Source organism: Pelobates fuscus, chromosome 5 (assembly GCF_036172605.1).
Source record: "Pelobates fuscus isolate aPelFus1 chromosome 5, aPelFus1.pri, whole genome shotgun sequence".
In the NCBI taxonomy this organism is placed as follows: Eukaryota; Metazoa; Chordata; class Amphibia; order Anura; family Pelobatidae; genus Pelobates; species Pelobates fuscus.
The window spans coordinates 89,366,243-89,654,600 of record NC_086321.1 but is presented as its reverse complement, the minus strand read 5'-3'; the positions used below and the strand labels follow the sequence as shown (position 1 = coordinate 89,654,600).

Here is a 288,358-nt window from a genome sequence, read left to right as displayed (position 1 = left end):
GAGGGATAACTGGGAATGTTTTTGAAATGCTAATATGTTATGTGTTATAATTTTCTTGCCTCTGTTGCATCCACTACACTCCTTTGATGTTATTACGCTCCCTTTCCCTCACCCCCCCGCTACTAGCTAACACTGGATCCCCCTTGTCACCCACTAGCTGCACCGCCCTACCGTAGTGGCGCAGTATGACTTACACAGGATTCGTACTTCCCCTTCCCACCGCACTACACCTCCTTGGGTGCTTGCCTCGGGGGTTAAGGGACATTTCTTGTCTGTGATCAGGGAGGGCTCCCCTCGCCCGTGGAGCACGGGGCAGCAGCAGGGACGGGCACAATAGCTGTTATTCCGTGTTCTACTCTGATAACCGAAAGGCCCGCGTGTATGTGACACTTAGGATTCCCCAATCTCAGGGAATGTTCTGCTCAACTTGACATTAGCCACAGAGGGTTGGGTGGGGCGGACAGATCCACCACCTCATTGACGGTTATTCCTGGGTTGCGTCGGACGCGCGCTTCCCAAACCAAATACTTGTGCTAGGAGTTGAGCAGCCAGGCGGTGGTGCCCCCGTCTCTTGGGCTGGTACCAGGATGAGGCACCACTAGAGCTGGTTGCAGCACGAGACTCACTTCCTTATCACCCCACTAGGGACTACACTTACACACTCTCGACACCGGAGTTGCAGACGGTAATGCAGGCTTATTCCTTACTGAGGCGTCCCTCGTCGGGCACCACCCCCCCCGGGAACCCGAACCCAAAGCTTTTCACGTATAACCGCCTACGCCACTTCTACACCGTCCACCCTCCTCCTCTCTTCCCCTTCTCTACCCCCCCCTGCCCTTTCCCACCTCACTCACGTTGATCCGCGTCAAGTACGCTTGCTCTAACGGCTGCCTTAACAGATGGCCTACCGTAGTGCGCCCTTGAGCGTCCTCACGCAAAATTGCAGGGGCCTCAATATCCCTGAACGCAGGTCCCACTTACTGAGAGAATTGAAGAGTAAACACATAATGGTAGCCATGATTCAAGAAACCCATTTCAAGGAAGGCGCGGCGCCTACACTACAAAATAGGCACTACCCAAACAACTTTTTCTCTAACCATCGTCTGCTCATAAAGCGGGAACAGCTATCATACTAGCAGCGGAACTTGAATTCAGAGAACTAGAACGTGCCCAGGACTCCCAAGGCCGGTTCCTCTTCCTGAAAGGGGTCATAGCGGATAGGATATACACCCTAGCCAATATATATGTCCCCAACCGCAGACAGGCTCCCTTCCTCCGGAACACACTACACCTACTCGAGGACTTCACGGACGGAATCCTGATCGTAGGGGGAGACTTCAATGTACCTTTGGACCCTGTGCTAGACTCCTCATCGGGACACAGTTGTATCCCGCAGGGTAGCATACGGTCTATTCGGAAATCATTGGAAGAGCTGAGGCTGGTTGACTGTTGGAGGACGCTCAATCCATCGGTGAAGGATTATACCTACTACTCCGCCCTCCACAACCGCTATTCATGCATTGACTACCTCTTCATCATACAAGAAGGGCTTTCTCACTTACTCCGCTCGGAGATCGACCCTGCTACCTGGTCGGATCATGGTACGGTTCGAATGGAGTTGGAGTCCCCCTTATTCCGCCCATCATCCTGGACCTGGAGACTCAATGAGGCACTTCTATTGGACTCTGACACAAAATACCAAATAACCCGCGAACTGGAACAATACTTCCGGGAAAACGATCTACCGGAGACTTCCCCGATCACCGTGTGGGAAGCCCATAAAAGTGTCATCCGCGGTACTATTATCCGCATCGCATCACAGAAACGAAAAGCGAACATGATCGAGATGACCGAATTGTACCAGAAGATAACAACATTGGAATGCCAACACAAACGATCCCAGCTGAACAGTGTCTACGGGGAACTGATGGAACATAGAAGGAAACTCAAAGACCTTATTACGAAAAAACACCTCCGGACCTTACAACGCACAAAAGGATTTTACTATGCACATGCAAATAAGGGGGGGAGATACTTAGCCAGACTCCTCAAGGGCCCTATGCCTCATCGACAAATTAGAAATCTGCGCCTCGCCTTGGGGGAAGTGACCCCTATTCCACAGAAGATTGCTGAAGAGTTCAGAACCTTTTATCAGGCCCTCTATAACTTACATCCTCACAACGGGACGACCCGCGATGACAACCATACCACACGGATATCTGACTACCTGTCTGCTACGATATCCAGCACGATTAGCCAGTACTCGGTGTCTGTTCTGGATGCTCCTATCGACACGGGGGAGTTGGCTGCCGCTCTCAAAGTGTCCAAAACGGGCAAGGCACCGGGCCCAGACGGCTTCTCGACTGGATACTACAAGAACTTTTCTAGCCTTCTACTGCCATGGCTAACCAAAGCGATCAACGCAGTGGGTGACGGAGGAAACCTGGGCGCGGAATCCTTAGCTGCGACCATCACGGTCCTACTTAAGCCGGGAAAGACCCGCTACTGTGTGGCAGTTACCGTCCCATCTCATTGTTGAACGTGGATGCCAAATTATTCACGAAGGTCATAGCAAGGAGACTTAACCAGGTACTTCCAGACCTGATACACGTGGATCAGACGGGCTTCATACCGGGCAGGGAGGCTAGGGACAGTACACTACGGCTATTCTCAATCCAACATCACGCCAGAACAACGAACACGCGATTGCTGCTGCTATCAACTGACGCGGAAAAGGCGTTTGATAGGGTCGACTGGAGTTACATGCTATCCACATTACAACAGATGGGTTGTGGACAGAGGCTCCTCACGTGGATATCGGCTATATATAGCAAACCACACGCGACTGTGAGAGTTAATGGAGCAACGACAGCTGACTTTATGATCAGCAATGGTACCCGTCAGGGCTGCCCACTCTCACCGCTCCTGTTCGCAATGTCATTGGAACCACTCCTCCAGGCAATTCGCTCAAATCCGGACATTCAGGGATACAACTGGCAGGGCACACACCATAAGGTGGCCACCTACGCAGATGATCTACTATTTTTCATCCGGAACCCCAGAATGACATTACCATGCCTTCTCTCAGAATTCGACAAATTCGGACAAATCTCGGGCTTCAAGCTCAATCTCTCCAAATGCGAGGTCTTGAACCTCACGATCCCTACAGATGACTACGTGTCCCTGGCCTCACTATTCCCATTCCGTTGGTGTTATGGTAAGATGAAGTACTTGGGAGTCTGGGTGCCTACAGACCCTACTGACCTATATCGACTCAACTTCGCTCACCTTCTCAAAGCAATCTTATCAGACCTGACTAGGTGGTCGTTCCCCCACGTTACATGGCACGGAAGAGTGGCGGTACTGAAAATGAACGTTTTACCGAGGATCTTATACCTTATGCAGACGATACCGCTATCTATTCCAAGTACCTTCTTCTCCTCCTTGAAAACAGCGATAATCAAATTCCTTTGGAGAGGTGAACGCTCCCGAATCCGACACGATATACTTTGCCGACCTAGGAACCACGGGGGTCTAGCGTTACCGGATATTGACAAATATCACCAAGCAACGATTCTGCAACGCATTCTGGATTGGCACCTGGTACCCACAACGAAACAGTGGGTGGAACTTGATAAGGGACTCCTCGGGCCCACTTTTGAAATGGAGGTTTGGGGATGAATGGGGAGACAGATGGTGTCCAACAATATCGATGGGCCGATTCAACAAACCCTTCTTGGCTGGAGGTCACTGAGAAACCGGAGCCACATATCGCCCACCCCCAGCCCCATGATCCCGCTTACGCATAATGCCGCTATAGGAGGGGGACTCCCGCCGGGAGCGTGGCCCATCCCGAGCACGCGAACATATATCCCCATCTATACAACTCTGGAAGGAGGCAGGTTGCGAGATCTGACCTCATTCCTGGGATTGGAGCCTAGAACCCCCCTTACAGTATTTAGATACTTGCAACTGAAGCATTATTATGAAACGATGCCACATAAAGACCGCTTACATCGCAATCTCACCTGGTTCGAGGGCTCAATGGATCATGCGATCTCGGCCCTGTACCAACACCTATTTGTAGGTAATATCACCCAAGCCTCCACCTTCCGCCGCCAATGGGAAGGGCAACTAGGAAAGTCATTGACGCCCCTGCAGTGGGATACGGCCTTGCTGTGGCAACAGAAAAGTTCCCTGACCTCGTACTATCAGGAGGTGAATTATAAATTACTCTCCTTATGGTACAGGACGCCGACCTTACTACACAGGATATTCCCGTCGATCACCCCGCTGTATTGGAGATGTCAGGCGGAACGTGGCACCCTGATACACATATGGTGGGACTGCAAGGACATTGCTCCATACTGGACAATGATCAAATATTCTGTGGTCGCCATTCTGGGCGACATACCAGAATGGAATGCAGAGCTGGCCTTGCTACATATCTCGCAGCAATCTACCCAGACGTACAAAAGATCTATACTCCGCCACCTACTTAATGCTGCCAAAGCTAATATTCCTGCACACTGGAAACAACGTGACGTACCAACAAAAAAGGAATGGATCCGTAGAGTGGAAGACATATACGGAGCGGAAGGCGCTCATGCCTTATTGACAGGGCGCGAAACGAAACATACGGAGATGTGGCTCCCGTGGTTCCTGTACATTTCCCGGTACCAACAGTCGGAATAGCTCCCGGACTCCTCCATGACGTAGCTTCGGTAGCGTACCCCACTTGACGCGGATCGACCCACCCTTCCCCTTCTCTCGAACCCCCCCTCCACCTCGCCTAACACTGAACTAATGGGTCCCGGAGCCCGGGGGACTGGGGTCGGGGGGAGGCCTCACTAGCCTTCTGTATGCACATACTTTGACTCCGGACGGGCACCCATTCTTCATGGGTTACCGATAGTTACCCGTACTCTTAGAGACTTGAGATTGAACTCGATACACGCTCCTACTCCAGACTCCTAGATATGGGAGATGACACACACTTTTAGCATATAGCCCTGCATCTCGTAGACTTACATCATACACACCTCGCACTCACATCACTACACACGTTACGGACATAAAGGAGAAACCTACACTAGACACTACCACTGTCAGCAACGACAACATGCACCGCTAGACTGGGGCCACCTACGATCCGGGTATCCTACCGAATTAGCTAGCGCCCTCACCCTTGGCCGAACGCACTACCGAGAAAGGTCCGGGGGTGTCCCTCATGCGGGCCCACGGCCACCACTTAGAAACGAACCAGCATGACTGAATTTCTGGTGGGATCTCAACACACACCCCGCTACACAGATGCTTGGTATCACACCGGATGACTGTGACTCTGGCGACGACACATGTCCCGATCACATCACACTTATCCCACACACTGGAGGACACGTGATCACCCTAGGGTGGATCGAGAACCCGCATACACCGCGGGCCTGTGACCCGCTTCCCTTACAACCATTCCGATTTTGGTTCACCATATACAATTAGGGTATATCCGGGCTGTTCACGTTTCCCTATCTTGGAGACTTACAAGTCTCACGGTCACACCCAGATAATTCTTGCATACATCAAACCCAATTCTGATGCTGATAATACTGTACGCAACTCCTGTGCTCATTTATACAAGACCACTGATTGGTAAGGCCGTATAACTGAAAATGCTCATTCATGCCTCCTAAAGCTGTTTACCATACATCCTTGCTTATAGATGCACTACTTAGCACACGATGCGCAAATAGTGTTCTTAGTATAATGACATGCATGTTGGGGAGTGCAAACAATGTTTCACCACGTAATGATGTGGGTACACGCTTATGCTGTTAACTCTGGGGTAGATGGATACGTTTCTCCCCCCATGACTAATCTACTGTATGTTCTTATGCTTGTTTATGTTACTATGCGCACATCATAGAGACCTGCGCGTCTCCTCTACTTGCCAAAAGCCGTTTCAGGTCCTGCGTGACCTACACTGTTGTTATCTTGCATTATTGAAAGGTTTCTTCAATAAAAATATATTTACAAAGAAAATATCCCGGGACAGTCTGTGCTTCCTGTATAGTGTTGCTCTCTGTATAATATATGGCTGTGTGTATAATATCCTGGGACAGTCAGTGCTCCATGTATAGTGCTGCTCTCTGTATAATACAGATCTGTATGTATAATATCCTTGGACAGTCAGTGCTCCCTGTATAGTGCTGCTCTCTGTATAATACAGGTCTGTGTATAATATCCTGGGACAGTCAGTTCTCCCTGTATAGTGCTGCTCTCTTTATAATACCCGCAGACTCCTGGAACTAGAAGAATCAGAAGCAGTGGAGTGATGACTGAAGCCTCAATCTGAGACATTTAACATGTTGAGTTGGTGGCATGAAAAAGGGCTAATGGAATATGTGCATATGTTTTCCTTTTGCTCCCATTTCTCTCATTAATTCCATTCTGTACATTCTCCTTCTATATCTTTCATTTCCTATTTCCTATTTTCAGCTTTTATTTTTTACTATATTACTCCCCAATATAATTATTTTCGTGAACTAATGTATGTTATATGGTATAGACACAACTGCACAAGGTCTTTCTATATTTGTACTGACAGTGTCACCACTGATACCCAACTCACATTAAAGTGATAAAATTTACCTGCCTAATATAGATGCTGTGCTGAGAATGTGTATCTAGCGCACACCAAGGATGATGGTACTGTTGGTGGGAACTTGGTGTTATAAAGGTCTACTCAATAAAGAGAGAATTGCAGGGAATTGAGATGGGAATTTCAAACTCTAGGTCGAAATAGTGCAGCTGAATGGAAGAATTTTTCCAACTCTGCTACTTTGGTTTTGAGTTTAAAATGACCATCTCAATTCCTTGTAATTCTCTCTTTATTGAGTAGACCCTGTAATCTGCACTATAAGTAGGCGAAGATTAATTTTTTAGGTTGGACATAGTGGGCATAGTGGGCGGAGCTTTGCGGCAGTGGGTGTGGTACATTTTCAAAGTAGTAATTGATAGCTGTGTCCCTGGAATTTTTTTTCAAATGTTGGCAAGTACGCTGCAGGTGCAGACCCCCATCTCAGCCCTGAGGGCAGAAAGGACAGCCTCGACGTCCATACTCAGACCCTGGTCGAAAACAGCACTTGGCAAGCAGTTACACAAGGAAGCAACTATCATGCAATTACCAAGCTGTTACCAACTGATAATTAAGATGGCTGCTATCCTGTAAGCTGCCCACCTATTTTACTAACCCACCTTTTAATACTCCTCCCACCATTTAATTACCTTCTTACCATTTTATCTATACACTCCCCCTCACACTCACGTGTCCCTGTTCTGTCCAGGCCTTGCCTCACTCCTCAGGGTCTTGTGTAGAGAGAACTTGCAGGCATTTCAGTTCTGGACTGACCTTATGGAAGGGATCAATGGTATAGGTTCACGTATATATTTTGGTACAAGTGAGCAAAAAATATTTTGTGACATGAGCAGGGATTTTCCTAAGGGTCAAGCTATTGAGTTTCTCTAAGCGTTTGTCTGTGCTCAAAGTTCTTAAATTCTCTGTTTTTGTTGTAATATAGGAACAAAACAGATGTAGTCGTAAAACCAAGTCACAGTTCACAGTTCAATAATTCACACCGTGTATCTTATAAAATTTCACACAAAAATAAAATCACCTGTATACTTGAATACAAGAATGCAAGAATTGTACTGATATCAACATTCTATGATATTAACTCATTCACTAATAAGTATCCATACAGAATACTCAATTTAAATTTCCTTTGACCACCTTCTCATCTTTACATTTACTTCAGCTGTTGGGAAGAATGATGTACACACCACCTCCAGACTTAACTCCAAAGCATAGTACACAATGTACATATAATTAGAAACAAGGTAAAAAAAAAAAGGAGGAACATTAACCAAATATTTTTTTCTTCTAATTTTTCTCTCTTTTATTTTGTGATATCACAAAACATACATAATATAAAAATGACAATAAAGACAATAAACATATAATACAAAATACAATACAATCCTAGGTGGGTGATGCCATGTGGATTTTATTTTATTACTTAATTTTAATTTACTTGGGAGCTTAATACAGGTAAATAATAGTTGTATTTTGGGGAGAAATTCCTTATGAATTATTTCTTATCTTGCAGACTTATTTTATCAAGTCACCCTTGTGTTTCCCAGTATTTAAAGGTGTCCTCTGCTAAAATATCATTTTTTCCTTCTGTTAACCCTCTTTCCATTTGTAATTAAAATTGTATTTGGTCTTTTAATGAGTGCCACGTAGGGACTTCTTGGATTTTCCATTTTCGAGCAATTAAGATTTTTGCTGCTATTAATATGTGTAAAGCCAAGTATTTAATATTTTTTTAAGTTAGGCCAATTTAAATGCAATAGGTATGATTCTTGTGTGTTTCTGATTCCCCTAATATCAAGATTTTCTAAAATTGACCAAAATCACAGTATTTATCCAACCTAGGATAGGTCCACCAGACATTGGTATAGGAACCAGTCTCTGACTTACATCTCCAGCAGGAGGATGGGCAGTTCTCATATATCTTATATAGTTTTTCTGGCACTAAGTGCCATCTATGCATGATTTTATACAGTATTTCTTTTTTTTATTTTACATTTAAAAAAATAAATATTTTTGCAGTGCAGAAAAGTTTAACATACAGGCATGTGGTGCCCCAACGGCATTCCACGTGCTTTTGCAAATAAACAATAGTAACAGCGGGGTATCTGATATGTCTTGCACATTTTGTGGGGTATAGGGTGCGATTGCATGCAACAATAACATGGTAAGATAGGTTGTAGGTTTTCAGTAGCTTGTGGTCAACATGCTAGCAAGATATTCACGATGCTTATATCAACATTGGTTATGTTTACGCTTAATATGTATTATATAGATCACGTGATGGAAATTTATAACAGTAAAGGAAAAGAAACAATAACCTTGGCTCAACAATTAGTATTACTGTTAGCTTGTGAGTCACTGTGGTTCGGAGCTGTGTGTGGTGATGCCTCCTTTTCTCCATGGGTGTCAGTCCTGGTCACACAGTATAACAGGCTTAGGCTGAAGGATGATGAGCCTGGCACTGACCTGTATGGAGGCTTTGTGTAGAGAGTCTCTATTATCTGATGCCATCTCTTGTGAAGCAGTGGGCAGTGGTTGGGGTAGTGTCGGAGGATGCTGCAGCGGTGGGCAGCATGGGGACATCCTTCCAGCCCCAGGCTGTTGTGTAGGCCTGCATCTCGGTGCCATGAACTCTGTAGCTTCTGGAGCCTGAGTTTCTTCCCCTGACGGGGGCAATGGAGGGCCTGGTGGTCTTTGGCCTCTTGCGGCAGTTAAGCCTCCTTGCGTGTGGACGATGCGTCCGGGACTTCGCCCTTTTGGCCTCCAACCCGGGTGGGCACTGAGGTTTGGAGGTGTGTGGGGCGCCTGTCGCTTTGCCCAAGGGTATGCTCTCCTCTCCCCGCCGCTGTCTGCCTCCCCCACCCGTCATCCGTGCTGGACTCTGAGCGGTTTGTGCTGCTCTCATGCGGTCTCTAAGGTTTGCCCAGAAGCGCTAAATATTTCATGCAGGCGCTGTGCGGTGTCTTGGGAGATCAGCGTGTGCTAGGGTTGATTCAGCGCAGGCGGCGTGTTATCATCCGTCATCTTAGGGGTGCCTCGTGGGCGCCAACAGTGGTCTATAACCATCTCACTTCTCGGTGTGGCTGGCGGCTCCGAACACACCGTGCGGACCGGGATGACCCCCGACGGTCCAGGGGGGATAGGAGGTGAGTCGCTTGGAGGATCTCTCTGCCGAGTCGCCCGCGAGGAGAGCGGCCGTCTCTCCCCAACAGGGCCTCGAGTAGGCCTGTTGATGCTGGTGCCAGTTCCCGGAAAGCAACTGGTTAACGGCTGGTATCCATCGATTTGCCCGGGTGTCCCCGGTTGTGCTGCCACCTTCCAGGCATTTAACGTGCAGTTTTATTGGGGTTTTTGCCACAAATGTGCCATTATGCTCAGGAGCTCTGATTCAGCATGTCTTTGCAGCCTGGAAGCCAGGCTCCGCCCCTTATACTGTATTTCTAACAGATTCAAGCAATGTTTGGATTTTTTAAGATATGGCATAGTACTAAACCAGTTGTTTATTTCTATCTCATGTCCATCTCTCTCTCCCAGCTAACGAGGGCTTTAGATCTTATCAAATAATCCTCGGGTAACTCCAGTAGGTCTTTTTTAATAATTTTTCTAATCGTTTTTTCTCCTTCTAACAAATGGCTTATTATTTTTTTTTATATATATATATATATATATATATATATATATATATATATATATATCAATAGCGGTCTTGCTTTCTTTTAGTAAAAAGCCTCTTATTCTTAAATAGGTAAAAATTTCTCTATTTGGAAGGGAGAATTCGAGCTTAAGTTGGGGAAAATCTTTAACTTTACCATCTTTCCATAGTTGCCTATATATACATTTGCTATTTTGGTTCCATTGTTTAATATCTAAATCTGAGATATTGTCTTCTAAAAAGTCTATTGGGGTATCGGGAAGAACAAAACATTGGATATCTAGCTTTTTTTTCCAATTCCTGCAAAAACCTAAAAGACTATAAATTATTAGATTATTTTTATAAACATTACGTTCTTTTTTATTCAAAACTGAAGATAATAGAAGGGATATGTCTTCCTTTCCTAACACCAAGTCTTCACTATTATACCATATTTCATGTTTTTCCTCCACTCTAAGCCATTTAAGCAGATGTCACATCGTTGCTGCATTATGGTATTTATATATGTCTGGGAAACCCAATCCTCCTTTATTTATATCTCTTTTCAAAACTTTGAAGCTTATTCAAGGTTTCTTTCCTCCCCACATATATTTTGCATCTCATTTAGATAAGATCGTGGTAAGGATAAAGGAACCAGTCTAAATAAGTATATCCATTTCAGAAGGATGTAACTCTTCACTTCATTCAATCTCCCCCAACAGGAAACCTCTAGGTTACTCCACGTTTGTAACATTATAGAGGTTTGAGATAATATAGCTTAAAAAAAAAATAGAGAAGTTTCTCTGGGTCTGTTGTAATTTTTATACCCAGATAATTTGTTTCTTCTTGAACCCATGAAAAATTATAATTAGATTTTAGATAGTACGTTTCTTTGAGTGTCAATTCAAGTAACATGGTGCAGCTTTTATTTATATTTAATCTATAACTTGATACTTGCCTATATCGTTTAACAGACCCTATAATTTCACTGAGGTTTCTGTTAGAAGAAGTTGAAGTGGCTACTACATCGTCCGCATATAGACACATTATTCCATGCATCCACTACCCTCTCAGTAAAGTAATACTTCCTGATATTATTTTTAAACCTTTGTCCCTCTAATTTAAGACTATGTTCTCTTGTTGTGGTAGTTTTTCTTCTTTTAAATATAGTCTCCTCCTTTACTGTGTTGATTCCCTTTATGTATTTAAATGTTTCTCTCATATCCTGCCTGTCTTATCTTTCCTCCAAGCTATACATGTTAAGATCCTTTAACCTTTCCTGGTAAGTTTTATCCTGCAATCCATGAACCAGTTTAGTAGCCCTTCTCTGAACTCTCTCTAAGGTATCAATATCCTTCTGAAGATACGGTCTCCAGTACTGCGTACAATACTCCAAGTGAGGTATCACCAGTGTTCTGTACAATGGCATGAGCACTTCCCTCTTTCTACTGCTAATACCTCTCCCTATACAACCAAGCATTCTGCTAGCATTTCCTGCTGCTCTATACATTGTCTGCCTACCTTTAAGTCATCAGAAATAATCACCCCTAAATCCCTTTCCTCAGATGTTAAGGTTAGGACTCTATCAAATATTCTGTACTCTGCCCTTGGGTTTTTACGTCCAAGATGCATTATCTTGCACTTATCCACATTAAATGTCAGTTGCCACAACTCTGACCATTTTTCTAGTTTGTTCATGAACTGGGAATACAAGACAAAATAAAACAAGACAAGAGATACAAGGCAAAACAAGAGGAGACATAACTAAGTACTATGTATGTAAATGAGATTTAGACATACATAAATGGCCAAGATGTATGCAGCCCACCACTGCGCCAAAGTACTCCAATTACGGTGAGTTCCTATCTGTCTAGATATGCATGACTAAATAAACAATAATAAAACACACACAGTACTTACCTGCAAGAAAGGGGCAGAGGACTTGGAACAACTGCCTGCAGGAACTAACTGAAACAAAAGGATTAATGGGAAAGGAAAGGGTGTGGCAACATAAAACAAACATTTAAAGGAATCCAAGAGACTGGGAATTCTAGGAACGAAATACATGAATGAACCCAGCAATCTCTTGCTCCAGTCGGCGAGTATTTGCCACATATGAGTGTCAATATTTCTGGGCTTTTCGCCGTCACCCAGCCTCTTACCCCGATCGGCAAGTATTTTTCATGTGTGTGTGGGAATCTCTCAGGCTTATCTCCGTCCCCCAGCCTCTTACTCCGGTCGGCTGGTACTCTTTTTGCAGCGTCTTGCCTTCGCAAAGCCTCTCTCTCCTGGCTTACTCCGCTTGGTGGTCTGCTACAAATTTTTGCGCCTCAGTCCTTGGTTCCTGGAGCGTCAGACGTGTGTCCTCACGTCATCCCTCCTCCCCCCATTAACCAAATATTATCCCATAAGAGATTATCATGCAATATGTATTTTAGGCTGTGAGCCAAAGAAATATAGGCTTGCTTACAAATTCTCCAAATGCACACAATATATTAAATATAATCCTAAATCTTAATATGTATATATTCATACATCATAAAGGTCAAAGAATGAGGGCGACATTCACTTAACAAAAGCTAACCTCAGCTGTGACAAATTACCTATTGGGCAGTGGAGCAGTAACATTTTCACAAGGCTTAAAAAATGATATGCCAATCAAATTATAATAATAAGATAACTAAATTCTGAAATACTAAAACAAACTAATCCACAGTGAAAAATCAAGAATGAAACATCCCACTCTATGTTTTAACCATTGGGTATTAAAGACATAGTACATTTCGCTTTTAGATAATAAATAAAAGAGATCCCCACCTTTAAAAAGGTCTAGACTGGACTCTTTCAATCCCCTGAAGTGTTCGTATTACCTCCATGGAATTTAACACAGTGTCTACCCACACTAGATATAATATTCCCATTTTGAATATTATTTAAATATTCCTTTGTTCTATTTGAATTTGGATTGTAATTGCATTGATAATTGTCGCGCAATACAAGCCAGAAAATGTTATCGATCGGTTACCGACGCCAGATTGTAATGTACCCCACTATGGCAGAACATGAGTAAAAAGAATAAAGTCTAGCGTTTGAGTTCTATTTCAGGTGCAACACATCATTTATTGATCGTTCAGTCCCCAGGAGTTAATCTTCCTTTATTTAGAAGAAGAAGACTATTGATTCTATCCAAGAATTCAAGAAAAACTTTAGCCATTATTGATGTTCAGCGCATGTGTCTTTGGCTACCATGGTACCGAAATCTTCAGTACTATTTCTTGATTTTATCTTGTTTCACTCAGTGAAACAGTAATGAAAATGATTAACAATTTCTCTCATTGTTTGCAGGAGCACCATTCTTTAGCTTTCACTGTATTTTATTTTTTCTTTAGAAATTATAATGTAATCAATTATGAGAAATAAATAATTTATTATAAAGGTAATGTCTCAAAAAATACTAGACTTGTGTACGGTAATTTATTTTGGCCAAACCATTTTTTCCCAAATTTCAATAACAAAAAAGCGATTTGAGAAACAAATCATACAAGCCAAAAGTAAGTGAAATTGGGCCAGCATACTGAAAAATGTTTTAAAAAAATAAATATAATTTTATATATATATATATATATATATATATATATATATATATATATAAATATATATATATATTTTACAATACACTGATAGGAATATTTCCCTGCCATTTCGTTCAGAGATCAAATGAGAAACTGTAACTAATACAGGAAAAAAGATTAGTAGATGAAAAACAAAACAGTGAATTGAAAATGGATTTGCAAACTTTAGACTAAGTAATCAAACTGTGGCTAAAGCTTAGTTGGAGAATTTAACAATTAAGGTATTGTTGCCTACATTTTGTAATTCAATGTTTAATTCACTACAATTCAGTATTTATTGAATGTATCTCTATGTCTGCTGTTTAGGTCGATGTCATTACTTCTGCCGATCAAGTGGTACGGGGAAGGTCCCATTTGGTTACGTCTTTAAGTTATCTGTTGAGAGAAAGACGGATATTTATGCTTTTAAAATATAACTCATAATCTAGAATGACTACTAATAATAATAGAGTTAAACAATCATAGAGTTTTTACATCAACATATTATTTTCAGGGTTGAGTCACAATCTCATCTCATATGAAATTTCATCTTGATAAATAAAGATTAATCCAACAAAGAAAATATAGGTTTGATGGGCTCTGAAAAAAATTACAATACTGAGAAATGTATGGAGGAAATTAATCAGTTGGAGTTGGTAAAAATCTATGGGTAAGGAGAATTTGGGGTAAGTGAAACCGTGCCATTACATTTTTGGTAAGAAGTAAACCGCTTTTAACCTCCCACAGTACATAATATGCCTATTAAGGAACATTGACTTGGACACGATGTCTACGCTAATTCTTTATAACAGAGGACAATGTATGTCTACGTCTAGCTTACACATGTGTAACAAAATATATAATCCCTTGTTGGCTGATGTATTTTCACACAATTGACTTTCCATATTTGGAAAATTAGCCATTAGTACTTATGTTTTTGTCAGGTTCCTATCCTGACTAGCAAGACTTTTTTTCCGTTTGATACTGTTCCTTTAAATCCAGTACCTGTTTCTCACCTCTAGTGGCCTCCCTAGCCACTAGTCACCTCAGACTCTCATCTGTATAGCATGAATTAAGTTCTGCTATAAAAGGCTACACCCTACAGACCAAGTGGCCTTTACATTAAAGTTGATGTTCATACTGAAAAGACTTCAGATCCTGGCTCCTGTGAAACAACCTGTGTCTTACCTGCATTGCTTCCAACCTGATTTGCGACCAACCCTGCTCCTTACCAACTTGGATAACGTACTACCCTGCTTTATCCTGCTAACCTGGTTTACTTCCAACCCTGCTTCATACCATCCTGGATTACTTACAATCCTGCTTTATCCTGCTAACCTGGTTTACCTCCATCCCTGCTCCATACCATCCTGGATTACTTACAATCCTGCTAACCTGGTTTACTTCCATCCCTGCTCCATAGCATCCTGGATTACTTACAACCCTGCTTTATCCTGCTAACCTGGTTTACTTCCAACTATGCTCCATACCATCCCTGCTTCATAGCATCCTGGATTACTTACAATCCTGCTTTATCCTGCTAACCTGGTTTACTTCCATCCCTGCTCCATACCATCCCTGCTTCATAGCATCCTGGATTACTTACAATCCTGCTTTATCCTGCTAACCTGGTTTACTTTCATCCCTGCTCCATACCATCCCTGCTCAATATCATCCTGGATTACTTACAATCCTGCTTTATCCTGCTAACCTGGTTTACCTCCATCCCTGCTCCATACCATCCTGGATTACTTACAATCCTGCTTTATCCTGCTAACCTGGTTTACTTCCATCCCTGCTCCATAGCATCCTGGATTACTTACAACCCTGCTTTATCCTGCTAACCTGGTTTACTTCCAACCCTGCTCCATACCATCCCTGCTTCATAGCATCCTGGATTACTTACAATCCTGCTTTATCCTGCTAACCTAGGTTACTTCCAACCCTGCTTCATACCATCCAGGATTACTTACAATCCTGCTTTATCCTGCTAACCTGGTTTACTTCCAACCCTGCTTCATACCATCCTGGATTACTTACAATCCTGCTTTATCCTGCTAACCTGGTTTAATTCCATCCCTGCTCCATACCATCCTGGATTACTTACAATCCTGCTTTATCCTGCTAACCTGGTTTACTTCCATCCCTGCTTCACACCATCCTGGATTACTTACAATCCTGCTTTATCCTGCTAACCTGGTTTACTTCCATCCCTGCTCCATACCATCCTGGATTACTTACAATCCTGCTTTATCCTGCTAACCTGGTTTACTTCCAGCCCTGCTTCATACCATCCCTGCTTCATAGCATCCTGGATTACTTACAATCCTGCTTTATCCTGCTAACCTGGTTTACTTCCATCCCTGCTCCATACCATCCCTGCTTCATAGCATCCTGGATTACTTACAATCCTGCTTTATCCTGCTAACCTGGTTTACTTTCATCCCTGCTCCATACCATCCCTGCTCAATATCATCCTGGATTACTTACAATCCTGCTTTATCCTGCTAACCTGGTTTACTTCCAACCCTGCTTCATACCATCCTGGATTACTTACAATCCTGCTTTATCCTGTTAACCTGGTTTACTTTCAACCCTGCTTCATACCATCCTGGATTACTTACAACCCTGCTTTATCCTGCTAACCTGGTTTACTTCCAACCCTGCTCCATACCATCCTGGATTACTGACAATCCTGCTTTATCCTGCTAACCTGGTTTACCTCCATCCCTGCTCCATACCATCCTGGATTACTTACAATCCTGCTTTATCCTGCTAACCTGGTTTACTTCCATCCCTGCTCCATACCATCCTGGATTACTTACAATCCTGCTTTATCCTGCTAACCTGGTTTACTTCCAACCCTGCTTCATACCATCCTGGATTACGTACAATCCTGCTTTATCCTGCTAACCTGGTTTACTTCCATCCCTGCTCCATACCATCCCTGCTTCATAGCATCCTGGATTACTTACAATCCTGCTTTATCCTGCTAACCTGGATTACTTCCAACCCTGCTACATACCATCCTGGATTACTTACAATCCTGCTTTATCCTGCTAACCTGGTTTACTTCCACCCCTGCTTCATAGCATCCTGGATTACTTACAATTCTGCTTTATCCTGCTAACCTGGTTTACTTCCATCCCTGCTACATACCATCCTGGATTACCTACAATCCTGCTTTATCCTGCTAACCTGGTTTACCTTCATCCCTGCTCTATACCATCCTGGATTACTTACAATCCTGCTTTATCCTGCTAACCTGGTTTACTTCCATCCCTGCTCCATACCATCCTGGATTACTTACAATCCTGCTTTATCCTGCTAACCTGGTTTACTTCCAACCCTGCTTCATACCATCCTGGATTACTTACAATCCTGCTTTATCCTGCTAACCTGGTTTACTTCCATCCCTGCTCCATACCATCCCTGCTTCATACCATCCTGGATTACTTACAATCCTGCTTTATCCTGCTAACCTGGTTTACCTCCATCCATGCTCCATACCATCCTGGATTACTTACAATCCTGCTTTATCCTGCTAACCTGGTTTACTTCCATCCCTGCTTCATACCATTGTGGATTAGTTACAATCCTGCTTTATCCTGCTAACCTGGTTTACTTACGTCCCTGCTCCATACCATCCCTGCTTCATTGCATCCTGGATTAGTTACAATCCTGCTTTATCCTGCTAACCTGGTTTACTTCCATCCCTGCTCCATACCATCCCTGCTTCATACCATCCTGGATTACTTACAATCCTGCTTTATCCTGCTAACCTGGTTTACCTCCATCCCTGCTCCATTCCATCCTGGATTACTTACAATCCTGCTTTATCCTGCTAACCTGGTTTACTTCCATCCCTGCTCCATACCATCCCTGCTTCATAGCATCCTGGATTAGTTACAATCCTGCTTTATCCTGCTAACCTGGTTTACTTCCATCCCTGCTCCATACCATCCCTGCTTCATACCATCCTGGATTACTTACAATCCTGCTTTATCCTGCTAACCTGGTTTACCTCCATCCCTGCTCCATACCATCCTGAATTACTTACAATCCTGCTTTATCCTGCTAACCTGGTTTACTTCCATCCCTGCTTCATACCATCCTGGATTACTTACAATCCTGCTTTATCCTGCTAACCTGGTTTACTTCCATCCCTGCTCCATAGCATCCTGGATTACTTACAATCCTGCTTTATCCTGCTAACCTGGTTTACTTCCATCCCTGCTCCATACCATCCTGGATTACTTACAACCCTGCTTTATCCTGCTAACCTGGTTTACTTCCAACCCTGCTTCATACCATCCTGGATTACTTACAATCCTGCTTTATCCTGCTAACCTGGTTTACTTCCATCCCTGCTCCATACCATCCCTGCTTCATAGCTTCCTGGATTACTTACAATCCTGCTTCATCCTGCTAACCTGGTTTACTTCCATCCCTGCTCCATACCATCCCTGCTCATAGCATCCTGGATTACTTACAATCCAGCTTTATCCTGCTAACCTGGTTTACTTCCATCCCTGCTCCATACCATCCCTGCTTCATACCATCCTGGATTACTTACAATCCTGCTTTATCCTGCTAACCTGGTTTACTTCCAACCCTTCTCTATACCATCCCTGCTTCATTGCATCCTGGATTACTTACAATCCTGCTTTGTCCTGCTAACCTGGTTTACCTCCATTCCTGCTCCATACCATCCTGGATTACTTACAATCCTGCTTTATCCTGCTAACCTGGTTTACTTCCATCCCTGCTCCATACCATCCTGAATTACTTACAACCCTGCTTTATCCTGCTAACCTGGTTTACTTCCAACCCTGCTCCATACCATCCTGGATTACTTACAATCCTGCTTTATCCTGCTAACCTGGTTTACTTCCATCCCTGCTCCATACCATCCCTGCTCCATACCATCCTGGATTACTTACAATCCTGCTTTATCCTGCTAACCTGGTTTACTTCCATCCCTGCTCCATACCATCCCTGCTTCATAGCATCCTGGATTACTTACAATCCTGCTTTATCCTGCTAACCTGGTTTACTTCCAACCCTTCTCCATACCATCCCTGCTTCATTGCATCCTGGATTACTTACAATCCTGCTTTATCCTGCTAACCTGGTTTACCTCCATCCCTGCTCCATACCATCCTGGATTACTTACAATCCTGCTTTATCCTGCTAACCTGGTTTACTTCCAACCCTGCTCCATACCATCCTGGATTACTTACAATCCTGCTTTATCCTGCTAACCTGGTTTACTTCCATTCCTGCTCCATACCATCCTGGATTACTTACAATCCTGCTTTATCCTGCTAACCTGGTTTACTTCCATTCCTGCTCCATACCATCCCTGCTTCATAGCATCCTGGATTACTTACAATCCTGCTTTATCCTGCTAACCTGGTTTACTTCCATCCCTGCTCCATACCATCCCTGCTTCATAGCATCGTGGATTACTTACAATCCTGCTTTATCCTGCTAACCTGGTTTACTTCCATCCCTGCTCCATACCATCCCTGCTTCATACCATCCTGGATTACTTACAATCCTGCTTTATCCTGCTAACCTGGTTTACTTCCATCCCTGCTCCATACCATCCTGGATTACTTACAATCCTGCTTTATCCTGCTAACCTGGTTTAATTCCATCCCTGCTCCATACCATCCCTGCTTCATAGCATCCTGGATTACTTACAATCCTGCTTTATCCTGCTAACCTGGTTTACCTCCATCCCTGCTCCATACCATCCTGGATTACTTACAATCCTGCTTTATCCTGCTAACCTGGTTTACTTCCATCCCTGCTCCATACCATCCTGGATTACTTACAATCCTGCTTTATCCTGCTAACCTGGTTTAATTCCATCCCTGCTCCATACCATCCCTGCTTCATAGCATCCTGGATTACTTACAATCCTGCTTTATCGTGCCTTCCTGATTCATACAAACCTGCATAACCCCTATACGGACATTGCTGCTCACTTTTATTTACAAGGTGTTATTTTCTTACCCTGAAACCTTATTGTTCCTTATACCTGTCTCCCTATTCTATCTATACTTTGATCTCTCACTTTCTTATTATTTGCAAACCTGTTTATTATCTATATAGGGCACATTGCCTTAACGTTTATTTCTCCCTTTCCTTCACCTTAATATTTCAGTCTATACGTTATCCTGCTGATATGTCACAACGTACCAATAAATCCTCTTTAGTTAAATATGGCAATCGTCTCCTACCTGACCTGATCAAGAACATGACAGTTTTACACCTACCATACTATTAGCTGCAATTCACCAGTCTGATATCATCTTTCCCCAACTTCAAAGCTAACATTTGGAATCCTCAAATATTAGATTTATACACAAACTTATCACTGTACATCAACCAATGTAAACTGCATGCTCAAAACTACGGTCTAAGCATTACCTTTTTGAATAATGAACAATAAATTATAAGAGAGCCCATTTCTTTTTTCTGCAAGCTTTGATGTTTCTCACAAAAACGACATTATCTGGCATTGTTTACTTATTGATAATGTTTTTTTCTGATTTTTCACCTGGTAATGAGCAACAGTTATCAAAGGGATAACGATCCAAATTTTATGAGCCATTTTTTTTTCGGTAACACTGCTGGTATACTTGACCCTACCTATTCAGAACTATTCATGCTGAGACTTTTTTTTTTAGACACTGTATTAAGCATCACTACTCTAGTGCTTTTTTGTGTGTCTTTTTTACTCCTTTTTGAAATATACATTGCATGTTGGATAATATTTTAGGTTCTGATATCCGGAAGCTAAATGTGTGTTTTAAAATAGAATTTACAAAAGACTTATCAATGAACTCTTGTATGTCTGAATTCTTGTTAACCACATTATTTTGATATCGGCCTTGCAAAACGCATTAACAATGGATAATGGGATAATGTTTTCTGGCTTTATTGGTGTTTCTGGATGAAAAAAAGTACGTGAAATTTGGCCGAAAGTCAAAAACTGTTATGGAGCTGTTACCAATATTGGGTCTTTCTATGTAACAAATAAATAATAAAAAGGTTATTTGTAAAAGAAAAAAAGGATATATGTTACAATTTTTTTCAAAGTGCATCCTTCATTTTTTTTAACCATTACTGGGCAGAATTAATGAGTTTCTGGAAATGGTGTATGTCGTCTATCACTCTTATCAACTGGTTGCAGTAGAGAATACATTTGGACAGAATATGTTTTTCTACAGATTGGACAGAAACCTGATGTTAGCAACAATTTACTTACATTTCAAAGAAGATAAAGTATGAACAATGTTACACATTACATGTGCTATAAAACGAAAACTCCAGACTGTACTTTACTCATACTTGTATAGCATGTAGATCAGGGGTTCCCAACCCAGTCCTCAAGTACCCCCTACCAGTCCAGGATTTAGGGATTACCCAATTTTGTCTAAGGTGTTTTTTAGAAGAAGAAGAACAAAAACAACGCTTTAGATGTTACAGGGTAATCCCTAAATCCTGGACTGGTAGGGGCTACTTGAGGACGGGGTTGGAAACCACTGATGTAAATGATAAATATAAAATATCAAAACAAAAATACATTTAAAATGTATATATATATATATTTAGCTACCTATGTTTTAAAAAAAAAAATAAAATAAAAAAAAATGCAACAATTAAAATTAGAAAATGAATAAATAAACTTGTATTATTTCAGATCAGTACTATGGGAGTACTAAGCATATACCCCAACCCCTGAGATTATTCGATACCCATGGGTGTTGTAGATCAGTTATTAGATTTCTAATTGCACGAAGCTTTAAGGTTTATTGCTACATCTGATACATATACACCTGAGCTGGAAACCCTCTCTGGACAATGCATTTGAAACATCATATGCAGCTGAAGATAAAGGAAATGTTGCAAGTTGGAGGGGGGCAGGAGGGGATGGGCTTATTGTTTGAAACTTATATAAAAAGAATAACTGAAGACAATAACTACAAAGACACCTTCCACAATAACTAACTGTATCCATCTCTTAACAGACCCTTCCATCTATAGATCACATAAAACTAAACCCTACTTTCTTAGCTCACGTTTCAAGTGTAGAAAATGCAATTTGTAGATTGTTCCATGGGATATAGTAAGGGATTGGTACTACAATATACACATTAATTGATAAACAAATCATGTGCTGGATTATGAAAAAAATAGTCCCTAAGGCAGATTGGACTAGGAAACTCAATAAAATTGATTTGAATACACTTAAAGCAAAACGTATATACTATGTGAAAAATGATTTGAAGAAGATTTATGGTTTATTACGTTATTGTGATTAGTTAATATAACTTATTAATGTTTCAGCACTTTATATTACATTGGGGTTGATTATATACCATATGTCCAGCACTGAACCATGTTAATTTGATAAATAAAATGATGATTTTTCAAATATCCTGTATTGTAAACATCTGGCAAGAATTCAATTATGTGGATAATAAATCGCTTAGAAAGACTGCGGCATTTAGCTTTTTACAAGGGAAAACCACTGATCCAATAAATGAGAAAGTTAATTATTAAAACCTCAGCTCATAAAAAGTTCCTCTTTATGAATATGGAAGTAAATACAAACTGAACCTTGGAAAGTGAATGAGAGGGAAAACATACGTTCAATGAGAAAGGAAAGCACTGACTAATTCAAAAGTATTTTTTTTACATTTTTTGTTATTTTTCAACTAATGTAAATTAACACATAAATAAATAAAATAAAAAAATAATAATTATGTGTATATATCAGGCTTCCCCAAACGCCGACCCTCTAGATTTTGCTAAACTACAACTCCCATGATTCTATGAATGAAATAGGCTGAGAATCATGGGAGTTGTAGTTTAGCAACATCTGGATGCCTGGTATATATAGTCAAATTTCCTAATTATAGTTGCTTATTTTATAGCATGCTGCTACTAGTATTTCAGATTGATATCTGGTAAAATGAAATATATAGATACAAAGGTGTTAGCGCTCTCCAATTGTAGGGGGAGACATGAGTGGTGCAAGTAGGTGGCTTTAACCCTATATTCATTTAAAGAGCATTACTCCAAGACTCACACAGCTTTGCTTTTGATCCTCCATTTTACCATCAACAAAGTAAAGAGCAATTTGACAGACGCAGCCGTTTTTGCCAAGACTGGCAAAATGAAATTAACCCCTTAAGGACACATGACATGTGTGACATGTCATGATTCCCTTTTATTCCAGAAGTTTGGTCCTTAAGGGGTTAAAACATAGGCAGGACTTTTTTTTTTTTTTTTTACCGGTAACCTAAAAGGTACTTTTCACAATACAGGATATTTACTAAATTGAAAAGTCAAAGTGGATGCAAATTACATTTAAAAGTAAAGGCCAGAGTAGCCAAAGTGAAAGCATAACTGCTTTTATTTTTATTTTTCCATTTCAGCAATTTTGACCTAAAATGTACTCACTTATAATTCACTTTGAGTTCTCACTTTAGATGTTAATTTGTAAGATTAATTAAAGCAATTGACTCCAATTTCTTTCATATGCTCTCTAGGTTTACCATAACACATTCTGCATTTCTCAATCCTAATAAAAATATATATTAAAAAAAACCTCCTACCTTCAGTTCTGCGACTCTCTGACCTTGTTGCTTGGTTACTATCCCCCACACTGTCCTCCTTATTGTGTTTTTATACCCCTCCTCTTCTAGATATCTAAGCTCCATTGAGTCCTCATGTAATTGTATCATTTACAAATAAGACGTTAAGTGGAGCAAAAGTAGAGAAAAAAGAAATGAGACAGTTTACTGCTTAAAACCAGGAAAGCTAAATGGGTAGAGAGGAATAGGGAACCTATTAACCTATAGTTAAGAATATAAAAGATTAGAAGTGCTCTCTCCCTGTCATGTGATGACTGTCTCATAGATAATATAATAGTCTGATAAAAAATTTGTGAGTAAAAAAAATAATAGTAAAAAAATAAATACATTTATTTTTAGTAAATAATAAAATTGATGAGTAAAATACAAAAAAATTAAAATTAGTAAAAAAAAAATACATTTAAGTATTATCTGATGCAGTGTGTTGTATAGAATGATCCTTGCATCCAGCCTCATAGATTCACAGCTATTATGCACATTCTTTCACTAATATGCAGATTTGTAAAAGCACTTAATAATGTTTAAAAGTTTAAATTATATAATTTATTGTCAAATTTCACCCTTTATAATACTGTAAAGCACTATGGAATAAGTTGGACCTAGATAAATGATAATAATAAAAAATATTGAGTATTAGTTAATTAAATCAAATTGCACAATCCAGACCAAAAATCAGTTAATTTGGAAAAATTCTCAAATTTTGCTCGAGTTACAGCTTGGATATTTTAGCCTACGCTTTTCCATTCAGTTTTAAATTAAAGGGAATCATATGTTTAAAGGGGCCATCTAAGCAATATAGTTACTATGGCTCTGCTTTGTCTCGTTTGTTAATGTATAATTTGAGCATCCTAAACGTGTTGGCAATGGTGAGGCAGGATTGGCTGCAGCATCAGTCAGAGAGATCACAGATTCAGGTGTCCAAAAAAAGTGCAATATTAAGACAATTTTCACGATTAGGCAACTGTAAATGCCATCTCAGGTCACAGTAACAGTAATGAGGTGATAGGTAAAAATTAGGAAAAATTAAATTGGCAAAGAGAAAGTGACCCTTTGCATGGGCTGTGGGGTTAAGGGCTAGACCAGTAGGATTCTTGTAGAATAAGAATCCCCATGCATTCTTTTCAAAATGAAGTATATATATATACAAGCTCATGTTATGTGCATGTGCAAAAAGATGTGCCAAAAGATTCAGAGACAGAGTGAAAGGGTAATATGAAAGGGACACATTGTCTTCAAAGACTATTTTTAGTGGGTTTGCACAGAAATGTTTCCTCAGTCATTCGGCTCTGAAAGAGTTGAGTTACAGGACAAACAAAACTCTCCTGGTTATGACCATTAATGGCTTTTATTAGGGAGCCATTCAGCGATAATTGCTTTGCTTTTGAAACTGTAAATGGTTTTAATAAACAGGAGAATTACAGTACATGAAATCAGTTTTCTCAGAAAACATCTGCCCTGATTATCACATATACTGGATAGAAAAACCTTTTAGACTGCAAATGGGAACATGTATACAAAAAAAAAAAAATATTGAGTGGGAGAGTGTCATTAGAAATGAAAAATCACGCAGAATAATGTGCGGAGTAAACCATGACGATCATAGAATTGAAGATTTCACACTGAATACGCATGTAATGAATTGGGAGATTATGTGTCTGCGTAAAATGATGGTTTCATCATACACTACATTATTCAAGCAATCCCATGAAACTGGAATAAACATTGGAAAAACACATGCTTTGGAAAAATGGTTTTGATTTATTTCTAGCACACTGGGATATAAACAGACCATGGAAAAGCCAGTAGATGCTAAGCCAGCTGTCTCTAAAGAAGTTGTGAAAATCAACATGTAGTGACGTTCAAGCTGTGTTCACAAGCCGCTGGAATAGATTGAATGTTAGAACACAATGTGTAAATAAGATACTGCAGCATGCTTACTCCAATAACCAATATATTCATTTGGTGAATGTATGTTGTACAATGAAACAGGTGAATTCCTGATGCAGCACACAACTGGCCATTGGAAAGTTAAAAAACACATTATTTTTAACACAAATCCATATTTTGAATTCAGACAAAAATTTTGAAATCAGGCAAGATTCCTTCTATTTCATTATTCTCTCCTGCTAGAACTAGGTTTTGCTATGTTTAGATTTCTGAATTATTTGTGAATTGATAATACTCCTTTTTCTGAAGAGGTATGAAGCGGTGTTTGTCTGTGGATGTGGGTATGTAAATGTGTAAGTGCAGAAATGAGAATGTGGGTGAATGGGTTTAGTATATACCCATATACCCATTCACTTTTATATATACATATATATACATACACATATCTATTCACATGACAAAATCCTACCAGTGGTTGGAAAAGGCAGGACTAAAAGACAGCACTGAGGCATTAATCCTAGCAGCACAGGAGCAGGCACTCAGCACCAGGTCATTAGAAGTTGGAGTCTACAATACCAGGGATGACCCAAGGTGCAGACTGTGCAAAGAGGCATCTGAGACAGTCCAGCACCTAGTAGCCAGATGCAAGATGTTAGCAGGAACAGCATACACTGAGAGACACCGCCAAGTTGCTGGGATTGTGTATCAAAACATCTGCACAGAATATGTATCGGACCTGCCCAAGTCCAGATGGGAGATACGACAAAGGTAAGTCGAGAATGACAGGGCTAAAATCCTTTGGGACTTCAAGATCCAGACAGACAAGCAAGTACTGGCCAACCAACCAGACATTGTGTTGGTAGACAAGGAACGAAAGACTGCGGTCGTGGTGGATGTGGCAATACCCAGTGACTATAACATCAAGAAGAAGGAACATGAGAAGGTGGACAAATACTAACGACTGAAAGAAGAACTAGAACGGATGTGGAAAGTGAAGGCAGTAGTAGTCCCAGTTGTGATAGGAGCACTCAGAGCTGTGACTCCCAAGTTGGGGTAGTGGCTTCAACAGATTCCAGGTGGAACATCTGAGATCGCTGTCCAGAGAAGCACAGTTCTAGGAACAGCTAAGATACTGCGCAGAACCCTCAAATTCTCAGGCCTCTGGTAGAGAACCCAAGAATGAGGAATAAACATACTATCCAGGAGAGGTGAGAGAATACATTTTTAATATACACATACATACATATATATATATATAGATACACACACACACACACACACAATAACTGATAGTCTGGGATTTCTGCCCAAAAATCCACAAATAAATGATCCAACCAGGGTTCTGCACAACGCTCCAATATGTATAGAAAAACAGAAAAAGTAGAGCACCCGCTGGATTTCAAAATAAATGAATTAGTGTATTTAAATTTGCATTACTAAAGAACAATCAACGTTTCAACCTCTAACGGGTCTTTATCAAAATCTTGATAAAGACCCGTTGGAGGTCGAAATGTTGATTTTTCTTTTGATGTTCCCTGGAATAGTTCCCTAAATAGTTATTTAAAATGTCTGCCTTTTTCTGGTTTTCCTTAACTAACACACCCATCTCTGTTTTCATTGTACCTACACTTTGCTTTTTTTTGTTTTTTTTTTAGAATTGATGTACTTAACCAATGTTTTGGGGTGGTTTTGCTCTCTTTGGCTATTACTTTTTCATTCTCTAGTTTAGTCACTCTAATTGCCTTCTTGCAAGCATTCTTGGCTTTAAATGCTTTAAAGTCCTTTTCGTATTTTAATCTATTGGTTTAGTTTCCCTCTAGGCAACATCGGTTCCAATTTGTTTCTTTTAGATTATTACCAAATGGTACATACTGATAATTGTACCTTTCTTATATTTGTTTGAATATATTTAATTTATCCTCAGTAATTTTCTTTTCACTAGAGAATTTATGCCAGTCAATATGTTGCAAACCTGCCCTTTTCGTTTTGAAATTGGCCTTTCTAAAATTACATGTTTCGATATACCCCATGTGCATTGTATTTTTTTTGAGTTTATTTCAAAAGACACCATATTGTGATCACAATTTCCCAATTGCTCCCCTACTTGAATGCTGGTCAAAAGATCAACATTGTTTGTTAGAACCAGATCCAGACAAGCATCCTTTCTAGTTGGTGCTTCTACCAGTTGTGACGTGGAGGTATAGAAACTATTAATCACAAATCAGAATTTTAAAGGTACTGCCTGCTTAATGAAAATATTGTAGGCAATATTTCAAACATCCTTTGCATATTTTCCCCATATTTTAATATGTGCCAGTGTTGTGCAAATGTGGATAGTCCAGTTCATGGTCATCATAGCCATAAGTGATCATTACTTTGGTATGAAGGTAAGTATATGAAGGTGAGTACTTTGTAGTGAGCAGTGTAGGCAATCTACAAGTAACCTAGTTAGACGTCCACCGAGCTGATTATTCAGAATAATAAAATGTACTAACAAATATTAAAAAAACCTCATTTAACTATAAACACAAATGCATATTATGACATGTGACCCCAATAAGTTCAGATAATAACAAATTCGCAGAGAAGAATTGCTATGATGGACCCTTTCAAGCTGATCATTCCAGCAAGCTTTATACTAACACCACTTCTAGATGACACAATTTTAATCCAATCCGACTCCCATACAGTTTCAAAACAGGATTATTTTTCATTATTATCATTATTTATATCACCAAAAGTAACTTGCAGTAATTCATCTATACTTAACAAAAAAAAAAAAAAAAGAACTTCAGCCAAGGTAACATTCTATTCTATTTGCAGTCAAGAACATTATATCAAGTAAAAAAAAAAAAGCTTCCGTCATGTTCTGTCTGCGCTAATGAATGATTTCATGCATTGTTATGGCTCTACCTATGAGAGAGGATTCTACGTATGATATAATGTAAAGACTTTCTCTTGTTGTCTTACTGAGTCATTCATTCATTTGCGTCATTTCCAGGGGTCATATAGTCTTCTATATTTAATTCCCTCTGTTTACAATTTGTAAAGGGACATGTATTCAATGACTCACATATTTGATGCGTTGTGTGTCAAAGCGCTGTTTTATTCTATTTCTTAAAATGACCTCAGTCACCTTTTCATCTGTTCATGTTCCGATTATTGCTGAGTGTTTAACACCAGTCATTTTTTACTGCATCATTGTCAATGGTTTCATACAGCCTTTTAATCTTTTTGCTGCTCATTTGGCAATTAATTATGGATTGACTACCTGCAACTTGGATCAGTTTAATGCTGTGCTGCTCCTATTGCTTACTAACACTTACCATAAATCTAACTATAGCCAAAGAGGCTGTAAGGGCATTGTATAGCATCTATCAAAGATGCTTAACCCCTTCCCTCCCAAAAACGTACATAAGAGGATTACCTTTCATTTTGAGTGGCAAATTAGACCATAAAGCCCTACAAACCTTGTACTTCTGTGTTGGCCTTCACCCTGCAGAGAAAAATTAAAATAATTTCTGTTTTAACGCGTTGAATGCTGGACTTATGTATTTTTTATTACATAGTTACATAGTTATGTAGCTGAAAAGAGACTTGAGTCCATAAAGTTCAGCCTTCCTCACTTATGTTTTTGCTGTTGATCCAAAAGAAGGCAAAAAACCCAGTCTGAAGCTCTTCCAATTTTGCAACATACTAGGAAAATATTCCTTCTTGACCCCAAAATGGCAGTCAGATACCTCCTTGGATCAGCTATTACCCCACTAATTAGAAATTATATCCCTGTAAGTTTGTTTTTGGAAGTATTTAAGAATTGCTCTTTAAACATCTGTATGGACTATGATAAAACCACCTCTTTAGGCAGAGAATTCCATATCCTTATAGTTCTTACTGTAAATCTTTTGCCTTAGATGAAATCTCCTTTCTTCAAACCTAAATGTGTGACCTCGTGTCCTATGTATAGCCCTATTTATGAATAGATTTCCAGATAATGATTTTTATAATTTTATCATATCACTTATCATATCACTAGCGGATCAAGAGGGGTGAGCAACGGGGCTATTGCCCCCCTCGAGGCTCTCCCCTGCTGCCAATGCAGGGCTAGAGTTATCCGTGCGCCAGCTCTGCAATGTGTCTTCACGGACCAGAGGGGAGATCAGAGAGAGGACCCGGGAGCTCAGCTCAGAGCATTGCCGCAGTTACCACTGCAACACTCCGGATCTCGCAAGAGTAAACTCTAGCCCTGGAGCTGCATGCTAGAGTTCCCTCTCACCACTGCAACCACCAGGGATTCCCCACCGGACCACCAGGGATCGAGAATGGAGGGAGAGATATACATTTATTTTCATTAAATTAAAAAAAGAAACATACACTGCCACCCTCAGACATACTGCAGCCTGCACACACACATTGCACCACTCACACATTGTCCCCCTCACACACATAAACTGTCACCCCCCCCACACACTGCACTGCTCACGCACTACACGCCCCCCACACACACTGAACCTTTCACACACACTGCACCCCTCACACATTGCACCACTCACTCACACCACTGATCCTATGCCCCACATCCTAGCTGACCCCAGGTAAGTTGTCAAACTGTTCTTAAAATGGTTTGACTACTTACTCTGGGAGGGGGTACCGGCACTCCTGGCACCATAACCACTACACAGATCTTTAAATAATCTACAAGTGTCCCTCCCGAGATCAGGCTCTGGATCCGCCGCTGTATCATATCCCCTCTGAGGCGCTGTTTTTCCAAACTAAAGAGATTTTAATTTTTTAACCTTTCTTCATAACTAAAATGCTCCATTCCTTTCATTAATTTTGTAGCTCGTCTTTTCACTTTTTCTAGTGTCATGATATCCTTCTTTAGAACTGAGGAAAAAATTATATTTTCATCCCGAGAATTTATGCCCCTATTTATACATGACAAAACCTTACTGGCTTTAGCAACTGCAGATTGACATTGCATATTGCTGTCTAATTTGTTGTGTTTAACAATTCCCAAATCCTTCTCCTGTGTGGTTACCCCTAATTTACTACCATTTAAGGTGTAAGTTGCTTGTACATTCTTGACCCCAAAGTGCATAACTTTGCATTTCTCTACATTCAATTTTATCTGCCATTTTAGTGCCCAATCCCCCAATCTATCTAAATCCATCTGCAGCAAAGCAATATCCTGCTCACATTTGATTACTTTACAAAGTGTCATCTGCAAACACTAAAACATGGCTTTCAATGCCTATTTCAAGATCGTTTATAAATATGTTATATAGAAGCAGTCCGAAAACAGAACCCTGAGGGCCACCACTTACCACTTTTGTCCAGCTTGAAAATATACCATTAATGACAACTCGTGGGACTCTATCCTTAAGCCAATGTTTTACCCAAGAACAAGAATATTCATCTAGACCAATTTATTTTAGTTTGAAGACTAACCTATTGTACGGAACTGTATCAAATGCCTTGGCAAAATCTAAGTAGATCACATCCACTGCAACACCCTGATCTATACTTCTACTTACTTCTTCGTAGAATGCAATTAGGTTAGTTTGACATGACCTGTGTTTCATAAAAGCATGCTGATTATTGCTAATAACAAAGTTCTTCCCAATGATTTTCTGAATGTTATCCCTTAATAGCCCTTCAAATATTTTCACAGTCACAGAAGTTAAGCTCACAGGTATAAGCTATAATTTCAGCTATAATTTCCAGGCAAGGATTTTGAACCCTTTTTAAATATAGGAACAACAACATCTACCTTCCTCAAATCCTCCGGTACAATGCCTGAAACAAAAGAATATTGAAAGATTAAATACAGGGATTCACTTATTTCCCCAGTTAGCTCCTTAAGTACTCGTGGGTGAATACCGTCAGGCCCCGGAGCTTTATTTACATTAATTTTCTTTAACTGCTGTAGCACCTTGTTTCAAGTCATCCAATCACAAGTTATCTGCAAGTTTTTGCAGCAATAATTTGCATATCTCTTGCCATAGGATCCTCATTAATACATACTGAAGAAAAATAGTTATTTAACATGTCTGCATATTCCTGGTCTTTATGAACCAACTGACCCATCTATGTTTCCAGTGAACCTACACTTTCATTTTTTGTTTTTTTTAGAATTGATGTACTCGAAAAAAAATGTGGGGTTGTTTTTGCATTCTTTGGCTATCAATTTCTAATTTTCTAGTTTAACCACTTTAATTTCCTTTTTGTAAGCATTATTGGCTTTCTTATATCTTCTATAGGACGCCTCTGATTTGCCTGATTTAAATGCTTTAAAAGCCCTTTTCTTATTTTTAATCTCTTGGTTTACTTCTCTACTAAGCCACATTGGTTTCAATTTGTTTATTTTAAATTTATTACCGAATGGTACATTCTAAAATTTGTTTGAATAGTTAACATTTACCCTCAGTGTTTTTATCACTAAGGAGTTTATGTCAGTTGATATGTTGTAGAGCTGCTCTAATCTTATTGAAATTGGATTCTTAAAAATTATACGTTTTAGTATACCTGACGTTTTGCTTTTTGAGGTTATTTTAAAAATTACCATATTACGATCATTATTTCCCAAATGCTCACCTACTTGAATGTTGGTCAAAAGATCAACATTGTTTGTTATAACGAGATCCAGACAAGCACCCTTTCTAGTTGGTGCTTGTACCAGTTGTGACATAAAGGTGTCATTTAACACATTCAATAACCTAATTCCCTTTACTGAAGTACTAGCCCTTTATCCCAATTTATGTATGGGTAATTAAAATCTCCAATAATTAACATGTTACCCAGATTTGCAGCTTTCCCTGTTTGCTCTAACAGCTGTTGTTCCTCATTAATATTCACAATAGGTGGTTTATAACATATCCCAACCAATAATTGATTTCCCTTTGTTTGCCCCAAGCAGATATCTACCCATAAAGCTTCCACGTTTTCCTCGTCACACTCCACATGCCTAAGATTTGACTTTAACTCATGGTTGACATACAAACATACCCCACCACCCTTCTTGTTTTTCCTATCCTTCCTAAATAGTGTGTACCCATTTAAGTTAACTGCCCAGTCATGTGTCTCAATCCACCATGTTTCTGTTATGCCTATTATATCATGTTGTTTAGTGTATGCTATTGCCTCTAGTTCCCCCATTTTGTTATATAGGCTCATTGCATTAGTAAGCATACAATTAATATTATTATGAGTCATTTGTACTTTTTGTAAATTTTTTATCAATATTACATACCTCCTCTGTTCTGAGCTTGCCCCTCCCCCATCTCCTCCCCCTTATACTGAGCTAAAGCCCATCTCCTTTCTATCCTATCTCCATTTTCTAGATTGCTATGACCCTCCACCCTACTACTAGTTTAAAATCTTCTCCAACATTCTAGCCATTCTGTCCCCCAGCACTGCCGACCCTCTCCCGTTTAGGTGCAATCCATCACGGCTATACAGGTTGTACCCAAGTGCAAAATTGGCTCAGTGCTCTAAAAACCCAAAACCCGCTTTCCTGCACCAAGACTTCAGCCACGCGTTGATCTCTCTAATCTCCCGGTGCCTTTTGCTGTAGCACGCGGCACAGGTAATATTTCTGAAAATATTTCCTTGGGGGGTCTTTTCTTTAGCACCTTCAATTTTCCTCTGACTTTGTCATTAATACCAATATGGACCATGACAGCTGGGTCATCCCCAGCCCCTCCCAATAATCACTGTAACGGACCGTTTCAGCATATGAGGGGTTAAAATCCGTTTAGGCGATAATCCCCTTTTCTCAGAAAGGCACAGCTACTGCAGAACATCAGAACTCACGAAATGGATATAGGTGAATAAGGTAGCACTCCAGCTGGAACCTCACGAATAGCTGCTAGCAGATGAATAGGAAAAGCAGACATCAGCTTACACTCCTAGCAGTCAAATCTCCAACAGCATACAGTGAATCCCCCCAAGAACGAGACAAGGCTCCGTGTTGAAGGTCAAGCAGTGGTCTGTTTATTGAGGGCTACCTGCCCCTGTATTTATGCAGGTCTCCCACCTGGTGGACACTCCCCTAGGGGACCAGATGGAAGACTGAAACAGCAGACAGACATGTATCATTTTCGTACACACAGCCACAATACTTTCCCACAATGCATCTTGGTTTCCTCCTCCCTGCCCTGGAGATAATTAATGAAGTAATTCAATTATCTCCTAAGACAAAGGCCAGACTCCATTATGCACATGGTGACACAGAAACAGACTATCACTTTAAAATACATACAGACACATTTTATACATAAAACACAGACATGTAACATATCCCCAGATAGCTCAGGTCTGGGTGCACATTATTAGGTGAATGGCACCCAGATCACACAAATACATTTTAATTGCCATGGAGCCAAAGTCTTTAATTATACGAACAGGCTCCATGGCAGGCTATCTGGGTTACTACAGTTCACATAAAACATAAACTACCGAATTTCCCTGCATTCACCAAATTCATACGAATGAGAACCAGGGGCTGGAGGTTCAGCGGTGCCTGCACGTAAAAGTGTCCGATTTTGGTGCATGAAAGCCGGGCAGAAAAGTGTTGGCTGCCCAGGGAGCTCCAGAACAGCGCCACCTAGCGGCCGCTAAGTGTAACAGCGGCCACACAGTTAACAGGCAATTAACCGCAGCTTCAGGGAGGTAAATTGGCAGCACACTCCAGCTTCTGGGTGGACAATTAACAACGCCGGCCGGCTTCCCACGGCTCTGGGGAGGTTGGTGAACGGCTGTTTGTTCGGTAGATGAAATCTACCGAACTGCTGTGCAGAAAGGGAGAAATAAATCCTTCTGCACAGTAAAATTAACCCTTTAGCTGCCGGTCCATAATCCAAAGGCAGCAGGCGGGCAACCAGGCTCCTCCAATACAATGTGGCGAGATTGGTTTCGTCACATCTCTCCCCCTTTCCAAAAAGACTAACAGGATACCTGACCTCCTGCCGGTCAGTGCCCTTGTTAGTCCAGCAGCCCACCCACAAAGCAGAAAAAACAGTACAGCCCACCCACAATAAATGGTTACTACACCTGGGTAGAGGGGAATCTTGTCCATGTCCAGGTGCCTCACCACAGCTGTGTGGGGGACCGGTAGGCTGCCTTGGTGGGCTGCTGAGTGGGCAGAGACCAGCGGTACTCTGTCCTGGTGCCAGTACTACCACCGGAGTAGTCTGGTTGGAGCCTGGTTGCTGGAGACGGACTGTCTCCCCCTTGAATACACAGCTCTGTCGTGGGGGGGTAGGACCGACCGTCCCTACCCCCTGTGTGGTGAGTGCAGAGACCACGGTCCCATCTGCACCGGTGGGGGGTTTACAGTCTCCCCCTGGTACATTAAGCTGCTGCTGGGGAGAGGGGGTAACAAGCTCCTCTCCCGATAGAACACTCTGCCCATTAATGATCCGCTGCTGGGGAGAGGTGGTAGCAAGCTCCTCTCCCATACATACTTTCCACCTTTGTGGAGGGAGACCGACTGTCTCTCCTCCCAATACAGTGTCCTGCTGCTGGGGAAAGGAGACTGGGCTCTCTATTCCCTGCTGGACACTCTGCCGCTGGGGAAAGGAGACTGTGCTCTCTATTCCCAAAAAATCACGCTGCTGCTGGGGAGGGAGGACGCTGCTCTCCTCTCCCTGTATTCCACATTGCCCTCCTGGCATATCACTCTGCTGCTGGGGGGCAGGGACAACTACCTCGGCCCCCTGTAACTCAGCCTGCCGCTGGGGAGGGAGGCCACTGCTCTCCTCTCCCTGCACTTCACATTGCCCTCCTGGCATATCACTCTGCTGCTGGGGGGGCAGGAACAACTACCTCTGCCCCCTGTAACTCAGCCTGCCGCTGGGGAGGGAGGACGCTGCTCTCCTCTCCCTGCACTTCACATTGCCTTCCCGGCATATCACTCTGCTGCTGGGGGGTAGGACCAACTACCTCTGCCCCCTGTAACTCAGCCTGCCGCTGGGGAATGGAGACTGGGCTCCCAATTCCCTGCAGGACCGGTGGAGAGACCTCGGTCCCATCTCTACCGGCCACCTGGGGTTCTTCCCAGTAAATCTCTACAATATCTTCCCAGCGGAAGGGGTCTGGATCTGGGTCTGTCACCTTACTGTCCTGCTGAGCCTTCCCAATGAAGTGGAAGAGATCTTGGTAGTTTTGCTCCAGTTCCCACTCCAGGGTTGCTAGGTGAGCCAGGTCTTGCTCTACCTCATGGGGGTCATCCCACTCATGCCTAGCCTCCCTCTCATAGAAAATGTCCTGCAGTCTGGTTTGCGCAGGGCTCCCGAAGCCAGGCTCTGCAAAGGACTCCCATAACAAGCCAGGACCATCAAATTCTTCTCCCTCTGGCTTGTCATGTTCGGCTGTCCAGGGTATATACTGTGCCATATACCACCAGAGCGCCTGGTAGGCATCCTCCAGCCATAGCTCCTGCCATACCCGGTGCTCTAGTTCCTTCACCCATTCCTCCAGGGGCTGCTCTCCCAGGAAGGGCATCCGCAGGGCCACTTGCTTCTGCAACCGCTGCTCTTCACTGGGGAGACTCTCACCCCGCTGGTATTGTACATTATCCAGGGCCTGGTACCAGATGCCTTTCCTTATTGCATCCCGGTCATCCATGTCACCCTTATTGTACTCCACTGCTGGTTCCATCCTGGTGCTGTCAGGGTCGCTGTACTCAGACATGCGTTGTCCTCAAATTGTAAATCCAAAGAAATGGTGTTCTGTAGCTGTCCTTCTGGCTGTAGGAACGATCCCGCCGCTTGCCACCAATTGTAACGGACCGTTTCAGCATATGAGGGGTTAAAATCCGTTTAGGCGATAATCCCCTTTTCTCAGAAAGGCACAGCTACTGCAGAACATCAGAACTCACGAAATGGATATAGGTGAATAAGGTAGCACTCCAGCTGGAACCTCACGAATAGCTGCTAGCAGATGAATAGGAAAAGCAGACATCAGCTTACACTCCTAGCAGTCAAATCTCCAACAGCATACAGTGAATCCCCCCAAGAACGAGACAAGGCTCCGTGTTAAAGGTCACGCAGTGGTCTGTTTATTGAGGGCTACCGGCCCCTGTATTTATGCAGGTCTCTCACCTGGTGGACACTCCCCTAGGGGACCAGATGGAAGACTGAAACAGCAGACAGACATGTATCATTTTCGTACACACAGCCACAATACTTTCCCACAATGCATCTTGGTTTCCTCCTCCCTGCCCTGGAGATAATTAATGAAGTAATTCAATTATCTCCTAAGACAAAGGCCAGACTCCATTATGCACATGGTGACACAGAAACAGACTATCACTTTAAAATACATACAGACACATTTTATACATAAAACACAGACATGTAACATATCCCCAGATAGCTCAGGTCTGGGTGCACATTATTAGGTGAATGGCACCCAGATCACACAAATACATTTTAATTGCCATGGAGCCAAAGTCTTTAATTATACGAACAGGCTCCATGGCAGGCTATCTGGGTTACTACAGTTCACATAAAACATAAACTACCGAATTTCCCTGCATTCACCAAATTCATACGAATGAGAACCAGGGGCTGGAGGTTCAGCGGTGCCTGCACGTAAAAGTGTCCGATTTTGGTGCATGAAAGCCGGGCAGAAAAGTGTTGGCTGCCCAGGGAGCTCCAGAACAGCGCCACCTAGCGGCCGCTAAGTGTAACAGCGGCCACACAGTTAACAGGCAATTAACCGCAGCTTCAGGGAGGTAAATTGGCAGCACACTCCAGCTTCTGGGTGGACAATTAACAACGCCGGCCGGCTTCCCACGGCTCTGGGGAGGTTGGTGAACGGCTGTTTGTTCGGTAGATGAAATCTACCGAACTGCTGTGCAGAAAGGGAGAAATAAATCCTTCTGCACAGTAAAATTAACCCTTTAGCTGCCGGTCCATAATCCAAAGGCAGCAGGCGGGCAACCAGGCTCCTCCAATACAATGTGGCGAGATTGGTTTCGTCACAATCACTCCTCTCTGTCAGCAACATGCCTGACCCGAGCTCCAGGGAGACAGCAAACTGTCCGGTTGAGACAATCAGAGTGGTAGATTACCCTATCTACTCTCTTAATAATAGAGTCCCCTATCACCACAACCTGTCTAGCCTTCCTTACACTCTCAACCACACCCATACTAGAGGGGCTGTTCTCTCGGCTGTTAGAAAGAACAGCTTCCTGCAGTATAGTTACTCCTGAGCTGATGCTCCTAACATCTTTACTCAAACAGGCAAATCTATAAGGATGCACAAGATCAGGACTAGCTAAACCTTTCCTGCTTCCTCGCCCCACTGTTACCCAGCTATGTGCCTCTTCACCAACTGTCTCATCTCATCCCACTCCACTACCTGCCCCCACTAAAGTCTGCTTAGTGAGCAGCAGACTTCTCTCAAGATTATCAATCTCCCTCAGTGTTGCAATTTGCCTCTCCAGATCTCCAATCTGAGCTTCCAGAAAAGCCACTTGCTCACACCCGCCACAGAGGAATGGACCCTGGACAGAGTCGTCCAGGTATGCATACATGCAGCAGGATGTACACTGAGTAAAACTCGCAATCTTGCTAGCACTCATCCCCAGCTACCAAAAATTCAAGTGAACAAAACAATATTTACCCTCTTGGTTTAAACTCGCTTGTAGTTTAAACTCCTCTTGTTTCAACTCCTACTTAAAAGAGACCAGTTTAAATAGCCTACTTTCAAGCAAACTCCAATGAGCAAGCTTTGGTAGTCAGTAGTGGGTTTATATTGGAAAAACAAATTCCACACAAGTGGGAATTAAGGGGCACTCCATAAATTAGCTCAGCAGCAGCAGCACCCACAAGGAGGAGAATAAAAACAGCAAGAGAAAAAAAAGAGGGAAAAGGTTTTAAATAAAAACAGCAAAGAAATAAAAAATATATAAGAAAAAGGGCAAAAGGTTTTTAAACTAAAACAGCAAAGAGAAAAGTATAAATAAAAAAAAAGAAAGTTAAAAAAAATCAGGAAAGATTAAAAAATATCTATAAAAAATATGGAAAAAGTTTTAAATAAAAAATAAAAATAAACCTGCTTTTTCACTTTTAGCAGAGTCACTTGGTATTAACCAATACCAATCACAGTCCACCAGTTCTCCAAGAAACTCCTGTTGTTTCAACTCCTACTTAAAAGACACTACTGTAAGTAGCCTATGTTCAAGCAAACTCCAGTGAGTTTTTATGTATTTTATTTTATTGTTCACTATTCCTCTACTTTGGTGGGACTATACAAAATTGTCCCATTTCTGAAGGTCCACTTGTTGTGGAGACATGCAGATCTTTTGTATGTGTTTGTAAGTGCATTCATTTCTTAAATTAAGTTTGTATCAATTGCATTGCACTATTATCTCTTCTACATTATCAGAACTTTTACACTACAAGAGTATCATTGGAATCAGACTTCAAATTGGGTGAGCGATACCACTGTGGGGAGACATGCCTACTATTCATTTACATGTTGTGAGTGCTCTACCTCCCTTCCCCTTGAGCAAATTTGTAACTGTGTTACATTATTTTGTGTTTTTCTTTTTCATTAGATATTTTATTACCTATATGGTTGTATTTTTGTATATATCTTTTTTACAATATATATATATATATATATATATATATATATATAGATATATATATAGATATATATCATCCTGTTCACAGAGCTTTCTTTCCTTTTATAAATTTTCACATAGATGTAGGAATAGATGAAGGAATATATACATTTTTCTTGTTAGGTGTTTGTAGGGTGTAAGTGAGACACCTTTTGGTTAGCGCTTGTTTTGTATTGAGTGATTTCTTTATATTATATCATTTATGTTTCAGTCTTTTTTTTTTTTTTGCCTCTGTACATCTTACAAAGAAATGTATGTGCTAAGCTCCAAACTGAAAACTAAATTGCGTAATGCATGCTAAAATAAACACACTATTTTATTCCCCAGACTCCTTCACTTTAATCTCACGTTTAAAATGGAATACTTAGGTGTTTCAAAGAGTCTTATACTATGCCACTCACACCAATGCACCTTTATTCTTTCTGGGTTATTTCCTAAAGTTTGAATTGTCGAGAATTCAAAGAGAATTTCAAGTTTTAGGCCTATATAGTCTAACTATAGCTATTTGGCCTAGAATTTGAAATTCACTTTGCATTTATGACAATTCACAGTTTAGTAAACAACTCTGCCATTGCTGTCTATAGTCAGACTATGAGTCTGTTACTGCAATTTTTATATTTAAAACCTTTTTTATTGATAATGTTCAGTAGATTGAGTAGGCAAGTGAAAATTAGTCTAGACAAGAAGATATAAAAAAAAACAGCAATGTATCACATCGATAGTTCTGAATAATCTCAAACTTCTTGCTCAGTAACAACCCATAATATATGGAACGTGTATGAATCTATGAATAGCATTAAATAAACACAACATTGAGCAAACCCAATAGCCCGTAATTATAGTAATAGACCTAAAACCTTTTTATACTCTAACTATTCATTCTATTACTGCAATGTAACATTTGTCATGTTATTTACCTTGGCACTGTATACAAATTGTTATCCAATGTATAATTCCATCTTTAATAAAAACTGAATATATAAAAATAAAAGTATAGCTTTGACTGTATCAAGTATGGATAATTTTTCAAATTTAGCCTAAAAAGTACAATTTTTTTGATTCACAAAAGATAATAAATCTCCGCTGTATATTTATCTCTATAGGTCTATTAATGAATGACTAACAGGGTTTTCACTAAATGAGAATTGCTGGCAATTCAAAGAGAATTCAACTAATTCAAAGTGAATTTCAAATTTGAGGTCAAAACAGGCAAACTGAAAACATAATTTACCTAAAATTTTTTTTTTTTTTTTACAATTTGCCTATTTTGTCACAAATTTTGTCATGTGCTTTGAATTCCCAACAATTTTCACTTTAGTGCATAACCATGTTATTTAAAAATCACTTGCAAAGTGTAGACCAAAATACAAGAGTTGGAAACAACATCCACCTCCAGTGACTTGGAAACTTTCCAACTCAGCCATTTTGTTTTCTAACCAGGTTATTCACTAAATAGAATTTTAATTTAAAATGGCTAAAAATGGCAGAAAAGCTGACTTGGAGAATGTTTTTAGTTCTGTTATTGCTGCCAGCATTTTCAGTTTATTATGATTTCACTTTGAATTCATGAGAATTCTCACTTTAGTGAATAGACCTATAAGTGTCTGCCTGTGTTATGTTTAGAGTAAAAAAAAAGGTAAACCAGGAAATCACTGAGAAGTAAAAAAAAGACTGGGGAAAGGCAATGGAAATGGGAGAGAGAAAGTTGGGCTGGGGAGGCAGTTATCCCTGGAAAAAAAAGAAGAACAAATAATTATTAACGGATAACTATTGGAAAACAAAGGACAGATGAAGGAAATACTCAGAGAAGGAAAAAACCAAAACAAACTGTGAATATGCATGGGGGGGGGGGGGGGGGGGGGGGGGGGGGGGGGGGACAGACAGAGCCAGGGAGGAACTTAGGAAATAAAAAGTCTGTGGAGAAATCTAGGGGAATTAGATGGCTAGGCAGACATTTATTGGGTTAATTACTAAAGTGAGAATTGCAAATTCAAAGTGAATTTCCAATTTAACACCAAAATAGAAAAACTGAAAAAAAGAATTGAGTTCAAGATTTTTTTTCTAATTTAGCTATATTAGCCTGAATTTTCAAATTCAATTTGATTTCACTGTGAATTTCTGGCAATTTTTTCTCCAGTGAAATAGAAAGAGAATTTAGGAAACTATTCAAACCTAGGTGCACAGACATTGTTCCGCCAACAACCAGTAAAAGTATGAAAAAAAATAGAATGTCCAGCACAAAATTTTAATCTGACATTTTGGTTCCATAAGGCCTTCATCAAGCATAACATACACATTAACTATGTGAGATAAAAAAAAGAAAGAAAGAAGGTACTTATTTGAGTTTACATACTCAATAATAATAATAATAATTATTACATAGAAACAAATAATGTGATCAAAGTCACATGATAAAAATGCCAAAATATAAAAGTGGAATATAAACTGCCAACACAATCAAGAAAAAAGTACATAATACAGTAACATTGCAATGTAGTAATTATTGCTACATTTAAAGGAACACTATCAGCACCCAGACCACTTAATGTCATTAAAGCGGTCTGGGTGCAGTGTAAATGTCCCCTTAACCCTGCAGCTGAAACCATTTCAGTTTTAGAGAAAATACAATGTTCTCCCGGACAGCCACTAGAGGCGCTTCCTGCAGTTTCATGGAGTTTTACTCTGTAAAACGATGCTGGACGTTCTCACGCTTTGCATGGGGATGGCCAGCTTCTTGAAAAATCTAATAGGAAAGCATTGATTTAATGCTTTCATATGAGGAAGCCAAAATGCGCATTCGATTTCCAAATCTCAGAGACATCGGTGGAGGAGCCCAATCCACCGCCAAGGAATCTGGCACTGGAATCAGGTAAGTGAAAAAAGGGTGTTTAACCCTTTGTTTGTCAGGGGGGTACAGGTGGAAGAGGGACACTATATTGTTAGGAATACAGTTTTGTATTACTAACACTGTAATGTTCCTTTAAAGCTGTGCTGTAAAAAAGTGCATCTTATAAAATATCCACATAAACATTATACGGATACATCTAAAACTGTGCTGAATATATTTGGAACAGCCAGTTTTAAAATTCAGACTGTGCTGAATAATAGTGCTACAAAACAGGTACATATAAAATAGCCATATAATCTTTAAACCAATACATCAAACTGTTACAAGAATCTGCTACAAAGAAAGGCAGCATATTTTACTGTGACAACAGTGAATTCTCAGCATAACCCATGAGCTTCAGGACCCCTGGTGACATCCCCGATAATAACCAAGCCAGTGAGAGTCAGACCACAAAGCAGGTATTAGAGGAATATACTTAAATTAGAAGTTCTGTTCATAGTCTAAGGTTCTAAAGAATTAACTCTTTTCATTCCAAGGACTTTCCTTTTCTTAAATGCCTTAACCTTATCCCTCCTCTCCTTGCATGGGGGGCATTTCACTTCACTTAGTGAATAACCCAGATAGAGAAAATGGGCAAATATGAATACATTTATGAAAAAGACAGACTGAGAGATTTCAATAAAAGAGACAAGCTGGGAACACAGATATGGGATGAAGGAGACAGTCAAGACATTTACAGGGTAATTCGCTAACGCGAAAACTGTTGGGGATTCAAAGTGAAATTTTAATTTAAATGGACTCTATAGGCACCAATACCACTTCATCTGCTTGTCATTTTAATTAACCCTGCAACTGTTAATATTGCTGTTTTGTAGGAAAGACGTTGGTTTTATTGCAGGGTTAACAAGCCTCTAGTGAGTTTCAGGAAGACATTTACAGCTCAAATTACAATCATAAAGAGCATTCCATTGGCACAACACAGCATTTTGCCGCACGTGTGTGCTAGCCTCCCAATGCCTCCTTATGGGGAATAGTGATGTCCCTAACGGTTCGCTGGCGAATAGTTCCCGGTGAACATAGCTTATTCGCGTTCGCCACTGACGGCATACATTTGCAATGTTCGGTCCGCCCCCTATTCGTCATCATTGAGTAAACTTTGACTCTGTACCTCACAGTCAGCAGACACATTCCAGCCAATCAGCAGCAGACCCTCCCTCTCAGACCCTCCCACCTCCTGGACAGCATCCATTTTAGATTAATTCTGAAGCTGCATTCTTAGTGAGAGGAGGGACAGTGTGCTGCTGCTTATTTAATAGGGAAATTGATAGCTAGGCTAGTGTATTCAGTGTCCACTACAGTCCTGAAGGACTCATCTGATCTCTGCTGTAAGGACAGCACCCCAAAAAGCCCTTTTTAGGGATAGAACATCAGTCTGCTTTTTTTCCCTGTGTAATCTAATTGCAGTTGCCTGCCTGCCAGCGTGTGTGTCAGGCTCACAGCGTATACTGTGCCCACTTGCCCAGTGCCACCACTCACTCACTGGTGTCACAATAGCTTGCATTTAAAAACAAACAAACCTTTTTTTGACTGTAATATAATAGCAGTCAGTTTCCTTCACACGTGTGCGTTTCAGGGCCTGCCCAGTGCCACCACTCACTCAGTCAGCAGACACATTCCAGTCAATCAGCAGCAGACCCTCCCTCCCAGACCCTCCCACCTCCTGGACAGCATCCATTTTACATTCATTGTGAAGCTGCATTCTGTCAGGATCGGGACAGGGATCCAACACGCAGAGTACAAACAGTAGAAAGGTACGTATACCGGGCCTTAGAATGGCCGGACTAACGTACAGAGAATAACAGAGAATGGTCAGAGACAAGCCGAGGTCGAGGGAACGAGAAGACAGGTAAGCGAGAGACAAGCCGGGTCAGAGGGATAACAGAGATAAGCAGAATAGTACAACAAGCCGGGTCAGAACCAAAGAGAATACTAGGATACAAGAGCACTGAGTGACTAGACAAGCTAGAACCACGACAGGGCAATGAGCTGACGAGAGAAGCAAGCTTAAATACCCTGAGTCCGGAGAGTAGACACGCCTCCGATGGGTGCTGATTAGATAAAGCCAATAGAGTGACAGGTCGCTCGGGATAGCGTCAAGACGTCACGTATCGAGCGTCATGTTAGAAAAGGAAGCGGATCCCTTGCGGCCAGCGTTAGAATGACTGGATGGACCGCGAGGAACGGGAGAAATGGCCTGTCTAGACGGATAAACAACTAAGTCTCTACCCTTCTCAAAGGTAGAGACCTCAGGTACCCTGACAGTACCCCCCCTCTCAGATACGCCCACCGGGCGGAAGGAACCGGGACGAGATGGGAAGCGGGAGTGAAACGCCCTGCGGAGACGAGAAGCATGAACGTCCTCCTGAGGTACCCAACTCCTCTCCTCAGGACCATATCCCTTCCAGTTGACCAGATACTGTAATCTTCCCCGGGAGAATCGGGAATTGATAATGGAGTTGACCTCGTACTCCTCCTGACCGTCCACCTGAACCGAACGAGGTGAGGAAACCGTAGAGGAGAATCTGTTGCAAATCAGTGGTTTCAGCAAAGACACATGAAAGGAGTTGGGAATACGTAAGGCCGATGGCAGGGCTAGGCGATACGCAACCGGGTTGATACGAGACAAAACCCTGTAAGGGCCTATGTACCGAGGCGCAAATTTCATAGAGGGAACTTTTAAACGAATGTTCTTAGTACTCAGCCATACTCTATCCCCAGGGACAAAAACTGGAGCCGCCCTTCTGTGTTTATCAGCGTGTTTTTTGAACAACATAGAATTATGCAGGAGAATTTGACGAGTCTGATCCCACAACTTCTTCAGATTGGCGACATGATCATCAACCGACGGTACTCCTTGGGAAGAAGAGACCGAAGGAAAAATGGAAGGATGAAAGCCATAGTTCATGAAGAAGGGGCTAGAACGAGTAGAATCACAAACGAGATTATTGTGTGCGAACTCTGCCCAAGGAATCAAACCGACCCAATCATCCTGGTGTTCGGAAACAAAGCAGCGCAGATATTGTTCAATCTTTTGATTAGTACGCTCAGCGGCTCCGTTAGACTGAGGGTGATATGCAGAGGAAAAGTTCAATTTGATACCTAATTGAGAACAGAAGGATCTCCAGAATCGTGAGACAAATTGAGAGCCTCTATCAGAAACGATTTCAGAAGGTATCCCATGTAAGCGAAAAACTTCTCTCGCAAAAATCTCCGCCAATTCAGGAGACGTGGGGAGTTTAGGTAACGGCACAAAATGAGCCATCTTAGTGAATCTATCCACCACCGTGAGAATAACAGTCTGTCTCTTGGAAGCAGGTAAATCCACAATAAAGTCCATGGCCAAACAGGACCATGGTTTCTCAGGAATGTCCAAAGGGAGCAACAAACCACAAGGAGATGCGTGAGGCTGTTTAGTCCTGGTACAAGTCTCACAAGCTCCGACGAACTCCTTAATATCCTTTCGTAAGGAAGGCCACCAGAAATCCTTGGAGATCAGGGAATAAGTCTTGCGAATGCCAGGATGACCAGCCACCTTGCTTTCGTGGAAACACTGTAAGAGCTCCAGTTGGAGTTCAGGAGGGACAAATTTTCTTCCCTCAGGAGTCTGTCCAGGTGCCAGATGTTGTAAGTTCAAGATCTGGGCAAGCAACGGAGAATGGATTTTGAGACTTGTGTTAGCAATAATATTGCATTGGGGTACTATAGAGGACAGAACCGGTTCAGAAGAAGCCAAAGGTTCATATTGGCGAGATAGAGCATCGGCTTTAGAATTCTTTGAACCAGGCCTATAAGTAAGAACGTAATTGAAATGGGTGAGGAATAACGACCAACGAGCTTGCCTGGAAGACAATCGCTTGGCCTCTCCAATATAGGACAAGTTCTTGTGATCCGTTAAAATAGTAACAGGATGTAATGTCCCTTCCAATAAATGTCTCCATTCTTTTAAAGCCTTGATAACAGCTAGTAGTTCTCTGTCACCAATGTCATATCTGCTCTCCGCACCAGACAATTTTTTAGAAAAAAATCCACATGGATGTAACGGTTTATCCACACCTAGCCTTTGGGATAGGATGGCACCTATGCCAGTCTCCGAGGCGTCTACCTCAAGTAGGAAAGGAAGAGTGGTATTAGGATGAACTAAAATTGGGGCGGAAGCAAAAAGCTCCTTGAGAGTTTTGAAAGCAAGGAGAGCTTCCGTAGACCAATTCTTAGTATCAGCCCCCTGTTTGGTCATATTGGTGATGGGCGCAATAATAGAAGAATATCCCTTAATAAAGCGCCTATAATAATTGGAGAACCGAATAAATCTCTGAACGGCCTTAAGACCCTTGGGTAGAGGCCAATCTAGAATGGACTGGAGTTTATCCGGGTCCATCTTAAATCCCTCCCCAGAGATCACATAACCGAGGAAGTTTACTTGGGATTGATCAAAACTACATTTCTCCAATTTGCAGTACAGACCATGTTGAAGAAGTTTGTGCAAAACCCTTCTGACTTGTTCGTGGTGAGTCTCAATCTCTCTAGAATGTATGAGTATATCGTCCAGGTATACAATAACACACTCATGCTGAAATTCCCTAAGAACCTCATTTATCAGATCCTGGAATACAGCCGGTGCATTACATAACCCAAAAGGCATTACTGTATATTCATAGTGACCGTATCGAGTATTGAACGCCGTCATCCACTCGTGTCCCTGCTGGACTCTCACCAAGTTATATGCCCCTCTGAGATCTAACTTGGTGAAAATGTTAGAACCCTTTAAACGATCAAAGAGTTCGGTAATCAAAGGAATGGGATAAGCATTCCTAATGGTTATCTTGTTCAAACCTCGATAATCAATACAAGGCCTAAGTGTACCATCCTTCTTTTTAACAAAAAAAAATCCAGCCCCGGCAGGGGAGGAGGATCTCCTAATAAATCCCTTGTCTAAATTCTCGTGAATATACTCCTCTAGAACTGAATTCTCTTTAGTAGATAACGGGTATACATGACCCCTGGGAGGCATGGTACCAGGGAGTAAGTTAATTTTGCAATCAAAGGATCTGTGTGGAGGTAAGGTATCGGCTCTCTTTTTATCAAATACTGCCTTTAAATCCAGGTACTGAGGCGGTATTTGTGTCTCTGTAGGATTAGAGGAGTTAGCCGACGTGTTAGCCAGGCAAAGAGGCGAAACCTTCCGCAAACATTTCTCTTGACAATTCTGACCCCATGAAACTATCTCCCCTAACTCCCAATTAATGATAGGGTTATGTCTCTTTAACCAGGAGTACCCCAGGACTATGGGAATAGAAGGAGAGGAAATGATCAACAGGGATAGGTCTTCCTCATGCAAGATACCAACAGTTAAATTAACAGGTATGGTCTCACGGAAAATAACAGGCTCAAGTAAAGGTCTACCATCTATGGCCTCAACGGCCTCAGGTACCCTGACACATTCTTAGTGAGAGGAGGGACAGTGTACCTGCTGCTGATTTGATAGGGAAATTGATAGCTAGGCTTGTGTATTCAGTGTCCACTACAGTCCTGAAGGACTCATCTGATCTCTGCTGTAAGGACAGCACCCCAAAAAAACCTTTTTAGGGCTAGAACATCAGTCTGCTTTTTTGTTTGTTTTTTTCTGTGTAATGTAATTGCAGTTGCCTGCCTGCCAGCTTCTGTGTCAGGCTCACAGTGGATACTGTGCCCACTTGCCCAGTGCCACCACTCATATCTGGTGTTACAATAGCTTAAGCTTGACATTTAAAAAAATAAAAAAAATATTTCACTGTAATACATTGAATAGCAGTTAGTTGTCTTCAAGCGGGTGCCAGGCCTAAAGCGTGTACTCTGCCAACCTCTGCCAGTCCACTTTGCCACTCAAATCAGGTGTGACAATAGCGTGCCTTTTAAAAGAAAAAAAGTTTTTCACTGTAAGCTAATTGCAGTCAGTGTCCTTCAAGCTGGTGTGTCAGGCCTTCAGCGTGTACTCTGCCAACCTCTGCCAGTCCACTTTGCCACTCATATCTGGTGTGACAATAGCGTGCCTTTAAAAAGAAAAAAAGTTTTTCACTGTAAGCTAATAGCAGTCAGTGTCCTTAAAGCGGGTGACAGACCTTCAGCGTGTACTCTGCCAACCTCTGCCAGTCCACTTTGCCACTCATATCAGGTGTGTCAATAGCGTGCTTTTAAAAAGAAAAAACTTTTTTCACTGTTATAGATTGAATAGCAGTTACTTGTCTTCAAGCGGGTGTGTCAGGCCAACAGCGTGTACTCTGCCAACCTCTGCCAGTGCACATTGCCACTCATATCTGGTGTCACAATAGCGTGCATTTAAAACCCCAAAACTTTTTTCACTGTTATAGATTGAATAGCAGTTAGTTGTCTTCAAGCGGGTGTGTCAGGCCTACAGCGTGTACTCTGCCAATCTCTGCCAGTGCACAGTGCCACTCATATCTGGTCTCACAGTAGCTTGCACGCATAGTACCACTAATCCAAAAAAAAAATGACAGGCAGATGCAGGCCACCCCGCAGGGGCCATCGTGGTCGTGGTGCTGTGATTCCCTTTGGCCCTAGAATAATGCCCAGTTTTCAGAGGGCACGTACCCTGAACTTGAAAAGTTACTGGCTAACACAGGACACCCAATCTTCTACAGCTTCCGCTCGGAACCTTGACGCACCATCCTTCTCCAGCTTAGCTTCGGGCACCTCTCAAAATACCACTCAACCGCCTGCCGCCACCACCAACACTAGCACCACAGCCGCTTCACTTGGTATGTCAGAGGAGTTATTCACACATCCGTGAAGAAATGAGTGATGCACAACCATTATTGCCAGAGGATGTAGCTAACAGGGATATGTCTCAGGCAGGCAGCATTACACACATGGACGTACGGTGTGATGATGTTGTACCCGCTGCTGCTTCCTTTGCTGAGTTGTCAGATACAAGTGAAGCGGTTGATGATGACGATGCGTCCATGGATGTCACGTGGGTGCCCGCTCGGCAAGAAGAAGAACAGGACGAAAGTTCAGATGGGGAGACAGAGAGGAGGAGGAGGAGACAAGTTGGAACCAGGGGGAGGTCGTCGCAAGGAGCTAGTGGCACAGTCAGACAGCATGCATCGGCACCCGGGGTCAGCCCGACAGCACGCCAATCAACGCATGCTGTGTCCACCACCAGAATGCCGTCATTGCAGAGCTCAGCAGTGTGGCATTTTTTGTGTGTGTCTGCCTCTGACAACAGCGATGCCATTTGCAACCTGTGCCAAAAGAAAGTGAGTCGTGGGAAGTCCAACACCCACCTAGGTACAACTGCTTTGTGTAGGCACATGATCGCACATCACAAACGCCTATGGGATCAACACATGAGTACAAGCAGCACGCAAACTCAAAGCCGCCATCCTCCGAAAAGACACACAGGAATGCTCGGATGTTCTCCCAAAAAAAGAGGGAAGAACTACCAAGCCGGCTGGTACAGATATGTGTGCACATAGATGTTATGCCAAAAGAAACTTAGAATCTGGAGTCCAGTGGATAGGTAGAAAAAATGGGGATGGGTAGCAGAGAGATACTAAATATGATAAATACAGTGCGTAAAAAGTATCTCTAAATCCACAAAAAATATATACAGACTTTAATAATCTATTAAAGAGAAGGAGATACTATAGCAACTGTGTATCAAGGGAAGCTCTCTGATTCCTCTAATTGCCTATAAAGTTTACCCTTGGTACGAAAAGCAAATCCATTTATCGGAGTGCTATTACCCAGGGGGTTATGGGCAATAGGCCCCTAAACAGCGTAATACCTTCAAAAAAATCTTTAGTGTATTAAATCAATTGCGAGATAAATAACTCGATATATACACGGTATAGAGTTATGAAGGGTGTTTGACCAAAGGTTTAAATATAGCAGAGGGATAGACAGAGATAGCAAGTGTCTGGATAGACAGAGGGAGATAACAGAGTCAAAGTAGAAAACTGACATAAGGTCAGAATATCACAGAAATGACACTAACAGGTCTCCTATGCTGTTTCTATTCCCTTGCTTCTGCTAATAAACACCTTCGTGGGTGTTCTAAACTAGGTCGTTATACTAAATGCTGTTGAACCTATCCTACAAAATTAGACTCCAGAGGGAGTAATGATGAGAAAACGAAAATTAGAAAAAATAATAATAAATCATAACCAAAGGTGAACAGAAGAGGGGAGGATTCCCTCAGTGCGTCGTGAGTGGTGCATAGTGCAGTGACCGAGTGCTGTGACTCAGGAATCCCCCCAGATGAGATCCGACGCGCGTTTCGGAGTAAGCAACTCCTTCGTCAGGGACCAGAATTGCCGCCCAGAAGCTCCCGGTATTTGAATCGCTGCTGGCCAATCAGGAAGAAGTTCTTCACGTCGTCATCGCTGACGTGACGCTATGTTAATTTCAATTCTATAGGGGTGGAGTTAGCTTCCATGACGTCAGATGATTGACAGGCTGGGGGCCCCTTGTGTGGAAACAAGCCTTCTAAAGTTAGAGCTGTCCGAGGCATCAGTCTTAGTCATGCTGAATTGTTACACTTGTGTCCATGTTTATTGGACCATAAGTAGATGTGTAACATTGTATCTCCAGATGTAGAGTTAGGTAATAGACAATGTTAATCTAAAGTAGCCACAAAGATTCAAATGATGAAGAGGGACGTGAACATTAGTTTGGAAAAACAGACATACTAGTAATAATGAATCATAATGCTACAAGTGGCATGATTTAAATAAAAATATCTGTGTCAACCTATGATTGAATTTGCAGAACATTTCAGTTCGATATGAAATAGCCACTGTAATGTGAAAGTGGAGTGTAGCATTACGATTAATTTATTGTGTATAAAGTAGAATGTCCTTAAAACCAAAACAAATAGTAATGTTGAGAAGCGTCCTTAATGGGTAATTATATGTGTCCAATTCTGAGCCCTGTATTAGGGTTAAGGACATAGTAGAGAGGCAGAAGGGAGGAATTTTTTGGTCGGGCGGCAGTAGTGGGGACGGTTAGGTGTCCCTCTGTTGAAAAACGTAGTAAGGTGAAATATAGTGATATGAAAATTCTCAAACAAAAGTATATACAAATAACTAAGATAAATAAGAAGGCTATTTACAAGTGCACTATATATTTATGGAGACTTCTAAATAAATGGGGAGTATGAAAAACCCTCATTAAGACCTTTGGGGGACAGGGTTTTCAGGCGATAGATCCAATAGCATTCACGTCTCCTTAGACGTTGGTCCCAATTGCCCTTCCTCTGGTCCTGTTTAATTAGTTCGATGCCCTGAAATTTAAGAACTTTTGGGTCCCCATTGTGAAAAGTTCTCACATGCCTGGAGACCGATGTTTCTATATGTCTGGCTGTTTTTATGGAATTTATATGTTCAAGAATTCGTTTCTTGAACGGTCTAAAGGTTTTGCCTACATACATAGTGTGACATCGGCAGGTGATTAAGTAGATCACTCCCTTCGAGTTACAGTTGAAGAAGGAAAGTGATTTGAAATTTTCTGTGTTGGAGCTGTTGTTGAAGTCCTTTGATTTAGTATTGATATACCCACATGCTTTGGACCTGCCACACTTGTAGGTGCCTTTGATTTTTTCCGATAGCCAATGTGCTGGTGGTTTACAGGGCTGGAAGTGACTATGTACCAGTAAATCTTTCAAATTGTTGCCCCTTCTAGCTGTCAGGGTTGCATAGGAGGGGAGGACGTCCCTAAGGTGTGTGTCCTGTTTCAGTAGGGGCCAAAAGCGGTTCATAATTGCTTTAACTTGGTCCCAACCTGCGTCGAAGGTGGCAATACACCTAAGTTGTTTCAGTTCTGTATTTTTTGGTGGAGGGGAAATTTCCCTTTCTCTTAATAGATCTTCCTGTTCAGATAGGAGAGCCCTATGGTATGCCTTCTTCAGGCATTTGTTGGGGTATCCTTATCAAAGCCGCCATCCTCCTCCTGGTCCAGCATCTTCAGCCACGTCAACCACTGCTGTCCTCCTTGCTCCCTCTCAACCATCCGCCACTCCGTCTCTCACCTTGAGTAGTTCCCGCTCATCTGCCCACAGTCAGGTGTCTGTCAAGGACATGTTTGAGCGTAAGAAGCCAATGTCAGAAAGTCACCCCCTTGCCCAGCGTCTGACAGCTGGCTTGTCCGAACTATTAGCCCGCCAGCTTTTACCATACAAGCTGGTGGAGTCTGAGGTGTTCAAAAAATTCGTAGCTATTGGGACACCGCAGTGGAAGGTACCCAGACAAAATTTATTTTCGCAAAAGGCAATCCCCAACCTGTACTCGATTGTGCAAAAGGAAGTAATGGCATGTCTGGCACACAGTGTTGGGGCAAGGGTCCATCTGACCACTGATACCTGGTCTGCAAAGCATGGTCAGGGCATTGGGTAAACCTGCTGACGGCTGCCAAGCATGGAATGTGTGGCTCTGCAGAGGAGTTGGTGACACCGCCACGACTTGCAGGCAGGCCTGTTGCCACCTCCTCTACTCCTCCTACTCCATCCTCTTCCATAACCTCCTCGGATGAGTCCTCTTCTGCTGCTGCGTCTTGCTCCACATCAACGGCACTCTCCCAGCTCCCCAGGTACTATTCCACATCCCGGATACGGCAGTGTCATGCCGTCTTGGGTTTGACTTGCTTGAAAGCAGAGAGTCACACCGGACAAGTACTCCTGTCCGCCCTGAACGCACAGATGGAAAAGTTGCTGACTCCGCAGCAACTGGATATCGGCAAAGTGGTTTGTGACAACGGAACAAATTTGTTGGCGGCATTGAAGTTGGGCAAGTTGACACATGTGCCGTGCATGGCACATGTGTGTAATCTGATCATACAACGCTTTGTGCATAAGTACACAGGCTTACAGGACGTCCTGAAGCAGGCCAGGAAGGTGTGTGGCCATTTCAGGCGTTCCTACACGGCCATGGCGCACTTTGCAGATATCCAGCGTCGAAACAGCATGCCAGTGAGGCGCTTGATTTGCGACAGCCCGATACGTTGGAATTCAACACTCCTAATGTTCGACCGCCTGCTCCAACAAGAAAAAGACGTTAATGAATATTTGTATGCCTGGGGTGCTAGGACAACCTCTGGGGAGCTGGGAATTTTTTTGCCCCGTTACTGGACGCTCATGCGCAATGCCTGTAGGCTCATGCGTCCTTTTGAGGAGGTGACAAACCTAGTCAGTCGCACCGAAGGCACCATCAGTGACATCATACCATTTGTTTTCTTCCTGGAGCGTGCCCTGCGAAGAGTGCTGGATCAGGCCGTAGATTGTTGATGGAGGACATGCGGAGCTTTTTAAGTCCTACGCATCGCCACAGCCCTTCGGGATCCACCCTCACCCTGTGGCCTGAGCTATCCCAATTTGCGATAGAACTTCTGGCCTGCCCCGCTTCAAGTGTCCTGTCAGAAAGGACCATCAGTGCAGCAGGAGGTATTGTCACTGAGAAGAGAAGTCGCCTAGGTCAAAAAAGTCTAGATTACCTCACCTTTATTAAGATGAATGAGGGATGGGTCCCGAAGGGACTGACAGTGGGCGATACATTCGATTAAAAAAGGCCTGATGAGATGAGCTGCCTTGGGCTAAAATTGGTCCACACGCTGCTGTATTTTAGCTCTGAATGCCGGTTGACTTGCGTGACTTATCCGCCACCAACTAGGGTTCAAGCCGCAATGTTTTAGGGCACTTTCTGCATGGGAAACAAACATCAATTTTTATGGCCGCTGCTACAGCAGCGGCTGCAACAATACCTAATTTTTCAGGCATGTGTACATGCCTAATTTTTCGGCCCTCTGGTGCTGCACTGTGGCTTCAAAAAACAAACCAAAAAAAAGGCACATAACAGGGATTAAACTGATAGGAATAGTACTACTTAACACACCACTCCTATCTGGTGGCACATTAGATTGCACGCGCAGTGCCCCAAATTTGAAGTAGGAGGACCGACCAAGCATCTTTTTTCATCTCCCGGTTCCTAAAATCGATGCCATATACACGTCCCCTGATAGGGCGCCAGCTTGTTATTCTCTTTTTCACTTCACTAGGGACACTTTACTGCACTATGGGCACTTAGACCCACTCTTTGTCTTGCACACTGTTATTCCTAGCCAGCATCTGTGATGGGAAATTAGGCAGTCATCTAAACGTTTAGATTGAGCTTTAGCTTAGAACACCCTTGAAGGTGTTTAAGGAGATTAGGGCTAGTTTAGAGGATTCTTCTTAGACCTCTCTGAGTATTTATAGCTCTTCTACCTATCCAGAATTTCTGGAAACTAGCTAAGAGAAAGGGTGGCTGTGTGTCTGTGATACATTTAACTTTATATCACCTTATTGACACTTTATCACTCCGGTCTCCATACTCTCTGCCTATACCCATCTATTTAGAGGGAATTTCCTTGCCCCTGCCAATATTATATAATAGGTAATAGTATTACCATTATTACACAATTAGGTCTCTGAGGACAGGTGTCAATCCATATCTGCCTATGTAGGGGGAACAGTCCCTATTCTGCTCTGTGTGAGTGTGTATCAGGGGTTTTGAGGACAGGTGTCAATCCATATCTGCCAAGTGACCCTATGTAGGGGGAACAGTCCCTATTCTGCTCTGTGTCAGTGTGTATCAGGGGCTCTGAGGACAGGTGTCAATCCATATCTGCCAAGTGACCCTATGTAGGGGGAACAGTCCCTATTCTGCTCTGTGTCAGTGTGTATCAGGGGTTTTGAGGACAGGTGTCAATCCATATCTGCCAAGTGACCCTATGTAGGGGGAACAGTCTCTATTCTGCTCTGTGTCAGTGTGTATCAGGGATGGTCTGGTTCACTGTTTTCCTTTTATTTTCTGTTATCCCTGAATCCCACATCCCTTCCAGCAGCCTTAATGTGCCCCAAGATTCTAAGACCGCTATTTAGTCAGTCAAGAGAATTGGACCCAAAAGGGAACCTGTGTGTATGTACCAGGTTACGTGATCACTACACCTACCATTGTATATGCGCACTCACTGAGCCAGGTCGCCCACAGCTATCGGTGGCATGTCAAATATACCCCACCGCCTCCCCGTTGTGTTGGAGATGCAATAAGACCCCGGTTAACATTAAACACATCTTTTGGGATTGCCCCATATTGAGAAACTTGTGGAAGCAGGTAGAGATCGTCATCTATGACTTGACTTTAGTTAAAGTGCCCTTTCGTCCAGAAAGTTTTTTGTTGCACATGGCAGCAGAAATGCATACATCTCCTCAAAATGTGGTAATCATGCACCTATTACTGGCTGCTAAGGTCAGCATTGCGAGCCATTGGAAAGCCCCCAAGCCCCCATCACTACAGGAGGTTATGCAACAAGTAGAAGGGACATGCTTAAATAAGGAAATGGCAGCTAGGCTAAACTGAAAGTCACACCAAAACCTGGATTAGCTGGACGTCTCAGCCACAAAGTACTAGGTAAACTACTAGGTAGTGTTATGCAGGGTGGGCCCTGATTTGGCACCAACTGGAGCCTCAGTACTCTAAACCGCAAATCTTGTGTACCTTGTCGGAGGTCATAAGGGGCACTCCCACCCACAACATAACATCGTCTGTCCTAGGTCCGAATAAATCTCGATAAAATAACCAAGGGCACATACCCCCCTGTTACATTTCCCACATTCTTTTTAGTTATTCTTCCCTAACCATCTTACTTAGTATTAGTAAACAACTATGGTCCATTATAGGTTATAGACAGCATGCCGGGTCACTACTTCCCCTAAAAAAGAACAGGTGTCCAAAAGGTCTGAGCCACCACGGCACATCCTGAAATGACACGGGCAATTTCCCGCATCCGACATACCAGTATTGTGTCCTTATTAAAGCGTTCCCAGGAACATTAAGTGTAAGCAGCTAGTACAGGGGTGACTAGGGCCTTCATGATTGCTAAATATCGCATTTACAGAGGGCATTGTGTGACTGGTATGTTTAACAAACCTGTTCTTCTTTCTGTATGCATCAGTGATGTTTTCCTTGCTTTTGTAATTTACATGTCAAATAATGCAGGATAGAATTTTCCTAAACACTATGAACAGTTCTCATGGAATGTAATGTGTGATTCTGTATGCATACTGAACCTATCTTAATTTCTGTAACATATGCACTCCCTGTTTTTCTCTCCTTTTTGAAAAAAATTCAATAAAAACGATATATTGGGAAAAAAAAAAAACATATGTGAGGAAGGCTGAACTTGATGGACACAAGTCTCTTTTCAGCTATGTAACTATGTATCGTAATAATGAAACAATTTGTTAGTTTTTTTTTTTCTCCAGACAGCACAGAATCTTCCAGGTGAATGGTAGATTCTTCCAATAAATGTCATAATTATGCCAAGATAAAACAAAATAGTCACACCATAATAACATATAATTTAAAGTGAATCTATCAAGTTTAGGGTCTTTGAATATATTACAAAGACCCACAGAGGTGACATTTTGCTTTATGTGTGTGCCGACCAGGAGATGAAGCTAAAAGTAGATATACTTACCTTAAAGGACCACTCCATACTTGCTGAAGTGCTTTATGGTTGAGGAGAATCCTATTTAAGCCAGGTTATAAAAATGCTGATTACCATGAGAATTATGGATGTCCCCTAACTGTTAATCAAGCAGCTAGAGAGGTTTGCAGCCTCCTTCTATTTGCTCCCCTGAGCTAACGGAAGAGGCAGGTAACTCTACTTGAGACAATCTGCCTCCTCCCACACAGACTTCTGATTAGCACATCCAGCACCTCTAGAACTCAGATCTGTTTTTGACCATTTGGGCAGCGGAGTGTTCCTTTAAGCTCTCCTTCGTGGGTACAGCCACCTTATTTCTTCAGCTCCTGTTGCTTCATCTGTGAGAAGTCTGCTAGTGACAGGAATTGACAAAAAAATTGAATGAATAAGCTCTGCTTTTTATCAACTTTTGTCAACTTGGACTTTGCCTGTAAGACAAAATAGTCCTTACGTTTATTTGTGATATGCAGACCAGATGAGCATTTTATAACGATTTTATCTATGAATAACTCATAAAGTGACAAGAGGTAAAGACATGTTTAAAAGAATAAACTCAATCTGTCACCATAAGGTGTGCAGTGAAGCTTTTACAAACGTGGAGCATTGAATCGGTAATTACTGATTTGTGTACAGTGAACACATGAATTATAAATGTTTTTCTGTGAACTATCTGTTATCGTATTAGTTCAAGATTAATAATGCAGTGTCTTTTAGTGCTCCACACAATACATTCATTGTGAGTAAACGGCAACACATGACGGCAAATACATGAAACAAAACGTTTCCTTTAACAGTAGAAGATGTGAGATATCTGCCAATTTAACTTGAAATTAGTAAAGACTTAGAAGTAATCAATATCATTTATTTAAATGAAAAACAATTGCAGGAATGCCCTGGTGAGCCCCTACATAACCACTACACCTTATTATAGTGGTTATGGTGCAATGACACTTTGCTGTGACCCTTTATAAGATGTTTTAGAAATATTACCAAACACACAAGGTCACACGATTTGGCTGGCTGGTATGACAGTGAATGGGGGGGAGTGGGGGAATATATGACTGAAATAGTTTAGGAAGGAGCTGGCTAATAATTTAGGGAAGGATGAGATGTGGCTGATGGGGGAGATAGAGGAGGGAAGATGTGATTGAGTAAGGTGGGAGAAAACATATAATTGTATTGGAGGAAAACATAATTTTATTTATATTGCTCAAGTATATTCTGAGTGTAAGGTTTTGTGATTAAGTAAATCATAATATTTTGCTGTTTGAATATTTATCACACCACTTGTGTTGAGCACCTGCTCTTTGTCTGTTCTGTAGATATCGACATGGCCTGGGCTGTGGAAGAAACGGAGGGCTGAGCAGGGAACCTGTAAAGTAGCAGAGACTGTGTTTCTGGATTTGCATAAGAGACAGAGGCCAATGATGCTGGATGAGTAGATAGACATCTTATGATCTCCACAACTGGCTCCCAGCTTAATGTAGTATCTGAACTCTGCCTGAAGTTTATAGTATGGAGCAACCAAAGGACTGTCATTGACCAATCAGGGATGAGCATCTACCACAACCTAATAGAGAAAATAAATAAATAAATAAATATATATATAGTGCAGATTGGATTAGCTGTATTAGTCCAATAAACAAGATGCCAAAATACCAGAGTATTGCAGTATGCAATGATACCTTTTTTATTGGACTAACATAATATTTCAAAGACAAGCTTTCGAGAATTTTCCTCTCTTCCTCAGGTCTGAAGCAATACTGATCAATCTGATCACTCAAAAATACATTTCCTGAGCCCCCCATACTAGCTACAAACAACCGCCCAACCTGAGACAGAGATTGGTCCGCAGCAAATTGACAACAGAACAGGTGCTCACACAGAATGGCACTGTACAATGCAACGAATCACTCTGCAAACTGTGTCACCATATATGGGGCAATAACACAGCCAGACACAATAACACATTTTACAACATTAACCCCGTAAGGATTGAGCCAAATGTACACGTTTTGATCAAAATAAAACGTAAACAAAACGTGGAATTTGACTATATGTCTTTTCAACCGTAATTCACCTCTTACATATTAAGTGCACTCACACTTATTATATATAATTGTATTCCGGAGAAATAGGGCTTTCATTTAACCCCTTAATGACGAGTGACGGACGAGGTCCGTCACTCAGGGGATTGCCTTAACGACGAGTGACGGACCTCGTCCGTCACCCGTTAAAATTAACCCCAGATCGCAACAATCATGGCGATCGCAGGGTTAATGGTGCTCCGGTCTGCCTCTGTATTAGAGGCAGACCGGGAGCACCGACTCGCGCTGTCCCAGCACATGTGCCCGCTCTGACAGCATGTCAGAGCGAGCACATGTGCTGTGTATACTCACCTTCTGCCTCCCTGCACTTCCGGGTTCACTGTGAAGTGCAGGGAGCCGGATCAGTGCTGATCCTGCCCCCTGTAAAAAAATAAAAATAAAGTAAAATTAAAATCCCACCCCCCTTTACCCAGTTTAATAAAAAAATTAACCCCTTCCCTGCCAATTGATCACTGACTACAGTGACCAATTGTCAGGGATTACATTTTACTATGATCTGATTTTTTTTTTAACCCCTGAGGGTTAATTCTTTTTTTTTTTTTTTTTTTAACCTTCAGGGGTTAAATCTATTTTATTAATTAATTTAAATATTTTAAAATTATAAATTTAGCTAGCTGGGGAGGGTGGAAGTTAGTGGGGAATTGGGGGATTTCGTGTTAGGCTAACTAGGGGTTAACGTTAAAAAAAGTTTTAAAATAAGCTTTAAAAAGTTAAAAAATTAAGTTAAAAAAAGTTTTAATGGGGGCGGGGCCGGACCGCCGAGCTGGACGGTCGCAGGCAAGTGGAGCTCCTGCACCAAAAACCTAATGGTGAACCCAAAACCTGTATTTTTCTGGACCAACTGACCGACAGCCACGGCGCCCGACGCAGAAAGACTGCTGAAACCAGGGAGAGGCTGGCTCTCCGGGCTTCAGTCCCCTGGCGGAGAGGCTTTGGGTGTCTCAAGCAGAGGCCTTCTCCGGCGGTGAGTGGGGCGGACGGCCGCTGCCCCACTATCCTGCACTCCAGCATCCAGCCCAGAGCGTGCACCCGAGTGGATCCGGCCCCGTTTCCCCCCCCCCATGGACCGGGGGGGTGATCCCGGTCCTCAGCCTAACAGCCTGCTCGAGCCACAGTGGACGAAACCGCTGCACCTAAAATGGCGGCCGCCATGTGCACAAGAGAGAGGAAGAGGATAAGCACCCTCCCTGTGCAAGCGACTGATACCGCGGCTGAAGCCCCCAGACACTGCCACGCAAGGGATTAAAATCCCTACCATCTACCCCAACAACCGTCCATACCGACATCAGCCACACAGGGGGGACAGAATTATCCTGCGACCTGATAACAGCAGGCTGCAAGGACCGGGCAGGGTGCCATGCAGGGTGCCCCTGCAAGAAACTGGACCTATCACTCACCCTTCGTCCAACCTGCCGCCCAGCGACCGCACGAAAACTACACTGAGCCTCCCATCACGGCTGACCCAGACCTCCAAAGGCCCATCCACGCCATGAAGCAGCTGCAGCCCCTGTGACACCAGCGTGCAACCCACAGAACAGCAGAGCTGAACAGCGGTTAAACGAGCTGAACTGGCACCGGTTGGCAGTGGGACTCCCCTCCCGAGTACGGTCTCAAGACCATCAAATTGGCGGCCCCCCGTGGGGACACAGCGGATAGCCCGGGATGGCATGGGTGATAATAACGACAGTATTACAGAGACTGTTGATACTACTAAAATGTATGAAGACAAAGCGACAAATGTTTAAAGTGACAACAGTTAACGCGACGAATGCTATTATTTCTGTGACCGATGAGAGCACTAAAGCGACTGACCATAGAATTAAAGCGACCGTTTATTGCCTGAAAGCGACTAACAAATATCTAGCATGACCATCATTTACAATGCCTAGGCCCTAACATGTCTGTACAGCTACTAAAATCCTAGCATGCGACATCTGTACAACTAGTGTAAACTATGACTAAGCCTTATTACCATATAAATCTATTGTGTAAGCTGACCTTAGGCTGACTATAACATAAAAAAAAAAAATTGTGCCTGTTAATCACTGGTCCCGCTTGTTTAGCGTGGAAAATGCTTGGGGATTGCTTTCGGGGCACCTCATGCCTATCTGTAATATCTATGCGCACTACCAAAATAAAGAATTAAAAAAGAAAAAAAAAAAAAAAATTTTAATAACGTTTAAGTAAAAAATAAAAGAATAAAAACCCTTTACTCAGTCCAAATAAAAATTAACCCCTTCCCTGCCAGTCGATCACTGCCTACAGTGATCAAAATACAGTATTATACTGTGATCTAATTTTTTTTAACCCCTGACGATTAACTTTTATTTATTTTTTAACCCTCAGGGATCAATTTATTTAATTAACTAATTTAAATATTGTATAATTAAATATTTTGCTAGCTGGGGTGGGTGGGAGTTATGGGAAAATTGGGAATTTACTGTTAGTGCTGCTTATTGCTAGTTAGGGGTTAACGGTAAAAAAAAAAGCTTAGAAAAATGTTAAATCTGTAAAAAAAGTTTTAAGAAAGTTTAGGAAACTTTAAAAAAATAATAAGCAAAACAAAAGTTTAAAAAATAGTTTTAAAAAGTAAAAAAAGTTTTAAAAAGTAAAAAAATACATTTGAAAACGCTCATTACCACTACACCTGGAACAAACTAGAGAAAAACATTATCGCACGCCAAGGTTCAAAATATGCCTTTTGAATTGCCCCAAGGTGTATTCTTTAATAAATAGTATGTATTTGTGGGGAAGTTTCAATAACCAACCATCTAAACTACTCCAAATTGGAACATGGACACAGCGTAAAACAGAAAAAAACTGAATGGCTGCGTCTCAAATGTGCCCATTCAACATCCACATATACCTGGCAAAGGTACATACGGGGGTATTGCTGTACTCAGACCACATAGCTGAGCAACATATGAAGTATTATACAGTGGTAGCACACATAAGGTTTGCAAAATATACTGTGCAAACTCACTTCGTGTGTCAAAAAGGCAGAAAAAACGCTTATTACCACTACACCTGGTACAAGCTAGCGGAAAAATGATCCCACGCTAAGGTTCAAAATATGCCTTTTGAAATACATTGGGATGTCTTCTTTAAGAAATGGTATGGCTTTATGGGGTATTTGGATTATATAGCCTGGTAAAATACTCTAAAATGGGACATGGGCACAGTGTAAAAATGTAAAGTTTGAAAAAAAATGGAATGGCTGTGTCCCAAATGTGCCACTCCGATGTCTACATATACCTGGGAAAGGTACATACGAGGGTATTTTTGTACTCAGCAGACATAGCTGAGCAACATATGAAGTATTATACAGTGGTAGTACACATAAGGTTTGCAAAATATACTGTGCAAACTCACTTTGTGTGTCAAAAAGGCAGAAAAAACGCTTATTACCACTACACCTGGTACAAGCTAGCGGAAAAATGATCCCACACTAAGGTTCAAAATATGCCTTTTGGAATACCCTGGGATGTCTTCTTTAAGAAATGGTATGGCTTTATGGGGTATTTGGATTATATAGCCTGGTAAAATACTCTAAAATGGGACATGGGCACAGCGTAAAAATTTAAAGTTTGAAAAAAAATGGAATGGCTGTGTCCCAAATGTGCCCCTCCAATGTTCACATATACCTGGCAAAGGTACATACGGGGGTACTTTTGTACTCAGCAGACATAGCTGAGCAACATATGAAGTATTATAGAGTGGTAGTACACATAAGGTTTGCAAAATATACTGTGCAAACTCACTTTGTGTGTCAAAAAGGCAGAAAAAATGCTTATTACCACTACACTTGGTACAAGCTAGCGGAAAAATGATCCCACGCTAAGGTTCAAAATATGCCTTTTGAAATACCCTGGGGTGTCTACTTTAAGAAATGGTAGGCCTTTGTGGGGTAGTTTGAATTTAAAACCTGCGAAGATGCTTGGAAATTGCACATAGGCCCAGCGTCAAAATTCAAAGTTCGGTAAAAACTGATATAGCTTGGTCTCCTATATGGCACTGTAGCTTCACAAAATAGTGCCAAAGACATTCATTGGGGATGTCTTTTTACTCAGAAGACTTAGCTGAGCATAATTTGGGGATTATGAACTTAGTGGCACATATGAAATATTCAAAATGCACAGCAAAAATGCAATCCGTTTGTAAAAAAATGCCCAAAATTATTTTTTACCACATAAATCCCAGACATATTATATTATCTGTAATTCAGAACAACTAAATGAATTTATTTTTAATTACTTTCCTTAACCTGCACTAATTATGCACACATTATTATTGCAAAAACTGTAATAAAAACTCAAAATTTCTTTTTTTTTGCATTTTTCTTTATTTTTTTATAATAAATAAGCATTTATGTATGTATATATATATATATATATATATATATATATATATATATGTTACATCAAATTAAAGCCCTTTCTGTCCTTTAAAAAACAGTATATAATATGCATCAGTGCAATAAATTATTAAAATGCAAATTGCAGTTGAACGCAAACAGCAAAAAATGCAAAAAATGCCGTTGTCATTAAGTGAAAGACAAGCTTCTGAAGCTCTGTCCTTAAGGGGTTAACATCAAATATTTAGCTATGAAACATAATTTAATATTAAAATCTCCCCCAAGCCTAAAGTACTTTAAGAGATCCCTCTCTACATACCTTAAAACAGAATGCACGTGTCATAGTTGATTATATATTTCCTACCTGTTCTATGTAAAATTTTGTATATATTGTGTATTAATATTGTTTTTGTATTTTATTGTACCCTATTATATCAATGCAATGTTTTGTGGACCCAGGACATAATTGAAAACGAGCGAAATCTCAATGTAACTTTCCTGGTAAAATATTTTATTAATAAATAAATAAATAATATGAATAAAATATAAAAAATGTGAGAAATTAAGACACTGTTATTTTTTTAGTTCTGCATGAAATTTCAAAAGTTAATGTCATTATACTGTTAGCTTTTAATACACTAAAATACACATATTTGTATTCAGCGATGTCTCACATGTAAAACAGTACCCGCTATGTACAGGTTTTAGGGTGTTTTGGGAAGTTACAGGGTCAAATATAGCATGTTCAATTTTTCATTTTTTTCACATTGAAATTCGACAGATTGGTTACGTTGCCTTTGAGAACGTATGGTAGCCCAGGAATGAGAATTACCTACATGATGGCATACAATTTGCAATAGTAGACAACCCAATGTATTGCAAATGGGGTTTGTCCAGTGTTTTTTAATAGCCACTTAGTCACAAACACTGGCCAAAGTTAGGGAAAATATTTGTTTGTGTGTGAAAAATGCAAAAAACTAATTTGAACGCCAATTTTGGCCAGTGTTTGTGACTAAGTGGCTACTAAAAAAAGACTGGACATACCCCATTTGCAATACCTTGGTCTGTCTAGTTTTGCAAATGGTATGCCATCATGGAGGTAATTCTCATTCTTGGAGTACCATACGGTCTCAAAGGCAACGAAACCAATCAGGCGAATTTCTGTAACTTTTGAAAACCATAAAACCTGTACATGAGGGGTACTGTTATACTCAGGAGACTTCGGTGAACACAAATATTAGTGTTTCAAAACCATAAAACATATCACAACAATTATATTAAATTTAAAAAAACTGCATTTTTACTGATGATCTCATCGTTGTAATACATTTTACTGTTTTGAAACCCTAATATTTGTGTTTAGCGAAGACTCCTGAGTAAAACAGTGCCCCCCATGTACTGGTTTTATGGTGTCTTGGAAAGTTACAGGGTTAAATATAGTGAGAGCAAAATGTAATTCTCTGGACTTTCTGCCTGGGTTATCATATATATAATTTTTATATAATTTTTTTCATGTATATATATATATATATATATATATATATATATAGGTATATATAGTGATATATACATATATATTTATGTATATAGATATATAAATTATTTTGTTTTAAGTGTATTTTGATAGCAATATATATATTAATATTAAAATACAGTTAGAACAAAATTGCACACATATATAAATTATTTATTTGTTATAATTGTTTTCTTTTTCTTTTTTTTTAATTATTTATTTTTGCACTGACAGGCAAATATCACGATAGCAGAGGGGGCTTACGCAGAAGCCAAATTACCAACGTTCTTGCAAATATTGGATTACAGAAAGGAAGGTCAAATGGTTAGTGAGCATGATATACAGTGAGTTAATACATCCCATTTCTTTTTCATTTTTAACGTATTTATATTTTCATTTATTTCATATATATATATATATATATATATATATATATTTATATATATATATATATATAATTGTAATTCTACTTGTATTTTGGTATTAATATATATATATATATATATATATATTATATATAATAATGTTAAAATACACTTAGACTGTGTATGTATGTGTATGTGTGTGTGTATATGTAGAAAGGCCATTAGGCCTGAATTTGTGGGAGGAGTAAGTCCCCTACTTAAACTCCCAGCCCCTACTCACCTCTGCCGTCCCAGTTGATTGTTTATCCCCATAGCAACCAGCACTTCCGGTCCAAGCTTCTCGCCAAACAGCTTCAGTCTCCTGCAGCAAGAGGTGTCCAGCGGAATCCTCCGTCTGTTCTGCGGCCGTGCCACCCGTTTTCCTCCCGGTCGCGGTACCTAGCTTCCGGTCACGTAACCTAGTGAGGGAAATAGCGTTTGGCTATTTCCCTCCGTTCGGGCCAGTGACAAACTTCCATTTGCCACTGGGCATTGGAGAGGACTAAATTGCTAGCCTCCTGCCCTGCGACTATGGCCCTGGAAGGTATTGCCCTTTGAGACTTGTATTCGGGCCCAGTGGATGTTTGTATGCTGTTGCTGGCCCTTTAAATACTTGGGAGCAGTGTTCCAACTTTTGAACTGGCACTTCGAATGCAGTCGAAGTGCCGAAGCCGTCGAAGTGCCGAAGCTGTCGAAGTGGCCGCCATTACAGTCGAACACGTGGCGGCGGCCATTTTAATCCAGTCGAACGCGGTGAGCTGTACCTTCCCCTACCCTTCGACACTGCGGCTGGAGACTAAGTCCCGTTCGAAGATTCGAACACACGTTCGAACGGAACTTTGTCATTTCTGGGTGTAAAACAGACCTCTGGTAGACAATATAACACCACGGAAACAACCCCGGTTTCACTTCGACACTTCGACAAAAGTCGAAGTGAGTTCGACGATTCGAACGGCGCCTTCGGATGGGACTTTGTAACTTTTCAGGGCAGAAATAGACCGACCACACAGCCTGAATCTGTGGAACTGTTTTGGGCAGGGAAATGTGCTTGCGGTAGGTCATAATGGACTTCCAGCTAACTCTTTAACCACTGGATGGAATTGGCTGAATTTTGGATATGTTTGTAAGTAAAGTATGCTGATTATTAATATGTTTTATGAAGATTGTATGCATAGTTTTAGAGTTATAGAAATGTATGAAAATGTATGTTTAAACTGTATGTTATAATTGGGTTACCTTTCAGGCTAAGGGGAGGGAATCTGTGGGTGGTAACCATTGTATGGTTGGGTAATGCTTAATTGGATGTGGGCGTCTCCCTTGCAGGGGAGCACTGCATAAAAGCAGAGTGTGTGTAATTAAACCAGAGATCTTCTTGACCCTCAATATGTAGCCTTGTCTCGTTATTGGAGGGAACTGCTATATCACACTGGGGATTGCTATGCTCTGCATACTCCACTGAGCTTTAATCACTTGTTCTTGTTCCTGTTACGCTCTCCTTGGAGGAGAGGTCTTTCCCACACAGTCCTGAATGCTGGAGGTTCATTCAGGGTGGAAGGAAGACGGCGCGGCTCCAGTTAAGCTACGGCGGTTGTGGAGTCTGTGGCGGTTGTGGTGTCGTCTGCAGTGCTGGGAGTCCTCAGGAAGCGCTAGGAGCATCCGTCAATGGAAGGTGATCCATTACAGGGCCTAAAATGTAGGGGTAGGCTCCCTTTTTTTCCCTTACACGTATTCTTACTCGCTCATGTAATTCAGCGTTCGCGCCACTAAAAGTAGACGAACGCCCGCTATACTTACGTATCATTGGTGCATTCGTATGGTCAAAACTGCTGAACCATGTATAGGCATAACTCTGGTGCTAATCGTTATATTTCTGTGTTACCTTTCGGTCATACGCACGAACCATGTACCTATTTACTTACCCATTCGTGCATCTTAAGCAATTGATGTAAATCCTGTTCACCCCTCGCATACTTACCTAATTCATGATTTTGCTATTTGTGCGGAATTAAATGAAAGCACATTATACTTTACCTAAACAGGCCCCTCGTACGGCTAAATCTACTGATCCCGTTCTAATAATACAAGCATTTCATTCACACAAATTCATTTAAAAGCACATACTTTCTGTTCGGTCATTTAACTGTTTATACCTACCTGTCAGTATAAGTTATTAAATCCGTTTAAAACTACAACCTTTTACTAAACTGTGTTTGCCGGTTTAATTATGTTTAAAACATTAAAACCTCAGCCATTTTTATACTAGTAATCGTTTCTTTTTCCTACACCTAAGTGGTTATTAAATAATGTTTAAACGGTCATTTATCAATTAAAATAGATTCCCCCTGACACCAAACTAAAAAGGGCAGAATTCGTTAATTCCACACCAACCCTGTACAAACACTACATACATATATTAATTATTAACACGATCTTCTAGGGCAATTCTGGTAAAATCCCACATTTTATTTTACTACGTCTACTCCTTAAAGTTACGCAGTCATTAATCCTGCCTCTGTCACATTTCTTTGGCTTCACAGATTGCCTCGGTTTCTTGCATTTCTGCTTAAAGTTAACAAATTCAAGTTCCTTTATTTACAAACCAAGGTATAGTATTTACTCACTTTGGTTTCATCCATGTCTATGCCTCAATACAACACGCACTCTAGACTTATCACAGTAAAACATTTTTGTTATTTATAACATACTGTCACAGCCTTCGCTAATTATTAAATATTCATGGGTTTAATCCATAGCTCCAGTATTAATCTAGGCCTCCACCGGTTTCTACGCATAAAACCAGTTATGCTCATCATAGTACCTGTACTACAAATCAAGGTATAGTTCTCTACTCATTACAGGACCTTTTTCATACAAGACCTATGGTCATACTGCCCAGGCCTATGGTCATACTGCCATCAGGCAAGAAAACACCCAACCTACCTAACCCGGTACTCAGCCATACCACCAGGTACTTACGTCCTTACTCATGTACGGCAATCACTACCCCAAGGCCTCAATCAGCCTCTCTCCATACGGTAAACTCGTCCCAGTCTTATACTAACCATTCAGATCCCTCATTTCAGGATCTCATGTTGCGCTCCTAACAGCCAACCCTCACTACAAATCATACGCCACCACGCTACGCATAAATACATCAACATCTGTCTTAATCCTTAGGCTTCTTCTACGAGGACAGCAGCAGCCAAGACTCGCTACATTAAAATACTAGGTTCCAGTTCTCGATTACAACCTCTTCAAGGTTAGTATCCACACATTACACCAGAATTCCCAGTCAACCTTAAGTATACAAGTGAACTGGCTACCGACCTAGCTCACCCTATTAGAAAATCCGGTCCCGCAAGGCCATCTCCCACCACAACACGGAGGTACGGCCCCACGCCCAAATCATAGTTATACACCTCGCCCGCCCTACTACAGGGTTATAGTCAGGGCCTCACCTGTCACGGCCACACGTTTTGAATCTCTTTACAGTTACCGAGAGGCCAACACCCTGCCACCACGTCTGTGGCCACAATTTCCTAAGCCAAATCATAGGTAGAGCCTTTCACCGCCACTTGGCATTAGCAGGGCCTCACCTATCACCAATTTCACAGCTAAGTTTTTCGCTTTGGCACTAGCATTACAGTCCAGTTCTTCTAAAAAATACCCCCCCCCCCCCCTCATATCCCTCCCGGTTCCCCTACTCCCCTTCTAATATCTCATTCACTAAATCATTTTTAGAATGTCCCAAGAACCAACCCCCATCGAAGAGTTGCCAGAAGAGATCCCGTTTACGCCCACCAGACCGGAGTCTCCAGGCGAATCTCTCACCCCCTCAACTCCCACGTCCTTGAGAGCATGGACTATTCCTAAAATTATGTCCGAGCTTAGGCTCAGGGGAATCCCCTTTCCAGCTCCGGCTAGAAAGGCAGAACTTTACAGACTGCTCACCGACCAAGCCCCTGAGCCTAGGCCAAGCACTAGCTCTCAAGGACAGCCACCAAGCGCTGGCACGGCCACCCAGGATACCCTAGCAGCAATCTTGGCCAACTTGCAGACTCTAAATAACAGGCTATCTAAGGTGGAGAGCGCCATCGCCTCCCCAGGTAATATCCCCGGGCCTCCCAGTCTCCACCCCGCTGTACCACCATGCCCCCTCTCCAGCACCAGCCACAGCTATATCACCTTTCGAGTCACCAGCTCACTCCGTCCCAGACTCCATCAGAAAATAAATCTTAGACGGGAAGGACGTGTGTCTGGTGTCTCTGCTCATAGCTTCCCAGGACATACTGGAGAACAGGGCATATAATTACGGGGACATATCAGTGGTGCTTAAGACTAGAGACCCCAGGCTTAACAAGAAACTATCCATCCCCCAGTTCGTGATAGCCTTTGGGATATACCGTGACGTCATCTGCACAGTATATCCCCACAGAAGAGAGGAGTTAGACCTCTACCTCCACAAGGTGGTGGATCTAGGCATCAAGTACGGGGGCTCCTCTTTCTACGACTATCATAAGTCAGTATCAGCGAAGGCGGTGACCCATCTGAAACAGTTCAATGTCAGAATTAACTGGTGTCAGATGGATACAGAACTATTCTGTCGCCACTTCGCTGGTCTCAGGCCCCCGTCTTGCGCCATATATAACTCTACATCCCATACGGTGGACTTGTGTCCTTCTGAAGCAGATCCTACCACCTCCACTCCCACCCCTCATCCCACTTTCACCCCTCACAAAAAAACAGCGGGTGGTCTACATGACAAGCTGGGTAGGCCCATCTCTTTTCTTGGCAAGGCGCAGGTGTGCAATAATTTCAACGCAGGCTCCTGCAGTTTCAGCGCCTGTAGATTATTGCACATCTGCTCCATATGCTTCAGGGCACATACCAAGACCATGTGCCCGGCCAGGTTGTACCCTAACAAATGACTAACCGACATCAATGTCGACAACCTGTTTTTTTACCTAAGGTCAAACCCCAGCAGGCACTTGGTGGAATATCTAACCACTGGGTTCACACAGGGTTTTCTCACAGGTATCGTAGCCATCCCCACAGGCACTCTGGAATGTCCCAATCTTTGGTCAGCATGCCAAGACCCAGTTTCCACAGACACTCTCCTTTCCTCTGAAATTGCCAACGGTTTCATGATCGGCCCCTTCACCTCCTCACCGTTTTCCTCCTGGCGCACTAACCCCATTGGTGTTGCAGTACACAAATATTCTAATAAAAAACGGCTAATTATTGATTTATCGGCACCGCACTCCTCTTTTGTTCCCAGCATAAACGCACTCATACCCGCAGACGAATTCTCACTTCAGTACGTAACAATTGGCAACGACATACAGTCCATCATCTCTTCTGGTAGTCGCCCCTGGCTCAGCAAAACAAGCATCACAAATGCTTTTAAATTACTACCCATGCACCCCTCACTCTGGCACTTGCACGGTGTTAAATGGCGAGAAAAGTACTACTTCTCCACACGACTCACTTTCGGCTCTCGAAGCAGCCCCAAACTGTTCGATATCTTCGCTGAGACACTATGCTGGCTGCTTCTGAACGTCCTCAGGTGTCACTCTGTTATCCATTACTTAGACGACTTCTTACTGATAGAGCCAGGGGCACAAACACCCACCGCTATCAGCAGTACTACAGCCCGTTTTTCCACACTTGGTGTACCATTATACCCATCAAAAACAATCGGCCCCACAACTAAATTAACCTTTTTGGGGATAGAGCTAGACTCTGTTACCCTCCGAGCTAGCCTTCCCCATGACAAACTGACCTGCTTGAGAGGGGAGATAGACATGTTTCTGCGGAATTATGTTTGCACCAGAAGGGTCCTTTCAGTCATTTCTGGGATCCCTTAACTTCGCCATGCGCATCATCCTGCAGGGAAGGTCTTTTATATCCAGGCTTCTTTGCCTGCTCCACGGGGTACCGGACTCTTGCCTAGATTCATTGGACCCCCACGCCAAGGCTGACTTAGCTATGTGGGGGAAGTTTTTGGCAGATTGGAACGGTATCTCCATGTTTATCCCCCCTCTCTCCATTTCTTCACCCATCATTCACACAGACGCTGCAGCCAACACTGGTTTCGCAGCCATCTTTGGGAACCACTGGTTTAGGGGTCACTGGCACGCTGATACGGATGCCTTGCCAGGATTCAGGGAGACCTCAGCCCTATTCGAAATCTATCCCATTGTGGCGGCCGCACACACCTGGGGTCATCTCTGGTCCGGCAAGGCAGTAAAATGCTACTCTGACAACTCAGCGGCTTGTGAAATCATTAACAGGGGGCGCTCATCGTCCCTGACCATCATGCGGCTGATTCGCAAGCTGACCTGGCTGGCAGCAACCGTCCAGTTTCACTTAGTTTGTTTTCACATCCTGGGTATCCACAACATGGCTGCTGATGCTCTTTCTCGCTCTCAATTCCAGGTATTCTCCCATGCACTCCCTACGGCTCACCCCCAGCCATCCAGGACACCACGATTTCACGAACTAATCCTGGATTGAGCACACTAATGCATCACGCTAGGACTCTCACTCACCAAGCACTATCACCTAACACAGCTATCTCTTACAATAGGGCACTTACCATATTTAACAAATTCACTGCAGAATTCGGTTTACAAGGTGACTTTTCTACACAAACCATGGTGACTTTTGCCTCTTTCTGCCACCTACATCTTAAACTTTCTCACAACACCATTAAACTTTACCTCACCAGGGTTCAGCACCATAGCCTCACCAATTTTCCTAACAACACCCCCTTCTTGTCATCATATCCCATTAGAAAGGTCTTGAAAGGTATATTAAAGGTTTCAGTTCCACTCACCACCACAAGACTACCTACAGATGGGCCTATCTTTAGATCACTTAGCAATCTCCTTGACAAATCTCTGTTCGATCCCAATACAAACCTGGTGATCAAATTGGCTATTTATCTTGCTTTCTACAGTTTTCTCAGATCCAGAGAGTTCACCGTTGTTTATCAAGGAGATATCACGCACAGCCTAAAAACATCACACCTCACAAAGGTGGAGGATCACTACCTACTTACGATCCCATCAACTAAAACTAATCATTCACAGCACCCCACCATAATTCCTCTCTTCCCTACCGATAATGCCTGGTGTCCGGTCAAGGCACTAGACCACCTATGGTCAACCCATCACGCGCACTTACCAGACTCTCCGCTCTTATCACTACAAGGGCACTCGCTCACCACGGCTAAATTCACGACACACGTCAGAACACTACTAGCTAAACTGGGTTACAATCATTCTCCGGGCACTCCTTCTGCATAGGAACCGCCTCATCAGCCTCTAGCACAAACACCCCGGTCCACATCATCAAGAGACTGAGTCGTTGGAAATCCTCCATATACCATACATATATACCACGAGCGGAGAAAGAGCTTCGTCAAGCTTTCAGGAATTTGGTTATGTAAAAAGGCAATAAAGTGTGTATTTTCTCGAACTTCTCGTTTGCCCTCTTTTATTTACAGGCCCGAGCACAAGTAGAAAGGCCATTAGGCCTGAATTTGTGGGAGGAGTAAGTCCCCTACTTAAACTCCCAGCTCCCTACTCACCTCTGCCGTTCCAGTTGATTGTCCCCACCCACCTACACCCTGTTATCATTACATTCTCCTTGGTGGGCCTCTTTTATTTACAGGCCCACTCGTACGTTGGTTTCGGCACACCACAACCAACATTGCCCTTTCAGATACTATCCCTTACGTATTAAATTCCGAGCACAAATATATATATAAATATATATATATACTTAGATCATATACCTAATATATATATTCTAATACGTAAATGGAATGTTGGGGAGAAGCAAAGTTGGTTGAGGTGTGCCGAAACCAACGTACGAGAAGGCCTGTAAAAAGAGGGCAAAAAGGAATTTGAAGTCAAAACACTTTATTGCAAGTTTAAACAGCTAGATTTCTGAAAGCTTACCTAAGCTCCCTTTCTGGTCGAGGGATGTAGGAGTTGTATACCGATTTCCAGCGTCCCAGTCTCTAAATGATGTGTACCGGAGTGTTAGTGCTTGAAGCCAAAGATGCTGCGCCGATGCGAAACGAGTGACCAGAGAAGGAAGCTGGGTTGTAGCCTAACCTTGACAGTAGAGTTCTGTGTGTGAAATAAATTTAGCTGTGGTGAGTGGGTGTCCTTGGAGTAGAAGTAGTGGAGTGTCTGGTGAGTGTGTGTGGTGAGATAACAGGAGCAAATCCAGAATATGTACTGGGCACCACAGATTCTCGGTAGGGAAGAGGGAAATGATAGTGGGATAGGCAGAGTGATTGTTTTTTAGTTGAAGGTAAGGAGAGTATGTAATGGTCGTCTACTTTCTTTAAGTGAAAAAGTTTAAGACATTGGACTGTGTCTCCTTGACGTATCACGCTGAGCTCTTTAGGTCTGAGGAAACCGTAGAAAGCCAAAAAGATGATGGATTTAATGACCAAATTAGTATTAGGTCAAACGGAGATTTGTCCAATAGATCGCTAAGGAGCCTGAATATTGGACCGTCTATTGGTAACCTAGTAGTGCTTGGAGGAACTGTGACCTTAAAAATACCTTTAAGGATTTTCTTGATGGGGTAGGAAGATAGAAAAGGAGCATGGTTAGGGAAGGTAGTGAGGATGTGGTGTTGTACTCCAGTAAGGTAGAGTTTGATAGTGTTGTGTGAATGTTTTAGGTGTAGATGGCAAAAGGAGGCAAATGCCACCATGGTTTTAATGGAAAGGTCACCTTGTAAGCAAAACTCGGCGGTAAATTTGTTAAAAATAGTCAGTGCCTTAGCGTAAGAGATAGTGGTGTTGGGAAACACTGCATGGTGTGTGAGTGCTTGTGCGTGGAGTAATAGGTAGTTTAAACCAGGACTAGCCGGTGGAACGGTGGTGTCCTGGATGGTTGGAACGCGCACCCCTGCAGGGTAACTCTTGGCATGAAGCCAAGGGGCCCCAGTGAGGACCGGGACCCCTCTACATCGCCCGTACCACCAGGGGGGGACTTGTAGTATACGTCCACGATAAGGAGTCAGAGTTACTGAGGCAACTGGCCTGCAAAGTTAGTACGTAAGGCTATGGCAAGACACGAGCTTGGCATAGAACGAGTGTTTGCTTGTTGAGGGAGGGACCAAGAGAGGAGAGGTAGTATTTGAGGTTTAAGATATACCTGTCTTGCTTAACCGTGTATTTCTACCTGCTGAAATAGTAGAATGTAGGAAAATTACAACAAGAACTATACATTGGGTATGAGAGAGACTAATACTGGATCTGGAGGGAAAGAAAAGAGATACAAAAAGGTCAATAACACATTTTTATTACTTGGAGTGCAAGTAAGTAGCCCCCCCATGATGGGGTAAGTGCGAATGGGATGAGACATGGTTTGGACGTGATGTCGTCGTATGCTTGTGGACAAATGGTGGTCCACCGTACGTGGTGCCGTAGATGCGGTTAACACCGGGTGTAGGTTGTGTGATTGAAAAGTGAGGTGAAGGTCGTGAGTCCCATGTGAAAGCCTTTGCTAAGGACCCGACACCAGATAGCTCTCTGTCGCCCAGTTGGTGGAGAGTGCGTGTAGAACCAACTTATTTGTTAGGTGACAGACGGTTGGGCACATGGCCTTGGCTTGGGCTCTGAAGCATATGGAGCAGATGTGCAACAACCTGCATGCGCTGTAGCTGCATGAGCCTGTGTTAAAGTTTTTGCACACCTGCACCTTACCCAAGAATGTGATGGGTCTGCCCAGTTTGTCTCTCTGGCCGCCTTCCTGTCTTGTGAGTGGGGTGAAGGAGTGGTGGGGTGTGGAGGTGGAAGTGGAAGGATCTGCGTCTCCAGGGCATAGGTCGGTGGAGTGTGAAGTGGAACCACATGAGACACAAGACGGGGGCCTCAAACCAGCGAAATGACAGCAAAACAACTCGGTATCCATCTGGCACCAATCAATTCTAATATTGAACTGTGCCAGATGAGTCGCTGCCTTGCCCGACACTGATTTGTGGTAATCATAAAATAAGGACCCACCATACTTGATTCCCAAATCCACAACCTTGTGCATGTATAAATCAAGCTCCTCTCTCCTATGTGGGTACACCGTGCAAATAACATCTCGATAAGTGCCAAAAGCGATTAAAAACTGTGGAATGTTGAGTTTTTTGTTCCAAAGTGGATCTCTGGCTCTTAAGACTACTGAAATCTCCCCATAGTTGTAAGCTCTACTCTCTAGGATGTCTTGTGAGGCTATGAGGAGGGACATTAAATTGACGTCTTTTCCATCAAGAATATCTTTCTTGATGGAAGCCGGGACAAAGGGGGCTGTAAAGTCACCTGGAGTGGCTATGGCCGATTCCAGCTTCAGCAACCTGCTGTTTATGGATTGCAGATTGGCCAGTATAGCTGTCAGAGTTTCCTGGGTGGAATCAGAGTAGCCAACTGTGAACTCATGCCGGGCCTTGGGTCGTTGGCCTGAGTCGTCAGAAGTTTGTAAAGTTCTGCCTTTGTAGCGGTGGCTGGAAAGGGGATCCCCCTGAGCCTGAGCTCAGCCGATATTTTGGGAGTGGTCCAATATCTTAGGGATTTGGGAGTAGAAGGAGTGAGGGATTCCTCCGGAGACCCAGGCCTGGCTGGCGTGCTGGGTACATCGATGATTGGTTCTTGAGACATTCTGAAAGGAATAATGATACGGATAAGTAGGGTATAGTGGAGGTGGGATGAGACCTCTGGAGAACTGGCCTGCTAGCTAGTGCCGAGGTGAAGAATTATACCTAGAAGTCCAGGGGAGGGCTGGCAGCCTTAGGCCTGGGGGGCAAAACCAGTCAAGTGGCCCATTGCACCACCAAATCAGTTCACTATCCATGCCCACCTTTTCCTGGTTTTATAACGGATATTGATGTTATGCTAATCAGTAGCTCTTTGCCATACCCGCTCCTTCATGGCTCTGACTTTCAATGTTGTCAGAGTGCAGGCTGAGAATCTCTGAGCCTGTGCTCTGACTCACTAACTGAGCACCAGAACCATGAGGGAGAGGATATAATCTGACTGCACCTACTGCTGGTGCGCACCAGTGGACCACCAGCGAATCGTTTAAATTGAATATGCTGGTGTCCCCAACTTGTGAGCTGTGTTGTCCACAGGGCGCCTCTGTTGTCATGGCACCCTGCGTGATCGCACAGCTTGCACACCCCAACGGCTGGCCCTGCTGACACACACTGATGTTACTACTTAGAAATCCCTCAATATTAATACAGACATCAGAGTAAACACCAATAAACTGTGGAAACAGAGCTGATCCCCCCAAATGTATAAAGATTTGCTTAGTGGATTTGCTGTAAGATTAAATCATGCCTCCTCCTCTCTCTCTCCCATGCGCTGCTCTGTAGGCTGGGAGGAAGTGAAGAGTAATCACAATCTCCCAGCACAGCGGCACCCGTGGCTGCATGGGGAACAGCTGAATTTTCCGCCCTCCCCCCCATGTGACATCACAATGCCCCACCCATATGATCTGCCATACGAACTAACGCCAGTGCTGCACACAGTGTGTGTTTACATTAAAAAGCCTGCAGGGACAGGCTATAGACACCATAACCACTTCATTAAGCTGAAGTGGTTCTGGGGACTATAGTGTCCCTTTAATGTGAGGTAAATTAGAGATTAATGTCACTAATAATATACTAGATTGCCTATTTACAACCAGATGAGGATGATGATAGGCTGCAGTTTGGCTCCACTGGTCTGGTGTAGAACAGGATCTCTGGAGGCTGTTTGCAACTGTGGTCCCAAAATTCCATGTTCTGGGAGAATTGGAAGCAGCTCCATTTTTTGGGGGCCCCTTACACAGCTCAAGGTCTGGGCCCCAGGGCCTGACGGTGAGTATGCCCACAAGGCCCACTCATAAGTTCACTTATATCTTCCACCCACCCATGAGTTCGCTCACAGGAAGTGGAGTGTGTAGGGGATGTGTTATGTGTTATTGTAGAGGATCTAATATGTGTGCTTATGGTGTGTAGTGTATAGGGATACCAGTTTGTGCAGGTGATGCAGTGTGTTTGTGTGTAGTGGAAGCAGTGTGTATTTGTGTATAAGGGATGTATTGTGTGTTTCTGGTTGTGTGTAAGGGATGCATTGCGTGAATCTGTGTTTGTATGCATAAGGGATGCAAGGTGTGTGTCTGTATGTGTGTGCATTGAGTGTGTGTAAGAGATGCATTGTGTTTCTGTGTGTATGTAAGAAAAGCAGTGTGTGTGTTTGCATGTGTGTGTAAGGGTTTGTATTGTGTGTTTCTGTGTATGTGTGCAAAGGATGCATTGTATTTGTGTGTAAGGGTTCCATTGTGTGTGTGTGTAATGGATGTATTGTGTGTTTATCTGTGTGTAAGGGAAGCATGTTGTGTTTCTCTGTGTGTAGGGATGCATTATGTGTTTCTGTGTGTGTAGGGATGCATTGTGTGTTTCTCTGTATGTATAGGGATGCATTGTGTGTGTGTGCGCGTGTGCGTGTAGTGTGAAAGAGCTCCCCGTCTTGCCCCCTGTCCTATAGAGCTGTCCCTGCTGCCCCTTAGTGGTCTCTCCTCTCCCCCACCCTCCCCTAGCGGTCTCTTCTCACACTCACCCACCCTCCATGTGTTCTTCTCAACTCCCCCCTCCCTGTGTTCTCCTCACCTCCCCCCTCCCTGTGTTCTTCTTACCCCCTCTCCTCCCTGTGTCCTCCTCATCTCCCCTTCTCCTCACCCCCCTCCCTGTGTTCTTCTTACCCCCTCTCCTCCCTGTGTCCTCCTCACCTCCCCCCTCACTGTGTTCTCCTCACCACCCACCCTCCCTGTGTTCTTCTCAGTCCCCGCCTTCTCCTCATCTCCCCTTCTCCTCACCCTTACTCTCCCCCCTCCTCCTTGTGTTCTTCTTACTCCCCCCCTGTTCTTCTTACCCCCCATTTTTCATACCCCCCTTCTTCTTCTTACTCCCCCTCCTCCTTCTGTTACTCCCCCCTTCCTTCTGCCACACCCCCTCCTTCACTTACTCTCCCCCCTTCCGTCACTTACTATCCCCCCCTTCACTTACTCTCTCCCTCCCCCTCCTTCATTTACTCTCTCCCCCTTCACTTACTCTCCCCCCTTCACTTACTCTCCCCCCTCCTTCACTTACTCTCCCCCTCCTTCACTTACTCTCCCCCTTCCTTCACTTACTCTTCCCCCCTTCCTTCACTGACTCTCCCCCTTCCTTCACTTACTCTCTCCCCCCCACCTTCACTTATGCTCCCCCTCCTTCACTTGCTCTCTCCCCCCTCCTTCACTTACTCTCTCCCCCTTCAGTTACTCTCCCCCTCCTTCATTTACTCCCCCTTCCACCTCCTTCACTTACTCTCTCCCCCTCCTTCACTTACTCCCCCCTTCAGTTACTCTCTCCCCCTCCTTCACTTACTCTCTCCCCCCTCCTTCCCTTACTCTCCCCCCTCCCCACTTACTCCCCCTTCAGTTACTTTCTCCCCTCTTTCACTTACTCTCTCCCCCTTCACTTACTCTCACCCCTCCCCCACTTACTCCCCCCTTCACTTACTCTCTCCCCCTTCCTTCACTTACTCTCTCCCCCTTCACTTACTTTCCCCCCCTTCACTTACTCCCCCTCCCTCCTCCTTCACTTACTCCCCCCTCCCACCTCCTTCACTTACTCCCCTCTCCCCCACTTACTCTCTTCCCCCTCCTTCACTTACTCCCCCCTTCAGTTACTCTCTCCCCCCCTCCACTTACTCTCTCCCCCCTTCCTTCACTTACTCCCCCCTTCAGTTACTCTCCCCCTCCTTCACATACTCCCCCACACCCCTCCTTCACTTACTCCCCCTCCCTCCTCCTTCACTTACTCACCCCTCCCCCACTTACTCTCACCACCCCTCCTTCACTTACTCTCTCGCCCCTCCTTCACTTACTCCCCCCTTCAGTTACTCTCTCCCCCACTCCTTCACTTACTCTCCCCCCTCCTTCACTTACTCCCCCTCACCCCTCCTTCACTTACTCCCCCCTACCCCTCCTTCACTTACTCCCCCTCCCTCCTCCTTCACTTACTCTCCCCCCCTTCACTTACTCTCTCCCCTTCCCTTACTCTCCTCCCTCCTTCACTTACTCCCCCCTCCCCCACTTACTCTCTCCCCCCTCAGTTACTCTCCCCCTCCTTCACTTACTCCCCACTCCCCCTCCTTCACTTACTCCCCCCTTCAGTTACTCTATCCCCTCCTTCACTTACTCTCTCCCCCCCTCCTTCACTTACTCCCCCCTCCCTCCTCCTTCACTTACTCCCCCATCCCCCACTTACTCTCTCCCCCCTCCTTCACTTACTCCTCCCCTCCTTCACTTACTCCCCACTCCCCCTCCCCCTCCTTTACTTACTCCCTCCCTTCAGTTACTCTCCCCCTTCAGTTACTCTCCCCCTCCCTACTTACTCCCTCCTCCCCCTCCTTCACTTACTCACCCCTCCCTCACTTACTCCCTCCTCACCTCCCCTGTAGCCTGGCCGAGCTCCTCGCCAATCCGCGGTGCCCAGCCGGAGTGATGGGAAGGTGCACACTCAGTGTGCACTTCCTGTCAGTCCGGCCGGTTACAGGAAACAGAAACTCCAGTTCCGCGCGGAGTTTCTGTTTCCTGTAACCGGCCGGACTGACAGGAAGTGCACACTGAGTGTGCACCTTCCTATCACTCCGGCCGGGCACCGCGGACCGGAGAGGAACTCGGCCACGCTACAGGGGAGGGGAGGGGAGGGGAGAAGCAGCACTGCAGCCGCCTGAGGCTCTTAACAGAGTGCTCAGGTGGCTGCAGCATTAGGACCGGCCCTGCAGCGGCCGGTCTTAAAAGAATTTAGGGCGGCCTGGGGGGCAATTGCCTCCCTGCCCCCCGGCCCAGGCCGCCCCTGCCTAGAACCAAGTGACAGGTGAGGCCCTGCTGTTGCCAAGTGGCGGTGAGAGGCTCTACCTATGATTTGGGCCGAGGGGGTTTTGTGGCCACCAGAACGAGGTGGCAGGATGTCGGCCTCTCGGTGACTGTAAGAGATTCAAAAATGTGTGGCCATGACATGGGAAGCCCTAACTGTAGCCCTAAAAAAGAGCGAGCGAGGTGGCTAGCTATGACTTGGTCGTGGGGCTGAACCTCTGTGTATGAGGTGGGGGTGTAGACCTCGCTGACCGAAGTATTATTTGGGAAGGCTAGGGCCAGCGCCTGACCCTGAAAGCCAGTTCTCTACACTGACGGGGGCTTGTCTCTTGAAAGAAGTATATAACTTGAGTGTAGACACTGTAGACACTGACCTTGAGGGTTTGTCCTGTATATTTAGACAATGCTCAGGGCGACTTCAATATATATGTCTAAATATACATATACTGCGAAGAACAGGTCCAGTCCAGGAACCTAGGGGTAAGAGAGATGCTAGTAGGCCTGAGGCGTGCCACTGGTATGCCAAGTGTAAAAATGTAGAATGTATGGAATGGTGTGTAACAGTAAAACTGTATCATAAGCTGAGGGACATGAACGTTGGTCCAAAATTTTTTGAGACAAGCCCCTGGGTTCCCACAAATGAGCAATATATGTGAAAGATACGAAGGCAAAGTGAGGCCTTAGAAGGACTTAATCATAGTGAGTAAGATTAAGGATACCTGATACTGAAACGTCGGGGACCAGGTAGCCTGATAGTCGTTGATGGCGTAGTGAATCTGCGAAATGGTGCAGGTCTAAGTAATGATTTGTAGAAATGAGAAACAAAATTAACACGTTAATATAATAGTAATATGGAGGGTGAGGCATCTTTAACCCCTTAAGGACTAAACTTCTGGAATAAAAGGGAATCATGACGTGTCACACATGTCATGTGTCCTTAAGGGGTTAAACCTGGTGTGTTTAAAGTTCGAACCCACTTTGGGAGGTGGCAGGGGATTGTAAAAAAAGGCCGTGGAGGCTGAATGAGGCCTCAGGAGAAACGTAAAAAAGTTAACCTTTTTTACCTGATACCATGAAACGGGATCCTGGAACCACCTCCTGGAGTCTTCTAGAAGAAGAGAAGTACAACTTAAAACACGTTCATTTAGTAAGAATAAGGAACCTGAGTATAGTGTTTTCAATATAAACAGAGATTTAGAAATAAGAGCTACTGAAAAAATTGAGCGTGGAGCTGGATAAATTTAAGAGGTTAAATGTGACAATGAGTGGCGAATAGTGCCACTTAGATTTAAGGAAAACGTAGGGAGAACTGTGAACATATGTTATTTAAAGAATAAATTGAGGAACATACTTAAATTGTAAAATTAAAATGCTTAAAACCTCATGCGTTCAGCTAACGAACGTGCAAGAGGAATATAACAGGACCGCATGTGATAGATTATGAAACGAAAAGCTTGTAACAAAGCCGTTTGTAAATGTTTCGGCTAAACGAACGTGAGAAACAGGCGAACATAAGGTGAGTATAAGCGGTCGGTAATTTATTTCAACAAAAGCATGTGTACTCTGCAGTCGGCTAAAAGCCGCACGAACGCAGAAGTACACGAACAGCTTAATTACACAAACAGGTAAGTAATATAGGCAGCCTATTCCCGCGTTTTTAGGCCCGAACGTGGGAAATAGCTGATGCTTACATGTGCCTGCCGGGAAGCCAGATAGCCAGGTAACGAGTAAGGAATACAGCGGGGCAGCCGGTGGACGAGCCCGGAGGTCAACGGCAGGAGCTGCTGAAGACAGACTGTTTGTTCGAGGCAAGACTGGCGGGAACAATGAACCGGAAGTGCAGGTAACTTTGGAGACAAAACAGCTTGAACTGCAAAGGTAAGTAGGGGGGTAGGGTTTATATAGGGTCATAACTCCTCCCACAAATTCAGGTCAAATGGCCTTCCAACATATATATATATATATATATATATATGATCTAAGTATATATTATTTTATTTTACACAGTTCTTAATCTTTATTTTACTTTTTCAGCAGAGGGACTACCTGTCATTCCAGGCACTCCCCCTGCTGGCACTGCTATGGATGGCTATTCCGTCCATGTGAGCATGAAATCCTTGCAAGGACCTCATAATCACATGGTCCAGGAAGGCTGGACCAGGCAATTTCCCCCATCGCGATCGCCAGCAGGGGATGAACAGCAGGGACGTACTATGCCGTCTGCCGCATTTAGAGCCGGGTCCCCAAGGACGGCATATCATATTCGTGCACATCTGCGAATGTGGGGTACATAATACAGTGTACAGTGTGTGACAAAGGTTGCTACATTGGAGAAACTAGCCTTAAGCTGCATCTCAGAATGAATCTACACAGACACTCAATCAAGAACCACAAGGAAAACGGATATTGTACCCCTGTTGGTCACCACTTCACCCAGACTGGTCAGTCCATCCAAAACCTCAGGATTAAAGTTCTTAAAGGGACATTTAACCCCTTAAGGACCAAACTTCTGGAATAAAAGGGAATCATGACGTGTCACACATGTCATGTGTCCTTAAGGGGTTAAAGACTCTCATGAACGAAAGACATTTGAGATAAAAATTATCACACATTTCAACACCAGAAATGAAGGACTTAATGTAAACTCTGGCTTTCTTACACACTACCAAAACTATATATGAACACACATTTTAGTGTCTTGTACAGTTCTTTTTCAATATTCTCGCTTCACCTTTATTAGATCAATTTATATACATACATATATGCAGCTATTTACTTGCATGTCCTGCACTGCTGTTGTTGTTTTGTTGTTGTTTTAAAAAAAAAAATATATTAATTTATTTTAACTAGCTTTTTGACTCTACTCTGTTTATTTTCTTCTTTTGGTTATTCTCAGCCAACCTGCACCTTCCACTATCAGGCACATCTTCTGCTATTTATGACACCCCACTTACCCCCCATTTCCCCCTTTCTCTAACATCAGTTGCTTTAAGTGTTTAACTCTATCAGATTGATCAGTATTACTTCAGACCTGAGGAAGAGAGGAAAACTCTCTAAAGCTTGACTTTGAAATATTATGTTAGTCCAATAGAAAATGTATCATTGCATACTGCAATACTCTGGTATTTTGGCATTATATATATATATATATATATATATATATATATATATATATATATATATATATATATATATATATATATACTCAATTAAAATCTTGCAGCTAAAAATAAAAAAAAACATTCACATAAATGTTTAATTAACTATTGAAATCCATAGTCTTTATTTTAAACACGTTCAATGATATGCTATGCATATCATGACTGTCTTTGTTTCCATAATAATGATAGGAACATGCCTGTTGTAAGGGATGCTACTTTGCAGCTTAGAGATATATTGTACGCTGTCACTTCAATTTAACATGGCAAATAACAACATGAATACAAGATGTGAAACAAGCCAACAGGCAGTCGCTGTGACCTACATTTTTAATATTAATGCATATTTTGAAACACTGAGACATGCAGCGGTTAAAAATATTTGTATGAATGTTGAGGAGAATGGGCTAAAATGAACAAGTAATTTATGTGCAGAATTATTTAGAATTGTAATATTCTGTTCACATAAAGGTTTAATGATGAACAATGAATTGTGGAGATCTGTCAAGTGAATTGGAAATGTTAGGTTAATATATGCGAATTGGTAAAATTCTTTAACTTAGCTAGATTTAGACATTGGCCTACAATTTGCAAATCTTGTGTCTGTTCTACACAATTTCCAGATTCATGAAGAAATAACAGAATATCAGTTATTGAGTAAATACAGGGACACGATATGCAGAAAGTGAGCCCTCATTTTAATGGATTATATATACAGTAGTTATCTACTGCATTGAAGCAAAATGCAAAAGATAAATTAAAATAACAGAATGAACAATAACACTTACCTAATATTACAGTACTTGCGCAGGTCTGACCAGGAAAGTGTAGCGGTACTTACCTTATCCGGGGGCCGGACGCGGTCCTCTCTTCAAGCCGCGCGCGGTTCTGCGGCTGCACGAGCCGCGCGCGGCTCGTCCGACTGTTCAGACAGGAAGGCGGGCAGTGACCGCGAGAAGCGGTCACGTGTCCCGCCTGCAGCTAAGAGCGCGCCGCGAATCTCGGGCGCGCTCTTAAAGAGACAGTGGGAGCCTAAATTGCAAAAAGGCTCCCATTGGCTCCTGTCATGCCAATCACCCCATACACTTACCTGTTGGGGGAGTGGAAGTGACAGGAGCCAATCACATTAGTTTGAAGGCTACTTATACTTACCCTTTTCCCTTAGTTCCTTGCCCTATCGTGGTTTCTGCTACAGTTCCCTTTAGTGCTTGTTGTGTTCAGTTGTGTTTCTCCGTATTTGACCTTGGCTTTGTATTCTGACTTCGTTTTCGCTTTATCCTATTCTGTACTGTTTGCCGGCTTGCTGATTCCTGTGTACCAGTCCCCGGCTAGTTTTCGTTTACGCTGTCTCTTTGTGCCCTTGACCTCGGATCGTTCCTGACTCTGTCTTATCCTATTACGTCGAGTCCGGCCACTCTAAGGTCCGGTAGACGCATCTCTCCTCTGTACTGTCTTCTGTTAGGCTGGATCCTGCGTGTAGGGGTATATACTCGTTACATTACGATAGGGCCATGGACCCCGCAGATTTAGCTCAACAGATGGCGACCCATGAGGCTAGATTTGTAGAGCAGGATCACCGTATGGATCAAATAGCTCAGGCTCTCCAGACGCTCTTAACTAGAACCATTCCAGCAACCGCACCTAACCCTCCTGCACCCCTGCTTCCTGAAGTATCGACTATGCCTAACGCTACAGCACATTTAACGCCTCCTCCTAGGTACGGAGGGGATTCTAAGACATGCAGAGGGTTCATTAACCAAATAGAGTTTCATTTTGAAATGTATCCACGTTCATTTCCCACAGAGAGGTCTAAAGTTGGATTCTTTATGCACCAACTTACCGACAAAGCACTTGAATGGGCAAACCCTATTTGGGAGGCTAATGGACCTATGGTGCATAACTTTCACAGTTTCCTAACAGCTTTTCGCAGAACTTTTGATACTATGAAAAGGTCTAAGAATGCCGCTAGAGCATTAATGAGGGTTAAACAGGGTTCTAGGTCTGTGGCTGATTACGCTATACAGTTTCGTACCCCTGCCTCACAGGTCGATTGGACCAATAATGGGTTAACTACGGCCTTCATGGAAGGTTTATCAGACTCTATATTGGATGAGGTAGCAGCTAAGGAGCTTCCTATTGCCTTAGAGGACCTTATTGACTACCTCATCGATATAGATAATAGGATTCGTGACAGGCTCTATACTAAGAACAGGAATAGACGTTTTGTTACACCTATTCAACCCAGAGTTAATATACCGGAGAGTGTTAAAGTATCTGAAGAGGAACCTATGCAATTAGGGGTTGCCAAACTCTCAGATACTGAGAAATTACATAGGAGAAGGGAGGGACTCTGCCTATATTGTGGTAAGAGAGACCATATGGTAAAGGAGTGTCCTCTGCTCCCGGAAAACTCTCGCACCTAAGACCTTATAGGGGACTGGCCTTGGGTGTGATTTCTAAGTCTCCTACATTGCCTCCTAACCGATTGCTTCTCCCTGTTTCTTTACATATGGGAGAGAGTTGTATAGTTGAAAACATAGACGCCCTGGTTGATTCTGGGGCAGCCGAGAACTTTATAGACTCTGGTTTTGTAAAGAGAAACAATATTCCCATCAGAGAGAAGGAGATACCCTTGGCCGTTGAGGCCATAGATGGTAGACCATTGATATCTCCTGTTGTTACTCACGAGACTGCACCGCTACACATGTACACAGGGGTTCTACACTATGAAACCATTCGGTTCCAGGTCATCACCTCTCCCTCTTCACAGTTGGTGTTAGGGTATCCATGGTTACGTGCCCACAATCCCATTTTTGACTGGGAGACAGGGCAGATAAAATCATGGAGTGAAGCCTGCCATGAGTCATGTACTATTGAAGTCACGCCTGTGAATTCTATTAACGTTCCTACTGTTCCTCCTTTATCTACGACAATACCCTCTCAGTATTTAACTTTAAAGACTGTCTTTGATAAAAGAGAAGCTGACAAATTACCGCCTCACAGACCCTACGATTGTGCTATTGATTTGTTGCCTGGTACTATACCTCCTAAGGGCAGGGTGTACCCCCTATCGGTTCAAGAAAACCGTGTCATGGAGGAATACATTAAAGAGTCATTAGACAAGGGATTTATTAGAAGATCCTCTTCTCCGGCTGGAGCGGGGTTCTTCTTTGTATCAAAGAAAGAAGGTGATTTAAGACCTTGCATTGATTATAGAGGTCTTAACAAGATCACCATCAAAAATGCTTACCCTATACCTCTAATAACAGAATTGTTTGACAGGCTCAAACATGCTACGGTATTCACCAAATTAGATCTTAGGGGAGCATACAATTTGATACGTATTAAAAAGGACCACGAATGGAAGACAGCCTTTAACACTCGGTCAGGTCATTATGAGTATACCGTCATGCCATTTGGGCTTTGCAATGCCCCAGCAGTGTTCCAAGAATTTATTAATGATGTCTTAAGGGACTTTATTCATTCATTTGTTATTGTGTACTTGGATGACATTTTAATATATTCTACAGACATTCACACTCATCACAGACATGTTACGACAGTTCTGAAGACCCTTCTTGCTAATGGTCTTTATTGCAAATTAGAAAAATGTCTATTCGACCAGTCCGAGGTCCAGTTTCTAGGGTATTTGATTTCCGCCGAGGGTTTTCGGATGGATCCCCAGAAGCTCGCTGCAGTCATAGAATGGCCTCTGCCGCAAGGTCTGAAAGCCATCCAGCGTTTTCTGGGTTTCTCTAATTATTATAGACGTTTTATCAAAGGTTTTTCGTCTATAGTAGCGCCTATTACCCGTATGACTAAAAAGGATGGCAATACACGTGTCTGGTCTACTGAGGCACTTCAGGCTTTTGACTTTCTTAAAACTACGTTCGCCTCTGCCCCTATTTTACAGCATCCTGTCCCCTCATTGCCATATATACTTGAGGTTGATGCTTCCGATATAGGGGTAGGTGCTGTCTTATCCCAAAGAGAGTCTCCTGACAAGCCATTGCATCCTTGTGGCTTCTTTTCTAAACAAATGTCCAAGGCAGAGAGGAATTATGATGTGGGTAATCGCGAACTCCTTGCTATCATTTTAGCACTCAAAGAATGGAGACATTTGCTAGAAGGAACTAAGGATCCTATTCTCATATTTACAGATCATAAGAACCTATCCTACCTTAGCGAAGCTAAAAGATTGTCTTCAAGGCAGGCTAGGTGGTCACTGTTCTTGTCTCATTTTAATTATATAATCACCTATAGGCCAGGTGACCGGAACACCAAAGCGGACGCTCTGTCCAGACAATTCGAGACTATTGACAAACAGGAGATTGATGTCACTCCTGTCATTCCCCCAGACAGGATAATAGCAACTACTATATTGTCTATTTCCTCGTCCCTCTTGCAGGCCATACAAGCGAAACAAGGCATGGCACCCAGCGAGAGGCCTAATGATAAATTGTTCGTTGACATTCCCGAGAGACGGGATATTCTGTCACTTTATCACGATACTAAGACTGCTGGACATCCTGGTATTTCCAAAACAGTGTCAGCCGTTTCTCGGTATTTCTGGTGGGATACCTTACGTAAGGATGTTACTGACTATATAAGTGCTTGTACTACTTGTGCATGTATGAAAACTTCTCGTAGAGTTCCTTGTGGGCTGTTGCACCCGTTGCCCGTTCCCGAGAGACCTTGGTCTAATCTATCAATGGATTTTATTGTTGAATTACCCCCTTCGAATGGTAACACAGTCATCCTAATGATAGTAGATCGGTTTTCCAAAATGGCTCACTTTGTGTCTCTTCGCAAGTTGCCCACTTCCAAGGAATTGGCTCTTATCTTCGCTAGAGAAGTGTTTCGATTACATGGTATTCCCTTATCTATTGTATCCGATAGGGGTAGCCAATTTGTTTCCAGGTTCTGGAAAGCCTTTTGTTCGGAGATGGGTATTTCCCTCTCATTTTCTTCCGCTTACCATCCCCAGTCTAATGGAGCTGCTGAACGTGCCAACCAGTCTCTTGAGCAGTACCTCCGTTGTTTTGTGTCTCACCATCAGGACAATTGGTCTGACCTGCTTCCTTGGGCTGAATTTGCTCGGAATAATGCCACTCATGATTCTTCCGGCAAAAGCCCTTTTTACGTTGTCTATGGCCAGCATCCCGTTGTTCTTCCGGCTGCATTCTCCTCACAGGGCATGCCAGTTCTGGATGAGCATTTGGCTGGTTTGCGTAATACTTGGGAGCAGGTTCAGCGTTCTTTGGTGGACTCTGCTGCCCGCCAGAAGGCTCAGGCTGACAAGCATCGCAGAGCGGCTCCTTCCTATGTTGTGGGGGACAGGGTTTTGCTTTCCACACGGAATATTCGCCTCCGGGTGCCTTCTATGAAATTGGCTCCCCGCTTCATTGGTCCTTATCGCATTATACATAAGGTTAATCCCGTTTCTTATGCCTTGGGTCTGCCTAAGAATCTGCGTATACCCAATGTATTTCACACCTCTTTGTTGAAGCCTTACGTACGCAACCGCTATACCCGGCATACTCCCCCTCCCCCTCCTGTCTCTGTGGAGGGTCATGAGGAGTTCGAAGTATCTGCTGTTATTGACTCTCGTTTTCTCAGGGGTCGGCTTCAGTACTTGGTACATTGGAAGGGTTATGGGCCTGAGGAGCGCAGTTGGATTTCTGCGGATGCTGTTCATGCTCCCCGCCTTGTACGTTCTTTCCATTCGCGTTTTCCTGCCAGGCCTGGTCCTGCCCGCCCGGAGGGCGTGTCCTCAGGGGGGGGTACTGTAGCGGTACTTACCTTATCCGGGGGCCGGACGCGGTCCTCTCTTCAAGCCGCGCGCGGTTCTGCGGCTGCACGAGCCGCGCGCGGCTCGTCCGACTGTTCAGACAGGAAGGCGGGCAGTGACCGCGAGAAGCGGTCACGTGTCCCGCCTGCAGCTAAGAGCGCGCCGCGAATCTCGGGCGCGCTCTTAAAGAGACAGTGGGAGCCTAAATTGCAAAAAGGCTCCCATTGGCTCCTGTCATGCCAATCACCCCATACACTTACCTGTTGGGGGAGTGGAAGTGACAGGAGCCAATCACATTAGTTTGAAGGCTACTTATACTTACCCTTTTCCCTTAGTTCCTTGCCCTATCGTGGTTTCTGCTACAGTTCCCTTTAGTGCTTGTTGTGTTCAGTTGTGTTTCTCCGTATTTGACCTTGGCTTTGTATTCTGACTTCGTTTTCGCTTTATCCTATTCTGTACTGTTTGCCGGCTTGCTGATTCCTGTGTACCAGTCCCCGGCTAGTTTTCGTTTACGCTGTCTCTTTGTGCCCTTGACCTCGGATCGTTCCTGACTCTGTCTTATCCTATTACGTCGAGTCCGGCCACTCTAAGGTCCGGTAGACGCATCTCTCCTCTGTACTGTCTTCTGTTAGGCTGGATCCTGCGTGTAGGGGTATATACTCGTTACAGAAAGTGCTTCACCAATCTGGAAACTCACATTCCAGTCCACGGAGGTCTATGGGACATGCATTTTTGCCCCAAGCCACACTTCCTTTTTAGCTCCGCCAATCTGGAAACTCACATTCCAGTCTACGGAGGTCTATGGGACATGTGTTTTTGCCCCAAGCCACACTTCCTTTTTAGCTCCACCAATCTGGAAACTCACATTCCAGTCTACGGAGGTCTATGTGACATGTGTTTTTGCCCCAAGCCACACTTCCTTTTTAGCTCCACCAATCTGGAAACTCACATTCCAGTCTACGGAGGTCTATGTGACATGTGTTTTTGCCCCAAGCCACACTTCCTTTTTAGCTCCACCAATCTGGAAACTCACATTCCAGTCTACGGAGGTCTATGGGACATGTGTTTTTGCCCCAAGCCACACTTCCTTTTTAGCTCCACCAATCTGGAAACTCACATTCCAGTCTACGGAGGTCTATGGGACATGTGTTTTAGCACCAAGCCACACTTGCTTTTTAGCTCCACCAATCTGGAAACTCACATTCCAGTCTACGGAGGTCTATGGGACATGTGTTTTAACCACAAGCCACACTTCCTTTCATTACCTACAATGAGTGGAAATGTTCAGTTAGAGTTATTCGCATGAATAGTCAATATTGTTCACGCTGCACATAGTGCTCTCAATCAGGTGAGTCTATGCCAGAACACTACAAAAGTGTTCTATGAATGTGTAGCACTGTGTGAGCTGGTAATAGTGTCTGACAGTCAGCCTAAGGTGCACATGCACCACTTTTTGGGTTCCTCACGTCGTGGCTCATCCACAGCCAACTTGCACATCCCTCCCAATGCTTCATTGTATACATGCATACACAAAGCCACCGCTTGGGTTCTTCTAGATACAACATGAAAATCTCTGCAGTTATACGTCACTCTGGGCAGGGATACATGTAGTGAGATATACCAATGGTAGGCAACCTTCTGCAATTCAGATGTTGTGAACTACATCAACCCTGATGCTTTGTCATTTTATGAATATAAGCATTAAGGAAGAAGTAGTCCACAGTATCTTGAGTGCCAAAGGTTGCCTACCCCTGCTCTATACCATAACTTTTGCAATGATACAAATTTGGTAGGGTGCTTAGAATGACTCTTTAAAATGACACTATAGACACCAAGACCACTTCATCTCATCTGAGAAACTACAATAATTACATTGCAGGGTTAAGACTTCCTTTAGTGGCTGTCAATCAGACAGTCACTAGAGGCCCTTCCTGCTTGCTAGGAGACTTTTGCTCCAGCATCAGTTAAATCCCCATAGGAAAGCATTGAAGCAATGTTTTCTTATGGGGAGGGCCTAATTAATGTGCATTAGTCTAAGGAATTTAAACCCCCACTCCCTCCATCGGGTCCTGTCAGAGGAGGTGGAGTGCAGACCCAGCACCAAGGGTTTTATAACCCATACAGTGCGGGGGAGGGGGTAGCTTGGGACAGGGGGGCAGAGGGAGCTATAGTACTAGGAATACAACTTTGTGTTCCCCGCACTATAGTATCCCTCAGGCCCGGACTGGCCATTGGGCACACCGGGCAAATGCCCGGTGGGCCGCGGTGGCCATGGGCCGAGGCCGGCAGGGGAAGGTCCCAGGATCTCCCCTGCCGGTCTATGCAGAGCCGGCACTATCCGAGCGCCGGCCCCGCTGTTTTCAATGAAGGGCCGGTGAGGAGATCAGAGATCTCCCTCACCGGCCCCCTTGGAGAGACATGCGGCTGGGGAGGGAGGTAGAGGACCCGGCAGAGCTCTATCTTGCAGCTCCGCCGGGTTCCTCTCGCGAGATCCGGCGCGTTGCCATGGCAACGACCGGATCTCGCGAGAGTGAACTCTAGCCCTCAGGCTAGTGTTCACTCACCACTGGACCACCAGGGATGGTGTCGGAGTGCCGGTCCCCCCCTCCCACTCACCAGTATGCCGGTCCCCCCCTCCCAGGCTAAAGGTAAGAAGGGAGGGGGGGACATAATGCATACTCTTTTATTTTATTTTACCCCCCCAACACTCAATCCCTTCTAACATTCACACACAGCACACACATCACTATCACACACAGCACTCTCACTCCCATCACACACAGCACTCTCACTCCCATCACACACAGCACTCTCACTCCCATCACACACAGCACTCTCACTCCCATCACACACAGCACTCTCACACCCATCACAGCACTCTCACACACAGCACTCTCACTCCCATCACTCTCACTCCCATCACACACAGCAGTCTCACACCCATCACAGCACTTTCACACACAGCACTCTCACTCCCATCACACACAGCACTTTCACACACAGCACTCTCACACCCATCACACACATAACTCTCACACACATCACACTCAGCACTCACACACATCATCCACAGCACTCTCACACTCGGCACTCTCACACAAAACACTCTCACACACATCACATTTAGGACTCACACACACATCACACTCAGCACTATCACAAAACACATCATACACAGCACTCTCACACACATCACACACAGCACTCTCACACATCACACTCAGCACTCTCACACATCACACTCAGCACTCTCACACATCACACTCAGCGCTCTCACACATCACACTCAGGACTCACACACATCACACTCAGCACTATCACAAAACACATCATACACAGCACTCTCACACACATCATACACAGCACCCTCATACACAGCACCCTCACACACATCACACACAACATCCATCATACACACATACTGCACCCCTCACATACACACCGAACCTCCCCAACACACTGCACCACACACATACACAATACTTCCAAATATATATATATATATATATATATATATATATATATACACACGCACACACACACTACATTCCTGACATACACACTCTGGATACCCTATACACACACTAGATTCCTTGTAAGCAAACACATACTACACCCCTAAACACACACTCTCTACAAACACTACATCACATATACACACACACACACACACACACACACACTATAGCCTGTATGCACACACTTGCTACATCCCCTATACACACATTCTTTACAGACCCTAGCCACATATGCATTACATTACACCACAAACACAACACGACTAAAACCGACCTTATAACACAATACCACACCACAATTAGCTCACTCTATACACACACACACACACAATCCCACAAGCAGGCTCCAAACACAGCACGATACTCTTTCCTGGCATTTTTGTCTCCTGGTATCCATTTATAGAGACACCAGAGACAAGATACAAGGAAACAGAGCGCAAGCATGTTATTAAATTTGCTTGCACTGTGCAGAACAAATACAGGGCTTTTTTCTCATGCTAGAGCTCTTTAGCAGAGCTCTGCGCATAGTCTGCCCTGGCCTGCACTTTGAGAAGGGGGCGTGTTTGTCGTTAGTGACGACAAAACACACCCTCTCTGCACCGTCCCTTCTTAGTGGGCCGCTGTGATAAAAAAAATGCCCGGGCCAAATTTTTATCCCAGTCCGGCCCTGGTATCCCTTAAGAAATGTAGGCAGATTTGGTGAGATTCGGAGCTTCTTACAAGGTCATGGTAATACAGGTATAAAAAGCAGCTTTTAAGCAGTTATATAAGTGAAATTAATTCACAATATTTGTTTAACTAACAGTATTTTCCAACAGATATTTCCGTAATAGAGTTCAATGACTCCTTTTCTGCTGACTGCTAGTCATAACGTGAAGAATCAAGTTAAAGGCCAGAGAACAATACCAGCTGCTACGTCTGTGATTCAATAGGCAATGCTTCAAACACAGCCTCAACCTCTACCATGCAGGTTCCCATGTCATCAGCAACTTAAGCATTCGCGGCTCAGTAAAAACAATGTTTAAAGGTCACTTTTTTAAAACAAACCCAGGAAAATATTATTTTAAAAGACAGCATTATCTAGAATTGTAATGCTAATAGTTTAAAACTCAGGGAAAAAACTAAAACATATTTTTTTTTTAAAAAAGTTTATTTGTGGTGTCGGTGTCAGGATTACAGAATGATCCAGCACGTAGAATTGTGTAACACAGAGGACTGATAGGTAACATATACCGGACCTTAGAATGGCCAGACTAACGTAACAAAGAATAGTCAGGAATAGCCAAGGTCAAGGGAAACAGAAACAGACACAACGTAAGGATAAGCCAGGAGTCAGGGATGCCAGAAAACAGGGAAGTCAAAAACAATGCCAAAGACAAATAACCAGAATTACCAGAATCAATAACGCGCTCTCGGACAACCACAAGGGAAACCACGACAGGGCACTGAGCAGGATGAGAACTGGGCGTAAATACCCCTCCTCTAGATCTGATAGGCTGTAACCGGCCTTTGACCCCAAAGGCAGTTACCAGGTTCTCATTTGCATAATTGCTGCTCAGCATTAACCCTTCTGTGGATTTGGTTGCTGCTCGGCACAACTTTTCCTTTGTGGACAGTAAATGCCATTAACCACATTTTTATAAGCGGAAGAATAAGTGACAGTCAGCCGATATGCAGGTCATTGCAGGACATTACATACATTACATTATAAGTAGACATATGGTCCCGTACATTGAGGTACATACATTGATATTGACATGTTTGCGTACAGGAGGTTATCCATATTCATTATAATACAGCTGGATAGTCTATGTTCCCTGCCTCGGCCGTCACATGTTATCAATATTTAAGAATGGTATGTACTTTGGTACAGAAATTAATAATAGTATCCTTTAACAATTTTGTCTGTGTGGTTCTGCCCTCTGTACAACTGTCTTCCATTGTTCCCGTAGTGTCTTTGAAGGGCATATAAGGTCCTACCCCTTCACGGCCCAGTGTGTCCACTGGCAGGGTCGAGAGGGTTACTCCCTAATGGGGGCACAGAGGGCGTTGCAGCGAGCAGCATGTAGAGTTTTTAAACCATGATTGTGCCAGTGCCCATCTGGCCGCTAGGGTAAGTTTATTAAGAAGTTTTTGTTCCTTCCCCATTAGGCCGTCAGTGGGTTTGGACAGCAGGGAAGACTGTGGAAAGACCATATCTATCTGCCTCTCCAACACATCATTCAGTAGGGTCTGAACCTGAGTCCAAAAGCTGCTAACCTTTGGGCATGTCCACCATATGTCAATGAAAGTGCCCTTGTCCCCACATGTAACTGTCATGGTTTTTCCCATTCTGAATAGTTTTACTGGGGTTGTGTACCATCTCCTCAACATCTTCTATGATTGCTCTTGTTGTAGAACACATATAGATGTTTTAGCTGTCGCTTCCCAGATACCAGCCAAGTTCTCTCCCTCCAGGGTCTGACCCAAGTCATTTTCCCAGTGTCCTATATAGCTAGGGTCATCGTCATCCCTCTCTGGTGCACTAAGCTGTGTACAGTGTCGAGATCATGTCCTTCTGGTTATTTTCTGTGATGCACAATCTTTCATAAAATGTCATGGGGCCTGAGCAGCTTTACGTACCTTGGGATTTCTAGCAAAATCTTTAGTTGGATGTATCTTTGGAAGCATGAGTCCTGTATACCTTCAGCATGTCCGCTGCTGACGGGGTCCTCTCTCTGTGTTTTTTGCCAGATTTTCGACTTGCCATCGGTGTTGGCTTGTTCTTCTCATCTCTAGGTAGGTTTGGAGTCTGCTTTTCCAGGATACTTAGAAGTTTACAGAGTATACAGGGAGCTTTTGGTGTGGAGCACTGAGTTTAGGCAGCCATCACTCTCGGTATCCAAGCCACGCCCTACTAAAACATATATTCTTAAAAGATTTTTAATATCATATAATGTTTGCTTATTTCTTATATTGAAAAAAACATTTATTTGTGAAGCCTGAAAAATGAAATGGAAAAATGCACACTGCTGTATTTAACCCGTTAACGCCATTACGGCGTTCCATGCCGTCCCCATTATAATGGGCTTTAAAGCCGTTGCAGCGGCATGGAACGTCGTAACGGCTTTGAGCCCCAGGAGGTAAGTTATACTTACCTCAGCCGCGATCCTCTTCTGGGGGGCTGCCTGACAGCCCAGGCAGCCCTCCCACGGCAAATGAGGCCCCCGGGGGCCATGTGATTGCTCTCAAAGAGCGATCACATGGCCCCCTATAGCTGGCTTTGGATCTGCCAGCAGGGGGGCTGTCTAAAATATCAGACAGTCCCCCTGCTGGTGGGAAAGTATAAAAAAATAAATTAAACATGTTAAAAAATAAATGTAAAATATTTTTATATATATGTATATATAATGTATATATAATGTATATACATATTATATATATGTAACGTCATACAAAGTGTATTTTAATACTAATATAAGTATATATATATTAGCATTAAAATACACTTAGAATTACGTTACATATATATAATATGTATATATATATTATATATATATATATATATAATAGATGTACATATATATATTATATATAAATACGTATAATTAAAATAATAAAATAAATAAATAAAATATTAAAACAAAATTTAATATAAATGATATATTCATATGTAATTTCATTCTAACTGTATTTTGTTATTAATATATATATATATATATATATATTGGTAACAAAATACACTTAGAATGACATTCTATATATATCTATCTATATATAAAATACAAATAACCGCAAATATATATATATATATATAGACAAATACATATAATTACATAAAAGATTACACTAGTATACACGTAGAATTTAAATACATATATATGTATATATATTAAAATTCTACATGTATATTTAAGTAATCTTTTAACATAATTATGTGATTTGATTAATTACAATGTGATTGACATGCCTGATTCGCAAGCACTATATTTGACCCTGTAACTCTCCACGACACCATAAAACCTGTACATAGGGGGTACTGTTTTACTCAGGAGACTTCGCTGAACTCAAATATTAGTGTTTCAAACTGGTAAATTGTATTACAACGATGATATTTTAAGTAAAAGTGACGTTTTTTGCATTTTTTACAAACGAACTGCACTTTTATGGACTATATTATTGTTGTAATATGTTTTACTGTTTTTAAACACTAATATTTGTGTTTAGTGAAGTCTCCCGAGAATAACAGTACCCCCCCATGTACAGGTTTTATGGTGTTTTGGAAAGTTAGAGAGTCACATATAAGGCTTGCATTTAATTTTTTTCACATTTAAATTTGCCAGATTGGTTATGTTGCCTTTGAGAGCGTATGGTAGCCCAGGAATGAGAATTACCCCCATGATGGCATACCATTTGCAAAAGTAGACAACCCGAGGTATTGCAAGTGGGGTATGTCCAGTCTTTCTTAGTAGCCACTTAGTCACAAACACTGGCCAAATATTCTTTTTTTTGCTTTTTTCACACAAAAACAAATATGAACGCTAACTTTGGCCAGTGTTTGTGACTAAGCGGCTACTAAAAAAGACTAAACATACCCCACTTTCAATACCTTGGCTTGTCTACTTTTTCAAATGGTATGCCATCATGGGGGTAATTCTCATTCCTGGGCTACCACACCGTCTCAAAGGTAACATTACTAATCTGGCAAATTTAAATTTGAAAATGGAACGTTCTATATTTGACCCTGTAATTTTCCAAAACGCCCTAAAACCTGTTAATGGGGGGTACTGTTGTACTCGTGAGACATCGCTGATTACAAATATGTGCATTTTGTTGCAGTAAAACCTAACAGTATTATGACATTTACAGCTAAAATGTGAGGCGGAACTACACATTTAAAAAAAAATTTTTTTTTTAATAAATTATGTTCCATATATGAATAGTTAATCATAAATTAAAGCCCTGTTTCTCCTGAACAAAATGATATATAATAAGTGTGGGTGCATATAATATGAAAGGGGGGAACTACGGTTGAACAGACATTTAGCGCAAATTCTAGTTTTTGTTTACGTTTTGTTTTGATCAGAACGTGCACTATTGACTCCGTCCTGAAGGGGTTAAACGTAACATGTAAACAACAGTAGACAACATACACACGACCTTTGAAAATTGGGGAACTTCAATGAGAAAGTGCCTCTAATTGCTGTCAGTCTGATCATGGTGCTCTTTCAGGCAAATGTAAACAATGAAAATATTTTTTAAATATTTGCTGGGACAGCATCTCTACACCAAAACCACTAAATTGATTTGAAGTGGTTTTGATGCTAATATGTTTATTTACTAAAGTGAGAACTCGAATGTGAATTCAAAGTGAATTTCAAATTTAAGGTCAAAATAGCCAATCTGGAAAAATTCTGCTTTCATTTAGGCTACTCTCTTCTTAAATTTTAAATCACTTTGAATTCTCACGTTAGCGAGTATATTTGTTATAGTGCCCCTTTAATCTATTTGTTTAAATATGTAAAATAAAATATTACCCTCTAATAATACCTACTGCATATATTTAATAATTATGGTAAAAACACTTAAAGGGACACTATAATTACCAAAAGATTTTAGCTTAAAGGGACACTCCAGGCACCCAGATCACTTCTGCCCCTTGGAGTGGTCTGGGTGCCAACTTCCACTACCCTTAACCCTGCAACTGTAATTATAGCAGTTTTTTATAAACTGCAATAATTACCTTGCAGGGTTAACTCTACCTCTAGTGGCTGTCTACTAGACAGCCACTAGAGGGCACTTCTGTGTCTCTAGCACAGATTTTCTGTGCTAGAGCGTCGCTGGACGTCCTCACGCTGTGTAAGGACCTCCAGCGTTGCTCAATTCCCCATAGGAAAGCATTGTATTGCCGCGCATGCGCATTAGGTCTCCCCGGCCAGCGGGCGGGATCAGTCTCGCCCACCGGCCGACGTAATGCAGAGGAGGAGCGGCAGCGACCCGAAACCACCGCTGAGGGACATTGGCGGGGGTCTCAGGTAAGTGACTGAAGGGGTTTTCACCCCTTCAGCAACCGGGGATTGGGAGGTGGGAGGGAGAGGGAACCTGCAGTGCCAGGAAAACGGATTGTTTCCCTTTAATGAAGCAGTTTTATTTTTATTTTATGCCTATACAGTCTCACTGTTCAATTCTCTGCTGTTTAGAAGTTAAATCACTTTGTTTATGCAGCCATAGTCACACCTCCCTGCATGTAACGTACACCGCCTTCCAAAACACTTCCTGTAAAGAGTCCACTAATGTTTACACTTCCTTGATTGCACAGTCTGTTTAACTTACAATTATTTATCTCCTGATCTGCTAATAGTCTTCTAGACCCTGCATGACCCTCCTGTGTGTAAACTTCAACTTACAGAGCAGGAGATAAAAACTGATAAAGTAAATTAACATCTGATTGAAAGTGAAACCATTTATTTAATGCAGGCTGTGTCAGTCACAGCCACGGGAGGTGGGGCTATGCCTGCATAAACAGAAACAATGGTAATTTACCTCCTAAGTGCAGGGCCGGACTGGCCCACCGGGATACCGGGAAATTTCCCGGTGGGCCGTCGGCACCTGGGGCCGGGCAGACACCTGGGTCTGCTGGCGGCTGCTGGGGGGAGGTTTGCTGGCGGCCGCTGGGGGGAGGATTGCTGGCGGCCGCTGGGGGGAGGTCTGCTGGCGGCTGCTGGGGGAGCTGTTCTGGCTCTGCTCCCCAGTGCGCAGCTTAATGAGACCGCGGCCGGAATATGATGTCCTATTCTGGCCGCGGTCTCCTGCAGCAGCGCGCGAGGGCGGGAGAGCAGAGCCAGAACAGCACAGCTTCCCATGCGGCCGCCAGCAGACCTCCCCCAGCGGCCGCCAGACTCCAGCACAAGTCCTCCAGCAGCCGCCAGCACAGACAGCAGTCTGCACTGCACGACGCCCTGGCAGGTAGGAGTAATGTGTGTTATGGTCTGTCTGTCTGTTATGGTCTGTCTGTATGGTGTGTGTGTGTGTCTGTCTGTGTCATGGTGTCTGTCTGTATGGTGTGTGTCTGTCTGTCTGTATGGTGTGTGTCTGTCTGTCTGTATGGTGTGTGTGTGTGTGTCTGTCTGTGTCATGGTGTCTGTCTGTATGGTGTGTGTGTCTGTATGGTGTGTGTCTGTCTGTCTGTATGGTGTGTGTCTGTCTGTCTGTATGGTGTGTGTGTGTGTCTGTCTGTGTCATGGTGTCTGTCTGTGTCATGGTGTCTGTCTGTGTCATGGTGTGTGTGTGTGTGTCTGTGTCATGTTGTCTGTCTGTATGGTGTGTGTGTGTGTGTGTGTGTGTGTGTGTCTGTGTCATGGTGTTTGTCTGTCTGTATGGTGTGTGTGTGTGTCTGTCTGTGTCATGGTGTCTGTCTGTGTCATGGTGTCTGTCTGTGTCATGGTGTCTGTCTGTGTCATGGTGTGTGTGTGTGTCTGTGTCATGTTGTCTGTCTGTATGGTGTGTGTGTGTGTGTGTGTGTGTCTGTGTCATGGTGTCTGTCTGTATGGTGTTTGTCTGTCTGTATGGTGTGTGTGTGTGTCTGTCTGTGTCATGGTCTGTGTGTGTCTGTCTGTATGGTGTGTGTGTGTCTGTCTGTGTCATGGTGTCTGTCTGTATGGTGTGTGTCTGTGTCATGGTGTGTGTGTGTGTCTGTCTGTGTCATGGTGTGTGTGTGTGTGTGTGTGTCTGTCTGTCCATCATGATGTGTGTGTGTGTGTCTGTCTGTCCATCATGGTGTGTGTGTCTGTCTGTCCGTCATGGTGTGTGTGTCTGTCTGTCCGTCATGGTGTGTGTGTCTGTCTGTCTGTCATGGGGTGTGTGTCTGCCTGTCATGGGTTGTGTGTCTGTCCGTGTCATGGTGTGTGTTCTCTGAAAAGGCAGTGTAAACGTTGAAAACCCGTAGAGACATGCTATAGACACCAGTACCACTACATTAAGCTGTGTGTGTGTGTGTATGTGCGTCTGCTAGTGAGTGAGCTTGCTTGCATGTGTGTGCCTGCTAGTGAGTGAGCTTGTGTTATTATGTCAATGAGCTGATGTATATCAGTGAGATTGTTTGTCTATGAGGCTGTGTATCAATGAGCTTGTGTGTGTCATTGAGATGTCAGTGTCTGCATGTGAGTATGCTTACTGTATAAGTAAACGTTTTACTCTGAAAGGACCAATATTTTATATTAGATAAAGCAATATATATATGTGGTGGAATCTCGGTAAAAATAAATTTAGTATCATATATATATATATATATATATATATATTACTCAATCATCTGTCATCTGGGGTGGTAAGATATAGCCTTACATATTACATGCGACAATATATGGCGCAATGACTTATGGGGCTGGCATAACATTTTTTTCCAGGGCTGCTTTGTATCCCCAGTCCGGCCCTGCCTAAGTGGCAGAGAGAATTGAGCAGTGAAACTTCAGAGGCATGACCTATACACAAAAACTGCTTAATTAAGATAAAGTTGTTTGTATGCCTGTAGTATCCCTTTAAGCCTAATCACACAGATGGAACTGAACATACTGCAGTGCTGACCAAGTAGAAAGTGGTTTCATATTAATAGAGAAAGTGCAGACCGGAAGCTAAAAAAACAAACAAAGTAACCCTCAGATTAGATTTAAAGCCTCAACAAAAAAAGTTGGCTTTTAAATATTCACTTAGTGAACTGAGAATTGTGTTGACAAACACAGCAAATTTGAAGCTTGAAGCATTGCAGATAAGCATTGGGCAGTTTAGTTATTACAGCTGGTTGCTGTTAGATTCTTAGAAAAACTACTTTCTGTTTATGACTTTTATTAAATACATTTCTGGTACAGTAAAACAGATTAATGTACATAGTGATGGATTTTAAAATCGTATTATTTGGTCACTCCATGTCAGTAATTTGAAGTGTCTGTGGTGGTAGGAGTCCGTATGTGCGGTGTTTCTGTTCTGTCAGAGATATATTAAATGTAGTGTCGGGGGTTAGTTACAACGCCGGCATACATGTCTTAGGCAGCCCTGAACACTATTCCAGGCTGCCTAAGAACAAATGTGTGCAAAAATGATGCCTGTCAGAGCGCATAACAGATTCTACCTTACAGGTTGAGGAGAAACGTGTGTCTCCCCTTCCTCCTTTACTGCAGCCCTCCCTGCCTCCCTTTGCACTCAGTTATTTTTTTTTACATTTTGTCTCTGCCTCTTTCCCTCCTCTCTGATCGCAGGTGCTCTGAATATTTGATTGGATCACGCTAGGCTCTTGATGACATTAGGTGGAGGAGGGAGATCAGTGCCGACACAGGACTGCAGGTAAGTTTAAACCCTTCTTTTCAGTTTTTAACAGGGGGACATGGCAAAGAATGTCCACTAGGACATTCCTACTTTAAATATATATATATATATATATTTTTTTTTTTTTAAATGAGTACATTCAGTGGCGTACTAAGGGGGGGAGCGGTCTACCACTCGGTAGGGTGGTGCCACACTCTGTACCTCCTGCTGGTTCAGCCATAATAATCTCTCCCTTGTGGCTCTGACGCTCAGTCAGTGAGTCAGAGCACAGGGGAGGAATTCCCAGCCTGTGTTCTGAGTAATCACTGAGCGCCACAGCGGTTATTATGGAGTGTACAAGCAGGGAGTGCAGAGCGTGTATTCTGCCAGGTTTCTCCCCTGCGCGGGCACTCTGAACATGCAGGGGATCAGAGCCAACCTGTCTAGATCCTCTGCCTGCACCTGCAGCACTGCCTGACCCTAGGCTGGGATGGAGATGATGAGAGACAGACCCTGCTGCACCCCCTGAATGGTAAGATAATATTATTATTGTAAATGTATCCCCACCAAATCATAATACCCTCCCTGCTATTATACCTTTAACTCTGTCACCCCCTCCCTCAGTCACTCTGTCACCAGTCACTCCCTCCCTCAGACACCTTGTCACTCCCTCCCTCAGTCACTCTGTCACCAGTCACCCCCTCCCTCAGTCACTCTGTCACCCCCTCCTTCAGTCACTCTGTCACCCTCTCACTCTGCCACCTGTCACCCCCTCACTCTGCCACCTGTCATCCCCTTACTCACTCTGCCACCCCCTCACTCTGCCACCTGTCAGTCCCTCCTTCCCTCACTCTGTCATCTGTCACTCCCTCCCACACTATGTGCCCTACAATGCCCTAAACACACTACATCCCTATCCCACTCCACACTTTGTGTCTTACCCATACTACATCCCTATCACCCCACACTATGTGCCCTACACCAGGTCTGTCTCCTAAATTACTATCAATAAAAAACGTATTGAAATATGTTTTTCAGTAAAAAAAAAAATTGTATCAGGACAAGTAGATTGTCACGGCAGACACAAGTAGATTGGGCAAACGCTTTAGTCCCTGGACAAGTAGTTGTTTTTTTAAATGTCAACACCCCTGCCCTCCCTGCCATATACACCCCCGCCTTGTCATAATACCCTCCCTGCTATAAACCCACTACCTGGTCATAATTCCCACCCTGGCATATACCCCTCAACATGTCATATAATACCCACACTGCCATAATGAACACCCTGCCATACACCCCCGGCTTGACATAATACCCTCTCTTCCATATAACACCCAATCCCATTGTTTTCACCCGTGACATATAACACCCACCCCTGCCCTATAAGACCATATACTCACCACCTCACCTGCAGTCACCTCCTTCAATCCACTGTGTGCAATGGCACACACTGTCATAGTATCCACAACATTGTCCCACCCTGCCATATACCTTTCTCCTGCTAGTTATACTCACCCACTTACATATACCTCTACGTTGTTATATGCCCCCATGCAATATCACACACTAAGTCCCAGACACATACAATTGTTTCTCCACTGTCACACAGACATATTATACACATGCTCACATTCACAGATTACATATGCAATCACACACATTGCATGTACATAGGCTGTCACAAACACACATTTTCACACAAGGGGCTAGGACAAATATATATTGGGAGGCAGTGAGATAAAACTTTTTTTATGGACCATATAGGAGTTTGTGCGCGCCCTGCAGTAAGCCGGCAGCCGCTATATGACATCATCCTGGCATCGGCCTCACTACTGGTCATGCGAGTGAGCTGTACAGGAAGAGCATAGAGATCCCAGCCCAGCAGAAACCACTAGTCACCAGGGGAGGATCCACTCGAGCTCTCCCAGAGCAAGGTAGGGAGGTTGGTTGGACCTCTTAATAACTAAATGTGTGTGTATATCTGTGGTTGTGTATGTGTTTAGTAGATAGCTCCCTAATTTAATGTCCTTAAATATGTCAATCCCACATAAGGATAATGTAGTAATTTCCGGTTTCTTCTTCTGTGTCTTTTTCCAGTTGATTGATATATAAGTCTTTTGTATATTTAGTCTTGGGTCAAAGGCTCACGACATTATTACACGTCTATATTAATGAAAAGTACTAATATGCTATATGACTTACGCTTTCTTCAGGTTTATTCATAGAGTTACGAGTACATAATAAAACAACAAAGGATGTTACATGATCATGGATATTCAACAGCAGATGGTAATTGCTGGACTCCTGAAGGGAGAGTTACAGCGTTACATAGCTGTACAAGAGCCGAGAGAGAGAGACCCCATGTCCCTTTGTTCAGTTACTATATAGATGTGCCCATACTGACGTTAGAGTATAACTCTAGCCGTATAAGGATAAGACCCCCAATCCACATTCCAGAGTTCTCATACAAGAACACCTTGTGACTTATTGATACCATTTGTTACCTATATCAATCCAGACACCCATAAATAATCAATAGAAACATAGAATATGTAATATTCTACACATAACAAATAAGTGAGTTAGCGACTAAACAACTGAAATGTTAAAATTAAGAAAAAGGCTTTTTACATTTTGATCTTTTAGCTGTTTAGTAGAGAATTCTCTAAATTGGTGCCCTTATGTGAGATTCCACATGTAAAGATACCAAATTAGGGTGCTGTTTAGCAGATAGCTCCCTTATTTTGTGTCCTTAAATATGGCAATCCCACATAAGAAATAGGGGAGTTATCCGCTAAACAAAGATCAAAGTTAAGAGGTGTCAGCCATCCCAGAAATCTGGATGGCTAATGTGAATTCTATGCAAATGTGTTGTCTGATGCCAGCATGCACAATATGGTGTTGTCAGACAGCCAATGGCAGCACATTACCCCATTCCCTAGTGAAAATGATTAATGCTCCCACCCCTGTGTATGTGCCTCCCCTATATATTGTTCCTAGAGTCACCACTGTTTCAGAGGCCTGGCTGTGCGCTGCGGTGCTTTAACCCCTTAAGGACACATGACATGTGTGACATGTCATGATTCCCTTTTATTCCAGAGGTTTGGTCCTTAAGGGGTTAATGGTGTGACCAGGCTTCTGTAATAATGTAATGGCAGTGCTGGGGGGGAAATTAAATTCAGTCACTTCCTCCCAGCTAACACTGAGACGCGCAGGATGGAGGGCGGCACTGATTGGGAGAGAACCAGAGTCCAACTCCCAACAGCCTCAGCCAGCAGGTAGGAAACAGGAGGATGGCATTGTGTATCTGTATGTGTGTCTGTGTAGCTGCATGTGTGTATATGTATGTCTCTGTATATGTTTGTGTTTGTGTGTCTGTATATGCATGTGTGTCAGTGTGTGTATATATCTGCATACATCTCAGCATCTTGCCAACACTACAAACAAACACATCCCTGCATTCCAGTGTAAACACTACATACAAACGCACCTCTGTATTAAAACATCACCATTATATATAACCACACCACTGCATCTCACCAACACTACACAAAAATGCTTGTCTGCATTAAAATGCCAACACTACATACAAACACACCCCTACATTTACTCACACTTACTTCATACAAAAACATGCTTACATTGAAATACACAAACACTGCTCAATGCTACATACATTAAAAACTTTGCAGGTGATTTTTACATTTTAAAGTGAGAGGGTGCAAAAATGAGGACCCGCCCCGGATGCCAAATGCTCTAGGTACGTCCCTGGGTACAGTAATCCCTTAATTCAGACAGTATTGAGCTAAAATGGACATCAATGACCAGAACACCATTCATTATTATTAATCACACAAAGTATTTGAGCAGTTTAACCCCTTAAGGACACATGACATGTGTGACATGTCATGATTCCCTTTTATTCCAGAAGTTTGGTCCTTAAGGGGTTAAGAAACAAAAAGATAATGAAGTAGACTCCCAAATATGAACTAAAATAATTTTTTGTTTCAATGTGTAAGAAAAAACAAAACTAAACACAGATTGCATAGCTTACAAAACACAGATGCAACCCAGCCAGAAATAAAGCAAACAGACCGTTGGGGAAACTCGACTTTCATAATGATGATATCGCCCATGATATCAGGGACTTTAAACTTACTGTATTAGTGGAGTGTTCTACACTCAAGGAAACGTGTTCATCTGGTAAATTACATTAATGCATCAATTTATTACGCTAATTATTGAACTGAGTTGTGGCACACATTTTACCACCTTATTACATAGTGAATAGGTTTTACAATCCTTTAATTTCCAGTGAAGGTGAAAAGGACTTTTGATACCAATCAACTCTACTATTACTTATGTTTTTTTTTTTTAGTTTATGTTTGGTTTTTTGACTATCATCCCAAAAAAACAGCATACATCAAGAAGAGACCTGAGTGTTCTTGAAAGCTTGAACTCTAAATGTCCTTATTTAGCCTGCACTCCAGGTGCACATGTACATCTCCCAATGGGTTAAACTGTTTTACAAAGAGACAGAGTCACTAAGGTTTCTGAAAATCAAATCCTCTGAATTCTGGTTTGGTTGCTAAGCAACTTTTATCATGCTCTAATAGGAAGTCATCTTGGACCAGACTTCTCTACCTAGAGAGAATCGGATATTTGTTTTCTTATATGAATCAGATGTTTAAGACTTACGAAAATCTATAGGTCCATTAAAGTTTGGCTTTATTTCTGATTTTATTGAATATTTATTGAGTATAAGCTTTGAAGACATGAACAAGATTTTTTAATGGAAATTTTCATGTTACATGACAACTGTGATTATATAATTTATAAGCACACACACACACACAATACAATTGTTGTATTTTATATATTAAGTAGTTAAACACATAGATGACTGCCACAATACCTGTTAGATTAATGCAAGTCTTCAAAGCAGTATAGTTGACTTGCCTTTCACCTGCTCTATAACGCAAGACACTTAAACACTGCAAAACTTTATTGACGCTTATATGCCATTAACGCAAAGAGCAATTTCTACAATTAGCAGTATCAATTTGATGACAACAGATATTATCATGATGACACAGGTTGAGGAGATCATCAATCTTGTCCATTTAAGATTTCCTCTCCCTACTTTAGATGTTATGATCTTTTGAATCATTTAGTGCTTCTAGTTAAGAACCTGATTTGTCATTGGTTGCTCTGTATTCTTTTGACCACAAGTTTATAATTTTATGAGAAGTTCTATTATCCCTGATCTCCACTAGTTTTCAGGAGATTTGTGCAAATATTGGTTTCTGACAGTTCGTTCAAATGATATTCCTTTTAACTCACACCCGAACAAATTGAAATTCTGGGATTTACCTGTGGCTTTTTCGGTCCATGTCCTGGGTCCTACTGAGTCCATAGGTCATAGAGCTTACACAGTAAGCCTAGGAAAGATACCTAATCATGGACCTACTTATATCTCTTGTTGTCTGTCATTGTCTCTGTTTTCACTAATTATGACATAGGATGCCTTCTGCTGCATCAGTTAACATCTTCTCAGTAGTCATTCTTGGTCTTGAGTATCAATCTATCTTTCTAGTTTGCAAATATGATCAAAAACCTGAAAATTCCCATCACTATCATGACTTGTATCACAAAAAAACTTGCTTACATGGTAGTGCAACTTTCAAGCAGAGGACAATTTGTGAGCTGGAATGGTAAAGGGTACAACTGGTCTCTTTGGAGCCAACAGCTTTGCAAACCTCAAGTTTCTATCAGCTGGCCATTTATTGTGACATAACAAATAAAGCATTATCAATATCTGAAGAGATTAAGGAACTTCTAGGACTTACAAGACTGCTGGCCACTTTTCGGTCCACCATGGAACACCAAAGTCAAATGATAAACTAATGCCATAGTTCCTTTCCTGCATCACTCACCTGTGTAACACAGTCAGATGGGAAGTGCACTAGTGTCTGTCCTGTTTCTGGCAATTAGGATTGGCACTTACCCTTGTACTTTATGTAGAGGGTACAGACACACGCTGCTCTATTTCATAACTCATTGCTGTTGATATATGCTCCTTGATATCTCTCTAACAATGCCATCTCCTGCTGGACCTTTAAGTCTCTTCTTTGTAGGAGGCAGCTGTTCATGGCCTGGAATATCAGCCTGAGGCACCTGGCATTTTAAAACACATTCAACCTAAAACCTTGTAGTGGAAGGAACACAGAGGATGCAGTATTTATACTATATCCATGTATGCATTAAACATACGCACACATGTTTAATTGTCATTAATCATATCATATATGTCATAAGCATTAGAAAATGGCATTTGCATTCCATACAGAATTATATGTGTCTAATCCCATAAGCCTCCCTCACATAAAAGAAACATATGTACAATACATGATATGAAGTGAGCCTGCCCTTGCACATTTGCCATCCCATTCCTGCTGCTATAATTTTCATTAAATTCTATTCACCTTTCACAAATAAAATATGTGACGGGATTCTCAAGTAATTATTTTTAGCTTTATTTTGCTATTTAACAAATTAAACTCAAAATTGAACGTAAAAACAGCTATTTCATTAACAAATAAATTTAAAGTGATGTGTAGTTCTCAGTGCAGACCGTCACACCTGCTTATCTGCTTATCAAGACGCTGTCACTGGCAACAAAAATGTACTGCTCAAAATTCATTTTGATTGTGTACCATGATGTGAAGGATCAGTTATTTGCATTAGGGTGAAACCTTACATGCTACAAAACTACAGTAGGTTTTTATCCTTTCATGACTTAGAGATATAAGTAATCTGCTTTAAAAAATATATATTTATACATTTTAGATATAGTGCTTGGAACAATGTAAACTGTAATGCTAAATATTGAAAATGCTGCCTTCAAGTTCACTGAGCTCTAATCCGCCTTATTCTAGGAATATCTATGCACTTACTAAAGAGTTACGCCAAGCACCATGACTATAGTGTTTTGCTGTGAGTTTAACAGTTAGCCCCTTTGCTTATGGAAGTGTAGCTCAACCTTTGGCAGAGTCATTGGGGCATCACTAGCCAGCCTGGAACAAGAGTCCCGGGCTTGCTAAAGTCAATGCTGTATCATCATAAGGCATAGCATGGCAGTATGGCTTCTCTCGCTATGCTGCCAAATTCCCTACTCACAGCTTGTCCTCCAACTGCATCCCCCCTCTTGGCAGCTAGGAAGAGGATCATGCTGTTGGGTGAACGTAGCCTCCATGTTGTACCTGTCAGGAGTTTTATACTTTAGAACCCAAAATGCATTAACTCACTTAAAACAAGTCCAGTCCAACCAAATCCAGAGGGCAATAACACAACCAAGTCAGAAAACCAAGGATCAAATGTACCAGAGCTAGTAGACTAGCCAGTGGTCAACAACCAGGATATCATGTAATATATTCAGAGCCAAGTGTTCAACAGCTGAAGCACAAAACAAATGAGCAATTAAGGATCAATTGTTCTGTGTTTAAATAGAGTGCCTTTGTTTAGACCTGTCCTGTATAATAAGACTCAGTACCACCCTTAATCTCATTTTCACTATTTTGTGTTTTTGTGTGTGGTTTGCCATAGTGAACTTGATTATGTGAGGTTGCGCCTGTTGGGCCATTTTTTAATTATATAGGACGTGCACCGTGCACGCCACCCTGGTGTTTGGAGTTGTCAGGGAAATGTGGACCGCCCTGAGCAGTCACATGGACACACACTTGAGCAACCACATGTCTCAAGCATTAAATATGGCAGCAGAAGCGGAGGAGCCACGGCAAGCAAGGTGAGTTGTGATAGAAAGGAGGTAAGTTTTTAGCTAAAGTTGAGGTGGGAGGGCAGGATAGGAAGGCTTACTCTAACCAAAAACACTTTTTGGGGGGTTAGAATAACACTTCAAAAAACGTACAAACAAGCATGCACTGTATAAATCCATAACTTGACAGGCCGATGGACAGATAGACAGATTAAACAGAATGTGAGAACCATATTGTCATTGCAAACTGGGTAATATTATATGGGCATACCTGCAGGTTCCATCAGGTTCTTATCATCATTGTAGCAAGCGTTTTCGTGCTGTTTGCACTGTTTATGGTGTCTGTGTTTATTTTGTTCCATTTTGGTGTTTCCATTGACTATTTTTCAAAGCCTGACTTACGATTCCTGCTTCCCCCATGTCACCTTTGTTCGCTGTGCGTGCTTTTGGCACGAACCTTTGATATGGCTTAATATAATACTGTGGTGGAATCTCTGTAAAAATAAATTTAGTAGGCCGAGATTACCACGTGGCATGTGTACGTGCATATGCTGACGTATTGATCAGTTGGTTGCACGAGGCAAGATACGATCAGTAGTGTACGGAGCATGTGCAAGAATACAGGATGTAGTATTCCCCTCCTCCATTGTGCTGGACAGGCCATGCGGTCAAGCAGGAAGTTAATTCTTATTTGTATTGATTGGTCAAGAGAATGTGCGGGTGGAGCTTAATATGGGAGGAGTTATGTGCCTATATAAGGAGCCTGCACTATTGTCCGGGGCTCAGAACTTGTTGTATTTTGGTGACATTAGTCCCTCTGAGTCCCGATCGGTGAACCGAATAAAGAATCTCTTCCTTCCTGAAGAAACCTGTGTCCATCTCTCTGTGCTTGGCTTCCGTCAGTTTCTCCGGTATCATTTGGTGCATTGGCCGGGAAGCTCATCGTTCAACGGTAGCTGAGAGGCAGAGGCGTGAGACGGTCTATCTTTGCCCACGTTCTCTACGGCTGCACCCCTGAACTTCTGCGTGGACCTCCCTTCGTCTCGGCGCCACTGGTCTGTTGTCCAGGAGATCATCGGCCTCTACGTAAGAAGTACTGGGGTGTCCCCGTCGATGAGTGTGAACTCAGGTTCAGGAACGAGGAGGTAAGACAACTGCTGTTTTAGACGGCGGACCCACTAGGGGTATACCGATTGTGCGGTAGGCCCATAAGGGGTTTAAATCTGTGTATGGAATCTGCCCCCTCTGTCGGAGGGAAGGAGCGAAGGCGCACAGCTCAATCGAACGCTCTTTAGTAAGACCGTTTGATTTGGTTTGGAGTCAGGCGGGGTTCTGTGTAAATAGCCCTAGCCGGACACCGGTGTCTTGTCTAGACTAGCGTTCTAGGGTGTATATTTTGTTCGCTAGGTCGGAGGGACCGGGAGACTAAGCGGCGTCTGTGTAAATTCGGTCCTCTAGATCTCAACCTATCTTGTCTAAGTGGGAAGGCGTGTAAATTTGGAACCCACTAGACTTTTGATAGAGTAGATAGACTAAGAGGGTTCTGTTGTAAATTCCGCCCTCTAGTTCGCTATATGTGGTGCTTGGGCAGTGTGGCTAACCAAAACGGATGTAGATAGTTTTAGGTAGTCCATTCAAGGTACTGGCCAATAGTTTAGTTGGGATTGTATATGTGTTAAAGATTGTTAGTAAAGTGTATATCTTGTTAGATAGCGCGAGCTCAGCCGTCTAGCGAGAGTGTTAATAGTGTGTTGCTGTATCATAGTGCACGGTACCATAACCCTGTATATTTACTGACACTGTATATAAGTACTAATCATTGTCGTCTATTGCATGTTTAACCCCATAACCACTAATAATTGTATTGTGACCTTAAATTGTGCTTTGACCTATGCTAACCGTACTGTAACCGCTATTTGTAAAAGACGATGTTACTGGGGTGTGTTATAGACGGGTAATTCATATATAGAGAATTATAGCGTGGGTGACTGTATAGTTTCGCCAAAGGGCATAATAGTGATTATTCTAGTGACTGGTGTAACAGCTGTGTGTGTACGGGAATTCCCTGAGTGTTTATTGTGTTATTGTGTACGTTTCACTTGGTAACCGTACCACGTGGTGCTGTTGCCGAAGGAAACGGGTGTGACTGTTGAATAGAACGTGTGCATAGTATTCGTTGTCAACGACGCTCCATTGATAAGTATGGGCGCGTCGGAGTCGACGATTTTGGATCCCTTAGGTTGTATGGTAAAGAATTTTAAGAAGGGATTTAAAACATGTGATTTTGGGGTTAAAATGTCTCCTGTACGTTTGGTCACTTTGTGCACTAGGGAGTGGCCTACTTTGGTTGCGGCATGGCCGCCACGTGGCAGTTTGGATCCAACTCTGGTACAGCGTGTACACGTGGCTGTATCAGGTAGGCCTGAACTTTACGGACAGTTTCCATATATTGATTGTTGGTGACAGGCCATAAACGACTCGCCAAGATGGATTCGGATATGCCACGAGGAGCAATGTCGCCTCATGGTGGCCAGGACTTGTTTGTCCACTAGGACTATGGTTAGGCCCATTTTGGACACGCCCCCTGAGTCCGCGATCCCTTTGCCGTCCCCTTACTTCCCTTTAGGAGGAAGTGGTACGAGTACAGGAAGCTCTACACCCCTTCCCCCATTGCCCCCATCCACTTCCGCTTCCTCCTCCAGTGCAGAATCCACCCCCCCTCGTATTAAACCTTCCCTTCCGGAACCAACCCCCGTTAGATCTGAATATCCTGATTTGGCGCCACTTCAAACTTCCGGTCAAGCTTCTTCTAGCTCGGCTCGGAATATCCTATTCACCGACCTTTCCCAAAATCAAGCTCCCACATCCTCATGCCTTACCACCCCCCGACCGGAACCTCTAACCGACGCCCCTTCACGAAGCCCTATATTAACCCGACAACTGACCGGTACCCAACGACCCAAACATTACCAGATGCCTCTTCGTCTGAATCCTGGGTCAGCCTATCTCGATGCCGCAGGTCAAATGGTATATGCTGACCCAGTCTTCGTATATGTCCCGTTCACGACTACCGATCTCTTGAATTGGAAGACCCACAATTCCTCGTACACTGAGAAACCACAAGCTATGACCGATCTGTTCACCTCGATAGTTCAGACACATAATCCGACATGGGCTGATTGCCAGCAGTTATTAATGACATTGTTCAATAATGAGGAAAGGACTAGGATTAACCAAGCGGCCATTAAAGCGCTAGAGGATGAAGCCCGTGCTTTAAATCAAGCCAATCCAGCAGCATGGGCCGCAACACATTACCCTAACACCGATCCCGACTGGAATGTTAATGGCGCAGATATGGTTCAACTAAAAGCCTATAGAGATGCTATAATTGCTGGCATGAAAGCCGGAGGGAAAAAAGCTATTAATATGTCGAAGACAGTTGAAGTGATTCAGAAAAGTGATGAAGCGCCCAGTGTCTATTATGACCGATTATTGGAGGCATACCGCTTGTATAATCCGGAAGACGCTGATAATTCCCGAATGGTAAACTCCGCCTTTGTCAGCCAAGCTTACGGAGATATTAAGCGCAAGCTACAGAAGTTAGAAGGGTTCGCAGGTATGTCTATCACCCAACTAATGGAGGTAGCGAATAAAGTGTACATGAACAGGGAAACAGAGACAAAGAAAGAGGAAGAGCGCAAGATGCGTAGAAAGGCAGATATGCTAGCAGTAGCGATCGCAGGCGTAGATAGACGGGGCCCAGATAGAGGCGATAGTAAGTGGAATGAGGAACCCCTGAGTAGAAATCAGTGCGCATACTGTAGGGAAGAAGGGCATTGGAGAAGTGAGTGTCCTCGAAGGGAACAGTATGAGAGAGACAGACATAGGGCAGGTTATGGAAACTTTAGAGGCAGAGCGAGAGGTAGAGGAAACATAGAAACATAGAATGTGACGGCAGATAAGAACCATTCGGCCCATCTAGTCTGCCCAGTTTTCTAAATACTTTCATTAGTCCCTGGCCTTATCTTATAGTTAGGATAGCCTTATGCCTATCCCACGCATGCTTAAACTCCTTTACTGTGTTAACCTCTACCACTTCAGCTGGAAGGCTATTCCATGCATCCACTACCCTCTCAGTAAAGTAATACTTCCTGATATTATTTTTAAACCTTTGTCCCTCTAATTTAAGACTATGTCCTCTTGTTGTGGTAGTTTTTCTTCTTTTAAATATAGTCTCCTCCTTTACTGTGTTGATTCCCTTTATGTATTTAAATGTTTCTATCATATCCCCCCTGTCTCGTCTTTCCTCCATGCTATACATGTTAAGATCCTTTAACCTTTCCTGGTAAGTTTTATCCTGCAATCCATGAACCAGTTTAGTAGCCCTTCTTTGAACTCTCTCTAAGGTATCAATATCCTTCTGAAGATAGGGTCTCCAGTACTGTGTACAGTACTCCAAGTGAGGTCTCACCAGTGTTCTGTACAATGGCATGAGCACTTCCCTCTTTCTACTGCTAATACCTCTCCCTATACAACCAAGCATTCTGCTAGCATTTCCTGCTGCTCTATTACATTGTCTGCCTACCTTTAAGTCATCAGAAATAATCACCCCTAAATCCCTTTCCTCAGATGTTGAGGTTAGGACTCTATCAAATATTCTGTACTCTGCCCTTGGGTTTTTACGTCCAAGATGCATTATCTTGCACTTATCCACATTAAATGTCAGTTGCCACAACTCTGACCATTTTTCTAGTCTACCTAAATCATTTTCCATTTGGCTTATCCCTCCTGGAACATCAACCCTGTTACATATCTTAGTATCATCCGCAAAAAGACACACCTTACCATCAAGACCTTCTGCAATATCACTAATAAAAATATTAAAGAGAATGGGTCCAAGTACAGATCCCTGAGGTACCCCACTGGTGACAAGCCCAAGCTTCGAATATACTCCATTGACTACAACCCTCTGTTGCCTGTCACTCAGCCACTGCCTTACCCATTCAACAATATTGGAATCCAAACTCAAAGATTGTAGTTTGTTGATAAGCCTTCTATGTGCAACAGTGTCAAAAGCCTTACTGAAATCGAGGTAAGCAATGTCTACTGCACCACCCTGATCTATAATTTTAGTTACCCAATCAAAAAAATCAATAAGATTAGTTTGGCATGATCTCCCTGAAGTAAACCCATGTTGTCTCTGATCTTGAAATCCATGTGTTTTTAGATGTTCAACAATCCTATCCTTTAACATGGTTTCCATCACTTTCCCCACTACTGAAGTTAGGCTTACTGGCCTATAGTTGCCCGACTCCTCCCTATTACCTTTCTTGTGAATGGGCACAACATTCGCTAACTTCCAATCTTCTGGGACTACTCCTGTTATCAATGATTGGTTAAATAAATCTGTTAATGGTTTTGCTAGTACACCACTAAGCTCTTTTAATAGCTTTGGGTGTATTCCATCAGGTCCCATTGACTTATTTGTCTTTACTTTTGACAGTTGAAATAGAACCTCTTCCTCTGTAAACTCACGTGTAATAAATGACTCATTTATCCTTTTTCTTAACTGAGGTCCCTTTCCTTCATTTTCATCTGTAAATACCGAACAAAAATATTCATTGAGGCAGTCAGCTAGACCTTTATCCTCATCTACATACCTTCCTTCTTTTGTTTTTAATCTAACTAATCCTTGTTTTACTTTTCTTTTCTCATTTATGTATCTAAAAAAGGTTTTGTCCCCCTTTTTTACTGACTGTGCTATTTTCTCTTCTGTGTGTGATTTGGAAGCTCTTATAACTTGCTTAGCCTCTTTCTGCCTAATCTTATAGGTCATTCTGTCTTCCTCACTCTGGGTTTTTTTATAATTACTAAATGCTAACTTTTTGTTTTTTACTATTTTGGCTACATCTGTGGAGTACCACAGTGGTTTCTTGAATTTTTTGCTTTTACTGACAAGCCTAATGCAATTTTCTGTTGCCTTCAGTAGTGCAACTTTTAAATAATCCCATTTCTTTTGGACTCCATTTAAATTGCTCCAGTCTGATAATGACTCCTTTACACATATTCTAATTTTGGAAAAGTCTGTTTTTCTAAAGTCTAAAACTTTTGTTTTTGTGTGGTGTGACTCAGCCACTGTTCTTATATTAAACCACACTGACTGATGATCACTGGATCCTAAACTTTCACCTACAGTAATATCTGATACCAAATCTCCATTTGTTAACACTAAATCTAGTATGGCCTCTTTACGAGTTGGCTCCTCAACGACTTGTTTTAGAGACAATCCCAGTAGGGAGTTTAGAATATGTGTGCTCCTGGCACAAGTAGCTATTTTTGTTTTCCAATTTATATCAGGAAGATTAAAGTCACCCATGATGATAACTTCCCCCTTCATTGTCATTTTAGCTATTTCTTCAACTAGTAGATTATCTAACTCTTCAATTTGTCCTGGGGGCCTATAAATCACACCTACACGAGTTACTGTGTGATTACCAAATTCTAACGTAACCCAAACTGACTCTATGTTCGCCTCACTAACCTTTATTAGGCTAGATTTTATGCTATTCTTTACATACAGGGCCACCCCTCCCCCTTTCTTGCCTTCCCTGTCTTTTCTATATAAAGAGTACCCTGGTATTGCTATGTCCCAGTCATTTTTCTCATTATACCATGTCTCAGTAACAGCGACTAAATCTACACTATCAGTTGCCATTATTGCCACAAGTTCATGGATCTTATTCCCTAAACTGCGAGCATTTGTAGACATGACTCTAAGCTTATCATTTTTTAACACACTTGCTACAGGCACCTTCTGTCCTTGTTTTGGGGGACAATTGGATTGATGTTTTATCACCCTTTTGCCCCCCCCTCCTAGTTTAAATACATCCTAGCAAAACCTCTGAACTGCTCACTGAGAACATTTGTTCCCTTTTGAGAAAGATGCAAACCATCTTTTTTGTACAGTTTATTTCCATTCCAAACAGAGCTACCATGAGCAATAAAGCCAAATCCTTGCTCCCGACACCATTCACCAAGCCACAAGTTAAAGTCCCTAATACGCATCCGCCTGTCATTCTGAGTGTTATGCACAGGCAGAACTTCAGAGAATGACAATGTGGAAGCAACCTGCCGTATATCATTGGCAAAAACACTAAAAACTTCCTTAACCTCTGAAACCTCATTGCAAGCCAAGTCATTTGTCCCTAAATGGACAAGTACATCCAATTCCCCTTCCTGCTTTGCTTGCTTAACAATATTACCGATACGTCTCCTGTCTCTGTGAGCAGTAGCTCCGGGAAGACACCTCACAAGACCACCATTGTCCATCTCCACACCTCTTATGATGGAATCCCCCACCAACAACTGCTTTCTATTAGGCCTCACCAAGCCTCTCTGCACAACACCACTAGCCTCAATGTCTCTCTTCACAACACCACTAGCCTCAGTGCCTCTCTTCACAACACCACTAGCCTCAGTGCCTCTCTGCACAACACCACTAGCCTCAGTGCCTCTCTGCACAACACCACTAGCCTCAGTGCTTCTCTGCACAACACCACTAGCCTCAGTGCCTCTCTGCACAACACCACTAGCCTCAGTGCCTCTCTGCACAACACCACTAGCCTCAGTGCCTCTCTGCACAACACCACTAGCCTCAGTGCCTCTCTGCACAACACCACTAGCCTCAGTGCCTCTCTCCACGACACCACTACACTCTGAAAGTGCAGAAAATGAATTATGTAGAGCAACAGACTGTGCAATATGCCTTTTATCCACAACTCCAAGTCTACCAGATCCTACAGTAATCCATCTGCCATTCTTAGTATGTCTCTGCGGCAGTGGCTTTGCAGCAGTTCCAGCCTGAGTTTGTTTACCAGATAATTTACAAATCTCAGACTTCAAAAATACAATCTCCTGCCGCAAAATAGAGAACTGTCTACAGATTAGACAACAACCAAACCTCCAAAAAGTGGAACGTGAAACAAATGCAAAGCAACTATTACACTGAACTAAGTCTGCCATTCCAATGAGGTGAATAATTTAAATCAAACAAACCTTAACTTTTTATTTATCCTCCTGAATACCTCAGATTACCTCCAGCTTATCTCCAGAATATCTCCAACCACACACACACTTAGAAGCAACACTTAGATGAAGCAACCAAGCTCTATTAGCCAAGCTAATGACAACTACCCTTATATACTCCTAAAATCACCTCCCACTAGGAATGTTTAACACCTGGGTAGGCCTCTGCTTATTAGCAAACAATAGCTAATTTAAATAGCAATCAATAGCAAGTAGCTACCTAATCCAATCAAATGCCTTATAATTACCAACAGGAAATCAAACCTTGTGCAGTCAGTAACCTTTTCCTACAGATGAATCTTACCTGTAACAGTAAAAAATAACTCTTAGCACAGCTCTTAGACAGTTGAAGCTTCTGTAAAACTCTCCAGAATATCTCCAACCACACACACACTTAGAAGCAACACTTAGATGAAGCAACCAAGCTCTATTAGCCAAGCTAATGACAACTACCCTTATATACTCCTAAAATCACCTCCCACTAGGAATGTTTAACACCTGGGTAGGCCTCTGCTTATTAGCAAACAATAGCTAATTTAAATAGCAATCAATAGCAAGTAGCTACCTAATCCAATCAAATGCCTTATAATTACCAACAGGAAATCAAACCTTGTGCAGTCAGTAACCTTTTCCTACAGATGAATCTTACCTGTAACAGTAAAAAATAACTCTTAGCACAGCTCTTAGACAGTTGAAGCTTCTGTAAAACTCTCCAGAATATCTCCAACCACACACACACTTAGAAGCAACACTTAGATGAAGCAACCAAGCTCTATTAGCCAAGCTAATGACAACTACCCTTATATACTCCTAAAATCACCTCCCACTAGGAATGTTTAACACCTGGGTAGGCCTCTGCTTATTAGCAAACAATAGCTAATTTAAATAGCAATCAATAGCAAGTAGCTACCTAATCCAATCAAATGCCTTATAATTACCAACAGGAAATCAAACCTTGTGCAGTCAGTAACCTTTTCCTACAGATGAATCTTACCTGTAACAGTAAAAAATAACTCTTAGCACAGCTCTTAGACAGTTGAAGCTTCTGTAAAACTCTCCAGAATATCTCCAACCACACACACACTTAGAAGCAACACTTAGATGAAGCAACCAAGCTCTATTAGCCAAGCTAATGACAACTACCCTTATATACTCCTAAAATCACCTCCCACTAGGGATGTTTAACACCTGGGTAGGCCTCTGCTTATTAGCAAACAATAGCTAATTTAAATAGCAATCAATAGCAAGTAGCTACCTAATCCAATCAAATGCCTTATAATTACCAACAGGAAATCAAACCTTGTGCAGTCAGTAACCTTTTCCTACAGATGAATCTTACCTGTAACAGTAAAAAATAACTCTTAGCACAGCTCTTAGACAGTTGAAGCTTCTGTAAAACTCTCCAGAATATCTCCAACCACACACACACTTAGAAGCAACACTTAGATGAAGCAACCAAGCTCTATTAGCCAAGCTAATGACAACTACCCTTATATACTCCTAAAATCACCTCCCACTAGGAATGTTTAACACCTGGGTAGGCCTCTGCTTATTAGCAAACAATAGCTAATTTAAATAGCAATCAATAGCAAGTAGCTACCTAATCCAATCAAATGCCTTATAATTACCAACAGGAAATCAAACCTTGTGCAGTCAGTAACCTTTTCCTACAGATGAATCTTACCTGTAACAGTAAAAAATAACTCTTAGCACAGCTCTTAGACAGTTGAAGCTTCTGTAAAACTCTCCAGAATATCTCCAACCACACACACACTTAGAAGCAACACTTAGATGAAGCAACCAAGCTCTATTAGCCAAGCTAATGACAACTACCCTTATATACTCCTAAAATCACCTCCCACTAGGAATGTTTAACACCTGGGTAGGCCTCTGCTTATTAGCAAACAATAGCTAATTTAAATAGCAATCAATAGCAAGTAGCTACCTAATCCAATCAAATGCCTTATAATTACCAACAGGAAATCAAACCTTGTGCAGTCAGTAACCTTTTCCTACAGATGAATCTTACCTGTAACAGTAAAAAATAACTCTTAGCACAGCTCTTAGACAGTTGAAGCTTCTGTAAAACTCTCCAGAATATCTCCAACCACACACACACTTAGAAGCAACACTTAGATGAAGCAACCAAGCTCTATTAGCCAAGCTAATGACAACTACCCTTATATACTCCTAAAATCACCTCCCACTAGGAATGTTTAACACCTGGGTAGGCCTCTGCTTATTAGCAAACAATAGCTAATTTAAATAGCAATCAATAGCAAGTAGCTACCTAATCCAATCAAATGCCTTATAATTACCAACAGGAAATCAAACCTTGTGCAGTCAGTAACCTTTTCCTACAGATGAATCTTACCTGTAACAGTAAAAAATAACTCTTAGCACAGCTCTTAGACAGTTGAAGCTTCTGTAAAACTCTCCAGAATATCTCCAACCACACACACACTTAGAAGCAACACTTAGATGAAGCAACCAAGCTCTATTAGCCAAGCTAATGACAACTACCCTTATATACTCCTAAAATCACCTCCCACTAGGGATGTTTAACACCTGGGTAGGCCTCTGCTTATTAGCAAACAATAGCTAATTTAAATAGCAATCAATAGCAAGTAGCTACCTAATCCAATCAAATGCCTTATAATTACCAACAGGAAATCAAACCTTGTGCAGTCAGTAACCTTTTCCTACAGATGAATCTTACCTGTAACAGTAAAAAATAACTCTTAGCACAGCTCTTAGACAGTTGAAGCTTCTGTAAAACTCTCCAGAATATCTCCAACCACACACACACTTAGAAGCAACACTTAGATGAAGCAACCAAGCTCTATTAGCCAAGCTAATGACAACTACCCTTATATACTCCTAAAATCACCTCCCACTAGGAATGTTTAACACCTGGGTAGGCCTCTGCTTATTAGCAAACAATAGCTAATTTAAATAGCAATCAATAGCAAGTAGCTACCTAATCCAATCAAATGCCTTATAATTACCAACAGGAAATCAAACCTTGTGCAGTCAGTAACCTTTTCCTACAGATGAATCTTACCTGTAACAGTAAAAAATAACTCTTAGCACAGCTCTTAGACAGTTGAAGCTTCTGTAAAACTCTCCAGAATATCTCCAACCACACACACACTTAGAAGCAACACTTAGATGAGGCCCCGGAGGGAGCAATGGTAATAGAGGAAGTAATGGGAACAGAGGAAGTGTAAGGGAAGATAGGTACTATCCAGCAGCGCAAAGGTCCCGCGATAGAGAAGGTAGGGACTTTGTAGGATTGGCTGACACGGTCATGGAGGACTATTGATACCGACCGGGCTCCATCCCCCTTGGTCGAGCGGAGCCTATGGTCGATGTATCAATAGTCCTCCATGACCGTGTCAATCCAATCAAATGCCTTATAATTACCAACAGGAAATCAAACCTTGTGCAGTCAGTAACCTTTTCCTACAGATGAATCTTACCTGTAACAGTAAAAAATAACTCTTAGCACAGCTCTTAGACAGTTGAAGCTTCTGTAAAACTCTCCAGAATATCTCCAACCACACACACACTTAGAAGCAACACTTAGATGAAGCAACCAAGCTCTATTAGCCAAGCTAATGACAACTACCCTTATATACTCCTAAAATCACCTCCCACTAGGAATGTTTAACACCTGGGTAGGCCTCTGCTTATTAGCAAACAATAGCTAATTTAAATAGCAATCAATAGCAAGTAGCTACCTAATCCAATCAAATGCCTTATAATTACCAACAGGAAATCAAACCTTGTGCAGTCAGTAACCTTTTCCTACAGATGAATCTTACCTGTAACAGTAAAAAATAACTCTTAGCACAGCTCTTAGACAGTTGAAGCTTCTGTAAAACTCTCCAGAATATCTCCAACCACACACACACTTAGAAGCAACACTTAGATGAGGCCCCGGAGGGAGCAATGGTAATAGAGGAAGTAATGGGAACAGAGGAAGTGTAAGGGAAGATAGGTACTATCCAGCAGCGCAAAGGTCCCGCGATAGAGAAGGTAGGGACTTTGTAGGATTGGCTGACACGGTCATGGAGGACTATTGATACCGACCGGGCTCCATCCCCCTTGGTCGAGCGGAGCCTATGGTCGATGTATCAATAGGGGGGAAAAGGAGTGCGTTCATGATCGACACTGGTGCTGAACATTCGGTGGTGACTAACCTAGTTGCTTCTCCATCTGGAAGAACTATTACTGTAATAGGAGCAACTGGAAGAAGTGCTGAAAAACCGGTTCTTAAAAGTCGACTCTGTACATTGGGAGGCCACGTAGTAAAACATCAATTCCTTTATATGCCTGAATGTCCAGTCCAATTGCTGGGACGTGATATGCTATCCAAATTACAAGCGCAGATTACGTTCCTACCAAATGGAACAATATCCTTAAAGTTTAATGGACCTTCAGGTATTATGACATTATCTGTACCAAAGGAAGAAGAGTGGCGACTTTATACAGCGTTGACTAGCCAAAACCCTAGGAGTGATGAATCCTTATTCAACATACCAGGAGTTTGGGCAGAGAACAACCCACCAGGACTGGCCCGCAATATTCCACCTATTAAAATCGAACTAAAACTTGGGGTTTATCCAGTGAGCCTACGGCAAAATCACATCCCGCAGAAGGCTAAGAAGAACATCCAATCTTATCTGGATAAGTTCATATGGTATGGTATCCTAAAATTCTGTACTTCCCCCTGGAACACCCCATTGCTGCCTGTTCAAAAGCCCGGTACAGATGAGTATCGACCTGTGCAGGACTTGAGAGCAGTCAATGATGCGGTTGTTAGTATACATCCAGTTGTGCCCAATCCATATAACCTGCTTGCTTTAATTCCGGGCGGGGCTACTTATTTTACAGTCTTAGACCTCAAAGATGCCTTCTTTTGCCTCCGAATTGCCACAGAAAGTCAATGTATCTTCGCTTTCCAATGGGAAAACGCTGTGACGGGCTCAAAACGCCAAATGACCTGGACAAGACTGCCCCAAGGGTTTAAAAATTCACCTACCCTATTTGGTTCAGCTCTAAGTCAAGATCTACTGGATTTCGAGTCCATCCCAGGAGAGTGTGTATTGTTACAATATGTAGATGACTTGTTGATAGCAGCAGTTACAAAGGAAATATGTCAGCAAGCAACGCACGATCTACTACACATTCTCTGGAAGGCAGGATACAAGGTGTCTAGAAAGAAGGCTCAGTTGTGTTTGCCAACTGTCAAATATCTGGGATTCCATATCTCTGAAGGTCAAAGAATTATAGGGCCAGAGAGAAAAGAAGCTGTGTGCCAAATACCGATCCCCAAGAATAGAAGACAAGTGCGAGAATTCTTGGGGGCAGCAGGCTTCTGTAGGATATGGATTCCCAGCTACGCGATACTGGCAAAACCTCTGTATGCAGCTATTAAAGGTACAGAGCACGACCCCTTCTTATGGACTCAAGAACAGCAAACGGCATTTGATGTTGTGAAGAAGGCTTTGATGAGTGCCCCAGCATTAGGTCTACCTGATCACACACGACCATTCTACCTGTATGTACACGAGCAAAGAAGAATGGCTGTGGGAGTATTGACACAGTACTTGGGATCATGGCAAAGACCTGTTGCCTACATGTCTAAGCAACTGGATGCAGTGGCCAGCGGACTACCACCTTGTCTAAGAGCCGTAGCTGCAGCCGCCCTGCTAGTAGCTGAAGCCGATAAACTCACTCTGGGTCAAGAACTTTATGTACGAGTTCCACATGCAGTACAGACGTTGTTGGATTACAAAGGAAATCATTGGTTTAGTAATAGCCGTATGACCAAGTATCAAGCAATGTTGTGTGAAAACCCAAGAGTGCATTTAGAGACTGTAAATACCTTAAATCCAGCTACCCTTTTGCCACAACCTACTGAAAGTCAACATGATTGTTTGGAAGTGATGGATGAAGTATTTTCAAGTAGACCAGATCTTCGTGATTTTCCCATCCAGAACCCCGATGTTCAATATTACACCGACGGCAGTAGTTATGTGAAAGAAGGGATCCGCTATGCAGGATATGCAGTAACAACGATAGACAAGGTGATAGAAGCTCGGCCACTGGCAAAAGGAACATCAGCACAAAAGGCAGAATTGATAGCACTGACACGAGCGTTACAATTGGCTGAAGGTTTAAGAGTGAACATCTACACGGACTCCAAGTATGCGTTTTTAACCACTCATGCCCACGGAGCTTTGTATAAAGAAAGAGGACTATTGAATTCAGAAGGCAAAGAAATCAAGTACGCAGCTGAAATCCTACAACTATTGGAAGCAGTGTGGGAGCCGAAAGAAGTCGGTATTATACATTGTCGAGCGCATCTGAGAGGAGATGGTGATGTAACCAAAGGAAATCGGATGGCAGATAGTGCAGCTAAGCGTGCCGCTGAATCAGGAAGACAGGAATATGTGGAGCATATAGCTGCTCTTATACCAACTCCACTGTCTCAATGGACTCCAGTTTATACAGCTCAAGAAGAGGAGTGGTTAAAGACTGAACCTGGAAAGTATTTGGAGAACAAATGGTATCAGTTAGAAGATGGAAGAATAGTCATTCCAGCATCACTAGCGGAAATTGTCCAAAACTATCATAACGGGACACATTCTGGGAGAGACAGTACAGAAGAATCTCTCAGAAAATATTTCTATATACCAAGATTGTCCAACTTGACTCAGGCCATTGTACGAAGATGTGTAACGTGTGCTAAAAATAATGCAAGGCAAGGACCAGTAATGCCACCAGGAGTTCAGTTTATGGGGGGACTCCCCATGTCCGATCTACAAATTGACTATACAGTAATGCCTAAATCTGGTGGACATCGCTACCTACTGGTAGTTGTGTGCACCTATTCAGGCTGGGTAGAAGCATGTCCTACTCGTACAGAGAAAGCAGGAGAAGTTGTGAGATTCCTGCTACGAGAAATAATACCCCGATATGGACTACCCTGCTCTATAGGATCGGACAATGGTCCAGCTTTTGTTCATCAGTGCCTACAACAACTGACTCATATGCTTGGTATAAAGTGGAGGCTTCATACGGCATATAGACCCCAGAGTTCTGGTAAGGTAGAGAGAATGAATAGAACTATTAAGAATCAGTTGGCTAAAATGTGTCAGGAAACCCAACTTAAGTGGAACGTTCTCTTGCCCATAGCTCTATTGCGAATCCGCAGTACACCTACCAGAAGGATGGGCCTCTCTCCTTTTGAGATCATGTATGGGCGACCACCTCCCGTACTTGGTAACTTAAGGGGGGATTTGAGTCAGTTGGGAGAAGGAATTACCCGGCAGCAGGTTGTAGAGTTGGGTAAGACTATGGAGGAGGTACAGAAATGGGTACAAGATAGATTACCTGTGAATATTTATCCCCCAGTTCATAGTTACCACCCAGGAGACCAAGTGTGGATTAAAGAGTGGAATAATGTACCGTTAGGGCCCAAGTGGAGAGGTCCTTATGTTGTTCTTTTGTCTACCCCTACAGCGATAAAAGTAGCCGAAGTGACTCCGTGGATACATCACTCCAGGGTTAAACCAGCAGCAGTCGATTCTTGGCAAGCTACAGCAGATCCAGAGAATCCCTGCAAGATCCGGTTAAAGCGCACGACTCAGTCGGAGTGACGAGGAACCTTGTGGATTACAAATTTTATTGTTTCAGAGATTGGTAAGTGAGTGAGAAGGCCATAATAAAGCCTGTCCGCTCACCAACGAGTGTATAAGTCAGGAAAAGTCTCGAAGGGACCCCTGTGAAGACGAGCAGAACTCCATTCCCTGCAGCCCTTACACCTGGAAGCTGAGGTGCCATCGCACGGACGAAGACTGAGGATGACGACGAAAGATGTGTTTTTAATAATGTTTTTATATGTGTATTTTTATATTCAGGAAGGTAGAGGTATCGACACTCCTAGCTGTGAGGTATGCATTAAGACTACAAGAACAGGTAACCATATTTCCCAGACGCTAATTTGGCATTCGCAATACGAGTGTAAAGGAGATGTATCAAGATGTAGATACTTAAATATAGAATATAGTGTGTGCCATTCAGGAGTAGGAGAACCTAAGTGCTTCAGTCCAGAGTATCAACCCTGTACAATTTGGTTGACTCTCAGGAATGGAGATCCTCAGGGGACCCTAATTAACAAAACGGTGTTAGAATCCGTATATTCTTCAGGTTATCTGCTATTTGATGCGTGTAAAGCGATATCGAGTGGTAGAAAGCCGTGGAATGTATGTGGGGATCTTAGATGGGAGAGAACGTATGGGTCTAACGATAAATATATTTGTCCCAGTAGTAAAAATAAGTATGCAAGTCCTAGATGCCCAAATAGAGATTATAACTTTTGCCCATATTGGTCTTGTGTGGGGTGGGCAACTTGGGGACAGACAGCAGACAAGGACATGATTGTGACTAAGTTGCCTACCAATCCATACTGTAAGTCTATGGAATGCAATCCAATCCATATACTTATAAATAACCCTGACAAGTTCTTAGATAAATATGGTAATTTATTTGGGTTTCAAATATATGGGACGGGTTTAGACCCTGGGACAGTATTGTTTATAGGGATAGAGACTGATACGGTAACCTCCCAGACTCATCACGTATATCATTCCTTCTATGAAGAAATGAGTATAGATAATAAGATCCCCCATAATGCTAAAAACCTGTTCATTGATTTAGCCGAAAGTATTGCCGGTAGTCTTAATGTTACCAATTGCTATGTGTGTGGAGGTACTAACATGGGAGACCAATGGCCTTGGGAAGCAAAGGAGGTAATGTCCGGTTCTGAGGCAGTTGATCAATTAATATCTACACAAGCCGATTATTATATGAGTGTTAGAGGTAAATCTGAGTGGAGATTAAAGACCTCCATCATAGGTTATGTTTGCATAGCGAGGAAAGGAATGATGTATAATACTTCTGTAGGAGAATTAACTTGTCTAGGGCAAAAAGCTTATGATGATGATACAAAGAATACAACTTGGTGGTCGGCTTCAAATGTCTCAGAACCATCTAACCCGTTTGCAAGATACGCCAATTTAAAGGATGTGTGGTTTGATCTATCCATCACATCTAATTGGAGAGCCCCAGCAAATTTGTACTGGATCTGTGGTAAGAAAGCCTATTCGGAGTTGCCACAGGACTGGGAAGGGGCATGTGTGTTGGGTATGCTCAAACCATCCTTCTTCTTGTTACCTATCGAAACAGGTGAGACTTTAGGTGTTAAAGTGTATGATGTGAATCATAGGAAGAAAAGGGGACCCATAGAGATAGGCGCCTGGGAAGATGATGAATGGCCTCCCCAGCGTATTATAGATTACTATGGGCCAGCCACGTGGGCAGAGGATGATACCTTTGGTTATAGAACCCCAATTTATATGCTCAACCTTATTATAAGATTACAGGCAGTGGTTGAGATTATTACTAATGAGACCTCACAAGAGCTCAATCTTCTAGCGAAGCATAATACCAGGATGAGGACAGCAGTGTACCAAAACAGATTAGCCTTGGATTACCTATTGGCAGTAGAGGGAGGTGTATGTGGGAAGTTTAACCTGAGCAATTGCTGTCTTCAAATAGATGACGAAGGGCAAGCAATAGCGGAGCTTACTAGCCATATGGTTAAACTAGCGCATGTGCCTACTCAGGTATGGAAAGGGTACAATCCAAGTAGTTGGTTTGGTAGCTGGTATGAGTGGTTTGGAGGGCTTAAGGCATTGGTAGGTGGAGTCCTACTGATTTTAATGTTGTGTCTACTCTTGCCATGTCTTATACCCTTAGTAGTTAGGTCTGGGCAAAGCCTGATAGAAAATATAGCAGAGAGGAAGGCTGCTGCACAGATAATGGCAATTTATAAATATAAGGCTCTAGATCAGGGAGAACCAATGCAGGAAGATGAGTGTTGAAGATTCACATCATAGATAAGTCTGGTCTGGTTCAAGGTAACTTGCGGTGTATGCAAACTAAGGTTAAGTGATGCCTCAAGTAATTGTGAAATATCAAGAGGCATCAAAGGGGGGAATGTGGTGGAATCTCGGTAAAAATAAATTTAGTAGGCCGAGATTACCACGTGGCATGTGTACGTGCATATGCTGACGTATTGATCAGTTGGTTGCACGAGGCAAGATACGATCAGTAGTGTACGGAGCATGTGCAAGAATACAGGATGTAGTATTCCCCTCCTCCATTGTGCTGGACAGGCCATGCGGTCAAGCAGGAAGTTAATTCTTATTTGTATTGATTGGTCAAGAGAATGTGCGGGTGGAGCTTAATATGGGAGGAGTTATGTGCCTATATAAGGAGCCTGCACTATTGTCCGGGGCTCAGAACTTGTTGTATTTTGGTGACATTAGTCCCTCTGAGTCCCGATCGGTGAACCGAATAAAGAATCTCTTCCTTCCTGAAGAAACCTGTGTCCATCTCTCTGTGCTTGGCTTCCGTCAGTTTCTCCGGTATCAATACTGTCTATCCTCCCATGTTCTTAAAGTAGTTTGATAGTTTTATTTTGATTATCCAGCAGTGCTCGAGTCCTGCAGGAACGTGTAGGAACAGCGTTCCTACACTTTTTTCACAGCAGCAGGGCCGGCGTGTCCATAAGGCGGCACAGGCGGCGGCGCAAAAATCCAAATCTCTGGCACCTGGCCAGAGACTTGGATTTTTAAATATTTCTGACACCCTAAGCCCACAGCAGCCGCCCCTCACAACTCACACACTGCCGGTGTTTTGAAGGGCAGAGCTGCTGCTACGGAGACACACTATGGAAGCCTGGATGCTGTAGGACCTCCCTGAGGCATTGTAACAGCCCTGCCGAGGTTTGATTGGCTGCTGTCTGCAAAGCTCCGCCCCCTTGCTCTGTATCAGCCCTCCCATAACATGACGTATGTCATCAGACCGCGAGGGAGTGGGAAACAAGCTTCCACTCTGAAGGCTGGCTCCAGCTCCTACAGCTAGGAGCTGCCACAACACACATACTGCCTGTTACAGTGAGGAGCACTATGGGGCATAAAGGAATTAGTAGCTCTCAGCAACAGTAGCTCAGTGTGCATGAGGAGCTACAAGGTCTGATGGTGGATCACCTATGGTGTGTCTCCATGAGTGACTGTGAGTGAGTATCTGGTGTGTGAAAGTGATTGGGTATCAGGGTCTGTGAATATGAGTGTGTTGTCTGTGTGTGTCAGAGTATAAATGTCTGACTGTGAGTGTGCATATCCTGCACGCATAATTGTAAGTCTGTGTCTGTGTGATTCTGTGCATCTATGAGTGTGACTGTAGGTGTATGCTGTGAGTGTGTATCACTGTAAATGTGTATGAGAATATTCTGATTGTGATTTTATTTGACTGTAACTGAATGTGTTTGTATGTAATTGTTATGTATATCTCTGAGAATTTATGTTCCTGTGTGACTGAGGGCAGTGTGTGTATGACTGTGTGCCCCTATCTGTGAGTGAGTGTTTTGTGACTGTTACACTGTAAGTGTGTAGAGCAGAAGTAGCTGGAAAAGCTTATAAAAGGGTGCACACAGGGAACCTGGAAGGGGTTAATTGACCTGTGCTATGGGAAGCTAGCCATGATGTGAATTGAGGAGAAAGGGGTACATTGCAGAGAAATATGGAATTTTAGTTTAGGAGGGTATAATTGCAAAGAAATAAGGACTTCCAATTTTTGGGAGGCATGGAGTAAACTGCAGACCTATGTGATTATTAATATTGCTTAGGGAGGGGGTTAATTTTCAGGAGGCTGCCACCAGAAGCTCAGCCATGTAGGACGTTGCTTATTGGTTAAGAGCTTCAGCTCAGCACTGTTAGCCAATGAGAGAGTTAATGCGTGGCTGGGCGTAGGTCAGTGGTACTAACCAGAGCTTTCTTGTAGGCGTTTCCAGCAGCAGGGGAAGTGTTGCATGCCTATCAATACCCAGGGAACCAGTGTGTGTGTGTGTGGGGAGGGGGGGGGGGGTGGCAAAATCTATTTTTGCCTGTGCAGCCAAAAATCCTTGCACGCTGTTCCTCCTGCACGCACTAACCAGTGGGCAGCAAAAAATGCCGCCCCCCCCCCCCTGTTCTCGCTGTCATGAGGGGGCCACCTGATGGACCCCCCGGTGGGCGCCTGTCTACCTATCAGACGCGGCGAGGGAGCTATGTTCTCCCAGCTCTGGGGTGAGTCCCCACACTTTTTTCCCCAGGAGTTGACCTCTGATTATCCAGTTTTATTTGCATGGAAATTATATATAATTATATATTATATATTAAAAATATTTATTAAACACACAAGGAAAAACTTTTTTTGAGGTTAGAATTAAAACGTTATCATTTAAATGGAGGAGTAAAATCACCTTAGTGGCATCAAGTGGTTTAGAATTAATGAATATGATTTGCTATAATTCATGACTTAATATCTTTTCTTTTTTGCTTGATGATTACGGGCTAAATATGGCCAGTATTATACTGATTTAATATCAGAAGCCTCTCGTATACCCTGAGATCAATGCAAATACTCAATGTCCTCATATATGATGTTAATATATGTTATGGCAATTATATTCTATATGATTGCAATGGCTAGTTGAAATGATCTTTTGTATGTATGTATGATTTGTATGATCATGATTGGAAGAACAATTAAGGTTAATTTTTATTGCTTTGGAGTCTACTTTATTTGCACATGAAGTTTGATGTGCATATCCAAAAACATGAACACTAGCTATATAGAATAGGATTTATATATGTGTGACGGCCGTGTGAGTGCTAGTTGTTGCTTAGCTTTTGAGGTCAATTTATTTTATGTGAATTGATCATTTGAATTATATACATACTAATAAAAAATAAAGTATTTTTGAAAAGAAATGTATCTGTTTTGCTTTCTTTATATTGACAATCGGTTTGCTTTGTGATATGTTTTACAGTTAAAATGCAATAACATATATTTTCTAATTGCTGTAAACTTGACTTTTTCTCTTTACAGCTAGCTGGGGCAGGTTTTAAATTTGGTGTGATAGCACCAGCCAGTAAAATGTGTAATTTAGCATGGAAACGAGTCATTAAGTATCACTTAACATCTCCTATTCTGTATCGGAGTCATTAAAACTCTTGTCAGTCCGTAATTACCCGTTGCAGTTGGTAAGATCATCTAGTATTTCTCTAACATTAGCAACAGTCATTTCAGCCATTCCATTTGTTAGTAAAACTATACAACCACAGTGAAAACGAGTCCGAAGTTACTCAACGTATAAATTCAATCATTACATGACATAAATACTTTAACACAATAAACCACGGAGGTTCTCACTAATTGGTATGATATTATAAGTTATACTTTGGAAACCAAAGTACGATATCTAAATTTCAGACCTAGAAATCTTACATCTATATATGTTCGTAAAAAAAAGAAGACATAAAAAGTCTATTTACAGCTATTTACGATAATGTAAGCACTGCAAATAAATTAACCTAGAGTAAGTCTATACTGCCAGGCAGAGGAAAAATTTATAATACTCTAGTGATTTATTTAGATTAGCGGTCAGAGCTCAAAGAGTATTTTTCTTGATTAATGCAATGTGTGCCTAGATTTAAACGTAGGGCCATTAAACCATCAAATCCCATAAAAATATCACCAGTCTCTGGATCTCAACAGGTTAAATCTAACAAACATTTTGGTTTTTAATCCTGCTGACTTGTTGTGTATAATCTCACATTAGGAAAAGCCGATGTACATAGTTACAGAATTTATATGACTGGTGCATAAGAAATGTGTTTTTCAGGATTGTCTAATTTAGTGCTTTAGTTAATGCAGTAAGAATTATGTTGATATCGTAATTAATTGCCCCTCTACAAATCTGTGTATTTAAGCTACAAATCTGTGTATGTACACAATTTCTTTTATTTTGCAAAAGAGAAGTAAGCAAATGTACTCAAGGGTTCCTTTACCTTATTATTCCAATATCTCAGATGTCATCTTAAGTAGAGGTGCTGTATGTGAATTAATTCCTAACACAATGTTGTCAAGCTTACAAAGCTTGGTGATACATTGAAGTCAATAGAAATGCCAAAGGAAGGGGAAAATGGATAACTTAAAGGGACACTATAGGCACCCAGACCACTTTAGCTCACTGAAGTGGTATGGTTGCAATGCCCATGTCCCCTTAACCCTGCAATGTTAATTGTTGCAGTTTCTGGTAAACTGCAATAATTACATTGCAGGGTTAAGTCTGCCTTTAGTGGCTGTCAATCAAACAGCCACTAGAGGCACTTCCTGCTTGCTTGGTCGCCTACCTAACGCTGTACGTCCTCCCGCTTTGCACAAAGACATCCAGCATCAGCTAAAACACTATAGGAAAGCATTGATTCAAAGCTTTCTAAATGGTAGTCCTAATGTAGTCCTTTGTATTCCTAGCACTATAGTTTCCCTTAAAGGTATTAGTTGACTGCAAGGACAGTCTGCAAAGCCCTCCAAAATATATATTCTGGATGGTTTCAGTTAGGCAGTTATATGTACACTGTGTTTTATTATGCCTACATACATATACATTTGTTTTACATTCTTATGATTTTGGTAATCTGCATTCTAAGATGTACCAGTAGATTCTTTACAATACCTATAAGTAGGTTATTTTGGTATACTGCTAGTTAGTACACTGCTGTTAAATACTGCTATTATAAGACATACTACTAGCCCTAACATAAACCCAGACATCAACCCTAACCATATCACATCCCTAACACACCCTTGCCCTATCAGTAACCCTAACCCTATATATCCTTGCCCTATCAGTAACCCTAACCATAGCCCAAAAACAAACAAGAACACTATACATTTTATTGACACTAACCCTAACTTTAGTTCCAACACGAAAACAGTGATTGTAGTGTGACCTTAAGTGTTGCAATATAAAAGATATATAACATGTATGTATAACATAACTGTGGCCTAAAGACGCAATATAGGAGATGCAACCCTGTGAAGTATTAATAGAAAATGTATCATATTATATTGTCATTTATTTGAGCTGAGAACATTTTTTATAAGCTCTTGAGGAATTAAGTATATACCCACAAAGTAAAACAAAGTAAAAATGATTCTAGATGTCCTGATCAATAATTACAGTAAGTCACAAAATAAAACCAGTAGTAAAGATTGCAAACAGATTAGCTTGGAGTCCCTATGCCTCATTAGATACCTTGCCTCTATTCTTTCTGTAAATACATGCGCGGCGTGAAGACACATATAGCTATTCCTAATTTTTTGTTTCATAGTACATTTCGGGCTATTTTTTTTATTTTTATTTTTTTATTTAAAAGCTCCAACATATTTTGAGCCCAGATATAATATTCAAGCACTTGGCAATATTATAACTTTAATACAAAGGTACCAGCTGAGAAGAATCCTGGTCAAACATCTTACAGTCTAAAATAAGTACTTAACCTCCCTCAATTCCAACCTGAATTACTACTTTTACGTCGTACGGAGTGGTCCATAAAGGCGTACAAGAAATCTGCTTATAGTATAGTGCTTACTATAGTGCTTATAGTAACAGAAAATATAGAGGCTGATTTACTAAATGATGAATTGTAGAGGGTTGGTTAGAGAATTGCAAATTAAAGGTCAAACAAGCTGAAAAATAAAAATAGCAGGAAAAATGTCCAAATCTAGCTTTTTCATTCTACAACTTACAATACCCTGATCCATTTTCTGTATGCCCCGGTTTCGTAAATTAAACCCATAGTCTCACTTCCTTATCCACAAATAGATTCATTTTTATCTAAATATACACCTACTGCAAGGAACATGGAAAGGTAGAGGATGCAAACCACAGAGATGTCTGTGCAGTGATGATGGACAGACATTTTATTTTGTCAAAAGAAATATTGTAAACTGAAAATATGAACCTTTCACTTCCTGTGGTAATTAATCTGAAGCCTGGCCAAATGCTTGGCTGTCTGTAAACACACTGCGTGTAAAGAGTAAGTCTACAGATACAAAATGGACAATTTTGAAACCTTTGAAAACGTTCATCATTCAAAAGCCATTTTATGACAGAAAATAATAATTCACTCAATATATAACATTTAACAAGACAGAACATTTTGTAGGATATATATATATATATATATATATATATATATATATATATATATATATGTATATATATATATTTTTTTTTTTGTAGAGGTGGTAAATTACCAAACAAATCCCATCAATTACTTGTATTCTGAGTTTATACAACCTTATTGTTTATACCAGTAAGATAGCTCTGTTAGTTAATGAGCATGCTGTATAGCAGAGGTAGGCAAGCCTAGGCACTCCAGATGTTGTGAACTACATTTCCCCTGATGCTTTGCCAGCATTATGGCTGTAATAGCATTACGGGCTATGTAGTCTAGAACACCTGGAGTGCCAAAGGTTACATACTCTTGGTGTATAGATTGGTGCCTAATCTAAAGGCTACAGATTGTAATGCTAACAAGGCCACTCAACCTTTCATTCTTCTGAGGCCTTCATAAGTACTATTGTTGGGTAATAGTAATAGTAATACCCAACACATTCTACAACTTGCTATTAAATCACTTTCATAGCCTTCTAGCCTACATAACATTCTAGAGGAGTGTAACATACAATATGATCACACAATTATTAATATAGGGAAACATATATTGTAGGAGTACAGTGGAAATTATTGCTGTATTACTTGTTAAGCAACTCCAATACCTTTCTTTTTTTACAATCTTTATTTAAAGATATTTTGAGTTATGACATGGTCCAAGATCAACAATAATGACAATAAATTAAATAAATAAAATTATAGATCATATTGATAATTTCAGATACATACTTCACATTTTCTCATGTTGCAATTGTACTTAGTAGGTACAGCTCCTTATTAAATAAACATTGCGATTGAGTCAACCATCCTAAAAAGTGACCAGCATGTGCCATCAAATTTCTTTATGTCTTAGTATCCCTTTCTTCTATCTCCCCATCCCTCTTTCTTGGCAGATTAACTAATTCCAAATTTCCATAGCTATTCTCATATAGTTCAACTATACCTCTGTGTTAGCTACATTTCCTGCTCTACATAGGATTCACGTGGAGTGTGAGAATGAGTTTGTTATTGAGAAGAAAGAAAAGGGAGGAAGATGGGGGTGGTGAAAAGAAGGGAAAGGTGTTCGGTAGGGATATGGAGGGTGATAGGGACACCATGTTGCAATCCTTGCCAGTTTTTTCAATTAAACTCTTTAGAGAAGGCCGCATGCTCCTCCAATGCTTCAATTTCATCTACTATGTGCAGTCATTTGAGGGGTGGGTGTTTCCATTTACTAATACAATTGAATAAGTGATTTGGCGGCATTCAACAGAAATCTAAGTACACATTTTTTTGTGTTAAGAGAGAGGTAGCATGGTCCCATGTAGGAAGACACTCTCATGCCTTAAAAGGGTGTGGATCCCCTAAAATCTCAGTCAAAGTTGCTTGGATGTTCCTCAAATAGGTAGATATGTTAGGGCAGGACCAACAAATATGTAGAAACGTACCATCTGCAGAGTCACATCTCCAACATAGCTGTGATCTATAACAAAAAAAATCTGTCTAGCATGACTAATGTTCGATACTAAAATGGTAACATTTTGTTATTAATCTCCTGGTACAAGTTGAGAACTGATGGTTCAAGATGAGAATATTAGACCATTTGGTGCATGAGAATAGCTATAGTCTATATAGGGAATATTCAGCAAAAGTACGATGTCCTCATCTGTGGAGGTTATGGACCCCATAAAATACGTGTCTTGTGTATATCAATGGGACACTATTCCATGGGGATAACTATGGTAGGATGTGAGACCTGGGTGGACAGACCCAACAGTGCCCAACAGTGCCCACAGAATGTCCATCCCATAGTACCAGCAATAATGTACAGACAATTATAACCCAGAGTGGCAGATTGGAGAAGCGTGGACAAGAGTAGCCATTATCACAGCCCCAAAACTCACAGTTCCATTGGCAGGGTTATTCTTCTTCCGAAGAGAGAATGCAGGGCCCCATTGATGCTTGATGAGACCTGGATTTGAGGGGATACCTCCAGCCTCTTCACTGGTCCTATGTATCGGAGGAATGGGTCCACTGTGCACAAGATCCAATTGCCCACCTACACCTGTGGTAGGCCCAGGGATTGTAGAAACACCTCTTCTGTCCACCTCAAGGACACCCAGGAATAGGGCCGGACTGGGAATAAAAAGCAGCCCTGGAAAAATGTTACATGACAAATACATTGATCCATACTGACACACACATAATACCTTCAAAAACACCTCCCAAATACATTTACACACTCAAATATACACACACCCTAAGAATCAGTAAAAAATGAACATAAAATACCTGGGTACCACTGCTCACTGAGCCTACCTTCCTCATTGATCTGTGCTCAGCTCCTGGCTGAAAACTTCCATCCAGCAGAAGGGGGAATCCGAAGCACAGAGGTAAATTGTACATTGTGTTTTAGGATCCTACACTGATAGCAAGCCAATAACAGATAAAAGGCAGGGAAGCTCATTCACAGCAGCCTGCCTGCAGCTCTATGTTTGGCCCCTTGCTCACGCCTCTCCCTGCCTGACAGCAGTTTACACACAGGAAGCAAAACTTCAAAAGACCCGCTTGGGCTGCCCTGCTCTCCCTGATTACCAAGTCACATACTTCCTGTGTGTGCAGGCTGTCAGGCAAGGACCAGGACTACCTCCCTCCTCTCCTCCTTATGTCTCACTCGCGAGCAGCATTCAAGTTCACTTTCGAGTGCTTGCTGCTCGTGAGTGGATAAAGTACAGTGCCGATCTAGAGCTGAGAAGGGACCTTCACTCCTAAACTCATCAAGCCCCGACATTAGTGTGTGTGTACTGGGTGGGGATTCTGCACTTTGCGACCCCAAGTGCCCCGGCACACCGGGAAATTTACTGGTATCCCGGTGGGCCAATCCGGCTCTACAGGAGTTTCCATTGTTGAGCCTGAAGACTAAAAGGAAAGAATCCCCATTTGTATAATATTCTGTGCTTCCACAGCATTGTAGTAACTGGCCAAAGAGCCCTCCTTGCTTCCAGTGTGAGAGGGAACTGATCCTGATATTGGGGGACTTGACTTCATCATAATTCGCTGTTTCATGGAAAAGTGCTAGCGACAGCATTTTATGTCCCTGGAAGGTCCCTCTGACCTCAAAGGATTGAGGGCCCTATGTGCCCTATCAAGCACAAGCATATGTGGTTGGTCTTCTGTCAGAATAAGTTCGAAGAGCCATGTCAGGATTTCCTGAAGGTTCTCCCCAGATTGGAATTTTGCAAGGCATCGAATCCTAATATTATGTTGTCAGCCACAGTTGTTGATGTCTTCTACTTTTTTCCTAAGGTAGGGGACCACCAAGTCTGTAGCTTGGTGTCTCTGGGCTACTTATTGCGGTAAGGCCTCAAGCGTTTGCACCCTTTAGTCTAGTGTACCTTCATCCTTCCTCAAGGAGACCAACTCCATTTGGATGGTGATCTTGAAATCATCCAACAGGGCTGTAAGGTCTGCCAGTAGGGTCATTGCTGCCATTGCCCTCAGGTCAGCCTAGATCTGAAAGAGAAACACCTTGCCATGGGATACCTCTGAGAAGTCAGAAGTAGTTGAAGACACAAGTGCCATCTTAGATCCCAGTCCAGTGCCTCAGAGCCCAAGTGAAGTTGCCAAACATTCATCCATTGTGCAAGGTTGAGAGCCACTAGTTAGATTATGTGGACCTTCTTTTCTCTTGACTGATCCCATTGCCAGAGGTAATTTAGGTGAAGCAGAGGTTTTCAGGAAAGTCTCAGCCGAGCACACTGCTTACTCCGCCATTTATAAGGAAGCCAAGGCCATGTCCCCACATTTTATCTGATCATCTTAATGTGTCATTTGTTTGATGTTCTCAACTGCTGGTGCATTTAAAATAACAATAATAAAAATAAATCATCTAGTCCACCAGGGTTGAATGCTCAAGATTACCCATCACTGAGATAGAATCATGTAAAAAGCATGGGAAACTTATGAAATAATTTCTCTAACCCTTAAGGTAATAGATTCTCAGAAGACATGAATCTTTGGAAGACGATGTTCAAATTCATTAGTGGATAGTATTTTTTTTTTAAGTCAATTATTTTCTTACAAACTTTTGCTTATGTGAACAGCTATATTATTGTTATTTTGTTATTCTATTATTTATATAGCGCCATCAGATTCCGTAGCGCTGTACAATGCATACCTAGATATAATACCCACATCTTAAAGATTTTAAAACCTGTACCAATTTAACAAGCCTGCATTTATTGGGTGGAAATTGTTTTAGTATAATGTCTTATTTGCCTTGAGATATATGTCGGATATGACAGCTGCTTTTTTTCTCGTACATGTTAACAAAATGACCTCAACTACTGACAGCTCTGCAGCAGCTGTAGATGAGGAACAAAGGGACATGAGCCATTCTCTAGTTAAATTCATTGCACTGTATACATAAATAATGATATAGTGAAAGACGGTCATCAGTGCTGACTTTTATTCCACGCAATAAGAAGGCAATGGACACTGAATCTATCTCATCTATGGTGCTTTGTGTGTAATGTTACAACATTACATAGATACAGTGTATCTGTTTTTTATAAATCATCACAGAATAAATACTTTCCTCCTTAATTCAATCATAAATCCCCATTTAAACAGTCCGCATACCATGCCCCTGGCAAATGCAGTCTGCTTCACACCTGCAACAATAGACAGGTAATATGGGTTGTGTAACCCAGATTGTCTAAGCCCTATAGTGAGAGTCTGGAAAAGAGGATCAATAAGCAGCAACCAATCCACGTTCAATGAACATAAGTGTAAAAAAAAAAAAAAAAAAAAGCATTTACCTGAAACATATTAGACCAGGTAAGATGTGTTCATATGGCTGTGTGGAAGAGTTGGGTTGCTGAGGAATCATAGAGGTAATTAACCTGTGGTGTATTTGCTGTGTAACAAGACACTTCCTGTGCCTGATCACAGAGGTTTGTTTGCCTTTGTCCTCCCTGCCCTGATCTTTTTTGCAGCTCTGTCTACATCCTCTATGTGCTTCTGGATGCTGGCTGGGCTGGTACAGGCAGAGAGAGAGTCCAGAGGCTGAGGACCCAGTTAATACCGAGCAACCATCACTGCTGCACATAATATTTATTGTATAATAACCACCATTCCCTCTGTTCTGGATAGAATTACATGGAGCTGTATGGCAAGGTAAGTCCTACCAGCGCACCCATTCACCTTCTCCATCACCCATCTATGCCTTTATATCTGGCTCTGAGATATCCAAGCGTCTAGGGGAAACAATCACACAATGGCTGAGATATTAAAAATAAACGAAAGGCCATTTAATGACACATTGAATACACCCATATGTACAGACATTAGATGTTTATACCGATACATAAAACAGGCTTCACTTTCTCGGTGTCAAGAAACAGCAGCACTATTACAAAAAAAAAAAAAAGGTGTCAGATGGAAGCTATGTTGTGTTGCATTCTGGGTAGTGTAGTCCCTATGCGGCATCTGTGCCATAGATATCAGCGGCTGGGCAGGGCTAAAGGGACTACAATTTCCATAGTAGGCGCGGCCGGTGGGGAATGCATGAAAGAAGCGGACAGCTCCAGTGCTGCTGTCTAAGCCGGTCAGAAAGGCAGCCTAGGTTGGAGCCCGGGGAAGCTGGTTTATTGCTAATAACTGGTTAATTATCCGCTGCTGCAGCACTTCTTCCGCAAGGCAGAGATAGGCCATGAGACACGAAGCACCCATGCAGGTCAGTGACTCCCAGCCATTTCCATAGGGCACGTTAGGGATAGGGAGATATTATTCTATCCATGGAATGGAGCAGTCAGTGCGGTTAGAATGTTGCTAAATGTACATAGAACGCGGTGTACATTCTTATTAGAACAGTCAGTCAGTATGCCTGACCCCCATCCATTGTCTCCCATACTAACTGGAAACACACTACGAATTTATTGAAGTCATTTAGCAACATGTTTCAGGAAAATGGTTGCCAAAAGCCTGCTAAACATTGCTGATGTACTACCCATGTTTTAATGTATGTCTTATACCATTATACCAATTTAGCTCAATATAGACTAGCTATAAAGTATTTCTAAATGGATTTTGGTTTTAACCCTCCATCTGCTGGACAGCAGCAGTTCCCTGCACAACAAGCTCTAAAATGACTATTACTGTGTTTCACTTGTGATATTGTAGACTCCCAGTGTACAGATATAATGTTCTACGTGTAGCAGTTCTGGGATAGTACATTGGGCAGTGCACACAATCTGTATATCCATATAATGCCAGGCATTCTAGACTAATAATCCCCTTTCAGCACCTTGGACAGTCATTTCATCTATACAGAGAATGACATGGCCAGTAAACTCATTACAGCAATATGAACAAACGACTAGCAATATATAAGCAAGTTTTACACGTTTATATAAAATAACATTAATGGTTTCACTTGTCATTTTGTAAGAATAAAAACCCGTTGCTTGGAATTTTGTCCCAGAACTACTCTCAATGTGCAGTGTGAAAATCCCAAAGATGGATGTGAAAAATGTGCTATTTGCTGTATTTTTATATAGTCCTCAACCTCAATAAAAATGATGGTAATAATAACAATCTAATTATTGAAAATACCAATACAATGTAATATGCATACATTAATTAATAAAATAATTTTTAATCAAGCGTAAAATTATATGAAAATGTTATATTAGTAAATTCTGTACCATTATCACTATCCAAGGACTTTGTATTTTTATTTTGAATGATACTTGGTTCAATTTTTATTTGGACATGCTGTTTTAAGATGCCGATGATGGACCCTAAAGAATTATGTTTTTTATTTGTGCTATCATTCATTCACTCAATGGGCACGTTCTAGAGTCCTCTTTTATAACCTGTATAGGATATGTAAGTCAAGCTTTAAACTTCAGTGGATATTAGACATACTATGGAAAATTATTGTCTCTTTTTTGTTTTTCACAGATAAGCTAGTTGAGCCAGTCAAGCACTGCAGGGTATTCTTCTGCTTATCCTCTTCTTTGTAGTCTTGTACAAATATTATACAATCAGGAAAGGCTCCGGTAAACACAATTCTTGAGTAGAAAGCACATTTTCAATAGAATTTAATAAGCAAACAGTGTGCTGTTATTATAGCATTGCCCATCTGGTAGGATATAGGCTTTTGATAAGATGAATTGTCATTTTCAAGAATAGCTTTTTAATTTTGACAAATTTTACAACCATTTATATATTTAATATGTTTATCCCATTGTGTGTTGTTTTTTTTTTTTTTTTAAAGTGGATTCCCCATTCACCCAAAAGCATAGATATACATTTTAAGATATTCCAGTAAAAGTGGTTTCTAGGAACAATTGTATGGACATGGTTCCACAATTTTGCCTAAAGTCCTTCAAAACAGTGCCTCTTTATGGTCCACTTTTCTGATCTGTAAAAACTGGAACGGGGCAAGCTTAAAATTAATTATTCAGTATATAACCACTAGCTTGCATTTGCTTAATTATGACATTATTTATATGAATACTTATATTTATATGTTTTTTTTTATTATTCTACTTGGTTATCTTTTCTACTTCTAGATAGGGCAAATATTCTTTTTACTGCATTACAGCCACCGGGAGACTATCTAAAAATAGCCTACTAAACACATACAGTATAGTTATATCGCATGAGACATGTGGTGTGAAGTGAGTGTGACACACATTGACGCGTGCTGATCATTTGTTTCACAGTTCTGCTGTAGTTCAAATGCTAGGTTTTCAAATAAAAAGAATTCCTCTATGATTAAACATTTTTTATAGACACACAGAGCATTGGCAATGGCTTTTCTGACTTTATAATGAGTTTGAGTTTAAAAAGAATGCTCATTTAGCTATTGCCAATCAGTGACATTGTCTTGATGGTAATCCAATGCCACTTTTATATTTTTGCCCAGGTATCAATCCTTTAAGCGAAAAAAGAAAAAGATATGCGAATGCGTTGGACAGTGTCACAGTAGCATTGACACACCTGTACATGGCATTAACTCAATGAGACTCTTCATAATTAATAACATCTTTCAAGTGAGCTATTTGAGCCTATAGTTGATTTTTTAACATGGTTGTAAGATAACTCTGATTTTCTTTTTCACTTATTAGTAAATAGACTAAAATTATAAAGTCTCTTGAAAATCGTCATGGGCATTCATGTGAAGACGGTATTATATAATATAATACCAAATGCGTTGACACCTCTCTTTCACAATATTTCTCATCAATACACTGTAATCATATAGTTTAATAATGATCCTCAATCAATATATCCCTCTTTATATTATGTACGTCTTTAGCTAGATTTCCAATGCTGTTTTCAGTGCTGTAAGGGACATTGGGCATGGATAAATAAAAGCACCATGGTGTTCCATTTGCACTTTGCCTATTTCTAAAATGTATGAAGTTCATTAAACCCCTCCCACTTCCTCTGTGCTTGATTTTAATTGAATCAAGCCTTATCTCACACTCTTATTCTCTTTTGTCTTTTTTCAATAGCTAGATGAGGATGATAGATAGATAGATTAATAAGTAGACAGACAGATTAGCTGAATTAGATAGATATACAAAAGAGCAGATAGACAGGTTTATTTATTAAACGGAGAAATTAAAGTGAACTTCAGATTTAAGACAGCTCTTATACCCTCCACATACACACAGCCACTGTCTCGCCAGACACTTCAGTCCCGCCGCACATAACTTCTCCTATTCCCACAAACACTATCCCCGATCCCCACATAGGCTACGTCCCCTATGCCAACATACACTACAACTCATATTTGCACCCAAACATACACGCCAGTCCCTTCTCACAAAACACGCTACAGCCCCTATTCCGCCACATACCATACACCCCAGATGCATTTCAGCCCCTTTACACTTACTACACCACTAAAAATCCTCTCCACACAATGCACTGCAAACAGTCCCATTCACAGACATACAGCCCTATATGGAGCCTTCCTTCTCACACAATCCCTCAAGCAGATTCCCCTCATAAAACCCCATGCATGTAACCCAAAGCCAGAATTCCCACATTCACAGAACCACATAAGCAGTCTCCTCCCACACATATACACACAGAACACTACAATCACTCTACCCTACATATGCAACCTCACAAACAGCATTCATGCACACAAACCACAGTAAGCAAATTTACACGCCAATTAAAAAAGTCAGTAACCACGTTTACAGCATGGCTGATGTAGGTTCTTACTAAAGTTTAGGTATTTCAAAAATATTACAGACAATTGCTTTTGATGGATGGTTGTTGTTGCTATGGAAAGTTCAACCGTTTTTCCCCTGATAGCAAACATCCAATTGCTTCATTATTTTAACGTGAATAAACAATCTATCTGACACATAGTCTATCCCTGATTAAAGGAGACAGGTTTGTATTATAAATTCAAAGACAATAATGTCAGATTTAAAAAAAATTTAAATAAATAAATAGCATTGTGGTTATCATTTTTACTAATTATTGTAAAACTGACAAAATACTGCAATATTGATAATTTATGCGCTTTAATATAACACAATAGTGACACCCTGACAGCAGGTATCTTTCCGATGTAATTATGGTGAGAATGTAGGCATGATCACATTTTTTCTTTACATCCAAGGCAATTGTGCCCAATGGGAGATCTCTGTTACTAATTCAGGAAATGGTTATCAACACTAGGAAAGGTGTCATGAACCAAATCCGTGCCTTGTAGAGCTCTGTAGGTTTCATAAATAGCACATACTTAAAACTTTGATTAGCCTGGAGTCAATAAGTAGGCATTAAAATTGCTGTCAAGAAACAGGGGGCATCAAGTGCATTGCTTTGTCCACTCGTACAAACAGTGTGTGCTGTATCTGTTTTTAGTATATTTTTTTATCCCAATCTTTACCAAATATATAACTGATTATTCCCAAATTAGAGTCAAGCTAGCAATATATTACAAATATGAAAACTGTAAAAAAGATAACATGGCTCAAGATGAGTGAGGGGTTGGGCACAATATTCTAGTAACCATTGGAAAATGAGTGACTTGGTGACAGAATGAAAGTAAGAAGTTCAAGCCCAATGTGTGGAGGTCTAAAGTTCCACATTTGGAAGACATAGAATATTTCTACTCTTAAAAAAAAAGATTGTGTAAGTCACAGAAGGTGGTAGAAATAAGGATTTATATGTAGAATATTTAATTTAGTTACTTTAAAGGATCACTATAGTGTCAAGAAAACAAAGCGGTTTTCCTGACACTATAGTGCCCTGAGGGTGCCCCTACCCTCAGGGTCCCCCTCCCGTGGCGCTGAAGGGGTTGAAACCCCTTCAGCAGCTTACCTTATTCCAGCGCCAGGCTCCCTTGGCGCTGGTGACCTCTCCTCCCCCCCCAACGTCAGCTCCCCCGTCTGATGTCTGCGGAGCCGAATGCGCATGCGCGGCAGTGCCACACGCACATTCAAAGTGTCCATAGGAAAGCCTTTCTCAATGCTTTCCTATGGATGCTCTGCGTAATGGAGGCATAATATGCCTCCAGCGTCGCAGATGCGCCTCTAGTGCCTGTCCGGAAGACAACCACTAGAGGCTGGATTAACCCTGCAATGTAAACATAGCAGGACATTGGACATTAAAACAAGAGGGAACAACTGTGAGTATGCCAGATAAAACCATGGCAAATACTTCAGGATACTCAACTCAATGATAAGGGTCTTTAGTAAGGGTTTTTAATCTCAGCAGCAGTGATGCTCAGACATCTCTGGATTTTGACTTCAACCGTGCAAAGATGATGTGAGCATGTGAAAGAGGGTATTGAGAACGTCCGCATATAGTGGTTGAAAGACAAGTTGGAAACTGTTGGAACTGAATTTATGCCGGTGTCTCTGACAATTGCAAAATAGGGCATATTTTACAAAAAGGTTATTGGATCTGCTGGTCATGCTACCTGTGCAGCGATCTAATTTTAAATTTTGGTATGAGGACCTTGAATCCAGGATTTGCACTGACAACATGGGGTTAAGGCACTGTCAATTCATTTTTTTAGTTTGTTGAATTAACTGCTTGTGAAACAATAATATTATTTGAACACCTGCTCCCATCATCGGGCATATCACCAGGAACTATGATATTGACATACTCTTTAACCTTTGGTTATCTTAAATAGAATTGACTTTGGTCGTTAATGCAGATCTTCTTGGTATGTGCTTGTATATAACAAATCCCCAGATCTGTTTGGGAATTTAAAGTAGATTGATCATTCTGTTTTAGACTCTTGAGTTGTTATTACCTCTCACACTTGCCCCAGATGTTTGTTGTGTTGGTGTCTGGTATACTGCTACAGACACAATTTCTGGTGAGCATGATGCGTGTTATAGTCCACCACCTGCGGCGTATCAGAGGTTCTATATCCCTAATTAGATGTCTAGCGTCATATAGTATGTTAATAGAAACATGGAAGTGCAACGATGAGTAGGTCAACTTTATACTAAGCAATGCTTCTTACAAAGTCTGTAGTAGGAGACTGACATAAAAAAATATTGGCCAGTGTGCATTACAAAATGAAATACACCATATCAAATTCCATTTAGAGTGTTCTGATTATAATGGCCATTGTGTTATACACATCAAATTCTGTTATGTAATGCCATTAACCTCTAATCAAAACAAACCTACCATTAAAGTGCCAGTGATCTATCTATGTATCTATGTATCTATCTATCTCTCCGTCTCTCTGTGTCTGTCTATCATATCAATCTGTCTGTTTGTCTCTCTGCCTTTCTGTCTGTCATATATATTTATATATATGATAACAACATGAACAACTAGCACTATATATAGTATGCATAATATATATATATATTTCTTTTTTACACTATACCTTCATATGACTGTTCCATCCCTATTCCTCAGGCCTTACTTCACAATCAACTCAGTGAAGACTGCATTTTTTCTCCCCACTTCCCACCCACCCCACCCTCCCCTCCTCCCCTCCTCCCCTCCTCCCGCCCACCCAGGCTCCCCTTAAAGATATAGCATGCTCCCCCAGCTGCTTGAGATTCTCACCCAATTACCTCTTCATTCCCCTAACATCTTACCAATAGCTTCTCTCTGTTAACTCTTTCAGCCATCACCTCCGAACTTCCCCTGCTACCTCTTGTCTCAAATCCCCATGGTTTCCTTTAGATTGTAAGCTCACGGGCCATCTAGCCAAGCACTTTGTATAAAAGAGCTCCAATGGCTAGATATCAGCTTACGGGCAGGGCTCTCTTACCCCTTGTATTTGTATGTGTATATTGTACGTTTCTCAACTAATTGTATAGCGCTGCGGAATCTGTGTGCGCTTTATAAATAGCAATAATAAATAAATAATACACTATAAAGTATGATAAAAGTAGATCATTCCAAATAATGAGACGGGTCTCTCATGACTTAAAAATATAATATATAATCTAAATTCATAGTGTCCATTGTAATATGAATTAATATAAAATATGTTTCTATTCTTCCAGACAAAATGTTCCAAATTGAAAATTTTATTCACGGCCTCTGATTTTCAGCAATTTGCTAGCTTGGTTTAGCCAAAATTAAATTGTAAAATCTGGCTGAACCAGACAATCTGTGGCTCACAGGTTATCATGTGGTTGCTGGACACCACTTGCTAGCCAGCCTTTACTTAAAATAGTTACAAAAATAAATAAGCCTATGGGGGACAACAAGGTTGCTTTTATACCTCCCCCATGTCCCCATTAGCCAAGCCAACCAATCAGAGCTCTCTGACTGAGCTTGCGTAGCATGAGAAAGTCGATATAGGAGTTCCCCCAGTTTGGAGGCTCATACAAAGCCAAACACACCTTGTTCTTTTTAATTTTTTATCTTTTATTGTGATCTGATTTTTATTTTTTAGTTTCAAAGTTGTGGCAGATGAAAGATGGCATCTAATGGTAAGTATGGAATATAAGAGTGAGGAGGGTAGGTAGAATACTAACCTCCTCCCTCCCCCCGTTAGCATTATTAGAGCTGACACCCACCAACCAAAGTGGGGGCTAAGGGGACCTAAAAGAACCCCCACCTAATGCCCATGGGTGAGGGCATGGGGTGGTGTACGTTACTGCAGCTGTTGAGCAATAGCTACTAAACCTATGGCTAAACTAGTAAATAAGTAACTGTTTTGGACAATGTTAAAATACCTAAAGCAAAGATGTACCATTCATTCCTTAAAATGTTGTATGTGAACAAGAGTACATACTGTATTTCACTTCAAAATAGTGAACATAAAATTAAATGAGGAATAAATAATAAGCAAATCCAGAGCAATCTGGTATACTCGCAACAGACATTTACTAAGTAAGAAAATTCCCCTTGGAGACTCATAAACCACACATTTGAACATGCCCTGAAACCTTAAGTGTTCAACTCATGCGTCATTTTCCATAACATCCATCACAACATACCCAGATTCTAGTTCACTTGGTTCCAGCTGAACAAGAATGAACCATTAACCATTTAGATGTCAGAAATGCACAATATTGTGCATGTAGAAATACATCACATTTTAACTCTATCTTATGTGAAACTGTAAGCTAAACCTCCAATTATTAAGGACACAAATTTTTAATTTTAAAGCAGTATCCTGCTGTCTTATCCCCTGCATTTCTGGACCATTCGTATCCTATCTTTTGTAAATGTACGTTTGTTTATTTGTAATATTAGAATGAATTAATTTATATCCATCTATTAGTTGTAAGTATGCAGTTTATAACTGTCTTTTTAGTATTTTAATAGTTCTGTTGTCTATTAACCAATGTAGACAAACACAGCATGTGAGTGGAGAAAGTATTTTAAGGAGAAAACTGCTGGTTATAAAGTAGGGTGGAAAGACGTCATGATTGAAAAGGGCAAACATGTCTGCAGAGTCGATAAGAAGATGAATAGGAAAAAGGCTCTGGGTAAAGAAAATGAAGATGGGATAGTGACATAAAAAATAATCAAATAAAGGATGGATAAAAATACATTAATTATGCATAAACACTAGGTCGTCCATCTTGCCTGTATCTCTGCTCCTTGTGTAATAGTTCACACAGGTTGATAAAATGCCACTGAGCACATTATGTCTGCTTTCACCTCCCCAGGTTGATCCCCAGGCTGCTTTTTTAATTTTTATTTTAACGTGCACAGAGACACACTGATCCCTTCTATTAAATCTGGTATTTTGTGCATAATTTCATGTGTACCATCAAGATGCCATTTTAGTGCCATTCCCCGTTTATAAATGTAATGGACCTTTGCTTAGTGCTCAGCAAATGTTTATATGATTCCATTATATACAGTTATGATCCGGTCCTGATTTCTGTTTGGCCCAGCCTTTATCTATGATATTTTAGAAATAGTAGAGCGCCCCAACATGCAAACATAGGAAAGCTTAGAGAATAGAACATAATACCAGTCCTTAGAGGTGATCAAGCTTAATGATATAAACAAGTGCGGAGATGGTCTAATGAGGCTGAGGTCAGGGACTATAGAACAAGATGGTGTGACAACCAAAGTCAGGATTAGAGAGATCAGGTAAGTAAACAAGCCATGGTCAAAATTCCAAAAAAGAATAAACTGGGTATGAGCACCTTCTCTAGCTTTTGGAGACCATGAGAGGGCACAGGCCTCCTGGTGGAGTGAGATTATATAGCCCTAGTGTGTGATATCATTATGATGACACCAAAATGTCAATGAGCTGCGTTGCCAGAATGACACTTCATTATTGGTTATAAATTGAGTGTGGACATAGGGGTCTGCATCACTCTTGATGCTGAAAGGACACACAATGACACTTTTCCTAGAGAAATAGCTCCTTGCATCAATATTGACATCGGATTGACTCACGGCATAAGCCTGGCCTGGGAAGGATTGCCTTACGTTGGACACTGGAATGAAGTACAGCATTGCAAAATCTACAGGATTAACACTAGGATTACACAGGTACCCTGACATGATGTCAGGGATCATCATCAAGTTTTATATAACATTGCTCCCAAATCCCAATGTCAACCTGAAAGCTACTTGTCCTGTCATATCCCTTTTAACTTTTCTCTGTTATTGTTTTACAATTTCAAGCTTTTTTTAGTGATACTATTAATTTTAAGGAATGGAAAGAGCACAGGTGAACATGCACATAAACACGATTAGAGTATTTTCAGACACATGGATTTTCCTGCGATTTAGTCCAAAGTGACATCAGTGATGTCTCGGCTAGGCTTTCACAGTCACATGTGACAGTGCTCAATGTGATTGATTAGTTACTTCTGTGCCACGGTTACATCCTAATGATTTTAAGGACCATTACTCTCCGGTTATAATAGTCTATTTTCATTAAGAAGCACAAGAACACAAAACCTTTTTTTTTATCAACAAAGAATAAACAGGGAGGACTTGGAGAGAGAGATTGATAAAATATTTGTAAGAGGTGATAACATTAGACTACTAGCAAACGAGAATCAGAGATTTGCAGTGAGTGGGTAGACTGTGGGACAATCAAAAGATGGAAGAATAGATGAAGAAAATTGAGAAATGAAGAAAATGAAGACGCAGAATGAGAAGGGGTGAGTCCATGGGGAAAAAACGGGGTGATGGGCTGACACGTTTACAGGAAGGAACAAACAGACTAGGGGAGAGGAGAAGATAATGGAAGAAAGACAATGGAAAAGTAGACTTTTAGAGAAAATACAAAGATGAACTCTGGATAACATCGAATTATATGTTTTAAGATTTGCTGCTAAGGGTCACTTAACCAACTGACCTTCCTATTTATTTGACTACAACTTTGCATTCTATGTGAGATGCCCTCTATACATGAGAACATGGACCTGACATTAAACTTAGTTACATAGTTACATAGCTGAAAAGAGACTTGCGTCCATCAAGTTCAGCCTTCCTCACATTTGTTTTTTGCTGTTAATCCAAATGAAGGCAAAACAAACATAGTTTGAAGCACAATTTTGCAACAAGCTAGGAAAAAAATTCCTTCTTGACCCCAAAATGGCCGTCAGATTTATCCTTGGATCAAGCAGTTATTACCCTACATTGAAAGATTATATCCTTGAATATTCTGTTTTTGCAAGTATGCATCTAGTAGCTGTTTGAACATCTGTATGGACTCTGATAAAACCACTTCTTCAGGCAGAGAATTCCACATCCTGATCTTACAGTAAAAAAAAACCTTTCCTTTGCCTTAGACGAAATCTTCTTTCTTCCAGTCTAAACACATGGCCTCGTGTCCTAAGTAAAGTCCGGTTTGTGAATAGATTTCCACACAATGGTTTGTATTGGCCCCGAATATATTTGTATAATGTTATCATATCCCCTCTCAGGCGACGTTTTTCTAAACTAAATAGGTTTAAATTTGTTAACCTTTCTTCATAGCTGATAACATCATTCTTGAATGCTTAGAAAATAATGATGTGGCATTCATAGGTTGTTCACCCACTAGCAAGCTTTACACACACACACTGTAGATCATCTTTCTTTATAAAACAATTTCAGTGGAAATTCTTACAATGTTTGAAAAAAAGGAATCCTGAAGGATTGTGAGTATTTTATGTACTTGGAAAATAATATCTGTATTTGTCTTATTGATAGCCTAGCTGACATTTAAGCACAAAGATTTATGGCCTGGGTGCTCAGTGTATTGCATGTCATAATTAAGACACTTTTGACAGATAGAGGTCAAGCGAGACAAAAATACAGGAAACCGCTCACAGTAAGAAATCTGAAATCCAAACTTAACATAAGTCTACTGATATATTTTATTACCAATATTGATTCTTGTGGACTTCTATACAGTTTATTAAATAATAGATTAAAAAGATATTGAGAACTTCTCACAAACACCTAATAGTAAAAAGCACCTAAGGACACCAGACCAACAAAAAAATGTTTTAAGAATTTATTTGTTTATAATAAACATAACAAAATATATATTTTTTAATATCTCTACTAACATTGTTATGGTTTATTTTGAGCTTCGCTATCATTTGTTTTTTTTTTACCCTTATAAGGTGTTCATCAGATCCTATTATATTTGTCACATAAAGGGTAAATAATTTGTTTGTGTTTGACCTGTGTTGTATTGACCTGAATTTCAATAGTTTTATAGTTATCTTTACAACATGATTTCAGTACAAGTTATGCTTTATTACTTATTTTTTTTAATAGATTTTCTAAAAAGTCAATAATTTCTGTTATTCAATATATAGTCAGTGAGATTGCTTGGTAAATAGGCCTTCAGCTGTATTATCTCAGAGTCATACATTTGTTTCCAGGTACAACGTTCATCCAAGCTCAATAAAATGAGTATTGTTAAGTTGGGCAATAATGGTATCTATGCGTCAAGATGTATTTGGAAACTAGCAAAGAACTCCATTTTCCTGATGTATTACGTTGATATTGTTATAGTTACACAAACTATAAAGACATGGTAGATTAAAAATTAAGGAGAGAGAGGATTTGTCCCATTCTCCTTAGGTCAATAGGTTCATATTTATTTATTGATCCAGTAACTCAAAACCTAAAAAAGTTAAATTGTTGATTAAATCCCATTCTGTCCCCCATTTCTTTCATATGACGTGTCACAGCGGTTCAGGGCAATGCCAAGGAGGGGAAAGCAGTGAGTTGTTTGTGGAGAAAACGGAGCAACCTCAGCAAGCAATTTTCCTTGGTTTACAGATGACGAATTTTGCCAAGGCAACTGTAATCACTATATATAACTATATAGCCTAACAACGCTAGGTTTTCACACTGCACTAGTGGTCTGGGAAACTGTGTTGATAATATGGATATTTTACTATCTTACCTACCACATATCCTTAAAGTAATCCATTTAAGTCTTGTACTGCACAATCACGAATACTTTCTTTTTTCTGAAATTAAAATAATGTTGCAACAGATGTTAAAATGAAATATATATATATAATATACGTTTTCTTGTCTTTGAGCACCAGTCCACACCGATGGATATTTCGTCCACACCATTGGATATTTCATCCTTATTACACGTGCCAACATTTGTTCACGATTATACATACCACTTTCCACAATATCATGATCCCCTGTTTTTGCTTTTTGTTTTTTATAAGTGATCGGTAATGAATATGCTATATAGTTAAACAACACTACATGTTTAAATATTAATTTATTCTGTCCTTCTTGTCTCTAATGTAGATGGCTTCTGTACAAGACTCTCGATATGGACAGAAAGATACTTCCGATCAGAACTTTGATTACATGTTCAAGTTGCTTATCATTGGCAACAGCAGTGTTGGAAAGACGTCCTTCTTGTTTCGATATGCCGATGACTCCTTTACATCTGCATTTGTAAGCACGGTTGGGATAGATTTCAAGGTTAAAACTGTCTTCAAAAATGAAAAAAGGATCAAGTTGCAAATATGGGTAAGACACTCCGTTTGTCCTTTATAGAACCTTTATGTTGCTGTCGTCCTTTATTTTTGCCTTCCTTCTGTAATTTAAAACAGACAAAAACAAATGCTGTCCATTAAACAAAGCAATAACAATAATGATTCATCATCGAAGATTAGATGTAACAGCAGCATCTATCATAGCACAATAAATCATGCATTAATGTGCGTGCCTTAGTTCATGTCATAATGCACCTTGTACAGAGCGAGAATGATACAACGTATTACTGAGAATTTTTTGGTGGGTTAATAAGTATAAAGACATACAGACCTTTCACTATCTGCTTCGTGAAGAGATTGTCGGGTATGATTTATCAAATTGATTGGGTTTGTTACAGAATGAAAAATATATATTGTTTGCTTGTAATGTATTTCAAGGAGAGTCAGTCATGATAATGTCACAACTTTGTTGGAAAATTTACCAACATAGCCAAATGGAAAATAATCAAACTCAGCCATGTTTCCATATAAGCTATTAACTAATTTTATATCACTACAGCTCATTTTGTAGGTTTTGGAAAAATGTATGATGAGTTTAAGCAGAACTTTCCTAGTGACAGTGTGGTTATTATTATTATAATTATTATTATTGCCATTTATATAGCGCCAACAGATTCCATAGTGCTTTACAATATTATGAGAGGGGGGATGTAACTATAAATAGGACAATTACAAGAAAACTTACAGGAACAATAGGTTGTAGAGGACCCTGCTCAAACGAGCTTACAGTCTATAGGAGGTGGGGTATAAGACACATTAGGACAGGAAATATCAATCAATTAAGGTGGGAGTGAAGCAGAACTGGAGAAGAGAGTAAAGCGCTGCCCTATAGGAGAGAGCAAGAGACAGGTATGTAAGGTAGAGGTTATTCTGGGAGGCCATAAGCTTTCCTAAAGAGATGGGTTTTAAGGCACTTCTTAAAGGATTGAAGACTAGGGGAGAGTCTGATGGGGGTAGGCAGGCTATTCCATAGGAAGGGAGCCGCCCGCGAGAAGTCCTGCAAGCACGAGTTGCCCGTACGGGTGTGATCAGCGGTCAGGAGGTGGTCATGTGCAGAGCAGAGGGATCGAGGAGGGGCTTACCTATGGATCTGTGAAGAGATATAGGAGGGGCTAGAATTGTTCAGTGTTTTATAGGTATGGGTTAGTACTTTGAATTGACTCCCATAGGATACAGGAAGCCAATGTAAGGACTGACAGAGGGGTTATGTGTGAGAGGACCGACTAGAGAGGAAAATCAGTCTGGTAGCAGCATTCATTACAGACTGTAGCGGGCAATACAGCTTTTGCGGAGACCAATCAGGAGAGGGTTACAATAATCCATGTGGGAAATTATGTTTTTAAGTTGGAATCTACAGGATTTGGCAACAAAGTGGACGTAAGGCTCAAAGGTGAGGGCAGAGTCAAGTATGATGCCAAGATGCTTGCAAGGATGGACTTATGTGGATATCACTGACTTGAAGGGAGAGCGAGAGAGGAGGATCAGTATTAGGAGGAGGAAAGACAAGGAGTTCAGTTTTAGAGAGATTGAGTTTCAGAAAGCGTGAGGACATCCAGTCAGAGATGGAAGAAAGGCAAGCAGTGACACTTTGCAGGACGGCAGGGGAGAGGTTCGGGGAAGAGAGATATATTTGGGTGTCATCAGCGTACAGGTGGTAGTGGAATCCAAAAGAGGCTATAAGTTTGCCAAGAGAGGCAATATGAAGAGAAAATAGAAGGGGGCCAAGGACAGAGCCTTGGGGAACTCCAACTGATACAGGACGAGAGGAGGAGGTATCCTTGGAAAAGGAGACACTGAATGAGCGTTGGGAGAGATAAGAGGAAAACCATGAGAGGACAGAGTCACAGAGACCGAGTGATTGAAGAGTTTGAAGGAGGAGAGCATGATCAACTGTGTCAAAGGCAGCAGAATTAATATGGAGTTGTGACCTTTGGATTTAGCTGTGATTATGTCATTAGTAACTTTGATAAGAGCTGTCTCAGTAGAGTGGAGAGGGCGGAAGCCAGACTGAAGAGGGTCAAGGAGAGAGTTGGAATTGAGGAAGCGGGACACATGGGTAAAGACAAGTCTTTCCAAAAGCTTTGAGGAAAAAGGGAGCAGGGATATGGGACGATAGTTAGAGGGGGAGGATGGGTCAAGAGATGTTTTTTTCAGGCTATGTACTACAGTGGCATGTTTAAGGTCAGCAGGGACAGTTGTTGTTTGGTATCTTCTGGCTGCCAGACCTTAAAGGGATAGGAAATCAATTTGCAGCACAGGATGCCACAATTTTCTTATTTGTCTGTTTAGAAGGGGCTCGATAAACGTTCTACCATGTGTAACATTTTCAGGGTTATTCACAAAAGCAGTGTTAATTTTGTCGACTAACAGTTTTAGTCAAATTTTAGTCGACTAAAACTAGACTAAAAATAAAACAATTCAGATGACTAAAGTACGACGAAAACTTAAATGGCTATTTAGTCAAAAAACTATGACTAAAACTAAATTGAAATTTGCTGCCAAAATGAACACTGCACAGAAGTTAGAATTGTCAGTAATTCTAAGTGAAATTCAAATATACGTTTTTAGGTCAGAGCTTTCCTGAATGAAACTGCTTATGTTGAGGCCATGTTAGAGTAAAGACTGTGGCTTGACTTCATAATGAAACAAAAACGTTTATTTTCCTTACACACTCACTACTAAAGTGAGAAGTATCCAAACTAAGTTAGAGATGATTTTTTCCAGTGTAGGGATTTTGACTTTAAAGCACATCTGCCTTCAAATGTTCACCTCTCATTTTTCAAAGTTTAATGAAATTCAATGAGATTTGTATATTGATTAATTTTGAGAAGTTAGTTAGTCGGGCACTGCTCCCTGCATCCACTACAACAGAGTGCTAGAAATCCCTAAGCAAAATTTTCCATGACCTGGCTTATGTCAGACAGAGAGCTTCCAACTCTCCACCATTTAATTCATACAAACAAAATTCCCAAAATAAAATAAACGAGATCAACAGGAACAAGTTCTTTCTAAGCTCTTTATTACACAAAATTGGATACACAAGGCAGTAAATGTCGAAAAGCACGTAAAAATAGGAGATCCCTACATCAAACCAAACTAAGATTGGGGCACTCAAAATAAAACTAAGAGGAGACCAGACGTGTTTCATTTCTACTATACAACTCTTCTTTCATTGTGTAAGCTGTAGTGGTTAAGGCGTTTTAAGTGTTCCTTTAAAATAAGTGTTGTATGAATTTTGTTAAAATATGACAAATATGAATCAGTGATATTATCATTGAATTGGTCAAATGATCATCATACCATTATAATCAAATGGGTTTAATTGTGTGGTTTCTGCCTTTAAATCTTAGTTGTAAATAACTTTATCAAGATGTAATTTAACTTGTTGAAGGAACTATATTAACTCAACAGCGCTTATATTTCAGTATTGTATTACTCATAGCGCTTACTTTTCTGTTGCCTGGCAAGAAGTATTCTCTTTATCAGCAAAGTGGGGCGCTACAACGCACAATTTATGATTTATTTTATAGAGCGCTAGCAGTTTCTACATTGCTTTATAAGAGGGATGGCATTTAACCAATGGTACATGAAGTTTAACATACCATACATATAACATACTGTTACCAAAGGATTAAAATGAACACTACAAGCACCATAAACACTAGAGCACACGTTTGTGGTTATGGTACCAAAAGTTCCCTGGTACTCCCCTTACTGTAAGTAGTCAAACTTACCTGCGTTGGCCACTACTTGCTTGTCTGTCTGGGTCTGAAAGTCTCACGGGAATTTAACCCTGTCATTCTTAACTACCCTTTGTGGTATCTCCCATCTGGATTTGGGCAGGTCCAGTCCATATACTGTGCAGATATTTCGGTACACAATCCCAGCAACTTGGTTGTGCCTTTCAATATATGGTGTCCCTGCTTACATCTTGCACCTGGCTACTGTGTGCTGGATTGTCTTAGAGGCTTCTTTGCAGAGTCTACACCTTGGGTTCTGTCTGGAGTGGTGGACACCCACTTCTATTGATCTGGTGCTGATTGCTATCCCTGTGCTGCTATTATCTTTCCACCTCTTTGAAGTTCCAGTTTACAAACTTTCTTATGTGCTGTTTTTATCTTTGCTTCCAGTCTTAGTCTCCATGGTGGGCATTGTTTTTCCTTCAGCCTGATCTTGTAGTCAATCAGTTGGAGGGCCACTGTGGCATATTTCTATCACCTTTCAAGCATGCAACCATCACCCAGTTATTAAAAAAGCCCAACTATGACTATAACTCTCCATCCAACTACCGCCCTATCTCGCTGCTACCATTTACCTCTAAGATCCTCAAGAGCAAACATGTCAAACTTGCGGCCCACATGCTCTGGAGCCACTTTGTGTTGTGACTACGACCAGCTGCAAGACAGGAAAGATATTTTCTGTCTGATTCTTGTCTTCCCTCCCACAGCCGATCGCAACTCCCCCTTCCCTCCTGCTCTCAGTGCCAGAGGAGTGTCTGGCCTGCTTGAGTAGAGAAGAGCAGGGCTGGAACTGAAGGACAGATGGCTCATCTTAAGGTAGTGGAAGAAGTGCTTAGGGGACCTTCCTGTTTAGTGTGCTAAATTGGGGAGGGGGGATAATGTATTAATTTGAGGGAGGGAGTGGGCAGTGTATTAAAATTGGGTGAGGGAGTGGGAGGTGTATTAAAATTGGGGGAGGGAGTGGACAATGTATTAGATTAAGGGGAAGTGTATTGGGTGGGGGCAGTGTATTAGAGTGAAGGGAGTGGGGGCAATGTATTGGATTTGTGGGGAATGTATTCGATTTGTGGGCAGTGTATTAGAATGGGGGAAGGGGGCAGTGCATTAGATTGTGTCTGCTTGGAGGCGCTGAACGCTCCCCATGGAGATACTGATTGGCCGCACAGCTTTTTGCCGCACAATAGTCTCTCAATGCTTTCCTGTGGGAAAGCATTGGATTGGCTGAGATCATCTAGCGTGAGAAAGTCAGTTAGGCAACATTTTTATACTGTACTTTTTATACTGTACTGTACTTTTCTAAATATGAAAACTGAATTTTTTTATTTTTTTTTGCGGCCAACATAAACTTAAACCTTGTTTATTTGGCCTGTGTTAGCCTTTGAGTTAGACTTGCTTGTTTAAGAGAGTTGTGTACGATTGACAGACTTACTTGAATCCAGTTCTCTGCTCATCCTGCTTCAGCCTTGACCAATGTTTCTAATGATTTAATTGCTGCTAAATCCATTGGTCAAATATTCTCCTTGATCTTTCTACTGCTTTCAACACTGTTGATCATCAGCAACTGTTTCTCATCCTCCATAATCTCGATTTACAAAACTCTGCTCTTTTTTGGTTCTCCTACTACCTGTCCCAGCACTCTTTCAGTGTTTCTTTTTCTGGCTCTTCCTCTTCTCTGTTGGTCCCCTGTTGATCTTGATCTATACTACCTCCCTTGGTAAATTTATCAGCTCTTTTACACATATAACACACATCTTTCTGTCCTCTTCTGATCTCTTGCCATCCCTCTTGATTCATGTTTCTGACTTCCTCTCTGCTATTTCTAACTGGATAACTGATCACTTCTCTAAATTTAACCAGTACAAAACAGAACTTCTCATCTTTCCTCCCTCAAGTGTTGCTACGTCTGTGTCTGTCTCCCTCCGAGTCAATGGCACTGTCATCAACTCTTCCTTTGCATACTCACTACCTAGGTGTTCTCTTTGACTCCAACCTCTCCTTCACCCCTCATGTTCAGTCAAATCTTCAAAGCTGCTTCGATCTCAAAAGAATAACTTTCATTTGCCACTGGATATGGCTAAGGTGCTGGTTCATGCCACTATAATTTCTTGCCTTGACTACTGCAATCCGCTTCTCAGTGGACTTACACGTTCCTAGCTTGTCCTATTATAGTCTATAATGAATCCAGCGGTGAGGTTCATCTTCCTGTCTGCCTGACCTCCCATGCCTCACCCCTTTTTCAGTCCTTACACTGACTTCCCTTAAGACTTAGGGCTTAATTTAAAATTCTGGTGCTGCTTAAAAATCTCTACATAACGCTGCTCCTACCTACCTATCCTCACTAATACACAAGTGCTTCCTATTCAGGTCCCTATGCACTGCCGAAGATCTGCGTCTTTCTTCTGTTTATACACACAAATCTGCTGCCAACCTTTGAAGATTTCTCTAGGGCTGTGCCATTCCTATGGAACTCCCTACACCTTGGTAACCCACCTTGCTTCCTCTCCTGCAACTGTATCATATAGGTTATTCTAGTAACCTAGTTTTTACTGTACATGAATTACATCCTACCTTTACCTCTTGTACCACTTTACCCCACTGCATAGGGATGTAAGCTAGTTTGAGCAGGACCCTCAATCCCCTTAGTTCCTGTGAATTCAACTTGTTCGTTTATTAATACTTGTCTGTTACTCCGTACAGCAGTGTGGAAATTGTTGGCACTTTATAAAATAAATAAAATAATAATAGTAATATTCAATGAGCGTGTTGGTCTCTGTGTTGGAGTTGGTTTGGATTGTAGACAGTGCCTCATTAACCACTGCTAGCATACTTTGCAGCTTGGCAGCTGCTTCTAAGTGCTGCTACAAAGTGTGTGATTAGAGATATTCTGGAGAGGTTTACAGAATCTTCAGCTGTCTAAGATTTTGCTAAGAGTTTTCTTTTTTACTGTTACAGGTAAGATTCATGTTTAGGAAAAGGTTACTGATTGCACAAGGTTTGATTTTCTGTTGGTAATTGGTAAGGCATTTCATTTGATTGGCTAGGTAAGGCATTTCATTTGATTAGCTATTGATTGTTGGTTAATTAGCTATTGTTTGCAAATAAGCACAGGCCTACCCAGGTGTTAAATTCCTAGTGGGTGGTGCCTTTAGGAGTGTATATAAGGGTTGTAGATATTAGCTTGGCTAATAGAGCTTGGCAGCTGCTTCTAAGTGCTGCTACAAAGTGTGTGATTTGAGATGTTCTGGAGGTAATCTGAGGTATTCAGGAGGACAAAAAAAAGACTTAGTCCAGTGTAATAGTTGTTATGCATTTGTTTCACGTTCCACTTTTTGGAGATTTGGATGCTTTTAATCTGTAGACAGTTCTCTATATTGCGGCAGGAGATTGTATTTTTGAAGTCTGAGATTTGTAAATTATTTGGTAAACAAGCTCAGGCTGGAACTGCAGCAAAGCCACTGCTGCAGAGACGTACTAGGAATGGCAGATGGACTACTGTAGGATCTGGTAGACTTAGAGTTGTGGATAAAAGGCATATTGCACAGTCTCTCTACATAATTCATTTTCTGCACTTTCAGAGTGTAATGGTGTTGTGGAGACAGGCTCAGGCACTGAGGGTAGTGGTGTTGTGGAGACAGGCTCAGGCACTGAGGGTAGTGGTGTTGTGGAGACAGGCTCAGGCACTGAGGGTAGTGGTGTTGTGGAGACAGGCTCAGGCACTGAGGGTAGTGGTGTTGTGGAGACAGGCTCAGGCACCAATTGTAGTGGTGTTGTGGAGACAAGCTTGGAGACTATGGTGAGGCCTAATAGAAAGCTGTTGTTGTTGGAGGATTCTATCATAAGAGGTGTGGAGGTGGACAATGGTGGTCTTGTGAGATGTCTTCCCAGAACTACTGCTCACAGAGACAGGAGACGTATTTGTAATATTGTAGCGAGCAAAGCAGGAAGGGGAATTGGATGTACTTGTCCATCTGGGGAGAAATGACTTGGCTTGCAATGAGCTTTCAGAGGTAAAGGCAGTTTTTAGTGTTTTTGCCAATGATATACGGCAGGTTGCTTCCACACTGTCATTCTCTGAGACTAACACTCAGAACGACAGGCGGATGCATATTAGGGACTTTAACGCCTTAAGGACACATGACATGTCTGACATGTCAGGATTCCCTTTTATTCCAGAAGTTTGGTCCTTAAGGGGTTAACTTGTGGCTTGGTGAATTGTGTCAGGAGTAAGGATTTGGCTTTATTTCTCATGGTAGCTCTATTTGGAATGGAAATAAACTGTACAAAAAAAGATGGTTTGCATCTTTCTCAAAAGGGAACAAATGTTCTCAGTGAGCAGTTCAGAGGTTTTGCTAGGATGTATTTAAACTAGGGGGGGGGGCAAAAGGGTGATAAAACATCAATCTAATTGCCCCCCAAAACATGGACAGTAGGTGCCTTTAGCAAGTGTGTTAAAAAATGATAAGCTTAGAGTCATGTCTACAAATGCTCGCAGCTTAGGGAATAAGATCCTTGTGGCAATAATGGCAACTGATAATGTAGATTTAGTCGCTGTTACTGAGATATGGTATAACGAGACTGTAATGAGGTAAATATGACTGGGACATAGCAATACCAGAGTACTCTTTATATAGAAAAGACAGGGAAGGCAAGAAAGGGGGAGGGGTGGCCCTGTATGTGAAGGATAGCATAAAATCTAGCCTAATAAAAGTTAGTGAGGCGAACATAGTCCGTTTGATTTACGTTAGAATTTGGAAATCACACAGTAACTCATGTAGGTGTGATTAATAGGCCCACAGGACAATTTAGTCAGTTAGTCATTATCAGTTAGATAATCTACTAGTTGAGGAAATAGCTAAAATTACAATGAAGAGGGAAGTTATCATCATGGGTGACTTTAATCTTCCTGATGTGAACTGGAAAACCAAAATAGCTGCTTGTGCCAGGAGCATACATATTCTAAACTCCGTACTGGGATTGTCTCTAAAACAAGTTGTTGAGTAGCCAACTCGTAAGGAGGCCATACTAGATTTAATGTTAACAAATGGAGATTTGGTATCAGATATTACTGTAGGTGAAAGTTTAGGATCCAGTGACCATCAGTCAGTGTGGTTTAATATAAGAACAGTGACTGAGTCACACCACACAAAAATAAACATTTTAGACTTTAGAAAAACAGACTTTTCTAAAATTAGAATATGTGTAAAGGAGTCATTATCAGACTGGAGCAATTTAAATGGAGTCCAAGAGAAATGGGATTATTTAAAAGTTGCACTGCTAAAAGCAACAGAAAATTGCATTAGGCTTGTCAACAAAAGCAAAAAATTCAAGAAACCACTGTGGTACTCTGCAGGTGTGGCCAAAATAGTAAAAAACTAAAAGTTAGCATTTAGTAATTGTAAAAAAAAACAGAGTGAGGAAGACAGAATGATCTATAAGCTTAGGCAGAAAGAGGCTAAGCAAGTTATAAGAGCTTCCAAATCACACACAGAAGAGAAAATAGCACAGTCAGTAAAAAAGGGGGACAAAACCTTTTTTAGATACATAAATGAGAAAAGAAAAGTAAAACAAGGATTAGTTAGATTAAAAACAAAAGAAGGAATGTATGCAGAAGAGGATAAAGGTGTAGCTTACTGCCTCAATTAATATTTTTGTTCGGTATTTACAGATGAAAATGAAGGAAAGGGACCTCAGTTAGGAAAAAGGACAAATGAGTCATTTGTTACATGTGAGTTTACAGAGGAAGAATTTCTATTTCAACTGTCAAAAGTAAAGACAAGTAAATCAATGGGACCTGATGGAATACACCCATAGCTATTAAAAGAGCTTAGTGGTGTACTAGCAAAACCATTAACAGATTTATTTAACCAATCATTGATAACAGGAGTAGTCCCAGAAGATTGGAAGTTGGCGAATGTTGTGCCCATTCACAAGAAAGGTAATAAGGAAGAGTCAGGCAACTATAGGCCAGTAAGCCTTACTTCAGTAGTGGGGAAAGTGATGGAAACCATGTTAAAGGATAGGATTGTTGAACATCTAAAAACACATGGATTTCAAGATCAGAGACAACATGGGTTTACTTCAGGGAGATCATGCCAAACTAATCTTATTTATTTTTTTGATTGGGTACCTAAAATAATAGATCAGGGTGGTGCAGTAGACATGACTTATCTAGATTTCAGTAAGGCTTTTGACACTGTTGCACATGGAAGGCTTGTCAATAAACTGCAATCTTTAAGTTTATATTCCAATATTGTTGAATGGGTAAGGCAGTGGCTGAGTGACAGGCAACAGAGGGTTGTAGTCAATGGAGTATATTCGAAGCATGGGCTTGTCACCAGTGGGGTAACTCAGGGATCTGTACTTGGACCCATTCTCTTTAATGTTTTTATTAGTGATATTGCAGAAGGTCTTGATGGTAAGGTATGTCTTTTTGCTGATGATACTAAGATATGTAACAGGGTTGATGTTCCAGGAGGGATAAGCCAAATGGCAAATGATTTAGGAAAACTTGAAAAATGGTTAGAGTTGTGGCAACTGACATTCAATGTGAATAAGTGCAAGATAATGCATCTTGGACGTAAAAACCTAAGGGCAGAGTACAGAATATTTGATAGAGTCCTAACCTCAACATCTGAGGAAAGGGATATAGGGGTGATTAAGTCTAATGACTTAAAGGTAGGCAGACAATGTAAAAGAGCAGCAGGAAATGCTAGCAGAATGATTGGTTGTATAGGGAGAGATATTAGCAGTAGAAAGATGGAAGTGCTCATGCCTTTGTACAGAACACTGGTGAGACCTCACTTGGAGTATTGTACGCAGTACTGAAGACCGTATCTCCAGAAGGATATTGATACTTTAGAGAGAGTTCAGAGAAGGGCTACTAAACTGGTTCATGGATTGCAGGATAAAACTTACCAGGAAAGGTTAAAGGAACCTTGTACATGTATAGCTTGGAGGAAAGACGAGACGGGGGAATATATTAGAAACATTTAAAAACATAAAGGGAATCAACACAGTAAAGGAGGAGACTATATTTAAAAGAGGAAAAACTGCCACAACAAGAGGACATAGTCTTAAATTAGAGGGGCAAAGGTTTAAAAATAATATCCAGAAGTATTACTTTACTGAGAGGGTAGTGGATGCATGGAATAGCCTTCCAGCTGGAGTGGTAGAGGTTAACACAGTAAAGGAGTTTAAGCATGCGTGAGATAGGCATAAGGCTATCCTAACTATAAGATAAGGCCAGGGTCTAATTAAAGTATTTTAAAAAAATTGTGCAGACTAGATGGGCTAAATGGTTCTTATCTGAGTCTTATCTTAACATTCTATGTTTCTATACTGTATAGTGGCAGTTTTCCTGTGATCTTTGGTAATCTTGTCCATTGGTGAAGGACTGCAAGTTTTCTATTATCATCTCTTTTATATCGACTGTTATGCCATCTTGAAGGCTGGTAACTCTCTGGAAATATAGGTGTGGATATAAGAATTCCGTCTTTCTCGTGGTTCATGTACAATGTGTTGTGTAGTTCATCGAATTTATGTTGTGACCAAGGCTGTATCTACCGTGAGGCAAACAAGGCTTTGGGCAGCACTTTCAGGGTGCGACAAAAAACTTTTGCCCCAAAATGCCCAGGCTAATGCCTTGTTTGCCTTGCTTTATGGGGCCCCAAGAGCTGGCCAGCTGACTACCTTTGGGCCCCCCGAGGCAGGCAGCCAGTTGTTTCCCGGGTGAGCGACAAGGGAGCACTTTCCCCTGAGCTCTCCTGCTCAGCTCCCTTGAGGGAGCCCGCATATGATGTCACTCTGGCTTCCGGCATCACTATGCGGCACGTGAGGGAGCTAAGCAGGAGATCACAGCCCCCTCACTGACAGCTTAGCGCGGACGCCCGCCTGCCTGCACATCCGCCCGCCTTCCTGCCCAGCAGCCCCACTGGACCCCAGGTAAAAAATCCACCCAGCTCTCCCTAAAGTAGGGAGGCTGGATGGATTTAAATTTTGTAAAAAAAATACAATTAATTGTGAGTGTTGGGGGAAATTGTGTGTGTGTGTGTTTGTTTGTCAGTGAATGTGAGTGAGTGTATTTGTCAGTGAATGTGAGTGAGTGTGTGTGTCAGTGAATGTGAGTGTGTGTCTCTCTGTGTCTGTGATCAGCAGCATTAGTGGGAAAAATCTCAGCAGGCTAATCAAGGCTGGGCAGTGTTAATTAAGTACCAGCTGAAGCCTCCTACACGAATTAACCCTAGAAGCAGGAAAAAAAAAGTGCACTTTCCATAAGCTGGCTTATGTACCTGGCCATTACTAACTTGCCTCTAGTGACTCTGTCACAAAATATACATTTACATTGTCTATATATACGTAATCTCTAGATATTCTGTAGATTGTTCCTCTCTGGGCTAACACAGGTGTATGCATTTCATAGTATTCCTATGTTTATTATGTGCCTGACTTTAATAAGTGTTTTATATTTGGCTGACATTGATTTGATTCATAGTTTATGAACTCTCCAATATTAAGCATGTCTTGTTTAATCTGCCATCAGGCTCTAATACATTGTCTCTTCAGCACAAGTTAATGTGTCATTAATTGCAGTTGATTTGCAATATCATGCCTCACACTTGCACATCTAGAACATCCAAACAACGAGAATGAAATGCACATCATATACTCTGTATGGAAACACTCTGATTTTCTTAACCACATTGTTTAAGGCAAAGTCATTAAGCCGTGAATGCATTATCTGAGCCACAATTGCTGTGCCTTATTAAGTCCAAATTCCATAATTGGTATTTTCCTACATTTCATATGATGTGTGGCAGTGGTATCCATTAAGCACTTAGCAGAGCTGTCAGACTTCAGTGAGGTCGCACTCATTTTGATTACGGGTAACAGAAAATGAAATAAAGAAAACAAAACCTTTGCACAGAGGAGAATTGTGGATTTTTGCCAGTTTTTCATTCACAGCCACAAAAGTAACTGGAATTTGTTGTTATAGGAAATTGCTGCATCTTAGATCTGTCAGTCAGCACAATAAGAGGCCCGATCTCCACGGTGTGAAATGCTACAAAATGACAACTGTTGTAACTCACTGCCACTCATAGTTTAATGGGTAAAGCCGTTATTGTGCTGCTTTTTCCTCCACATTTTTAAATTATAGCTTGCAACATAGCATTATTTATTTATTGATTTAAATTCTATAATACATACAATAGCATTGCTTTTCTCACCTCTTACATCCCAGCAAAGGAACATAAAGTACCAGCCTTTATAAAACAAATAAACACAGCAAAATGGGCACAGGGCATTGGCAAACTGGGCAGTATACAAGAAGGTGAATACAGTTTAACATCAGAAACAAACCTCCTGTGTACTTTGTACTATCTCTCCAGGGCTCGATGTACTAAGAAATGCAACATGGAGAGTTTGTCTGGCTGTACTAACCTGTGATCTTGTATTGACATTTGTTACTGTGTAAAATATAACTACTAGCAATTTCTATCATCTAATGTTTATATATAGAACAAAATGTCAACTAATGCCCAGAGCATACTCGGGATATGCAGAAATTTAGACTCATTGCCTGTTAAATCAAAAATCTTTACTTACTAGGGTCCAAGGATTACAAAAAACAACATGAGTAAAATGCACACGCTAAAAAAGGGGGAATACTTCCTGCAGGGTGCTCCAGAATGGGAGGGCCAATCCCTGTAGACATCAAATGGAAAAAAAACAAATATCCAGGCACACCTGAGGTTTCTTCAAATAGGCAGTCTTTATTTGAAACAAGGAAGTGGAGACAACGTTTCGGTTCCTCTCGTAGAATAGACAGGAGCCGAGGTGCCATGAAGATTCTTGGACAAGTTTGGTCCCGTTCGCAATCTCAAACCAATTTTGTTTCTGCTCAGACTCGCAGGAGCTACAGACTGCATTAATCTAAATGGCCAATGTGCATCACTTTGCAAACAAACATATACTAACATGTGTTAGAGCATATTGAAGGCTATTGTTCATGATTATCCCCTTTTCATCCCTTAATATCATATACTTCTTCTCCTGATGGAAGTAATGATGGAGAACTCCTATTTCTATCCCTTGTCCATAAGAATGGGTATATTGTTAAGAAAGCTGCTATGGCTATTTTTTAGCTGCCCTCTGCTACGTGTGTGCCTTATGTCCTATATTGCCAACTCCAGTATTAACCTTGTTAAACCTATTCTCAAACTCCTCCAATCATGCAGCCCACTGAGCTGCACTCACCCCACTGCAGCATTACACATTTGGGGATTGTTTTTTTTTATTAAGGAATCCCTTATGTCCATCAGAAGTCGTCGTGACTCAGTTCCTAATATTTCTCTGCTTATTGTAACTGGAGTTGTTTTTTTTCCCTGCAGCAAGTAATAAAATATTAAATCAAATAAACTGTATCTTTGAAAAACAAGGGATGTAGGAGCGTTTTAAATGTGTGCTATTTAGGGCAAATCCAGAAGCTTATTATTCTACTTGATGTATCTGAAGATCTTTTTATTGTGACAGTCGAGTCTAATGGAATAGATTTTCACACAAGTTATAAAAGCTTTGTTTTGATTTTTTTGTATTTCTAAACTTCACTTTTTACTGACAACAAGTGAACATTTGCTTTATAGCATACTAATATGAAATGCTATGTGTCAAAGCATTTTAGTCTACAACTTTTCTCAGTCACAACATATATTTCAAACCCACATAATTCACTCCTATACAAAGGGACTTTTTTTTTTAAATACCTAAATAATTAACTCACTTCATAGTGAATAGCTTCCAGGGGACTTGATCATTTCTCTAACACATATTTACAATTGTATCAAGACCTGTTGATCTCTGTCAAGCTTACTACATGTACAAACAGTATCTCCATGTTACTCGAATAACCTCTGATGCCAAGCTATTTACTAAAATCTGTGCTGCCAGGCTTAAAGGGACACTCAAGTGCCAGGAAAACAAATTGTTTTCCTGGCACTGCAGGTCCCCTCTCCCTCCTATCCCCCATCCCGTGTTGCTGAAGGGGTGAAAACCCCTTCAGTGACTTATCTGAGACCCCCGCCGATGTTCCTCGGCGTTGGTTCAGTGTTTCCCCCCAAGCTTCTCACCCACCGACCTCTTCCGGCGGGGGAGACCGATCGCGCATACGAGGCCGCCGGCGGGGGAGACCGATTGCGCATGCGAGGCCGCCGGCGGGGGAGACCTAATGCGCATGCGCGCGCGTGCATTAGACCTCTCCATAGGAAAGCATTTAAAATGCTTTCAATGCTTTCCTATGGGGAATTGAGCGACGCTGGAGGTCCTCACACAGCGTAAGGACGTCCAGCAACGCTCTAGCACAGAAAACCTGTGCAAGAAACCAGGAAGTGCCCTCTAGTGGCTGTCTAGTGGACAGCCACTAGAGGAGGAGTTAACCTACAAGGTAATTATTGCAGTTTATGAAAACTGCAATATTTACAGCTGCAGGGTTAAGGGTAGTGAGAGTTGTCACCCAGCCCACTCCAATGGGCAGAATTGGTCTGGGTGCCTGGAGTGTCCCTTTAACAAACTCAGTCATAAATGATAACCAAGTAGCTTCTTAATCTGTATAATCGAAGGTAACATGCGTGCTTTATCCCTGATAATTTTTCCTTTTCTATCCATTCTTTCTCTGGAACACTGACAGTAAAAGTCAGAGACAGCATAACATTTGCATTGCAGTTGATCCCAAAATAATAAATTAGAATTATTCACGGATGTTCTTATAATCATATCTTTCAATACCAATGCCAATCCTATGTAAAATCTAGGATAAGTATAGCACGGCATCTTATTACAAATTTAGTTGAACCATCGCCAAAACATTGGAGGTAGGAGTGGTTGGATGTTAACAGGGATGATAACAATTCTTATCTCATAAAATGACTAAAAACCCACAATGCCCTTCCCATACACATGTCACATGACACATGTCATATGACTGGGAAAAAATTGCTATTATAAAATTGTTCGCATTACCTACATTGCAATATTACCACCTTCTACACTAAAATCCAGTTACATATCTCAAGGTAATCTGTACACGTTGCTGCAGGGTTTAACCTTACAGTGGTCACTTAGAAAATCTAATGATTGAGGATTAATGGTTGTGCAAAAGGGTAGCCGTTATTAGTTTAAAATCTTACATGATACAATTGATGATATATAAAAGCAATATGGAGGTTGTACTTTTCTTTTGTTCTGGGTAAAGCTCTGGATAAAGATGTATTTACCTGACCCACTTGGGTAGATAATAAATGTTCATCTGCTTTATTCAGTGCTTAGATGTTCCTGGATTGTGGTGGGATTTAGCAGGTTTTAAACCTTGTGCGCTGTGAGCTGAACAATATGCATTGATTGCACTACTGAATTTATTTACATGATCATATCTGTAATAATTAATTATTTCTCAGATTATATTTGTCAGTAAACAGGGATGCAGCTGCAGGTTGTTTTAGGATTTGAACAAACACAAACTTATTTTTTTATTTAGTACATTGGGAATTTAATAATCCGCTCACCCGTACGACAATATACAGTTGCAAGAAAAAGTATGTGAACCCTTTGGAATGATATGGATTTCTGCACAAATTGCAAATCAACAGCACATGGAGAGACAAAACAATATAAGAACAGCCAGGTGCAAACCATATAAGCACTCCCTTAAGTGCTTTAAATATTCAAATGTATATAGGATATAGAATGCACACCATAACAATCTCAAAAAAATATTTACATTTTATTATGTACAAAAAAGTACCAGAATTTATCAAGGGTACCCTTGATAAAGGCAGCCAGTTGGTGCCGAAACGTTGGGGGGGTTTGGTGACTCGTGTTTCTGTCTGAGGCTTGTAAGGATTTTTGTGGTAATTTATTACTATTATTTTATTGTATCTGCCTTTACTTCTGTTACTTTGTTTATATTCATTTTTTCTTATATGTTCACATTCTGGTACTTTTTTGTACATAATAAAATTTAAATATTTTTTTGAGATTGTTATGGTGTGCATTCTATATCCTATATATATTTCTGCACAAATTGGTCATAAAATGTGATCTGATCATCATCTCAGTTACAACAATAGACAATCACAGTCTGCTTAAACTAATAACACACACAGAATGAAATGTTGCCATGTTTTTATTGAACACACCGTGTAAACATTCACAGTGCAGGTGGAAAAAGTATGTGAACCCTTGGATTTAATAACTGGTTGAACCTCCTTTGGCAGCAATAACTTCAACCAAACGTTTCCTGTAGTTGCAGATCAGACGTGCACAAAGGTCAGGAGTAATTATTGACCATTAATCTTTACAGAGCTGTTTCAGTTCAGCAATATTCTTGGGATGTCTGGTGTGAATTGCTTTCTTGAGGTCATGCCACAGCATCTCAATCGGGTTGAGGTCAGGACTCTGACTGGGCCACTTCAGAAGGCGTATTTTCTTCTGTTTAAGCCATTCTGTTGTTGATGTACTTCTATGTTTTGGGTCATTGTCCTGTTGCAACACCCATCTTCTGTTGAGCTTCAGCTGGTAGACAGAGGGCCTTAAGTTCTCCTGCAAAATGTCTTGATGAACTTGGGAATTAATTTTTCCTTTGCTGATAGCAATCTGTCCAGGATCTGACGCAGCAAAGCAGCCCCAAACCATGATGCCCCCGCCACCATACTTCACAGTTGGGATGAGGTTTTGATGTTGGTGTGCTGTGCCTCTTTTTCGCCACACATAGTGCTGTGTGTTTCTTCCAAACAACTCAACTTTGGTTTCATCTGTCGACAGAATATTTTGCCAGTACTGCTGTGGAACATCCAGGTGCTCTTGTGCAAACTGTAAACGTGCAGCAATGTTTTGTTTGGACAGCAGTGACTTCCTCTGTGGTATCCTCCCATGAAATCCATTCTTGTTTAGTGTTTTACGTATTGTAGATTCGCTAACAGGGATGTAAGCATTTGCCAGTGACTTTTGTAAGTCTTTAACTGACACTCTAGGATTCTTCTTCACCTCATTGAGCAGTCTGCGCTGTGCTCTTGCAGTCATCTTTACAGGACGGCCACTCCTAGGGAGAGTAGCAGCAGTGCTGAACTTTCTCCATTTATAGACATTTTGTCTTACTGTGGACTGATGAACAGCAAGGCTTTTGGAGATACTTTTATAACCCTTTCCAGCTTTATGCAAATCAACACTTCTTAATCGTAGGTCTTCTGAGAGCTATTTTGTGCGAGGCATCATTCACATCAGGCAATGCTTCTTGTGAAAAGCAAACCCAGAACTGGTGTGTTTTTTTATAGGGCAGGGCAGCTGTAACCAACACCTCCAATCTCATCTCATTGATTGGACTCCAGTTGGCTGACATCTCACTCCAATTAGCTCTTGGAGATGTCATTAGTCTAGGGGTTCACATACTTTTTCCACCTGCACTGTGAATGTTTACATGGTGTGTTCAATAAAAACATGGCAACATTTCATTCTTTGTGTGTTATTAGTTTAAGCAGACTGTGATTGTCTATTGTTGTGACTTAGATAATGATCAGATCAAATTTTATGACCAATTTGTGCAGAAATCCATATCATTCCAAAGGGTTCACATACTTTTTCTTGCAACTGTATATACTGCTCCAGAGATTTTGCTTCCTAAAACCACAGTCTCCTGGTCAAATCCTGGGTCTGTCTTAGTGAACAAGTAATTTTTCCCTTGATCATTCAGACACTCTTGCATGCTTGAAAATAGAATTATTTATTGTAAACGTAATTCTATGTATAGTCTTCATTAAAGACAATATTATTCACATGTTGATTCAAAGATAAAGGATCCTGCACGTCACAGTGAAAACCAGGTGCATCAAATACCAGGTTGGCAAAACCCAATTTAGGAGATATTAGTAGAAAACAGGTCCAGGCACTCAAGGTTACTTGACATGGACTGACCTTTTTTATGTGCCATAGGCCACATTCCTCTTAAACAAGCATCCTTAGGTGAGGTGTACACTTCCTCCAAATATCCTACACTGAATGTTCCTGAATTATGTGGTGCCCCATTAGTAGTTGCTAAATAAAAATATTATTATTAAAAAGAATGCCAATGTAACTTCACAGACTAGTCTATAAAATATTATGTAAATATAATATATATATAATAACAATTCTATATGTTGGTACCCTCTAAAACTGGTGGTGTGCTTTGCCATCTTAGTCGTCTAAACATGATATGGACTGATAGAAAGGAGTACCGGTGAAGCGCTTATGTATAAAATGTAATAGATATGGAAGAATATAAATAATACAAGTGTACCTTTACACAATAATATTTCCTTTTTACATTGTCACAACAATGCAGGTGCATTGCAGGGCAGCACGGTGCACAGGATCCTGTGATTCAGTATCTCCTCCCTCTGCATGCAGACACTGAACTTTCCTTATAGAGATTCATTGTGCAAACTGTATTTTTAAAAGAAAAGGATTTAATGAATAAATGCCAATTGGCAACGCACACTTTTCTGAGCTATTAAATCTAGCTCAGATTTTTGCGCCTTAGGGTCCGTGTAGGCGACTCTCTCCCTTCTTCGTATTTCTGCAATCCAATCCTATATAAGTACAGAAGGGGGTATATAGTGCAGTATCGTCTGTACTATAAATAGTATATATAAAATCGTGAATTAGGTACTCACAAACCAAGAGAACACAGATTTTTCCAGCTGAAGAAGCCTTTTGGCAAAACGCGTTCTGGAGGAAAAGAAGGAATGTGGTCCTTAACCACATATGCGCATTGAAGTGAGCCTAAACATCGGCTCTGGGTTTGTGAGTACCTAATTCACTATTTTATATATACTATTTATAGTACAGACGATGAGATAAGTTATTTAGTTTTTTATTTATAACACATTTTACCAGGATTGATACATTGAGATTTCTCTTGTTTTCAAGTATGTCCTGGGTCCACAAAACATTGCATTGTTAAAATAGGATACAATATTACAAAAATACAATATACAAACTATATATAGATATACATACACATATATAAATGTAATAAATAACAGGTAATAAATATATTCAACCATGACAGGTGCATTCTGTGCTGAGGTATATTGCCATAGATCTCTTAAAAGATTTTAGATTGAATGAAGATTTGACTGTGTCCCTGAGGTTATTCCATAATTGCGGTCCTCTGTAGGAAAATGAGGATCGAGACACTATATTTTTGTATTGCGGTATGCTGAATATCGTGCTGGTACTGAAGCAGAGGTTATAGGAGGTGGGGACAGCTGGGGAGAACATTATACTCAGGTAGGGTGGGAGCTTCCCAGAAATGCTCTTATGCACAAGGCTGGAAAGATGAAGAGTGCGTTGGGATTCCAGTGACAGCCAGTTTAGCTCTTTTAACACGTCACAGTGGTGGGTAAAGTAATTACATTCTAGTACAAAGCGGCAGAACGAATTATATAACGTATTAAGTTTATTAAGGTGGGTTTGCGGTGCGGGTGCATACACTTCATCCCCATAATCAATTACCGGCATTAGCATTTGTTGCAATATCTGTTTCCTTACTGTAGGGCTTAGGCAGGATTTGTTTTTGTACAGGGCACCTAGTTTTGGGTAAAGTTTTGAAGAGATTTTTTCAATATGAAGGCCAAAGGATAGATTGGGGTCTAGCAACATACCTAGATATTTAAAAGAGCAGACTGCTGTCAGTGTGCTATTTCAATTTGTTCTGATACACAGTTGTTGATTTTGTAGTTTACGTAATTTAGGTACAGTTCCAAAGATCATTGTAACAGTTATGTCAGTGTTTAGGAAGAGTTTGTTATCCACTATCCACTTTTCTACCTCTGTGAATTGGTTTTGGAGCATAGGCTCAAGGTGCGGTAGTTTTGGTTTACTAGCGCAGATTACAGTGTAGTCTGTTAGAAGTTAGAAGTAAATGATATATTATCAGCCATACCAAAACTGCATTGTAATTGAGACTTGTTTGCAGAGGTGAAACCTAATGACAAATAAAATAAATAATTATATACAGTTAGTATTTATAATTACCACTCATGAAAATGTAGCATGATGATAGATGGGGGCACTTTAAAAATGTCTTCTTTCTAACATTCTTTCAGTGATGGATTTATCTGGTTAAACATCTTTAGGTAGAACAAACTGGCCAACATGTGGATTTTGTAGAACCACCTCATCACTATAATTGTGCAGGAAAGAGATGTTATTAAAATCAGCACTAATAAGGCAGCACTCTCTCTGTGGTCTGGATCTCTGCCTGTAATGGTAACTGCTGAAAGTTGTTGACTTGATTTTAAAGAGAAGTGATTGCTTTAGAAGGGAAACTGAAATTCAACTTGGAACATTCAGGAGCAATCTATATAAAAAGCATGATTTATAGGGATCCTTTGAAACATGTTAGCGTTCCAAGGCAATGTACTGCTAAATAAGTGTGATCTAGGCTTGGGTAGGATAAATAGAATCCTGTCTTAACATTCCAAAGTTCCATTAACTGATTTCATTCCTACTCATCAGATACAACTCATTATGTGCTAGCTGCCCATAGTGTTCTCACTCACTCAGTGTTACAGTACCCTCACTCACTCAAAACCATAGTGTTTCCCACTCAAAGTTACAGTATATCCCATTCACTCACAGTTACAGTATATCCCATTCACTCACATTTACAGTATATCCCATTCACTCACAGTTACAGTATATCCCATTCACTCACAGTTACAGTATATCCCATTCACTCACAGTTACAGTATATTCCATTTACTCGAAGTTACAATGTTTCCCACTTACTCTACATAGTTACATAGTTAGATAGCTGAAAAGAGACTTGCGTCCATCAAGTTCAGCCTTCCTCACACCTGTTTTTTGCTGTTGATCCAAAAGGCAAAAAAAAAAAAAAACCCAGTTTGAAGCACAATTTTGCAACAAGCTAGGACAAAAAAATCCTTCTTGACCCCAGAATGGCAGTCAGATTTATCCTTGAATCAAGCAGTTATTACCCTACATTGAAAGATTATATCCTTGAATATTCTGTCTTTGCAAGTATGCATCTAGTAGCTGTTTGAACATCTGTATGGACTCTGATAAAACCACTTCTTCAGGCAGAGAATTCCACATCCTGATTGTTCTTACAGTAAAAAAACCTTTCCTTTGCCTTAGACGAAATCTTCTTTCTTCCAGTCTGACGCATGGCCTCGTGTCCTATGTAAAGTCCGGTTTGTGAATAGATTTCCACACAATGGTTTGTATTGGCCTCGAATATATTTGTATAATGTTATCATATCCCCTCTCAGGCGACGTTTTTCTAAACTAAATAGGTTTAAATTTGTTAACCTTTCTTCATAGCTGATATGTTCCATTCCTTTTATTAATTTTGTAGCCCGCCTCTGCACTTTTTCTAGTGCCATGATATCCTTCTTTAGAACAGGTGCCCAAAATTGCACAGCATATTCAATATGTGGTCTTACCAGTGATTTATAGAGAGGCAAAATGATATTCTCGTCCCGAGAATGAATGCCCTTTTTCATGCATGACAATACCTTACTGGCCTTGGCCACTGCTGATTGACATTGCACTCTAAGTTACTTTGTTTCCAATTTACTTGAAGTTTGTCCTGAAAATGCAAAGATTTCACTTACCCGATTTTTGTCACATTGCTCAAATGATTTGACAAAATGTGAAAATAATGGCACCCAAGACTCTTTGCATCATAACTACTACAATAAAACATAGTTGTCATGGTTCTAATACTGCTTTTTAAATGACTATTCTGCCAGTGTTACACAGTAAAACGGATCCCATGTTGCCTTTCAAACTGTCAGAAAGGAACAATTAGTTATTAAAAGATAGATAATTTAATATCCTTCTATAAAATGATTTCTAGTGATATGTGGGAAGAATACAACTTTTAGAGAATAAAACAAAGCCTTTGAAAGCTTATGAAAGGAAAGGCTATTAATGAAATTATGCACCTTAATAAATGTTCATGTTTTGTGTAAATAATTTTAATTGTTGCCCTCTTTGACACTGATGTGCCTCAAATAGCCGTGTTTACTGTAGATAATGAGCTAGAAACAGCAGCGAAACTGAATCAATGTCCATTTCTCTGCTTTCAGTGCTTCTAAAAACTAATTAAGAGTATCTGTGAAATATCAATTGTCATTCCAATTGGTGGCCTGCTGCCCTTTAAACCTTTTGCATCCCATCATTTTTTTTATTTTTTATTTTTTTTATTTCAGTTTTTCTTTATTTTCATATAGGTAAGTATTTGGGATACAGAAGAGAAGAGGGAACATTTTCAGATATTACATATTGGGGTCACATAACATTATGTGCAATTGGTCACAGTTCTAACAGTCACATTAGATAGCTATACATATGTATCGAGGATCTGCTGTGGTTCATCTAAGAGTTCTCGTGATGGTCCAATTAGTTAGTGAATCTGTCCCTATCTCCTAACGTTGCGGGGGGAGGAGGGCTGCTAAGGACTGGCAACTTGCCAGTAGAGGGGGAGTTATGGAAGGGTGAAGGGGGATGGTCTAATGGGGTCCTACCTTGTCTAACTTGGTAAGGTAATGGTCCTTGTATCATTTTGTACCGTTATGTCATTAGGTGATTCCATGATCTGTCAATTTGTCTAGGTCCCTGGTAGTCTAGTCTAGGGGTGCTTGGGTGTTCGAGTCCCCTGGAGGTCATTTCCAGAACTCTGTCCAGGGCTCCTACCTCTGGAGGTATTTATGCCTTTTCCCCAGTGATGACCAGTGGATTTCCTCCATTTCCTTAGTTCGTTCAACTCTTTGTACCCATTGCTCTTTAGAGGGTGTATTGGCGGTACGCCAGTGTAATGGGATAAGGGCGTTTGCTTCCACCAGTAGGAGTTGTAACAGTTGTTGCTTATGGGGTTCCGCAAATGTGCGGGGCCATCCCAGTAAGACCTGGGAAGGTGATATGCGAGTCGGCGGCTTCAATATTTTGTTTATGTCAGAGAGTATGCGGAGCCAGAAACCTTGTATATCTCGGCAACTCCACCAAATATGTTCTATGTCGCCCTGACCATTTGAACATCTCCAACACTGCTGAGAGAAGGCCAAATGGAATGTAATATAACTGGGGTTCTATACCATCTGGTAATTCTTTTGTAGAACGTCTCCCTTTGGGCTACGCTGATCGGGGTTTTAATACCTGTTTATAAGATATTGGACCAGTCTTTGTCCGTGATATGTATGCGGAGATCTTTCATCCATTTCTGTTGGAATGGCAAAGTGTTGTGTTCCCCCTCAGTTCCCTGGAGGATGCGGTAAATTTTAGATAGGGGACGTTTAGGGTCACCTTCTGGGCCACAGAGATTTTTGAAGGGTGTGTCAGCTCTCTGTTTCCAACGGGGGATGACTGTTCTTTTTAAGAAGTCCTTAAGTTGTGCTCTCCCTATTACTTCAGTGAGTGTGTCATATCTGCGCGGGCCATTTATGGTCCCGACCGTAGGGGGGTCTCCCGAGATCAACTTGGTTATCTCTGGGGTTGGCGATCCCGTGAGGCGGGCCAGGAGTGGGCCTCCTCGTCCCCCCTGGAAATCAGGGTTGAACGCTATCGGGAAGAATCTTGATAACCCGGGTGATAATCCCCATATGTCTTTGTATTTTCTCCATATTGTGAGAACATTATGTACTAATGGGTGTCGTGTAGGGGTGAGCACTGTGAGGTGGCATGTTTGCCATGGCAGGGAGTGTAGGGGGGCAGATACAAAGCTCTGCTCTAGGGAGTACCAAGATTTTTTTCTGTTGGTGTCTGTCCATTCTTTTAATCGAGTGAGCAATACTGCTACATAGTATTTATATAGGTGGGGCAAGCCAAGTCCTCCTCTACCCGTGGTGGAGGTTAGTGTAGTGTGGGCTATTCTCGCTGGTTTGTGACCCCAGATATATTTAGTGAAGCTTGTGCGCATTTGTGGGAAAAATGTACCTGGTAGAGGGATAGGTAATGCCTGGAACAGGTATAGTGTTTTCGGAAGTGCCATCATCTTTAGGATGTTGATCCGTCCTATTAGAGAGAAATAGGTTAGATCACACTTTTGGAGGTCTCGTTTAATATTATCTATGAGAGGAGGATAGTTAAGTTTGTATAAGCTGTTGGTTGTTGAAGATAATCGTATTCCCAGATACGTCAGACCTGTCCGAGTCCAAGGGAAAGTATGCTTTTGTTGAAGTTGTGTTTGCAGGGTCGGGGGTACTGAGATCCCTAAAATTTTGCATTTGTCTGCATTAATCTTAAAGTTTGAGAGGGATCCGAAGGTCTGGATCTCTGAAGTAACATGTGGCAATGTTTTGGAGTGGTCTGTGATCGTGAATAGGACATCGTCCGCAAATGCGGATACTTTCACTTCTCCTCCATGGTGGCGATAGCCCTGTACGCCAGTGTGGGTCCTGATTGCTGTCAGGAAGGGTTCCATGGCCAGGACAAATAAAAGGGGTGAAAGGGGGCAGCCCTGGCGGGTGCCATTGCTTATTGGGAATGGAGCGGAGAATTGGCCATTTATTCTGACATCGGCCGAGGGTCCCCTATAGAGGGTTTGTATCCAATTCCTTAGCCTGGGGCCCATACCCTATACCTCAAGAACCGTGAAAAGGTAAGACCAGTCCACCCTGTCAAAGGCCTTTTCAGCGTCAATGGCCAACAGTAGAGTTGGTGTTTTAGACACCTGCGCTCCATGAATGATGTTTAGGATTTTCGTGGTATTATCTCTAGCTTCACGTCCAGGCACAAAACCGGCCTGATCATGGTGGACTAGGTTCGGTAAGAGAGGCTTGAGCCTATTGGCAATCATTTTCGCCATTCATTTTAGGTCCAAATTTATTAGTGATATGGGTCTATAACTACCACATTTGTCGGGGTCTTTGCCTGGCTTGGGGATGATAGTAATGGATGCCCGTAGCATTGGAGGTGGTAGCAGAGAGTCAAGGGCAAGGCCATTCAGTGTTTGTAAAAAGTGGGGTGCTAGTTCTCGTGTGAGTGTTCGGTAATACCTAGCAGTTAGTCCGTCTGGGCCGGGGCTTTTACCTTTCGGCATTTCTTTAATTGTGGAAAGCAGTTCCGCTTGTGTGAAAGGTTTGTCTAGCACTTGTGCTTGGTCGTCTGGGATCTTGCGTGGTAGGTTTGCATTAATATAGTCCCTCAGGTTATGGGTTTGTCTATTCGGGGGGGGTTAAGTTATACAGTTTTGCATAAAAAGCGTTAAACGCCTTGGCTATATCCTCTGTCGTATTATGTTGTCTACCCGTGTCATCCGTTATTTTATCTATAAAGGATCTCTGCTGTTTGGCTTTCAAGGCTCTGGCTAGGAGTTTCCCACCTTTATTGCCATAAAATGTACCTCTTGTCAGTTGGATCGATCTATATGCTCTTGCGGTTAGAAGTGATCTTAATTCTAGTCGTAGGGCTGTTAAATTCTGGAAGTTATCATTTGTGGGATCTTCTTTGTGTGTGGCCTCGGCTTTGTGTATGTCTGCCGTGAGCAACTCTAATTTGTGCGTCCTTTCTTTTTTAATTCTAGCCCCCCATTTAATAAGGGTACCTCTGACAACACTTTTGTGGGCTTCCCAAACCCAGGAGTCTGATACCTCGGTGTTGCTATTTTCTAAAAAGTAGGCATCTACAGTCTGTCGCAGGTCATCTAGCACTCTGGGGTCATCCAGAAGGGTTTCGTTTAAATGCCAGTGTGTAGCGGGTTTGGATTCTCTGGGTGATGATTGTTAGGAATATTGGGGCGTGGTCTGACCATGTGATGTTACCTATGGAAGCTCCATGTACTATGGGAAAATGTCTATGGCTAATTAGGAGCATATCTATTCTGGAGTAACTTTTAGCTGTTTGAGAATAATACGAGTAGTCTCTATCCTGGGGATGCATTATACGCCAGCAGTCTACTAGTTGGTGGGTGTGTAATACATTGGAAAACATCGTCCTTTGGTGTCGTCTAATGTCGACAGTGCTAGAGGAGCTGTCCATTGAATGGTCCAGGACCATATTCCAGTCTCCGCCCACCAATACGGCCCCCTCAGCAAATGTGTCTAATTTGTTCAGACATGACAGTATGTAGGAGGCCTGGTCTGTATTAGGGACATATATGTTTGCCAATGTTATAAGAGAGCCATTATACACCCCCTTCACAAAAACAAATCTGCCCCTCGGGTCAGTTTTAACTCCCTTTTCCGTGAAGGCGGCATTGGAGGCCAAGAGTATCGCAACACCTCTTGATTTATTTTGCGTATTGTTGCTATAGTGCGCTATATTGTTCCGTTTGTAGCGGATCTTTGTTTTGAACTCTCCCGTGAAGTGCTTCTCCTGTAAAAAAATTATGTCAGCCCCCTGTCTATCTATTTCTTGTGCCAACATAGTTTCATGGAGGAATTTAGTCCCCTTACATTTAGGGACATTAGTTTAGTTTGAGTCATGGCGGCGGGTCCGGTGGCAAGGGTTTATTGAATGGGTCATGGATATCACCTATGAACATTGTGTCCAGTAAGTAGGTAATGGCAGGGATGGTGGGGGCGGGTGAACAGGGGAAAACCAGAAACTATTTACAACAAAGTGGTATGTGAGAGTCGTCTTGGGCGGTGAGATTTGCGCTGCACCTGTGGATAACTCTCCGTGTCCACAAGTAGAGTCGAGGCGCGTCTCTGGGGGTTGAAGGCTGGGACCCCGACCGGGGGCTCCCAGGGGTCCCCACGGGACAATTACTGGTGTTTTATGTCTACCCCCTACCCAGGGACCCCATACGGGGTGTATGGTGAATACGGTAAAATATTCTATCCCGTGGGTCAGGGCTGTTAGATTTGGGTCTGGGTATTATACTCATTTTGTAAAGCCCTAGTGCCTAGCGGCGTCAACAAAGTACGGTTCTATAGTAAGCATAACATAACATAACATTGCAATATTGGCATAACAGTGCGGAGATTATTTAAGTCCATTGGCTTGTCGTATTACGGTGAATAAGTACAGTATAAAGTCAGAAGATAAAGTATTAGAAAGGAGGAGAAATTAGTGGTTGGTTATACGACCGTAAAGGCTCCAGGGTGGTTCTGCCTCCGTCGCTTCCTTGGGGATCGTTGCCATTTGGGTTTTTGTGGGGTCTGGCTAGATGGAGTGCCCCGCAGGCCCGTCCAGTCCTCCACTTCGGATGGTGGAAGTTTCAGAGCCCTTTGAAACTCCGGTACATCGTCTGGTGAGGTTATAGTGTGCATCTTGGAGGGTAACTGCGCGAACGGGAAGCTCCACCCGAATTTGATTTGCCTCTCAAGTAGGGCCTGTGTAACAGGTCTTAGGGCCCGCCTGGCTTGCAGCATGGACGGTGCTAAGTCTTGAAATATGGTCACTGGGTGTCCATCTACTGTTATGTCTTTGTTTTGGTGGGCTTTGTGGAAGATTTCCTCCTTCAAAGGGAAATTGTGTATACGGCAAATAATGTCTCGCGGTTTATCCGGTGGTAAGTTTTTAGGTCTGGCAGCTCTATGGGCTCTGTCAAATGTGATGGCTGTATCATTGGGTCTGGCTAGGATCCAGTTAAAGAGGGTGGTTAGGACCTGTATGGAGTTTTCTGGGACACCTTCTGCACTCTCCGGGATGACCCTCACCCTCAGGTTATTTCGGCGCCTTCGGTTATCAACATCTTCCAGTCTTCTTTGTAGGTACCTGATTGCTTCTGCATGCGTCTCTTGGGTGGTGTAGGATTCAGCCCATTGTGTCTCAGCAGTTTCTGCTTCTTCCTCCAGGGCCTGCACTCGAACTCTGAGATGCTGCACGTCTGCATTCACTGCCTGTAGCTTCTCACTGAAGCTTTCTTCCAGTTTCTGGAACATTGCTGCCAGGTTAGTTTTGGAGGGCAGTTGGGTCAGCAAGGACCGTATATCTTGTTCCTCGGTGGAACCGTCTGATGCCGTTGGGCTCGGAGGCTGGCTGCCTCGTGTTTGCGTCGCGGGCGCCATTTTGTCCCGTCTTTGCGAGTCAGTTTGGTCACCGAAAAAACGCCTCAGGGAGGCTTTAGCTGCCGGTGTGTCTGATGTGGGGGCATTCCCCGTGGCACTGCGATGCTTTTTGGTCGCCATTTCTGGTTGGTTACGCCGTTTCCCCCTCGAATCTCCCGGTCAGGGTCTGGAGCACAGCGCTTATGCGACCATACCCGTCGGCTTCCTGGCCACGCCCCCCATAATTTTTTTTAGACGTTTCACTGTTATGGGAACATACCTGCTTGATGCCTGTTAGACTTCTTTATTATTAACTCTTTAAGGACCCAGCGGATTGCAAAGCAATGGGTGTGGACACACTTCTGGCACCAAAAGGTTTAATTCTTGCTGTTAAAGGAACACTATAGTGTTAGGACTACAATGCTGTGTTCCTAAGGCTGTTCTTCTCTTTATTTAGTTCCAGCCCCACCATCTGAATAAAATTTGTGTAAAAAATGTTCTACTTAACTTTTTTCCAGCTGCTTGACCTGCCTCCTGTGACATCATACCAATGGTTCTAAAAATTCCTCATAGACATTGTGACTAGATCCACCATGTTTTCAGGAACATATAATAGGTATATATATTGATGGGCAGCCCATGAAAGGGGTTGCCCTGTAGTATGTAGAATTCGGAAGAAGATGTATAAGATGAAGTATTTAGGCAATGAAGAATCTTGCAGAATATGCATTATACATATTGCGGAGAAACCCTTTTCACGCATTTTCATAGGGGAACATTGAGGGATAAATGTGCATGCGCAGCACTGCTGCACTCCTAATTGAAAGTTAGCTGTGAGAACTAAGATTGACATGATACACACAGCAGACGCGCCTCTTGTGGCTGTCAGGAAGACAGCCACTTGAAGCATATTTAACCCTGCAATGTAACTATTGCTGTATCTAGTCAATTGCAATGCTTTACATTGCAGGATTAAAACTAACAGACCCATGTGCCCAGACCACTTCATTAAGATTAATGGTCTTGGTGCCTTTAGTTATTCTAAGCACTGTAAAATGTAACCAACTCTTGATTCTTCCAGCTGGTAGTTCTCTTTTAGGTTTGCCTGTCCACAGACCTATTAATAATACCATACCTCCTTTTGGTGCTTAGGAACAAAATCTATTGGAGAGCCTTCTAACTGGGGTGTTTGACATAGAATGCCATGAAAACTCAATGAGTGCAGCCATTGGCATATGTAGCCTAAGGCAAACTAGGCATTTGCTTTGGGCGGCACTAACCAGATGCTTCCTGGTGCTTCCCTGGTGTTCCCCCTGTCCCTGGGGTCCAGTGGGGCTGCTAGGAGGCATGCGGCTGTGCTCGAATCAGAGGCGGCGAGAAAGCTGTGATCTCTCTGCTCTGCTCCCTCGCATGCTGTATGCTGATGCTGCGGGAGCCGGAATATGATGTCATATTCTGGCTCCCGGCATCAGTAGAAAGACTGCGAGGTGCACGAGGGAGCAGAGCAGGGAGGTCAGAGCTCCCTTGCCGCCTCTGATTTGAACACAGCCGCACGCCTCCCAGCAGCCCCACTATGATGATCATAGCCCCACTGCACCCCAGGGACAGATCCAGACCAGCGCTGCAGGTAGGGAGGCTGGGTGGAACATTTTAATTCATAATAATTGTAATATTTTGAGAGTGTATGTGTGTCTGTGAGTGTATGTGTGTCTGTGAGTGTATGTGTGTGTGTGTGTGTGTCTGTGTGTGTATGAGTTTGTGTGTGTGTATAAGTGTATGTATGTGTGTACATGTGAGTGTTTGTCGAAACAGTGAGAGTCTGTTTGTCATTGAGTGTGTGTGTGTGTGACTATCATTGAGTGTGTCAGTGTTTGTGTGTCTGTCAGCGTGTGTGTGTGTGTGTGTCTGTGTGTGTCTGTTAATGAGTAAGTGTGTGTCAGTTAATGTTTGTGTCTGTCAGTGACGTCTGTGTGTGTGTGACTGTCAGTGTGTATCTGCCAGTGTGTGTCAGTCAGGGAATGTGTGTGTGTCAAATCAGGGAGTCTGTGTCTGTCAGTGATATGTGTGTGTTTTTGCATTGAGTGTGTTTGTGTGACTGTCAGTGTGTATCAACCAGTGTGTGTCTGTCAGTGAATGTGTGTGTGTGTCTGTAACAGTGTGTGCTTACACATGTCATGTGTCCTTAAGGGGTTAAAGGGACACTATAGCAACCCAGACCACTTCAGCTGATTGAAGTAGTCTGGCGGCAGTGTTCCAGTCCCCTTAACCCTGCAAGTGTAATTATTGCAGTTTCTCAGAAACACCTCTAGTCTACCAGAGGGACTTCCGGGCGGTTGGGCGACTTTTGGTAAACTAATGCTGGACGTCCTCAGGCTGTACATGAGGACATCCTGCGTCTGCTATATCCCAATAGGAAAGAATTGATACAATACTTTTTTAATGTATTTGCATGTTATATATTCACAAATGGCTCTCAGACATTGTAGTAAAATAGAACTTCTCTTTACTTCAGTACACACACATAATGACATAACACAAGAGATACTAACACAACAGAACAAGTGCATAACTTCACTATGCTGCCATCTACTAGAAGGTGGACTGCATAAACCCAATACATAACACTCCTCCCCTTAGACCTCAAAGATAACTGGGAGGTTTAATATTTCGTCTTGGGCGTCCCAAAACCATGTTTGGAACTGCTTCACCTGGACCTTCAGTTGTGCCCATCCCAACCCCTTCAGTGCCGATTGGGTGACGAGGGGGAATGAGGGCACGATAGTATCCCTTTAAAAGGAGTAGGAAAGGGTGAAGTCTAAATCAGGAAGAGGTGCGGCCTTGACAGGAAGGGGTGGTACAAATTAAGATTAGGGGGGTGCCCAGGTTTAGTCATGACTAGGGCAGCACAAAACCAAAATATGCCACTAAGTGCAGCATAAATGTTTCCCACACCATGAGATCTGAATTATTAATAGCATATAGCCATTTCTCTGATTAAATATTCTGTTCATAAAAACAGTTTCTGTTCTAGACTTTCCCTGTAGTGGTTTGCTATTTATTTGTACTCATGATTTTTAACCCCTTAGTCGGGACCCAAAATCAAATCAGGCAGGTCATATTCATGAGGCTGTAGGGAAAGGACCAAATTAAACTTTACATTTCAATATATTGCTTTATAAATATTATGTTAATGACTGTTGATAAGCAGGTAATATTGAAGCGATGACAATCTCAGCTTTCCAATGCTTTTCATCAGTACCCCTAACAAAGGTTTAAATATAATATCCAGAAGTATTACTTTACTGAGAGGGTAGTGGATGCGTGGAATAGGCTTCCAGCTGAAGTGGTGGAGGTTAACACAGTAAAGGAGTTTAAGCATGCGTGGGATATGCATAAGGCTATCCTAACTTTAAGATAAGGCCATGGACTAATGAAATTATTTTTTTTAAATGGGCAGACTAGATGGGCCGAATGGTTCTTATTTGCCGTCACATTCTATGTTTCTATTATTAGTTCATGAAAAATACCTCTATACATTACTTTACACACTCAAATATAAGCTCTCATAATCCTTTGAAGAAGATTGATCAACACTTTAACTGAACCATTGGACACTAGTGCTTAGAGAAAATGAAGAGAATCAATATTGCTTGGTTCTGGGTATGTGAAGTGAGGCCTAAGAAACAGAGATCGAGATGAAACAGTTATATGGCTAGAAGGGGCAGAGATGGAGAGAGGGTGGTGGGATGGTAGATTAAACATTTGTTGTATACCATTCAGAAGTTTGCGAACCAAATTCTATCACCCAACATATAAATAACTGTGTACAAGAAATATTGGTGGAATACTTTCAATGACAATAAAATAAAACATTGCATGCACAGCAATTACAGCTTCAATCTGCCAAAGTAACAAATGATAATATGGTAACAAAAAATAAATAAAATAAATGTAGAGCAATACAGTCTTTTCAGAGAAAACTTTTAGATTTAAAATGTATTTCACTCACATTTAGAGGAGCCTTAAAGAAATACTTTCACATTGTTTAAGTATGGTGTGGTTGTACGGTACTCAAGTGTCTTGTCTATGTCTTTAATTTATAGAGTAGCCTTAAAGGATCCTAGCTCCTAGCTATCCTCACACCAGCTATATGAGGTGAATGTGCTTATCCTAGTAAGCACTTACCCTTTTACGTCATACTTGTCTCTAAACTTAAAACAGTTCTCTCTCATTGCATTCCCAACATGGACTTTCACAAAAGCTTTCTCAAGTGTATCCAGCTGAGAACGCTTTGATGGAAGTGAAACACATCCCAGAGGACTTTGGGAGTACAACGTAGGGCACTGTTTTATGGATGTCCTGTTCTCATTCAGTGGTGGCTGGTGATGTTTTACAATGGTGGTGGATGGTGAGGTTTTAAGATGGTGGGCACCAGACTCTTCCCTCTTTTAATCTTCTAGAGTATTTCAGGTTTCAGCTACAGAGTGACTGAGTACTGTAAATAAGATAGTAACTGCTGTGCAGCTGAGTCTATGCAATGTGGTGTAGGACTTACGTATTCAGACCCTTAACTCAATACTGAGTTGAAGCACCTTTGGCAGCAAATACAGCATCAAGTCTTTTTGGGTATGACCAGTGGCGTACACACAACCCATGGGGCCCCGGTGCGAAAAACTGTTTTGTTGGCCCCCCCTGCGCGCTTACTCTGCGCCAACTGCGACCCCTGCGACCGCGGTATGTACGCCAGTGCATGCAGATAGACATACACTTAAAGGACCACTACAGACACTCAGATCACATCAGCTCAATGAAGTGATCTGGGTGCCAGGTCCCTCTAGTTTTAACCCTGCAGCTGAAAACATAGCAGTTTCAGAGAAACTGCTATGTTTCACTGAGGGTTAATCCAGCCTCTAGTGGCTGTCTCATTGACAGCCGCTAGAGGAGCTTCTGCGATTCTCACTGTGAAAATCACAGTGAGAAGACGCTGAACGTCCATAGGAAAGCATTGAGTAATGCTTTCCTATGGACGGTTTGAATGCACGCGCGCGTGGCTCTTGCCACGCATGCGCATTCGGAGCTGAGTGGCGGATCGGGGCGGAGAGATCCCCAGCGCCAAGGGTGTCCGGCGTTGGAGAAAGGTAAGTGCTTAAGACACACACACACTCTCATGAATAGACGCACACAAGCTAACAGACACACACATTTACTGACAGACACACACTCAGTGACAGACATACATACACACTCACTCACTTACAAAACACACACGCACTAACAGACACACACAGTAACACACTCACTGACACACTAACAGACACACACACACTCTAACACTAACACACACACACACACACACACACTCTAACACACTAACACACACAAACTCTAACACTAACAGACACAAACACTCTCTAACAGACACACACACTCTCTAACACACTAACACACACTCACTAACACACACACTAACACTCACTATCACGGTTTTTATTTTAAAATTTAATCCCCCCAGCCTCCCTACCTTTGGAAGAGCTGAGGGGATTCCCTGGGGTCCAGTGGTGGTGGTGCTGCTGGGCGGGCTATCTGGCTGGCGGGCGCACGAGTGAGCACTTTCCCCTGAGTGCTCCCTCTTCAGCTCCCTCGCGCGCCGCGTGCTGATACCGGAGCCGGAAGATGACGTCATCTTCCGGCTCCGGTATCAGTGCGGTGCACGAGGGAGCTGAAGAGGAAGCACTCAGGGGAGAGTGCTTCCTCGCGCGCCCGCCAGCCCGGTGATACCACGGCCAGCCTCGGGGGCCCTGAGGTGGCCGGCTCCTGGGCCCCCCAGGGGAAGAGGCTGGCCACAGTGGGTACATACCGGGTCGCAGACCCTGGTATGTACGCCACTGGGTATGACGTGATAAGCTTTGCACTCCTAGATTTGGATAGTTTATGCTGTTCATCTCTGCAGATCTTCTAAAACTATGTAAGGTTGGATTAGGTCCATCAGTACACTTTTATAGGTCTCTCCAGAATTGTTCGATTGGGTTTAAGTCCGAGTTCAGGCTGTACCACTCAAACTAATGTATGTAGCATCTAATTTCTATTTTTAATATAGGATTAGGTTTATTTTTATTGAGATCCCTTGTCACTTCTATCTTGTAAACTGGGATCTGGGATTTTTTTGAGTTGTGTAATATTTTGATTAAACCCATTAAAAGATGAAAGAGACACACATTTGCAAACCCCGATCTGGAACTCTATGTTCTGTTTTGCATACTTCTAATATATGCTTTATTGTTGATGGGTTAAACCCTATTTAGGGCATTTTTTGTGTGAATAATACTGCTTCTGTTATTTGATGGCAGGTGACTTTATTTGAACGTGATGTATTCTGACAGTTGATGGTATATTTAGATTTGTTCTCTATACCATGTGAGAGAAGAGCGTTGTCATTCAGGGAATGCTAAACTAAAACTATATGATCTCATGTGTGAGATTTTTTTTTTTTAGCTTTTATGATCTGTACACCTCTCAGAAATCATAGACCAACCTCACCTTAAGGTAATAAAAAACTCAAAGATCTATACATCCTGATTTATTAAGCTCATCTCCACTTCCATGCTTTTAGTTTGAGGAATGCACTCATTCAGTGGAAAGTAGGTCACCAAGTTGACTATATAATAGTCTGTTAATTAACACCTTTTTATCTTGACGACAGCAATCTGCCAGAAGGCTTCAAGCATGGCTTCTCATTCTCAGGTTACAGTGAATAATTTGCAAAAGGTGTGTGAGAGTAATCAGGGAATAAATATCTTAATTGTACCTTTTTTTTTATTTCAGCTATAATTTTTTAATGGGATTTTATTAAGGCTCTGTTTTAATATACGGTGAGATCTGGTGAAATTCATACAGCTTTACCTTTTACCACGTCAGGTGGTATTTCTTGTTGTTGTTTGTGTGCTCCACATTCTCAGGTCCTCTACCAGAGGCTTCTGCGCAGTTTATTATTTGCTACTAGAACTACATTCATCTGAACAGAGATCTCAGATGTCCCACATGGAATCTACTGAAGCCACTCTCTCAGTTTGGGGGTTACATCTTCTATCATAACTGAGACTATTACTGCCTTCCCTTTGACTACTACTGCCTTTACAAAATACTGTGGGTGTTTTTCTACTTACTCTTGTTTTTCTTTTTGATGTTGCGGTCATTGGGTGTTGCCACATCCACCACTGCAGTCTTCCATTCCAGGTCTACCACCACAATGTCTGCTTGGTTGGCCAGTACTTGCTTGTCTGTCTTGATTTGGAAGCATCTACAGGAATTGTCATTCTCAACCACCCTTTGGGGTGTCTCCTATCTAGACTTAGGTACAGCACATATTCTGTGAATAGATAGTTTAAGTAGTAAACAGTAGAGGGTTTAACAGCTAACTCTGATTCATAACTGAAGGTAACATCGCTGGCATATCTAGTCAGCTAATTTTTGAGCATCATAGAGTAACATTCAATCTACAAGATATAGGCTTAGTCTAGCTTTTATACAAGAGTGGTTTACGAATGGTTGATATAGGCTAGCAGCGGGTTTAACCCCTGGTGCGCCGCTGGTTGCATTGTGTGATTGTAGGCATAGGTCGGCAAACAAGCATTTTTAAGGAAAGAGGAATAAGACCTTAATGGTAAAACGATGAGGCAATGCTTATGTGCTTAGATGCTTAACTCGCTAAGCTGTGAGGCGATTGTGTCTCATTGTAGGCGTATATGAGGGGAGTTAAGTCAATATGCTGGGCCTAGCTATCTGCAATTCTGTTCTCTTACAGTTTTAGACATATCAGCAAGGGTTATAAAAGGTATGAATATAAAGTAAAAATTAAAAATAAACTTTTGAGTCTGTGGCTGGTGCCCTTGGGATTACATGCCAGGGGTGGGAGAGTCCTCTGCATATCTGCAGGGTGAGCCAATTCACCGTTGGGGCCAGACTGTGGTCTGCCACGAGAGTCTCACTCCCTTCCTTGTGCCCTTGTGCTGCCAGTCCTAGATTCTTATATGCTGCTGCATCATGGCTGCCGTCGGGCAGCAGAGTTGTTGTCCCGGGTGTTGTCCCCTGATTTCACTTCGTGCTTGTGGTTGGTGCTGTAGCTTGTGTCCCCTCTGCTGGGATGATTTGGGAGCGTGAGGTCGGTCTGCACCGGGTCGGCGTGTGGTGGGGTTGCGATGGGGTTGGTGAGTGGGTCTGCGTTGGCGCCATGCCCAGGTGAGTGTGCGTGTAGGGCGGCTGTGCGTGCGCTGGTTCTCTCGCTGGTAGTTGGGTGGCGGTGGTCGCTTTGCAAGGGCAGGAGGCTGTGGTGGGGCATGGGTGTACAGCTTACCCTCCAGTTTCCTCCAGAATGCCACAAAGTGCGTCCATCGGAGTGTCGATTCTTGCTGCGTCCGCCATTTTAGGTAGGTCTCCTCTTTCCTGCCTTGGCACCTCTCTGCTTCTTCGTGTGCCCGGGTTCGCCACCCCTGGGTGGACCGGGATCACCCCCGCCGGTCCGGGGGGTGGGAGGAGGTAGCAGGGCTGTCTTGTGTTGTGGGCAGCTTTGGTATGCCTCCAGACCGGGGGGAGCGACCGCCTCCCCCGCCTGTCGCGCACCAGGCCGCAATGTCAGTCGCGGTTCCATCTGGCCCCATTTGGGTCCCCTTGTGTGCCCCCTGTTGTGGGTGGCAGGAGGGTATCTGGGGTTGCCGCTTGTGTTGCCCATAGGAGCCTTATTGTCTGCTTTTTGCCGAGTTTGTGCAGGAGCTCGTGGAGAACACGTCACTCCGCCATGATGGTCAGGCCCCGCCCCCGACCCCAGCTTCTGTTGATCTGATGCTAAGAGTCTGTTACTATGCTGACAGGATTAGTTCCTCAGTGCCTGCTTGACAGCTACTAGAACAGCAGCAGACCCAATGAGTTGCGCCACATGAAACATATGTGAACTATGATTGAATGAGTAACCACTAATTCCAAAACAACTAGTTACACAATATTTGATCATGGTCAAGTGGAATCTAGTGTCACAACTGGAATTAAATATATACAAACAAAAACCTGGGTCGAAAAAGGGAATTGCTACGATAGGTACATTTTAGACAGTTTATGGTAGGTGTTAGCTGGTTAGATTTCTGTTGTATAGCTAACTCAATTAGTGATTCCATGACTTTGATGATTTAGTTGTGAAGTGGTTAGCTCTTGAGAACCATTTCTAGGTATCCTTGGACAGTGAACTGAATCATAATTTGCTTTAATGGTCTCAGGGAGAAAAATAATTTGCGTATCGTATTACTTCTAATACTTACTAAACATTTTAATTGTGCTTTCTGCTTTCTTTTTGTTTCTGCCTTCTTGAACTAACATCCTGAATGTTAAAAATGCCTATAAATACCCAACTTGCGTATTTGTTGTCCATCTTCTTGCTGTAATCTTGTTTTTCTTTCAATATATCTATCAACTGTTCCAAAATTCTAGGGAAACCATTATGTTTCACTGCCTGAGCCTGCTACCTGGTTAAATACCTATTTGTTTAATTGAAAGGACGTTTTATAATTGTCAATAGTTTTGCTATATATTTATTTCACTAGTTTTTGATTGTACTGTTTTTTTTTAACTGACGTTATTTCCCTTTCAACCCCTTTTATGATAAATAAGTTGGACTCCGTCCTTTCATTACATACTTAAACAAACAGTCCCGTCTATGTAGTTCAACAGCCATAAATTGCATGCTCCCCCCCACACACAAACTGACCCCCCCACACACAAACTGATCTCCACACACACAGACTGACCACCCCAGAGACAGACTGACCCCCCCAACACAAACTGACCCCCCATTACACAGACTGATTCACCCCACGCAAATTGACCCCCCCACACACAGGCTGAACCCCCCCACCCACACACACACACAGACTGACCTATACACATACACACACACAGACCCTTCTCCCTCCCCCACCACACACACTGACTCACACTTACCAGCAGCTGCCTGGGTGCCTCTGTGCCTCTGTGTAGAGCTGAGCTTCCTCTCCCTGTCTCTCCCTCTGCGCTGCTCTCTATGACCCAGGAGAAAGTCCTCCCAGCACAGTGCCCCCTACGGCAGCACGTTGGAAAAGGGTGGAACACAGTTCTACAGTGACAGCGCTGCTGCACCTTGTGTAGGGAGACAGTGCTCCAAACTTCAATTTCAATTGGGGGGGGACAAGGTGGGGCACTGCATGATGTAGGGGGGGGGCATGTCCCCCTCTGCCCCCCCCTCCCCCTAGTTATGCCACTGATCCTGGGCTGGCTAACGACACTGCTAGAGGAGGAGTTACACTACCGACAGCTAAGGGGTTAATCTCTGTAGCGAAACACTACATCTACAGACTCCAGACACCATCAGCACTTCAAATCAATGAAGAGGTCATGGCTCTTGGAGTAACTCTGTGAAAACTGTAAGATATTTTTCTTAACTGTGTCAGACTGCTTGACATACACCTGTTTGTAGGGAACACTGATACCAACACCTACTAGTCAAAGAATACTTTTTAGCAGCAAGGATGGTCGGAACAGAACATGAGGCTCATTCCCTTCACTGGGAAGTGTCAGAGTGACATACACAGTACTCAGAGAGTTAACGTGAGGCTGCAATATGTTTATTAATATGTTTTCATTATTCATCATTTTATTATGTGGGAGTAGGAAAGAGCATGAATGAAGACCAACTGTTCAACAAAAGGAAATAATCCCTAAAACAGTAACTAAATACAATGTTATTTGAGCAATACTAAAATGCATTAGATTATTTTTTTATTTAAAGGGTTAAAACTCAATTTCTTCTCAAATAATCATTTACATGACGTAATATGGCAATCTCTATAGAAATACTAATCTTCTTGAAAGGCACATTATCTAATAATAATATAAGAAGTGTACAGGGATCTACTTTATTTAAAACCCTTGTCTCTAATGCTTATAGATGACGCTGGCTGCTTCTAGCTCTTAATGCTTTGAATATCTGAAGATAAAAGGCAGCTGTCCTCTAATTGAAGATTATGCTAGCTTTAGTGCACTAATAATCTTAATTTTAATAATCACAGGAGGCGAATATTTTGCACTGCTATGTGGAGGCTACTGCAACATTGCGGTCTTCCGCATCAACTTCTCATCTCTAATGTTCGCCCTCATAGTCCACTTTTGCTCATTACCATGGCCAGATAGGTTTGCATCAACTTTCTTTAGTCACTCCAAAGCAGCAAAGAAATATAAAGGAAGGCACAAACAAGATGAAAGCAGAAAGCACAATTAAAATGTTAAGTAATACGATAAGCCAGGGCCGGACTGGGGATACAAAGCAGCCCTGGAAAAAAAATCTATGCCAGCAGGGCCGGACTGAGGATACAAAGCAGCCCTGGAAAAAAAAATCTATGCCAGCCCCATAAGTAATTTCGCCATATATTGTCGCATGTAATATGTAAGGCTATGTCTTGCCACCCCAGATAATAGAGTAATATATATATATATATATATATATATATATATATATATATATATATATATATATATTGCTTTTTCTAATATAATATATTGGTCCTTTCAGAGTAACATTTACTTATACAGTAAGCATACTCACATGCAGACACAGACAATATCACTGACACACACAAGCTCATTGATACACAGCCTCATAGACAAACAATTTCACTAATATACATAAGCTCATTGACATAAAAACACAAGCAAGCTCACTAGCAGGCGCACACACACACAGCTTAATGTAGTGGTTCTGGTGTCTATAGCCTGTCCCTGCAGGCTTTTGAATGTAAACACTGACTTTGCAGAGAAAAGGCAGTGTTTACATTGCTTCCTAGTGACACCTCTAGTGACAGACACTCAGACGGTCAATAGAGGTGCTTCCTGTGTCAGTGAGGATTGGCTGAGATCATCAAGCTTGAGCATAGAGGCAGAGACCAGCACGACATTGGAAAAAAAAAAAGGTGAGTAAAACACTATTTTTAAAAACACACACAGACACCACGACTGACACACACACCACGTCTGACACACACACACACACCATGACAGACACACACACACACCATGACAGACACACACACACACCATGACAGACACACACACCATGATACAGACACACAAACCATGATACAGACACACACACCATGATACAGACACACCGTGACACAGACGACACAGACAGACACACAGCATGACACATACAGACACACACAGCGTAACACAGACAGACACACACACACACACAGCATGACACAGACAGGCACACAGCATGACACAGACACACACACACACTGCATGACACAGACAGACACACAGCATGACACAGACACACACACAGCATGACACAGACAGACACACATACACAGCATGACAGACACACATATACACACACCATGATACAGACACACCATGACACAGACACACGACACAGACAGACAGACACACACACAGCATGCCACAAACAGACACACACACAGCATGACACAGACAGACACACACACACAGCATGACAGACACACACAGACAGACACACACACACACACAGCATGACACAGACAGACACACAGCATGATACAGACACACACACAGCATGACAGAGACAGACACACAGCATGACACAGACACACACACAGCATGATACAGACACACAGCATGACACAGACAGACACACAGCATGACACAGACACACACACAGCATGATACAGACACACAGAATGACACACACAGCATGACAGACAGACACACACACAGCATGACACACACACACTCACTCCCACTGACATACATACTTTTTGGTACCTGTGGGTGGGCAGACTGATAGCTGTGCTGGTGGCCGCAGGGAGAACTTGAAAGGCGGCCGCAGGGGAAGCAGGCTCTTCTGGGGGAGCAGGCTGTTCTGTCTCTGCTCCCCCTCCCTCGCGCGCAGCTTAATGAGACCGGAGCCGGAATATGACGTCATATTCCGGCCCCGGTCTCTTTCTAGCGCGCGAGGGAGGGGGAGCAGAGACAGAACAGCCTGCTCCCCCAGAAGAGCCTGCTCCCCCTGCGGCCGCCTTTCAAGTTCTCCCTGCGGCCGCAGGTCACCCCGGCCCCAGGTGCCGACGGCCCACCGGGAAATTTCAAGGCACTCACTTGATAAAGACCTGGGTGCAGGTCGAAACGTTGCTGATCCAATAAAACTGCCTTGAAGATATCACAGTGAGTGCCTGAGATGTATGGGATTTGCTGACCCATGCTCAGTGCACCCTGTGTTAAATTATATGATCGAGTGCAACCCTCCTTTTTCCCTTACTAACAACATCATAAGACATAGTTACATAGTTACATAGTTACATAGTTACATAGCTGAAAAGAGACTTGCGTCCATCAAGTTCAGCCTTCCTCACATTTGTTTTTTGCTGTTGATCCAAAAGAAGGCAAAACAACCCAGTTTGAAGCACAATTTTGCAACAAGCTATGAAAAAAATTCCTTCTTGACCCCAGAATGGCAGTCAGATTTATCCTTGGATCAAGCAGTTATTGCCCTACATTGAAAGATTATTGAAATTGTGCGAAATTGTGATTGAAATTGTGCTTCAAACAACCCAGTTTGAAGCACAATTTTGCAACAAGCTATGAAAAAAATTCCTTCTTGACCCCAGAATGGCAGTCAGATTTATCCTTGGATCAAGCAGTTATTGCCCTACATTGAAAGATTATATCCTTGAATATTCTGTTTTTGCAAGTATGCATCTAGTAGCTGTTTGAACATCTGTATGGACTCTGATAAAACCACCTCTTCAGGCAGAGAATTCCACATCCTGATTGTTCTTACAGTAAAAAAACCTTTCCTTTGCCTTAGACGAAATCTTCTTTCTTCCAGTCTAAACGCATGGCCTTGTGTCCTATGTAAAGTCCGGTTTGGGAATAGATTTCCACACAATGGTTTGTATTGGCCCATAATATATTTGTATAATGTTATCATATCCCCTCTCAGGCGACGTTTTTCTAAACTAAATAGGTTTAAATTTGTTAACCTTTCTTCATAGCTGATATGTTCCATTCCTTTTATTAATTTTGTAGCCCGCCTCTGCACTTTTTCTAGTGCCATAATATCCTTCTTTAGAACAGGTACCCAAAATTGCACAGCATATTCAATGTGTGCCTGAGATTTTTTTCATTTATGATGTTGTTAGGACCCCTAACACTTTTCTTAATCTCTCTGATTGTGTGCCTTTAGTGTAACTATGTCTCCTATTACTTAGGACAGTAAACTCATATGAGTGGAGCCCTCATCTCCTCCAGCCGCATGTACAATTTGTTTAGCTGTATCATCTCCTCACTGAATTCCTCACTGTATTGCATTATGAACTGCTGCTTTATAAATACATTGTAGAAATTGATATAATCAGTTATGTGATCCATTGAAAACAGTAACTTTAAACTGTGAGACTTAGTTTTATATTAAGACATATTTTTATATTAAGAAATACCCTCGTCTTGGTGGACATTTATACTGGAAATCATGTATCACATAACTTGTAGTGAAAATTAAGTTATTGCCTTAGAAAATATCTAGATGGCCAAATGTCACACATAATCAGAGAGGAGAATGCTGTACTGTGTTTTAATATATTCATGGTTGTAATAAAGACACAGGAAGAAGGCATACTGTCTTCATTGCGGCAATCATTTCGAATTTTTACATATTTTAAGAATAGATTACATGCTTCTGAGAAAAGTCACGTTGCATGACAATAAAATAAATGCAAGTATGAAAATAAGTGACATTTTCATCTGCAATTAACAGAATTATACCTAGCATTAATAAGACAGTTCAACAGATATAACAAGGCAGCAATGGCTAACAATTGACATTACACTACTCAAGGACGTTATTTGTTAAAAAGAGAATTAAACATGAGTTTCATATTTAAGGCCAAAAAAGACAAACTGGAAAAATCCTGTTATGCTTTCAGTTTGGCTACTTTGGCCTCAAATTTTAGACGCTCCTTGAATTCACGTTGAATTCTTACTTTAGCAAAAAAACCTGTTAATACATTTGTGGCCAATGACTATGGAATGATGTCTCTTGGATCATGAAATGGTGTTACAGACATACTTTTGAGTAGCGAAGCCACAGGAGTCAAAATGAATATGTTGCTGATGTATACTATTCTCGTTTAATTTACATTGAATTTTACCCACCTAGTTTTCTGGATTATTTTCTACTTAACTTTTCAGTTTACTCATCAGTAAAAAAAAAAACCCACTATTAGACAGCGTGAGAATCTAGTGTTAAATATATGTGTTTGTGGAAATATACAACATTTTTGCAAACTCATTTAATTCTTCCTTAATTTCATCAATATGTATCTCAAAATACAAAGAATAGTAATTTAATAAATTAAAGAAGGATGGAAACACAGACAGGCTGATACATGGACTAACAAAGCTTTTTAAATGGTTACCCCAATCCTTTTTTTGTCTTCCCCCTTTTTTTCTTTATATTGTTATAGTCGTCACTGGTTACAAGGTCTCCCATCCGACATCTGGCCGCGCTACTCCCTTTCACTCTGTGGCCTAATCAAATCCTTCTCATAGAGAAGCATTTGATGTGACCATTTCACTGACTTAGAGTGCATACACACTCTCCGAGCTGGCGAGGGTGGGTGCACACAGGAAGAGAGAGGGAAATATATAAAAAAATAAAATAAAAACTGCATTATTAGTGAACTGTAGGAAGGCAGAGGTCTAAAATACATCAGGAAAAAAAGAAGGGAGGCCTGCAAGGCCTGTCTGTCATTAACATGCAGTGCGCACTGACAACACATTTCTTTTTTTTAACAGAATTGACATTTGTTAGCCCAAAACTCGCAGCTAAAGTCACTTGTGCTAAAGGCGTAGGTATGCTCAGTACAAAAGTGCAGATTACTCCGGATGTGCAGGGCTTCAATCAAAAAAACTGTATATACAGATTCCTACCAGCATGACCACTTCAAATTACTAAAGTGGTAATAGTGGTTGGAATAACCCTTTTAGATCAAAACAAAGATAGCCATATTATGTACAATCCAAGCCACAAAACTGTAATATTTCTTTCCAAACTTAATTAAGAGCAAAAGAACTCAGAAACACCAACATTAACGCTATGGCAAATTGTCATTTTCTGGATAACGTAATTTGAATTTACCCACAGATCTGCTCAAATGTTTGGATGTCTGAAATATTTCAGTAACAATATTTCAAGATGCCTTTTGTGCATTTCTATCAAGGATTGTGCAGAAAAATGTTCTTAATGATATCATGATCAAATAAGATTTTACATAGGTATGTATAGTTGATACTGCTTGCAATTGATTATTTTGAAGCATGGCAACAAAGCTGTGAAAAAGCTTAAATATGCTTATTAACTATTAGTCTTGAACACAGAAGAAAAATTGGTTTGTCCAAAATACATTTTTTTGTTAGGTCAGACCACATTCTGTCCATGTGGTATTTTGGTTTGGAGAAATCTCACACATGCAAACTCCAAATTGTAAAACATGCATTGAACATTTCATTTGATTTGTAGTTCAGACTAACCGCGATCACCCAAAATTTGAATGAGTCGGAATTCACTTGAAACCGTTGCAATCTTTATGATTTCACAAGTCATATAATTATAATCACTGATCCTCGAGAATAAACATCGCGCTCCAACAAGCAGGGTCATCCCTCCCAATTGTTCCATTTAGTATAAATTTGCAGTTCTCTCATACAAAATATTTGTGTTTTAAAAACAAAACAAATAAAGTACCTTAAAAAAACCTAGAGCTGTATGATGGTAAACTGACAATTTTTCCAATTAATGGTATTATTATACTATGCAATATAATACGTATTGATAGGTAGCTTGGAACATAATGTAGCTGTAACTGAATCAGTGTATCAATCCTCTAGTTTTTTTTTCCCTTAAATTATATTTATACTTCCAGTTAGTGGTAAGGATTTAAATTACGGCTTTAAACAGCATCAATATTTCATTCTCCGTGACAACCTATTTTTTCACATAGTGCAAGTATAACATAAATCATCTTAGAATTACATAGTTATGAAATGATATAATGCAAACATGATGTGTTTTTGTTATTAACTCTGCTATAGGAAAATGTTTTCTCTTTATGTTTTATGCAGAGCTTCAGAAAATCTTCCTAGATCTGAGTTATGTAAGTCTGTGCAATTAAAATTCCTTACAATAGATTTTTATCATAAACTAGATGGCAACCATCTTACGGTTTATCGACAACACTGGAACTTGACCTAAGAAATCTTAATGATTTGGTAAATTCCAACTGGGTGGCGGGTGGGGGCCATAAAGATAATGAGGGGGAGACGACCTACTGTCCTCCCCCCCCGGACCCCACCCCATGGCGGTGGGTGGGGGCCATAAAGATAGTGAGGGGGGACCTACTGTCCTCCCCCTCTCCGGCCCCCACCCCTGGGCGGCGGGTGGGGGCCATAATGGTAATGAGGGGGGGACCTACTGTCCTCCCCCCCCCGGCCCCCACCCCTGGGCGGTGGGTGGGGGCCATAAAGATAATGAGGGGGGGACCTACTGTCCTCCCCCTCTCTGGCCCCCACCCCTGTGCGGCGGGTGGGGGCCCTAAAAATAACAATAAGGGGGGGACCTACTGTCCCCCCTGGCCCCCACCCTTGAGTGGTGGGTGGGGGCCCTAAAAATAACAATATGGGGGGGACCTACTGTCCCCCCAGCCCCCACCCCTGAGCGGTGGGTGGGGGCCCTAAAATTAACAATAACATGCTATGTTCGCCAGGAACTATTCGCCAGCGAACCGTTCGGGACATCACTACTTTGCAGTTCTCTAAAATATCTTAAACTGTTTTAGACTGTCGGATTAAGGAGGGCAGGGACAGTTCACCTCAACTACTTCAATAGAATTCTAGATGCTGTCAAGTTGTTGGGTAGGTTAATAGGGATGTTGAAGTCATCGAGGATGAGGGAAGGAATGTCAGAGGAGAGAAAGTAAGGAAGTCAATCAAAAAATTGGAGGAAGAATAGACGAGAGCCAGGAGAGCAATAGATAACAGCAAAATTGGCTGAGAGAGGACTAAAGAGACAGGTGAAGTGGATTTCAAAGATGAAAAGGAAGGAGAAGAATAAAGGGGCAAAGGTTGGAATGAACAGTGAGGGAAGAGCAAAAAACCCACACCACCAACCTTAGCATAATGAATCCTGGAGGAGTGGGAGAAGTGCAATCCACCATAGGATAGGGAGGCAATGGTAGCAATGTCAGAGGGAGTGAGCCAGGTTTAGTTAATGCCAAGAGTTTAAGAAGGGGGAGATGAGAAGGTTGTGAATTGCAATAGATTTTATGGTATTACAAACTGAGCATGTATTCCAAAGATCACAGCGGAAAGAATGGGATGAGGCTGAGTGGCTAGGTATATAAAATACATTATCAGTTGCTCTGGTGGAGCTGTAGGTAGGGTGGGAAGTGGGTTGGGGAGGTTATAATTAGGAGACACATCCCCAGTTGCTAAAAGCAAAAGGATTGCCAGAGAAAGACGGTGGGAATGGGACTGGTAGGACAAGCAGATATGTGAAAAGATGGCAAGGGATAAAATAAGGGGTGAAGGAAGTATAGAAGGAGCAATGCAGATTCAGTTACATGGGGCTGGTGGGTGGAAAGAAAAGGTTTCTTTTTGAAAAAGAGAAAAAATAGAAAGGGAAAAGCGTAAGAGTGTATACCAGACAACTTTGCACCCTGAGTCTAACTCCTAGATGTTATTATTTGCTAATTTAATAGCACTCATTTTACTAGCCATAGAAGGGAAAACAAGTATAGATGACCTTACCAGGAATCCAATCGGAAACTCTGAGATACTACAGTGGTACCTTACCTAACCACCCACGACCACAGAGCTATCTCTTCAATGTTTGATAATAGTTCTACGGAAACTGATGTTTTAAAATGAATTGTCTGACTCAGTAATCCTTTACCGTGAATGCAGTGTAAGAAACTATTATTTTGATGTTTTTAATCATGTCATGTGCTTGGGTGAATGATGTATTAATACACTTTTGTTCAGAAAAGTAGTTATCTCTAAGGCTGCAGAGAAAGGAAGGTATAAAACCATGCATGTTTATTTTCTTTTGTTCATTTATCACAAAAGACATCAAGAGAGGATCTGTACAGTTCAGCACTTTGTGTTTAAATATATTCTTAACAGACACAGTACAAAAATCAGTTTAGTAATCCTAAGCAATTTTCTCTGCACGGATCTGCGGTACACAACGTATAATCTCTGTGCCCAGAGTTTTACAGAGCAGCACACTGTTTCAATACAGTAGTTGGCTTAAATCACATAAATGACCCCGATATTGCTGATAATAGTTTAATCTATGGATTTTGTATTGTTTAGAAGCAGTACATTGAAATGGTTTATTGATCTGGAATCATTTCACCAGTGACCGTTTCTCCCTTCTACAATGCAGATCGGCCACAACATTAAAACCACTCGCTGTGTTTTTATTATTATTTTTTTAACCCCTTAAGGACACAGCTTCAGATGCTTGACTTACGCTTAATGACACAAGCAATTTTTGCATTTTCTTGCTGTTTGCGTTCAACTGCAATTTGCATCTCTCTAATTTATTGCACCGACGCATATTATATACTGTTTTTTAAAGGACAGAAAGGGCTTTAATTTGATATAACATATATTTATATATAAATGATTATATATTATAAAAAAAATACAGAAAAATGCAAAAAAAATGAAAAATTTTGTTTTTGTTTTACAGTTTTTGCAATAATAAAGTGTGCATAATTAGTGCAGGTTAAGGAAAGTAATTAAAAATAAATTCATTTAGTTGTTCTGATTTACAGAATATATAACGTGTCTGGGATTTCCAGGTTGTTTTTGGTAGTTACAGGTCACAAAGCACAAGGAGTAAAATAAACTTTTAATGTGGAGCAATTTTAGAATTTGGTATGCTTGTCTTGTAAGCTTAATAGCCATAAGAGAAAACAAAATTGCCACACAAAAGTATATATTTATATAAAGTAGACATCACAGGCTATTTACCTAAGGTGGTTTTGACACTTTCTACGTAGCCATTTCACCGCCAACCTCTGCTAAATATTGGAGTAAAATTGTGTTGTTGTTTTTTTTTGGCACACAAACTTATAACAAAGAACTTCTCATGTTTATTTTGTAAAGTTGGTGTGTGCTATTCCTGTACAAAGTTTTATTTTGTGTTCAGTTACATCTGCTGAGTAAAATGACACCCCCATTGTATGTCTTTGGCACTATTTTGTGAAGTTACAGTGCCATTTCGGTGACCTGTCCTTTTCAGTATTCACAGTAGAATTTTGAGAGACGGATTTAATGAGTCCATTTGGGGTATTATAACAGTTTGACTGTTAAAAAAAACCCACACAGGCCTACCATTTGTAAAAGTAGACACTCCAGGGTATCTCATAAGGTGCATATTGTGCCTTAACATGCCCCCATTTTTTCACCAATATATGCCAAATTATGTGGTAAAAAATAATTTTGTGCGTTTTTTACATATGGGTTGCATTTTTGCTGGGTTTTTTGTATATTTCACATGTGCCACTAAGTTCAAACCCCCCAAATTATGCTCAGCTAAGTCTTCTGAGTAAAATGACACCCCCATTGTATGTCTTTGGCACTATTTCGTGAAGTTACAGTGCCATATAGGAGACCTGTCCTTTTCAGTATTTACAGTAGAATTTTGAGAGACGGATTTAATGAGCCTATGTGTCCATTTGGGGTATTATAACAGTTTGACTGTTCAAAAAAAAACCACAAAGGCCTACCATTTGTAAAAGTAGACACTCCAGGGTATCTCATAAGGTGCATATTGTGCCTTAACATGCCCCCATTTTTCACCAATATATGCCAAATTATGTGGTAAAAAATAATTTTGTGCGTTTTTACATATGGATTGCATTTTTGCTGGGCATTTTGTATATTTCAAATGTACCACTAAGTTCAAACCCCCCCAAATTATGCTCAGCTAAGTCTTCTGAGTAAAATTACACCCCTGATTGTATGTCTTTGGCACTATTTTGTGAAGTTACAGTGCCATATAGGAGACCTGTCCTTTTCAGTATTTACAGTAGAATTTTGAGAGACGGATTTAATGAGCCTATGCGTCCATTTGGGGTATTATAACAGTTTGACTGTTCAAAAAAAAACCACAAAGGCCTACCATTTGTAAAAGTAGACACTCCAGGGTATCTCATAAGGTGCATATTGTGCCTTAACATGCCCCCATTTTTTCACCAATATATGCCAAAGTATGTGGTAAAAAAACAAATTGTGCGTTTTTTACATATGGATTGCATTTTTGCTGGGCATTTTGTATATTTAATATGTGCCATCAAGTTCAAACCCCCCAAAGTATGCTCAGCTAAGTCTTCTGAGTAAAATGACACCCCATATGAATGTCTTTGGCACTATTTCGTGAAGCTACAGTGCCATATAGGAGACCTATCCATTTCAGTATTTACAGTACAATTTTGAGAGATGGATTTAATTGGCCTATGCGTCAATTTGGGGCATTATTGCAGTTGGAAAGTTCAAAAAAAACCACAAAGGCCTACCATTTCCTAAAGTAGACACCCCAGGGTATTTCAAAAGGCATATTTTAAACCTTAGCGTAGGATAATTTTTTTGTTATTTTGTACCAAGTCTAGTTACAATTAGCATTTTTTCTGCCTTTTTGACACACACTTGGAGATGCTACTGTATATTTTGTAATCCTTATGTGTGCTATGGCAGTAGAACACCTAATATGTTGATCAGCTATGTCCTCTTAGTGCAGCAATACCCCCATGTGTACCCTTTTCAGGGATATGTGGATGTTGAAGGGGCACATTGTAAACCAAGCCATATCAGTTTTTACCGAACTTTGAATTTTGACGCTTGGCCCATGTGCAATTTCCAAGCATCTTAGCAGGTTTTAAATTCAAACTACCCCACAAAGGTCTACCATTTCTTAAAGTATACACCCCAGGGTATTTCAAAAGGCATATTTTAAACCTTAGCGTAGGATCATTGTTTGGTTAGTTTGTACCAAGTCTAGTTACAATTAGCATTTTATCTGCCTTTTTGACACACACTTGGAGATGTTACTGTATATTTTGCAATCCTTATGTGTGCTATGGCAGTATAACACCTAATATGTTGCTCAGCTATGTCCTCTTAGTGCAATAATACCCCCATGTGTACCTTTTCAGGGTTATGTGGATGTTGAAGGGACACCTTGGAGACACACCACTTTCATATTTTTCAAAAGTGGATGCTGGGCCAAAGTGTTATTTTAGCAGCTCAGGACTGCAAATTACCTCTCAAAGACCACATATATTTTTAAGTATAAGCAGCTCATCAATTCAAATTATGAACAAGTGCATACTATTTGCTGTGAAAAGGGGGAATAGTTGGCTTAAACCTATCTGGGGGTAGTACCCAGTAATCTGTGTCACGGGCTACGCTGTCACGGATTCCAAAACACAGACAGACTACAAAGAGAGAGAACACAGAGAGAGACACTTGTAATACCGGTCCTTAGAATGGCCGGGCTATACAAGCAGAGAATAGTCAAGGTACAAGCCGAGGTCAAAGGGGTAAAGAGAAACGGAACAACGATAGGACAAGCCGAGGTCAAGGATCAGAGTAGACAGGATAAACGGGAGACAAAGCCAAGATTTGGTAACCAGACAGTTGACTAAAATCACACACCAAAACTGGTCTGCTTATTCGGCCTGGGTGTGGAAAATTTTAAAACAGTGGCCAATACATAGGCCGGGCTGAGAGGGGCAATCAGGGCAGTAATAGCTGGTCTCAACTCTAACGCCCCTCTTGTAACAAACCCTGCATCTTTTCTGGGGGGTTTTCTTTCTGGGGGTTGATGGAATCTTGAAGCAGAAGTGACCTGCCTCCATTCTTCTGCTAGGCTCCACTGATGGCCCCCCTCTGTGGCACTCAAGTAACCCAGAAAAGAGCTGAAATTGAAATGAAAGGAATGTGCATTTCAGCTCAGCATTTGCCTTTTTAAAAATAATAAAGGCATTGTGGACTGCCGTCTGCATTATATATATGCCCACTTTTTTATACCATGCCCTGGTTTTGTGCATGATTAAATAGTTGATCGGACAGATCAACTCCCCCCATATGACGATTATATTGCTGTTTGCAGACTGGCACCCGTTTATATTCCTCTCTGCCACGAACTGCGACCCTGCGAGTGTTTTCACCATGGATGGTAGTTAGGATGAAAACCTCCTTTTTATTGCAGTACTTGAGTGCCAGCAGTTCATTCTGGCAGAGAGCTGCTGTTTCCCCCTTTATACATTTTTTTTCCGCTAGAGCCTTTGGGAAACCTGTGCGACTCTTCTTGATAGTGCCACAGGCCACGGTCTCAAAACAGTACAGCATTTGTAAGAGTGGGATGCTGTTATAAAAGTTATCGATGTATAAGTGATAACCATAGTTAAGTAAGGGCATTATTAAGTCCCAGACAATTTTCCCACTTGTCCCTATTGTATCTGGGCAACCTGGGGGATCAAGGTGGCTATCCCTTCCTTCGTATACACGGAAGGTGTATACATAGCCACGGCCACTTTCACATAATTTATAAAATTTGATCCCATACCGGGATCTTTTGGATGGGATGTATTGTCTAAATCCCGGTCTTCCCTTATATTTCATGAGGGGCTCATCAATTGAAATTAGTTTAGAGGGCGTATTTTATAAAGAATGTCATACTGCGGATGACCTTTTGGGGGGCACTTCATATTGTCATTAAAGTGCATAAAACACAGTATGTCCTCATATCTCTCCCTATGCATTGTCTGGGGAAAAAATGGGGGTATTAAAAATAGGATTTTTATACAATACACAATACATTCTAATACATTCTAATTGTGGGCTTTTTAACTATCCCCATTAACATTGTCAGTGCCCAGAATTGTTTAATTTCTGGCACACTGGTTGGGTACCATCTCTCTGTCCTGGCGATTCGGGAGTCTTGGTTGCGTGCAAGATATTGCTCCGCATACAGATTCGTCTGGGTAACTACCTCCACAAAAAAATCATCCCCCAAAAACAGCTCCATACAATCCAGTGCATTATAGCCAGACAGGTCAGCCTGTATGCCAGGATTGGCAGTGAACACTGGGATGTCTGGCGAAAAATGATTAGGGGGTACCCAGTCATCTGCGCCATGTTGAACATTAGGGGAATCAGCGATTTCCCCTGATGTTCCTGCAGTATCTGGCACATAGTCCCTGTCCCCTGCGTCACTCCCTGCATCACTCTCTGAGGCAGCGCCGGTCGCCTCTGAGTCAGCTGCTAACAGAGCATAAGCCTCCTCTGCGCTATACTTTCGCAACATTGTTAATATAGTTAACACAGCTAAGAAAACTTTAACTAAATAACTAAACTAAATTCCCCAATTACCACTAAATTCCACCCACCCAACTAAATCACAAATTAATAAAATAAAATAATAAAATTGAACCCCTTGGGGTTACAAAAAAAAAAAATGTAACCCTTAAGTGTAAAAAAAAAATAGATCACAGTAAAGTACTGTGGCCTGTATATTGATCACTGCTAGCAGTGATCAAGCAGCAGGGAAAGGGTTCATTTTTAAAAAAATAAAGGGGAAAGGGATTAGGAACCTTTAATAGATATTCACTATTCTTCTGGGACACAATGTTGCAACGATCCGTCTCTCTCCACTTCACAAACCCACAAGAGGTGGAGGGAGGCGGATCAGATATCCCAGCAGTATTGTGACCGCTGTGACTGGCTGTCACAGCGATCACATGTGCTGGGACATCGCAATTTGCTGTTGCTGGTCTGCCCCTGACTCGGAGGCACCCAGCAACAGCGTTAACCCCGCGATCGCCGGCACTGTGGCGGGGTTAATTTTACCACGTGACGGACGAAGTCCGTCACCCGTCGTTAAGGGCATCCCCAGGATGACGGACCTCGTCCGTCACCCATCCTGAAGGGGTTAATATTAGGTTCTTATGATTTAATCATAGTCATATGTAATATTCGATGGATAATACTTCTCATTTTCAGAAAGGGAAAGCAAAACAACGCAGTTATAATTACTGGTGGTAACAGGATTTGGGAGAGAGCAGACATCAAACTAGGGAGCTGTCCGGGATCTAAACAAAATTCAGCTGGGAATTATGGAAATCATGCCTGGGCTGGGAATCATGGGATCATGCCAGGGCAGGTAATCATGGGAATCATACCAAGGCAGGGAATCGTGGGATCATGCCAGGGCAGGTAATCATGGGAATCATTTCAAGGCAGGTAATCATGGGATCATGCCAGGGCAGCTCAAACAGGTTAACAGAGGGAAGTAGGGATGAACAGCTGTGCTATCACAAGCACTCAAGTGGTGGGATCTGTGGCTATCACATGAAGAAAACCAGAAATGTTTACTATATTGTGGTTGATGTTTGTGGCTGTGTACTGTTTGGTGATACTGGGTGGCTTTTATCTCTAGTATGAGCACATTGGTTGTTTCTGGGATAACCTATTCCGAACACAAACTTTATATTCAAAATTCCTAACCAAATAAAACAAATGTTCAGTTTGAGAAAATGTTTCTGCACAGGAGTGATTTGTCAAAGGCTTGGCTGTTACGGTATGACAGTCAATGCTCTCTCCACCCCTGGAATGTCCAGGGGCTACCAGGTATACTCTGAGTATGTTGATTTTGAGCTGGTTTGTCATAAACCACCTTTATGTGTGCCACAGTGAGTTGTGGTATGGTCAGCTCTTACTACTGTTTGCCATAATGTTCTCACTCATGCAAAGACATCATGGTCACCGTCAAGCAGTTGGTGCATTGCATTGGTCGCTGGCCGTGCTGTGAGGCAAAGAACTGCAGCACATAGAAACCTGTCTTCTTGTGCTCTGTAAGACAGACTGAGAACCGAACATGGCTGGGCTCAGTTTGTTGGTGTCTCTGTTTCTTCCCACACTCCGGTACTTCATATAGGACTCCCAAAAGAGTTAAGTTCTCAGGCTTCCTCCGCTACACCCAAAGGGGAGCTGAGTAAATTGGATAGAGGCTGAATGAATTTTTTCAAAAATGTAACGGTTGTGTTTCTTAGGGTAGAGTATGTGTGAGTGTGTGTGTGTCTGACAGTGTGCCAGTAAGAATATCTTGATGTGTCTGTGAGTGTGCTCATTAGATCATCGACAGTCATCTTATGTAATTGATGTGTTTGCAATACTGTAGAGCAAGCATGTCAAACTCGCGGGCCGCGGGCCGCATGCGGCCCACAAGGACAATCTTCGCGTGTGCATGCTCAGTGTTATAGCAGAGTAGGCACCTGCTTTCCCCATATTGCAGGTGCCTACTCTGCTAACATTTACCCGGCCGGGGAGGAGGGCCACGAGGGAGCTCAATGTTCCAGCTCCTCACTGCTCCCTCGCGCACGCCAACTAAAGTGAAGCCGGTCGCCGGAATATGATGTCATATTCCGGCACCCGGCATCACTAAACCGTGCGCGGGAGCAGGAAGGACCCCAGGGAGATGCCCCCCATCGGCTCCATAAGGTAAGGAGCAATAAAGAAAAGTATATGCGTGTCTGTCTGTCAGTGAGTATGTGAGTGTGTCTGTCTGTCTGTCTGTCTGTCAGTGAGTGTGTGTGTGTCTGTCAGCAAGTTTGTGTGTGTCTGTCAGTGTGTGTGTGTGTCTGTGTGTGTCTGTCAGCAAGTATGTGTGTGTCTGTTAGCAAGTATGTGTGTGTCTGTCAGTGAGTATGTGTGTGTGTCTGTCAGTGTGTCTGTATGTGTGTGTCTGTCAGTGTGTCTGTCTGTCAGTGAGTATGTGAGTGTGTCTCTGTCTGTCTGTCTGTCTGTCTGTCTGTCAGTGAGTGTGTGTGTGTCTGTCAGCAAGTATGTGTGTGTCTGTCAGTGTGTGTGTGTGTCTGTGTGTGTCTGTCAGCAAGTATGTGTGTGTCTGTCAGCAAGTATGTGTGTGTCTGTCAGTGAGTATGTGTGTGTGTCTGTCAGTGTGTCTGTATGTGTGTGTCTGTCAGTGTGTCTGTCTGTCTGTGAGTATGTGTGTGTGTGTGCGGCCCACATAAACTTAAACCTTGTTTATGTGGCCCGTGCCACACTTTGAGTTTGACATGCTTGCTGTAGAGGATGGGGAGCTATTACAAATGTACATAGCAATATCACTAAATACAGTGTGTCTCTTCTCTCCATATATCTATGATTAACTCCGGTTCTGATAAATAAAGTGTATTGCTGCATTTTTCTGAATCTACTTTCAAGTGCACCTATCATACCTAACAAAACAAAACCTTAGTGACATGTAAACTAAACTAAAGAGATACTATAAACATCATAGCCTCAAGTTACTGTGCTTAAAACCTTCAGCTGCCAACATGATAAGGTAGATGTTTAACAGTGAGAGGCTGTGAGTGCTGTGCTAGGCGCTGAGCCTATGCATGGACAAAAGGTGAAGTGCATTAAGAATGAGTGAGAGCCAATAGCTTTAATGTTTATTTTTACAGCATTTTAATGGTAGAGATGATTGGATGATTGAATCAATAAGGGCTCTTAATGGTTGACAATGTATTCCTTTTAAATTGTGGAAGTAGTCTCTTAATTTTCTTGTCAGTCATCTTGAAGACAGGTCAGTGAAGACTAACCTTGGCACTTCACACGTGTGTGAATTACATTTTCCATTATGCCTAAAGACCTCTGAGCATCATGGGACATGAAGCTCACAAATGTGATGGATGGCAGTGGTCAGCCATCTTTAATTTATTGTTTTGATTTTCATTGAAATGGTTTAACATTTTTTTACTGATATGCAAGTGTGAAGGATAGATCTCTGCACTCCCCCACACTCATCCAAGACTTAAAATTTCAATTGTAAAACTTGCATTAACATGTATTTATATAATCGCAGTTCATATTCACACTGCATGTATTACAGTAAAGTGTATAATAAAAGACTGCTTAAGAGGAGGAAAAACACGGCTATTCGGGGGATCTTAAATGGATTCATTGAAACAAAAAATGAAGGACGCTCTCCTTTTTTATGTCTGGTTCGGATTACACTGTGAATTTTTGGCTTAGTTTGTACAGCATATTTCAATTTACTATATCATTTTAAGGTAGGAATGCTAAATTAGATTTCAGCTGACTTAGCCACTTGGCTCGGGGAATTTGAAGCATTGAAGCCAACTGTGACTGATGGAAAAGGACACAATGAAATGAAAGATCTTGGAGTTGATTTACTAGAGCCCGTCACCATAAAATAAGCTGATGTTGTGGCAAATCTACAACAAATGCTGTTGACTACTAGCACATCTCAGCCATAATGGAAAAAAATAAAAAAATAAAACAATCTGATAGTAAACATTCTTAGAAACGCATGGCAACTGCAACATTGATTCCTGTTTATTAGGAAGGCTGAGAGATTTTTCATGTTAAATTGATAAATTATTTTAATGATACAGTCCCTCTGATTGTGTGTAGTAATCAGCAAGACCATTTTTGGATATCTTAATAATAATTAATTAATTAACTTATTCTGCACCACAAAATGAAGAGAAAATGTTATACCTAAAAACAACATTTGTCAATAACATTACAGCAATCGTTTGCTAACTCTAGATTAAACTTAGATGCATTTAAAAAGAATGAGAGTAAATACAAATTTTGAGGAATAAAATCAGGACAATAATGGGGAAGGACGATTGCACATTTTACATTAGTGATAATGCCATAAGGGTCAGATCCAATTGAAAAAAGGGTGTATCAGATTGGCATGAATACACGACACCTTGGTCTGTACATTTGCCTAGCACTGTTGAAGCATTCTCTCCATGGGCTGCATATCATATGTGCAGTTTGTGCAGTGCAAGTGTGCCTAGTGATGCTCATGCTGCACTTTTTCCCGGTGTGGGACACCTATAAGCAAACCAGGGACAATTCAAAAAGGTCCCTGGATTCGAGACAGTCCTGCACAGAGGGTCTTCAGCAGAACTGAGTTAAAAGGCTCATGCTAAAAAAAACATACCTGCTATAGGAAGATGACATCTTTTAAATGAGCTCCACTTGCCACCTTGCAAAGTCGGGCTCTTCCGATTACATTGTTCATAACATTAGATAATGTTTGAGGCTCTGGCGCTCAAATTTTATTTGTGAAAAACGTGAATGAAAAAATAGATTTTGAAAAGAATATTCTACTTTTTTTCACGGAGTTCGTTCGTGAAATTACCCTTTACGAATCTCTAAAGACTCCGTTATAAAATGTACCTGCAAAAAAAACAAAAAAACTAACTACCTACAAATAAGTAATTTTCTAGTCAAATCCTACTCTAAATTTTGGCCCACCCTGCATTTAATGGATCAAGTTCCAATGTGTTGAGCTATACAAAATAAATATTTTCCCACAGAGAGAGCTCAAATAGGAGTATAATTTGTGTCTTTAGTTAATGCATATCATTTTCTTATTATTTCCAGGTTTAGATTTCTAAATAAAAGTATTGAAGGAAGAAGACAAACACACACACACACTCTTAAAGATGAAACAGCACAGCATATGTCTGACGTTGCATCTTTAACCATCCTCATAAATTGGAGTACTTGCTAGGTTTGCATTAATCGCACAGATGGAAAGAAACCCAAAAAAAATTTTTATTCTCTTTTTTGCTCATCAAAGTTCACAAAATTATTTTTTTTTTCCATTTGGTGCAATTCATCTTTTATTGCTGACTCTTCACAAAGAGAGGAAAAAAATGCAATGTTTGCCATGACTGTATTTAGAAGTTATTAATACATTTCTCTATCCATCTATTTACACTTTCTACTGATCACAAAACTAACTAGACTCAATTTAGAAATCAGTACTGCAATACAAAAAAATAATGAACGATAGGCTTCCTTTTTCTATGTTGGTATGTCATGCCTGTCATAACTTGGTGTCACTATAAATGAATCAATGCATGTGCATGGGCACCTGATATAAGTCTTTTCGTTGTTACAACTTGCTTATTATTTTGCAGGACAGAGATATAGGCCTCACTTTATTAATGCAGATGAAAAAGCGTGTAAGCTAGAAAATAGTTTACGCTAGTATTTCTTTTAAAAGATCTGTGAGATTTACTAGTCTGGAAATCAGTATCGGAAAATAGCATAAATGTACAGCTCCAGCATAATAATTTACCTGGTGTAAAGTCTTCAGAGTAGTAATGATATTAGTTACCCCAGGGATTGCAACAATCTCCCATTGCATTTATACCAAGAGCAAGATCACACGCACGTTATCAATTAGTCAATATGTATTAATATATGTAGTGACAGGGTTGGGAGCAGTTGCTGAGTTTTTCCCACAGAGAGTAATGGGAGCTGTTAGTGGTGTATTTTTATTAGCAGATGTTGGTAACTCCAAAATATATATTTTTTATATATGTGGCGGAACCCACCTCGCCACTGGGCATTGGAGAAGCCTGTTTGCCCGCCTCCTGCCTGCTGACTATGGCCCCTGGGAGATTTGGCCCTTTAAATACAGTATTTGGGCATATTGTATTTTATTGTGCGGCTACTGGCCCTTTAAGCACAGTGAATTGACTTACTGAAACTTTTTGGACACTTCCTCTTCCCATCCCCCGGATCCATTGTTCTCCAGCAGGGTGTTGTCCAGGGAAACTGCCAGACCAGTGGGAACTGGTTTGGGCAGGAAAAGCCATGCTTGCAAGTGCAAACAAAGGACTTCGACCTAACTGTTAAGCCCTTGAACCTATTCAAGTGAATGTTGGATATGTTTGTCCCCAAGTTATACTGGTTAAAATAATATAAGTTTTATGTATGTACGATGTTAACTCACAAAGTTATAAAAATGTATAAAAAGTGTAACTTTTCAGCTTGGAGATAATAGAGTAGATAGAGTAATTGACTCAATTATCTCCTAAGCAGAGAGGAGGAATATGCTGGGTGTGTTTCTATTGTCCCATTGTGTCTGATTGGCTGCTGTACTTGCATTGTATGTGTTGTAATGTGTTCATTTGTTGTTTTGCAAAACCCTGTGGGCAGTACTATGTTTTGTGGATTGTGAATAAAAGAGGCTGTATGTGCCAGTACAGGGAGTTCCTGCTTAACCCTCAGAGTGAAGTGTCGTCTCATTATTGGGGGAGGATTTATTGTATGCTGTTCCAGTTTGACTGCTAGGAGTGGAAACCTATTTGCATGGTTTGTCCTATTCGGCTGTATACAGCATTCATATGCTTGAGTGGATTTATATGTTTCTCCGGTTCGGTGGTTGTGGTGTCTGCTGCAGTGCTTGGAGTCCTCAGGAAGCGCTAGGAGCATCTTTCAACGGACGTACCCAGTCGGGGTGCCTGTCGATCCGTTACAATATATTTATTATTTTTTGTGTGTGCGTTTTCACTTTTTTGTATGTTGTATTAATTGGTATTTTTATAACTTTTTAGAGATTGGTTCACGGTTAATACAGCTGCACCATTTGGCGCCCAGCTACTATTCCTTTTTCTCTGTGGGTAACTCGCTGTCGTTACTTGTGACATTTGGCAGATGTTAAATAGACAATGCTTGCTAGAAGTAGACAGGTATTTTAGCAAGTAGCAGTTGGAAAGTTATGACAGGTATGGAGATTCGCCAGCCAAATACCTGTCTAGGGCATGCATAGGATTTATTGCATAAATGATCTGATAGCTTGTCTTAATTTGCTCCGTTTGTTTAGTAAATACAATTCCTCCGGTTCACGAATGAGTGTATAGAAGTGAGGAATGATTGAGAAAGCACATGGCTCTTGGTACTGCTGAAGTGTATTATCAGTGTGACTGGAGATGGGTTTTGGTTGCAGGGCAGAGCCCCCAATAGCACCCTGAGATGCTTGGCACCATAATCAGTGCTTAATTCTTTACTATTATAATACTTTTAGAGAGTTTACATAATATTTAGCTGCAGCTAACAACGCATTTCTACAATACTATAGATTATTTTTCTTTGTTAAACAATTTACGTTCCACAGTCACAAAATATATACCTTCTCAATCTTGCTTACCTTTTTTATTTTATATTATCTCTTATCACTCTAATTGCTTTTGGTCTCATCACTTGCTTCCTCCACAGTTGTACCTTCTGCAGGACTCTGATAACAAAAGACAGAGCGTTCGTGAGATTTATTAGCTAAGCTATAGGCTGAGTAAAATTAACATAACGATTTATCCACGTGCTAGTTACTTAATTAATTTTATAAGTGTGTTTAAGGAAGTGTTAAATGGCACAATTGCGAAGTCTGAATTTAATCATGTAAAAGTGGCATGGCATCTATAAAATAATTAAAACACATGTTTCTACTTTGCAATACCTCATAATGATGATGATTATTTTACTGGCCTAAGAGTACAGGAATTAACACAAGCATTGTTATTGATAGTTTTAGGGGCTAAATCACCAGATCTGCACCTCTTTAGCCTGGATTCTCATCCTTTGCTCTGCTGCCGCAGCCTCCTTTAATTCCTGTCTAATCACTTAATGGCCCAATCACAACATGACCTGTCAGAAAATGGCAGGATCTTTCCGAACATATCAGGATGACCCAGTGGTGACCACAGTAAGACTTTTTTTTTAATCATATAGCAAGAGTGTCTGGTATTTACAGTTACTATTGTCTATTGGAGGTGGGTAACCATTGTTCTCTTTTTGTTCTCCTTCTGTTTCATGTATTCCTGCATCCCCTAGATACAGAATTTGTCTAAATTTAAGTTTAGAAATACCTGGATTAATGACAAATCTGTATCTCTGTTGGTTTGTTATTGCACAGTAGGGTATCCATGGTAATGTGGGAGGAGAGAAATAATCAAAATGACCAGTGATACCTTATATTCTAAATTACTGTATGCATTCCATTCATTACACGCTGCATACATTACAAAAACACACTGCATCCACTACACATTACATCCACCACACACACACTTCATCCACTACACACACCCTCACTCACACTGCATCAACTATTACACTCAAGCTTTGCATTCCACCACACACACACACACATATTCTCTCTCAGCATCTACACACACTCTGCATTATCTATACACACGCACTCTTCATACACTATAAACACATTGCATCCACTGCAAACATACACACTACATTAATTATAAACACACTGTATCCACCATACACACACATTGCATCCACTACACACACACACACACATTGCATCCACTATACACATTCTCTGCATCCACTATACACACACACACATTGCATCCACTACACACACACACATTGCACCCACTACACGCACACGCATTGCATCCACTATACACACACATTGCATCCACTACACACACACGCACTGCATCCTCTACACACACACACATTGCATCCACTACACACACACATTGCATCCACTATAAACACTCTCTTCATCCACTATACACACACACATTGCATCCACTACACACACATTGCATCCACTACACACACATTGCATCCACTACACACGCACTGCATCCACTACACACGCACTGCATCCACTACACACACACGCACTGCATCCACTACACACACACGCACTGCATCCACTACACACACACACACTGCATCCACTATACACATACACATTGCATCCACTACACACGCATTGCATCCACTACACACGCACTGCATCCACTACACACACACACGCACTGCATCCACTACACACACACGCATTGCATCCACTACACACACACGCATTGCATCCACTACACACACACGCATTGCATCCACTACACACACACATTGCATCCACTACACACACACATTGCATCCACTACACACACACATTGCATCCACTACACACACTCTCTCTGCATCCATTACACACACACACTGTACTGTAAACCCACTCTATACACATTGCATTAATTCTGCACACACACACACTATCCTTGTGACCAGCATTGGGGGACAGGACCTGGGCAGACAGCCATTGAGCTTTGTAACAGGCCCCAAAATATCTAATGGCAGCCCTGTTTACGTATGCAAGTTTTGCAGAAATAGGAAGCTTTCCTTACCTTTGTCTGTCAATAAAACCTTTTTTTTCTCCAGTTTATGATTGAGAATCCAACAACCATTACTATTTTATAGCAAGTTACTACCTTGCAATGGACAATCAGATAGTACCTGCAATAACTACAGTGAAAATATACCCACAGGCAAGACAGTATTGTCAAATTTTGTTTAAAAAAAAGAAAAGAATTGGCTTTATTTTTACTGATGCGATCAGAGAAATACAAGCACAATTTACTTACCCAGCACACATAATTCCTCATAACTGGGGTTCTGTAAATCAGACTAATTGATCATATATTAACCAAATGTAGCAATTTTCTTGAAATACCAGCATCCGCAAGAGGATCAATATCCCGTGTCTCTATCAAAACTTGATACAGTGCGCCATGATTCAGTGAAGAAAGAAGTACTACTCATTATTAAGTCTACAAGACGCAAATCATTCCAACTGAAAACACTGTCAAAGGTGATGTAATTAAAGTGAAACAATTACTTTCTGAAAGAAGAAATAATGCCCAGAGCAGCAATAGCTGTTGCTCAATTGCTGGTAAAGCATTTGGAAGCTAATGTGCTCCTGGCCATAGTGTACATCGAAAGCCATGGAGCCAAGCATAGATTTCACAACACATTATATTTAAAAGGATTGAGTGCAGTTGATAAATTTTCTCCTTTTACATTTTTTTGTCGTTCTCATCAAATTAATACAATTTCAGAAGCTTTTATAGAAGCAAATTGACCATTCAGCAGTCATAACAAAACTTTTGAAAGTACCATTTACTACAGCCAGAAAGCTAATCATGTCCCTTTTGTTTCAATTTCTCTTCGTTAGTTAGTTTGTGTGTGTGTGTGTGTGTGTATTGTGTTATAGTTCACTAGTATTCATTTCATTTCAGTATAAGTGTATTTAAGGATGTATTGTTGTTTGTGTTTGTTAATATTGAAGCCCATTATTATTATTATTATATATCTGGACCTTGTGCGTCAGTTTGTTAATGCACCGATTTTAGGACCTTTTACTACAACTGCTAGAATGTTTACAGTACATCATAAAGCACTTGTACACATTTTTATGTATATATTTGTGAAAGAGAGATTGTGTGCGTGTGTGTTTTTCTGAGTCTAATGTTTTGAAACTTATCTGTCTTATTACTATATAAGACTGGTCAGTTTTTACCTTAATGTACCAATTATAGAACATTTTCAAAGTCACACCCACCTAGGGTCAACCTTTCAATGTTAATAAAGTGGGTACCATTGAGTTCTTTGATGTTGGCTGTTAATTTGGGTATATGTGAATACGAAATCTTTCAGGGTGCAGAGTCCTATGCAAAAAATAGATATTATTGTATTGTGCAGACATTTGATAATTATTACATGTATTAATGTGTTATAAGAAGTTTGGCTTAATAATCGAATACATATTATTTGGATCTATACAGAATGTTTATGACAGGGGACTGGCTGAATAATGGCTTCTTTAAAGCCATGTGAAATTGCCATTATTACTTCTCGTTACATAAAATTGTAGTGAATCATCAGAAAAATATCTTAATAATACTTATTTTGCTAGAAAATTTGATATTTAGACAACTAAATATTAAAGGTCAGGCAAAAGTATACATTTATCCTGTGTTGCCTTATTAAAAATGAAATAGCGTTTTGGAGAAATATTATAATATCATCACTTATAGCCCTTACAAAATAACTTTATAGAGCTGGAAAAACAGACTGCTTGTATTCAACCGAGCATAGTTAATTTAACTAGCTGAGTCAGGACACCAGACACAGAATTCATAGATATACCAGACTTCGGATGGCAGCAAAAAAATAGACAAAGTGAACACAAAAAAACAACCCTTTTTGAACATGTTTAAGGGTCATATTGAAAGAGTAGCGGTCCCAAAATGGATAAAGCTCAAAATGGATAAGTTTGACAAAGAAAGACTAGTGCCAGTTTTGCACCAAAGACATAGAATAGATCTTGAATGTGAAAGTTCAATACTACAAACTTCAGTTTAAACATTAGAAATTGTGGTGTGATGATTGACAGTGAACCTTCCTTGAAACATGGATTAGCAGCCACAGTCCAAACCTTATTCTGAAGAATGATGGCAGGATTACAGACTTGATTCCTGCAGAGGATTTTCCCATCAGAAATGCATGCATCAGTAACATCTTTTCTGGACTACTGCAATACGGCAATTATTATGGCCTTGCAGAAATATTGCTTGATAACCTCCGTTTGGAATAAAAGCTTGACAAAGACCCAGTTGGGTCGAAACATTGCTGCTTGTTTACTCCAATAAAACTGCATTTTTGGCTATCACCTTGAGTGCCTGGACCACTACTCTGTTTCATATCATGTACGTGGGGTTTGGTAATCCCTGGATCCGGTGCACCCTGGCAGCCTGGTGAGTGCGGTTTCCTCACTACTACAGTCCTCCAAGGACCATTGCTTTGATGGTGGGTCCAAGTTCAACATTGAATAAGGCAGCCCTGCATGAAAATGTACTAAAAGATCTCTTTAATATCCTTTTTTAATTCGATCATTGTGTCAAGGAGATGTTGTATGGCTTGATCAATCAGTGTAATGGGTACATTTGCTTAATCTAGCTCAAGAAAACGGATTGCTTGATCAAGTCTATCAGGCAATTCAAACTAATGCACAACTGCTACGCCATCAATATACTGGACTCAGCTTTCTTTACACTTATGGAAAACATCATTCTGTCATTTGTACCTGACAGTGATGAATACAAATAATTAGAAATACTCTTTTTCTGCACTTTCACAAGTAACCAACGTGGTAAATGATTTTATTAACTGTCTGTTAGAAAGGAAAAATGGTAAAAAGCATTAATCATGCAACACTTACTATTTTTTAAAAGCAAACTTTCAGTCTGTCAATGAGGAATTAAGGGCTTTATAACACTGCCAGAAAAACTGGGATAAATGACTAGTTTATAAGGTACGGGTAAACTGTTTTTCCTTTCTAGGGAGATGGATGCTTTTTTAAAAAAAATTAAAAAAAAATTGATTTTGTGTATTTTTTTGACTGCCATTTTTCTATTTGCATAAAAAAATTTTCTTTCCGATTACATTTTTATTGAGTAGTATGTAGATACCTATAGCATAAAATGAACCATACACTTGTATAACATAGCAAGAATAAAATGTATCAAGCCATCAGCTTGTGTTTGAAACTAGGTAAAGCAGTCCTATTTAGACTGACACCGCGCTGGTGGGGGGTATAATCAGATATGTTAAATTTAACTAAAAACAGCACTTGGCAACACTAACATTGAGAGAAACCTCACTTGTAGGGTTATTTACTACTGTCTGAATATAGTCCAAATTAATAAAATGTGGTTGAAATAACAGAATTTAAACCAAAGTGTAGATTTGCATATTTACTATTGGCAATTCCGGTTGAAATTCAGATATTTCAACCATGTAAGCATGCTGTTTGGTACTCTCTGGTGTATGATTTAAATCAGTAATCCACACATGTAAATCCTTAGTTTATAATGTACAAAGATTTAAATATTTATTGGACACTGAATCTCTACAAGATTTACCCTGAACAAATCCTATTGCAGGCAAATTAGTTAAATAAATTCACCAACATTTTCTAGTGAATCTACAGAAATTCTCAACATTTGACCACTGGCACGACAAGCAAACATGTGTCAAATTATTTAAAAAAACATAATAATAATACAATAAACATGGCAATTTAGATACATTAATCAAATAGAAATTATATAAAAAAAAAATTAAATTAATATATTAGTTCACAGAAATATGTTTTAATTAGTGGGTTATATTGATGGATAGACACCAAATTGGAAGGTCTAGGCCTCAAGGCCTTATCCATGAGGTCTCCGATATTGTGAAAATTAGTGTTTTAATTTTTTATTTTTTTTGCATCTTCCCATATCAAGTAGAAAGTGCATTAACAAATGAAACTGCAGGTCTGTGACCCTATAACAGGGATAAATCAGAACATTATTAAAGATTTGTAGATCCCTCCTAATGTTGCGTCCATCTTGCTCTGTCATTTGCACTACTTGCTACACACCCTCCTTTTTTTTATATTTGTTAATGTTTTTAAAAATATTTTTGCAATGAATGAGGATAGAATCATTTGGAAGTCATATGTTATATTTTATTTCTAGATGAAATCAAAGTGCCACAAAATAATATATAACAGATACTGTAATAAATACTTCTAGAATTGCCAACATATTCTGCAAATTAGTGGGTGCGACAGTGTGTCTGTCTGCTTATAGCATTATACTGCTGTCTCGGCAAATCATTGGCCATAATAAGCTTACTATCACTGGTCATATTAAGCTTGCTATCAATGGCCTAATATAGGCCTAGTTCCCACATGCTTCTACATTGTGCCATAAATAGAGCAATTTACATCACCATAGTAACTGATTCCCAGCTTTGATTGATGCATGTCCTGCTGCCTGCTGCATTTCTGTCCTGCACTTGCCACTATGCTGATCAGAGGTAGATTACCCATAAGGAGGCATTGGAGACTGCCTAGGGCACACACACAAAATCCAGACACCACACATACAACACTCATCCTATGCACATGCACATTCAGCCTGCACCCCAACAACTCTCAGCCTTTTCCACACACAACACTCAGCCACTACATTCACTCTCACACACAAGTCTCCCCCACGCACATAAAACAGCCAGAACACACATACGATACTTACAGAACAGAGCCCTGGACTCTAAGAGAGAGCCTCAATTTGACATCCTGCCTAGCGCTCTGTACAACCTTAACCAAGCTCAGACCCAACTATTTTGAATACATTTGTTCCAGATAACCTGTTCCTGCTTTGCAGCCAGTCTGCCACATTATATACATGATAATCAAGGACACAGGCACACCCAGCCCATAAAGCTCCACCCTGAAACGTGAAAATCAATTAAACTAAATAAAATATTAAAGAGATACCATAAGCACCAAAACAACTTTAGCTTAATGAAGTAATGTTGGTGCATAGATAATTCTCCTGCACTTTCACTGTACAGTTCTTTGCTATTTAGGAGTTAAATTACTTTGTTTATGCAGCTCCAGCCACACCTTCCCTGGCTGTGACTCACACAGCCTCCATACAGACTTCTTGAAAAAAAGTCTACATTTTATAACTTCCCTTCTTGCACAGTTTGTTTAATTTAGAATTCCATATTCTGTTAATGGACTGCTAGAGCCTGCAGCAGCCTCATGGGTGTGATTAAAGTACTATTAACAGACCAGGTGATAAACACACTTTGCTGTAAAAATAAAATAGCAAAATGGACTCCGCTCACACTGGAGCAATTCCACTACTATTCTTTCAAACAAACTGTAATCTTTTTTCTCTTATTAATATCCAAGCAGGCATACAGTAAAATCAGCTCACATGATTTACTGCATGTCGTTCAGATTTACATTAAAAAAACAAGAAGATAAAGATAACAATTTGTTTTTAATGAGTAGTGGAATTCCTCCAGTGAATGCTGGATCCATTTTCTATTTCAAGTTTGAAGTATTATTTGAGTTAACTGCTTATTCAGATACCTGGAGGTAGGGGTCATTGAGTTAAATTATAAGGCAAGTATGACACTTGCCATTTGAAATAATGGGAATCACATAAATGCTATCTAGTGTCTGGTGAATTCTATACATATTAAAGTGTAAAAATTTAACCTTACAATTTCTTAACAGCGTGGGAATGAGAAAAACGTCATCAATCTCCAATAAGTGCAAAAAATGCATGCTGTATAATAATGTAAAAAAAATATATATAATAATAGCAAACTCATATCTAGCCTATACTGGGTACCACATTCAAATTAAACACCAACAGATGTTTACAGGGGCTACTGATAAGTGTCGGAGATGATAATCAATAGAGTACATGTCTTTTTTTCGGTGGCAATGTCCACAGCTGAAAGGTTAATGGCAGAAGATGTTTGAAGTAATTAAAGTGCTGTGAGAAGTTGATATTTCTGGTTCAGAGTCAGCAGTTTTATTGCATCCTTCTTCCTTGTCAGTCTCAAGGTACACAAATCCAATAACAGGAACATTCGTCCACCACTGGCAGTAGCTCATTTCTTTTCACTACGGTTATTAAATAATATCTTCTTTTTTAGAATGGTGAAACAAAATGAATGAAGAATATATATATCATGTGAAATTGATTACATTTATTTTAAAAGCACACTCCACTGCTTACATAAAAACACATATTAAATAATCACTGTTTAGTAGATATGTCCCCAATGAAAACATTCATGCATACATTTTTTTGACTTTTTTCATTGGGAGTATGTATGTAAAAACATATCAGCTTTCAAAAGCTGTGGATATCTTCTTTGCAGCTTTTGAAAGCCCTTCCCTTCTAACCCAGCCCAGACTTTACATGGCTGTTTAATCACAGCCTTCCCAATAAAACTCAATAATAAGCATTTCCAACGGAGGTGCTCTGGGCAATTGGCTGCCACTTGAGTTTAGCTTCAGTGAGCTAAACAAACCAGGAAGTAACAGGACATGCTGTCTGACTGGCATCCACGGGGTGTAACAAGGTTAATTTATAAAAGCGGAAATTTATATTTACATCTGCAATTTACTATCTGCGCTGGAGTGTTCCTTTAATACTTATATCAACATACATTTGTTGATATTGAGCATTGTTTAAATAAAAAAATGGAAATGTTAGCATGATAGTATAACCCAATGGTTTCCAATTCCTCATAGCCCACCAGCGCTCCAGGATTTATGAATTCCCTTGTTTTATTCCAATGGAGATACTGACAAACATGAACCATATCATATTTTTACAGTAAATAAGCAATAATTGATGAGTGTGGTTGAGCAGTATTTTTCTTCAATGTCCTATCTTGAATATAACAAGCCTTAGAAAAAGGAGCTGTGATGCCATGCATTGCTCAGTAATGAACTTATGTAACAGTGTGATTTTGATCCGTTAATACTGCCCTATGTAGTTACCATGGAAATGCTGAATTCTTGATTTAGAATGTCAAAGAATCATATCTTAAAGTTGTTTTCCAGGTCCATCTTAAAACAACGTAGGTAAAAAAAAAAGTCACATACTGTTTTTGTGACTGTGCAATACAATTTATCATGTTATTCATTTAATTATATTATTTTTATTTTCCAAAAACACTAAAGAATTTATAAGACCTGATATGTAAAATTTCATCCCCTTATACTATTTAATTGATATGTTTATTTATGAAAAACATCTTGGCTCTAGGAGTAGGAATGGATGGTCAGAATGCGTTCTAAATAGTTATATTACAAAGTAAAGGTTCCAAAACAATGTAGAAAGGATTAGCATAATCGTTACGTTACAGCACAAATTATGATTGGTAAGACCAATGAACCTTTTCCTATCTACAGTTTCATGGTGAGCATATGCCATCTGTAATCTTGTCTACCACTTCTTTGTAGACAAGAGTAGGATGGAGCATTGTCTTCTGCTCCTGTAGGCCATTTGCATCAGGGTGTGATGTGTTGAGCTTTCAGAGGTATCCCTCAGCTAAAATTTCTCTGGGATCTTAATGAGGTGTATTTATTGATCCATTCCCTGTGAACTGAGGAGAATCTAGACCAGTGGATCCCAAGCCTGACCGCATAGCCCACCAGCAATCCAGGATTTATGTATTTCCCTTTTTTTATTCCAGCGGAATTCCAATTCCAAAACCTATACTGTTACTGGGTCGTGAGGACTAGTTTGGGAACCACAGCTCAAGACAATGGGAATCCAACAAGCTCTACATGGATCATTTCTCAGATCCTTGAGTAATCAATTGTCTTCTGTACTGTACTAAGAGTTCACTTGATAGGTACACCACCTAATGGGGAAAGAAAGAAAAGAGAGAAAAAAATGAAAGAAAGGTAAAGGGAGAGAGGGTGGGGGAGGGGGGGTGGAGGGTGGGAGAGGAGGGAGGGAGAGCAGAAGGAAGGATTTTTTTTTTTACGGAAGGTAGCAACATCAGAAAATATCAAATTATATTATTGCATTTCCTTCCAAACGAAAAAGATCTCTAATTAATTAGCAGTGCAAGACAAAAATAATTTATTTCAAATTGTATGCCTAGGTCATAATGTTTGAACTTCCGTGGGCATATTTCATTATAAATCTTTGTCTAGATTAATTATAATATTCCTTCTTATATTCAGTCATTCCTTTGTATCAAATTTGCTGTTAGAATACCGTTCTTAGTTCCCCTATTAGCTATAACCCATTTGATTTATCATGTTTAGATTATCTGATTTTACTATAGTGAATGTCACGTTCCGCTAGGAGAAAAGGTTCATGGTGGTTGTTGGCTTAGGAAAGGTACACCTGGTAATTATGACATTGTATGAATCTATTTTCTTTTGTCACACTGATATTTACCAGTAAGCCAAATTTGCATCCTCTTATTTTAACTATAGATATTACTGTTTATATGAAATACAATATAGAGAACTAATATCCATACATTATATTCATATATTATGCAATCTATATTTCAAGCTGTAAGTGATACACAAATTATCATCACATTTTCCTGAGCGATGACCTTTGCTCATGATGTGCATGCTGGTTCTATAGTGTGATATTCAATGAGATGACGTGATGGATAATGTGAGGTTATTCAGTAGACAATTAATGATGAGGAGTTGAAAAAACAAATTTAAAACGTCTCTAAAATGGCTCTTTTCATGCTCTATGAGTTTGTCTGTCTTTGGGGTGTATTCACCTACAATTCTAATTGTTTTGAGCAAAAAAATTAATTTCAAAATATAAAGTAGGTCCAAAAATTTCCAGATTAGTTACAGAGACAGTGTAAGTGTTTTATGCTGCATTTTGCAATTTTATAGTTTTATTTTCGATTCACTTTAATTTAACATTTAGCTATGACTGCTATTTCTATACATTTCTTTGAAATATGTTAAACTGTGCCTGTTTTTTTGATCTGCTAATGAAGAAAAATGAAAATTCCAACTTTAAAATAAAATAAAATATTTTTTCCCACCTATTATTATTAATATTGGTTTTTATATAGCGCCAACTAATTCCGCAGCACTTTACAGTATAATGAAAGGTGGGGGTCTATAGGTAGATGAGGACTCTGCTCAAACGAGCTTACGGTCTAGATGAGGTGGGGTACAAATACACAACAGGGCCTTTGGATTTAGCTGTGATTAGGTCATATGTAACTTTAATAAGAGCAGTCTCAGTAGAGTGGAGGGGGCGAAAGCCAGATTGAAGAGGATCGAGGAGGGAGTTGGAATTTAGTAAGTGAGTCATATGAGTAAAGACAAGTCTTTCTAGATGTTTTGAGGAAAAAGGAAGCAGGGATATGGGACGGTAGTTGTCACTATATGTAGGATGAGGTAAAGGCAAAAAAAGCCTACTAAATTCAAAATATAAACAAAGAACAAGTTAGACCTGTGCTGCAGATACTCCACACTGAAGTCCCAACAGTGTATATTCAACCAAAAAACAAACAAGAGTCCTGCGCATCCAGTATAGGTGTGCACACCCAGGTGCTATCACAATTTACTGGATGCGCAGGACTCTTGTTTGTCCTTTGGGACGATAGTTGGAAGGGGAAGACGGGTCTAAGGATGGCTCTTTTAGGATGGGTACAACAATTGCATGCTTAAGGTAAGCAGACAGCCATTAGAGGTGCTTTCTGCAGTTTCACTGAGTTTAACTCTGTGAAACAATGCTTCATGTCCTCATGCTGTGCATGAGGTCATTCAGCATCTTGCAAAGCACTGATTCAATGCTTTCCTATAGGGAAGGCCTAATGCACATGCCGCACTCACCACTCATGCGCATTATGTTCCACCTCGCACTGACGTTGAAGAAAGGTCTAGACGAAGCCAGCACTAAGGGACCTTGACGTGACTACAGGGTTCTTAACTTTTCTATTGCCGTGGGTAGTTCGCTGTGTAGGTAGAGGGACACTATAGTGTAAGGAATATAGATTTGTATTGCTAATACTCTAGTGATCCTTTAAGAAAACATTTGCTAACAATTAAAGTTTATGTCAGTCCCTCAGTTTTTTTATATATTTATCATTACATCGTTACAGTTATGAAAGAGAACATTTGACTGTGTTTACAATAACTAAAAAGGTTGCATTTTTGTATATTGAATAGAAAGGAAAAAAATAGATGTGGGGTGCATTTATATATATATTTTTACTACATTTGGGGTGCATGTATTTTTTATACACATTTTAAGGTGAGCATCAAATGTACGGTACATATTTTTGAAATTCAGAAAAAAATTATGGAGAAATTTTATGATAACTTGAAATGCTCTCTTTATCACCTGCATATTTTACAGCTACTTGGTTCCAATGATAAGTGGATAATTCACACAATCAACCAAAATAGCTTTGTCATCAGTGAGTTTCTCTCCTAATTAAACCAAGAGCTCTGCACAAACATTCATCTCTGTCATTATTTTATGATTGCAAGTTGCTGATTAGGTTTCCTGTGTAACAGATGTCTGCCTGTGTATTAACATTAACATCCTCATTGAGCAGGGCCCTCAATCCCTCTGTTCCTGTGGGTCAACCTTGTCTGGTTACAAATATGTGTTTGTTAGTCCACCCATTGTACAGCGCTACGGAACTTGTTGGCGCTTTATTAATAATTATAATAATAATAACATTTATACAGCCAGTATATTTCAAATCCCACCTATCTATCTTCCCTAATACACAAATATGTCCCGTCTCTGCCGAAGACCTGCGTCTATACTCTGTTCGTAATCCCACCTCTTATGCTCGTATCCACGATTTCTTTAGGGCTGCACCGTTCCTGTGGAACTCCTTTCCCTTTTCCATTAGACGCTCATCCAGTCTCCACTCCTTCATAAAATCACTAAAAAACTACTTTTTCACAAAAGCGTATCAATTAAACTATTAATGGCTCCAAAAAAAACTACACTAAGTCTTCATTGAATACTATTCTACCAATCTACTTCCCTTACCTTTTGTGTCACTTTACCCCACTTCCTCTAGCACAGTGTTTCCCAACCCAGTCCTCAAGGCACACCTACCAGTCCAGGATTTAAGGATTACCCAGTTTTGTCTAAGGTGTTTTTAGAAAAAAAAGAAAAAACACCTTAGACACAACTGGGTCACCCCTAAATCCTGGACTGGTAGGTGTGCCTTGAGGACTGGATTGGGAAGCACTGCTCTAGCATGTAAGCTCATTGAGCAGGGCCCTCAACCACTCTCTTTCTGTGTGTCAAACTTGTCTGGTTACAATGACATGTTTGTTAGTCCACCCATTGTAAAGCGCTACGGAATTTGTTGGCATTATATTAATATATTATTAATAATAATAATAATCTCCCAGGGCCACATTTAATGCTGTAATTGGGTGAAAAATCACTGGACAATAAAAACTCCAGGAGTCTTGGAGTTAACCTGCTAGACAATCTATCGCCAGTTAGGGGAAACTCAAGTAACCGTTTAGCTAGCATATAGTTCACCCATAAAAATATTTTAAGGGGCTTAAACATGTAAGACATGTAAAACATGTAAGACACTATGTTAGGAGAGTCCATGTTGTCCTGTATATCATTTTCCAACCTCTAAAAAATCTAGCAAGCTGGTCTTACATCTCATGTGGACAAAACAGTGGACAAAAGGGTCCAAAGCCCTTGACCAACATAGAGTGATTCCCTAACTTTCATGCCAGTAACCAAGTAGCCAGGAGCCTCCAAAACTCCAACCACCTACTTGTTCAACAGTCTATATGCTCTCCATAACCAAGATCCCATAAATAATAATAAAAATAGGTGTTCCCAACTAGCTCTCTATATTATTAAAAATGATTGATTACTTAACATTTACTCGGATCATATATCACCCGGAGTGCTGGAATTGTTGCTGCCACCGCTTCTCTCCGCTTGATATACATGGAACGTGGACTATTGTTGGTAATGTTGATATTGATGGAAATTTGAATGGTAAAAAAACATTCTTTTTGGTGGGAATTCAGTCGACTGAATTCTAATTGGAATTAGCTTCATTAAGAGGATACAAAAATTAACCTATTACTGAAGTGCAAAATCTGTATTTATTTATAAAATATTTTACCAGGAAGGATACGTTGAGATTTCTCCCCCTTTTTAAGTATGTCCTAGGCAAAATATATATAAATATTATTATATGTTTTTTGCATTACAGTGATAAGCTGATGCCCTTATGGTTTGTCTGAATAGGTTTCCCTGAGTCCCTACACTAAGCTGAAGTGGTGATAGTGCTTAGAGTGTCCCTTTCCCACCACATATATTAAATAGTATCCAAAATAACGTTGCTTCCAAGTAAAGTGCACAGTGAGCTCTAATGTTTACACTTCCTTTACTGCAAATTCTGTTTAATTTAGAGTTTCTTATATCTTACTCTGTTAATAGCTTGCTAGACCTTGCATGAGACTTCTGTGTGTGAATAACGTTGAATTTACAGAACAGGAGATTTAAAAAAAAACTCTAAAGCAAGTTAACCTCTGATTGAAAAGTAAACCTTTTTTTCATGTAGACTGTGTGAGTCACAACCAGGGGAGGAGTGGCTAGGGCTGCATAGACAGAAACAAAAGTGTTTGAACTCCTAAATGGAGAATAGAGCAGTAAGATTTAATTTTAGAGGCATGATCTAGACACAAAAATCGCTTTATTAAGCTAAAGTTGTTTTGGTGACTGTAGCGTCCCTTTAAGTGAACCTAAAACTTCTAGCAAAAATTATATACATCTATCAATTTTACCTAGTGGCCAAAATAATGAATCATGTTGCTAAAAGCAGAGGAGCTAAAAATTGCTAAATGTTTTCCTTTTGGTTAAAAAAAAAAAAAAAAAAAATTGTAACTTTGTCTGTGTTTCTCCCCACCAGACTCATACAACTAAAGCTAATACAGAGCATCTATATGTGGTGGACATGCTAGTTGTATAAGTACAAACCATATTTATAGAACTCACTGCTTTCCAGCTTCAATATTAAAAAAACATATTTGGGTTTGTTCCTTAAAGTGGAAAGGTACTTGGAAAATCATCTGCAATTTGCATTAACCTTTTTTATGAGAAGCTCTGTTTTCTTTTAAATTTATATTTCGCCAAATACATCACAATCCAGTTCAGACAAGGCAAAGTCAGGGCAAACATTGCTTATGAAGAGGAGATTGTTTCCTTTCTCTGTATGCTTCCTCTATGCTGACTGCCAGGTACAATGGACAGAGCCTGTAACAACGGGCATCAAGGAATCAAGATGGAGGTGAACCGTTTCAGGATCAAGAAGTGTATATATTGACCTTTAATTTTATTTTTAGTAATACATTTTTAAATTTACAATTAATGTATGTTAGTTAAATTCGGGAATAAGTACACATCATTTTAAAAATCCTGGAAAGTGATATTCTCCCTTTAAGAAAGATTAAACTCAAAAATAAAAAAAATATATATAGGACAACATTTCCAGCTGTACAAACACACCTTTCTTTTCTTGTCAATTTTAGCATTACTGCAGCAAATTTGGTCTCTGATTCACTACACTAAACTACATAGTAAATGGCAAAAAAAAAAATCAGATTCTTTCATGTTCCTGAAAACAGATGTCCCTGACAAAATGTATTTCTGTAAAAAACCATAAACACTTTTTTCTGCCTGTCTAGGCTCCTATCGTGTATAGCATTAGAAATAGATATTTATAGAATTTATCACTGGTAACAAGGTTTCTGATGGTGCTGTGAAAAGATATAGGCATTACGTATCCTGTAAGATCTACAGACTGACTATCTTCGTTACATGAAATACAGAGACTGAAAGTACATGTTTCAATACGCCGCAGATTGACAGCTCCACTAAACTCTAAGATGTGTGTTTGCTCATGTCTCCTTGCACAGTTCTGTTGATATGTCACATCAATTTATTTCATCTCTGAAAGTCTTATGGCATGATTGATGTTCAGCACACAGAAGATGGATACACAGGCACACCAGACGACCCACAAGGAAAAAAATGACTGTGTGCATTGGGTCCCTTTTATTGACGAGACAATATCTGGGTTGAATAGGGCCCAATAAAACTATATCTGGAATTATGTGAGAGTAATGACTGATACCATGTACATAACAGTCACTATTATTTAATAGAGGGTATTAATATGATTATATTGGCTGAATGGGGAAGCAAATATTGATGCAACTTGAGATATACATTTCGAAACTCGCTAATGTTATCCACATGCAAAATGCCTTGTTTACTAAACTGTGACCTGTAGAGAAATGATAACGTATCAAACTGATAAAAAACAAAAATTACAGCAAAATGGCCGGGTTTGAAACAGTAATTAAAAAATAAAATATGTATTACTACTATATATGTCTGTTCGTCCACGATTGTAAAGCGCTGCGGAATTTGATGGCGCTATATAAATAACATAATAATAATAATATAACCTGTGGTCAGAGGGAATAGTCCCTTATATACCAATTGTATCGCAAGCAATAACATGAATGGGATAACCTAAAATTCCATACTATAGGGATAAATAAACATAATGTGAATGGGGTAAATCCAGTCGAGATTAAATTTAAACAGGAAATTATGTGAGATTAATTCAGACTACATTCAAATAATGTACAATTAATAAATGCACACATTGGGCAAGTGATACTTATATTCTAGAATGAGACTAATAGAACAGCGGCAGTGATATAGTTGATCTTTTGGATTAACGTTTCTGCCAATGTTTTCACACACATTTTCAAAGAGCCAATTAGTTCTCCAGTGTTGTTAGTCACTTTATCTGGAACCTATTCATAAACAGGGCTATAAACAGGACACGAGGTCACACGTTTAGGCTGGAAGAAAGGAGATTTCATCTAAGGCAAAGAAAAGTATAAGGATATGGAATTCTCTGCCTGAAGAGGTTGTTTTATCAGAGTTCATACAGATGTTTAAACTGCAATTGGATAAATACTTGCAAAAACATAACATACAGGGATATAATTTCTAATTAGTGGAGTAATAGCTGCTTTATTCAAGGAGACATCTGACTGCTATTTCTGGGTCAAGAAGGAATTTTTACCTAGTTTGTTGCAAAATTGGAAGCGCTTGCAACTAGGTTTTTTGCCTTCTTTTGGATCAACAGCAAAAACATATGTGAGGAAGGCTGAACATAGAATGTGACGGTAGATAAGAACCATTTGGCCCATCTAGTCTGCCCAATTTTCTAAATAATCTCATTAGTCCCTGGCCTTATCTTATAGTTAGGATAGCCCTATGCCTATCCCACGCATGCTTAAACTCCTTTACTGTGTTAACCCCTACCACTTCAGCTGGAAGGCTATTCCATGCGTCCACTACCCTCTCGGTAAAGTAATACTTACTGATTTTATTTTTAAACCTTAGCCCCTATAATTTAAGACTGTCCTCTTCTTCTGGTAGATTTTCTTCTTTGAAATATAGTCTCCTCCTTTACTGTGTTGATTCCCTTTATGTATTTAAATGTTTCTATCATATCCCCCCCTGTCTCGACTTTCCTCCAATTTTCACAATTGTATACGGTCTACTCCTGTCTAGTAAGTTATTAGTTCACGGAAAAATGAGTGATTTACATACAAATTGCACTATGGATATTTTTTCTTCCATGCATAATATAATATTTAGTTAGGAACTTTTGGAGGTTGTATAACCAAGATAAATGAATAAGGGAGGAATAACAGAGGCGTATTATTAACCCTTTTTCTTTGCATTGGCTGTTTTATAGATTTAATTCTTTGTATAATGGCACAGGCTGAATACAATCTAGTTTAAGGTACATTGAGAATGTTGTAAATACACTATTTAGGAGGACAGGATAGATAGGAATACAACCTATATTAATACTGTAGGTCCAGATTGTGACGGCAGCACAGAATATCATTTGTTTTTAATATTAAGAAATGGCAGTAGGATTGAGGTGTACAGGCCTGGCAGAAGGCAGAATAACTATGTAGATTAACCTCGTGACCAGACTGCTTTTCAATTTTCTTACCGTTAAGGACCAGGGCTTTTAAATTTCTGCTGTGTTTGTGTTTAGCTGTAACTTTCCTCTTACTCATTTACCGTACCCACACATATTATATACCGTTTTTCTCACCATTAAATGCTTTTTCTTAATATACCATTATTTTCATCATATCATATAATTTACTATTAAAGAAATTATAAAATATGATTAAAAAAAGGTAAAAAAAAACAAAACACATGGGAGTAATTCTCATTCTTGGGCTACCATACGCTCTCAAAGGCAACATAACTAATCTGGCCTGATATTTGACCCTGTAACTTTCAAAAACACTATAACACCTGTACATGGGGGCTACTGTTATACTCGGGAGCCTTTGCTGAACACAAATATTAGTATTTCAAAACAGTAAAACGTATTACAACAATGATATCATCAGTGAAAGTGCCGTTTGTGTGTGAAAAATGCAGAAAATGTAACTTTCACTGACAATATCATCGCTGTGATATGTTTTACTGTTTTGAAACACTAATATTTGTGTTCAGCGAAGTCTTCCGAGGAACAGTACCCCCATGTACAGGTTTTAGGGTGTCATGGAAAGGTACAGGGTTAAACACCGTGCTAGCAAATTAAATTCTCTGGACTTTCGGCCTGGGTTGTCAGACATGTCCCTCAAATTGCAATCAATACAATTACTTAATTATGTAAAAAATATTACATAAATATGCACGTAGAATTTAAATATATTTACAAATTTATATATTTGAAGTTTACGTGTATATTTATGAAATTATGTAATTATGTATATGGACATATGTATGTTTTGTATTATTTTTATTTATTTATATATACATAGATATATATATATATATATATATATAAATTCATTCTAAGTGTATTTTGATATAAATATATTTAAACATATATTAATTTTAAAATATGGTTAGAATAAAATTACACACATATATATATATATATAATTTGTAAAAAAAAATATTATTTTTAAATCTTTTATTTTTAATTTTTTTATTCATTTTTTATTAATTATTTATTTTTTATAAAATATATATATATATATATATATAAACACACAATATATATAGTTATTATATATATTATATATATTAATACGTGTGTGTAATTTTACTTTAAGTATATTTTAATATTAATATATGTATATATTAATTATAAACTACACTTAGTATGACGTTATATATATATATATATATATATATATATATAGGATATGTGTGTATATATATATATATATATATATATATATATAAAAAATATATATATATATATATATATTTTTTTTTTGTAAATATATTTTTATTTATTTTGTTGGTTGGTAAACTGTGAGACGCGCAGGTCTCCGTTGGCATATTCAGTACGCAAACATGCATGCAACAACAGGTTAACTCTGAAAGGCATAAGCAGTCAATAATTTGGCTCGCAGGCCCATATGGTATACGGACTCGCAGGTCCCTTGCCGAACTAGTAAGACATCAAGGGTATTGCATAGGTAGGGGTTGGGTCATGTGTGATACACATTAGTCTGGAAAGAATACGTACGGACCACATCTGGGCTCGCAGGCCCTGTCCGTGTTTCGATCTGTTAGGTGCTTGGATTGTGTTTGTGGGTACAAGCAATAGAGGGAATAGCAGGCAATATTGCAAAGGCATGAGTGAATGTGGGCTCGCAGGCCCCCTACGCATTGTGGACTCGCAGGTCCCAGCTAGACTGTATGTGTTGCGTCAGAGAGCCGCCATCCCACTGGTTGTGTGAGGTCGGGGCTAGACATGTCTCGTCCGACTGTGTAATCCACCTAATCTATGTCCTGGTAGGTGGTGAGGTGTCCCCATCTCTAGATGGTTCATGGTAGTAGCCTGTCGTCGTCCCTGTTCCCCTGCGGTTTCTCAGCTACGTGATGAGAGGGCGTTTCGTGGGCCTCCCTAGTCGTCAGTGTTCTCATAGGTCTAGGTGGTCTTTGCCATTTCGTGGATGTCATGGGTAGTGGGTGGCTAGCGGGTGCGTGGATAGGAATGGGTTATGGCGAAAGGGTGTCTGGTGGGTCAGGGTCGGTCAGCGTCTAGGTCCGTAGTATGTCGGGGTACCTGTCCTATCCCCGAGTTTACGGTTTGCCCAGGAAGTTTAATTTTGATGCTTTCAGCAGCCAGTGCGTCCATGTGTTGAGGTAACTCTGGTGTGTGTTGTTTGCGGTGGCGTGGAGGTCTTCCAGTGATCTCAGTTCCTCCATTTGGGTGAACCAAGTCCCCAGCGGAGGAGTGATCTGCTGTTTCCAGTGTTGAGGGATGATTGATTTAGCTATATTAAGAATCCGGATTGTCATTGATCTCTTGTATAGGGTCTTAGTGTGGTGTAGTAGCAGTTCCGCTGGGCCGAAAGGGGGTGGGTCATCAGAGAACTGCCCTATGATTTTGTGTATGTCCTTCCAGAACGGGGATATCTTGCTACAGTCCCACCAGATGTGCAGTAGTGTACCCCTTTCCTTGCCGCATCTCCAGCACTCTGGGGGACAGTCAGGGATACGCGCGCTCATTGCGGCGGGTGTGCAGTACCAGTGTGTCAATAGTTTGTACGCTGTTTCTTGGGTCTTACTGAAACTGGAGCAGTGGTGCATGAGGTAGCATATTTTTTCCCCATTCCACTTTATTAAATGTGCGTCCCAGGGCCGCCTCCCATTTCCCCATAAAGCTAGGCTGTGTGGTCGGTGTCCGTGTCAGGAGCGATGTGTACATGAGAGAGACTCCGTGGGTCAGTGGGTCTGGAGTCAGGCAATGATCTTCAAAGTAGGTGGGGGCTCTTGTTAGAATGGGCCCCTGTGGGAGCGTCGCGATATAAGCTTGGATTTGTTTATATTTTAAGCGTGTCAGGAGGTTGTGTTCGCCATCCCCCCCTAGGTCCCTAAGTGTTTTAAGGCCGTTCGTCGTGTGGACGTGTTTGAGTCTGGGTAGTGGGTATATATATATATATATATATACACACATATCCTATACTAAGTGTAGTTTATAATTAATATATATATACATATACATATACATATATATTACATTCATGAACTTTATTTACATTTTTTAGAACTTATTTGTAACTTTTTTTTTAACTTTTTTCACCGCGGACCTTAAGCACCATTTTTTGTCAGACGTACCTGATATGTCCGCGGTCAGGAAGGGGTTAAAAGAACACTACAAAATGCGCTACTGTTAATGCCGCTGTTTAGCCTGTTTAATATGCACACGTCCGCTGTTGTGGCGTTTGTCGTTATTATTGTAATCACCTGCGCAACAAAAAAAAGAATAAAAAAAAAAAAAGAACACTACAAGCACCATAGCCAATACAGTGGACTAGCGCCCCCATCGTCTAAGTCAGGGCTGCCCAAAAGATAGATCCCCAGATGGTTTAAAACTACAGCTTCCATAATGCTTTATCATTCTAAAGACATGCAAAGCATTGTGGTAGTTGTAGTTTTACAACATCTGGGGAACTACCTTTTTGGCACCCCTAGTTTAAGTATTTAAATTGTTTTTGAACATTTTGACTTCTTATCTAGGGTTTGCCAGGTGCTGCTTCACCTGTACAGGTTACAGATGAACCAGAAGCTCTCTGACTGAGCTCTAAGACCAGCCACTCAGGGCGTAGCTCATCGGCTGAGTTTAAGAAAGCCAGCAGAAGTTCCTAAGCAAAAGTTTCCAGCCTTCCTAGTTGCTGAGAGGAAAAAGCATTCAGCAGATCACAGGTGACTACTTTTCAGTTGGGAGGCCCGAGGGCACTTCTGACACCATAACCACTACTATGGTATTTGGATGGTACCATTAAGGTTAACAGGACAGTGAGATTTAAAACAATATCAGTATTAGAACTACAAGTTATTAAAATACCATTAATTTCTGAAGATAGAATTGAGAAAGTTAATATATAGTTAAGATAACAGTGAAAGTAGTATAAATGAAATGAAATTAAAAATAATGTAATACCATTGCAAATTTCAATACATACAAAATATTAAACGGAAACACTATTTTTTTCTGGAATTTACACTATTAAAATTAATTTTAAAGTTAATTTATAACGCGTTAACCTTTTTTTTCCACGAGATCCTCTGGTTTCTTTTAAATTTATATTAGATTTAACACATGACAGTATAATCCAGTTCAGACAAGGCAAAGCCAGGGGAAACAAATTACAAATGAAGAGGACAAACATAAGTATTGTTTAATTTTCTCCTTTTCTGTATGTTTTCTCTATGTTGACTGCCAGGTACAAAGAGCAGAGTTTCTAATAATGATTGACAGGGAGCTAAGATGGAGGCATCCATTTACAGGATATAGAGTTATTTATATTTCTTTTTTTTTTTTTAAATCTTTATTTTTTTATTTTTTTTTTTGCATTTAGTGTTTAATTTTATTTTTCACAACACACAAACACATATTATTAAAATATAGAGATAAGTAAAAATAATCTTTAAAGTTCGTGGAAATGATTGTTCCCAATTAAACTATAAATGTGAACCCCAAGAGGGTTCTTAAAATATAATCGAGTAGATAATCCTGTTTGGTATAGTTAGGCTTTTGTACTTATTCTCAAGTTGAATTCTCCCTCGAGTAATGGCACCGGAATGTTTTGAAGGACTTTCCATCATACTCAGTAGGTGTAAAGGGACCTCAATTCGTTTCCAAGACTTTGTGTTTGGTAAATACCTAGGGTAACATTGTCCGTGTTGGTACATGAAAATGTTTTTGTCTAGGCCTGAGTGGAAAAAAATCACCCTTATATAAAATCTCACATGGCATGATATGACTTTTTAAAATTACCGTAATTATTCCCATAAAAAATAAAATCCTAATTTATATATTTTTAAAGTATATTGTTGTTTCTCTTGCTGCAAGGAAAGCAGCATATGAAGAGTCTCAACCACTAACCCTTGGAGGAGAAGATCCACTTCAAGTAAAAATAAAATATTACCTTTAAATTGTTAAAAAGAAAATATCTGTAAATACATCCATTTAAACAATATACTTATCTTGTGTGTGGTTCTGCAGCTACTGACCAGCATTGCTATAATTTATACCTTTCTACTCTAAGATATAATCTTGTACACAAAATAAAATTGTATTTATTCCTTTGTTTGGATAGCACAATTAATAAATTTTATTGTCTAGAAATTGGATACTGGCAAATAGTTGCAACCAGTTACCTGCAGCCCGGTTCATCTTTAAGGACCACCCGGTTAGGTTCCTACATTGCTGACTTAAAGGTATCCAAGCAACATAACCATTACAGTGTGCAGTAGTGGATATGGTAGAATAATTACTCTAGTACCCTCCAGGGTAAGTAATCAAACTTTTTGCATCTTACCTGGGGTCCACCAAATCTCTCCTCTAGGAGAGCAGGAAGCTCCCAACATTGAGTTAAGCTCAGCAATGCAGCCATTGACATCAGTTAACAAGCTCATTGGCTAAGTACACTCAGCTAAGGTTCTCAGCCTATGAGATGGCCATGCAGGCAGGGCCGGATTAACATAGGGGCTGATGGAGCTGCAGCTCCAGGCCCAGGCCCATGGAATAGGCCCATTGATTTAAAAAAAAAAAAAAATAATTTTTTTTTTTTTTTTTACATTTTTTTTTACACACTACGCATAGGGTTGCCAGGTATTTCTCATGTATTTCTTAGGGTTGACAGGTATTTCTCAGAAGTATTTCTCAGGTATTCGAAGCTGCCTAGCCGGTGCCGGTATTGCAGTAATACCGGCAATACAAATGTCTGTCTCAGTATAAACAGAGATTATTCTGCAGTACCAGCGCCGGTCAGTAGGGGTCTGTTTGTGTGGATAGAGGCAGTGATAAGAAGTTACGGCATCTTCCTCCCTGCCTCTCTCTACTCACTGATCCACGGGGGAGCAGCTCTGCACAGAGAGTCCAGACAGCAGCTCCAAGACATGGGGATGCTGAGACATTGGGACACTGGGGAACATGGAGACCCTGAGACACTAGGGACACAGTGGCCCCATGTCTCGCAGTGGCCATTAGTCTGTGTCCCCATGTCTCCCAGCCACTGTCCCTAGTGTCTCAGTGGCCCCATGTCTGCCAGTGTTACCATGTGTCCCCATGTCTCTAAGTGTCCCCTAGTGTCCTAGTGACATTGGGACATTGGGAGACATGGGGACACAGACTCTAAGGGACACTGGAAGACATGGGGATACAAACATTAGGGGACACTGGGTGACATGGGGACACTGAGACACTAGGGGACAATGAGAGACATGGAAACACTGGGGGACACAGGGAGACATGGGGACACTGGGTGACTTTGAGACCTAGGAGACATGGGGCACTCCCAGTGTCCCCACATCTCCCAGCCAGTGTCCCTAGTATCTCAGTATCCCCATGTGTCCCTGGTGTCTCTCAGTGTCTGTAGTGTGCCAGTGTCCCTAGTGTTTCCTAGTCTCCCAAAGTCCCCTAGTCCCCCAATGTCCCCATGTCTCCTAGTGTCTCAGTGTCCCCTAGTATAAAAGAAAAAATCTCAGGCACTCACTGTAATAGATTTAGGCAGGTTTATTGGACACCGCAACGTTTCGACCTTTACCCAGGTCTTTATCAAGTCTCCAATGTCCCCTAGGTATCAGTGTCCCCTATGTATCAGAGTGTCTCAGTGCCCCATGTCTCTCAGTGCCCGATGTCTCTCAGTGCCCGTAGTCTCTCAGTGTCCCCTAGTATAAAATAAAAAAATCTCAGGCACTGTGATAGCTTTAGGCAGGTGAATTGGACACTGCAACATTTTGACCTGTACCCAGGTCTTTATCAAGTCTCCAGTGCCCCCTACATATATCACAGTGTCTCAGTGCCCCATGTCTCCCAGTGTCCCCTCGTGTCTATCACCCTGTGTCCCCATGTCTCCCAGTGTCCCCAAGAGTCTCAGTGTCCCCAGGTCTCCCAGTGTTCCCTAGTATATGTGTCCCCATGTCTCCCAGTGTCCCAATGTCTCTCAATGTCCCCATGTGTCCTAGTGACATGGGGACACTGGGAGACATGGGGACACAGACACTAAGGGACTGGGAGACATGGGGACACAGACATGCACCCTTTTTGTGTATGTTCGCCCTTTCGGACGTTCTGGTTATGTGATTTGTGTCAGTGGCCCACCCTTTTACCGCATCCATAGACTTCCTGCTTTACTTGACACTGCTGTTAGGGGGTATGGGTTTACTTGAAAGATGAAAGCGTGAGATTAGCAAAGGGTTTGTGTTTTCTCATAGTTGCATCCTATGAGTTTCCCTCCAGCACCATCTCCATCAGATACATGACGCTTAGGAGGTAGGACTGTTTTAGTGTTTTTGGTCAATAAGATTTTGTAATTAGGCCCATCATAATTATCAGCACCAGGCCCACTGGGCTCTTAATCCGGCCCTGCATGCAGGAGCCTATGGTTCTCCTGGAGGCTTTAATAGGCACCAGCCGGAACCCACATATCCTGTCAAGCTGTTTTAGTGACTGTTGTGCTTGAACTGTCCCAGGGCACAACTGTGTACAAATTACAGTGTGGACTAAAGCTTCCTGGTGGTGAGCATACCACAACAAATACATTAAGTTAACTCTTTAAAAGTGAAAATACATTTTAAACTACTATCTAGCCTCATCCCCTGTTAGAAAAAAGACCTTAATATTTTGTCACTCTAGAATGTGTCCACACCGGAAGCTTGATTAGCTATGGAGTCATGGAGTAGAACTTGCAATCTGGCATGTAAACCCTATACAATGCAGAGACTAATGGGTTAATATTTGCAAGGGTTCTCATGACCACTTAATTTCCAGATATCACAGATACTGTATATACATGACACTCGGATGTATCACCATGGATACGCGATCAAGAAGGATTTCTCTACAGCCATTTGTGTCATAGAAGCATTTATCAAAGGGCCAGGCAGACAAAGGGGATTTTATACAAAAGATAGGAGGCAGATATAGCATTGTTACATCATATATCGTTGAATTTACCGCATCATTAAAATCCATAGTGCTTATTGAACTAAATAAATTTGTATTATATACTACAGCTATTGTCTCACTATTTATTCACTGGTATAGGAGAATGTTCTTCACTGAATGTTCTTCTAGAGCTCATTTTACCTGCTTTTTTTTTTCTTCATTTTCATTACTCTAACGAATACTCTCTTGTGCTGACAGCATGGAAACGTTGATACTTCCTTTTTGATAAGTGATTATAATCAACAATTGATTTTGCTATATGTAGGCATACGTGTGTATTTTTTATTGTTCCATTATGTCTTCTGAGCCTGCAGGTCAATTTGATTCTTCTGACTGTATTGTTAGTACATATGAAACCTAACACTCAACGTCTTTAGCTATGCTGCTGTAACATTAGCAGAATCTTATCACAGGATGGAAGCCTCAAGTCTAGATTTAGAGCTATTTTCAGATATACTGCTGTATTTTTTTATATTACAGGACAAGATTTTAGTAGAAAAAAAAAGAATTGCTCTACACACACATACTTTGATCGATTGTGATACAACAAATCTCCTAGAAATCTGTGAAAAATATGCATTTACTTTTTTTTACATTTTGTTTTAGATTTGAAGATAGATTACAGATTCCCGTTTGTAATGATAAGTTGTTTTACAACACCTTTTATTTAGACTAATGGTCGTATTAACTAACATTTAACAATGTCTTACCCAGCTTTGCAATTTGCAGTTCATCAGCATGGTTAACACAGTAAAGGAGTTTAAGCATGCATGGGATAGGGATAAGGCTATCCTAACTATAAGATAAGGCCAGGGACTAATGAAAGTTGGGCAGACTAGTTGGGCCAAATGATTCTTATCTGTCGTCACATTCTATGATTCTGGTTTTAGCTCACACCTTTAAACTACAATGGAAATCTTTCTTACATCATCAAATTATATATGCTTATATGTACATGAAATACATGTTTTTAATATCCTTTTTAGTACATTAAAAATATGAGCATCACTGCTCCCATTCTCTCATTACTGCCTTGAGAAATCTGAGCAGATGTGATTTTTAAAATAGATGGGTGTGAAAAAGAAGGTAAACCAGAGAGAGGAGATTAAGCTGCAAAGGACAACTACAACTAGGAAAGGGAGGAGAGTAGAGAAAATGGAAAGGGGAAGAGGCAAGAGCAAAAAGGTAGAGAGGCCAAACTTAAAAGGGAAGAATGGATTCTGGAAAATGGATGGAGGGAAATTGAAAAATCTAAGAACACATAGAAAAGGATAACCTTGAAAGTAAAAAGGGAAGATGTAGCCATGCCAAAGAAAAAGGAGAGAGGAGAAGAGGCTGAAAAGCACTACGGTGACTGTAAATGGGAGAAGGGGAACAATCCAGCATTGTTCCTCTTCAAGTACAATTGACTGTCACGTGCATTGGTTACATAGTGTCATAGTTATCTAGAGTGAAAAAAGACTAAAGCCCATTAGGTTCAACCTTGAAAGCCATTCTTTTATGCTGTTGAACCAAAGGAAGTAAAGAAATTGTGGCCATTTTCAATTATGCCACAAAAAAGGGGAAGAAAATCCTTCTTGACTACATAATGGCAATCAGGCTGATATGTCTGCAATATGTGCCTATTAATATAGCTTATGTTTTATTGGAGAAACACGAGGATAACAGATATATGACAGCAGTGAAAGAGGGAATGTTGAATCGTATTACATAATGCTGACCGGTGAAGTAATTCATAACTAAAGTTTATCCATCTACATGATACACCGCCAGATTGATTACCTATATCCATAGAGTGTTGATGGGTGATATGATATTGAATAGAGCCTTTAATGAACAAATCTTCCTCCTGGCACTCACATTACTTGTACTGAGTTCTGTGTTTAGAGGGGTGTTTAGGACTACATAGATTGTCTTATGTGCCCTCAATACATGTCATCTCAAAGCAGATTAAGAATACCACCAGCTCCAAGTTTAAAAAAGATATATCAGATATATTTTATGCAATGAGTTTGACACATTTCAATCAGATCACAATCAGACCGCGGCATTCCTGAATATCAAATTCATTGAAACATTTTAGAAATATCACATTGTTGTCTTGCTCTTCGCTTTATCAGAAATATAGGAACATTGAAAAAAGAATTGCCATCTTTAAGATACATGAGCTAAATTTAAAAAAACAATTGGTTTGTTTTATTGGCCAAAGAGACGTAATTTTATTCACAAGTTTAGTTTAGCAAAGTACAACAAATATATTCCAAAATCTATAAAGGAAGTATGGCTTATTGCCTTGTCACATAACTATGCAAATGCAGCACTGCACTGCAATGATGATTGCAAGCCAGCAACATAATCAATGGTTTTAATAAATGTATTTAAAGTATTTTATATTCTGTAAAGTAAGGTGGATTGCTCTGTAATTTTAACTATTACAATGGTAACATTTACATTTTTTCTAATAATGTTACACAATTGACTTAAATAAAAAATTAAAATTAAATTATATTCCAGTAATGGCTAGGTGAGCTGTCACTATACCAACGTTGTTAAACAAAATATATTTAAAACACATATGTATCATTACAGGATACGGCTGGACAGGAGAGATATCGCACGATTACAACAGCATATTACCGTGGGGCAATGGGTTTTATTCTAATGTATGACATTAGCAATGAAGATTCCTTCAATGCAGTGCAAGACTGGTGAGTACCTGATAGTTAATCAAAACATCGATCTGTAAGTTAACTCTCTGTGGATTATTTACTTTCTACCTGGAGTGATTACTATATTATTGTTATTCTGTTTCTGTTTATTAACTGACAGATTTATGATAATATATACATATTTCAGTATTTCAGGTCAGAAAGATCCAGTACACAATTTAATGTTTCCTTTTCTAATGTTGTATCCTATATTTTCTTATGACATGATACTTTAACCCTCTGAATGCATAACCTAACTTTATTAAAAATTAAAACGCTTCACGGAAGGCTTCCTGATTTTGGGGGGAGACTTAAATGTCCCCCTAGCCCCCATCTTCCTGATTTTGGGGGAGACTTAAATGTCCCTCTAGATCCCATCTTAGACTCTTCCATGGGCCACAGCTGCGTTTCTCAGCGACACATCCCAGCAATTCATCTCGCACTCAGAGATTTAATGTTAATAGATTGCTGGAGGGCCTGCAATCCCACAAATAGGGACTATACACAATACTCCCCAATCCATGATCGTTACACCCGTATCGATTACCTGTTTCTTCAGCAAGAGGACCTTAACCGTCTACTTAAAGCGACAATTAGACCATTGACTGGTCAGACCACGGACCAGTACAGATTGGCATAGAATCCCCCCTTTCTAAACCAGCTGAGAGGACTTGGCGACTTAACGAAACCCTGCTGTTGGACCCCACCCTTAAGGAACAAGTGGGAAATGAATTTACCCTATATTTTGAGGAAAACGACACCAACGATATGTCAGCTCTCACATTATGGGAGGTGCACAAGAGTGTCATCCAAGGATGTTTGATTGGCCTCGCAACAAAGAAGAAGATGGATGCAACCGGGCAAATGGCCAAGCTGGCCACTTAGATTACAACTCTTGAACTTCAACACAAAAGGTCACATTTAGAATCCATCTACACGGAATTACTGGACGCTAGACGTCAGCTTACAGTTCTATTGACGCGACGACATTATAGGGGCGTCCAGAGATCGAAAGGCTTTTTTTACACACACGCCAAGGCAGTAAGTATTTTGCTTGCATGCTACAGGGACCGGGGCAATGCATGCAGATACATAAATTCAAGGTGACATCGGGGAATGTTTCCCAGTTCCCACGCAACATTGCAAAAGAATTCCAGGAATTCTACTCAACGCTATTTAAGACCACTGGGAATCACACCCATACAAGGGAAACTGAACATTCCTCTGCTATCCCGAATTACCTGACTAACCACCAGCCAGGCGTACTACCTACTGAGACGGCAGAAACGCAATATGCACCCCTGGGGGACGATGAACATCTGTCCGCAATCAAAACCGCTAAGACATGGAGGGCACCTGGACCAGACAGTTTTTCTCTAGGATACTATAAGGCGTTCTCTCACTCCTGATACCCAGACTAACAAAAGCTCTGAATAAACTATCAGAAGATGTAGTATTCCACAGAGAATCTTTAGCTGCTACGATCACCGTACTACTGAAGCCAGATAAAGATCCCAAAAACTGTGGTAGTTACCGTCCGATCTCTCTTTTAAATGTGGACGTTAAATTGGATGCAAACATGTCTACCTGACCTTATTCACCCAGATCAGACAGGTTTTATCCCTGGAAGGGAGGCCAGGGATAGTACTCTCCGCCTGTTTGCCTTGCAACATCTTGCACGCCGCAGTTCTAGATGCCTGTATTTTTTATCCACGGATGCAGATAAAGCTTTCGACCGCATTAATTGGATGATCATGTTTGCTACCTTGAAAGCAATGGGATTTGGTGACAAACTGAGGAGCTGCATCACTGCCCTATATAACCAACCTACCGCTAAGGTACGGGTCAATGGAGCGCTCATGGATAATTTTCCGATCCTTAATGGTACGCGGCAAGGATGTCCCCTCTCACCTTTATTTTTTGCCATTATTATTATTATTGCCATTTATATATTATCCTTGAACCTTTCCTCCTTGCGGTCCGAAAGAACCAAGATATCTCTGGACTGCAATGCAAGGTCTAAGTTGGCAGCATCTGCAGATGGTCTTCTATTTCTCAAGATGAATGTCGTGCCATGACTCCTTTATCTTTTTCAGACAGTGCCACTCTCATTGACTAGATCTGTCTTCTGCTCATTGAAAACGGCAGTGAAACGATACGCGTGGCGGCCTGAGAGATCCCGTCTTTGATATGAACTGTTATGCCTACCTAGGCAGTGGGGGGGACTAACCCTCCCGGATTTTAAAAAATACCATCAGGCAGCTACACTGCAATGTATTCATGACTGGCATTCAGCACGCATGCATCAGCAGTGGTCTTCCCTGGACTGGGAGGGACTTGACGCACACCTGCATGCCGCAGTTTGGCTAGGATGATCCGAGACAATGAATCGTACAGCGGCGGGATCCCCGGTCACTCACACACTACGGACCCGGAGGCCTTTACGTGGAGGACACCACATATCTCCCATCACGAGCCCCTTGATCCCCCTGCAACACAGTAAATATATGGGGGGCTGATTACTCCCTATTGCCTGGTCTTTTATATAGAGGAATTCCTCCATACAAATCCATGAAGCTTTGGAAAATGCTGATTTGATGGGACTCCGAGACATCTTAGGGGATGAAACCCCAACTATTCTCGGTAAATTTCGTCATACTCTACTGCAACACTGTTACCAACAGATCCCCAATAAAGCAATGCTGCATTGCACCTTGACGTGGTTTAAGGGCATATGTGATGGGGACACTACCCTGGAGAAGACCGTTTCCGTCCAATACCCACATTTACTAATCGGAGACAGAAACACGAAGACGACTTTTAAGAGGAGATGGAAAGAACTGCTCAACAAGAAGTTCACTGATGTACAGTGGGAAAAAGTGTTAATTTTGGATCACAAGAGCTCCATTAGCTCTAGCTATCAAGAAACTAATTACAAACTGCTGTCGTCATGGTATCGCACGCCCTCTCTTCTCCATCGGATATCCCGAGTGTACCCTCATCCTGCTGGAGGTGTGGCACAGGTGAAAGGATGATCAAGCACATCTGGTGCAGTTGCCCCAAGATAGCAACGTTCTGGGAGATGGTCAAGGGAGAACTAACAAAAGTCTTCGGAAAACCACAACAACTTAATGTAGAACAAGCACTGTTGCACCTAACTGTGACCCCAATATCGAGTTACAGAAAATATATCACTAGACACCTTCTTAATGTGGCAAAATCACTGATACCTGCCCTCTTGAAACAAGACAGGACCCCAACCAGGGAACATTGGTTAGACCCAGTAGAGGATATACAAGCTGCAGAAGCCATACAAGCTGTACTATTGGGCACAAGTGACAAACACATTGAGTGCTGGCGACCCTGGTTTATGTACATGGCTGACAGGTTGAGAGTTAGCACAACTCTTTCCACGAACATTGACTAGAAGGTAGATGGCTGACATCGCAGGGGCAGGAACTCACATTCATACACCACCCCTCCCAACTATGCTGCACTACACATAACAGTTAGTTCCTCATGTCCCTTGCTTACTTACAATGGAGGGGAGAGGGAGGGAAACATATCTCCCTCACCCCCTTTTTTTTATTTCCTCTTTGTCCCCCTTTCTTGCCATCCCTCCACCATCTAGATTCTGATTATCTTTGACTTTCTGGTGGAGCAACAATTTTGCATGACCAAGGTGATCTGGTATGCGTACTGCAACACACAGGAATGAGGGAGTCTGACTTACAGTGAATAGCTCAAACTGGATACAGGCAGAAATTTCACCAAAAATCTGTCTAAAGAATAATAGTAAAGAGATTGACACCTGGAGTCAAGTGCAATGAGTCCAGGAGCTAATTCACTAGGAAAGGCTATTTATATATTCAGATAAAGATAAATCTAGTAATCCGGGATAAATCACGGTATATATATATATATATCTTTAAATCTGATAGAGACAGAGTCAATTTAATATACACCAAATGCTATACTTTGTGCAGAAAGATTTAGACCACATATAGGATATAGAAAAACAGTATAAGGAACTGTTTCCTATAGTATGATGTTATAGATGTTGTCACAGTTTTATATGGTGTATACGTCTTTAAATCTGTTAGAGACAGAAAACAGTGAAGTATATACCAGATGTTATACTTTGTAGCAAAGATATAAACTTCATGAGATAGAAATACAGTATATGGAACTGTATTCTATAATGCAATAAAATTAGATATCGCTTTAAAAATAATCAAATAGATTGAGAATAATAGATACAATTAATACAAAGTTTATTAGGCGTAATACTTATATCAAATATAAAAACACTAAAAATATATTGTAAATATTAAAAATATAAATACAAAAAGAGAAGTCCTGCGCTAAAGCAGCATGGACTACAACACACATCAGCCCCAATATGTAGTAAAAACCAAAGAAAAGAAAATGTTACCTGCGCTTTTTCCTTAATCCCTATGTATATTTAGACAAATGGAGGTCATTTAGTTGCTCCAATGGCCATTATATTAAAAATATAAGCCAGGAACGGTTTTCAAGAATATTACCAGCAGTTATGCAGTTCTTATTCCAAGTTAACCGCAGGGACCGGCTAGGGTGGATGTGGATACAATGTTGCTAGAACAGAGATCTCTAGCTGTCGGCTGTGAGGTTGGTGTGCGTCCCAGACCTCACTCTGAGTGAAGCACGCTGCTGGCCGATCGGTCCCCAGATCTTGGGATGTCTTTCTCTCGGTGGATGAAAAAAATCCTTTGCTGCTGGTTTCAAAATCTGCGTCCGTATCCTGCTTGGTCTAATGCTGTCTTTGTATTCTCAATCTAGTTGATTATTTTTAAAGCGATATCTAATTTTAATGCATTGTAGAATACAGTTCCATATACTGTATTTCTATCTCATGAAGTTTATATCTTTGCTACAAAGTATAACATCTGGTATATACTTCACTTTTTTCTGTCTCTAACAGATTTAAAGACGTATACACCATATAAAACTGTGACAACATCTATTACATCATACTATAGGAAACAGTTCCTTATACTGTTTTTCTATATCCTATATGTGGTCTAAATCTTTCTGCACAAAGTATAGCATTTGGTGTGTATTAAATTGACTCTGTCTCTATCAGATTTAAAGATATACACCCCATATATATATAAGTGCCGTGATATATCCCGGATTACTAGATTTATCTTCATCTGAATATATAAATAGCCTTTCCTAGTGAATTAGCTCCTGGACTCATTGCACTTCACTTCAGGTGTCAATCTCTTTACAACAATTTTGCATGGATTGCATCCCACTATGAGGGAGACTCAGATCTTTACTTCTGAAACTATATCATAACATAGTGTTCATGAAACCCACTAAAGTGTATATGGGGAACTTGGCAATAACAAGGATTAACCCCGCCTACTGGAAGTTAGCTTTTGCCACCAACGTCTTCATTGTTGACATAGGGAGTTATCGGTCTTAATGTCCCTTACGATACCCCTACTCATATCTGGGGTAGAGAATGCCTCCGACTTAGTACAGAATATTGATATCAGGGGACTATAACATCAAGGTTTTACACAGCTGATGATCAAATTATGTCTCAGATACTGTTTGTTAAATACACTGATACTGTACTTTGTCTCATTAGCCAAAACTGCCACCTTCATTTTCATTATCGTTATATATTTAGAGGCCTGCAAGCCTACTATTTTCTATTATTGTAACTTCTCTGTACTACTAAAAAAAAACCACAAAAACCCTGAATAAAAACTGATTTACAAAAAAAATCAATTAGCACAATCAAGTAAAATGTCAATGAAATTGCTAAAAAAAAAAAAAAAATCTGATAAATTTTTTTATAACTCAAAGCTATGGTACATCTATTTCTGGAGGGCACTGGATGGTAATGGAGATGATTTGATTCTCTGATCTCATCTCTCAGGGTTCATGTACTCTGTAAGAAAACCCATTTAGGTATGTCTCCTTACAAACATACAGTATGGAGGTTGTTAATCATATTAACCAATCTCTTCTTAGAAATTTACATCTCTCCCATTTTTGGTTTTGTTTTCGTATTAGCCAATAGTAAATGCAGGGGTTGATTGGGGATAAATATTTTCATACTCACAGTAATTTTCTTTTCCTGATCAAAATCCCCCCCCCCCCCCCCCCCCCCACCACCATAGTTTATTTGAAAAATATGGCATGTACATAGTATAAGCAAGGGTAACCAACAAGATGGTAATATTTCAAGATGTTGGGAAATGTCCCAGTCCAAAATATATGAAATATCAAATACTGTGTCAGGGAATGGGCTGCCATTGTTCAACTATTTTCAGAGTTTTGGACAGAGCTAATCTATTTGTTAATTCTACCAGTGAGTGATCTGCTAAGAAAAGTATGGTAAAAAATAAATTATATAGCAAATGTATAGTTTTCTTTCCATGTTCAATGAACAGGCCTGTTTCTGAAGATCTATCATGTCGTATCTCCATTCCTGCTATTCTATGATATGAATACTTCAGACATGGGTACTTTCTATGTACCAGTCATTAAAAATGTTTCAATAATGAGCCCAAGAAATATTCATACAGAGAATAAGTTACCTTCAAGGTTAGCTCATTAGGCTGTAAAAATATACTGTGACTACATTAACAGATACATAGAAGGGTGAACATTTTAACTTGAACAGTAAATCAGTAGCAATTTTTTTTCATGTGTAGCTATTATGTATGTTAGGGATATTAACGTTCTATCTGCAGGAGACAAAATTGTTCTGCCAGTTTTATATTTCTAAAGCGATTGAAGACTAATTTGAACAAATATGGGGTTATATTATTCAATTTTACAACTCGTTATTTGGGAATGGAATAATGGCTTTTTCAACTCTTCAAGTTTCCCCTTGTCTCAGCTCCACTCTTCTTAATTGGACATTTACTGCATATACAGAGAGTGCAGAATTATTAGGCAAATTAGTATTTTGACCACATCATCCTCTTTATGCATGTTGTCTTACTCCAAGCTGTATAGGCTCAAAAGCCTACTACCAATTAAGCATATTAGGTGATGTGCATCTCTGTAATGAGAAGGGGTGTGGTCTAATGACATCAACACCCTATATCAGGTGTGCATAATTATTAGGCAACTTCCTTTCCTTTGGCAAAATGGGTCAAAAGAAGGACTTGACAGGCTCAGGCTCAAAAATAGTGAGATATCTTGCAGAGGGATGCAGCACTCTTAAAATTGCAAAGCTTCTGAAGCGTGATCATCGAACAATCAAGCGTTTCATTCAAAATAGTCAACAGGGTCGCAAGAAGCGTGTGGAAAAACCAAGGTGCAAAATAACTGCCCATGAACTGAGAAAAGTCAAGCGTGCAGCTGCCAAGATGCCACTTGCCACCAGTTTGGCCATATTTCAGAGCTGCAACATCACTGGAGTGCCCAAAAGCACAAGGTGTGCAATACTCAGAGACATGGCCAAGGTAAGAAAGGCTGAAAGACGACCACCACTGAACAATACACACAAGCTGAAACGTCTAGACTTGGCCAATAAATATCTCAAGACTGATTTTTCTAAGGTTTTATGGACTGATGAAATGAGTCTTGATCGGCCAGATGGATGGGCCCGTGGCTGGATTGGTAAAGGGCAGAGAGCTCCAGTCCGACTCAGACGCCAGCAAGGTGGAGGTGGAGTACTGGTTTGGGCTGGTATCATCAAAGATGAGCTTGTGGGGCCTTTTCGGGTTGAGGATGGAGTCAAGCTCAACTCCCAGTCCTACTGCCAGTTTCTGGAAGACACCTTCTTCAAGCAGTGGTACAGGAAGAAGTCTGCATCCTTCAAGAAAAACATGATTTTCATGCAAGACAATGCTCCATCACACGCGTCCAAGTACTCCACAGCGTGGCTGGCAAGAAAGGGTATAAAAGAAGAAAATCTAATGACATGGCCTCCTTGTTCACCTGATCTGAACCCCATTGAGAACCTGTGGTCCATCATCAAATGTGAGATTTACAAGGAGGGAAAACAGTACACCTCTCTGAACAGTGTCTGGGAGGCTGTGGTTGTTGCTGCACGCAATGTTGATGGTGAACAGATCAAAACACTGACAGAATCCATGGATGGCAGGCTTTTGAGTGTCCTTGCAAAGAAAGGTGGCTATATTGGTCACTGATTTGTTTTTGTTTTGTTTTTGAATGTCAGAAATGTATATTTGTGAATGTTGAGATGTTATATTGGTTTCACTGGTAAAAATAAATAATTGAAATGGGTATATATTTGTTTTTTGTTAAGTTGCCTAATAATTATGCACAGTAATAGTCACCTGCACACACAGATATCCCCTTAAAATAGCTATAACTAAAAACAAACTAAAAACTACTTCCAAAAATATTCAGCTTTGATATTAATGAGTTTTTTGGGTTCATTGAGAACATGGTTGTTGTTCAATAATAAAATGAATCCTCAAAAATACAACTTGCCTAATAATTCTGCACTCCCTGTATATATATATATATATATATATATACTGTGTATATCACAAGTGAACACACATCAAACTACAACACAATGATCCTTGATACACATGTACAAGTGTTTCTGATGTTTTGAGAACTGTGTTTCCCAACATTGGGAGGTATGTAATCGGGATGGGGTGGGCTGACCTCACATGAGTATGTCAGCCTGGAGTAAACCCATGACCATTAAAACAGGTTTCAGTTTCAGTACTGTTGGGATGTTAGTTTGTTTTTTTGCATAAGACTAGAGAGACGTTTTAGCTAAGGAAGTAGTTGCTCAAAAAAAATATATATATATATATATATATATATATATTTGTAGTCGGGATATTAAGCCGTATCTGGAGCAGTAGTTGATGATTGCTAGTCGGTTGTGGTGTGCCTGAACCGACGACCGGGTAGGCCTGAAATAATGAGGGCAAAAAGGTTTTTAAACATAACACTTTAATGCTTTGTACATTCACATGAGCAATTCCTTAAATGCTCTCCTAAGTTCTTTCTCTGGTTGTGGAATGTATTTACCGTAAGCTGCTGATTTCCACCTACCTAGTTTTTTAATGATGTGTACGGGTACGTTATTGCTGGAAGCGGCTGAAGCGGCGCCGATCCTAAATGAGTGTCCTGAGATGGACATGGGGTCATGACCTAGTCTGACCGATAACGCCTTTACGTAATATATGAATTTTGCCGTCGTTAGGGGTCATCGGAAATTGTGAGTAGGGGTGAGTAGCTTTGTTTGTCTCTGAGGGAAAGGCAGAAAGTATCCAGGACTGTCACTGGACACCACTTATTATGGGTTGGGAAGTACTGGATCTCTGTAGGAGGTCCCAACTGATTTGTTTTAGAGTGTCTTAGAAGCAGTATGTAGTGGTCACTCACTTTTTGCAGATCCCTAATTCTGATGTAGCTTGTATTTACAGACAGACTATGTACTGTGAACTTATGTTTCAATAATGAGCCCAAGAAATATTCATACAGAGAATAAGTTACCTTCAAGGTTAGCTCATTAGGCTGTAAAAATATACTGTGACTACATTGACAGATACATAGAAGGGTGAACATTTTAACTTGAACAGTAAATCAGTAGCAATTTTTTTTCATGTGTAGCTATTATGTATGTTAGGGATATTAACGTTCTATCTGCAGGAGACAAAATTGTTCTGCCAGTTTTATATTTCTAAAGCGATTGAAGACTAATTTGAACAAATATGGGGTTATATTATTCAATTTTACAACTCGTTATTTGGGAATGGAATAATGGCTTTTTCAACTCTCCAAGTTTCCCCTGTCTCAGCTCCACTCTTCTTAATTGGACATTTACTGCATATACAGAGAGTGCAGAATTATTAGGCAAATTAGTATTTTGACCACATCATCCTCTTTATGCATGTTGTCTTACTCCAAGCTGTATAGGCTCAAAAGCCTACTACCAATTAAGCATATTAGGTGATGTGCATCTCTGTAATGAGAAGGGGTGTGGTCTAATGACATCAACACCCTATATCAGGTGTGCATAATTATTAGGCAACTTCCTTTCCTTTGGCAAAATGGGTCAAAAGAAGGACTTGACAGGCTCAGGCTCAAAAATAGTGAGATATCTTGCAGAGGGATGCAGCACTCTTAAAATTGCAAAGCTTCTGAAGCGTGATCATCGAACAATCAAGCGTTTCATTCAAAATAGTCAACAGGGTCGCAAGAAGCGTGTGGAAAAACCAAGGTGCAAAATAACTGCCCATGAACTGAGAAAAGTCAAGCGTGCAGCTGCCAAGATGCCACTTGCCACCAGTTTGGCCATATTTCAGAGCTGCAACATCACTGGAGTGCCCAAAAGCACAAGGTGTGCAATACTCAGAGACATGGCCAAGGTAAGAAAGGCTGAAAGACGACCACCACTGAACAATACACACAAGCTGAAACGTCTAGACTTGGCCAATAAATATCTCAAGACTGATTTTTCTAAGGTTTTATGGACTGATGAAATGAGTCTTGATCGGCCAGATGGATGGGCCCGTGGCTGGATTGGTAAAGGGCAGAGAGCTCCAGTCCGACTCAGACGCCAGCAAGGTGGAGGTGGAGTACTGGTTTGGGCTGGTATCATCAAAGATGAGCTTGTGGGGCCTTTTCGGGTTGAGGATGGAGTCAAGCTCAACTCCCAGTCCTACTGCCAGTTTCTGGAAGACACCTTCTTCAAGCAGTGGTACAGGAAGAAGTCTGCATCCTTCAAGAAAAACATGATTTTCATGCAAGACAATGCTCCATCACACGCGTCCAAGTACTCCACAGCGTGGCTGGCAAGAAAGGGTATAAAAGAAGAAAATCTAATGACATGGCCTCCTTGTTCACCTGATCTGAACCCCATTGAGAACCTGTGGTCCATCATCAAATGTGAGATTTACAAGGAGGGAAAACAGTACACCTCTCTGAACAGTGTCTGGGAGGCTGTGGTTGTTGCTGCACGCAATGTTGATGGTGAACAGATCAAAACACTGACAGAATCCATGGATGGCAGGCTTTTGAGTGTCCTTGCAAAGAAAGGTGGCTATATTGGTCACTGATTTGTTTTTGTTTTGTTTTTGAATGTCAGAAATGTATATTTGTGAATGTTGAGATGTTATATTGGTTTCACTGGTAAAAATAAATAATTGAAATGGGTATATATTTGTTTTTTGTTAAGTTGCCTAATAATTATGCACAGTAATAGTCACCTGCACACACAGATATCCCCTTAAAATAGCTATAACTAAAAACAAACTAAAAACTACTTCCAAAAATATTCAGCTTTGATATTAATGAGTTTTTTGGGTTCATTGAGAACATGGTTGTTGTTCAATAATAAAATTAATCCTCAAAAATACAACTTGCCTAATAATTCTGCACTCCCTGTATATATATATATATATATACTGTGTATATCACAAGTGAACACACATCAAACTACAACACAATGATCCTTGATACACATGTACAAGTGTTTCTGATGTTTTGAGAACTGTGTTTCCCAACATTGGGAGGTATGTAATCGGGATGGGGTGGGCTGACCTCACATGAGTATGTCAGCCTGGAGTAAACCCATGACCATGAAAACAGGTTTCAGTTTCAGTACTGTTGGGATGTTAGTTTGTTTTTTTGCATAAGACTAGAGAGACGTTTTAGCTAAGGAAGTAGTTGCTCAAAAAAAAAAAAAAAATATATATATATATATTTGTAGTCGGGATATTAAGCCGTATCTGGAGCAGTAGTTGATGATTGCTAGTCGGTTGTGGTGTGCCTGAACCGACGACCGGGTAGGCCTGAAATAATGAGGGCAAAAAGGTTTTTAAACATAACACTTTAATGCTTTGTACATTCACATGAGCAATTCCTTAAATGCTCTCCTAAGTTCTTTCTCTGGTTGTGGAATGTATTTACCGTAAGCTGCTGATTTCCACCTACCTAGTTTTTTAATGATGTGTACGGGTACGTTATTGCTGGAAGCGGCTGAAGCGGCGCCGATCCTAAATGAGTGTCCTGAGATGGACATGGGGTCATGACCTAGTCTGACCGATAACGCCCTTACGTAATATATGAATTTTGCCGTCGTTAGGGGTCATCGGAAATTGTGAGTAGGGGTGAGTAGCTTTGTTTGTCTCTGAGGGAAAGGCAGAAAGTATCCAGGACTGTCACTGGACACCACTTATTATGGGTTGGGAAGTACTGGATCTCTGTAGGAGGTCCCAACTAATTTGTTTTAGAGTGTCTTAGAAGCAGTATGTAGTGGTCACTCACTTTTTGCAGATCCCTAATTCTGATGTAGCTTGTATTTACAGACAGACTATGTACTGTGAACTTATTGGGCCTTAAGAACCCGTATAACGCTATGTACATAGCTGTTTTGAGTACACAGTTAGTACTAGGTTCGAATGGGCTGGAATCTAACAGATCTGACAGAGCCTTGAATTTGTTCCCGTCTATTGGTTGCCTTTTTGCTGTAGGAGGGCCGTCTGTGCGAAGTATACCTTTCAGGACGTTTTTCAGGAGATAGGATGACATGAAAGGCTTGTGGCAGGGAAATAAGGTGAGTAAGTAGTGCTGTAGGCCTGTGAGGTCAAGTTTGATGGTGTTGTGTGCCAGCTTCAGGTGTAGGTGGCAGTGAGCGGTGAAAGCGACTATGGTGTCTATAGAAAAAGTGTTCGTGATGTGGTGTTCGGAGGTAAACCTGGAGAAAATAGTGAGTGCTCTATTGTAGGACTTCTTGGTGTTGTCTGACAGAGCAGATTTTGCCAATGTTAGTGCGTGTTGTTTCAGCCGTGTCAGTCCATTATCAGGTCCTGAAATGTGGGGGTCGGCTCGGGTTTGATGGCCGCCGTGGGGTGCTGTTCAAAGAATGCCTGAAAGTTGGAGCGAGAGAGAGCGTCAGCAGCAATGTTTTCCCAACCTGGTATGTGCATGCAAACCAAGTGGAAGTTGTGAGTTGCTGCGAGCCAAGTGAGTCTTCTCATGAGTCTCATGATGACTAGGGATGCGGATCTGCCTTTATTTATGATCTCGCATGTAGCTTCATTGTCGGACAGGCATTTAACTGCTTTGCCCTCCCACAATGAACCCCACATGTGTGCGGCTGCCACTATAGGGTAAAGTTGGAAAAGTGAGGACGTGGTGTTAAATGCCTGTAACGTTGAGGTTTCGGAAGGCCATGAGTCACTGAACCACTGGTTGTTGTATATGGCCGCGAACCCTGTGTGGGCTGCTGCGTCGGTCCATATGACTGGGGAATCTACATCGAGTGGGGGTATGAACATAGATCTCCCATTCCAGGAAGCAAGAAATCTGCCCCACATGAGTAAGTCTGCTTTGGCGTTATCATCGATGTGAATGTGAATATTGTTGTGGGGGGTCTCCGTTAGGATGTGTAGCAAGCGTGAAATGAATGCCCTACCCTGTGGTATAATTCGGATAGCGAAGTTTAGTGAGCCCAGGAGAGATTGTAGCTCTTTGCGGGAGCAACAGTTTTTTCTTATGAAGCATGTGATCTCGTTAGATATGCGGTTAACCTTCTCGTCTGGTAGACTTGCCACCATAGCTGTGGAATCGAGATGAATCCCTAAGAAGGTTAGGGCTGTAGCAGGACCTATAGTCTTTTCCCTTGATAGAGGTACTCCTAGTGTGGAGAAAAGTGCAGCGGTTTTATCTATACTGTGGGGAGTACAGTTAGGTTCCTCTACCGTGAGGAAGTCATCCAGGTAGTGAATTGCTACTGGGCAAGCACACACGTTTAGGAGTAGCCAGCACAGTGTTTCTGCGAACGTGTTGAACAGTTTGGGACTGCTTTTGGCCCCAAACGTCAGACGCGTGGCGAAGTAGTACTGGCCCTTCCATTTGACTCTGTTTAAATGCCACAGGGATGGATGTATGGGTAGCAACTTGAAAGCGTTAGTGATATCGGTTTTCCCTAGCCAGGCGCCTTTACCTGCTTTCAAGATTGCCCCCATAGCGTTGTCCACTGTGGCATACTGTAGTGAAAATTCACTGGATGTTATTAACGAGTTAATGCTAGGAACCACAGATGAATGAGGCGCTGGGTTAGTTCTGAAACTAGCGTATGGTGGTTGTGTAAATGGGCCTATCATGAACCCGTTGTTGATTTCTGCTGTGAGCAGAGCGTCGGTGGTGACAGGGTCTAGTGTAGCTGATTGCAGGTTCCTGCATTCTAGGGTGCCCCCTGGGGTTGCCACTAGCCCTGTGTGGAAACCTACCGTGAACCCTCTGGGGAGGAACTCGACCAAGTGAGGGGAGGGGTGGTTGGAGAGATAATAGGTGAGGTTGCTAACATTAATTTCCGTGAGTCATTGTTTAGGGAAAAGCCTATTAGGGCACATGGTCTTTGCGTGTGCCCTAAAGCAAAGGGAACAGACATGCAATAAACGACAAGCGCTGAAGCTACAGCCTCCCGCATTGAAGTTATTGCATATCTGTGCTTTGTCGAGGAAGACAATGGGTCTGCCTAATTTGTCCTTGATCACCCTGTCTGACTTGGGGGTGGGTTTTGCGTGGCTGGTGGAGGGTTGGCTCTTTTCGGAGGGGCACAAATTGGTGGAGTGTGCAGTTGAAGTGCAAATGGCACAAGACTGAGTCTTGAGGCTTGCGAAGTGGCGGCAGAACAGTTCCGTGTCCAGTTGGCTCCAGTCTGAGCGTATGTTAAACTGAATCAGTGCCTTCGCCGAGAACGACCTATGATAATCATAGAATGAATAGCCTCCGTACTTGTTGCCTAGGTCCACCAATTTGTGGAGGTAAAGATCCAGCTCCTCTCTGCATTGAGGGAAGACTGAACAGATGACATCCCTGTATAAGCCAAATGCTATCACAAAATCAGGGATGGACAGTTTTTTGTTAAGCCTGGGGTCCCTAGCTCTGAGTACAACCGATACCTCCCCATAGCAATACACCTTGTTTTCTACCAGGTCTTGGGATGCTATGAGGAGTGATACCAGGTTGACATCTTTACCTTCTAAGATGTCTTTCTTAATAGCCTGGGGGCACTAAGTGGGCAGTCGTGATGATGTGTGTAGGTGTAGGTGCTGTTTTCGGGTTTGAGCTGTTACCCGGGTTAGGCAAAGTCTGTGTTAGCGCGGAGGGGATAGCAGCTGGGGTGATAATGGCCACTTGATTTTCAAGTTTCTCCAGTCTCTCATTGATGAGGTTGACTGAAGAGAGAAGAGCGGACATTGTGGCCTGAAGTCCAGGTGTGCTTCCGTCAATAGCCTGCGTGCTGGTGCCTCGTCTCCTGAGTTCTGCTGCGATCTTGGGTATGGTCCATGAGCGTAGGGACGCTGGACTAGCCGTCTCTACATTATCCACTGGGGTACTTGGTCTAGTTGGGCTGGAGATTCTGGCTGGGGTGCTGGGTAGGGAGATATCCTCGGCTGTCAGAAGCGTGTGACATACTATAACGTGAATAAGTACATTTGTTAGGGGACATTGTTTTGCTTGGGGGATGAATATTATTAGAAAAGTTGTAAAACTTTTTTTGGGGGGAGTGAATTTCCTTGACGTGAAGGAGTGATTGGGGCGTGCGTACGTGTCTATGGTGAGTTTGCCCGTGGTGTCGTGGTGTCGGATGAGCATGACGACGTGGGGTGAAGTATGAAACGAAGTGGAGGTGTCGTGCCTCGGTGGTGAGTGATGGATTTAACCACTGAATATGGATGTGATTAGGGAACGTGATTGAATGGGCCGTTGTGTGGCCTTTTTTTAAGCTGTTGGTCTGTCAGGTGCATGTCTGACAGGGTGCTTACTTAATGGGGGGGAATAGATGGGAAAAAGAAACCGGATACTTACTTGTGGTTTAGCGAGTTGTGCACAAGCCTTGAATTACTGGATGGTATTAATGTTTCCAGACTGTTATATCACGTAGTTGCCTGAGATAGCTTAGAGACCTATTAAGAGGGACAGTTAAAATCTATGTAATAAGTTGTCATTTTTTAAAATTTTTTAATTTATTTATTTGACGCATGTAAGAGTGCCATGTGGGAATGTATTACCTGCGCGTAACTTGTCCGGTGGGTACGAGTTGCAGTTTGCAGATTATGCGTCGTTCTGGAGAGCCTAATTAAAGATTAGAGTGAATATGCGAGTGTGATATTGATCTTGCATTGACAAGATTCTTCTTTTACTTACCTATGTATTGATGTGGTACGAAATGATTTGATATCCTTTGTTAGGGTTTGCCTAAAATACAAGTATGGGAATAGTTTTTTTTTTTTAAAACAACATTTTTTATTTTTTATTTTTTTTATTTGTGTGTGTCCCTTTAAATACCATACCCTCTCCCCCCTGGCTCCCTCCCTGCCTTCCTTTCTTCCTTCCTACTAGAGTATATGTTTGTGGTTGAATACTATTCATTATTTATTTATTTATTTATTTATTTCCTGGATTTGGCTGTTACTGATGGGAGTGGTGGTTGAGCAGAACTTAGGGGGGGGGTTCGGCATTCGGCACTTGTGAGTGTGTGCTTGCCGGCCGCCCCCCCCCACTCCCCTGACTTGTGGATTGTGCGGAATAATCGACAGGGGGAGGGGGGCTGGCTTTTGATGTTTGCGTGTGCTAGCCAGCCCCTCCGTTCCCCTGACAGGCGGATTGTGCGGAAGAAACGGGGGGGGGGGGGGGGAACTGGCTCTGGTGATTGAGTGGTTTTGCCAGCCCCTCCGCTCCCCCTAACTGTGTGTCCGGCGTTTTTACGGAGCGACCCGGAAGTAGAAGCGTGCCGTGTACTCACGTGACTGGAAGTAACCGCGGCGTGGGAATGCCGGAACCAAGGAGCTGGCGGAAGCCCAGTAGCTGCCCGGATTTTCCCGTGGACCAGGCGCCGGACCTGCCTGCGGTTAAGATCCTTTAACCTTTCCTCGTAAGTTGTATCCTGCAATCCATGAACCAGTTTAGTAGACCTTCTCTGAACTCTTTCTAGAGTATCAATATCCTTCTGAAGATATGGTCTCCAGTACTGCGTACAATACTCCAATTTAGGTCTCACCAGTGTTCTGTACAATGGCATGAGCACTTCTTCCCTCTTTCTACTGCTAATACCTCTCCCTATACAACCAAGCATTCTGCTAGCATTTCCAGCTGCTCTATTACATTGTCTGCCTATCTTTAAGTCATCTAAAATAATTACTCCTAAATCCCTTTCCTCAGATGTTGAGGTTTGTAGGGCATCAAATATCCTATACGCTGCCCTAGGGTTTTTACGTCCAAGGTGCATTATCTTGCACTTATCCACATTACATGTCAGTTGCCACAGCTCTGACCATTTTTCTAGTTTAACTAAATCATCTGCCATTTGGCTTATCCCTCCTGGAACATCAACTATGTTATATATCTTAGTATCATCAGCAAAAAGACATACCTTACCATCAAGACCTTCTGCAACATCACTAATAAAAAATATTAAAGAGAAATGGGTCCAAGTACAGATCCCTGAGGTACCCCACTGGTGACAAGCCCAAGCTTTGAATATACTCCATTGACTACAACCCTCTGTTGCCTGTCACTCAGTCACTGCCTAACCCATTCAACAATATTGGAATCAAAATTTAAAGATTGCAGTTTATTGATGAGCCCTCAATGTGGAACAGTGTCAAAAGCCTTACTGAAATCTAGGTAAGCAATGTCTACTGCACCACCCTGATCTATTATTTTAGTTACCCAATCAGAAAAATCAATAAGATTAGTTTGGCATGATCTCTCTGAAGTAAATCCATGTTGTCTCTGATCCTGAAATCCATGTGATTTTAGATGTTCAACAATCCTATCCTTTAACATGGTTTCCATCTAGGGGGATCCCACTCAGGATTATCTTTGTTCTTTGTGGAAACATGGATATTCTTTTCAAATATTTTTTATTAAAGGTTTTATATTTTTACATCAATATATGCAGTACTTTTATATTGAATACATATAAGATAAATTGTATATGGAGATACATACATCAAATGTACAAAAAGGGTACAAACAAAACAACAACAAAAAATAGTTTATAATAACATCAATACAATTACTTCATTATGTCAATTTATTTCTTGTGTAGTTAACAATTAACTTTTTGAATTGAAAAGAAAAAAAAAGAGAAATGAAAAACATTTCTTATGTGATTCTATAGTTTAGGGGGAGAGAAAAAGAGAAGGGGAAGAAAGGGGGATATTCTTAATGATTTATCATTAAACCTGCATATAAAAAAATTATTAAGAGCAAAAAACAAGGCGCAAGAGTGTACTGAGAACGGACAGCAGCTGAAATAGCCTACCCTTCGGTGGGTCCCCGCTCAGATCTCAAGCTGGTTTTAGCTCATCTTGTGCCATTACAGAGAGAACATCTCTGAAACATATCAGACTGGTCCCACCCATATGGGCAGTCCAGATCCAAAATGCCAGCAAGTTCCCTCTGCACGAGAGATACAGCAACCCCAGACAATTGTTTCAACCTTGTTAGGCATCATCAGTGAGGCATAGCTGATATCTCTCTAGGCACCGTGAGCAAGGGGTCCACGTCTGGATTACCCTTTAAACTTATGGAGAGCAAAAAACAAGGCGCAAGAGTGTACTGAGAATGGACAGCACCTGAAATAGCCTACCCTTCGGTGGGTCCCTGCTCAGATCTCAAGCTGGTTTTAGCTCATCTAGTGCTATTACAGAGAGAACATATCTGAAGCATATCAGACCGGTCACACCCATACGGGCAGTCCAGATTGGAAACAAAAGCAAGTTCCCTCTGCACGAGAGCCACAGCAACCCCAGACAATCGTTTCAACCTTGTTAGGCATCATTAGTGAGGCATAGCTGATATCTCTATAGGCACCGTGAGCAAGGGTTGCCAATCGTCTGGGGTTGCCGTATCTCTCGTGCAGAGGGAATTTGTTTGCATTTCGGATCTGGACTGCCCGTAAGGATGGGACCAGTCTGATATGCTTCAGATATGTTCTCTCTGTAATGGCACAAGTTGAGCTAAAACTAGCTTGAGATCTGAGCAGGGACCCACCAAAGGGCAGGCTAATTGAGCTGTTCTCACCTATCTTGCTACTTGTTTTTTCTCTCCTTAAATATATTATTAATCCTAATCCCGGTATACCCACTTTCTATAACTCGCTGAAAATTCACAAATTGATTTACCAATCCCTAGGGCATCTCACTTTCTTGGAGTTGGTTCCTTAGGACCTTGAAGACCTTTCTCATTAGGTTGAATTTTATTTACAATCTTTAGTCAAAGCCATGATATTTTTTAACGTGTTACCAAACAGATATCTGCATATAAGAGATTAAGTGGTAAACCATTTTCACCTAGATTAACCTGAATGTTAAATATTTTTATTCTTCAGTCCCCCACAACTAGGGTCTTGATACAGTTCCTAAGGTTTTTGAAGTTTTGTTTCCCTGCTTATGAAACAATCTTTCAAGATATCCTAATGTATTGATTTTCTTTTAAACCATAGTAAAATTACTTTAAATGTGCCAAGTATGTGCTTTTATATAGCATTTTTGGGGGTTGCTTTTAAATATTGCATTATTGCAGGACCTAGAAGATATATTAGGGATGAAGATAGGTGAGAACCTCTGAGATAGATATCCCAATATCCTACTTGGATCCTTAGATCAACCGAGAAGAATTATTATTATTATTATTATGTTATTTATATAGCGCCATCAAATTCCACAGCGCTTTACAATGGGTGGACGAACAGACATGTATTGTAACCAGACAAGTTGGACACACAGGAACAGAGGGGTTGATGGCCCTGCTCAATGAGCTTACATGCTAGAGGGAGTGGGGTAAAATGACACAAAAAGGTAAGGATAGTATTAGACTAGTGACAGTTGCAGAAGAGGAATCAGTCGGGAGCTATTAACAGTTTAATTGATACGCTTTTATGAAGAAGTGGGTTTTTAACGATTTTTTGAAGGAGTGGAGACTGGGTGAGCATCTAATGGAGGAGGGAAGCGAGTTCCATAGGAATGGTGCAGCCCTCGAGAAATCTTAAAGGCGAGCATCAGAGGTGGGAGTACGGACAGAAGATAGACGTAAGTCTTCAGCAGATCGTAAGGGCCTAGACGGGACATACTTGTGTATAAGGGAGGATAGATAGGAAGGAGCAGCATTATGTAGAGATTTGAAAGCAAGAACCAGAATTTTAAATTGAGCTCTATATCTTATAGGAAGCCAATGTAGGGACTGACAGAAGGGTGAGGTGTGGGAGGTGCGGGTGGACAGGAAGATGAACCTCGCCCCCGCATTCCTTATGGACTGTAACGGCGCAAGTTGGGAGCACGTAAAACCACTGAGAAGTGGATTACAGTAGTCAAGGCGAGAAAGGACAGTATAATGGACCAGCACCTTAGTCGCATCTGGCATTAAGTAGGGGCGGATGAGCGCAATGTTTTTGAGATGGAAATGACAGGATTTGGCGATAGACGGAACATGAGGCTAGAAGGAGAATGTAACTCTAAATGAATCTACGGGGACAAAAATCCAAGAACACAGACAGATTTTTAAAAATGGACTTCAACTATGACCGGAAGTCCGGATATTATGGATAAATTTAATTAATTGTGAATCCTCAGCTTTGCTTATATTTTAATTTTTAATTTTTTTTTTTTAAAGTAATGTTTTAAGAACTCCTGGTAACCAATTCATAGCCCATGGTTTTAATGACATTACAGTATCACACAGGCATTGAACATTTTTCTACTCTATGCTGGTAGGGTTGTTACCCAATGCTTAACATGCTCTACTGAATAGTATAAATATCTCTTGAACATCATCATTTTAATATAGGAGAACCAAGATACACTTTTAAATATGAAATTTTGTGGATTCAAATTCTACCCAGTATGATGCAGTGTTTTTTTATAAATGTCCCCAATTACATGGGAAGTAATTACTGTAAATATGTTCTCTTGCTAGTAATCACATATTTTAATATCTGAATGATATTAAAATATGGCAACAGTGCTGCTGGACGAGATTCACAATTATTGTAGCTAATGTAGAACTTTTTATGGCAGGTCATTAACATGGAATGTTTAATATCCAAATTTACAGACATCTGGCAGCTCTAAAATCTGTAAAGTAATATAAATAAATCAAAGCAAACACCTGGCGTTTGATCTCATGTCTTTGTATTGCCCAGTGCTGTACCAATGACATTAACATTAATGCATATAATTTAATTACAGGCTTCTCAGTGGGGAACTGATTAACATTCACAGGACTTTTGTCCATATTGTAAATTAGTAATCACATTGTGTATCTTAGAAAACAATTTTTAAAATGCATTGACAGTAACATTAAAAATAGGTTGTATTGAGGCTGCTGGCTGAGACCTTAAGCTGGGCAGACGCCATATCTGCCGGCTCCTATCTTGAAATCTGAAAATTGCTATTATCTTGAGAAGCGCTCACCACTCAGCCCTTAGCACAACAGGATCGATACCGGGATCGAACACCGAGTCGGTAGATGTCTTTCCTGAATACACTGAGGTCTGGCAAACTGAAACGCAGACCAAAGGCCTACCAAACACCGACCATTCACGACTTAGAGAAGCTAATCGGCGGAGCCTACATAAATGGTGACTCCAAACCATTTCAATGACTTCTACCTATACCAAAATGAAACACCCAGGACCATGGGGAGGCGCACACAAAAGACTCACCCTGGACCCTCTACAGAACAGCACGACATCGGCGCCTTATTACAGCGGCAGGTGCAACCTAAAATGGCCCCCTCTGACCAGACGCCATACCGTTCACCGGCCCACACATGTACTCAAACAGACACAGAAATCACGATGCCAGCAACCACTGCAGCGCCGGATGGCACCTCACTTGCTACCAAGCAAGATCTACAAACCTGGGTGCAGGACACACAGAAAATGCTGGCTACAGATGTGGGACTCCTAAAAGCTGACATGCAAAATGCCACTGACTGCGTGCGCGCGACAGAGGAAGACATCATGGACATACAAAACACACAATACATCAACTACAAACCTCCCAGCAACGTCTAATGCTGCAAATGTCCATTCATGAAGACCACGCCTGACGCATCACATAGAAATCCGTGGAATACTCGCCGACATACATGCAGACGAACTACTACATTACATAAGGAGACTACTTGCCACCATCTTGCCACTGGCAGTCAGCCATAAAATTGTGTTGGACGGCCTATACCGACTACCAGCTAATCTCAAAGTACCCACCGCAGCTAACAGAGATGTCATACTGCGCTGTACCACCTCTCATGACTGGAACCTCGTTATGTATGCAACCCGAGACAAAACTCCTCTTACTTTTGAATTGACCAATTATCGTTCGCAATGGTGCAAGTCACTGGACCATCTCACAAGTCACCTACACACAATAGGAGTGCCTAACTGCCAGGGAGCACAGAGATCCCTGTTAATCACCCACAACATATGCTCTGACACGGAGGTACCCGCACTTCTAGTTAAGATGGGACTGCCAGACATACCTGCCAACATAGTAGCAACAAGAAAAGAAGTGTAGCAGTCCACATGGACCCTAAACAACCGGTTGGCACTGACAGAAACCAGTGAAAGTGTTCTCTCATTTCTTTATGTTACCTGTTATGAAAAGTTTGAATTTATTGTTTTCCATGGCTCTTGTGCAGCTTCTACATATGACAACGCCAGAGCACAGGTCCTTAGTTCATTCATTAATTAAATGCTATGACACCACAACTACACTCCCCCCGCTAGCCCCTTGGTTAGGGGTAACACAACGGCTCGAGTGGCCGCAGACAGCCGAACACAGCGGAGACAGGTCCATTTGAACCATTCACAGGGCCACTCCTGACATACAATTGGAAGACACGCACACTTAACGCCCCCAAAGTAAATACCCAGAGAGCTGTCCCTTTAACACATGCCCTGGTACCACACTCTTGCCCAAACCGGCCACAACTCTTGACTCCCCAGGTACGACAGGCTCAAGCAGAGTGCAAATTACGGTCCTCCTCACACAGGTCTTCCCTTTTTTAACAGTTTTGCTTTTTTTTTTCTCTTGCAATCTTAAATTAAATGCACATTATATTTTATTTCACAATGTTTCCCACTTCCCCTCAGCTATGAGCTCAATTTAGCTGCCGGGCCCGAGCACTTGCCAAGCCCGGACACCTGATCAAGTTCAGTCCCTTACACAAACACCTACTTGATACCACTCAGGTTACACAACCTTGTTATTGTAATGTACAGGCCTTTCATCAAACATCATGCTCCAATGGATACAATTATCTCATTGACCGCGAGAACTGTTTCTTCTACTCAGGCCCTTACTACATCAAATTTGACTACATAAAATGTGCAGACAGCTCGTCATGTTATGTTAATATATAGCAAATTCATCCACAGTTAACAATTAATGTCTTCAATGCCTAACTGTTGTTTATCTACTGCACAACAAAAATAAAGAATTTATTTAAAAAAAAAAAAAAGGTTGTATTTTTTACTGTACCCCACTGTGTAAAATGTACCTAACTTCAAACTCATCTATAATTTAACGTATTACAAGTGTTTTTGAAAATGCATAGTTTTATCCAATTTAAAAAGGAACAGTATATTTTTAGGGATACAAAGCTGTATTTCTAACACTATAGTGTCCTCCTGCCCCTGTGACCCCCCCTCACCCATGTTTCAATCAAAATAATAAATAACCTTTTAAACACTTACCTTATTCCAGCTCTGAGGTCCCTCAGTTCTGGCTCGTCTCCACCTCCTCAGCACTAGGTAGACATAGGTAGATTCCCCTCTGTCATACAACTCACCAACGCAATGCCAACTGGGGATCTACCATTCGCCCATTCTTGAAGGGCAGTATTTGTGAGTAGTGTTTGTGCATTTGAATGTAATAATGTTTTTGTATGCGTATATGTGTGCATGTATCTTTGCCACTGCAATTTTATGTAATGTTTGCATTTAAATGCAGGGTTGTGTTTGTATGTATTGTTAGCTTTTAATTGCAGGTTTAGTTTTATGTGTATAGTTGGCTTGAATGAAGGGATGTTTTTTTAACATTTTGGCATTTTACTATGGGGTTACATACGTAATGTTTGCGTTTGATTGCGAGGGTGTCTTTGCATGTAGTTATGGTGTTTGATTGCAGGGATGTATGCACATAAACACACACTGCCACTTACATATTTACACAGATACACATAGAGACACACACTGACATTCACCCACGCAGATACACACTAACACATACACACACACACACACAGATTCATTCTCAAGCAAACATATAAACACTTAAACACACACTTAAACACACACACTGACACATAGATACACACGTCATAATTTTACATTTCTGGCCACCCTCTTGTTAACATACCTTTTATGTGCAAGGAGGGTGGCTTCCCTTAGGTCTTGCTGCTGGCTGAGTGAGATAGGAATGTGTCACTGACTGGTATTGGGTCTCTGCTATTAACTCCTCTCTTTTCCTCCCTGTGCAGGCTCTCTGTATGAAGCTGGGTGGAAGTGACCAGCACTCACTTCCTCCCACTGCTGCTGAAACTACAGGGGCTCGATCGTGCTGTTAAAGGGCCACTGTGTTCAGAAATACCCATTGGGTGGCCCTAAGTACACAGAGTGCGGGCCCCGGAGCAACTACACAGGCTGCACCGGTAGTAAGTTTGCCAAAATAGGCAGTATAAAGAGAAAATAAAAGGGGACCAAGGACAGAGCCTTGGGGGACTCTAACCGAGACAGGACAAGGGGAGGAGGTTTCATTAGAAAAGGAGACACTGAATGAGCGTTAGGAGAGACAAGAGGAAATCCACGAGAGGAGAGAGTCACAGAGACCGAGTGATTGAAGAGTTTGAAGAAGGAGAGCATGATCAACGGTGTCAAAGGCCTTTGGATTTAGCTGCAATTAGGTTGTTAGTAACTTTGATAAGAGCAGTCTCAGTAGAGTGGTGAGGGTGGAAGCCAGATTGAAGAGGATCAAGAAAAGAGTTGGAATTACGGAAGTGAGACAAGGAAAAAGGGAGCAGGGATATAGGACGATAGTTAGAGGCGTAGGACGGGTCAAGAGATGTTTTTTTCTGGATAGGTCCTACAGTGGCATGTTCAACAGGGACAACACCAGAAGAGAGAGAGAGAGCAGTTGAAGCTGTGTGTTAAGGAAGGCACAAGACAAGGGGAGAGATATATGATAAGGTGCATGCGCATTACGTCTCCCCATATGTCTCCCCAAACGAATTTCAATGCTTTCCTATGGGGTTTTGAGCGACTCTGGAGATCCTCACACAGCGTGAGGACGTCCAGCGACGCTTTAGCACAGGTTTCCTGTGCTAGAACCCAGGAAGTGACCTCTAGTGGCTGTCTAATAGACAGCCACTAGAGGTGGAGTTAACCCTGCAATGTAATTATTGCAGTTTATAAAAAACTGCAATAATTACACTTGCAGGGTTAAGGGTAGTGGGAGTTGGCACCCAGACCACTCCAATGAGCAGAAGTGGTCTGGGTGCCTAGAGTGTCCCTTTACGGTTCCTCCTGAGTTGAAGGGGGTTAGGCTGAGGAAGAATATAGAAGAAGTTACCTTGCTTGGCTTTTGTGAAAGTATTATCAAACGTTCTGACTGCTTACAAAGTCATGGTATTTTCTTAGTGACCATTTTGGCTGCTAATGAGCAAACAAACAAACAAACAAAAAAACAAACAAACAAAAAAACACTGCATACTCTTTCAAATAGTTCAATTTAATGAGATTTGTTTAAAATTCTTTGTTCTCCAGTGCCTGTCTTGAATAAAAAGATGTTACAAATTGTTTATTTCCATTTCTAAGTAATTGCCCGAAGGGAAATAATTTTGACAGCACAAGCTGAGGAATATTTTATAGCTTCTAATTAAAGTAATGTTATGGTATCATCATCACAAAGTGAAGAGTTATTTTGTTGAAATTTTACTTCTATAATTTTTTAACTGTGAAAAGATTTAATGAACTGATTCTTAAATCACCTCTCAAGTAGTTAATAAAATAATTAAAATCACCACAAGCGAGGTGTAGGACTATATAACAGCTTGGAAATGTTGCCTTTGATATATGACTGCTACATAGCATGGTAGAAATATATATGGTGTTATTTCTTAACAGAACTGTTCAAAGCACATGTTGTTACCTATTGTGGATTTGAGGCTCAATGTAAAGAAGTTTCATAATAGTAAGAACAATAAATATGTTGAATTCAAACTGCCCAGCCACATATTCTGCAATCTAATCATCTCTAGAACTTCAGTCCTCAGCGCCTGTCACAGACCCCGGCTCGATCAGTGCGACCACTCTGACAGGTTGGAGGAATTACCTGTTCAGCAATGAGCTGGGAGCCGACCCGCTGGGGCATCCGCCCCCTTCACACGCGGGATCCAAAATAGCGCCGACAACGAGGTTGCGTCCATTTGTAGCTCGGCCTCCAAAGTTCACGCGAATGTGCGTGTGACGTCACAAAGTCAACGCACGCGCATGTTCTGGGGTCAGAGGCCAAGCCCTGACCAATCACAGCCCAAGGAGGGATATTTAAACCCCTGAATTTCCCTAGTTTATTTCCCTGTCGTGGTTTCCGTTCTAGGTTCCGAGAGTGCATTTTATTGTCCTTGTTATTCATATTCCTTGTATTCTGACCTCGGCTATTCCTGACTATTCTGATCATTGGTTTCCCTGACTTGGCTTTCTTAATGATTTTGTGTATTTCTGGCTTCCTTGACCTTGGCCTTCCCTTGACCATTCTCTGTCTGTCAACGTATTAATCCAGCCATTCTAAGTGCCGGTTTACATTCTGTCTATGTTTCTAGTCTATGTAGCTGTTACATAGTTTTGCGTGTTGGATCACATTAGTAGTCGTGACATTGCCATCATAATCCCTCTTCATTTGCTGACACTCTTGTCTATGTTGTGGTTGTATTCTGTCCCATGTGCAAAACACAACAAAACTGTGACCTATGGAATAGAAAAACCCTGAAAGATAGTTGTCATCAGTGGGGACTTCCAAAATCATTTTGCATGTGTGTGCACAAAGATACCATTAGTACTTTTACCCATCTCATGAGACGATACCTTGTATGCAGTCATTGATTGATGGCTGATGTCAATTGAAGGCTTTACCAGCTAATTTTGCTGGTTTTGCCTTCCTTTGTTTTTTGAGCTTATACATAATACAATACATACATTTTTTTCAACATACCGTTCCTGTTTCTGTCTGTGAATGTTATATAATATCCGTAACATATTATGTAGCTGTAACTGATTTGCTGCCATAAATAAATGATATCTTAATTTAACATACCGTATATAACTGGGATAGTACAGGGTATGTGTCCGTGTAATTGGTGTCCTTGTAATTGGTGTCCTGAAAGTTTAAACTAGCTTTACTATTCTACTACGTAACCATGAAAGCTGTCACTTATGCATCATGTTTTTTTAATTATGTATCACAATAAGAATTTGAAAAATAAAATTGGATACTATAAAGGTTTTATAAAATCAAGATTAACATTGCTCTCTTTATTTCTAGGTCAACCCAAATCAAAACGTACTCATGGGATAATGCCCAAGTTATACTAGTTGGTAACAAATGTGATATGGAGGATGAAAGAGTAATCTCGACGGAGAGAGGGAAGCACCTTGCAGAGCAACTTGGTAAGAATGATATGTATTGACTATTAATAGCTACATGGTTATAATAATGATATATGTGATTATCGCATTTGTGACACAACCTCCATCTTCAAATATGAACATAGCATCTGAACAGCTGTGTGATTGTATTGGTTTACATTGTTTTTGTGTCCCTTCCATTCCTGGTGTGTTATACTTTATCACTGCCCCTTCTATAATCTGCAGGGTCCAATAACACAATTGTATATGACATCACACAGCTTCCACAAGTACAAAGTCCCAGGAACCACTGCTCTGAGCAGAACTGAGGTTGTGCACAGAGTTCTGTAATCTGAAATTTGAAATTTATAGGTGTGAGTTGTCTTGTATGCTGGTGACTGAAACATTTATAATCTATCGAAAGAGAGCTGAACTTTTAGTACCCTATCAGCACTTTAAAGTGGCACTGTCATCATCTGGGGACTTGGCATAATTTGCTAAGACTCCTGACAGTTACATTGCCGATGGGGGGATTCAGTGTCCAGAGGGGAAGGAAAATCTGAGTTCTACTTACCTGAACCTGTCCCTTGCGAGTGCCGCCAACTTTTCCTGGCACTTCAGCTGCTGGAACTGACATCACTGCTGTACTTTCACACATGTGGAAGACAGCAGAAAGGTCTATGAAGGATCCCACTGATGATGCCTAGAGGATTGATACTTCCCAACATCAGGAATTGTCAAGCATAAAAAAAATACTGAGACAATGTAGTCTGTACTTTGTCTCAGTATATCTTATGACTGTGCTGGAATTTCCAAACTCATTTCGGAGACAGGTTGACAGTGCTGCTTTAACTCTCGCAGTTTCCAGCAATTCATTTATATAGACCAGAATTAAAGGGTTTCAAACTGGATAAACTAATTCCTAGGGCTTGTGGGCTCAATGCTGCAGATGTAATATCTAGGGATTAAAAAGAAAGGGGCTTCAAAGTGTGAATATTTTTTTATCTTTATCTTGGATTGATTGCTTTTGCATATTTTGAAATGCATTATCTATGCAAGAATGTGTACGCAGAATGTACACGTTTCAGCCTGGACAGCTCCTTTCATAATCTGATTTCTCTACTACTGTGTATGTATGCAGGAATTATTCAACTTTTAAATATTTCATGTACTGCCCACTAGTAGGCATAGTATTGTGTGTCCATAAAAACATAGTGGATCTAGCAACCCTGGACTAATGCAGAGATGTAGCTATTAAAAATGACTGATTTGAGATTGGGTAATTTCTTATTTATTAAAGTATCACAATATAAATATTCATTAAAGTACAAAATGCACCCCATTGTATCTTTGGAGCAATATCAGTTTGACAGTATAACTGGAATATGGATTATTTGTATGTATCTTGATGCCATATGTCATTAGATGACTGTGGGGAGACCAAGACTTAGCTGTCCTGTATTAATTCAATATTGGAACATGTTAAACCGTACCCAACACTTTCACAGCCCATCTAGCAAAGTAAAAATAGAAAAAGCATCTGATGTGCATTTCACTATCCAATTGGAATCTTTATCTGTGATGAGTTTTTTTTTTCCATTTTCACTATCAAAGGTATCCATCATATCTGTATTAAGCTGTGATGCTATTTATCAATTTTTCAAAAAATCACACACAGTATTTAGCTAGTGTTAGCTTAACAGAAGAAGACAAGCAAAGTTCAGTGCCTTTATACGAATAAAACAGAATGTGCAACTCATATGATTAACAAAAAGTGAATAAAGTGTCTTTTCTTGTAATCTAATGGAGAACTATTTAAGTCATCGGATTGCCCTGGGAAGAACATCTCAGTAGAGCAATATAATTGGGGTCCCAGTTATAGAATATTTCTTCCCATTTTTGGTACCCTTTTTCTTATGTCTGAATATTACGATCCAGACTTATCTCTTCATCTATTCACCTCCAATCCTGTCTGACCTGGTTGTAAAGTTACTCTGATGATGGCAGGTGCTTAAATGGTCTTTGGAGAAAAATTAGTTCTCTTCCCAATTTGCAGGTTTTAGAAACTTTAGACATCCGAATTCTTTAATTTGTATTATGTTTGGTACCTATTCTCCTTTACTCTTTAACCTACCATTACGTCTCACAAAGACCAGTGTTAAAGGGATACCATAAAGCACCATAACCACTATATCTGATCTTTGGCTGCAATCATGTTTTTTGTGAAACTTGTTTGAGCACTTTGATAAACACCAGGGCTATCTAAGCACCCAATGTTTGACCTTCTGCACCAAGTTTTATTCACTTCCACATTATCCATCCATTAGTGACCAATCTTGGGTAGGAGCGAAAGATTGCAGCCTCTGGGGACAAGTTATCCCAGTGTCTACAGCCTATCCATGATACAAATAATGCAGAAATGATTCCACTCAAAAGCAGTTTGACAGAGAATGGGGCCTTATACCCCAAAACTCATACTACCACATTCACTACAATACTACAATGGTTGTAGTGCTTAGAGAGCCCTTTCAATTTTGACTCATTCCATGAGATTGTATTCATTGTTCTCATCATTGACCCATGCTCTGAAGATTAAACACCAGTGGACATCAAGCTCCCAGATGAAGGTACAATACACAAAAAAATATATTCTTTTAATATGAACAGATATGGTATTTCTGCACGAAATATTTCATTGTTTTATTTAACATATCACTTATTGAATTGAACAAGATCTGACCTTTTTTTAAATACAAACCCTTCATTAAATAAATATGCAGCCCTCTCCTAGCATCTGTATAAAATAATCTCATTCTCTTTCAGGTTTTGAATTTTTTGAAGCAAGTGCTAAGGATAACCTCAATGTCAAGCAGACGTTTGAGAGGCTGGTGGATATTATCTGTGACAAAATGTCGGAAAACCTGGAAACGGACCCGACCGTCACCACCGCAAAACAGACCACAAGACTGACAGACAAACCACCACCACAACAGCCGAACTGCGGATGTTAATAACTTTAGCCAGGCATCTTCAGTGTGTTCTCTTGCCAACAAGTATTTAAAAAAAAAACAAAAAAAAAAACGGTTCATTTGCTTTTTCTTTTTTTTTTTCTTTTTCATTTCTCCTCTCTAAATATATATTTCACGAGGTTAAACAGAAAGAAATAGCTCTTCTTTTGTATAGTAAGCTGATGACGGCCTGGAGGCTAAGACATCATAATAAATGTTCCTGCTGTTTGCAAGTTAAACTGGCTGTGTACGCTCTAATAATTAGAATGATCTCTCGTAACCTTGGTGTTCACTTTGCATAACATGGGCCAGTTAATAGCCACAAAATGTTCAAAGAATTATTTTTTCCCTGTGTGGTTATTTTTATCGATCTCCCCTGGGTCTTTATTCCTTTATGGAATGACTCATTGGATTTATTATATTTTATCCCTTTAGGTTATTTATTAAGCCAATGTAATTACCTCGATCTGGACATTTACACAAAGTTGATGTCTAAATATCACCCATGATGTTTATTGTTATATTCATGACTTTCACTATCCAGGCAAGCTTATTAAGGGCTTTAACCTTATGTTATTATTTATATTTATGTTAGCATTATGACTGCTCAGGCATTCTTATTTATGCCCATGAGTGGAGCAGGAAAACCCGTTCCATGATGCAAAATAATAAAAAAAATAAAAGCCTTAGGTGTTTTTTCAAAGTACCCTACGAGAGGCTCGAAGACTTTAAGAACAGCCGAAAGCTGTAACTGAAGAATGCCCAGTAAATACATACATCATTATGAAGGATTATGTCATTGGCGTTATATGAATGGTGCAATGACCTAATTTAAACAAGGTGTTTCATTTCCACTAATTGGCAAGCTCATTTAAATGCCGTACTAATTGGGATTAAGAGGAGAAATAGTCATTTGCAATATATTTGCATGCACTGCAGATCTCTTTCACAGTTAAACTTCTGACTCAATGTGACTACAAGCGTACATAGGATGAATCATATAAAAAGCAGCAAAAAATATGTTGTCTGGTAATGTCTCTGTGTACCTATTAGTCAGCAAAACTAGACTTCATATATTGCAGTGACAGGGGATTGAAGTACTAAATGGGGCGGTATAGGTAACTTGCAAAAAGTAAGCCCAATTTCAAACACTCCAATGTTGGGAAGTATGCAAAACATATCATTGAAATCTGACGCAGGTTCATTTTAAGGAAGGCTATATTTATATTTATTCATCGAAAGGGGCACAAAGTACTATAACCACTTAATCACATTGAAGTGGTAGTAGTGCCTGGAGCCCTCTGTTGCCGACCGTCATTCCATTCCATATTAAATATTTGTTGAATGGTTTAACAGTAAATGAAGATCCCCAGGCATCCACAGCCTTGTTCCTCTGTGGTGCCCTTTTAGGTCATACTGTAGTTGGTGGCATTGAAATGCTAGTATGAATTGATATGGCTAATATGAAGTGTAATCCCCAGTAGGGCCTTGATCATTAAATCATTAAATCATTCCAAAATGGAGGGATAGCACCAGGAGACTCCAGGCTCTATAACCACTTTAATGAGATCTAAAGTGTTCATTTAAAACAATGAATTACTAATTATTATTTCAGAGCTCCCACCCTAACATGTCATGACTATGGCTTATGACAGTGAAGTGCTTATATCCAATAGACTAATGATAGGTCATCTTCATTGCACTCCAATTGCTGTAGACTAAGTTTCTTGTGACACAAAATATCAATCATTGAATACATAGAACTTTTAATGCATGAGGTTATGAGACAGCTCATTTAGTTAATGTGCCAACTGGAGAACTTGTGGGAATGTGGGTTCTTGTTCATGTAAGCTCAACTTTCAAACTTCCTGAGGATGCCTTTGTTTTATACAGGAAAGCTGGATGTTATAAGACAGAGATTCCTGGCAGAGACATTAGATAAGCCCTAACAGGTACCCATATCCTGCATCAAACTCTATATGTATACCCTGCTGGTGTGAGTGATGGTAAGATTGGTGGATTGGGTAACTTTAAATTCCCAACAATTCACACTTTAGTGTATAAACATATCACTAATAAACTTGTAAAATATATATTATTGTACTATGGGGGGTTTTAATCTAATAGTTTGAGTTTACTTGAGGGTTTTTTCTTTGCTTGTCTTTGAAGTGTAGATCATACTACCTAGGTAATTCACTGGAGTGCATTAAAATAGACAGCTCATCCTTGGGTTACCATGCCAGGCTTACTGGCCACCATTCTTCCCAGCCATACTAAGGGCAGCAAATGCACTGCTGCTGCATTTTAGGGGGACTTGGTCTCCATTGTCCCCAGATCCAGTACACCAGAAAACAATGCGTAGGCCGTAGGACAGGACCAGAATTCAGGACTGCCCTGCAGTTGTCAGGTATGCATTGGTAGAATATGTGAGCTATGCTAGAATGCATTCTGGAATCTGCTAATCACATCACATTCAGATAAGTGATAACTCCAAGCTATTGTGTGCAATTACTAGGCTCCTGACTGAGTAAAGAATGTGAGGGGATGATGTAAATTGTAGTTAAAATATAATTTAACAGAACAGGTAGTCAGGAGCATATTCTGGTAAACTAAAATCTAAAGGGAATCTGTAGGTATGGTATGAAAACTCCAGTTTGTTTTGTATAAAGGCATTAAATCCACCTATTTGTCTAATTATGCCAGCTATTAATGCCTTCTGCTGATGTATAATGGCTATTTATACAATCTGTTGTATTCAGTCTATTAATTGCATCTGTTGATTTATTCCAGCTGGAAGTGAATTTGATGTTATTATTTTCAAGGCTTAATGCTTTGCCAGAAATGTATTCTATGCTGGCCCGCAATACTGCCAAGACATCCCTGAACACTGAGAATACACTCTATTCCTAGTCCTGTAGTTATCGACATTATCTTTCAAATAGCTCCCAGTTTTTGAAACCTAATTTGTATAAGTTTAATTAATTGTGAATATTAATTGAACACTTTGTGTCCTGTAATGAGCCCCTTCCCTTGCAGTATCCAATATTGTTCTGGTTACTGGTGAGCAAGCTCATAAGGGTCATTCCATTGTATAATATGCATCTGGTTGTAAGATGGATAAACCTTTTTAAAAGCAAAAATAAGGAAAGAAACATTTTTCCTGCCCCCCTTTTTATGATTATTTTTACATTCTTGTGCAGAGATCTGATGGGTTCTCGGTGACCAAGCCAAATGGTTCTCTCTTATTACATCTTCAGCAAGTATAATTTTAGACTTTTACTTTGACTGTCACAGAGAAGCTGCTCTCAGCTGCAGCAATGAAAGGATTAATGGTACAGATGTAGCTCGCTTAGCGAGACATTACACACAGTCTCAATAGGCATAGTATTTCTGCCTGTATAAGGGTTTATCTTCGGAGCCTGTGAAACTGCAAGATCATTTAGGGAATTCCAAATGGTGCTGTGGTTTCTATGGGTTCCTATGCAGTGCTCACACTCTGTATGAAATCCTTTACTAATTGGCATCGCAGCAAAGTTAGTAAGTAGCAGTTTTGGTGTAACTTCACTGTGACACCTACATTTTTATTTTTATTTTTTTCCATGGACTGATTCTGCTTGGTTGTGTATATTCTAAGTGTATGGCGGCACTGTGATGTGAGCACATTAGAGGAAGGTCAGTGGCCCTTGCTCACTAACTTTCCACTGATATAAAGAGAGGCTGGAGGAAGAGATAGGACTGATATTATAACTAAAGGAATATAGTTATTGCAAGTGTTCAGTCAGTGTATGATATATTAATTCATGTTACAGGGTATCCCAAGAGAAAAGGCAACTACTACTCACTTTTAAATCTCAACAAATAAACTTTGGTAATGCCCCACCTTGGCCACGTTGATGATGGATACACATAGATGTGCAATTCACACATCCACATTATCAATGTTCAATTTTATCAAGCCAAGGCAAATCACTAACTCGCACCCAGCACTCTCAGCCAGGCAGTGTCATCCAGATCATATTATAATGGAAATATTAATTCTGTATTATCAATGAAAATATGAAGAAGGTATGTGGGTGATAAGAGGTTGGAGCAATTCGCAGAGGTTCTCAAAGACCAACAATGAGACCGCATTTCAGAACATGGCTCCCCTCAAGCCAAGTTGCCTGATTACGACCATATATATATATATATATATATATATATATAATTTGGTAGCAAACTAATTCATGTGTTTTACAGTTTCCTATAGCCTAATTTTATCGTAGATTCCTGACAATATTGTCACCCCCACAGAATCGGTCTTCTTGTCCTTTCAATCTCTGACATTCCCATTGACATTTATGTTTGCATTCTTGTTCCTGTTCTCTCTGCACCAGCTCGTATTGTTTGTTTAAGGTCAGAGGAACATAAATTAACACATGAGTGTGTGTTCTGGTTTATTTTCATCTATTTGTAGCATTATGAGACAGTTATATTTTGGAGATTATATATATGTAAAAGATCTGTATTTTCATCAAAAGCAAATCGTATTATACTTCAAAAAAAATGCAATATATATACCATGCTTACAATCCAGCCTTTGTAAGAATGTAATCACAAATTTACAAAGGCTGGCAGGAATATTTTGTATGTTATAGGCATTAATTATTGGGGTTTTTTTTTTTTTAGATAATCCGCAATTTGCATGGTCAAAATGTATTATAGGTAGTGGTATCTGGAATGTTTATATTTACCAAACAATGGTTTGCATTGTGTACATGCAGGGCCGGTGCAAGGATTTTTGACACCCTAGGCAAAACTGTACTGTGTCGCCCCCTTCCACAATTAAAAAGACACACGAAGCACCATCATAATAAACGTATAACATTTGCACAGGTTAGGGCGCAAGTAGGTCCCATCATGGTCTACCTAAGCTTAGATGCTGAAGCAATATGCATAAAATCACTTTAATATTCACCTTACCTATTTCAATAGTGTCTTGCAATCAACATAAAACAAATCCTCACTTCCTTTGATAGCCTTTGTCAAAGGTTTTAATTTGTGCAAATTGTGTAGCTGCAAAATACAAACTGCAAGTAGAGAGTTCATAGCACATACATAATAAGTACAGCACATACCGGTATATGCACAGTGCAAATGAAGAATTCAACAAACATTCACACAGCAGCAAGTGAAGATAGCAAAGACACACATCCACACAGTAGGAAAGTGGCAACAGACAAATCTATACACAGCAGACAAGGGGTTAACAAACACAGTACAGGTAACTAGTCAAAATAATCATAATCACCCCACAGGCAAGTGATTTAGACACATACACATAGATCATAAAGAATCGGTAATACACCTATAAATATACACATCAAACAATAGGGTCGAAGCACACATGTATACAGCAGGTAAATGTGGCTGAGAAAGGGCAGGGCACTGGAACTTCACTGACAGCAGACTTTGGTGAGATAGATCGTCTCTTCCTACACACAGACTTAAATGGCGACCCCCCAGAGTGCCTGTCTTGCCTAATGGAAGCGCCGGCCCTGGGTACATGTTCAACTTATTTTATTATTTTTTTATAGAGACACAGTGTTCGACCAAGGGTGCACATGCGGCAAGCTAAAGCTGATTGAGAAGCATTGACTCTAGTGCTTCGCTATCAGTAGTGAATGCTACACTGTAACAGCTCATCTCGCTGGTAAAGCCTGCCTCCTAGTCCTGGAGTTGCCATGCAGTGGAAGGAGGGAGGGCTACACAAAGGTAGTGGGAAAATGTTTAATACAACAACTGAATTGGACTATGTTTCCAGCGCTGTGTGGGAGTGAAGAAACTCCCTATATCCGTCACCTGTACAGAACTGACAGAACTGATAGTATACAGTATAGGGCAGTGTTTAAGGCTGAAATGTTGCACATACAGACTGCTTGCACTATGACCACTTCAGAAAAGCAGGAGTGGTCATGGTGGTAGAAGAATCCATTTAAAGACATCTTGCAAAATTTACACCAAAATTGCAAAGTTTAAAAAAAGAAAACAACACACAATTCTAATAAAATATAGATTTTTTGAACTTCGAAATGTTGTTCTAAAAGTTTGTAATTGTGTTCATCAAAACTCACTTTTTAGTGAAAACACTAAACAGCGTATAACATAATAATAATAAAAGGGCAGTTAATACGCTTACATATATCAAATTCAATATACGATCTATATTTTGTATGTAAATTGTCAACTCCAATTCCTTCTTAACGCATGCCATAACTGGTAAACAGTCTACAAATAAAGGGCATACAAAATCAACTATTTACACATACTTGCCTTCTTTGGCAAATTTGGGGTTGACAGACCCATGTAGGGGGCATGCCATGACATAACGTGACTTGACTTGCCGTAAAAGCAATTGTGAGCGAAAATAACAGACAGCCCAGCAAGGTGGCCAATCAGGGTTGCACATATGCAAAGCAGTGCTGAAGCCTTAGTGTATAGGAAGAAATGCACTGAATTTGCCAAGGGCATCTGCCTGTGTGTTTAAGCATAGGCATGTCATCGGAAAACAATATGTCAACCACATAGTATCAGTTAATTATGTTTCCAATTTCTATAACGCATAGCTTACAGCACTTTATTATTCACTTCTTGTTTTAAAAGGCATATCACTAAGTAAAGTTACATTTTCCGGACAGAAATCTCACCACTATCATAGATGAACTGCTTTTATTTTTCCTTTTTTTATTTTTGTAGTGTGCGCTTAATGTATTTAACCCGAGCAAAACCCACATAACTAAAACAAAACCTCATCAAATAAATGTCTAGTGTGCTGTGTAAATCTTTTGAGATTAAATGTGCTTAGTGTTGCATGATTATATGTATATATAGATCTATATTATATATCTTTTGTTTTTTTTATATGTAATTACCTCTCATTTGAGAGCTTTTGGGCCACTAAGTGCAATATTTGATGTCCTACTTAATGTTTCTGAAATCCGTGTGAATGCGTAGTAAATACGTTTATGTGTAAATCTCATTTATGTCTGGCATTTATTTGCTATACAGTGATTTGTGGTGGATTCATAACAAATTTGAAATGCAGAAGCCAAATAGAGGGATTTGATGGAGGCAAACCCTTCAGATCAACTCAAGAATATTCCAAACCTGCCTGGTCTTACTGTTATAATTCACTTATCAACACACCATGGCTCACTGTAAGGTGAATAAGACACACAGTTATTCACTAGAATATGAATTGTTTTGATTTCAAAGTGAATTTATTTTTTTATGACAAAATAGTGGAAATGGGAAATTCTCTGAAGTCAGCTATGTTTGAGTTTGGCTATTTGGGCATAAAAGGTAAAATTCATTTTCAGGGTTATTTACAAACACTGAATGTTAGCAAGTTACATCCAAATTAAGGCTAGAATAACCAGACTGTTACTGTAGGTGAGTTAGAGAATGTTTCCAAATCGACTTTTCTAGCCTCAAATTTGCCATTCCCATTTAAATTGCTAAAATGTTTTGTTTAGGGAATAACCCTGGAATTATATCTGAATGGCATGATAAAGGCTAACATAGCTGCTCTGGAAAAATATCTCCAGCTCATCTACTTGATATTCTTTAATATGCACAATTCAGTGTTTTATGGGTAACTCCAAGAAAGCACCATGGCCACTTCAGTGATTTGAAATGCTCATTGTCCCTGGAGTCATCTATATGTGCAGAGTTTTACTTTGAAATGCTGCACATACAGAGATTAACCCCTCCACTGGCAAATGTGTAGCCCCACCTCTGGCAGCGGGATTAGCCAGTCCAGGACAAAATTCTTGGCTGGTTAATGTGAGTCCTGTGCAAAATCTACATCTGAGCCCAACACGCACAGCATCTGGCACAAGACACCCGATGGAGGCGCCACCACCTCTGCCTGGCCTCGCTGACATCCATCATGCTCCGACAAGGGGGCATGACGTCAGCCAAGGAGGATCAGGCTAAGGGGGAACAAAGCCTCAGAGATAGAAAAGAGGTAAGTATAAGCGTTTTTATTTATTTTTAATGGCGGAACCAGAACAAAAGGAGTTACTACAACCAAAACCGTTTATTGGTAATCCTGCCAAAAATCACAATTCAGTTTAGTGATTAACACCATTAGTGTTTCAAGCAGATGACATTAGTATTTGTACGTTTTTGCAGAAAATGAATGACCGGAGTGAACTGAAATATATGAATAAATAAAAATATATATGAAGTCTGGATCAATGTAAAATATATGGTAAATATATTAATAGATTTGTATGTTATAGATGCAGAAAAAAATATATCTCTTTTTGTAAAAATAAACATATTGCAATAAAATGAAAAAAGTTTAGCCTAGAAAATGTAACATTAAAAAAAATATGTGAATACAAATATTTTCCTATTACTCAAAATATGACCTATTTATAGTGGTGCACCTAATATTCAGAATACGTTTATTTATTAGTGCTGCCTGGTTTATAATTCTATCACATGTAATAAGAACGTCCATTAGGGTAACAATTTGTCATATTTCCTGTCCTCAGCACCTGTGTATCTGAAATCATTTCGGTGTTTTTTTTTTTGTCAACTGAAGTAGCTATAACCCCAGGAAAATCCCACAGGTTTATTGAAGAACTTATGAATTGTTGGGATTTCAAAGTGACTTTCAAATTTTAAGCCAATATAGCCGTATTAGAAAAATACTCAACTACAAAAATAGTGTAATATTTTTTTAGTTCGGTTAGTTGGTCTATAGGTTGAAATTGTAATTCTTACCAATAAACAATTTATGGAATAATCCTACTTAAATGACCTTCCGATTGTTCATTTCACCCCTAGGGGATATGATACTGATTACACCATTTTTAATTTTTCAATGGTTTCAAAAATCATTTTTTTGTCATGGATTCTTGTCATTATTTTATTTGTCTCTTGGTTAATCGACATTGTTTACAGTCAGAAATATATTGCACAAGTTGACCCACACAGAAAATAATTTTCAGATGCAATCATTTCAGATTTGTATTTCATTTGTCAACCAACAGCACAAAGTCTTTTCTGGCCCATTCCCCATAACCACATAAAGAAAGTGGGCCCCAAACTTGTAATCTGCCTAGGGCCCTGCAAGATCATAGTCCTTCACTGTTCCTGCTGCGTTAACTTAATTTGCAGAGTACAAGTGCCAAGCCAAAAAAGAAAGAAAATGATAATGACAGCCAAAAAACATGATATATTTGAAATGCAGTTTAGGAGTAGACTATATTTGCCAGGAGTCAAATTTCCATTGATAAAGAGTGTATAAAACCAGCAATTTTATTTAATGATGATTAAAATTGCATCATTAGGCTGGGACACATTAGTGTAGGCAGTACAGGTAAGACGCTAACGCGTTTCGTGCCTTAAAGGCACTTCTCTTCTCAACCTTCACTGCAGTGTCCCAGCCTAATGATGCGATTTTAATGATCATTTAATAAAGGTACTGGTTTTATACACACTTTAGCGGCGGAAGTAAGCTGTTTTGTTTCCTTGTGTAAATTACAGTAGATTCCTGCCAAGTTCACTAAATTGAGTTTCTGAACAGACAATTGTTGAATCTGAGAAACTTTAAAATGAATCCTCTTTATCCAGTTAGACTTAATTTTAATGCTCATTTGCCTTTTTTAAATCAATGGAAATATATCAGCCTGTTTTAAAAAATAAACATATATATATATATATATATATATATATATATATATATTATCCAAACACATATACATACAAACAGCAAGGTGCGTTGTCCTCTTCCTGTACAATTTCAGTGCTGGCCTGTGCACAAAAATGGTCTTATGGGAACACTAATTTTATATTAATAATACAGTGTTGTTATTATTTTCCCTTTTCTATAATCCTTTGCATAGGATTCTTCCAAATGTACTTGGCATTGGATGATAATTTAATGTCATTCATCAAAAAATATGTTTATTCATAAATGCTATATGAGTGTGAGCCAGCATTTTGTTTTTAGTTTCGAGCAGTAAATGTTGTGAATGTTGGCAATGGTAATAGATAACACATTTTTTCTAAAGGGAGTGGGAGAGAGTTGCTATAGAAGCAGTCAATTTACTATAATCTGCTGCCAACATAAAAGTGAGACTCTACTGCTATAAATAATATATCGCTTAAAAAGAAACACTGACTGAACATCGTATTTTTTTAGAACATCCTTTTAATCTGATTGAACGAGGACCTGACTACACAATAGATCTAGTAGTAGATTGCATGTACCTGCCACGGAACACATCCATTGATTACTGATTAATTGGACAAAATAATATTTCCAACATAACTGTTCTAGATTTTACCAATTTATATTTAAGGGAACACTCGGAGCCACTACAGTTTACTGCATTTGTTATGAAGCAAATGCATTGTCCCTGCAGTCTCTGCAGTGTAAACACTGCCATTGCTGCCTAATATCACCTCTAGTTGCTGTGACTCCAACAACCCCTAGGGGGACTTCCTGGTTCTTCCTGCAGTCTTTGCAGTACCAACACTGGGCATTTTCAAGCTCTCCATTAAGACGCTGAATATTCCCTATAGAGATGCATTGAGTCAATTTGTCTACATGAGAAAATGCTGATTGGCATATCACGGCAATTGTTGTGCATGCACACTCGCCCCCCCCCCCCCCCCCCATGCTTGTATATTGGGAACCATTATTGGCTTGAGATCATTGGTACATTGGTATTGATGATCTTAGCCAGGGCAGGAGCAGTGGCCGTAGCGAGACTGGCATGCCAGAGAACAGAATGTTATCACTTAATATTATTTGGGGGGAGCACAAATCTAAATAGCCCCTATATCACTCTAATGTTAGGAATTCATTAAACAGTAGGTTGTAGAGAGTATAAGGATTACATATGAAGCTAGCATGGAAAACATATTAATTCAATTTTATTTAATTGTTTTAACACTTTTGGAATATTTCACATTTTTTTTGTAAAACAAAAATCATTTAATTTACCGTATTTTTCGCTCCATAAGACGCACCTCACCATAAGACGCACCTAGTTTTTAGAGGAAGAAACCCAGAAAAAAAATATTCTGAACAAACTGTCCCATAGTGTTTCTTACTATGGGACAGTTTGTACAGAATATTTTTTTTCTCCCCTGTCCCATAGTGTCCCCCCCTCCCATCGTCTTCATCTCCCCCCCCTCCCCATAGACTTCATCCCCCCCCCATAGACTTCATCCCCCCCCCCCATAGACGTCATCCCCCCCCTCCCCATATTCTTCTCTCCCATACTGTCCCCCTCCCCTTGTCCCATAATTACTTACCTGTCTTGCAGCGTTGGCCGGCAGCACAGGGCGCACCGCGGTAGTGGAACTTGAATTTCATGTTCCGGTTTCCGGCGGGACTGAAAGGAAGTGCGCACTCAGCTTGCACACACATTCCCAAGGTGATCGATATCACAACAAATTTATTATATGTTTCTCATTTAATTGTTCAAATAAATTATAACGATGTTGACTATGTTTCCTATGTGTTCAACTAAGGTAGGGGAATATAGTCAAAAACAAAAAATAGAAATAACACAACTGACAGCACTTAAAATCCACAGACGGTTTAATCGGATACAAAACAAAAAGTAACAAAACAGGATGGGTCACACCAAACACCCAACGCGTTGAGGACCAACAGGTTCTCTGACATAGGAGTCAGAAATATAAGAGAGGAAAATATAGTCCACAGCAGCTGAAATCCCAATAGGTAATCATCCTTGATTTGAGATGATACTTTTGCTAGCCTTTGAGGTGGGTAACACGATCACCTACCATAAACTTGGAAGCTGTGCTATGCTTGGCTTTTGAATATGCAGTCACACACAAATAAAGCTAGACATACAAACATCTAATTAGCCGCACATATACAGAATTAATTCACACACCTGATATAAGCATGCTGTACATCGATACACTGACATACAACAGTACGCAAACACAGACGCAATCACTAGCAAATTTCTATGTACATTCAGTCATTTTATTTCTTTTGCCAGATCTGTATTTTACTAATCGTGTGATGTATATTGTGAGTGAATTCAGGTTAGTAGTGTGTGAATACAGGCATGCAATGTAAGAATGCAGAGATGTCGTGGTTAAATTAATGCACGTGGTTTGTGTGTGCATTTACTGTACGTTTCTGCCAGACTCCTATGCATAACAATATTTTCCCCAAGTATAACTAGGTGCCCAATTCAGAGAAAAATTAGTCCAAGATAAAACAAAATGCGGTTTGGTGTGTTGCAAGGCCTGGAGAACTGAGAAAGAACAAAGTGGCCATTAGGATACTCTCCCCTGTCCATAGGTTGTATGTGATAGTCATGTATTCTGTATACCCCAATCCCATTACGAGTCATAACATGTTACCAGCCGGATGTGAGTAGAGTAAAACCTGCCTTTAGCCAAATCCCTGATGCAGGATGCAGATACGCTGCATGTACACTTCATGGTATTTCATTTCATTAGCCAAAGGCAACACTAAGAACCAAGAAATATTAAGTACACTTGCTTCCTTTTCCATCTTCTCGTTGATTGGTAATGGTGCAAGCTCTTCAAGGAAAACAGCCTTGGCTTGATGAATAAATATCAACATGGAGACTCCCAGTATGTGGGGCCTAGTGCCAGGGCACCGCTCACCCCTCCCTAAGGGTGATTCTGCTGAACAAGTTCTGCTACTCTTTATCAACGTTCAACTTACTGAATAATGCAGACTTTGCACACAGACACATATAGACAAAGCAAGTTGCTATACACCACATTGTCTCCTACTAATTCTTATTACCAACGCTGCTGGATATGCAGTTATCTGTCTTTACATGGCATTGATGTGAAATTGTTACAGCAAATCTCTTTATGACCTCTACTTTTAAAGTAATTGTGTTTTTACCCCATGATGATTCAAAGTAGCAATTGTAGTTTTTATGTTCCCCTTTAGTATATATTGACACCTGTTCTTGCCTGGATTGAAATGATTGTTACTGCTGGCCAAACGTGTACTGAAAGAATTCCTGTAAACAATGTATTAGATTGTTTATTATTGTTTGTTTGTGAATTATGTAAAACAATAGTGAGTTTGTTTTTGAATTGAAAAGACGTAATAAAGAGATTATATTCATCCGTGTGGACAATGTCACTATTAAATATTTAGTGTGTTAGCCTAGAGCACCATACAACGCCATGGAACCACGAACAGCACAACACATATAATCCGTGTGCGCAGAGGGATTAAAAAGGGAAAACCACATGCACCATTATTGCATCCCCTGGATGTAAGGACACTACATGGACCTCACTTGCCAAGTGACTCGGGGTCTAGTAAGTATAATTCGAGGCCTTAGAGAAGCGTCAAGCATTACAACTGCTGTCAGTGAAGAGAAAATAATGGTGGATACATGATACTAGGTTCACAGGTAATCTTGCAAATGGTGGGTGGGCTGGGGCAGGTTTGTTGGTCTTCAAACCCTGTGGTCATCTTGAAACATATATGCAAGTACAAGATGAGCCATCACTACAGTCAGATAGTGGGCCCACTCAAAAAAATCTTCAATGCAGTCCTATTTCCCTTTCTGGACACCTGCTTTAGTGGGCTCTTTACTTGAGCACTGACTGTACATATTTTATGGTGGCATTGGGTACAATGTGCTCAACAAAAAATCAATCAGACAAATCATCAATATTATCGATTAATTTATATAATTATAAGTTGACAGTTTTCCTATTCTTTTACTACCACAAAATGGGTTTTTCCTATTTACAAAACATTCTGATCTGACCTGATAATTATTGCATCCTAGTTTCTACTACAGAATTAGACACCCAAGATACAGTATTTCACAAAAGTAAGTACACCCCTCACATTTTTGTAAATATTTTATTAGATCTTTTCATGTGACAACACTGAAGAAATGACACTCTGCTACAATGTAAAGTAGTAAGTGTACACCTTGTATACCAGGGTAAATTGCTGTCCCATCAAAACAACTCTATACACAGCCATTAATGTCTAAACGGTTGGCAACAAAAGTGAGTATACTCATAAGTGGCAATGTCTCAACTAGACCCAATTAGCCATTTTCCATCCCCGGTGTCATGTGACTCGTTAGTGTTACAAGGTCTCAGGTGTGTTATATTTGGTGTTATCGCTCTCACATTCTTTCATACTGGTCACTAGAAGTTCAACATGGCACCTCATGGCAAAGAACTCTCTTAGGATCTGAAAAAAAGAACTGTTGCTCTACATAAGGAGACGCTTAAACTGACCTGCAGCACGGTGGGCAAGACCATACAGCAGTTTCACAGGACAGGTTCCACTCAGAACAGGCCTTGCCATGGTCGACCAAAGAAGTTGAGTGCATGTGCTAAGCGCCATATCCAGAGGTTGTCTTTGGGAAATAGACGTATGAGTGCTGCCAGCTTTGCTGCAGAGGTTGAAGGGGTGTGGGGGTTAGCCTGTCAGTGCTTGGACCATCCGCTGCATACTGAATCAAATTGATCTGCGTGGCTGTCGTCCCAGAAGGAATCCTCTTCTAAAGATAAAGCACAAGAAAGCCCACAAACAGTTTGCTGAAGACAAGCAGACTAATGACATGGATTACTGAAATACTATGTTCCGATGAGACTAAGATAAAGTTATTTTGTTCAGATGGTGTCAAGCGTGTGTCGTGGCAACTAGGTGAGGAGTACAAAGACAAGTGTGTCTTGCCTACAGTCAGGCATGGTGGTGGGGGTGTCATGGTCTTGGCCTGCATGAGTGCTGCTCGCACTGGGGAGATACAGTTTATTGAGGGAACCATGAATGCCAACATGTACTGTGACATACTGAAGCAGCGCATGATCCCCTCCCTTCGGAGACTGGGCCACAGGGCAGTATTCCAACATGATAACGACATCAAACACACCTCCTAAACAGCCACTCCCTTGCTAAAGAAGCTGAAGGTAAAGGTGATGGACTGGCCAAGCATGTCTCCAGACCTAAACCCTGTTTAGCATCTGTGTGGCATCCTCAAACGGAACTTGGGGGAGCGCAAGGTCTCTAACATCCACCAGCTCTGTGATGTCGTCATGGAGGAGTGGAAGAGGTCTCCAGTGGCAACCTATGAAGCGCTGGTGAACTCAATGCCATGAGGGTTAAGTCAGTGCTGGAAAAAAATGGTGGCCACACAAAATATTGACACTTTGGGCCCAATTTGGACAATTCCACTTAGGGGTGTAGTCACTTTTGTTGCCAACGGGGACAGCAAATTTACACTGCTATACAGGCTGTACACTACTTTAGATTGTAGCAGAATGTCATTTCTACAGTATTGTCATATGAAAAGATATAATAAAATATTTACAAAAATGTGAGGGGTGTACTCACTTTTGTGAGATACGGTATATCACATCTGATAAACCTTCATTTTCTGATTTTTTTATTTTTAGAAATGGGTAGGTCTACTGAATTACAGTTCTAAGCCTTTATCATATATGTGATCTGCAACTATCTCTAGTTAGGTGGTACGTGTCAAATTAACATTCACAAGAATGCCAGGACCCAAGGTTTCCCAGAAAAAACATTGCTCAGAGCATAACACTGACTTCTTTCCATAGTGCATCTTGCTGCCATCTCTTCCCCATGTAAACCATGTACCTGGCCATCCACCTGCTAGCCTTGCCTTCCACATCCATAGGCTCTGTGAAGCTAACAGAAGAGGAAGAAACACCCCCTGTTGATTGACAGCCAGGGAGGTGTTTCCACCCCAATTATAAATATCCAGATTTCTATTGAAATCGTCACTTTTAAAAAAATATCACAAATGTGACAGGCTCCAGTCCAGACACATAAAGCGTTATAAATAAAGACAGAATATACCACGCCCAATCTTAGTGTACAGATTTTATACATACATTGGCCAGTGGATTATTCCAACATGATTGACCTCAAAGTAAAAAACAAAACAGACATAATAATAGTGCAGCACAGTATGGTATATGTAAGTAATATGCTCAAATTCTTGTATTGAATACACTCACAGTTGCTAC

The 288,358-nt window shown here is 41.0% G+C and overlaps 1 protein-coding gene across 2 annotated transcripts; it reads left to right on the top strand.

The window, feature by feature from the left end:
* The first annotated feature begins 138,628 nt into the window (after window positions 1-138,628).
* On the top strand, window positions 138,629-278,425 carry RAB3C (RAB3C, member RAS oncogene family). Of its 2 annotated transcripts, none has more exons than XM_063454048.1 (5): window positions 138,629-138,719; window positions 151,764-151,991; window positions 241,521-241,639; window positions 269,203-269,327; window positions 272,109-278,425. In XM_063454048.1, the coding sequence occupies exons 1-5, from the start codon at window positions 138,702-138,704 to the stop codon at window positions 272,294-272,296; spliced, it is 678 nt and encodes a 225-aa protein (XP_063310118.1). In that variant the 5' UTR covers window positions 138,629-138,701; the 3' UTR covers window positions 272,297-278,425. The 2 variants fall into 2 exon arrangements, with proteins under 2 accessions (XP_063310118.1, XP_063310117.1); XM_063454047.1 differs by lacking the exon at window positions 138,629-138,719 and adding an exon at window positions 139,106-139,278.
* Window positions 278,426-288,358: the final 9,933 nt, after the last annotated feature.

What these genes read in the sequence shown, in the direction of transcription:
- RAB3C (XM_063454047.1), top strand. Translation starts at nt 139,255, where the DNA reads ATGAGACACGAAGCACCCATGCAG. An exon ending in GGATCAAGTTGCAAATATGG is followed by an intron (nt 151,992 to 241,520) that starts GTAAGACACTCC and finishes GTATCATTACAG; the next exon opens with GATACGGCTGGACAGGAGAG. An exon ending in TTCAATGCAGTGCAAGACTG is followed by an intron (nt 241,640 to 269,202) that starts GTGAGTACCTGA and finishes CTTTATTTCTAG; the next exon opens with GTCAACCCAAATCAAAACGT.